Source organism: Macaca fascicularis, chromosome 19, assembly GCF_037993035.2.
Source record: "Macaca fascicularis isolate 582-1 chromosome 19, T2T-MFA8v1.1".
Lineage (NCBI taxonomy): Eukaryota > Metazoa > Chordata > Mammalia > Primates > Cercopithecidae > Macaca > Macaca fascicularis.
The window spans coordinates 9,453,296-9,735,861 of record NC_088393.1 but is presented as its reverse complement, the minus strand read 5'-3'; the positions used below and the strand labels follow the sequence as shown (position 1 = coordinate 9,735,861).

The following is a 282,566-nucleotide window of genomic DNA, read 5'->3' as shown; positions in this document are numbered from 1 at the left end:
ACATCATGTAATATTTTTTGTGTGTGTCTGGCTTATTTCACTTAGCATAATGTCCTCCAGGTTCACTCATCTTGTGATAAATGTCAGGATCTACTTTTATTTCAAGGCTGAATAATATTCTGTTATATATATGTTTTACATAATGGAATATATATAATATTATATTTATTATATTATAATTATGTATTATGTGTACTGTTAATGCATATTATATAATATATGCTAAAATAATATATGCATGCATGTTATGTATATTATGGAATATATATTGTATATAACATATATTATTTTAGCAGGAGGAGTCTGCATATACAAAGTTCCAGAATCAGGCTGGGTACAGTGGCTCACACCTGTAATCTCAACACTTTAGGAAACCAAGGCTTCCCATGTAACGAGTTGGGGCAGAATTACGTAGGCAGGAGAGACAGATGGTTAGTATTATTCAGGGCAGATATTATAATAGACAGAGAGAAGGAAATTTGATGTTTTGGAAAATATATTATTGAGGGATGGACCATGGCGCACATACATATATGTATGTATAAAGTATGTATGGAATATATGGACATAAAATATTCATATATAATCTATAATCTATATTCCATATTACATAATGTAATATATATTTCATAACATATAATACATACACCATAATATATAGCATACATACATATAATAATATATAATATAATATGTATATCATATATTATGGTATATGTGCCACCTGTGGAGACACTTTCGGTTTTACCACTACCTGGGTTACTACTGACATCTAGTGGTTAGAGTATATAATGCCCTACTCCCTCTAACAGGAATATATTATATGATATACATTATATGATATACATTATATGATATACATTATATATTATATGATATACATATATGATATATTACATATTTTACATATAATGGGAATATCTATTCCGTAATAGGTATATATTTATATACAACATATATAAATATAAATATATTAATATTTAATATAATGTAAAATATATAATAGTAATATTATATGACATTAATGTTGACATCATCTATAAATATAAAATAGATATAATAGAATATTCAGACTACATAGCTGCTATTTTGTATTTTGTATTCATGTGAGCATCAATGGACATTCAAGTTGTTTCTGTATCTTGGATATTGTAAATAACGCTGCAGTGAAAATGGGAGTGCAGATATCGTTATGAGGTGATTATTTCATCTCTTTTAGGCATATATTCAAAAGAGGAATTGCTGGGTCATATGGTAGTTCTGTTGTAGATTTCTTTAAGAGCCTGAATACTGTTTTCCACAAAGGTTGTATCAATCAACATTCCCACCAACAGTGTGCTAGGGTTCACTTTCCTTCATGCCTTCGCCAACATTCATCTCACATCTTTTTTTTCTCATTTAAGATGGAGTTTCCCACTTGTTGCCCAGGCTGGAGTGCAACAGCGGGATCTCAGTTCACCGCAACCTCTGCCTCCCAGGTTCAAGCGATTCTCCTGCCTCAGCCTCCAGTGTAGCTGGGTTTACACGCGCGTGCACCGTGCCCGGCTATTTTTTGTATTTTTAATAGAGACGGGGTTTCTCCATGTTGGTCAGGCTGGTTTCGAACTCCTGACCTCGTGATCTACCCGCCTCAGCTTCCCAAAGTGCTGAGATTACAGGCGTGAGCCACCGCGCCCAGCCTCTCCTACCTTTTTGATAATAGCTCTCCTTAAGGATGTGAGGTGATCTCTCACAGTGGTTTTAATTTGCATTTGCCTGATGATTAGTGATGTAGAGCACCTTTTCATATACCTGTTGGCCTTTTTTATGTCTTCTTTGGAAAAAACGTCTGTTCAGACCCTTTGCCCACTTTAAAATCAGGTTATTTGTTTTTCTGCCATTGATTTATAACAGTCCTTTATAAATTTTGGATATTAACCCCTTATCAGACATGTGGTTTGCAAATATTTTTTCCCAGTCCATGGATTGCCGATTCATTCTGTTGATTGTTTCCTTTGCTATGCAGAAGCTTTTTAGTTTGATGCAGTCCCTTTTATTTACTAATTTTTGCTTTTGTAATCTGATCGTTTGATGTAAAAAAAAAAAAAAAAAATTATTTGCCAAGACCAGTATTGAGGAGCTTTCCCCCAATGTTATCTTCTAGGAGTTTTATGGGTTCAGGTCTTACATTTAGGTCTTTTATCCATTTTGAGTTGATTTTTGTGTATGGTGTAAGATAAGAGTCAAATTTCATTCTTTTGCGTGTGGAAATCCAGTTTCCCCAGCATTTACAGAAGAGGCTATCCTCTTCCTATTTTGTCCTCTTAGTGTCCTTAGTGAAAATTAGTTCATCGTATATGTTTGGATTGATTCCCAGGCTCTCTGTTCTGTTCCTTTAGTCTATGTTTCTGTTTTTACGCCAGTATCTTGCTGGTTTTTTTCTTTCTTTCTTTCTTTTTTTGTCTTGGGACAAGGTCTTGCTCTGTCACCCAAGCTGGAGTGCACGACTCACTGCAGCCTCGATCTCCCGGGCTCAAGTGATCTTCCCGCCTCAGTCCCCCAAGTAGCTGGTACTACAGGTGCATGTCACCGCGCCCAGCTAATTTTTGTATTTTTAGTAAAGACGGGGTTTCACCATCTTGGCCAGGCTGGTCTCGGACTCCTGACCTCGTGATCCACCCGCCTCAGACTCCCAAAGTGCTGGGATTACAGGCGTGAGTCTCCGCTCCCGGCCCCGTTTTGATTCTTAACAGGGACAATTGTGCCACCTGTGGAGACACTGTCGGTTTTACCACTACATGGGTTACTACTGACATCTAGTGGTTGGAGTATAGAATGCCCTACTCCCTCTAACAGGAATAACAGGCCCTGAATGTCAGTCGTGCCAATGATGAGAAATGCTTGCACAGAAAAGTAGGAGATGGCCCCCAGCGCGGTGGCTCACGCCTGTAATCCCAGCACTTTGGCCGAGGTGGGTGGATCACGAGGTCAGGAGTTCGAGACCAGCCTGGCCAACATAATGAAACCCCGTCTCAACTAAAAGTACAAAAATTAGCCAGGCGTGGTGGTGCGTTCCTGTAGTCCCAGCTACTCAGGAGGCTGAGGCAGGAGAATCTCTTGAACCCAAGAGTTAGAGGTTGCAGTGACTGGAAATCGTGCCACTGCACTCCAGCCTTGGTGACAGAGAATCCGTCTCAAAGAAAAAAAAAAAAGAGATACTGGCTTTAGAGAAGAAGGCAGACATCTCATTGCTTGCAGAGTGAAAGAAGAAAGAACTGGTGATGTTGTTATTGGACTACTTTTGCACTAGTGTCAAGAAGGTGAGAAATCTCTCAAATCTAGGACAAGAGAAAAAATAAAGAAGGTGAGAAATCTTTCTCATCGTCGTTACTATTTCTGTCTGCAGTAAGTTGTAAAATCATTTGTTATTAAAGAGGGAAGTTGTGGCCGGGCGCGGTGGCTCACGCCTGTAATCCCAGCACTTTAGGAAGCCAAGGCGGGTGGATCACGAGGTCAGGAGATGAAGACCATCCTGGTCAACATAGTGAAATCTCGTCTGTACTTAAAAAGTACAAAAATTAGCTGGGTGTAGTGGCTCGTGCCTGTAATCCCAGCTACATGGGAAGCTGAGGCAGGAGAATAACTTGAACCAGGGAGTTGGAGGTTTCAGTGAGCTGAGATGGTGCCACTGCACTCCAGCCTGGGGACAGAACGAGACTGTCTCAAAAATAAAAAGACGGAAGATGAGACGGTGTGAATTCAAAATCCTGGAGAAATCGTGAAAAGATCTTTGCCCACTGGAAATTTCCTGAAGTGTTGAAGTCCCCTTTAGAGTAGGTGACCTCAAATTTTTAGCACTACTTGGGAGGCTAAAGCAGGAGAGTAACTTGAACCTGGGAGGCGGAGGTTGCAGTGAGCCGAGATCATGCCATTGCACTCCAGCCTGGGCTACAGAGCAAGATTTCGTCTCAAAAGTAAAGATAAATAAATAAATAAATAAATAAATAAATAAATAAATAAATAGCAACATAGTTGAAGAATAGATGGCTTGGGGGTCTCTATGCATTAGGAGAGGAGATGCAGTAAGGCCGAAAGGGTGAAGAAGTTGGTGCTGGGCGCGGTGGCTCATGCCTATAATCCCAGCACTTTGGGAGGCAGGCAGATCACTTGAGGTCAGGAGTTCAAGACCAGTCTGGCTAACATGATGAAACACTGCCCCTACGAAAAATACAAAAATTAGCTGGGTGTGGTGGCACGCACCTGTAATCCCAGCTACTCAGGGAGGCGGAGGCAGGAGAATCGCTTAAACCCAGGAGGTAGAGATTGCAGTGAGCTGAGATTGCACCACTGCACTCCAGCCTGGGTGATGGAGCAAAGCTCTGTCTCAAAAATAAAATGAAAGAAAAGAAATTATCCTGAATCACGGCATAGCTGGGTGTTTAGAGAACAGGAGTCAGGTGCCAGTGACTTGAATGCGTTAGGTCTCTGTGTTGGTGCCAATTCAGATGAGAAACCAGAGATGTGTCAGGGCACGATGGATTTTTGATAAGTGGTGAGCAATGCAGTTCGATAATGTGGGCATACATTAGGGATAGAGCAGGTAAAAAACATTCACCATATTACTTTGAGGTTGTACATGCCATGCAAAATCAAACCGAAGATCAAAAACACCTTGAATCCAGAAGGAGAAGATACTGGATGGGCCATGATGGAACTGCCCTCAGCGCAACAGAAAAACAGAAAACTTGTGAATTCTCTTGTTCATATGTCTTGATTTTAGGCTGGACACGGTGGCTAAACAGTGGCTATCCCAGCTATTTAGGAATCTGAGGTGGAAGGATCAAGTGTTTGAGACCAGCCTGGGCAATATAGTGAGACCCCATTTTTGCACACACACAAAAATAGCTGGATGTGGTGGTGCCTATCTGTAGTCCCAGTTACTTGGGCGGCTGAGGCAGGAGGATTCTTTGAGTCCATGAATTTAAGGCTGCAGTGAGCTATGATGGCACCACTGTACTCTTGCCTGGAAGACAGAGCAAGTCCCTGTCTCTTAAAAAAGAAAAAGAAAAGAAAAAAGAAAAACTTAAGGGGAAAGCAGAGAACATTTGCTACAAGTTTCCTCATATAACTTCAGCTTTCCCTATCTTTCACTTTTTACCTATCATTTCCTACTTACCTAGGATCTTAAAGACCTGTCATTTTTTTTTTTTTTTGAGATGGAGTCTTGTGGGGAAAAGAAAGAGAGATCAGACTGTTACTGTGTCTATGTAGAAAGAAGTAGACATAGGAGATTCCATTTTGTTCTGTACTAAGAAAAATTCTTCTGCCTTGAGATGCTGTTAATCTATAACCCTAGCCCCAACCCTGTGCTCGCAGAAACATGTGCTGTGTTGACTCAAGGGTTAATGGATTTAGGGCTACGCAGAATGTGCTTTGTTAAAAAAGTGCTGGAAGGCAGTATGCTTGTTAAAAGTCAACACCATTCTCTCATGTCAAGTACCCAGGGACACAATACACTGTGGAAGGCCACAGGGACCTCTGCCTAGGAAAATCAGGTATTGTCCAAGGTTTCTCCCCGTGTGATAGCCTCAGATATGGCCTCATGGGAAGGGAAAGACCTGACCATCCCCCAGCTCGACAGCTCGACACCAGTAAAGGGTCTGTGCTGAGGAGGATTAGTAAAAGAGGAAGGCCTCTTTGCAGTTGTGATAAGAGGAAGGCATCTGTCTCCAGCTCATCCCTGGGCAATGGAATGTCTCTCTGGATTTTATGTTCTATTTACTGTGAGACATGCTAGCGGCGATACTGCTCTTTACTGCGCCGAGATGTTTGTATATGTGCACATCAAGGCACAGCACCTTTCCTTAAACTTGTTTATGACACAGAGACCTCTGTTTACAAGTTTTCCTACTGACTGTCTCCCCACTATTACCCTATTGTCCTGCCACATCCCCTGCTCCAAGATGGTAGAGATAATGATCAATAAATACTGAGGGAACTCAGAGACCAGTGCCGGTGCTGAGCGCCGGTCCCCTGGGCCCACTGTTCTTTCTCTATACTTTGTCTCTGTGTCTTATTTCTTTTCTCAGTCTCTCGCCCTACCTGACGAGAAATGCCCACAGGTGTGGAGGGGCAGGCCGCCCCTTCAGAGTCTCACTCTGACACCCAGGCTTGAGTGCAGTGGCACGATCTCTGCTCACTGTAACCTCCGCCTCCTGGGTTCAAGCAATTCTCCTGCCTCAGCCTCCCAAGTAGCTGGGATTACAGGCGTCCACCACCACACCCTGCTAATTTTTGTATTTTTAGTAGAGACGGAGTTTCACCATGTTGACCATGCTGGTCTGGAACTCCTGACCTCAGGTGATCCACCCACCTCAGCCTCCCAAAGTGCTGGGATTATGCAGTGTGAGCCACTGTGCCCAGGTTCCCTATACTTTAAATCATCTCTAGATTACTTATATTACTAGTATAACGTTAATCCTATGTAAATAAGTGTATTTTTAAACTGTTGTGTTACTTAATATTGTATTTTTGGAATATCCTTATTTAATATTTTTAAATTTTTTCAAATATTTTAAATATTTTTGATCTACGGTTGGCTGAATCCATGAATGTAGTACTGGCAGATATGGAAGGCTGACTGTACTTGTGTATATATATTGTCAAAGTTGTCAGAATCAAAATGGAGTGGCACTTATTAAAATGGAGTCACTTATTTAAAAAAAAAAGGCTGAGTGCAGTGGCTATCAGAAAAGACTGCACTTTGATAGACTGAGGTGGGCAGATCACAAGGTCAGGAGTTCGAGACCTGCCTGGCCAACATGGTGAAACCCCATCTCTACGAAAAATACAAAAATTAGCCAGGCGTTGTGGCATGTATCTGTAGTCCCAGCTACTCAAGAGGCTGAGGCATGAGAATCACTTGAACCTGGAAGGCAGAGGTTGCAGTGAGCCAAGATCACACCACTGCATTCCAGCTTGGGCGACAGAGCAAGACCCCGTCTTGTGAAAAACAAACAAACAAACAAAACACACACACACAAAAAAAACCCTGACAAGTAAACCTAGGGAAGGCCATGAAGAGATTTATCTCACTTGCATGCCTAATAACAAAAACTATCACCAGACTACAGAAACCACAACTTGGCACAAAAGGCTGTTGCAACCTTACACAAAAAATATTTCTGCAAGTACATCGGCCCAGCAACTGCCTGTCCAACTTCAGACTGGCATCACACTTGTTATTAGTTATTATTGTGAAGGATAATTATTTCAAAACGATTATGTAACCTTCCTCATTTTTCCATCAAAAAACTTTGTCTTCCTTTACCTCCCTGAATGCATGCATAGTTTATGACGGCACGCATATTGCTATTGCAATGCTTTCTTTGCCAATAAACATCATTTTCTTTTAGAGAGCCTCTCTCTGTTATTTAGGTTGACTATCTGTAGTTGTATTGATTTATGTTTGTGCTGTTGAATTTCAAAGGAATTGAAATCAATATGCTGAAGGGATATCTGCACTCTCATGTTCATTGCAATATTAGTCACAATAGCCAGAATATGTAATCAACCTGAATGTCCATCAACATATAAATGGATAAAGAATATGTGGTATGGCCAGGTGCGGTGGCTCATGCCTGTAATCCCAGCACTTTGGGAGGCTGAGGTCGGTGGATCACTTGAGGTCAGGAGTTCGAGACCAGCCTGGCCAACAGGATGAAACCCCGTCCCTACTAAAAACACAAAAATTAGCCAGGCATGGTGCTGTGCATCTGTAATCCCAGCTACCTTGGAGGCTGAGGCAGGATCTCCCACTTGAATCTGGGAGGTGGAGGTTGCAGTGAGCTGAGATCACATCACTGTACTCCAGCCTGGGCAACAGAGTGAGACTTCATTTTGAAAAGAAAAAGAAAATGTGGTATACGATGGAGTACTATACACCCTTTAAAAAGGAAATTCTGTCATTTGCCACAACATGGAGGAACCTGGAGAACATTATGCCAAGTGAAATAAGCCAGGTACAGAAAGACAAATACCGTATGATCTCAGCCTTGTGTAGAATTCAAAAGAGCTGATCTCATAAAATCAGAATAAAATAGTGGCTACTGTGGTCCGGCGCGGTGGCTCACGCCTGTAATCCCAGCACTTTGGGAGGCCGAGGTGGGTGGATCACAAGGTCAGGAGATCGAGACCAGCCTGACCAACATGGTGAAACCCCATCTCTACTAAAAATACAAAAATTAGCTGGGTGTGGTGGCGCTCGCCTGTAGTCCCCACTACTTGGGAGGCTGAGGCAGGAGAATCACTTGAACCCGGAAGGCGGAAGTTGCAGTGAGCCGAGATCGTGCCACTGCACTCCAGCCTGGACGACAGAGGGAGACACCATCTCAAAAAATAAATAAAATAAATAAATAAATAAATAAATAAATAAATAAATAAAAATAACTTTCTGGTCTATTTTGCAACTGGCATATTTGGTGATATTCTTCTCTCTGGGGTCATGTTTTCTTATTCTCAAATAGCCTCGTCTGTTTTGAGAATGCTGTCAGCAAGTGGAAAATATAAAGCTCTTTTCACCTGTGAGTCTCACCTCCCATTTGTTTCCTTATTCTACAGGGCAGGTCAGGGGGTGTACATTAGCTCTGCCGTTTCTGACCCTTCAAGGACTGCGGTGGCTTCAGTGATGTACACAGTGGTCACACCTATTATGAACCCCTTTATCTACAGCCCGAGGAACAGAGATATGAAGAGAGCCTCGGGGAAACTCATCGGTAGGATAACTTCTCTTCCTGATTGTGCTGTCCACTTTGGACTTGGGATTCAAAATCAAAGACACGGAAATACTGGTGAGCCGGAATGCCTGACTGATCTATCACTGAGTTTTCTAAAACGATTAGATAGCATAGTGGGTAAGTACATTTTAACTTGGGGTTGAAACATCACTTGTTCTTTGTGTAGCTCTATGATTTTACAAAAATGAGTTCCATTCTCCAAGCTCAGATTTTCTCTTTCTTTTTTTTTTTTTTTGAGATGGAGTCTCGTTCTGCCACCGAGACTGGAGTGCAGTGGCGCAGACTCGGCTCACTGCAGCCTCCACCTCCTAGGTTCAAGCAGTTCTCATGCTTCAGTCTCCCGAGTAGCAAGGATTACAGGCAAGCACCACCACGCCCAGCTAATTGTTTTGTATTTTTAGTAGAGACAGAGTTTCAGCATATTGGCCAGGGTGATCTCAAACTCCTGGGCTCTAGGGATCCACCTGCCTCGGCCTCCCAACGTGCTGGGATTACAGGCATGAGCCACTGCGCTTGGCCTAAGATCAGTGTCTTTGATTAGAGTCCATTGATGTTGAGCCTGAGGCAAGGGTTATGGTAATTTTGTTGGAAGGTTTTCAGAAGAAAAATAGTGCAAGAAGTTGGATAGGGCAGGGAAATGACCTGAACAAGTCTGTGGTTATAGCAGATTCCTTTCTGCCTCATAACATGGTTATGGCCGTGTAAATTGTACCCCATCGTTAAGCTGTTGTGAGACGTGGGATGGTCTTTCATACTTCCGGTCAGTAGTTCTCAGGATCTGTCACTGGAAAACCGTATCTGTGCAAGGTAACCTCAGTATCCACTACACTTTGTTTCATCATTTAAAACATTGCTATAATTAGGCCGGGTGCGGTGGCTCACGCCTGTAATCCCAGCACTTTGGGCGGCCAAGGTGGGTGGATCATTTGAGGACAGGCATTCGAGACTCCTGAGGGTCCGGCCCTCAAAATCTGATTATGTGACCCTTTATTAATCTAATTCCTAGTGTGGGGAAAATGATTAAGAGCCTTCAACTGACCATATGAGGTGTGACTCTTGTTGCAAAGTTCACCCCCATAAGTACTAAAACCACTTAGTACAATACCTGTAACCTAGTAAGTACTCAATAAAATGTAACTAGCATCATTGAGTTCACTATGTTGCCTGTATTCATAATCTTGAAAACCTATAGCTTTAGGTATTTTTCCTATTTTGTTCAGAAATTAGATTTGTTTCCTTGTATTGTTATATTCATCAATCACCTTTTCTGGTCTAAGCAATATATTTTTTTGAGACAGGGCTTCACTCTGTTGCTCAGGCTGATGGTGGTTCACTGTAGCTTCGACCTCCAAGGCTCAAGAAATTCTTTCCACTTCAGTCTCCAGAGTAACTGGGACTACAGGCATATGCCACCATGCCTGGCTAATTTTTTTTTTTTTTTTTTGAGATGGAGTTTCGCTCTTGTTGCTCAGACTGGAGTACAATGACGCGATCTCGGCTCACCGCAACCTCCAACTCCCGGGTTCAAGTGATTCTCCTGCTTTAGTCTCCCGAGTAGTTGGGATTACAGGCATGCGCCACCACGCATGGCTAATTTTGTGTTTGTGGTAGAGACGGGGTTTCTTGATGTTGGTCAGGCTGGTCTCGAACTCTCAACCTCAGGTGATCCACCTTCCTCTGCCTTCCAAAGTGCTGGGATTACAGGTGTGAGCCACCCCGCCCGGCCTGTGGCTAATTAAAAAAAAACTTTTTTTGCATTTATGTTGCCAGGCTGGTCTTGAACTTCTGGGCTCAAGCAATTCTCCTGCCTTGGCTTCCCAAAGTGTTAGGGTTACAGGCATGAGCCACCATGCCCAGCCTGAGGAATATTTCAAAAAATAAAGTATTATCAGTTGGACAGAGCAAAAGTTGGTAATCTTACGGCATCTCATTTACTCTGAAATGTGCTTATGGATTTATTTGGAAAAATGTGTCTGAGTTTTCACTTTTTTTGGTCATTTTGCTGTGTTTTTTGCTCTTCTGTAGTGAAGTCCACATAGAGAATCTTAATTGAATAAAATAGATTGTATCATTGATAGCTTCAAGCATTAGCTGCAGTCTAGGGCTCCTATGCAAAAGTTTTACATTTAACTTTGTAGGAAATTTAGTCTATGCAGAACTTCTTTCCTTTGAGAAGGAGATGCTGAGTGCAGGATAAGACAAGTGAAAGTCAGGTTGGCAAGATTACAGCTATCACTCTCTACAGAAGCTAAAAAGAGGGGGGCTAGAGATCGCGCCACTGCACTCCAGCCTGGGCGACAGAGCGAGACTCCGTGTCAAAAAACAAAAAAAAAGTTGGTTCATTTGGTATCTCACAGTTCTCTTATATTCTGCTGATTTTTCTGTCTTTCTTTCTTTCTTCCTTTCTTTCTTTTCTTTTTTTTTTTTTTTGACGGAGTCTCACTCTGTTGCTGTAGTGCACTGGTGCAATCTCAGCTGTAGTACACTGATGTGATCTCGGCTCACTGCAACCTCCACTGCCGGGGTTCAAGTGATTCTCCTGCCTCAGCCTCCCAAGTATCTGGGATTACAGGCACCCACCACCACGCCCAACTAATTTTTGTATTTTAGGTAGAGACGGGGTTTCACTATGTTGGCCAGGCTGGTCTCAAACTCCTGACCTCAGGTGATCCGCCCACCTCGGCCTCCCAAAATTCTGGGATTACAGGCCTGAGTCACCAGGCCGACCACTACCACATTTCTTATCAACCCTGAGACAACACATTCTACCCTTAACATGACTTCATTTCCTGCTCACTTTCCACAGAGTCAGCAAACTTTCCCCAAGGTGGTATCTGAACACTTGTCTCATGACTTTTCCCTTTCTGAGTCTCTGAACGTTTCTATTTTTTTCTTTATTTTGGTTTTAGAGACAGAATCTTGCTCTGCCGCCCAGGCTGGTGAGCAAGAAATAGAAATAAAACCAATTTTTGTGACTTTCAATGTGATAAAGCAATAAGATGAGAAAACTTTCATTAATTTCTGGTTCAAAGACATATTTTAGTGTGACATAATCATAAATATTCATGTAATAGTAGTGCCAGTAACAACCAAGAAAAAAAGAGAGAAAATTTATCAAAAAATAGCTACAACCAAAGGTTCATGTCCAAGAAGAAATGGAAGTAGCTTACAAACCTCCAGAAAAAGATTTTACTCTCTTTTAAAATGATTTCTAGAAATAACTGTTTTCTTAAAAATCCTGAATAGCCAAGATAACCATACACAAAAGGAACAAAGCTGGAGGCATCCCACTATCTGACTCCAAACTATACTGCAGGGCTACAGTAATCAAAACAGCATGGCACTTGTACAAACAAAGACAAATAGACCAATGGAACAGAACAGAGAACCCAGAAATAAGACTGCACACCTTCAACTATCTGATCTTTGACAAACCTGACAAAAACAAGCAATGGGGAAAGCATTCCCTATTCAATCAATGGTGCTGGGATAACTGGCTAGCCATATGCAGAAAATTGAAACTGTACCCCTTCCTTAAATTATGTACAAAAATTAACTTAAGATAGATTAAAGACTTAAATGTAAAACCCAAAACTATAAATACCCCTGAAGACAACCTAGGTAATACCATTGAGAACATAGGCACGAGCAAAAATTTCATGATGAAGACACCAAAAGGAATTGCGACAAAAGCAAAAATTGACAAATGGGATCTAATTAAACTAGAGAGCTTCTACACAGTGAAAGAAACTATCATCACAGTGAACAAACAACCTACAGAATGGGAGAAAATTTTTGCAATCTATCCATCTGACAAAGGTCTAATATCCAGCATCTATAAGGAACTTAAACAAATTTACAAGAAAAAAAAACCCATTTACAAAGTGGGCAAAGAACATGAACAGACATTTTTGAAAAGAAGACGTATAGGCGGCCAACAACCATATATATCAAAAAAAGCTCAATATCACTGATCATTAGGGAAATGCAAATCAAAACCACAATGAGATATCATCTCACATCAATCAGAATGGCTATTATTAAAAGCTAAAAAGTAACAGATGCTGGCAAGGCTGTGGAGAAAAAGGAACACTTATACACTGTCAATGGGCGTGTAAATTAGTTCAACCGTTGTAGAAGGCAGTGTGGGAATTCCTCAGAGACCTAAAGGCAGAATACCATTAGACCCAGCAATCCCATTACTGGGTATACACCCAAAGGAATATGAATCATTCTACTATAAAGACACAAGCACACATTATGTTCACTGCAGCACTATTCACAATAGCAGAGACATGGAATCAATCTAAATGCCCATCATTGATAGAATGGATAAAGAAAATGTGGTACATATGCACCATAGAATACTATGCAGCCATAAAAAAGAATGAGATCATGTTCTTTGCAGGAAAATGGATGGGGCTGGATGCCATTATCCTTAGCAAACTAGTGTAGGAACAGAAAACCAAAGACCACATGTTCTCACAAGTGGGAGGCTGAGGCAGGAGAATTGTTGAGCCCGGGAGGCGGAGGTTGTGGTGAGCTGATATTGCACCACTGCACTTCAGCCTGGGAGACAGAGTGAGACTCAAAAAATAAATAAATAATAAATAATAGGAACCCTAACTCTAATATGCTCAAACAATAAAGACAGTTCTCTTTCATTATAAGGACCTCAGAATTAGGGAATGTGCAGGAATAGGAGAGGGCTTCGTTCAGTACTTCACGAGGTGCCCTCCCACTAGCACTGGTTTTCCTCTGACTGCAACAGGTAGTTGCAGTCAATGCAGAAACCATATCTAGACCTGATTCCCAGAGACAGAAAACGGAGAACCCTTCCGTGGGTCCATTGATCATAGATATTTTCATTCAGTCAACCAGGAGACATTTCTGTCGTGAGTTGGCTCATGGCCCTCAGAAGACTATATCCACATACTAAACCTCTCGCTTGTGAATCTGAGCATTCATTTATTTATTTATTTGAGATGGAGTCTTGCCTTGTTGCCCAGGCTGAAGTGCAGTGATGCGATCTCAGCTCACTGCAACCTCCGCTTCTCAGGTTCAAGGGATCCTCCTTCCTCGGCCTCCTGAGTAACTAGGATTACAGATGCCTGCCACCACAGCCTGCTGATTTTTGTATTTTTAGTAGAGACGGGGTTTTGCCATGTTGGCCAGGCTGGTCTTGAACTCCTGAACTCAAGTGATACACCTGCCTCAACCTCCCAAAGTGCTGGGATTACAGGCATGAGCCACCGCGCCTGGCCTTGAATCTGAGTTTATATGACAAAAGGGTGAATGTGACTTATTTGGGAAAAGGGTCTTTGCAGAGAAGTAGCTTACCCTGGATTACCTGGGCAGGTTCTAAATGTAATCACATGTTTTCTTATAAGATAGGCAGAGGTGGAGGCCAGGCACAGTGGTTCATCCCTGTAATTCCAACACGTTAGAAGGCTGAGGCAAGAGAATTGCCTGAGGCCAGGAGTTTGAAACCAGCTGGGTAACAAAGTCAGACCCTGTTACAAAACATTTAAAAAATTAGGTTGGCAGGTGGTGTGTACCTGTAGTTCCAATTACTCGGGAGGCTGAAATGGGAGGATCACTTGAGCCCAGGAGTTGCAGACTGCAGTGAGCTATGACTGCACCATTGCACTCCAGCCTGGGCAACAGAGTGAGACTCGGTCTCAAAGAAAAAAAGAAAAAACAAAGACAGAAGTGGAGAAAACACAAAGCAAAGGAAGAAGTAATATAACCATGGAGACAGGAATTTTATTGATGCTATTAGTTATTTGATTGACAGTCTTGTACATTTTTGTCCTACAAATCTGTCCTTTTAATATGCATGTTGTTTATAGCCCTATACAATTTATTAAACAAATTTTATTGTTGTTGACATTGTTAAAGTTGAAACTTCATGAATGAATTTTGTGTCCTGATTGTTGTTTCCTTTTTTATTTTTTATTTTTGAGAAGGGTCTTACTCTCACCCAGGCTGGAGGGCAGGGGTATGATCATAGCTCACTTCAACCTCAACCTCCTGGGCTCAAGTGCTCCTCCTGCCTCAGCCTCCCAAGTAGATGGGACCGTAGGTACACAATACTATTAGAAATTTTAAAAATTAGCTAGAGGCCAGGCACGGTGGCTCATGTATGTAATCCCAGCACTTTGAGAGGCTGAGGCAGGTGGATCACAAGGTCAGGAGATCTATACCATCCTGGCTAACACAGTGAAACCCCATCTCTACTAAAAATATTTTTAAAAAATTAGTCAGGTGTGGTGGTGGGCACCTGTAGTCCCAGCTACTCAGAAGGCTGAGGCAGGAGAATGGCATGAACCTGGGAGGTGGAGCTTGCAATGAACCGAGATAGCACCACTGCACTCCAGCCTTGGCAACAGAGCGAAACTCCATCTAAATAATAAATAAATAAATAAATAAATAAATAAATAAATAGCTGGACTTGGTCCCAGCTACTTGGGAGGCTGAGGCAGGAGAATCGCTTGAGCCCAGGAGGCGGAAGTTGCAATGAGCTAAGATCACACCATTGCACTCCAGTCTGGGTGACACAGTGAGACTCCATCTAAAAAATAAAAAAGACATCATACTTTTCATCGTCTCGTGGCATTCTCAGAATGAAGGAGACCATTTGAATGTAAGAGAAAGTAATACCACATATTCTTATGCAGGAATATACATTTTTTTTACAACACACGCACACATCCTTATGAATTAATTTTATTTTTAAGTTGAAATGTAGTATTAGTCTGTCTGATATTGTTTGTTAAAGTGAGGCTGCCTTTAACAGTATCTAGAGAAAGAGGTGTTGAATCCAGTACAGAAGGAAGATGAGGCCGGGCACTGTGGCTCATGCCTGAAATCCCAGCGCTTTGGGAGGCCGAGGCAGGTGGATCACCTGAGATCAGGAGTTCAAGACCAGCCTGGCTAACGTGGTGAAACCCTGTCTCTATTAAAAATACAAAAATTAGCTGGGTGTGGTGGTGCGTGCCTGTAGTCCCAGCTACTCCAGAGGCTGAGGCAGGAGAATCGCTTGAACCCGGGAGGTGGAGGTTGCAGTGAGCTGAGATCTTGCCACTGTACTCCAGCCTGGTGACAGGCAAAACTTTGTCTCAAAATAAATAAATAAATAAGGAGATAAATAAATAAAGGTGAGATAAAAATAAATAAATAAATAAAATAAACAAATTTCCTACTAGGCAATTTGTTTTTGTTTTTTTGTTTTTAGCAGGATCTCACTCTGTTGCCCAGGCTGGAGTGCAGTGGTGTGATCATGGCTCACTGCAGCCGCAATCACCCCACGCTCAGGTGATGCATCCTCTCATCTCAGCCTCTGGAGTAGCTGGGACTACAGGTTCACACCACCACATCTGGCTAATTTTTTTATTTTTTTGTAGAAAAGAGGTTTCACTATGTTGCCCAGGGAAGTCTCAAACTCCTGGGCTCATTCAATCCACCCACCTCAGCTTCCAAAGTGCTTGGATTACAAGCACGAGCCACTGCACCCGGCCTTTTCTTCCTGTGGGTCTCACCGCTCAGAAACTCATTTCTAGAGTGTCTTCATTCCACTAACATACCAGCAACTTTGGACTTTAAGCTGTGAAACGAATGATCCAGAGAACCTGATTAAGGTCTTCGAATACAAGAGAAGATCATCATCGTTAAGGGTTAGAATTTGGAATCAGACCAAGTGGCTTTGAATCCCACCTGTGCTTTGTAAATAACTGTATGATTGTTGACAGTTTATTTCACTGCTCCAAGCTCTATTTACTCCTCTATAAAGTTAGCATCATTGGCCAGGCGCAGTGGCTCACACCTGTAATCCCAGCACTTTGGGAGGCCGAGGCGGGTGGATCACCTGAGGTCAGAGTTCGAGACCAGCCTGGGCAACATGGTGAAATGCCATCTCTACTAAAAATATAAAAAATTAGCCAGGCGTGGTGGTGGGCACCTGTAATCCCAGCTACTTGGGAGGCTGAGGCAGGAGAATCACTTGAACTGGAGAGGTGGAGGTTGCAATGAGCCAAAATGGTGCCACTGCACTCCAGCCTGGGTGACACAGTGAAACTCCTTCTCAAAAAAAAATTTTTTTTAAGTTAGCATTATCATGTTTGTTTACATATTTAGGAAGACTTCTATATCAGTCTGTTTGTGTTGTTATAAGGAACACCTGAGTCTGGGTTATTTATTTATTCATTTTTGAGACAGTTTTGCTATTGTCGCCCAGGCTGGAGTGCAGTGGTGCCGTCTCAGCTCACTGCAACCTCTGGCTCCTGGGTTCAAGCGATTCTCCTGCCTCAGCCTCTCCAGAAGCTGGGATTAGCTGGGAGTGCGCCACCATGCCTGGCTAATTTTTGTATTTTTGGTAGAGACAGGGTTTCACCATGTTGGCCAGGCTTCTCTCGAACTCCTGACCTCAAGTGATCTGCCTGCCACAGCCTCCCAAAGTGCTGGGATGACAGGAGTGAGCCACGAGGCCCAGCCTAGAGTGTGGGTAGTTTATAAAGAAAAGAGATTTGTTTCCCTCACAGTTCTGCGGACTGTGCAAGAAGGGTGATGCCATCATGTACTTCTGGTGCAGACCTCAGGAAGCTTCCAATCACGGTGGAAGGGGAAAGGGAGCTGGCTTGTCAAATCATGAGAGAGGAAGAGAGAGAGGGGAGGATTGCCAGGGTCTTTGTGAAGTAATAGAACAAGAACTTCCTCATTGCTATGGGGAGGGCACTAACGTCTTCATGGTGAATAAATAAATAAATAAATAATAATAATAATAAAATTCAAAGTGCCTAGTTTTCCAATACATGCAATTCCAGATGTTAGCCCAAGACCCCCAGATGTATACATTCTACCCCCTGGAAGTTCCTGAGTCCCGGCGCTCAGGAAGATGAGGTGATCTTTCTATTGACCAGCTTCCTGAGAGCCCCTTTCAGGTCTCTGTTCCTCAAGCTGTAGATGAAGGGGTTCAGCATGGGGGTGACTGCTGTGTACATCACGGCAGAAGCTTTCTCCTTCACAGCCGTGCGGACCGAGGAGGGACACAGATAGACGCCAATGGTGGTCCCATAGAAGAGAGCAACCACAGACAGGTGGGAGCTGCAGGTGGAGAAGGCTTTCTTCCTGCCGCCTGCGGAGGGGACCTTCATGACGGCTGCAAGGATGCGAGCATAGGAGGCCAGGATGCAGACGAAAGGCGTGGCTATCACCATCCCTGCCACAATGAGGATGAAGATCCTGCTCACTGATGTGTCTGTGCACGAAAGTCGGAGGATGGGAGTGAGGTCGCAGAAGTAGTGAGGCACCTCGTGGCTGCCGCAGAAAACGAGGCGGGCCATCAGGAGGATGTGGGTGAGAGAGATGAAGCAGGAAAACGCCCAGGGGACGCCGACCAGCAGACCACAGAGGCGTGGGCTCATGATCGTGGCGTAGTGCAACGGGTGGCAGATGGCCACGAACCGGTCATAAGCCATCACGGCGATTATGATGCTGTCCACGATGCCGAAGAAATGGAAGAAGTACATCTGGGTCAGGCAGCAGGGATAAGAGATGGCCTTGCTCCCGGTTTGAAGGCTCACCAGCATCTTGGGGATGGTGTTGGTGGCCAGACAGAAATCAACCAGGGACAGGTTGGCCAGGAAGAAGTACATGGGGGTGTGGAGGTAAGAGTCTCCGCTGATGGCCAGGATGATGAGCAGGTTCCCCACGACAGCGGCCAGGTACATGCAGAGGAACAGAGAAAAGAGAAGCGTCTCCTGCTCCAGCTTTTCTGAGAGTCCCAGGAGGATGAATGGAGAGGCACTGGTTTGATTTCTTGGCTCCATGGGTGTGAGTCCTCTGGAAGTGTGGAAAGGGGAGGTTATAGGAATGCCAGGGAGATGGTTTTGGAAGGTTAGATGAGATCGCATCCCAGTTCTCATCTGGGCTAATTATGACACCGTGTGTGTGTGTGTGTGTGTATATATATATATATATATGGAATATATGTAAATATATTCCACAGATGCAGATGTAGGGTATTGTAACTTTACAGACCCTGTCTCTAAAATAGAAATATTATATATATTATTACATATAAATATATATATATGTATGTATATATGAGACAGAGTCTTGCTCTGTCACCCAGATTGGAGTGCAGTGGTGCAATCTCTGCTCACTGCAATCTCTGCCTCTCAGGTTCAAGTGATTCTCCTGCCTCAGCCTCCTGAGTAGCTGAGACTACAGGTTCCCACCACCACACCCAGCTAATTTTTTATACTTTTAGTAGAAATGGGGTTTCATCATATTGGCCAGGCTGGTCTCGAACTCCTGACCTCGTGATCCACCCACCTCAGCCTCCCAAAGTGCTGGGGTTACAGGCGTGAGCCACCACTCCAGGCTAAATATATTAGTTAAAATTTAGAGACAGGGTCTTGCTCTGTCACCCAGGATGGAGTGCAGTGGTGCAAACATAGCTCATTGCAAACTTGAACTCCCGGGCTCAAGCCATTTTCCTGCCACAGCCTCTCTAGTAGCAAGGTCTGCAGGCACACACCACCAAGCCTGGCTTATTTATCTTTTTGTGTGTGTGGTGGAGACAGGGTCTTGCTATGTTGTCCAGGCTGGCCTTGAATTCCTGAGCTCAACTGATCCTCCCATCTAGGCCTTCCAAAGCACTGCGATTGCAGGTGTGAGCCACCGCACTTGGCCTGAAAACAGCTTATATACAGGTTGCACCTTAAACCATGGATGAAGTGTTTATAGCAATTCTTTTTTTTTATTAATTAAAAAATGTTAGGGCCAGGCAGGATGGGTCCCATCTGTAATCCCAGCACTTTGGGAGGCAGAGGAGGGCAAATTGCTTGAATGCAGGAGTTCAAGAGCAGCCTGAGTAACATGGCAAAACCCCATCTCTACCAAAAAAAAAAAAAAAGAAAAAAAAAAAAAAAAAAGCCAGGCATGATGGTGCACACCTATAGTCCCAAGTACTCGGGAGGCTGAGGTGGGAAGATTGCTTGACCTTTGGAGCAGAGGTTGTAGTGAGCCGAGATCACGCCACGGTACTCCAGCCTGGCGACAGAGCAAGACTCTGTCTCAATAATAATAATAATAATAATAATAATAATAATAATGCTATATGAAGCATTCTTTCCCTCTTTTCTTTCTTCCTGACATGGCAAACTCAACATATAAAAAAATAAAGTCTATTTTCTCCCGGAACCACTACGTCCATGAATGGAATCACCATCCTTCCAGATGCCTGTGTTTGAAATTTTCAGTCTTCCTCCCCATCTAGCTCCACCACCAAAGCCAATTCATCAATGAATGTCACATCCTCTACAAGTCGAACTTACTTCCTTTGTTTTTTTTTTTTTCCTTTGAGATGGGGTCTTGCTCTGTTGCCTAGGCTGGAGAGCAGTGGCACGATCTCGGCTCACTGTAACCTCTGCTTCCCAGGCTCAAACAATTCTCCTGCCTCACCCCCCCCGAGTAGCTGGGATTACAGGAGTGTGCCACCATGCCCAGCTCACTTTTGTATTTTTAGTAGAAATGGGATTTAACCTTGTTGGCCAGGCTGGTCACTAACGCTTGACATCAGGTGGTCCACCCCCACTTGGCCTCCCAAAGTGCTGGGATTGCGGGTGTAAGCCACTGCTCCTGGCCTGAACTTTCTATTTTTTATTTAATTAATTGATTAATTTATTTTTGAGATGGAGTCTCGCTCTGTCACCCAGGCTGGAGTGCAGTGGTGTGATCTCAGCTGACTGCAAGCTCTGCCTCCCGGGTTCATGCCCTTCTCCTGCCTCAGCCTTCCTAGTAGCTGGGACTACAGGTGCCTGCCGCCACGCCCGGCTAATTTTTTGTATTTTTAAGTAGAGACAGAGTTTCACTGTGTTAGCCAGGATGGTCTTGATCTCCTGACCTCATGATCCACCCACCTCGGCCTCCCAAAGTGCTGGGATTACAGGCGTGAGCCATTGCACCTGGCCTGAACTTTCTATTTTTATACTCATTTTCAGTCATCTCCTCTTCCAGACACCCTAAATGAAAGGCTCTTACTACTTCTGAGTTGCCAAGTTCACTAATCTTTAGCTAGCCTCATGCATCCAATTATCTTCCTTCAAAACTATCCTGAAGTTGGCTGAGTGCGATGGCTCACGCCTGTAATCACAGCACTTTGGGAGGCTGAGGAGGGCAGATCACGAGGTCAGGAGATCGAGAACATCCTGGCTAACATGGTGAAACCCTGTCTCTACTAAAAATACAAAAAAATTAGCTGGGCATGGTGGCGGGCACCTGTAGTCCCAGCTACTCGGAAGGCTGAGGCAGGAGAATGGCGTGAACCCAGGAGGCAGAGCTTGCAGTGAGCTGAGATTGCACCACTGCACTCCAGCCTGGGCAACAGAGCGAGACCCCGTCTCAAAAAAAGAAAAAAATATTATTGGTAATTGCAATATACAGTGGCAGGATCTGGGCTGAGTTGTGGGGACAAATATACAAAAATACACAGACCCTGTCCTCAAGACATTTGAAATCAGGAATTGTTTGTCTTTGTTCGTTTTTGTGACAGGCCTCTTGTCTGGGATACAGAAGGCATAAACATAATTGTTCCATATATGCATGAATCAGTGATGATTATCCTGTATTGCCAGGCACTGATCGAAGGTCTCTGCTAATTTGCTATTCATGACAACTGAATGATGTTAGTGCTGTTTCATGCAGGAAGAAATGGAATCACAGTAAGATTAATAAAATCAAACAGGGTTTCATAGACAGCGTATGGCAGAATTGGCCCATGCATTCTAAATCTAGAGCATGGACTCTTAATCTCTGTAATTCATGAAGCACACACGGATTCATGAATTCACAGTTTAGTGAGAGAGACGAACTCCAGGTAGCATTGATCAGATTATGAGGAGCTTGCATTAACAGAGAAACACAGCTCCCCACACACACCATTCCTGAGGATTGTAAGAGCACTCTGAAAACTGTTGAGTCAGGCAGTGATTTTTGGAAAATATGTCAGTTGATAAAATAGCCTTAGGCCAGGCACAGTGGCTTACACCTGTAATCCCAGCACTTTGGGAGGCTGAGGCAGGCGGATCGCCTGAGGTCAGGAGTTCGAGACCAGCCTGGCTGACATGGCAAAACCCCATCTCTACTAAAAATACAAAAAATTAGCCGGGCGTAGTGGTGGGCACCTGTAATCCTGGCTACTTGGGAGGCTGAGGCAGGAGAATCGCTTGAACCCAGGAGGCAGAGGTTGCAGTGAGCCGAGATTGTGCCATTGTACTCCAGCCGGGGTGATAAGAGCGAAACTCCATCTCAAAAAAAAAAAAAAAAAAAAAAAAAAAATGTGGTATAAATACACAATGGAAAACTATTCAGCCATAAAAATGAAGGAGATCTTGTCATTACAGCAGTATGGAAAGAACTGGAGCATATTATAAATGAAATAAGCCAGGAACAGAAAGTTAAACACTGCATGTTCTCACTCATATGTGAAAGCAAAAAGGAAAAACATGATCTCATAGAAGTAAAAAAGAACAGAGGATACTAGAGTCTGGGAAGGGTAGAGGGAGGGAGCAGAGAGGAAGAGATTTGTTACAGCATACAGAATTACAGGCAAATAGGAAGAGTAAGTTCTAGTGTTCTACATCCCTGTAGCATGAATACAGTTAACAATAATATGCTATATAGCTAAACAGCTAGAAGGAGAATATTGAATGTTCCCAACACAGAGAAATGATAAATGTTTGCGATAATAGATGTGCTAATTACCCAGATCTGATCACTGTACATTACATATATGGAAACTTTAGTATGTACCTCATAAATATATACAATTAAAACATTTTAAAAAGAGTCAGGGTATTTTTTTTTTCCCGAGACGGAGTTTCCCTCTTGTTGCCCAGGCGGGAGTGCAATGGTGTGATCTCAGCTCACTGCAACCTCCACCTCCCGGGTAAGTGATTCTCCGGCCTCAACTTCCCGAGTAGCTGGGATTACAGGCATGTGCCACCACACCTGGCTAATTTTTTGTATTTTTAGTGGAGAAGAGGTTTCATCATGTGGACCAGGCTGGTCTCGAACTCCTGACCACAGGTGATCCACCCGCCTCGGCCTTCCAAAGGGCTGGGATTACAGTGTGAGCCATTGCGCCCGCCCGAGTCAGAGTATTTTTCTATCTCAAGACAAGCCAGTGAACGCTCTGTGATTAAATTACTAATGGAATCAACGAACTGATCTCAGACATCCTCCTGCCCTGACACCTATGCTTTCACTGAATTACTCTGTTGCTCCTCATTCTTCCACAGCTCTTGGGAAAAATTTAAGTATCAGGAACCGGAAGATTCATCTCTTAAGCTTCTTGATGAGCCTCTCTCCAAGGAAGCACCAGTCCTATCCTATCTGGACCTCCGCATTCTGTGTCTAAGGTCTCTCAGCCTGGAATACTTGGGAATCTCCAAGGGCTTCCAAGACCCAACATGGGGAATAACACGAACTTCTGCCTACGGAAGTATTGCGGGGGAAGCCATCTGTTTCTTCAGGCACTCAAGTGGGCTTGGAAAAGAAAGTCCAGGCTGGGCGCAGCGGCTCACGCTTGTAATACTAGAACTTTGGGAGGCCAAGGCGGGTAGATCACCTGAGGTCAGGAGTTGGACACCAGCGTGGCCATTACGGTGAAACCCCAGCTCTACTAAAACTACAAAAATTAGCTGGGTGTGGTGGTGGGCATCTGTAATTCCAGCTACCTGGGAGGCTGAGGCAGGAGAATCGGTTGAACCCGGGAGGTGGTGGTTGCAGTGAGCTGAGATCGTGCCACTCTACTCCAGCCTGGGTGACAGAGTGAGACTCCATCTCAAAAACAAACAAAAAAAAAGAAAGTCTAGTTACGGAGAAAAGCAGTGCTACAAATAATCATGGTTTTTAGGTAAAGGACTGGTAGCATCACAACTAAAGCAGGCTGAGCTAGTTTGGTAAGAAGAGCCATTGGATTCTGGGCTGAGAAGTGGGTGCTGATCGACCAGACAGAATCTTCCAGTGTCGGCTGAGCACAGTGAATCCCAGTACTTTGGGAGGCCAAGGCGGGTGGATCACCTGAGATCAGGAGTTCGAGACCAGCCTGACCAATATGGTGAAACCCCGTCTCTACTAAAAATACAAAATTTGCAAGGCATGCTGGTGCATGCCTGTAATCCCAGCTACTCGGGAGGCTGACGTAGGAGAATTGCTTGAACCTGGGAGTCAGAGGTTACAGTGACCTGAGATCGCACCATTGCACTCCGGCCTGGGCAACAAGAGCAAAACTCTGTCTCAGGGGAAAAAAAAGTTCAAAACATCAGCCAGGTGTGGTGGCACATGCCTGTAGTCCCAGCTACTCCAGAGGCTGAGGCAGGAGGATTGCTTAAGCCCAGGAGGTAGAAGCTGCAGTGAGCTGTGATTGTGCCACTGCACTCCAGCCTGGATGACAGAGCAAGGTTCTGTCTCTAAAATAAATAAATCAGTAAATCAATAAATAATAAAAAAGAATCTTCCAGTGTATCTGAGATCATTGAGCTTGGCCTTCATTAATTTTATCAACATTCATTCAGTCTCTCTCTCTCTCTCAACTCACTTACTGGGCTATCTTTCCTCTTCTTGACACCATCACCCAGGCATGAGTTAAACTGGCTCAGTGTTCTCCCAGCAGGTACTAGATGATGAAGTTAGATGCTCAGGCCAGCAGATGCTACATAGAAGCAGTGGGAAGTTGTTCTCCCAGTCCAAAGAAGAAAAGCTAGGGTGGGAGATAACTTGTAGGAACCGAGGGAATATTTATAATTTCTGGGCCAATAAGAAGTCAATTCCCCAAGCTCCTTGTTACACAAATTGTCCAATTTCATCTCTGGTCCCTGAATAGTTCTGTTTCCTATGGGGGCTGGGACATGACAGTAAGAACCATTTTATATCTTCATGAGGCAACTTAGGGGTAAGTTGCATGATTCCTAACTTTCTCTGTACCCTCTCCTCCAGGAACAAACTCTCCTTGTCTTCTAAACTCAGTCTTTCCAATGCCTAGGGCTTCTTACATCAGAAGTTTCCATTCTTATTGAAAGCCAATGTTCCTCATTGCTTAAAGAACTAAGAAATGGCTGAGTGCGGTGGCTCACGCCTGTAATCCCAGCACTTTGGGAGGCTGAGACGGGTGGATCACAAAGTCGAGATCGAGATCATCCTGGCCAACATTGTGAGACCCCGTCTCTACTAAAAATACAAAAATTAGCTTGGCATGGTGGTGTGCACCTGTAGTCCCAGCTACTCGGGAGGCTGAGGCAAGAGAATCGCTTGAACCCGGGAGGTGGAGATTGCGGTGAGCCGAGATTGCACCATTGTACTCCAGCCTGGGCAACAAGAGCGAACCTCCCTCTAAAAAAAAAAAAGAACTAAGAAACCATCCAAACATTTTCCCATGTCCACCCAGTGATCTGTCACCAAGACCCAGGGCTACCTGCTTTCATCCCTTAACCTCAACAGGGCAGCTCTCTGTAAAGGCATCATGGCTTTCGTTCAGTTCTGCAAAAGGAGAAACTAGAATCTACCCTAATGGGTGTACAGGTGTACACGGAGAGAGTGGTTGGCTGACTAAGTCTGCAGCCAGATTCTCACCGAGTATTGAGATCATGGTGGCATGACCAGGAATTTTCAGGAATTTGGTTTTATAAGGTCATGCCTGGATTATTGGGTTGTGTGTCTACTCAATAAATACTCATGAAACTGATGGGTACATGAAGGTTCGGTTTTTCTTTTTCTTTTTCTTTTTTTTTTGAGACAGAGTCTCGCTCTGTTGCCCAGGCTGGAGCGCAGTGGCGTGATCTCTGCTCACTGCAAGCTCTGCCTCCCAGGTTCACGCCATTCTCCTGCCTCAGTCTCCTGAGTAGCTGGGACTACAGGTGCCTGCCATCACGCCCGGCTAACTTTTTGTGTTTTTAGTAGAGATGGAGTTTCACCTTGTTGGTCAGGATGGTCTCGATCTCCTGACCTCGTAATCCGCCCGCCTTGGCCTCCCAAAGTGCTGGGATTACAGGCATGAGCCACCGCACCCGGCCAAAGGCTCGGTTTTTCAAAGCCATTAGCTATGTAAATACCCCAATACAGACAAGGTAAAGAGCATAGTACTAGGTTGAGCCATATGCAATTGCCAATATTCTACTATCTTTGATCAACAAAACTGGCTTTTTTTTTTTGGTGTGCCTCAGCTTCGTATAATGAAATCCACTCAGCTTCCACAAGGATCAAGTCAAGCCTCTGTTGAATTTGTGTCCTACCTACTTTGACCTCTCTCTTTCCAGAGATAATTTCAGAGCGAATTCCATATATATAATGATTTTGGTATGTCTTCAAAACACAAAAATCTCGTTTTGAAAGCATAACCACAATACCATTATTATTATTATTTTGAGATGGAGTCTTGCTCTGTCACCCAGGCTGGAGTGGAGTGGTGCAATCTTGGCTCACCGCAACCTCCGCTTCCCAGGTTCAAGCGATTCTCCTGCCTCAGCCTCCTGAGTAGGGAGGCTCCCAAGTTGTATTTTTAGTAGAGACAGGATTTCACCATGTTGGCCAGGTTAGTCTTGGACTCCTGACCTCAAGCAATCCACCCACCTCAGCCTCCCAAAGTGCTAGGATTACAGGCGTGAGCCACTAAGCCTGGCAATTATTTTGATTCAAAATATTAATAATAATTATATAACATTTTCAAATATATAATCATTATTCAAATTACCCAAAGTGCCTCATACATTTTTAGTTTTTCACATTAGAATTCATATGATGTCCATAGATTGCAATTGGTTGATTACTATCTTAAGTCCTTTTTAATCTATAGGTTTTTCTGTTTTCCTTTCTTTTCCTTTGAACAAGGTCTCATTCTGTCACTTAGGTTGGAATGCAGTGGTCTGATCATAGCTCCTGGCAGCCTCCAATTCCTGGGCTTAAGTAACCCTCCTGCTTCAGCCTCCTGAGTAGCTGGGACTACAGGTGTGTGCCATCAATCCTGGCTAATTTTTAAAAATTTGTGATGTTTTATAGAGATGAGGTCTCGCTATGTTTCCTGGGCTGGTCTCCAACTCTTGGCCTCAAGGGATTGAATTACAGGTGTCAATCACCACACCCAGCCAAAAGCTCTTGTTTCTCTTTTACCTATTACTTCTTTAATGCTCTTCCTTTATTTGTGTAGATCTGAGTTTCTGACCTATATTTCTTCTCTATAAATTACTTCTTTTAAGATTTTTTTGTTTTGTTTTGAGATAGAGGTTTGCTCTTGTCACCCAGGCTGGAGTGCAGTGGCACAATCTTGGCTCACTGCAACCTCTGCCTCCCGGGTTCAAGCAATTCATGTGCCTCAGCCTCCTAGGTAGCTAGAATTACCTGTGTATGCCACCACACCCAGCTAATTTTTTGTATTTTTAGTAGAGATAGGATTTCACTATGTTGGAGAGTCTGGTCTTGAACTCCTGGCCTCTAGTGATTCGCCCATCTACCGTAGTGCTGGGGTCACAGGCATGAGCCACCACACCCAGCCCTGAAGTAGTTTTTCAGGTTAACTTTAGAATGCCTTTGGCCAAGAGGAGGGGTCCATTCAGACGGATGGGGGTGGTTAGCGTTTTATTTTTGGCTTACAAGCACTTGCTGGGTTTGTTTGGAGAGTCGACAGTTGACAGTAGCATCAATATTAATGGTTATATTACACTTTTTTTTTTTTGAAACATAATTTCACTCTTGTTGCACAGGATGGAGTGCAATGGCATGATCTCAGCTCAGGGCAACCTCTGCCTCCTGGGTTCAAGCAATTCTCCTGCTTCAGCAACCTCTGCCTCCTGGGTTCAAGCGATTCTCCTGTTTCAGCAACCTCTGCCTCCTGGGTTCAGCCTCCAGAGTAGCTGGGATTACAGGCGCCTGCCACCATGCCCAGCTAATTTTTTGTGTTTTCAGTAGAGACGGGGTTTCATCATGTTGGCCAGGCTGGTCTCAAACTCCTGACCTCAGTTGATCCACTCACCTTGGCCTCCCAAAGTGCTGGGATTACAGGTGCGAGCCACTGCGCCCAGCCAGTAGCATTAATATTAATGATTATATTACACTTTTTTTTTTTTCTTTTTTGAGACGGAGTTTCACTCTTGCTGCCCAGGCTTGAGTGCAAGGGTGCAGTTTTGGCTCACTGCAACCTCTGCCTCCTGGGTTCAAGCGATTCTCCTTCCTCAGCCTCCTGAGTAGCTGGGATTACAGGCATGCACCACCATGCCTGGCTAATTTTGTATTTTTAGTAGAGACAGGGTTTCTCCATGTTGGTCAGACTGATCTCGAACTCCTGACCTCAGGTGATCTGCCCGCCTCGCCTTCTCAAAGTGCTGGGATTACAGGCACGAACCACCTCACCTGGTCTGGTTGTATTACACTTGCAAAGTCCATTTGGTTCAATAAGACTTTTTTCTTTCTTTCCTTCCTTCCTTCCTTCCTTCCTTCCTTCCTTCCTTCCTTCCTTCCTTCCTTCCTTCCTTCCTTCCTCCCTCCCTCCCTCCCTCCCTCCCTCCCTTCCTTCCTTCTTTCTTTTCTTTCTTTCTTTTTTTCTTTTTTTTTTTGAGACAGAGTCTTGCTCTGTCGCCCAGGCTGGAGCGCAGTGGCCGGATCTCGGCTCACTGCAAGCTCCACCTCCCGGGTTTACGCCATTCTCCTGCCTCAGCCTCCCGAGTAGCTGGGACTACAGGCGCCCGCCACCTCGCCTGGCTAGTTTTTTGTATTTTTTAGTAGAGACGGGGTTTCACTGTGTTAGCCAGGATGGTCTCGATCTCCTGACCTCGTGATCCGCCCGTCTCGGCCTCCCAAAGTGCTGGGATTACAGGCTTGAGCCACCGCGCCCGGCCTCTTTCTTTTTTTTTTTGACAGGGTTTCGCTCTTGTTGCCCAGGCTGGAGTGCAAAGGTGCAACCTCGGCTAATTGCAACCTCCGCCTCTCAAGTTCAAGTGACTCTTCTGCCTAAGCCTCCAGAGTAGCTGGGATTACATGCGCCCGCCATCACACCAGCTAATTTTTTGTATTTTCAGTAGAGACAGGGTTTCACCATGTTGGCCAGGCTGGTCTTGAACTCCTGACCTCAGGTGATCCACCCACTTCAGTCTCCCAAAGTGCTAGGATCACAGGCATGAGCCACCATGCCTGGCCTCAATGAGATTTCTTATAAATTGTAAAGTTAAAAAATCTCAGGACCTCAGACTCACTATGGAAAAGGGAAGGTTCAGCCTGGAAGTTGTCATGCAACACCCTCTTCCAAAATGAATAGCTGTTACTAGCATTATGCACTAGCCAAATCCCCATATAAAAGTAATAAGCCTCAGGCAGTTAGGAAGGACAGCCCCCATACCTCATTTAAAAGTAAATTCTGCCAGGCATGGTGGCTCACACCTGTAATCATAGCACTTTGGGAGGCCGAGGCTGATACTCTGTTCTGTTTTTCCTAGTCTCTCAGGCTGGGATTACAGGCACCCACCACCATGCTCAGCCAATTTTTTGTATTTTTAGTAGAGATGGGGTTTCACCATATTGGCCAGGCTGGTCTTGAACTCCTGACCTCAGGTGATCCACCCAACTTGATCTCCCAAAGCACTGGGATTATAGGTGTGAGCCACCATGCCTGGCCCAAGTCTAGATTCTAAAACTAAAGTCTGCTTGATTCCAACAGTGATAATGCTGATTACAAGCTTATCTTTCAAGATGGAGAATAAAGACAAGATGGAGAGTAGTCACTCCTCCACCTTCCCACAGGCATCTGCATAACTGATTCTTCCTTTTTTCTCTTCAAACATTCACCTTATCTTACATAAAATGTAGATTTACTGGGCACTAAAGTCTCCCTCCTCACACCACTTAAGGAAATATATAAATACTGAACATCCTGAAAAACCTCTTGAGAAAAGCAGATGTGTCTGTGGCTTGTGTTTTTTTCAGATGCACTCTAAAGCTCTGGCTCAATAAATCTAAATTGGGCCAGGAACAGTGGTTCACAGCTGTAATCCCAGCCCTTTGGGAGGCCAAGGCAGGAGAATCACTTGAGCCCAGGAGTTTGAGATCGGCCTGGATAACATAGTGTGAAAAGTAAAAAGTTCCTCTACAAAGTTCCCCTTCTTGTTAAAGAATAAATCATAAGTGTTAGAAATAATAGTTTCTTTTAAAGACTTTCTTCAAGCCTGCTTGCTTTGTGCTAATAACTCTTTGTTAAGCCCTATCCTATATAATTGTTGGATATGCTTACAGACATGTTCCAGCTCACAGCCCATGTCCCTTCCTTATTTGGAAATGTTATTGCTTCCTTAAACCTTTTGTAAGCAACTTCTTTGTTCTTCCTTGCACTTACCTATTTAGGAAAGTTTTAGGCTATTAGCAAATCAGGTATCGGTTTAAGATTGTGAGGTCTCGCTCTAGGCAATGGATGCAGGACACAGCAGTCAGGATGACCCAAATGCGTAAGGGATAAATATGTCTGCTTTTCCTTTGTTCAAGTATGTTCTCACCATTGTTCCATCTGCAGTTGAGCACCTTTTCTGCAGAAAGTGAAGATGGCCTTGCTGAGAGATCTTTTGTCTCTGTGCTGACTTTTCTTCATGGAACCAATTATCTATTTCTAACAATTTTGATATTTCTTTTTTTTTTTTTTTTTTTTTGAGACGGAGTCTCGCTCTGTCGCCCAGGCTGGAGTGCAGTGGCCGGATCTCAGCTCACTGCAAGCTCCGCCTCCCGGGTTCCCGCCGTTCTCCTGCCTCAGCCTCCCGAGTAGCTGGGACCACAGGCGCCGCCACCTCGCCCGGCTAGTTTTTTTTTTGTATTTTTTAGTAGAGACGGGGTTTCACCGTGTTCGCCAGGATGGTCTCGATCTCCTGACCTCGTGATCCGCCCGTCTCGGCCTCCCAAAGTGCTGGGATTACAGGCTTGAGCCACCGCGCCCGGCCACAATTTTGATATTTCTAACAATAAGTGTCAGAAATAATAGTTTCTTTTAAAAAATAACTTCCTTCTGTTGGGAGAAAAGCTGAGTGTTGGGAGAAGCTGAGGCAGGGCTTGCATTTCTGACACAATGTAAAAGAGTCTTGGAACATGTCCGGGGTCCAGGGTCTAAAACCCCTTGTGGCCTTTGGAACACCAAGCTCTGTGCTAATGGGTGGAAGTCTACCCTGATCCACCGTAATCTAAGCCCAGGGCACAAAACCCCTTGTGGCTTGGATAGAATCCAGGGCTTATGGCCTCTGGAATGTGTCTAGACTTGCTGGCTCCTTGCTCTCCCAGGATCAATTGTAACTTGAGTTAAAAGAATCTGCTCTCCATGACCTCAAGTAGCAGAGGATATGTTAAACTGTCACAGTTGTAAATCATGTGCTTAATGCAACACTCCCTTTCAACCACACATTCTCACCACCTATTTCTTTGTTTGATCTCCCATAAATAGTCTGGGCTTCTGGAACTCAGGGCCTTCACAGCCTCCACACTCGCATTGGCCCCCTGGACCCACTTTCTCTCTCAAACTCTTTTCTCATTCCTCTGACTCCACTGGACTTCGTCGCCCCCACGACCTGGTGTCGGGTCTGATCACCCCAACACCTTCAAGTTTCCTTGCTTTTTGCTAATAACACTTTGTTAAGCCCTTTGTAGCTGTTAAATACTGTAAAAGAATAAATACATTCTATGTCCTTGTACTTTAACCAAGTTATTTGTTCTGGCCTATAGCCTGCTCAGACATGTCCGAACATACACAGGCATTTCCTGGCTTACAGTCTATGCCCCTTCTTTATTTGGAAATGTTATTATTCTCCTAGTTTCCTGTAAACAACCCCCTTCTTTTCTTTGTTCACCATTGCGCATTTACTTATTTAGGAAAGTTTTAAGTTTTTAGCCAATCAGGACCAGTCTAGATTGTGCGGTCCAGCTCCAGCCAATGAAGATAGGACACAGCAGTAAGGACCCAATGCGTTAGGGACAAAAACCTCTGCTTTTCTTTGTTCAGAATTCTCTTGTGGCAATCAGACTTCTGAGAAGCACCCTTTCTGCAGAAAGTAAAATTGCCTTGCTGAGAAAATTCTTTGAGTGCTAGTTCTTCTTTTTGGCACCAAGGAACAAGCATTTGTTTCTAACACTAGGTGTGGACAAATTTGAGAGTTAAAAATTCCAGGGAGGGCTGGGCATGGTGGTTCACGTCTGTAATCCCAGCACTTTGGGAGGCTGAAGCAGGCAGATCACTTGAGGTCAGGAGTTTGAGCCCAGCCTGGCCAACATGGTGAAACCCTGTCTCTACAAACAATACAAAAAATTAGCCAGGCATGGTGGCAAACACCTATAATCCCAGCTATTCAGGAGGTTGAGGCATGAGACTTGTTACAACCCAGGAGGCAGAGGTCACAGTGAGCCAAGATTGCACTACTGCACTCCAGCCTGTGCAACAGAGCAAGATTGTCAAAAAAAAAAAAAAAAAAACACAAAAAAACAAAAACCAAAAATTCCAGGGATCCAGGAAGGAGATCAATTATAGTATGGCTTCCATGCTTTTATGAGCTTTACCTCCTCTAGGAACTCAGCCATGTTCTCAAGTAAATACTGGAGAAACATCCCTTCATCCTTCCAGCAAGGGGAGAAAAAAATAACCATTTTGAAATATGCCAGAGCATTTTGTTCTTAACAAGGTCTGCCCTCTGGAGAAATTAGTTAATCAGAGCCTAACCTGCCGGAGTTTTACCAGTGTCTAAATGACCAGGAGGAAGGGAAATACCCAACTTCAGCACACTCCAGCTGTACTGTCCCAACTAAGGAGAGGGGAAAGTAATTAATAAATACTTGTAGGCTGGGTGTGGTGGCTCACACCTGTAATCCCAGCACTTTGGGAGGCCAAGGCGGGTGGATCACCTGAGGTTGGGAGTTCATGACCAGTCTGACCAACATGGAGAAACCCCATCTGTACTAAAAATACAAAATTAGCTGGGCATGGTGGTGCATACCTGTAATCCCAGCTACTTGAGAGGCTGAGGCAGGAGAATTGCTTGAACCCAGAAGGCAGAGGTTGCAGTGAGCCAAGATCATGCCATTGCACTCCAGCCCGGGCAACAAGAGTGAAACTCCGTCTCAAAAAAAAAATAAATAAATAAACAAATACTTGTGAAATTCACAGTCCAGAGGCATAGACTCATTAAAAGATTGAGATCTAATCATAGGACTATATAATGCTTTTCACCCTCTCACACACACACACACACACACACACACACCCACACACACCCTGTAATACATTACTAAAGGCTTATTTACAACAGTTTCTTTCACCAAGTAAATCAGGTTTGGCTATCAAGAAAAAGTTACAGGGCATATTACAAAGCAAAAACACAGTCTGGAGAGAAAGAGCAAGCATCAGAACCAGACATAGTGGAAATGCTGGAATTATCAGGCAGAGAATTTAAAATTAATATACTAAGGGCTCTAATGGATAAAGCAGACAGCATGCAAGAACAGATGGGCAATGTAAGCAGAGAAGGAAATTCTAAGAAAGAACCAAAATGAAATGCTGAAGATACAAATACTGTAACAGAAATGAAGACTGCCTTTGATTGGCTTATTAGAAGATTTAATGTGCTAGTCTCTTTTGCGATACTGGGTAATCTATAAAGAAAAGAGGTTTTATTGGCTCACGGTTCTGCAGACTGTACCAGTATGGCTCCAGCATTTGCTTCCGGTGCAGGCCTCAGGAACCTTGCAATCATGGCAGAAGGTGAAGGGAAGCCAGCATGCCACATGGCGTGAGGGCCAACATGGTAAAACCACATCTCTACTAAAATACAAAAATTAACTGGGTGTGGTGGCAGACATCTGTAATCCCAGCTACTTGGGAGGTTGAGGCAAGAGAATCACTTGAACCCGGGAGTCGAAGGCTGCAGTGAGCTGAGATGGTGCCACTGCACTCAATCTTGGGTGACAGAGCAGGACTCTGGAAAAAAAAAAAAAAAAAAGAATGGCCAGGTGGCACGGTGGCTAACACCTGTAATCCCAGCACTTTGGGAGGCCCAGGCAGTCGGATCACCTGAGATCAGGAGTTTCAGACCGGCCTGGCCAACATGGCGAAACCCGGTCTCTACTAAAAATACAAAAATTAGCCAGGCAGGGTGGCATCCACCTATGATCGCAGTTACTTGGGAAGCCAAGGCAGGAGAATCACTTGAACCCAGGAGGCAGAGGTTGCAGGGAGCCAAGATCCCACCACTGCACTCCAGCCTGGGCTACAGAGAGAGACTCCAACTCAAAAACAAAAACAAAAACAAAAACAGAATTTAAGATAACTGGAAGGTGGGAGGATTGCTTGAGCCCAAGTTTAGGGCTGTAGTGTACAATGATCATGCTTGTGAATAATCACTGTGCTCCAGGCTGGGCAACATAGCAAGACCCTTGTCTCAAAAAAAAAAATTAAACTAAAAAAAAAATAAGGCCAGGCACGGTAGCTCACTCCCGTAATCCCAGCACTTTGGGAGGCCAGGGCAGCTGGATCACAAGGTCAAGAGTTCAAGACCAGCCTGTCCAAGATGGTGAAATCCCATCTCTACTAAAAATACAAAAAAATTAGCCAGACATGGTGGCACGCACCTGTAGTCCCAGCTACTTGGGAGGCTGAGGCAGGAGAATCGCTTGAACCTAGGAGTTAGAGGTTGTAGTGAGCCGAGATCACGTCACTGCACTCCAGCCTGGGCAATAGAGCGAGACTCCATATCAAAAAAAAAAAAAAAAAAAACATAAAAAAATAAAATAGGCTGGGCGCAGTGGCTCATGCCTGTAATCTCAGCACTTTGGGAGGCCGAGGCAGGTGGATCACCTGAGGTTGGGAGTTCGAGAGCAGGAATGACCAACATGGGGAAACTCCATCTCTACTAAAAATACAAAATTAGCGGGGCGTGATGGTGGGCACCTGTAATCCCAGCTACTCGGGAGGCTGAGGCAGGAGAATCGCTTGAACCCAGGAGGTGGAGGTTGCAGTGAGCCGAGATCGCACCACCGCACTCCAGCCTGGGTGACAGAGCAGAGACTCCATCTCAAAAAACAACAACAAAACCTGGACTGGGGTTGCTGCAGTTCCCAATGGAGACACATGGGGGCAGAAGAAGCACGCAGTGAGGATGTCTCAGGCGCTCCAGTCCCTCGGGCACTTTTCACACACAGCATCTCCCTCCTGGCACAGACATTTGCTTAATCCTTGTGCCTTTCCCTACCTGACCTCGGTGCCACTGGGGAGCCAGAAGCCTACAGCCCAGGGGCTTCCCAAGTGAAGGCACACTGGGAAAGGGTTGAAAGTGGCCTTACTTTTGCCAAATTTCCCACCCCAGCCCCTGGGCTCCGTGAATCTCTGCCCACCTAACCCAGGACTGGGGTGGGGCCATCTGGTTTCTGTTGTCCCCAGAGAGATACTGAAGTTATGCAAGAAAAAGAGAGAGAGAGCCAGGCACGGTGGCTCACGCCTGTAATCCCAGCACTTTGGGAGGCCGAGGCAGGTGGATCACAAGGTCAGGAGATCGAGATCATCCTGGCTAACACGGTGAAATCCCATCTCAACTAAAAATACAAAAAAGTTAGCCAGGCGTGGTGGCGGGCACCTGTAGTCCCAGCTACTCAGGAGGCTGAGGCAGGAGAATGGTGTGAACCCAGGAGACAGAGTTTGCAGTGAACTGAGATTGTGCCACTGCACTCCAGCCTGGGTGACAGAGCGAGACTCTGTCTCGAAAAAGAAAAAAAAAAGAAGAAGAAAAAAGAAAAAGAGAGAAGACCAGACCCAGTGGCTCATGCCTGCAATCCCAACACTTTGAGATTTCGAGGCCGGTGGATCACCTGAAGTCAGGCATTCAAGACCAGCCTGGCTAACATGACGAAACCCCGTCTTTACTAAAAATATAAAAATTAGTCTGGGCGCGGTGGCACACACCTGTAATCCCAGCACCTTGGGAGCCCAAGGTGGGCAGATCACGAGGTCAGGAGTTCGAGACCAGCCTGACCAACATGGTGAAACCCTGTCCCTACTAAAAATACAAAAATTAGCCGGGCATGGTGGTGCACGCCTGTAATCCCAGCTACTCAGCAGGCTGAGGCAGGAGAATCGCTTGAACCTGGAAGGCAGAGGTTTCAGTGAGCCGAGATCACGCCACTGCACTCGAGTCTGGACGACAGAGCAAGACTCTGTCTCAAAAAAAAACAAAACAAGGCCGGGCTTGGTGGCACACACCTGTAATCCCAGCACTTTGGGAGGCTGAGGCGGGGGGATCACGAGGTCAGGAGATCGAGACCAGCCTCAACATGGAGAGAGATAGGAGTTGCAGTGAGCCGAGGTCGTGCCACTGTACTCCAGACTGGGTGATAGAGCAAGACTCCATCTCAAACAAAAACGAAAACAAAAAAATTAAAAATTAAACTACAGGCTGGGTGCAGTGGCTCGCACCTGTAATCCCAGCCCTTTGGTAGGCCGAGGCAGGGGATCACCTGAGGTCAGGAGTTTGATACCAGCCTGGCCAACATGGTGAAACCCCGTCTCTATTAAAAATACAATAGCCGGGTGTGGTGGTGCACGCCTACATAATCCCAGTTACTCGGGAGGTTGAGGCAGGAGAATTGCTTGAACCCGGGAGGCAGAGGTTGCAGTGAGCCAAGATGGTGCCACTGCACTCCAGCCTGGGTGACAGAGTGAGACTCTGCCTCAAAAATAAATAAAACTACAGTAGCCACAAGCACTGATGGAGTCAAGTCTCAGGCACCCACAGGACAAGGTGGGACACAGTGTCTACTGATCTCCTGAATGGCGACCAGGACAGGATTGGGAGAAGAGAGCCAGGGTAAGGGGGAAGAAACAATATTGACAGAATAATTCTGAAAGATTCTCCCTAAGGCCTGAAAACTCGGGGGGATAAACCTGGGGGGATGAATAACTCCTCCCTTCTCAGGCCCAGTCCCAAGGTGCAAGGTTACTTGCCCTAGCAGCGTGCACCAGCAAGACAGCAGGAGCAGGAAGAGAGATGGCCGGAAGACAGGTACCCTGGCTGGAAGACACCTACCCTGGCCGGAAGACATCTACCCCTGAAGATCGAAAGAGAAGCCATCTGGGTATCACATAGCAATTACGTCAGACTGGGACACTTGCTGTTTATAAAACCCCTGCCCCTTCCTCACTTGGGACTGATGCCATTTTAGGCCTCAGTTGTCTGCACCCAGGTGCACATTAAACCAGCATGTTGCTCCATGGCTCATGTTGTTTGTTGGCTTGTTCTCGGGGTTCGAACTGACGCAAGAGCCTTACAAATTCCATGCTTGGCTCACTCAGCAGTCCCTTAACAGATGTTCATTCGGTACCTGTGTGCTTGACAAGCCGCAGGCCTGAGAATACACTGGATTAATGAATGAACCAACAGGCAAAAATCCCCGACATTCTAGTGTTAAGAGTCTACAGGTATAATAAATAAGTAAATTTAAAAAGATGTTAGATCCCTTTTCTTTTTGAGACAGGGTCTTGCTATGTTGACCAGGCTGGAGTGCAGGGGCACAATCATAGTAAGGGAGGAGACCACCTTTCATATTGTCTTATGCCCAATTTCTGCCTCCAAAGAAAGAAGAAATAAAAACTAAAAGGCAGAAATGAAATCCACAGGCAGACAGCCCGGCGCCGCACCCTGGGCCTGGTAGTTAACCCGTCGACCCCTGAGCTAACTGGTTATGTTATCTACAGATTCCAGGCATTGTATGGAAAAGCATTGTGAAAATCCCTGGCCTGTTCTGTTCCCTTCTGATTACTGGTGCATGCAGCCCCCAGTATGTACCCCCTGCTTGCTCAATCGATCATGAGCCTCTCATGGGGACCCCCCTAGAGTTGTGAGCCCTTAAAAGGGACAGGAATTGCTCACTCAGGGAGCTCGGGTGTTGGAGACGTTGAGTCTTGCCGAAGCTCCCAGCTGAATAAAGCCCTTTCTTCTTTAACTCGGTGTCTGAGGCGTTTGTCTGCAGCTTGTCCTGCTACAATAGCTCACTACAACTTTGAACTTCAGGGTTCAAGCTACCCTCTTGCCTCAGCCTCCCCAGTAGCTGGGACCACAAGCACACGCCATTAAGCCCTGTTAGTTTTTTTTTTTTATTTTTTATTTTTTATTTCTCATAGAGATGAGGTCTTACTATGTTGCCCAGGCTGGTCTCAAATTCCTGGGCTCAAGTGATCCTCCCCGCTCAGCCTCCCAAAGTTCTGGTATTACAGGCATGAGTCATGGCACTTGGCCTGTTTTCTTTCTTTTTTATTTATTTATTTTTTAAGACAGAGTCTTGCTCTGTTGCCCAGGCTGGAGTACAATGGCGCAATCTTGGCTCACTGCAGCCTCCACCTCCCAGGTTCAAGTGATTCTTCTGCCTTAGCTTCCCGAGTAGCTGGGACTACAGGTGTGAGCCACCATGCCCTGCTAATTTTTGTACTTTTAGTAGAGAAGGGGTTTCATCATGTTGGCCAGGCTGGTCTTGAACTCCTGATCTCATGCTCCACCCACCTTGGCCTCCCAAAATGCTGGGATTACAGGCGTGAGCCACCGTGCCAGGCCTCTACTTTTTGGCTGTTATAAATAATGCCCCTATGAACATTTGTGTGCGTTTTTATGCAGACAAGATTACACTTTTAAATAGGGAGGTTAAGGGACGCCTCAAGGAAAAGGTAATATTTGATTCAAGACCTTCAAAATGAGGCCAGGTGTGGTGGCTCATGACTGTAATCTCAGCACTTTGGGAGGCCAATGCAGGAAGTTCACTTGAGGCCAGGAGTTTGAGACCAGCCTGGGCAACAAAGCAAGAGCCTGTCTCTTTTGAGTTCTTTTTGTTTGTTTGCTTGTTTTGTTTTTGAGATGGAGTTTTGTTCTTGTCGCCCAGGCTTGAGTGCAATGGAATAATTTCGGTTCATCGCAACCTCCGCCTCCTGGGTTCAAGCAATTCTCCTGCGTCAGTCTCCTGAGTAGCTGGGACTACAAGCATGCACCACTATGCCCGGCTAATTTTTTTGTATTTTTAATAGAGACGGGGGTTCACCATTTTGGCCAGACTGGTCTGGAGCTCCTGACCTCAGGTGATCTACCCACCTCGGCCTCCTAAACTACTGGGATTACAAGCGTGAGCCACCATGCCCAGCCAAGACCCTGTCTCTGAAAATAATTTTTAAAAATTAGCCAGGCACCTAGAGTCCCAGCTACTCAGGAGGCCAAGGTTGGAGGATCGACTGAGCCCAGGAGTTGGAGGCTACAGTGAACTATGATCGCATCACTGCACTTCACCTGGGGGACAGAGCGAGACCCTGTCTCAAAGAAGAAAGACCTTCGAATATGAAACAGGGAACCAAAGGAGGGCAAGGTGGCAGCCAGGGCAAAGTCCCTGCGATGAGGGCATGAGGCTATGTGCAAGGAATTGCTCTGAGAATAAAGATGGGGACATTCTCGCCCAGCTAAAGAATGATCCATTTGCTTATCATTGTAAGAAAATTGGAGCAGTTCCCAGAGATGACTAAGACCTAGGCCTGCAAAGCGTGAAGCCTGCAGGGAGGCGGGGGAAGGGAGGGGAAGAACAAAGAACGCACGGGGGCCGAGTGAGTCATGGGCAGTGGGAACGGCGGTGCGGTGCGGTGCATGGCTGGTTGCAGGTGTCACCCTCGGGTAGCAGCCAGGCCCAGGTGGGGAGGGTGTCAGCAGGAGATAGAGACCTCCCCGCGCTTCAAAAGGTGAAACTCATGCTGCCCCGGCCTGGAACTTCCCCCGGGGAGTTGGAATCCTGCCCATCCCCTCCCCTCTTCCTCCAGTCTTTTCTTCCAGCTCAGGCCTGAGCTTTAAAAATCTTGTTTCCCAGACACGGCCAAGACACGTCCCCGCCTCCCCCAGCAGAATGCAGGTTTCAGGTGTCATTCATGAACTATTTAAGGATTTCTGGAGTGTCAGATTTGCCCGCTAATCTGGGAGTCTCGGAGGGGGAGACCAGCTGCCCCACGTCCTGCCCATGGCTGTGATTGGAGCACCCGGCAAGCTTAGGAGACAGTGTTCATGTGGACAGACTTTCTCTCCGAATGCCTTTGTCAGAGGCGTTTGAACCAGAGCGACTCCATCTTGAGTAGGGGCTGGGTAAAATAAGGCCAAGACCTGCTGGGCTGCGTTCCCAAACGATTAAGGCATTCTAAGTCACAGGATGAGAGGGGAGGTCAGCACAAGATACAGGTCATAAAGACCTCGCTGATAAAACAGGTTGCAAAAGAAGCTGGTCAAAACCCACCAAAACCAAGATGGCCCCGATAGTGACCTCTGGTGGTCCTCACTGCTACACTCCCATCAGTGTCATCGAGGCAGGAAAATAGGGTCTGGAGGCCAAGAACATAAGGCCGATTCACACTTCAGCTATGACAGGAAATACACTCTCCATAAGGCGGAAGCCAAGTCAATGACATTGTAACCTTACTTCATCCTCTCCATTTACATAGGGCATGCCCCAAGCAGAGGGTATTCAAACTCCGAAAAATTCTGTAACGGGGGCTTTGAGCCCCTAAGCTCCAGCCCACTCCCACACTGTGGAGTGTACTTTCATTCTCAACAAATCCCTGCTTCTGGCCAGGGCGCGCTGGCTCACACCTGTAATCCCAGCACTTTGGGAGGCCAAGGCGGGCGGATCACCTAAGGTTGGGAGTTCAAGTCCAGCCTAACCAACACGGAGAAACCCCGACTCTGCTAAAAAAAAAAAAATACAAAATTAGCCAGGTGTGGTGGTACATGCCTGTAATCCCAGCTGCTCGGGAGGCTGAGGCAGGAGAATCGCTTGAACCCGGGAGGCGGAGGTTGCGGTGAGCCATAATTGCTCAATTGTACTCCAGCCTGGGCAGCAAGAGTGAAACTCCATGTCAAAAAAAAAAAAAAAAAAGGCCGGGTGTGATGGCTCACGCCTGTGAATCTCAGCACTTTGGGAGGCCGAGGCAGGCGGATCGCGAGGTCAGGAGTTTGAGACGAGCCTGACAAACATGGTGAAACCCCGTCTCTACTAAAAATACAAAAATTAGCCGGCCATGGCGGCAGGCGCCTGTAATCCCAGCTACTCAGGAGGCTGAGGCAGGAGAATGCTTGAACCTGGGAGGCGGAGGTTGCAGTCAGCCGAGATGGTGCCACTGCCCTCCAGCCTGGGTGACAGAGCGAGACTCCGTGTCAAAAACAACAACAACAACAACAACAACAACAAACCTGCTTCTGCCTTCCTTGCTTTGTTGGTGTGTTTTGTCCGATTCATCGTTTGAGATACCAAGAACCTGGACACCTTCTACCAGTAACACCATGACAGTTTACAGATGCCATGGCAACATCAGGAAGTTACCCTAGACGCTCTACAAAAGGGAGGCATGAATATTCCACCCCTTGTTTAGCATATCTTCAAGAAATAGCCATAAAAATGGGCAACCAGAAGCTCTTGGGGCTGCTCTGTCCAAGGAGTAGCCATTCTTCTATTCCTTTACTTTTTTAATAACTTGCTTTCACTTTACGGACTTGCGTGAGATCCAAGAGCCCTCTCTTGGGGTTTGGATTGGGACCTCTTTCCTGTAACACCTTGGGGTCAGGCACAGGGCTGCAGCTCCCCCACAGAGAACCCAGGAATGTTTGCATTATCAGGAGAGAGTCAGGTTTCAGCGAGAATCTAAGGAAAATCCTCCAGAGAGTATCTAAAACGAGATGAGGAAAGGGGAAAAGGCATTTTCCTTTAGGACAGAACCTGAATTCCTTAGGATACAGCTGGTGAACAGTAACATCTATAACTCCCTCCCAGGTTTTTCAAAGGCAAGGAAGGAAGGTAGAAGGCCTTCTTGAGAAATGACTTTTTTTTTTTTTTTTTTTTTTTTAAGAGACCGGGTCTCACTCAATTGCCCAGGCTGAAGTACAGTGGTGCTATCTTAGCTGACTGCAGCCTCGAACTCCTGGGCTCAAGCAAATCCTCCCACTTCGGTCTCCCAAGTAGCTGGTACTACAGGCAAGTGATTCTCCTGCCTCAACCTCTCAAGGAGCTGAGATTGCAAGCACCCGCCAAAAAGCCCAGCTAATTCTTGTATTTTTAGTAGAGATGATGTTTCACCATATTGGCCAGGCTGGTCTCGAACTCCTGACTTCAGGTGATCCACCCTCCTTGACCTCCCAAAGTGCTGGGATTCTCTCTTAACAAGCATCTATGGGTAAGGCGTGGTGGCTCACACCTGTAATCCCAGCACTTTGGGAGGCTGAAATGGGAGGATCACTTGAGCCCAGGAGTTCAAGTTCATCCTGGGGAACATATGTAGTGAGATTCGGTGTCTACAAAAAACATTTTTTTTAGACAAAGTCTCACTTTGTCACCCAGGCTAGAGTACAGTGGCACAATCTTGGCTCATTGCAATCTCTGTCTCCCAGGTTCAAGAGATTTTCCTGTGTCTGCCTCCCAAGTAGCTGGGATTACAGGCGTGCACCACCACCCCCAGCTAATTTTTGTATTTTTAGTAGAATGTAGTTTCACCATATTGGCCAGGCTGGTCTCAAACTACTGACCTCAAGTGATCTACCTGGCTTGGCCTCCCAAAGTGCTAGGATTACAGGCATTTGCCACCACGCCCGGCCTCTTACAAAAAATTTAAGCCAGGCGCGGTGGCTCACGCCTGTAATCCCAGCACTTTGGGAGGCCGAGACGGGCGGATCATGAGGTCAGGAGATCGAGACCATCCTGGCTAATATGGTGAAACCCGGTCTCTACTAAAAATACAAAAAAATTTAGCCGGGCGTGGTGGCGGGCGCCTGTAGTCCCAGCTACTCGGGAGGCTGAGGCAGGAGAATGGCGTGAACCCGGGAGGCGGAGCTTGCAGTGAGCCGAGATTGCACCACTGCACTCCAGCCTGGGTGACAGAGTGAGAATCCATCTCAAAAGAAAAAAAAAAATTAAAAATTAGTCAAGAGTGATGGCGCATACCTATATAGTCCCAGCTACTTGGGAGGCTGAGGTGGGAGGATTGCTTGAACCCAGGAGGTAGAGGCTGCAGTGAGCCACTGCACCCCAGCCTGGGCGACAGAATGAGATCCCATCTCAAACATATAACCATAAACTTTGGATGTTAAGCATTTGCTCAAAAAAAAAAAAAAAGATAAATTAAACAAACAAAAAAACCTCATAAACTAAATGCCATGAAGTTTAAATACAAATCAAGTAATTCTGATGAAAATTATGGCCAAGATATTTTACATTCTTTTTTTCATACTCAGCCTTCAAAATCTCATGTGTATTTTGCATGCACCACACATCTCTTCTGTTTTTTTTTTTTTTTATTTGAGACAGAGTCTCGCTGTGTTGCCCAGGCTGGAGTGCAGTGGCACAATCTCAGCTCACTGCAACCTCCGCCTCCTGGGTTCAAGTGATTCTCCTGCCTCAGCCTCCCGAGTAGCTCGGATTACACACATATGCCACCACGCCCGGCTAATTTTTGTACTTATAGTAGGGATGGGGTTTTGCCATGTTGGTCAGGCTGGTCTCGAACTCTTGACCTCAGGTGATCCACCCACCTTGTCCTCCCAAAGCGCTGGGATTACAGGTATGACCCATTGCACCCGGCCATAATAATCATTTTTTTTTTTAATTAAAAAAAAAAAAAAAAGAAGGCCGGGCACGGTGGCTCATGCCTGTAATCCCAGCACTTTGGGAAGCCAAAGCGGGCAAATCACGAGGTCAGGAGTTTGAGACCAGCCTGACCAACATGGAGAAACCCCATGTCTATTAAAAATACAAAAATTAGCCGAGTGTGGTGGCACGCGTGTGTAATCCCAGCTACTCTGAGGCTGAGGCAGGAGAATCGCTTGAATCCAGGAGGCAGAGTTTGCAGTGAGCTGAGATCACACCACTGCACTCCAGCCTGGGCAACAGAGCGAGATCCTGTCTCAAAATAAATAAATAAGAAAAAAGAAAGAAAACCAAGGCTCAGGGAGGTTAGGGGACTTCCCCAAGGTCATACAGCAGGATGGAAACCCAGGCCTTCCTGTCCCTTGTCTACTCCCCTAGGCTTTGTGCCTCACTGGCTTCAGGGAGAGCAACCACGTCATAAAACAGGTTCCACCGCGGGCCTGGTTGTCCATGACACCAGCTCTGACCCGAGGCCTGGATCTCTGAGCTCCAGTTTGCCTTCTGTGCGAAATGACTTTGCAATAGGCTGTGCCTTCCCTTGGGTATGGTGAGAAATTAAATTGTTAAATAAATTCCCAGGAATAAGGACAGGAAGTGTAGAGTTTCCTTCCTTCCTTCCTTCCTTCCTTCCTTCCTTCCTTCCTTCCTTCCTTCCTTCCTTCCTTCCTTCCTTCCTTCCTTCCCTCTCTCCCTCCCTTCTTTCTCTCTCTTTCTTTCTTTCCTTCTTTCTCTCTCTCTCTCTCTCTCTCTTTCTTTCTTTCTTTCTTTCTCGGAGTTTCACTCTTGTTGCCTACGCTGGAGTGCAATGGCGTGATCTTTGGTGGCCTGGTCTGATGGTCTGGGTGGTGTCAGCTAATCCATCGAGTGCAGGGTCTGTAAACTATCTCAAGCACTGATTTTAGGTTTTACAATAGTGGTGCTACCTCTGGGAGCAATTTGGGGACATTCAGACTCTTGGAGCCAGAGGCTGCATGACTCCTAAACTGCAATGTCTAATCTTGTAGCTAATTTGTTAGTCCTGCAAAGGCAGACGGGTCCCCAGGCAAGAAGCGGGACTTTTAGGGAAAGGGCTGTTACCAATTTTGCTTCAGAGTCAAACTATGAACTGAATTCCTTCCCAAAGTTAGTCCGGCCTATGCCCAGGAATGAACAAGGACAGCTTAAAGCTTACAAGCATTTTAGAACTTTAAAGAGGGCCAGGCGCGGTGGCTCACGCGTGTAATCCCAGCACTCTGGGAGCCTGAGGCGGGCGGATCACCTGAGGTCGGGAGTTTGAGACCAGCCTGACTAACACAGGGAAACCCCATCTGCACTAAAAGTACAAAATTATCTGGGTGTGGTGGTACATGCCTGTAATCCCAGCTTCTTGGGAGGCTGAGGCAGAAGAATCACTTGAATCTGGGAGGTGGAGTTTGCAGTGAGCCGAGATAGTGCCATTGCACTCCAACCTGGGCAACAAGAGCAAAAATCTGTCTCAAAAAAAAAAAAAAAAAAAAAAAAAAAAAAAATTAGGCCAGGTGTGGTGGCTCAAGCCTGTAATCCCAGCACTTTGGGATGCCGAGGCAGGTGGATCACCTGAGGTCAGGAGTTCAAGAGTAGCCTGGCCAACATGGTGAAACCCCATCCCTACTAAAAATAAAAAATTAGCCAGGCATGATTGGGGGCGCCTGTAATCCCAGCTACTAGGGAGGCTGAGGCAGGAGAATCGCTTGAACCCGGGAGGTGGAGGTTGCAGGGAGCCGAGATCATGCCACTGCACTCCAGCCTGGGTAACAGAGTAAGACCTTGTCTCAAAAAAAAAAAAAAAAAAATTGCAAAGGCAGTTTCAAACTCTGGCACCAGACTCCAGAAACTGTATGCTTAACCACTGGGCTTATTTGGGGACGGTCTATGATGTACGTAGCAAATGCATTAGAATTTGAGACCACTCAAACCCAGGGAATCCATTTCCCTTTGGCCTGACCCTGGGGTCCCAGCTTATGGAACACAGAGCAGGCGTTTACTTCAGGAAGAGCTGAGCAGTTTCAGCACCCCTCCTCCTCCTCCATTCTGAGCACCTCTCTTCCACCCTCCGGGACCTTTTCCACGGTCACTGGGAGAAGACAATGGAATGGCAGCTTAGGGACAAAGGGACAGCTCAGTTGCTAATGCCACTTCTGGGCAGGGTTCCTGCACTCCTCAGGGTGGAAGGGAACAACCGCCGCTGGATTCCCCGTGGGTTCAAGGAGCTGGAGGACCCAGGAGCCTAAATCTCTGCTCAGATCCTCTGAGCTCTGAGTCTGGTTTTCCCAAAAATCTAGATGGTTTTCCTTAAAAAAAAAAACCCACAAATATTACCAGACACAAGTCAGTCATGCCCCCAGGAGCCGCCTTTGAAAAGAGGAACCTGGCCAGGCGCAGTGGCTCACGTCCGTAATCCCAGAACTTTGAGAGGTCAAGGTGGGCGGATCATGAGGTCAGGAGTTCCAGACCAGCCTGCCCAACATGGTGAAACTCCCTCTCTTTTAATACAAAAATTAGCGGCGCATGGTGGTGGGCAGCTATAATCCTAGCTACTCGGGAGGCTGAGGCAGGAGAATTGCTTGAACCCAGGAGACAGAGGTTGCAGTGAGGCGAGATCGCGCCACTGCACTCCAACCTGGGTGACAGAGCGAGACTCAGTCTCAAAAAAAAAAAAAAGAAAAGAAAAGAAGAAAAAAAGAAAAGAGGAGCCTGGTGGCCAAGGTGCTGTCTCAAGCTTTGTAATCCCGGCATTCTGGGAGGCTGAGGCAGAAGGATGGCTTGAGCCCAGGAATTCAAGATCCAGCCTGCGGCTGAACTCATATCTGTAATCCCAGCACTCTGGGAGGCTAAGGCGGGCAGATCATCTGAGCTCAGGAGTTCGAGACCAGCCTGACCAACATGGTGAAACCTTGTCTCTATCAGAAATACAAAAAAAATTAGCCAGGCGTGGTGGCGAGCACCTGTAGTCCCAGCTACTGAGGCTGAGGCACGAAAATTACTTGAACCTGGTAGGCGAAGGTTGCAGTGAGCCGAGATCACACCACTGCACTCCAACCTGGGTACCAGAGCAAGGCACGGTCCTCACCCCCTGACCTCCCTCCAAAAAAAAAAAAAAAAGAAAAGAAAAACCCTGGGCAACATATCCAGACTCATTCTCTACAAAAAAAAAAAGTAAAACTCAGCTGGGCGCGATGGTACATGCCTGTAGTCCCAGTTACTCAGGGTACTGAAGCAGGTGGATTGCTTGGGCCCAGGAGTTTGAGGCTGCAGAGAGCTATGATTGCATCACTGCACTCCAGCCTGAGGAACAGAGTGAGACACTGTCTCAAAAAAAAAAAAAAAAGAAAGAAAGAAAAAGAAAGAAGAACCCGGTAGGCAATTGCTTACTTTTAAATTTTCTTTTTTTTTTCTTTTTTTTTGAGACGGAGTCTGTCGCCCAGGCTGGAGTGCAGTGGCCGGATCTCAGCTCACTGCAAGCTCCGCCTCCCGGGTTTAGGCCATTCTCCTGCCTCAGCCTCCCAAGTAGCTGGGACTACAGGCGCCCGCCACCGCGCCCGGCTAGTTTTTTGTGTTTTTTACTAGAGACGGGGTTTCACCGCATTAGCCAGGATGGTCTCGATCTCCCGACCTCGTGATCCACCCACCTCGACTTCCCAAAGTGCTGGGATTAGAAGTGTGAGCCACCACAGCTGGCCGGATGTTTGTTTCTTTTGTGTATTGGTTGCTGTGTCCTTTCTACCTAGAGCAATTCTGCCTACCCGCCTGCCAACCAATCAAAACATGGACACACAGGAGGTGCTTAATTACATATATATATATTTTGTTGTTGTTGTTTCTGAGATGGAGTTTCACTCTGTTGCCCAGGCTGGAGTGCAGTGGTGTGATCTTGGCTCACTGCAAACTCCGTCTTCTAGATTCAAGTGATTCTCATGTCTCAGCCTCCCGAGTGCTGGGATTACAGGCGCCTGCTACTACGTCTGGCTAATTTTTGTATTTTTGGTAGAAATAGGGTTTGACCATGCTGGCAAACTCCTGCAGTCTCAAACTCCTGACCTCAGATGATCCACCCACCTCGGCCTCTCAAAGTGCTGGGATTACAGGTGTGAGCCACCGTGCCCAGTTTATATATATATTTTTGAGACAAAGTCTCGCTCTGTCACCCAGGCTGTAGTACAGTACAGGTGCAATCACAGCTTACTGCAACCTCCACCTCCTGGGCTCAAGTGATCCTCCCACTTCAGCCTTCCAAGTAGCTGGGACTACAGACAGGTGATAACTTTTTCTCTTTTTTTTTTTTTTTTTGAGATGAAGCCTCGTTCTGTCACCCATGCTGGAGTGCTGTGGCATGATCTTGACTCACTGCAACCTCTGCCTCCTGGGTTCAAGTGATTCTCCTTCCTCAGCTTCCCGAGTAGCTGGGATTACAGGCGCCCACCACCACACTCAGCTGATCTTTGTATTTTTAGTAGAGATGGGGTTTCACCATGTTGGCCTGGCTGGTCTCAAACTCATGACCTCAGGTGATCCTTCCACCTCAGCCTCCCAAAGTGCTGGGATTACAGGCGTGAGCCACCGCAACCGGCCATTTTTGTTTGTTTTCAATAGAGATGAACTCTTGCTCTGTTGTCCAGTCTGGTCTCAAACTCCTGAGCTCAAGCGATCCTCCTGCCTTGGCCTCCCAAAGTGCTAGGATTGCAGGTGTGAACCACTACACTGGGCTCCTCCCCTTTTTATAGGGACAACAGTCCTGTCAAAGTTCTACCCTTATGACCTTACTGAACCTTAAAATATCCTCAATATCCTCCCTGAAAACTCTGTTTTTTTTTGTTGTACAATGGCCTGATCTCTGCTCACTGCAACCTCCGCCTCCCGGGTTCAAGCAATTCTCCTGCCTCAGCCTCCCAAGTAGCTGGGACTACAGGCACGCGCCACCACGCCCGGGAAATTTTGTATTTTTAGTAGAGATGGTGTTTCTCCATGTTGGTCAGGTTGGTCTCGAACTCCTGACCTCAGATGGTCTGCCTGCCTCAACCTCCCAAAGTGCTGGGATTACAGGTGAGAGCCACCGCGCCCAGCCTGAAAACTGGTTCTGAATGCAGTCACATCGGAAGTAAAGGCTTCAACTTGTGAATTTGAGGGGGATGCAATTCAGAGCGTCACAGAGAGGGAACATGAGGCTGCTATGGAATAGCAGAGACGACCTCTTGCAGCAGGACCAGAGGTGAGATTTGCAGGGTCCAGTGCAAAGTGAAAACGGGGGCCCCTTCACTCAAAAATTATTACAAAGTATAAGACACTCAATTTTTTATTTGCCAATCACTCCTCAATAAAGCTGGAGGCAAAAATGTAAGTATAGGCCAGGCGTGGTGGCTCACGCCTGTAATCTCGGCACTTTGTGAGGCCGAGGCTGCCAGATCACTTGAGATCCGGAGTTCGAGACCAGCCTGGCCAACATGGTGAAACCCTGTCTCTACCAAAAAAATACAAAAATTAGCTGGGCATGGTGGCGTGTGTTTGTAGTCCTAGCTACTCAGGAGGCTGAGGTACAAGAATCGCTTGAACCGGGAGGAGGGGGTTACTGTGAGCCAAGGTGGCACCACTGCATTCCAGCCTGGGCAACATAATGGGACTTCGCTTTAAAAAAAAAAACAAAAACAATTTAATGGGTTAATTGCACTGGTGATTGTGGCCCACGAAAGTCGCAGTTCGGCTCTGGGTCTGGGGAACATTCTAGAGAGACTTTTCCTGACATCCACAGCTGAGCCTGGCAGCTGAAACTCCCGCTCCCCTCAATGTCCAGGGAGCCCCGTCTTCCTGGGAGCCCAGGCAGGCTGAACCAAGGGCCCAGGGAGCCAATCAGGGCCTGGGAATAGGCGAGGGGATCCTTCCCAGCCCCGCCCGGCCTCCCAGGGATTAGGCCGACTGGGCACATTTGATACCCCCCAGATCTCAGCCACCTGGCCGCCCGGGGCTGCTGGACATGCCTCTGGGCTCGGCCGAGGGGTTGGAACGAGGGCAAAGAGCAGCCCCCAAATCTTCCTGATGCTGTGAATGGCCGGCCCGCAGCAGGGTGCCCCTGGAGGCCGGCGGTGGGTCCTGGTGTTACTAATGCTGAGATACCTGGTGCCCACAGGTAAGGGGATCTCTTGCTCCTTCTGGTCCTCTGGGGAGGAGGGAAATGAGTGTACAAGGTCCCAGCCCATCCTCAAATGGCCTTGCATGTCAACCCCCCTCCCTCCCTCTTTCCTTCCTTTTTTTTTTTTTGAGACAAGATCTTGCTCTGTTGCCCAGACTGGAGTATAGTGGCACGATCACAGCTCACTGCAGCCTAGACCTCCCAAACTCAAGTGATTCTCCCAATTCAACCTCACAAGTAGCTGGGACCACAGACGTGCGCCACCTAACCCAGCGAATTGTTTTTAAATATTTTGTAGAGACAAGGTGTCTCTATGTTGGCCAGGCTGGTCTAGAACTCCTGGGCACAAGTGATCCTCTTGCCTTGGCCTCCCAAAGTGCTGGGATTACAGGCATGAGCCACTGCACCCAGCTTGCACTTTGTACCCCTTTCCACCTTGAGTCCCTACCCAATTGTCACCTCTTCCATGACCCCAACCAACTTTTCCCTTTCTTTCTCCCAATGTACTTTCTTTTTTTTTTTTTTTTTTTTGAGACGGAGTTTCGCTCTTGTCACCCAGGCTGGAGGGCAATGGCGCGATCTCAGCAATTCTCCTGCCTCAGCCTCCCGAGTAGCTGGGATTACAGGCGCTGATGTTTTTGTATTTTCAGTAGAGACGGGGCCTGCAGACTTGGTCTTTCTGAGCCTCACTTTCCCCCATCTGCAAAATGGGCATCATGATGATGATAACAGCACCTTGCCTGAGGGGCCTGTTGGGGGGATGCAAAATGATTATTCAACTCTTGCCTGGCACAGAGGAAGTTTCAATGAGCAAGTGACCTTTGCTTTTATGAAGTGGGAAGGTCACAGATGGCTTGAGGGACACAGAGGGGATCGTCTCTGTGTGGAACCCAAGAGAAACCTTATTTTTCTTATTTTGTTTTTTTTTTTTTTGAGACGGAGTCTCGCTCTGCCGCCCAGGCTGGAGTGCAGTGGCCGGATCTCAGCTCACTGCAAGCTCCGCCTCCCAGGTTCACGCCATTCTCCTGCCTCAGCCTCCCGAGTAGCTGGGACTACAGGCGCCCGCCACCTCGCCCGGCTAGTTTTTTGTATTTTTTTAGTAGAGACGGGGTTTCACCGTGTTAGCCAGGATGGTCTCGATCTCCTGACCTCGTGATCCGCCCATCTCGGCCTCCCAAAGTGCTGGGATTACAGGGTTGAGCCACCGCGCCCGGCCGAGAAACCTTATTTTTCATGCAAGCCTGGGGTAAACCGGGGCATGTAGGATTCACAATCCCACGGGGAACTTAGAGATACTGGCTGATGTTCTGACGGCCCTGTTTTACGGAGGAGCAAACTGAGGTTCAAAGGGTTCAGGATTTTCCCAAGGTCCTGCAGCAGGAGACATGGGACCAGTTCCCAATCTCTTCTTCTCTCTCTCTCTCTTATTTTTTTTATTTTTATTTTTTTTAAGAATTTTATTGCCGGGTGCGGTGGCTCACGCCTGTAATCCCAGCACTTTGGGAGGCCGACGCGGGCGGATCACCTGAGGTCAGGAGTTCAAGACCAGCCTGGCCAACATGGTGAAACCCCGTCTCTACTAAAAACACAAAAAATAGCCGGGTGTAGTGGCAGGCACCTGTAATCCCAGCTACTCGGGAGGCTGAGGCAGGAGAATCGCTTGAACCTGGGAGGAGGAGGTTGCAGTGAGCCGAGATCACGCCATCGCACTCCAGCCTGGGGGACAAGAGCAAGACTTCGTCTCCAAAAAAAAATAAAAAATAAAAGTAATAAAAATAGAGAAAAAGCGTCTCCCTATGTTGCCCAGGCTGGTCTTGAACTCCTGGACTCAAGCAATCCTCCCACCTCATCTTCCCAAAGTGCTGGGATTACAGACATGAGCCATGGCGCCCAAGCCCAGTCTCTGTTCTTCTTTAACTTGGTCGTGTTTCTCCTGCCTCCCCTGGGAGGATCATGTAGTCAGTCAATGGGCATTTGTACATTGAGCCCCTGCTATGTGCCCCTGCAGGCTTTGAGGACTTAACAGGAAACACTGAAGAAAAAGTAGACAGACACCCAGAGGAAGCGATGAGGGATTTGGAGGTTGCATTAGTTTTCTGAGGTTGCCATAACCAAGTACTACAGACTGGAGGTTTCAACAACAGAAATGTATCATCTCTCTGTTCTGGAGGCTGGAAGTTGGAGATCAAGGTGTCTGCAGGTTACCATGGTGGTTACCAGAGGCTGAGAAGGTTGTTGGGGAAGAGGGATGAAGAGAGGTGGTGAAAGGATACATAATTACAGTTATATGGGAGGAAAAATTTCAAGACATCTATTGTATAGCAGGGTGATGATAGTTAATGACAGTTTTTTGTACTCTTGAAAAATGCAGGCCGGGCTAGGTGGTTCATGCCTGTAATCCCAGTACTTTGGGAGGTCGAGGTGGGCAGATCACTTGAGGTCAGGAGTTCGAGACCAGCCTGGCCAACATGGTGAAACCCCATCTGTATTAAAAATACAAAAAAAAATTTGCCAGGTGTGGTGGCTTGCGCCTGTAGTCCCAGCTACCTGGGAGGCGGAGGTTGCAGTGAGCCAAGATCACGCCACTGCACTCCATCCTGGGCAACAGAGTGAGACTTGATCTCAGAAAAGAGAAGAGACAGAGAGAGAGAGAGAGAGAGAGAGAGAGAGAGAGAGAAGAAAGAAAGAAAGAAAAGAAAAATGCAAAGAGAGGCCGGGCGCAGTGGTTCTTGCCTGTAATCCCAGGACTTTGGGATGCTGAGGTGGGAGAATCGCTTGAGCCCAGGAGTTCAGGATGAGCCTGGACAACATTATGAGATCCCCATCTCTGCAAAAAAAAATTTTCTTTAATTAGCCAGGCCTGCAGTCCCAACATTTTGGGAGGCCAAGATGGGAGGATCACTTGAGCTCAGTAGTTTGAGAACAGCCTGGGCAATACAGCGAAACCTTCTCTACTAAAAATAAAATAAAAATTAGCCAGGCATGATGTTGCATGCCTGTAGTCCCAGCTACTCAGGAGGCTGAGGTCGGAGGATCACTTGAGTCCAGGAGATCGAGGCTACAGTGAGCTATGACTGTTCTGCTGCATTCTAGCTTGGTTGACAGATTGAGACTCTGTCTCAAAGCAAAAAAAAAAAAAAGGACAGAAAGAAAGAAAGTAAAGGCAGACAGCCAGGCGCAGTGACTCACGCCTGTAATTCCACACTTTGGGAGGCCAGGGCAGGCAGATCACTTTAGCTCAAGAGTTCAAGACTAGCCTGGCCAACGTGGCAAAACCCTGTCTCTACAAAAAATACAAAAATTAGCCAGGTGTGGTGGCGCACCCCTGTAGTCCCAGCTACTCGGGAGGCTGAGGCAGGAGAATGGCGTGAACCCGGGAGGCGGAGCTTGCAGTGAGCTGAGATCCGGCCATTGCACTCCAGCCCGGGTGACAGAGCGAGACTCCGTCTCAAAAAAAAAAAAAAAAAAAAAAGCAAGGTGGTTATTACTATTAACTAAAATTGTTTGATCTGGGCTAGGATCTGTGTTAAGCTCTTTGTCACCATTAGTCCTGGCAATGACTCTCCAAAACAGATGCTGTCAGAGGTAACCCTAATTTACTAGAGAGGAAACTTAGGCAGAGTTTGAGTGGCCTACCCTGGGCCACACAGGATTTGAACCCAGGACTGATGATAGAGTCCACTGTGTTTCTCTAAAATTATAGCAACAGGCCGGGCGCAGTGGCTCACGCCTATAATCCCAGCACTTTGGCAGGCCGAGGCGGGCAGATCAACTCAGGTTGAGAGTTCGAGACCAGCCTGGCCAACATGGTGAAACCCTGTCTCTACTAAAAATACAAAAAATTAGCTGGGTGTGGTGGTCAGTGCCTGTAATCCGAGCTCTTCAGGAGGCTGAGGCATGAGAATTGCTTGAATCCAGGAGGCGGAGGTTGCAGTGAGTGGAGATCACCGTCACTGCACTCCAGCCTGGGCAACAGAGTGAGACTCTGTCTCTAAGTAAATACAGAATAGCAACAAACTAGGGCCTCTCTGGCTTCCTGAAACTCAGGCTGACTGGGCGGATGAAAAGAAATGTAGGACGTGCTGATGTTGTGGAAATACAACTAAATGCAAGAATCTTCTTCCAACTCAGAACACCTCTCCACAAAAGTAGAAGGGAAAGGAAAAAAATACCCCTCAATTTTATCATTGAATAAGCATTCATCCAGAATGTGGTGCACATCGTAGATAAGGCCTAGGACATTGCAAAGGCAGAAAGAAATCTCGCCCTTTTTCATTTATTTTATTTATTTTTTTGAGACAGTGTCTTGCTCTGTCGCCCAAGCTGGAGTGCAGGCCAGTGATCTCAGCTCACTGTAAGGTCTGCCTCCTGGGCTCAAGCGATTCTCACGCCTCAGCCTCCTGAGTAGCTAGGATTACAGGCAGGAGACACCATACCCAGCTAATTTTTTGTTTTGTTTTTGAGACGGAGTCTCGCTTTGTCGCCCAGGATGGAGTGCAGTGGTGTGACCTTGGCTCACTGCAACCTCCCCCTCCCCGGTTCAAATGATCCTTCCACCTCAGCCTCCCGAGTAGCTGGGATTACAGGTGCCTGCCACCACATCCGGCTAATTTTTAAATTTTTGGTAGAGACAGGGTTTTGCCATGTTGGCCAGGCTGGTCTCAAACTCCTGACCTCAAGTGATCTGCCCACCTCTGCCTCCCAATGCGCTGGGATTACAGGTGTTTGAGCCACCACGCCCAGCCCGCATTTTTGTATTTTTAGTAGAGACGAGGTCTCACCATGGCTGGTCTCAAACCCCTGGCCTCAAGTGATCCACTTGCCTCAGCCTCCCAAAGGGCTGGGATTACAGACGTGAGCCACCGTGTCCAGCCTACATCTCACCCTTTTTCTATAGCCAAGCCGATACAACCCGTCACCTTCACGCCTCATGATAAACAATCATTAGTTCTCCAGTAATAGAACTTGACAGCACCATTTATCAAACGCATAGCCACCTAGTCATTGTGACGACTGTGTGAGCTAACTGGCTTTATCCCAGGGGAGAAACACATCTTTCATCATGACAGGAGGGAGTTTTGCAATTTGGAGCAAGGCATCCACTGAAGTTATACTTTGACCCTCCCCCGAAACCAGAATACAGGAAGGATTAAGCCTCTTGTTTCTCGTTTTTCTTTGTCTTTACACAGACAAGTTCAGGATGTAAAGTCAAAGGGGAGGTGCTTAAATATGCAGCAGAGGGGAAAGAGTTGGGGTAATCTGCCTCGTTGTTGTCATTCAGGGACAGCAAAGACGTCACAGAATTAGATCTTGCAGGACGGGGTGATAAACATCCTAGAGGTAGAGCAGCTGGGACGTGAAGCTTTTACCAGCCCCACCCCGGAGTGCTCAAAAAACGGCCTCCCTGGTCCCAGCTGTGCTCCTAGAATCCTGTCCTACTGGGGATAAAACCCAAACCAGCCTGGGCAACATAGCAAGACCCTGCCCCTACAAACAATACAAATATTAGCGGCCACGCGTGGTGGTTCATGCCTGTAATCTCAGCACTTTGGCAGGCCGAGGTGGGCGGATCACCTGAGGTCAGGAGTTCGAGACCAGCCTGGCCAACATGGCGAAACCTCGTCTCTACTAAAAATACAAAAAAATTAGCCAGGCGTGGTGGCAGGCGCCTGTAATCCCAGCTAGTCGGGAAGTGGAGGCAAAATAATTCCTTGAACTCGGGAGGCGGAGGTTGCAGTGAGCCGAGATCAGGCCATTGAACTCCAGCATGGACAACAAGAGCAAAACTCCATCTCAAAAAAGAAAAAGAAAAAGAAATTAAAGCTGGGCGCAGTGGCTTAAGCCTGTAATCCCAGCACTTTGGGAGGCCGAGGCGGGTGGATCACCTGAGGTTGAGAGTTCAAGATCAGCCTGACCTACATGGAGAAACCCCGTCTCTACTAAAAATACAAAATTAGCCAGGCGTGGTGGCACATGCCTGTAATCCCAGCTACTCAGGAGGCTGAGGCAGGAGAATTGCTTGAACCCGGGTGGCAGAGGTTGCAGTGAGCCGAGATCACATCATTGCACTCTAGCCTGGGCAACAAAAGCAAAACTCTGTCTCAAAAAAAAAAAAATTTAGCCAGGAGTGATGGCATATGCCTGTAATCCCAGCCACTTGGGAGGCTGAGGTGGGAGGATGGTTTGACCCAGGAGGTGAAGATAGGCAGTGAGCTGAAATTGTACCCTGCACTCCAGCCCGGGAAACAGAGCCAGACCCTGTCTCAAAAAAGAAACAGTGAAACCCGAACTTCCTCTGTGGCCTGAAATCATCATATCCTGCCCTGTTGCCTCTTGTTTCTTCCTTCCTGCTACTCTGACCTCTGCTGCCTCTAAACCTTTTTAAGTGGTTTGGACCACAGGGCCTTTGCACTTGCTTTTTACTCTGGGCGTTCTCTCTGCAGCTCTTCGGAAGGTTGGCTCCTCCTTATCCTTCTGGGCTGAGCAGGAAAATAATACTGGAAATAATCTGATATAGAATCTTTAGAGCATTTAAATATCCGAATTACCTTGTTTGTATAATTATTATGTGTACCGCACTAGACTGTATGTTTTTCATGAGTGGCAAGCTGCAAGGTGGTGAAGAGCACCCATCATTGTGGGTTCAAATCCCAGCTCAGCCATATGCCTTGGGGGCCTCTCTGAGCCTCTGTATCCTCCTCTATAAAATGGGAGATGTAGACAGGTATTTATTTATTTATTTATTTATTTATTTATTTCTGAGGCAGGGTCTTGCTGTGTCACCCAGGCTGGAATGCAATGGCAAGGTGATCTCAGCTCACTGCAGCCTCAACCTCCTGGGTTCAAGCACTGCTCTCACCTCAGCCTCCCAAGTAGCTGGAACCATGGAGGTGCATCACTGTGCTCGACTAATTTTTTGATTTTTTTTTTTCTTGTAGAGATAGGGTCTTGCTACATTGCCCAGCCTGGCCTCAAACTCCTGGGTCCAGGCGATTCTCCTGCCTCAGCCTCTCAAAGTGTTGGGATTACAGGTGTGAGCCACCATATCTGGTTTGAAAAGTTTCTAGAAGGACTAATAAACAACTCCTAGAATACCTAGTGGGTGGGTACAGAATAGGGGCTATGTGTCTCCCAAAGTACTGGGATTACAGGCATGAGCTACCATGTCTGGCCAGCAAACACTTAAATAGTCCCTATTCTGTGCCCACTACGTATTCTAGGAGTAGCAGCAGATAGGAGAGAGAGATGGAGCTGGGCACAGTGGCTCGTGCCTGTAATCCCAGCACTTTGGGAGGCCGAAGCAGGAGGATCACTTGAGGCCAGGAGTTCGAGACCAGCCTGGAAAACACAGTGAAACCATGTCTCTACCAAAAAATACAAAAATTAGCCAGGCATGATGGTGCACACCTGTAATCCCAGCCAAAGTCCCAGCACTTTGAGAGGCTGAGATGAGAGAATCACTTGAGCCCAGGAGTTCGAGGCCAGGCTGGGCAATGTAGCAAGACCCTATCTCTACAAGGAAAAAGAAAAAAATCAAAACTAGCCCTGGCAACATAGCCAGACCCCATCTCTACAAAAATTAAAGAACTAGCTAGACATAGGGGCACACATGTGTGGTCCCAGCTACTCAGGAGGCTGAGGCAGAAAGATAGCCTGAGCCTGGGAGGTTGAGGCTGCAGTGAGCCGTGATCTGCCACTGCACTCCAGTCTGGGCAACAGTGCAAGACTATGCCTCACAATAAATAAATAAATATTAATAAATTGCTGCTTTTGTTGTTATAGTAGTAATAGTAACAACAGGGCTGGGTGTGGTGGCTCATGCCTGTAATCACAGCACTTTGGGAGGCCGAAGCAGGTGGATCACGAGGTCAGGAGTTCAAGATCAGCCTGGCCAACATGGTGAAACCCTATCTCTACTAAAAGTATAAAAATTTGTTGGGCATGGTGGGATGCGCCTGTAATCCCAGCTACTCAGGAGGCTGAGGCAGAAGAATTGCTTGAACCCAGGAGGTGGAGGTTGCAGTGAGTCGACACTATGCCATTGAACTCCAGTCTGGGTTACAGAGCGAGACTCCGTCTCAAAATAAATAAATAAATAAATAAATAAATAAATAAATAAAACTATAATCCTTAGCTTTTAGCACAGAATTCAGTTTCTGTTAGATATTCAGTAGGTATTTATTGCATGGACAGACGGATGGCAAATTTTTGACCAGAGAAAGGTTGTGTAAAGATGCTTCCAAGCTTTGGGCATGACTTGGGTCAAAATCAGAGAGGCTGGGCCAGGTGCAGGAGCTCACGCCTGTAATCCCAGCACTTTGGGTGACCAAGGGGGGTGGACCACCTGAGGTCAGTAGTTCCAGACCAGCCTGGCCATCTTGGTGAAACACCGTCTCTACTTAAAAAAAAAAGAAAAAAAAAATGCAAAAAAATAGCCTGGCATCGTGGCGCGTGCCTGTAATCCCAGCTACTTGAGGGGCTGAGGCAGAAGAATCACTTGAACCTGGGAGGCAGAGGTCGCAGTGAGCCGAGATTGAGCCACTGCCCTCCAGCCTGGGTGACAGAGCAAGCCTCTATCTCAAAAAAAAAGAAAAAGAAAATCAGAGAGGCTGGCTGGGGACGGGGGAGCCAGGAGGCAGCTGTTCTGCCCACTTCTTTTCAGTTTATACTTCCAGCCTCCACATCTCCTGACTTCAGAACTCAAAAGTCAGATAAAACCGAGAAATGATGTTAGTAAACACAGTTGTGTTTGTCTGTGAGGAGTTACAATGTTGAAAATTGAGTTTAATCTTAGACCATCCTGGCTGACTCAGCTCTCAGCGCTGCTCGCTGGGGAGGGTGCAGTCCTTGGCTCAAAGCCAGAAAATTACCATAGTAAAGCCTCTATTTGTCCCAACCGACATTTTTGTCTCCTTCCTTTTTTTTTTTTTTTTTGAAACTCACTCTGTCGGCCGGAGGGCAACGGGAGCGATCTCTGCTCACTCACTGCAACCTCTGACTCCCGGGTTCAAGCAATTCTCCTGTTTCAGCCTCCTGAGTAGCTAGGACTACAGCTTCCCACCACCACGCCTGGCTAATTTTTGTATTTTTACTATAGATGGGGTTTCACCATATTGGTCTGGTTGGTCTCCAACTCCTGGCTTCGGATGATCCGCCGGCCTCGGCCTCCCACAGTGTTGAGATTACAAGAGTGAGCCACCGTGCCCGGCCTCCCCTCCAATTTTTGAAGGTGGGAAAAAAAGAAAGGTTCCCTGCCAGGCAAGCTCCCGCCCTCAGCCCCCAGCCCTCCACACTGTTTTATTGTTTGCCCCAGGGCTGCTTCTATGGTTTCATAGGAGGAAAAGGACCCGAGGCGTCCTCTGCACGCTGAGCCTAGTGACAGATACTGTTTGGTTAGGATTAAGGAGGGTGAGGACTGCTGAGCTCAAGTCATAGCAACGCCTGCCAGGAAGGCATTTACACACTGCAGGCCTGGGGCGCTTCAGGGCTCCAGCGTTAGTGGAGGTGGAGACAGAGAAGCTTGAGAGTAAATAGAGGGAGTTTGTCATCCCTCCCGCTCCCTCCCCGCCCTGGTTGGGTGGAAGGGGTGAGAAGCCGCAGATAGAAGAGATGGAGCCAGGTGCGATGGCTCACCTCTGTAATCCCAGCACTTTGGGAGGCCGAGGCGGGAGGATCACTTGCTGCCAGGAGTTCGAGACCAGCTTGGAAAACAGTGAAACCCCGTCTCTACCAGAAAAAAAAAAAAAAAAAAAAAATTATCCAGGCTTGATGGTGCGTGCTTGTAATCCCAGCTACTTGGGAGCCTGAGGCAGGAGAACTGCCTGAACTCAGGAGGCGGCGGTTGCAGTGAGCCAAGATCACAGCCAATGGCCTCCACACTGGGTAACAGAGTGAGACTCCATCTCAACAACAACTACAACAACAAAAAAGGAAAAAGATGGAGAGAGAATCGGATGACAGAAGAGTAAAGGGAAAGCGGCTCTCAGAGAGACAAAGGAAGTGAAGAGGAGAAAGAGGAAAGAGGGAGGGAACTGTGAAGGAAAAGTAAATTTCGGGACCCCCCAAATCATGTCTGGAATTGGTTCCTTCTGGTGGGTTCTTGGTCTTGCTAACTTAAAGAATGAAGCCATGGACCCTCACGGTGAGCGTTACAGTTCTTTTTTTTTTTTTTTTTTAGACGAGTCTCGCTCTATCGCCCAGGTTGGAGTGCAGTGGCATGATGTCGGCTCGCTGCAAACTCCGCCTCCCGGGTTCACGCCATTCTCCTGGCTCGTTTTTGTATTTTTAGTAGAGACGGGGTTTCACCGTGTTAGCCAGGATGGTCTCGATCTCCTGACCTTGTGATCCGCCCGCCTCGGCCTCCCAAAGTGCTGGGATTACAGGCGTGAGCCACCGCACCCGGCCAAGTGTTACAGTTCTTAAAGGTGGTGTGCCCCGAGTGTGTTCCTTCAGATGCTCATATGTGTCCAGAGTTTCTTCCTTTTGATGGGTTCCTGGTCTCACGGACTTCAGGAGTGAAGCCGCAGACCTTGGCAGTGTTATAGCCCATAAAGGTAGTGCATGCTCAAAGCGTGAGCAGCAGGAAGATTTATTATGGACACCAAAAGAACAAAGAGTCCACTTCGTGGGAAATGACCAGAGCAGGTAGCCACTGCTATCTTGGGTAGGCAGCTTTTATTCCCTTATTTGGCCCCGCCCACATCCTGCTCATTGGTCCATTTTACAGAGTGCTAATTGGTCCATTTTACAAAGTGCTGATTGGTCCATTTTTACAGAGGGCTGATTGGTGCGTTTACAAACCCTTAGCTAGACACAGTGCTGATTGGTGCGTTTTTACAGAGTGTTGATTGGTGCGTTTACAAACGTTTAGCTAGACACAGAGCACTGATTGGTGTGCTTTTTACAGAGTCCTGATTGGTGTGTTTACAAATCTTTAGTTAGACAGAAAAGTTCTCCAAGTCCCCACCCGACCCAGAAGCACAGCCAGCTTCACCTCTCAAAATCATTAAGCTAGAGTGAAAAGTCAAGCTGGGAACTGCTCAGGGCCAACCTGCCTCTCATTCTATTCAGAGTCCCTCCTCTTCTCACTTAGATACATTCACAATCTAATGTATTAGATTGGCTCCTTTGGAGAGGCTCATCAGAAACTCAAAGGAATACAACCATCTACCTATGACCTGATTTTTGTTTTGAGATGGGATCTCATTTTGTCACCCAGGCTGGAGTGCAATGGCACCAATGCAGCTCACTGCAGCCTCCACCTCCTAGGCTCAAGCCATCTTCCCATCTCAGCCTCCCAAGTAGCTGGAACTACAGGTGCACATCACCATGCTTGGCTAATACAAATTAAAAAAATATTAAGTTCCTCACCCATAGTACATAGCATTATGGCTACAACGATGGTAGCCTCAGTAACTGCATTGCAAGAGCTCACTAGCTGTGCACGGCTAGGGGATGATGTAAAACACACCCAAGGCTTTGGAAATGTCCAACGGTCCATTAAACAGTGACACTCTCCAACGGGACTTCCAGGTGCTGCTTAGTCAATCACTAGCTCCACGACGACCTTAGGCAGATTATTCTACCTCTCCTTACCTCTCAGGTTCCTCATCTGTGAAACGAGCTTAAAAATAGTACTATCAAAAGATTGTTGTGAGGGCCGGGTGCAGTAGATAATGCCTGTAATCCCAGCACTTTGGGGGGCCAAGACAGTGAGATCGCTTGAGGTCAGGAGTTCCAGATCAGCATGGTCAATATGGTGAAACCCCATCTCTACTGAAAATGCAAAAATGAGCTGGGCGTGGTGTCGGTAATCCAAGAATGTTGGGGGGTCAAGGCAGACAGATCTCTTGAGGTCAGGAGTTTGAGACCAGCATGGCCAACATAGTGAAACCCTGTCTCTACTTAAAATACAAAAACTAGCTGGGCATGGTAGTGCACTCTTGTAGTCCCAGCTACTCAGGAGGTTGAGGTGGGAGAATCGCTTGAACCCAGCAGTTGGTGGTTGCAATGAACCAAGATCGTGCCACTACACTCCAGCCTGGGTGACAGAGTGAGACCCCATTTAAAAAAAAAAAAGTTGTGAGAATTCTGTGATTTAATATATTTAGAGTTTTTGGAAGGATGCCTGACATGGTCCTTACTAACATTATATTAAGTCCTTAATATTTATATCATGGTATTAATACTATTATCTATTATTATAAAATATATATATAAATATATATTATAAAATATATATTATGTAAATATATATTTATATATATATATAGAGAGAGACACAGTCTCGCTTTGTTGCCAAGGCTGAAGTGCAGTGGTGCAATCTTGGCTCACTGCAACCTCCATCTCCCAGGTTCAAGTAATTCTCTGCCTCAGCCTCCCGAGTAATTGGGATTACAGGCACCCGCCACCATGTTGGGCTAATTTTTCTATTTTTAGTAGAGATGGGATTTCACCCTCTTGGCCAGACTGGTCTTGAACTCCTAACCTCATGATCCACCCACCTTGGTCTCTCAAAGTGCTGAGATTACAGGCGTGAGCCACCATGCCTGGCCATTGTAATTATATTATCAGTATTATAGCATTTATCCATTTCTATTATCTATAATAATAGATTAATATCTACTATTATAACATTACTATTTTTAGTATAATAATGATTATTATTATTTTTGTACCTCCCTGGCTCAGATGAATGTCCCATTAGCTTTATTTATTTATTTATTTATTTATTTATTTATTTATTTTTGAGACAGTCTTGCTCTGTCCCTTAGGCTGGAGTGCAATGGTGCGATCTTAGCTCACTGCAACCTCTGCCTCCTGGGTTCAAGCGATTCTCCTGCCTCAGCCTCCTGAGTAGCTGGGATTACAGGCACCTGCCACCACACTCAGCTAATGTTTTGTATTTTTAGTAGAGACAGGGTTTCACCATGTAGGCCAGGCTGGTCTTGAACTTTGGACCCCAAGTGATCCATCCACCTTGGTCTCCCAAAGTGCTGGGATTACAGGAGTGAGCCACTGTGCCTGGCTTATTTATTTATTTGTTTGTTTGTTTTTAAGACAACATCTCACTCTGTTACCCAGACTGGAGTACAGTGGTGCTGTCTCAGCTAACTTCAACCTCTGCCTCCCAGGTTCAAGTGATTTTTCTGCCTCAGCCTCCCGAGTAGCTGGCACCCGCCACAATGCCTGGCTAATTTTTGTATTTTTAGTAAAGATGGGGGTTTCGCCATGTTGTCCAGGCTGGTCTCAAATTCCTGATCTCAGGTGATCTGCTCACCTCGGCCTTCCAAGTGCTGGGATTACAGGCATGAGCCACTGCACCTGGCTAAATGTCCCATTAGCTTTAATCCTCATTCAGTACCATTATATGCTGTATAACATTTCAGTCAATGATAGACTGCATATATGACAGTGGTCCCAACAGATTGTAATACTATATTTTTACTGTCCCTTCTCTATGTTTAAATACGTCTTGATACACAAACGCTTATCACTGGCCTGGGCAGTGTCTCATATCCATGATCCCAGGACTTTGGGAGGCCAAGGTGAGAGGATCACTTGAGCCCAGGACTTCAAGACCAGCCTGGGCAACATAGTGAGACCCATCTCTAGTTGTAAATATATTTTAAGTTAAAATATAAATTTTAAGGCTGGGCGAGTGCAGTGGCACAATCTCGGCTCCCTGCAACCTCCACCTCCCCGGTTCAAGGAATTCTCCTGCCTCAGCTTCCCAAGTAGCTGGGATTACAGGCACATGCCACCATGCCCGGCTATTTTTTGCATTTTTTTTTAGTAGAGATGGGGTTTTGCCGTGTTGGCCAAGCTGGTCTCTAACTCCTGACCTCAGATGATCCGATCTGCCTGCTTTGGTCTCCCAAAGTGTTGGGATTTCAGGCGTGAGACACCATGCCAGGCCAAGAACCATTTTTGTTTTTGTTTTTGAGGCAGAGTCTCTCTCTTAGCCAGGCTGGAGTGTAGTGGCACGATCTCGGCTTACTGCAACCTCCTCCTCCTGGGTTCCAGCGATTCTCGTGCCTTAACCTCCCAAGTAACTGAGACTACGGGCACGCGCCACCATGGCCAGTTAATTTTTTCTTTTTTTTCTTTTTTTTTTTTTGAGATGGAGACTCACTCTGTCGCCCAGGCTGGAGGGCAGTGGAATGATCTCAGCTCACTGCAACCTCCGCCTCCCGGGTTCAAGCAATTCTCCTGCCTCAGCCTCCCGAGTAACTGGGATTACAGTGCCTGCCACCACGCCCAGCTAATTTTTGTATTTTTAGTAGAGACAGGGTTTTACCATGTTGACCAGGCTGGTCCTGAACTTCTGACTTTGTGATCCGCTTGCCTCAGCCTCCCAAAGTGCTGGGATTACAGGTGTGAGCCACTGTGCCTGGCCACCCAGCTAATTTTTTTTTTTTTTTGAGATGGAGTTTCACTTTTGTTGCCCAGACTGGAGGGCAATGGCGCGATCTTGGCTCACCACAACCTTCACCTCCTGAGTTCAAGTGATTCTCCTGCCTCAGCCTCCCAAGTTGCTGGGATTACAGGCATATGCCACCACACCTGGCTAATTTTTGTAGTTTTAGTAGAGACGAGGTTTCATCATTTTGGTCAGGCTGGCTGGTCACAAACTCCTGACCTCAGGAGATCTGCCTGCCTCGGCCTCCCAAAGTGCTGGGACTACAAGCGTGAGTCACTGCACCGGGCACTAATTTTTACACTTTTGTAGAAATTGGGGTCTTGCCATGTTGCCCAGGTGGGGCTCAAACTCCTGGCCTCAAGCAATCCTCCCATCTTGGCCTCCCAAAGTGCTGGGATTATAGGTGTGAGCCACCTCGCCTGACCCAGTTTTGTGTTTGTTTTTTTCCTTTTTGAGACAGAGCCTCACTCTGTCGCCCAGGCTGGAGTGCAGTGGTGTGATCTCAGCTCACTACAATCTCTGCATCCTGGGTTCAGACGACTCTCCTGCCTCAGACTCCTGAGTAGCTGGGATTACAAGCACATACCACCACGCCTGGCTAATTTTTGTTTTTTTGGAGACGGAGTCTCGCTCTGTCACCAGGCTGGAGTGCAGTGGCGCGATCTCGGATCACTGTAACCTCCACCTCCTGGGTTCAAGCACTTCTCCTGCCTCAGCCTCCCGAGTAGCTGGGACTACAGGCGCCCCACCATGCCCCAGCTAATTTTTGTATTTTTAGGAGAGACAGGGTTTCACTATGTTGGCCAGGATTGTCTCCATCTTTGGAGCTCGTGACCTTGTGATCCGCCTGCCTCGGCCTCCCAAAGTGCTGGGATTACAGGCGTGAGCCATCGCGCCTGGCCTAATTTTTTGTATATTTAGTAGAGATAGGGTTTCACTGTGTTGTCCAGGCTGGTCTCAAACTCCTCACCTGAAGTTATCTGCCCGCCTTGGCCCCGAAAGTGTTGGGATTACAGGTGTGAGCCACCATGCCTGGCCACAGACCTGGCTTTTATACTTTTCTTTTTTTTTCTTTGAGATAGAGTCTCACTCTGTTGCCCAGGCTGGAGTGCAGTGGCACAATCTCGGCTCACTGCAACCTCCGCCTCCTGGGTTCAAGTGATTCTCTTGCCCCAGCCTCCTGAGTAGTTGGGATTATAGGGGCATACCACCGTATCTGGCTAATTTTTTATACTTTTTGGTAGAGATGGGGTTTCACCATGTGGGCCATGGCTGGTCTTGAACTCCTGACCTTAAGTGATCTGCCTGCCTCGGCCTCCCAAAGTGCTGGGGTTACAGGCATGAGCCATGGCACCCGGCCTGACTTTTATACTTTTTACAAGAGGTCCATGATCTTTCCCTCCTTACAAAAATTCAGTAACCATTCATTCATTCAATTGTTTGTTCAATAAATATTTATTGACGATCTATAATATAGTAAGGAGAGACTGAGAGGTTAATATAAGAGGTAATACAACTACGGTTAGTAGTAATCACATTAAGCATTGTCATTATTGGCCATATTTAGGTAAGAATTGATTGCAACAGCTCATTCCACCGTTAATTTGATATTTACACTATGACATCACATGTGGAGAGCTTTACATGAACAATCCCATTTAATCCTCTTAACAGATCTGTGAGATCAGATCGTCTTTTTTTCTCTTTAATAATTTTTGTTGTTTGCTACGTGACGTTGTGGGACGCGCGCAGATGGTGCAACGGTTACTGCAGTGAAGCAGTCACGTATCACTTTCTATTTGTATATGTTTTGTAGTTGAGGAAACAGAGGCCTGGAGAGATTAAGCAGCTTGTTCAAGGAAATATAGCCGTGGGTGATAGAGGTGGGGCTTGGGGGTTTGATCCAGGGGTGGGGTGGTCCGCACCCTTCATCCACCAGTAGCTTGAAGGTGGTTTTTCAACGGAAGGAGACTGGAGTGAGGAGAACGTTTGGGAGTGGCTAAGGTGGAGAGAAAAATCTGAGATGGGAGAGAGAGAGGGCCAGGCGCAGTGGCTCTCACCTGTAACCCTAGTACTTTTGGAGGCAGAGGTGGGAAGAGTGCTTGAGTCCAGGAGCTCAAGACCAGCCTGGGCAACATGGGAAAACCCCATTTCTACTAAAAATACAAAACATTAGCTAGGCATGGTTGTACGTGCCTATAGTCTCAGCTACTCGGGAGGCTGAGGTGGGAGGATCCCTTGAACGAAGGAAGGAAGAGAAGGAAGGAAGGAAGGGAGGGAGGGAAGGAGGGAAGGATGAAAGGGAGGGAGGGAGGGAAGAAGGGGAAAGAAGGAAGGAAGGAGAGAGACAAGGAAGGAAGGAGAGAGAGAAGGAAGGAGGGAGGGAAGGAAGGAAAGAAGGAGAGAAAAAGAAAGAGAAGAAAGGAAGAAAGGAAGAAAAGAAAGAAGGAAGAGCCAGACATGGTGGCTCACGCCTGTAATCCCAACACTTTGGGAGGCCGAGGAGGGTGAATCACCTGAGTTCAGGAGTTCAAGACCAGCCTGAGCAACATGGTGAAACCCCGTCTCTACTAAAAATACAAAAAATAAGCTGGGTGCGGGGGTGGGCACCTGTAATCCCAGCTACTCAGGAGGCTGAGGCAGGAGAATCGCTTGAATCCGGAAGGCAGAGGTTGCAGTGAGCCGAGATTGTGCACTGCACTCCAGCCTGGGCAACAAGAGTGAAATTCCATCTTAAAAAAAAAAAAGAAAAAAGAAAAAAGAAAAAAAAAAGATGGGGAAGGAAGGAAGGAGAGAAAGAGAAAAGGAGAAAAAACTTTGAGCAGAAGCTCTTTTCCATCATGTTTTAGTCCCACAAACATTTACTGAGCACTCACTGTGCCAAGAGAGATAGTGGGTGTCAGGGTTCAGAGGTGAGGTAGGGCAGTTTTTGAAAAGGTGGCATCTCAGCAGAGGACTTAATAAGGTGAGGATGGAACTATTTAGATATTTCGGTGGGTGGAATGATGTTCCAGGCAATGGGAACAGTAAATGCAAGGGCCTTGAGGCAGGAATGAATTTGAAAAACAGCAAAGAAACCAGAGCAGCTGAAACAGAGTGAACGAGGGGGGAAGAGAAGGAATCTGGGGAGGGTCATGAGGGCGGGGACAAAGCAATGGGCCCTTCGAGGGAATTTAGTTTTGATTCTGACATACATGCAGAGCCATGGAAAGACATTAAGGTCTGGTCTATCATTTTCTTTTTCTTTTTTTTTGGACAGAGTCTTGCCCTGTACCCCAGGCTGCAGTGCAGTGGCCTGATCATGGCTCACTGCAGCCTCAACCTCCTGGGCTCAAGTGATCCTCCCGCCTCAGTTTCCCAAATACCTGGGACTACAGGTGTGCACTACCATACCTGGCTCATTTTTTATTTTATTTTATTTTTTTTTGAGATAGAGTCTTGCTCTGTTGCCCAGGCTGGAGTGCAATGGCACGATCTCGGCTCACTGCAACCTCCATCTCCACCTCTTGGGTTCAAGGTGGTTATTTATTTATTTTTTTTTTGTAGTGACAGGGTCTCACTATGTTGCCTAGGTTGATCTCGAATTCCTGGGCCTAAGCTATCCTATTGCCTTGGCCTCCCAAAGTGCTGGGATTACAGGCATGAGCCACCACACCCAGCCCATCCTTTGACTCTTATTTTTCACATCCTCCTTCTGGCTGCTGTACAAAGAGCAGACTATTAGGGCATAAGGTGGAAAGAAATCGGAGAGGTTATCAGGAGGCAATAATCCAGGAGGAAGATGTGGATAGATTTTAAAGACCTTGAAGGATTAGCTGATTCGTGAAACACTGGGAGAGGAGGTGGGTCCAGGGGATTCCGGAGATTCAGGTGATTGAGAATGGAAGTCTTTGGTCTTCCGGTGGATCTCTGGAAGCCACAGCATTCAAGGGGCGGGTGTGAATATAACTGAGGGATCTGCCAGGGAGACTCGCAGAGAGAGAAAAACAGTTTTTGAATTTGCCAGGAGCTCAGTTAGAAAGGCAAAAAGGCGTGGTGGCTCACGCGTGTAATCCCAGCACTTTGGGAGGCCAAGGTAGGTGGATCACCTGAGTTCAGGAGTTTGAGAACAGCCTGGCCAACATGGTGAAACCCTGTCTCTATCAAAAATACAAAATTAGCTGGGCATGGTGGTGCACACCTATAATTCCAGTTACTTAAGAGGCTGAAGCAGGAGAATCACTTGCATCTGGGAGGTGGAGGTTGTGGTGAGCTGAGATCGAGACACTGCACTCTAGCCTGGGCAACAAGAGCGAAACTCTGTCTCAAAAACAAACAAACAAAAAGACAATATACTGGGCCTGTTTTAATGTGAATGCTGGTCAGTTGTGCTTAAACTCCAAAGGGAGGGGGTACACTGAGGGATGTCCAAATCCTCTTCTTATCATGGGCTGAACTAGTTTTGCAGGTTCCTTTGGGACCTTCTTGGGCAAGAGAGGGGTCCATTGAGTCGGTTAGGGGGCTTAGAATTTTATTTTGGTTTATAGGATGAGTTTTCTGGAATTAGAATTTTCAGAAGGGTCTGGAAGAAAGGAAACAGCTAGTGTTACTTTCTCTTTGTCACTTCCGCAGAGGCAGGAAGAAGGGGATTTTGCCTTGGAGTTGTAGAAAATGTCCAGTATCTGGGTCAGGCGGTCCAAGAGCCCTGTAAGGAAAAGCTCTGGGCTGGGCGTGGTGGCTCACACCTGTAATCCCAACACTTTGCGAGGCTGAGGTGGGCAGATCACTTGAGGTCAGGAGTTCAAGACCAGCCTGGCCAACATGGTGAAACCCTGTCTCTACTAATATACAAAAATCAGCCAGGTGTGGTGGCGGTCGCCTGTAATCCCAGCTACCTGGGAGGCTGAGGCAGGAGAATCGCTTAAACCCGGGAGGTGGAGGTTGCAGTGAGCCAAGATCATGCCACTGCACTCCAGCCTGGGTGACAGAGTGAGACTCTGTCTCAAAAAAGAAAAAAAAAAAAAAAGGCAAAAAGAAAAAGCTTGGTTTGGGAGGCCAAGCTGGGCCAATCACTTGAGGTCAAGAGTTTGAGACTAGCCTGGCCAACATGGTAAAACCCCGTCTCTACCAATAATACAAAAATTAGCCAAGCATGGTGGTATGCACCTGTAACCCCAGCTGCTTTGGAGGCTGAGGCAGGAGAATTGCTTGAACCTGGGAGCCTGAGGTTGCAGTGAGCGGAGATCACACCACTGTACTCCAGCTTGGGTGACAGAGCAAGACTCCATCTCAAGAAAAAAAGAAAAAGTCCTGGGGTGGGGTGAGTCATAGGTAAAGAACTTGGGTCACCAGAATGAGTGGGAGAGGGGAGGAGGGAAAAAGAAGAATGACCACAGCTGCCTTTTATGGAGTCCGATTAAGGTTGGGCCATTCACAGAGAGATTTCAGGGAGAGATTAACTCAACTCATGTAATACCCTCTACAGCAGCTCGGCAGTGTGGGAGCACATTCACCCCCATTTTCCAGATGAGTACACTAAGTCAGAGAGCAGAAGAAATGTACTCAAGTTAACAGCCTGAGGTCAGGAGTTTGAGACCAGCCTGGCCAACATGGTGAAACCCCATCTCTACTAAAAATACAAAAATCAGCCGGGAGTGGTGGTGCGCACCTGTAATCCCAGCTACTCAGGAGGCTGAGGCAGGAGAATCACTTGAAACCAGGAGGTGGAGGTTGCAGTGAGACGAGATCACACCATCGCACTCTAACTTAGGCATTGCAGCAAGACTCCATCTAATATATATATATATATATATATATATATATGTATATATATATATATATGTATATATATATATATAAAAGAAAAATTAGGCTGTCATGGTGGTGGGTGCCTGTAATTCCAGCTGCTCAGGAGGCTGAGGCACAAAAATCGCTTGGACCTAGGAGGTGGAGGGTGCAGTGAGCCAAGATCACGTCACTGCACTCCAGCCTGGGCAACAGAGCAAGATCCTGTCTCAAAAAGAAAAAAGAGACAGAGAGGGAAAAAAAAAAGAAGATGCAGTTCCTTTAGGGAGGACACGTCCACACTCAGCTTCAGGCAGACTCCATGCAGTATCTTTTGTCCTAAAGACACAAGGCCCAAAATAATCTGGCAGAGAACTGAGCCAGGGACAAGGACTTCAGAGGTAAGAGGACACTCTGTACTTGTCTGCCTGCACCCTTGATCTTAAGCATATTTGTTTCCTCGATAAGGTCTAGACATATCTATGGGTAGTTAAGGGTGTGTGTGGGTATGTCCGTGAACTTGTGTGCGTCAATACACACACGCCTGTGTTTCTGTCGTTAAACATACACTCCTGTGCATTTCTGTGGTTAAATCTGTGGGCAGGTCCATTGGTGAGTATGGATTGTTTGCCTTTGGAATTTCCAGTATTTTGGGGGGTCAATTCCTGGGGTTGCACATTTGTAGGTGTATATTCAGGGAACTATGGGTGCCTCTGTAGAAGATCTATTGGGAACGTGTGTGTTTAGTTTGGGGAGGATGAATGTCTGTGTGTACATCTGAGAGTAAGAGCTTGTTTATATCATTGCTGTTCCATTATCCTTTTTTTTTTTTTTTTTTGAGACGGAGTCTCGCTCTGTTGCCCAGGCTGGAGTGCAGTGGCCAGATCTCAGCTCACTGCAAGCTCCGCCTCCCGGGTTTACGCCATTCTCCTGCCTCAGCCTCCCGAGTAGCTTGGGACTACAGGCGCCTGCCATGTCCGCCTGGCTAGTTTTTTGTATTTTTTAGTACAGATGGGGTTTCACCATGTTAGCCAGGATGGTCTCGATCTCCTGACCTCGTGATCCACCTGTCTCGACCTCCCAAAGTGCTGGGATTACAGGCTTGAGCCACCGTACCTGGCCTTTTTTTTTTTTTTTTTTTGAGACAGAGTTTTGCTCTTATTGCCCAGGCTGGAGTGCAATGGTGCCATCTCGGCTCACCTCAACCAACCTACACCTCCCAGGTTCAAGTGATTCTCCTGCCTCAGACTCACGAGTAGCTGGGATTACAGGCATGCGCCACCATGCCCAGCTAATTTTGTATTTTTAGTAGAGACGGGGTTTCTCCATGTTGGTCAGGCTCTTCTTGAACTCGCGACCTCAGGTGATCGCCCACCTAAGCCTCCCAAAGTATTGGGATTACAGGTGTGAGCCACAGCACCTGGCCCAGTTATCTATTGTTATAGAAGAAACGACCCCGAAATGCAGAGGCTTAAATTAATAACCCAGCACACGTCTGTAGTTTCAGCTATTTGGGTAGCTGAGATAGGAGGATCGCTTGAGCCCAAGAGTCTGAGTCCAGCCTGGGTAACATAATGAGACCCCATCTCTAAAAAAAAAAAAAAAACAGAAAAACACCAGCCACCCTCTAGCAAACAATGATTTGAATGACTGGATTTCTCATCGGAAACCATGGACTCTAGAACACAATGGAACCATGTTTCTAAAATGCTGAGAGAAGATGATGATTCACTAAGAATTCTATGCCAGTGAAAATATCTTAGGAGGAATGATGGTAAAATAAATAAATTATCAGGTAAAAGAAAATGAAAAGAAGTTATCATCAACAGAATTGCTCTAAAAGAAACAGTAAAGGGAGTTATTGAGGCTAAAGGGAAATGATATCAAAGAGAAGCCCGGAACTTTGAAAAGAAAGAAGAGTGAGTGAAGGCAAATTTATTGGTCTTTAGATCAAGAGAAGTTGTACTCAAGGTGTTTTTTTTTTTTTTGAGATGGAGTTTTGCTCTTGTTGCACAGGCTGGAGTGCAATGGCACAACCTCCGCTCACCGCAACCTCCACCTCCCAGGTTCAAGCAATTCTCCTGCCTCACCTCTGGAGTAGCTGGGATTACAGGCATGTGCCACCATGCCCGGCTAATTTTGTATTTTTAGTAGAGGCGGGGTGTCTCCATGTTGAGGCTGGTCTTGAACTCCTGACGTCAGGTGATCCATCCGCCTCAGCCTTCCAAAGTGTAGGGATTACAGGCGTGAGCCACCACGCCCAGCCAAATGTTTCTTGGTTTAAGCAAAACAACAATGACCATCTAGTATTGGTCATGGTTCCATAGATTGGCTGGGCTCAGTTGGGAAGTTCTTCTGCTCCGTGATATGTTGCCTGGGGCTGCAGTCATTTGAAGACCCCACTGGGCTGGACCTTCTAAGTGGTTTGTTTTCATGGCTGAGAGCTGATGCTGTCTGTTGACTGGGAGCTTTGCTGGTGCTGTTGACTGGAGCTCTTGACCCTCCTCCACATAGCTTGGGCTTCTCACAGCATGGCAGATGGATTCCTAAAAGGAGCATTCCAAACCCCCAAAAGGGGAAGCTCCAGATGTTCTCAGGCTCAACTTCAGGAATCCCACAAGACCATTTCTGCCATGTCCTAAAATGCTTAAAGCAAGTCACATGGCCAAGCCCAGATTCAAGGTGAGGGGAAGCAGATTCCACTTTTCAATGGAAGGGAAGATCTGTGGCTGTTACAACTCCACTGCAGCAACCTTGTCATTGCCACATACAACAAAACTGATGATGCCTCCTTAATGTCTCCTAACACCCAGTTCACCTTGAAACCCCCCATTATCTCTAATATATATTTTAATAACTGGTTTATTTGAACATAAGAACATAAGGTTTACCCATCTGGTGGTTTTTTCCTTAAAGCTTTTGTTTTATTATTATTATTATTATTATTTTGAAATGGAGTCTCTCTTTGTTGCCCAGGCTGGAGGTCATGGTGCTTCACCGTGTTGGCCAGGCTGGTCTTGAACTCCTGACCTTGTGATCCACCTGCCTCGGCCTCCCAAAGTGCTGGGATTACAGGCGTGAGCCACCGCGCCCGGCCTTTATGGCATGATTTTCAAGGGAATATGTGACTAGAAACTGAACCACAAACCCCCCCTGCAATTATTAAATTAAAAGAAAAGGAAAGAAAAGAACATGATGCTGTTGCAGGGCCAAATAACTGGTGGTATGTTTGTAAGCACGTGGGTCTCAGAGGGTCTGGGGGTTTGTGTGAAGATGCTGTTGAAGTATATCTCTGAGGCTGCACGTCCCTGAGGGAGCATACCACAGTGGGTAAGGGCTTGGGAATGGCTGCATCTGGGCGTGTAGGATAGGTTTGGGGTGGGTGAGTCTGACCATGAGTAACTCTGACCGTGGGTCAGCGTGGCGTTAGTGACAAGGGCATGTCGCTCCAGATAGAAGTGTTCTAAAAAAGACAAATAAAAAAGCTCACCTTCCACTTCTATCTTCTCCCTGGGAAGCCAGCTCCTGAAGTCCCAGGAAGGGGCCAGGTCTTAAGTCACAGTGACCCTGATCCGTTGAGGGCCCTTCTGCTGGAAATAGGAGTTTCTGGAAGCCGGGCGGTGACCCTGGTTCTGTCCCTCAGGCCACACTCACAGAGAGTGAGTTTCGTTTATTTGAAATGCAATCATCCAGAAATACAATTGTTTTTTGTTCCACACCTTACTTTTTCTTCCACCTGATGCTCACAAATAGTTTCCTTTTGCTTGTGTGACGGGAATGAAGCAGATTGACATCGGCCCTGGTTGAGAATCTGCAGGGGAGAGGCAGACAAGTCCGAACATGTTGCTCACCTCCTGTCCAGGGTGGACAATTGAGGTGAAAGGGCTTCCTTGGGAAGCAGGTATCTGATCCTCAGTTAACCCTTCCCACAATGATTTATGAAGGATATGGAGGCCTTAACACTCAGCACTATATCCCAGCTGTACTACTTATCAGCTGCGTTACACTGGGAATGTACTTAGACTCTCTGTGTCTCAATTTTCTTCACTGTAAAATGTGGATACTTACAAGATAGCAGTACCCAGTGTGGAAATATAATGTGAGTCATGTGTGTAATTTTAATTTTTTTTTTTTGAGATGGAGTCTTGCTCTGTTGCCCAGGTTGGAGTGCAGTGAGTTAGGGTTTTGCTGGTTTTTTTTTTTTTTTCATTGTTGTTTTTGTTGTTGTTGTTGTTTTTGTTTTGAGATGAAGTCTCATTCTGTCGCCTAGGCTGGAGTGCAGTGGCATGATCTGGGCTCACTGCAGCTTCCACCTTCTGGGTTCAAGCAATTCTCCTGCCTCAGCCTCCCGAGCAGCTGGGATTACAGGTGCCCACCATCATGCCTGGCTAATTTTTGTATTTTTAGTAGAGACAGGGTTTCATCATGTTGGCCAGGCTGGTCTCAAACTCCTGACCTCAAATAATCTGCCCGCCTTGGCCTCCCAAAGTGCTGGGATTATAGGCGTGAGCCACTGCGCCTGGCACTTTTTTATTTTTCACATTGACAAAACATTGTATATGTTTATGATGTACAAGATGATGTTTCGAAATTTATAAACATTGTGAAATGAGTAAATTGAGCTAATTAACATACATATTACTGGCCGGGCGCGGTGGCTCACGCCTGTAATCCCAGCACTTTGGGAGACCGAGACAGGCAAATCACAAGGTCAGAAGTTTGAGACCAGCCTGGCCAACATGATGAAACCCTGTCTCTACTAAAAATACAAAAATTAGTTGAGCATGGTGTTGAGGGCCTGTAATCCCAGCTACTTGAGAGGCTGAGGCAGGAGAATCATTTGAACCCAGGAGGTGGAGGTTGCAGTGAGCCGAGATTGTGCCATTGCACTCCAGCCTGGGCAACGGGATGAGACTCTGTCTCAAAAACAAAACAAAACATATATATTACTTCAAATACTTTTGTTTTTGAGAACCCCCAAAATCTACTCTCTTATCAATTTCCAAGTACAGTCAGCTCTCTGTCCTGTGTCTCTATTTGTTTTTGGGCAAATAGGGCAGGGAGCCTTCCTGCACCCACTTGTTTTTTTTTTTTTTTTTTTCCTTGAGAAGGAGTCTCACTCTATCCTGGAGTGCTGTGGTGCAGGCTTGGCTCACTACAACCTCCACCTCCTGGGTTTAAGCAATTCTTGTGCTTCAGCCTCCCGAGGAGCTGGGATGACAGGCACCCACCACCATGCCTGGCTAATTTTTATATTATTAGTAGAGATGGGGTTTCACCATATTGGCCAGGCTGGTCTTGAACTCCTGATCTCAAGTGATCCACCCACCTTGGCCTCCCAAAGTGCTGGGATTACAGGCGTGAGCCACCGCGTCCAGCCCATGCCCACTTCTTAACTGCCTTCAGTTCAACAGTCCTTATGCTAAAGGAGCATATTTTGGCGTGGCATGGCCTGGTTCCCCACATCTGTTTGTTTGCAGAGCTCTAAGGGTATTGGGGGGTAGGGGCTCCAGTAAATGATTACTATAAATGACAGTAGGTGTTATATGAAGGAAATATAGTATTTGGGGCTGAGGGTGAGGGAAGAAGATGGGGTAATCTCTAGGTGTTTGGGGCAAATAAGTGGATGTTGGAATCATTCAGCAAGAGAGAGGAAAAGCGGCGCCTAGAGCAGTGATCAGCTCCGTTGCACCCATGTTAGGCTTGGAGTGGGTCAGCTATCTCCAAAGGGCTAGCTGAGTATTTGATTCTGGAGGGGTCTGGAGTTATAGGTTTGGATGTTCCAAGTGTGAGGGAGGTCATTGAAACCATCCAGTGGCCAGGGAGGATGCTTGGTGAGCATGATCTAAAAGGGCTGAGATGCCTGTAATCCCTGGCTAATTTGTGTATTTTTAGTAGAGATGGGGTTTCACCATGTTGGCCAGGCTGGTCTTAAACTCCTGACCTCAAATGATCCGCCCACCTTGGCCTCCCAAAATGCTGGAATTACAGGTGAGTCACTGTGGCCGGCCAACCTGTGTAATTTTTTTATGCTAGGTCTGATAAAGAGGTGGATAGTCATAGAAAAGTAGAATTGGGGCTGGGTGCGGTGGCTCAAGCCTGTAATCCCAGCACTTTGGAAGGCTGAGGCGGGTGGATCACGAGGTCAGGAGATCGAGACCATCCTGACTAACCCGGTGAAACCCTGTCTCTACTAAAAAATACAAAAAAAAAAAACTAGCCGGGCGAGGTGGCGGGCGCCTGTAGTCCCAGCTGCTCGGGAGGCTGAGGCAGGAGAATGGCGTGAACCTGGGAGGCGGAGCTTGCAGTGAGCTGAGATCTGGCCACTGCACTCCAGCCTGGGCGACAGAGCAAGACTCCGTCTGAAAAAAAAAAAAAAAAAAGAAAAGTAGAATTGGGTTAAACAAAACAAAACAAAACAATAATCATAATAATTAAAAAAGGATCTTCTGCCAGGAAAATGGGAGAACTTAACCAGGCCTGTTTGTTCCGATTCTTCTCTCTGTGCTGTGTCTTCAGAGATAAGATGTTCCTCTCCTCCAGAGATAGGGAGGGCTGCTCTCACATGAGAGACTTACAGCCTCCTTTAGGAGAGAAAAGAAAAACGTGAGAATAACCTTCATGCCTTGGATATTTTTTTCAAGTGCCAAGGTGCTTGTTTATTACTAAGAACCTATGATATGCCTGGCCCTGAGCTGGCCTTCCAGGACATAATTATTTTCTAATAACCACATTTCAGAGGCTTGTTGGGAAAATTGCCTCTTTAATTCATCTGATATTTAATAAAGATGACTGTCTTTCATTCATCCATCCATCTTCTATTCATCCATCTATTCACCCACTCATTCCTCTATCCATCCACCCACCCATTCATCCATTCACCGATCCATTCATTCATCCACTCACCCGTTCATTCATTCACTCATCCATCTATCCATTCATGCACTCACCCACCCACCTCTTCTTCCATCCAAGCAGCCATCTTTCATTCATCCATCCATCTTCTATTCATCCATCTATTCATCCATTCATTCTTCCATCCATCCACCCACCCATCCATCCACTCATCAATCCATCTATCTGCTCATGCATCCATCTATCTGCCTGTCCACTCATCCACCCATCCGTTCATTCGTCCAGCAAGTAGTCATTAAATGCTCAGTTTGCCCAAATATATCTACTCGAACTCTTTGCAAGGTCTGTGAAGCAGAATGATCACCTAGGGTCTTGTTAGACATGAAGAATCTCAGCAGGATCTTCTGTATCAGAATCTGCATTTTAACAAATGATTCCCATGTGAATCAAATCTTGAGGGATACTGCTGTAAACATTACCAATATTGACAAGAGTTGTAAAGACTGGGAGGAAGCATGGTCAATGCTGGCATACACTGGTGACTCCATAAATGGTAGGGCTACTATTTTCAATTTTAATTATTGTAACTTCCAGAATTGGGCAGATCGGCACTAGACTCTTTTTTTTGGTTTGGGACAGAGTTTTGCTCTTGTCCCCTAGGCTGGAATGCAACGGCGTGATCTCAGCTCACTGCAACTTCTTTCTCCCAAGTTCAAGTGATTCTCCTGCCTCAACCTCCCGAGTAGCTGAGATTATAGGTGCCCGCCACCATGCCCAGCTAATTTTTGTATTTTTAGTAGAGACGGGGTTTCACCATGTTGGCCAGGCTGGTCTTGAGCTCCTGACCTCAGGTGATCCACCCGCCTCGGCCTCCCAAAGTGCTTGGATTTACAGGGGTGAGCCACAGTGCCCGGCCTAGACTAGCTCTTTGTTTGCAAGGTTTGTTTGCAATTTGGGGTCTTATTCAGGGATGACTTACAGAGGATTGCCTCTTCTGAAGTATACTTATGGCTCTGAGTTTTCTAAATCACTGAAGAGGTAACACCGATCCTCTCTTCTCTCTCTCCTCTCCCCAGGAGGAATTACTCATCTGGACACCAGACTCCTGCTAAGCCTGGTTGCAGCCACAGAAATCCTGGGTGGTCACCATGTACCCACATCTCAGCCTTCTGCAGAAGACCTGTGCCCTAATATACCCATCTCCTGTGGGAGAACCCTGGGGATATGCTCACTGTCCAGAGTCAGGAACATGAGTGATGCTTCTTTGGACACCAAGAGGCAGCCAAACAAGAGAAAACTGGTCAGAAGGGCACCATTCAGCCCAGTTCCTTCAAGGTCACCTTCGAGGCCAGAGGGTCCTATGACTTCCTGGAGGCTGGACGCCAGAGGCCAGGGATGGGACCCCGGAGGCCCCAGGACCCCAGTGTATCCCGTGCCCCCTGAGCAGTCACACCCTGCACACTCAGGGCTACAGCACCGGCCACATTCCCCCACTAGGACCGGAGACAGTAAGTCCTTGCCTTTTTAATCTTCTAACTAGACATTGGCCCTGCCAGTGATTAATTGTCTTTGATTCTTTATTCATTGGTCTAGTAGACGTTGAAACTGTGCCTGATGCCAGAGGATGGGCAAATTGGTTGCAGCTTCACACAGTTCAGAGTCAACCAGTGAAGAGAAGTTTGAAACAAATTGTCACAATAAAACAGGATGATTCGGAGGATGAGGGAAGTATGTAGCATTCAGGCAAGTAGGCTGAACCTAGGGGAAGGGAATCAGGAGTTTCTCTGCTAGTAACTGAAATTTAAGCTGCAGGGAGGAGTTATCCAGCAAAGATGGCATCCACATGATGTAAGGGTTTAGTGGATGTTTCTTCTTCTTCCACCTCCTTTTTTTTTTTATTTTTAGACGGATTCTTGCTGTCGCCAGGCTGGAGTGCAGTGGCGGGATCTCAGTTCACTGCAACCTCGGCCTGGTTAACCCCTCCCTGCAGTGAGCCCAGATGGCGTCACTGCGCTCCAGCCTGGGTGACAGAGCAAGACCCTGTTTAAAAAAAAAAAAAAAGGCCAGGCATGGTGGCTTACACCTGTAATCCCAGCACTTTGGGAGGCCGAGGCGGGTGGATCACCTGAGGTCGGTAGTTCGAGACCATCCTGGCCAACATGGAGAAACCCGGTCTCTACTAAAAATACAAAAAATTAGCCAGATGTGGTGGCGAATGGCTGTAATCCCAGCTACTCAGGAGGCTGAGGAAGGAGAATCGCTTGAATCCGGGAGGCGGAGGTTGCAGTGAGCGGAGATCGCGCCATTGCACTCCAGCCTGGGCAACAAGAGCGAAACGCCATGTGAAAAAAAAAAAAAGAGAGAGAGAGATAGCACAAAGCAAACACTTAACACAATGCCTGGCTCACTGAAAGCATCAGGTGGAGGATGCCTCTTTTAAGTCATTTGCTGGAGACCCTCCAAGTCACTACCTCCTGGACCCAAATGTGCTCTTTGCATATTTCAGGAGAGCTCAGGAGAGCACTTTACTTAGCCTTCTGGGCTTTCCCGGTCTGGCCCCGCGGGAACGCTTCCTTGCTGCCCTTCCCAACTGCTTCTGTGAACACTTGAGATTAGCAGCCGGTCATGATGTTACCTGAGTTGGCTAACACCACAGGTGTGCCCAGGAGACCATGAAGAGCATTAGGGCGAGGCTGCCATGAGGCCAACTGTGCAATGAGAGGGGGTCCTCCCAGCAACTGGGAAGTGCCATACAGATTCTGCTGGGGAACTGGAGAAAGTACGAGTCAGCTCCCACCTGGCCAGCCAATAAGAGCAGGGTGAGGTGTTAGCACTGGACATTTGGGAGTGTACGTGCCACCAGCTCTTGTCATCTGCTTTGTTTCCAAACTCAAAGGGTGAAGCGGGCATGTCTTGTGGCCACTAACTTCCTTCATTCTTTCCCTCGCTTGTTTGGCAAATATTTATTGAGCATCTGCTGGGTGGTAATGCCTGTGTCAAACACCCATGGGATGTACAGTAAACAATGTGGTCAGGGCTTCTGCCCTTGCCCAGGCAGAAAATTAAGAAGATAAAGATTGTAAAAAAAATTTATGCAGCTGCAGGTGGTGGCATGTGCCTCTAGTCCTAGCTACTTTGGAGGCTGAGGTGGGAGGATCACTTGAGCTCAGAAGTTAGAGACTGTAGTTTGTGATCATTGCTTGTGGATAGCCACTGCACTGCAGCCTGGGCAACATAGCAAGACCCCATCTTTTTTTTTTTTTTTTTTTTGAGACGGAGTTTCACTCTTGTGGCCCAGGCTGGAATGCAATGGCGCAATCTCGGCTCATCACAACCTCCGCCTCTCGGGTTCAAGCGATTCTCCTGCCTCAGCCTCCCGTGTAGCTGGGATGACAGGCATGCGTGACCATGCCTGGCTGATTTTGTATTTTTAGTAGAAATGGGGTATTTCCATGTTGGTCAGGCTGATCTTGAACGCCTGACCTCAGGTGATCTGCTCCCCTCGGCCTTCCCAAAGTGCTGGGATTACAGGCGGAGGCTGCAGTGGGCCGAGATCACGCCATTGCACTCCAGCCTGGGCAATGAGAGTGAAACTCTGTCTCAGTAAATAAATAAATAAATAAATAAATAAATAAATAAATAAATAACTCTATAGAGGATATGTAATTTTGTTACATGCATAAATTGTATAGTGGTGAAGTCAGGGCTTTTGGGGCATCCATCACCCCAATAATGTACATCATAGCCATTAAGTAGTTTCTCATCACCCTACCATGTCTGCTCTCTCATTCCACTCTCTACATCCACATGAACACATTTTTTAGCATCCACATGTGAGTAAGAACATGCAATATTTGTCTGTGTGTCTGACCTGTTTCATTTAAGATAATGACCTCCAGTTCCATCCCTGTTGCAGCAAAAGGCATGGTTTCATGGCTCAAAGACTTTTTTTTATGGCCGTGTAGTATTCCACCATGTATATGTACCACATTTTCTGTAGCCAGTCCTCTGTGGATGGACATTGAGGCTGATTTCTTATGTTTGCTATTGTGCGTAGTGCTGTGATAAACCTACAAGTGAAGGTATCCATTTGTTTGTTTGTTTTGAGACAGAGTCTTGCTCTATCACCCAGGCTGGAGTGCAGTGGCGTGATCTCAGTTCACTGTAACCTCCATCTCCCGGGTTCAAGCAATTCAAGTGCCACTGCACTCCCGCCTAGGCGACAGAGCAAGACTCCATCTAAAACAAAAACAAAAACAAAAATTTAGCTTGATTTAATCTGTCAACAATATGTTCATGGATCAAAATAACACATTGTACTCTGTAAATACATACAATATGTGTCAGTTAAACTTCTTTTTATTTTATTTTATTTATTTATTTATTTTAAACGGAGTTTTTTTGCTCTTGTCGACCAGACTGCAGTGCAGTGGCGCAATCTCAGCTCACCACAACTTCCGCCTCCTGGGTTCAAGCGATTCTCCTTCCTCAGCCTCCTGAATAGCTGGGATTACAGGCACGCGCCACCACGCCTGGCTAATTTTTGTATTTTTGGTAGAGACAGGGTTTCACTTTGTTGGTCAGGCTGGTCTCAAACTCCCGACCTCAGGTGATCCACCTGTCTTGGCCTCCCAACGTGCTGGGAGTAGATTAGAAATTTTTTAGTTAAAATGTCAACATCTTAGGGAATTGTTAACTCTGAAGATTTCACATGATTAGTTAGATATTTGGTTATTCCAGTGTCTGCAGCACTGGGGAGAGTGTGCCCACTGGGGTCATTTTTTGGGGTTCAGAGTTTCCTGAAATGCTCTCATCCGGGGTCCAGCTCAGCTCCCTGGTCCAGCTCAGCTCCCTCCTCAACTTCTTCTTCTACTCACTCAGAACATCTTGGTTTCCCCTCTCCTTGAAATAGCTTGTGGATTTTTGCCAGGCGCACAGACTCACACCTGTAATCCCAGCACTTTGGGAGGCGTAGGCAGGCAGATCACCTGAGGTCAGGAGTTTGAGACCAGCCTGACCAACATGGTGAAACTCCGTCTCTACGAAAAATACAAAAATTAGTTGGGCGTGGTGGTGCGTGCCTGTAATCCCAGCTACTTAGGAGACTGTGGAGGCGAATCGCTTGAATCTGGGAGGCGGAGGTTGCAGTGAGCCAAGATTGCACCACTGCACTTCAGCCTAAGTGACAGAGCGAGACTCTGTCTCAACAACAACAACAACAACAAAAATAGCTTGAGGGTTTTTTCCGAAGTAACAGCTCTCTCTTCTAGATATTAGTTAAGAAGTCCAGGTGCAGTGTGCTGGCTCACACCCATAATCCCAGCACTTTAGGAGCCCGAGGCAGGAGGATTTGCTTCAGCCCAGGAGTTGGAGAACAGCCTAGGCAACATGGCAAAACTCCATCTCTTCAAAAAAAAAACCACAAAAGTTAGCCAGGGATGGTGGCATGCACCTGTAGTCCCAGCTACTCATGAGGCTGAGGTGGGAGGATGGCTTAAGCCTGGGAGGTCGAGGTTGCATTGAGCTGTGGTCACACGGCTGCATTCCAGCCTGGGTGACAGAGGGAGACCCTGTCTCAAAACACTAAAACAAAAGCAATGCCCAGTGGCAGGTTCACTTACTATTATGAAATCCAAACAGAAAAGTCCAACTTATCTGACTCTGCAGAGATCAGTAAGAGCCTCTTTGAAGTGACTTCACATAAACAACAAAAATTCATTTGGAGGTCGGGCACAGTGGCGCATGCGTGTAATCCTAGCACTTTGGGAGGACGAGGTGGGAGGATTGCTTGAGGCCAAGAGTTCAAGACCAACCTGGCCAACATAGCAAGACTTCACCTCTATAAAAGAAAAAACAATTGAAAAAAAAAGAAGGCTGGGCACAGTGACTCACGCCTGTAATCCCAGCACTTTGGGAGGCTGAGGCAGGTGGATCACGAGGTCAGGAGTTTGAGACCAGCCTGGCCAACATGGTGAAACCCCGTCTCTACTAAAAATACAAAAATTACCCGGGCGTGGTGGCGTACGCCTGTAATCCCAGCTACTCAGGAGGCTGAGGCAGGAGAATCACTTGAACCTGGGAAGTGGAGGTTGCAGTGAGCCGAGATCGCGCCCGTGCACTCCAACCTGGGCAACAAGAGCGAAACTCCGTCTCAAAAACAAACAAACAAACAAACAAAAAGAAAAAATTAGCCGGGTGTGGTGGCATGCGCCTGTGGTCCCAGCTACTCAACAGGCTGAGGCAGAAGAATCGCTTGAACCTGGGAGGCGGAGCTTGCAGTGAGCAGAGATCGCACCACTGCAGCCTGGGCGACAGAGCGAGACTGTCTCAAACGAAACAAAACAAAACAAAAAAACCCTCAGTGTCACTGACACACGGCTTTCTCCCAGGTGGCCGCTTGTTTTTTCAAAGCATGCAAGCCAAGAAGGAGTTAGATGGAGTGCAGTGAGATGGAAATCGCAGTCTTTTGTAAACTAATCACAAAAGTGACACACTATTGCTTTTCCAGTTTCTGTTCCTTAGAACTGAGTCATTAGGTTCAGCCCACACCGGAGGCAAGGCATATTGGGCCATTCTTGCAGTGCTATAAAGAAATACCTGAGACTGGGTAATTTATTTCTTTATTTCTTATTTTTATTTATTTATTTATTTTTGAGACAGAGTTTCACTCTTGTTGCCCAGGCTGGAGTGCAATGGCATGATCTTGGCTCACTACAACCTCCACCTCCCGAGGCTCACGCAATTTTCCTGCCTTAGACTCCCAAGTAGCTGGGATTACAGGCATGCACCACCATACCTGGCTAATTTTGTATTTTTAGTAGAGACGGGCTTTCTCCATATTGGTCAGGCTGGTCTCAAACTCCTGACCTCAAGTGATCTGCCCGCCTCGGCCTCCCAAAGTGTTGGGATTACAGGCGTGAGCCACCAGGCCCAGCATATTTTTTTTTAATTTTGTGAGACAGAGTCTCGCTCTGTTGCCCAGACTGGAGTGCAGTGGCATGATCTTGGCTCACTGCAAGCTTCACCTCCTGGGCTCAAGTGATTTTCCTGCCTCAGCCTTCTGAGTAGCTGGGATTACAGGCACGCACCACCACACCTGGCTAATTTTTGTATTTTTAGTAGAGACAGTGTTTCGCCATGTTGGCCAGGCTGGTCTCAAACTCCTGAGCGCAAGTGATGTTCCCTCCTTGGCCTCCCAAAGTGCTGAGATGACAGGCGTGAGCCACTGCACCTGGCCAACATCACCCACCTTTTAGGCATCCAACCTCAGCTGGCATGCAACCCAGATCAGAGTGCACCCCCTCCTTGCGGTCCCACCCACTGCTGTCACCTAAGGGGCATGCACCTATTTCTTATTCATCACCTGCCTTGGCAGTGTCACTCTGAGGCCCCTGGGGGCAGGGGCTATAACTCTCAGTCACTCTCACATCCTCATACCTGACACTCTCCCTGGTACCTGTCAGCCCCCGGCAAAAATCTGACAGTGTGAACTGAGTCATTGCCCCCTCTTCTCCCGCCCCACCACCAGCTTCCTTATTGCTATGTACAGCGTGTTTTAATTTCCGAGGGCTGCAGTGACAAAGTATCACAGACTAGGTGACTTCAACAACAGAAATTTAGTGTCTCACCGTTCTGAAAGCCAGAAGTCCGGGATCAGGGTGTGGACAGAGTTGGTTCCTCTGGGGCTGTGGAGGGAAGGATATGTTCTATGTCTCTCTCTCCCAGTGCCTGGTCGTTTGCTAACTTTTTTTTTTTTTTTTTTTTTTGACCCAAAGTCAAAAAAGTCTCGATCTGTCGCCAGGCTGGAGTGCAGTGGCGCTATCTCGGCTCACTGCAACCTCCACCTTCCGAGTTCAAGCTATTCTCCTGCCTCAGCCTCCCGAGTAGCTGGGACTACAGGCGTGTGCCACCACCCCCAACTAATTTTTGTATTTTTAGTAGAGACGGGGTTTCAATAGGTTGGCCAGGATGGTCTCGATCTCTTGACCTCGTGATTCGCCTGCCTTGGCTTCCCACAGTGCTGGAATTACAGGCGTGAGCCACCACGCCCAGCTGCTGGGCTAATTTTTTAACTTTCTATAGAGATGGGGGCCTTGCTATGTTGCCCAGGCTGATCTCAAACTTCTCAGTTCTACTGATCCTCCCTCCTCGGCTTTCCAAAGTGCCGGGATTACAGGCATGAGCCACCGTGCCAGCCCAGATGTGCCTTTGAAAACTCTGTTTTTCAGGTTGCTTCGCCTGGGGAGGAGAAAAGCAAACAGATTTAGTAATTGCAAATAATTGCAAGAAAATATTTCCTTGACCCCGCCCCCTCCTGCTTTCCTGAAGTCTCTCAAAGTCTCCCCCAGGGCGACTGCAGGTGTCTCGCACCCTCTCACAGATAAACATGCTTGACGCCACTTAACCAGCTTTGCTGCAAGGGCACTGGGAGTCCTCATTTCAGCCTCACAGCGATGCTTCAAAGTAGGTGCTGTCATTACCCATTTCAAATGCACAAAAAACTGAAGTCATTGTCTAAGACGGCACACCTGGGAACTGGTGGTGGAGTTGTCATTTTTTTTTTTCTTTTCTTTCCTTTTTTTTTTTTTTGAGATGGAGTCTCGCTCTGTCGCCCAAACTGGAGTGCAGTGGTGCGATCTCGGCTCACTGCAACCTCCGCCTCCCGAGTTCAAGCAATTCTCCTGCCTCAGCCTCCTGAGTAGCTGGATGTGGTGGCGGGTGCCTGTAATACCTGGAGACATTTTGGTTTTCACCCCTGGGAGGTGGAGTGAGGCTACCAGCATCTCATGGGTAGAGACGAGATAAACTGCTAACACTCTACAATGCACGGGACAGCCCCTGCACCCCCATAGCAAAGAATTATCTACCCTAAAATGTCAATAGTGCCAAGATGGAGAAAGTTGATATTGATAGACCTCAAATCCTCCAATCCATCCATCCTCCAGAACTGCACACATGTGGCTGGAGATGGAAACTGAGCCAGCTTGGGTTGTATCAAGGGGTCCTGCACACCATATACAAGGAAACATACACCACGGTCAGAAGGGGGATGACTCATCAAAGGAGTACAGAAAAGCCAGGCACAGTGGCTCACGCCTGTAATCCCAGCACTTTGAGAGGCTGAGGCCGACGGATCACTTCAGGTCAGGAGTTCGAGACCAGCCTGGTCAATATGGTGAAACCCTGTCTCCACTAAAAATACAAAAATTTGCCAGGTGTGATGGCAGGTGCCTGTAGTCCCAGCCACTCAGGAGGCTGAGGTAGGAGAATCGCAGGAACTCCTGAAGCAGAGGTTGTGCTGAGCCAAGATTGCACCACTGTACTCCAGCCTGGGCAACAGAGCAAGACTCCATCTCAAAACAAAAATGAAAACAAAACAAAGGGTTACAGAAAATATACCTCATCAGCTTTGTTCATCTCTCTGTTTTTGTTTGTTTTGTTTTAAGAGACGGAGTCTCGCCCTGTCACCCAGGCTGGAGTGCAGTGGCGCAATCATAGGTCACTGCAGCTTCCAGCTCCTAGGCACAAGCGATCCTCCTTTCTCAGCCTCTCAAGTAGCTGGGACTACAGATAACACCGTGCCTGGCTGATTTTTTTATTTTTTTTATTCTGTAGAGATAGGATCTCACTATGTTGCCCAGGCTGGTCTTGAACTCCTGGGCTCAAATATTTCTCCTGTCTCAGCCTCCCAAATAGCTAGGACTTCAGGCTGGTGCCACCACATCTGGCTAAGTTTTTTATTTGTGTAGAGACGGGGTCTTACTATGCTGCCCAGTCTGGTCTTGAACTCCTGGCCTCAAAGAGATCCTCTAGCATCAGCCTCCTGAATCTTGTTCTCCTCTCTCTCTCCCCCTTTTTTTTTTTTTCCTTTGAGACAAGGTCTTGCTCTGTTGCCCAGGCTGGAGTGCAGTGGTGCGATCTCAGATCACTGCAGCCTTCGTCTCCTGGGCTCAAGCAATCCTCCCACCTCAGCCTTCTGAGTAGCTGGGACTACAGACACACACCACCAAGCCTGACTAATTTTTTTTTTCATTGTTTCCTTTAATTAACGTCTAAATAGATTACACATCTTCTATAATTATAATGTGGAAGTGTGTATGAGCAAAATATACAACTTTTTTGGCAAATGCCTAGGGAAGAATGGTGTCAGTCAAGTTCATCCAAGGTCTTAAGCAGCAGCATCTATGCAGCCAGGGCATGGTCGGCGTTTGGGGACAGAGGTAAATATCCATAATGCAGGCATCTGTTTGATTTCTTCTTGTAGTACCTGATTAACTGTCTGGTGCTGCTGGATAATTCTCTTCTCCTTAACTTCTTCTGATTCAATTTTAATTTCATACATCACCCCACAACCTCCTGACATGTCAGTGACTTTGATAGCTGTAACTCGAGGAAACTTCTTTTTTCTTTCTTTCTTTTTTCTTTTTTCTGACAGAGTCTCACTTCGTTGCCCAGGCTGGAGTGCAGTGGTGCCATCTCGCCTCACTGCAACCTCTGCCTCCCGGGCTCAAGCAATTCTCTGTGTCAGCCTCCCGAGTAACTGGGATTACAGGTGCCCACCACCACGCCCGGCTAATTTTTGTATTTTTAGTAGAGACGGGGTTTCCCCATGTTGGCCAGGCTGGTCTCAAACTCCTGACCTCAGGTGATCTGCCTGCCTCGGCCTCACAAAGTGTTGGGATTACAGGCGTGAGCCACCGCGCCCGGCCTTGTTCCTTCTCTTTATCCCCAGCGCTTGGTACCTGGTGAGTGGTCAACACATGAATAAATCATTCAGCAAGCTTTTTTTGTCTGTGTGACACACCTATTATGTGTCAGGTACCCTCTTCATATTCACACACTGGAGAGAATTACAAGAGATGAAAACACAGATAGGTGATCCTGGGGTCAAACGATTTTACAAGGAAGTTACCAGGTGCTTTGGGAACAGGGCGGGGAGCTCTGCTTTCTGGGGAGGGAGGCAAGGGAGGCCTGGAGAGAATTAGGGGACACAGAGTCAGGTAAAGGGAGGGAGGGCAATTCCAGCAAAGGGAACGGCCGAGGCAAAGGCTTGGGGGTGAGAAGCGAAGTCATACGTTAGTCCCATGCAGGCCAGGTCCCGGCTCAAGGTGGGCCTTCGACACCAGGCTGCAGTATTTGGACTTGGTCCCGAGGGCGGTGAGAAGGCACTGAAGAATTTGGACCGGGGCAGGGCATGGCCGGTGTTGCATTTTTGTAAGGTCACTCTGTGGACTGGGCAGGTGGAGGGGAACTGGAGGAGGGTGGAGCTGGCAGTAGAAGATGAATATGAGTAAAGAAGCTATTTCAGGAAGTCAGGCAGAGAGAGAGGATGAGGGCATGAACGGAGGTGAGGCGGTGGGCTGAGTCAAGAAGTACTTAGAAGGGATCGACCAGGGTGGCTCACGCCTGTAATCCCAGCACTTTGAGAGGCCGAGGCGGGTGGATCACTTAAGGTCAGGAGTTCAAGACCAGCCTGGCCAACATGGTGAAACCCTGTCTCTACTAAATACACACACACACACACACAAGCCGGGTGTAGTGGCGCACGCCTGTAATCCCAGCTACTCAGGAGGTTGAGACAGGAGAATCACTTAAACCTGGGAGGCAGAGGTTGCAGTGAGCCAAGACAGTGCCACTGTACTCCAGCCTGGGTGACAGAGCAAGACTTCATCTCAAAAACAAACAAACAAACAAAAAAACAAAAAGAAACTTTTTGTTGCAATATAACAGACACACAGTAAAGTGTGCACAAAATGCCTGAATCTTAAGTGCGTATCAATGAATTTTTACATATGTCTAACCATTGCACACCACGATGTCAAACGTTCCCTTCCTCTATTTTTTTTTAATTTTAATTTTGTTTTTTGAAACAGAGTCTCACACTATCACCCAGGCTGGAGTACAGTGAGGCTTACTGCAGCCTCAGCCTCCTGGGCTCAAGCAATCCTCATGTCTCAGCCTCCAGAGTAGCTGGCACAACAGATGTGCACCACCACGCCTGGCTAATTTCTTTTTTTTTTTTTATTTTTAGTGGAGACATCTCACTGCGTTGTCCAGGCTGGTCTCGAACTCCTGAGCTCAAGCGATCCTCTTGCCTCAGCCTCCCAAAGCCCTGGGATTACAGACATGAGCCACCTGCGGCCCCCTTTCTCTGGAAGAGAATTTCTCAGCCTTCGTGCTTTTGACATTAGAAGCTGGATAATACTTTGTTGTAAGGGGCTGTCCTGTGTGTTGTAGGATGTTTAGCAGCATCTCTGGCCTCCACCTATTAGATGCCAGTAGTACCCCTTCTCTCTCAGTTAAAACAATGTCTTTAGACATTGCCAAATGCCCACTGGGAGGCATAATTGCCCTCACTTGAAAACCACTGCTGGCCGAGCGCGGTGGCTCACACCTGTAATCCCAGCACTTTGGGAGGCCGAGGCGGGCGGATCACAAGGTCAGGAAATCGAGACCATCCTGACTAACACGGTGAAATCCCATCTCTACTAAAAATACAAAAAATTAGCCCAGCGTGGTGGCGGGCGCCCGTAGTCACAGCTACTGGGGAGGCTGAGACAGGAGAATGACATGAACTCAGGAGGCAGAGCTTGCAGTGAGCCACGATCACGCCACTGCACTCCAGCCTGGGCGTCAGAGCAAGACTCCGTCTCAAGAAAATAAAAAAAGGAAAGAAAAGAGAAGAAAAGAAAACCACTGCTGTAGAAAGCTCCTTCAAACGCCTTTTTCAGATAGTGCCCTCATCCCCAGAACACTCGTTTTTTTTTTTTGTTTTGTTTTGTTTGTTTTTTTTTGAAATGGAATCTTGCACCATTTCCTGGGCTGGAGTACAATGGCACGATTCGGTTCACTACAACCTCCGCCTCCCAGGTTCAAGCAATTCTCCTGCCTCAGACTCTCGAGTAGCTGGGATTACAGGTGCCTGCCACCATGCCCGGCTACTTTTTTTTTGTATTTTTAGTAGGGGTTTCACTATGTTGGCCAGGCTGGTGTCAAACTCCTAACCTCAGGATCTGCCCGCCTCAGCCTTCCAAAGTGCTGGGATTACAGGCATGAGACACCACACCCCACCTCAGAACACTCTTTTGGCTTGTTTCCCCTCAATTCCTCTTGCCTGTCCTTGAACACGTTACAAATGGAAACATACAGGGCCCAGCTGTGCAATCTCATGCGAGTTATGTAATTTCATTGTGCCTCAGTTTCCCCCACTGTAAAATGGGTCAGTGAAACGCACCACTTCACAGAGAAACCTTGAGAACGAAGAGCCATTCACTTCTGGGAAGGGTGTGGCTCAGAGAAAATATTGAACTCACGTCATTTGTCGATGCTATGATTTAATGTCAGTGTCCTTTCTTCTGGTTTCGTGGATGGATGCCTGGCAAACACTAAGTGCTCGGTGAACACTTTTAGGATCATGTTCATTTCTTCTGCTGTGGGGATTTGAACCTAGACTACCTCCAACTCTCCTGTCATTCCCTTGTGATTTCTTTTTTTCTTTTTTTAGAGAGATGGGGTCTCACTATATTGCCCAGACTGGTCTTGAACTCCTGGCCTCAAGCAATCCTCCCATCTCAGCCTCCCAAAGTGCTAGGATTACAGGCATGAGCCAACATGCCTGGCTCTTTTTTTTTTTGAGACAGGGTCTTACTCTGTCACCCAGGCTGGATGGAGTGCAGTGGTGTGATCTTGGCTAACTGCAGTCTCGACCTCCTGGGCTCAGAGCTCAGGCCATCCTCCTACCTCAGCCTCCCGAGTAGCTGAGACTACAGGTGAGCACCACCACGCCTGGCTAATTTTTGTATTTTATTTTTTGTAGATATGGAGTCTCACTTGCCCAGGCTGGTCCCAAACTCTTGGGCTCAAACAATCCTCTGGGCTCGGCTTCCAAAAGTGCTGGGATTACAGGCATAAGCCACCAGGCCCAGTGTCCCCTGTGATGTCTAAACCTGACAATCCAGCCTCTTCTGTTCTCCTACGTGGAAACCCCATCTTATTAAGAAATGCCAACAGCTTTTCTGAGTTTCCTCTAGTTCCTCCTTTTCTATGATGTTTGCCCTGGGAGACTCTCCCGTGCCGTTGAAACCCACTCCTTGGCTGGGTGCGGTGGCACACGCCTGTAATCCCAACACTTTGGGAGGCCGAGGCAGGCGGATCACTTGAGGACGGGAGTTCGAGACCAGCCTGGCCAACATGGGGAAACTCCGTCTCTACTAAAATACAAAAATGAGCCGGACGTGGTGGCAGGCGCCTGTAGCCCCAGCTACTCGGGAGGCTGAGGCAGGAGAATCGCTTGAACCCGGAAGGCAGAGGTTGCAGTGAGCCGAGATCGCGCCACTGCACTCCAGCCTGGGTGACACAGCAAAATTCTGTCTCAAAAAAGAAAACCTCAAACAAACCCCACTCCACCTTGCTGTTTAATGATGACTGTGGGTTTCTCCTCCTGCCTCTCTGCCCCTGCCTCCTCTGTCTCTGCCTCTTCTCTACTCAGGCAGCGTCCCTCAGCCCTCTGTCTTGCTCGGCCAGCCCCACCCAGCCCTGACGTCTCTTCTTTGCCCCCAGCGATGTTATCAGATAAGCAAAGCTGGCTCAGGCTGGGTCAGTCTGGGGACAGCAGGAGCCAGAGGTTGCCTTGCTCCTTCTTTGATTCTGCTCTGGTCCTCTCCATTTTCCCACAGAGGGGCAGGCAGACCTTTGAGAAGAGAGTACCCAGAAATCTGTACCCTTCTCCCCCAGTTCCTTTTTAAAAAAGCTTTTATTTTAAGTTCAGGGGTACATGGGAAGGTTTGCTACAAAGGTGAACTCATGTCATGGGGGTTTGTTGTACAAATTGTTTCAGCATCCAAGTTTTTTTTTTTTTTATTTAAAAACTTTTTTTTTTTTTTTTTTTTGAGACGGAGTCTTGCTCTGTAGCCCGGGCTGGAGTGCAGTGGCCGGATCTCAGCTCACTGCAAGCTCCGCCTCCCGGGTTTACGCCATTCTCCTGCCTCAGCCTCCGGAGTAGCTGGGACTACAGGCGCCCGCCACCTCGCCCGGCTAGTTTTTTGTATTTTTAGTAGAGACGGGGTTTCACGGTGTTAGCCAGGATGGTCTCCATCTCCTGACCTCGTGATCCGCCCGTCTCCGCCTCCTAAAGTGCTGGGATTACAGGCTTGAGCCACCGCGCCCGGCCTAAAAACATTTTTTTTGAGACAGAGTTTTGCTCTTGTTGCCCAGGCTGGAGTGCAATGGCGCGATCTCGGCTCACCGCAACCTCCGCCTCCCGGGTTCAAGCGATTCTCCTGTGTCAGCCTCCCGAGTTCTGGGACTACAGGCACACGCCACCATGCCTGGCTAATTTTTGTAGTTTTAGTAGAAATGGAGTTTCACCATATTGGCCAGGCTGGTCTCGAACTCCTGACTTCAGGTAATCCACCTGCCTTGGCTTCCCAAAGTACTGGGATTACAGGCATGAGCCACTGCACCTGGCCGATAGGTAATTTTTCAACCCTCCCTCTTCCTCCTACCCTCCCCTTTTTTGGAGTTACCAGTGTCTGTTATTTCCATCTTTGTGGTCATGTATACTCATTGTTTAGCTCTCACTTTTAAGTGAGAACATGTGGCATTTTACTTCGTGTTTCTGAGTTATTTCACTTAGGATAATGACCTCCAGCTCCATCCATGTTGCTGCAAAGGACACGATTTTGTTCTTTTTTATGGCTGTATGGTATTCCATGGCATATATATGCCACATTTACTTTATTCATTCATCCATTGATGGACACTTAGGTTGATTCCACAACTTTGCTTTTGTATACAGTACTGCAATAAACATACAGGTGCAAGTGTATTTTAGATAAACCAATTTCTTTTCCTTTGGGCAGATTTCTTTCCCTTTGGGTAGCAGTGGGATTGCTGGGTTGAATGGTAGTTCTATGTTTAGTTCTTTGAGAAATCTTCATACTGTTTTCCATAGGGGCTGAACTAATTTACATTCCCACCAACAGTCAGAGGCTTTTCTTTCTTCCTTTTTTTTTTTTTGAGGCAGAGTCTCACTCTGTCGCCCAGGCTGGAGTGCAGTGGCACGATCTCAGCTCACTGCAAGCTCCCCCTCCTGGGTTCAAGCGATTCTCCTGCCTCAGTGAGTAGCTGGGATTTACAGGCGCGCACCACCATGCCCAGCTAACTTTTTTGCATTTTTAGTAGAGACGGGGTTTCACCCTGATGGCCAGGCTGGTCTCAAACTCCTGGCCTCAAGTGATCCACCTGCCTCAGCCTCCCAAAAGTGCTGGGATTATAGGCGTGAGCCATCATGCCTGGCCTAATTTTTTTAAACATACTTTAAAAACATTTATTTATTTATTTATTTATTTATTTATAATTTCCACTTTTATTTTAGATTCAGGAGGTACAAATTATGTTCAGGTTTGTTACGTGGGTATATTATATGATGCTGAGGTTTGGGGTACGAATGTACCTGTCTCCCAGATACCATGCATAGTACTCAATAGGTGGGTTTTCAACCCTAGCCCCGCCTCCTGCCTCCCACCTCTAGTACCCTCCAGTGTCTCTGGTTCCCATCTTTACGTCCATACATACCCATTGTTTACCTCCCACTTATAAGTGAGATCATGCAGTATTTGGTTTTCTGTCCCTGGGTTATTCATTTAGGATACTAGGGCCAGGTACACGGTTCATGCCTGTAATCTCAGCACTTTGAGAGGCCGAGGTGGGTGGATCACTTGAGGTCAGGAGTTTGAGACCAGCCTGGCCAACATGGTGAAAGCCTGTCTCTACTAAAAAAAATACAAAATTAGGCAGGCATGGTGGTTCTTGCCTGTAATCCTAGCTACTTGGGAGGCTGAGGCAGGAGAACTGCTTGAACCCGGGAGGTAGAGGTTTCAGTGAGCTGAGATCACACCATTGCACTTTAGCCTGGGCGACTCCATCTCAAAAAAAAAAAAAAAAAAACACAACACAACAACAAAGAAAAACAAAACAAAAACAACCACCAAAAAAAAAAAAAAAAAAAAAAAAAAAAAAAAACCAAAAAAAAAAAAAAAAAACCAGGAGCTACGATGACCTATCTGGAATCTAAACCCATTTTCCCAGATGCACTCCTTGTAAGAACGGGCAACCCCTGGACCTAAGGCATGATGTACTGTGATGCTTGGGGATGCTTGCTGCTATGTGCTAGAGAAAGATTTGCACTGCTTACTCGAGAAGAGCACTGGTTGTGGAGTCTAGAGTTCTGGGGCCTGTTTCCAGTTCTATCGCTGATCTTGCAGATTCTGGTGCTCCTTTTTTTTTTTTTTTTTTTGAGATGGAGTTTTGCTATTGTCTCCCAGACTGGAGTGCAATGGCACGATCTCCGCTCACTGCAACCTCCACCTCCTGGGTTCAAGCGATTCTCCTGCCTCAGCCTCCCAAGTAGCTGGGATCATGGGTGTGCACCACCATGCCTGGCTAATTTTGTATTTTTAGTAGAAATGGAGTTTCACCATATTGGCCAGGCTGGTCTCGAACTCCTGACTTCAGGTGATCCACCTGCCTCAGCCTCACAAAGTGCTGAGATTACAGGCGGTACTCTTTTTAGGGGCCCAGTTTTCCCATCTCTGAGGTAGGGAAAATTGAATACAGTGATTGCCCAGAAAACTCACTGGCTTGCCTTCTGTTTCTCTGCGATGATTTTTTTTAAGTGAGGGATGGGTGCCTTGGGAGAGAACTAGAGTGGGAGTTTGGACAAAACATAGGCTCAACTTTCACCTTCCTGCCTTCCTTTCTGTTGCTTCCAGCCATTATCTCCTCCTTGGGAAACTCCCTTCCCTTCCCTTCGCTCCACCTCCCCTGGTCTGGAGGACTCCAGCCTATCTTTCCATCTTGATGCATGTGCCACCTCCTCCAGGAAGGCTTCCCTGATTCCCTGCCCCCTCCCAGTCTGGGTTTGGCATCTCCCACCTACGTCTCGATTCCAGCTTGATCATCTGTACGTGTTCATTTCTCTGTTTTGGCCAGACTGCACACCCAGAGTGTTTTCTGGCACTCAAAGTGTATCTAGGCTGACAGGAAGGGCTACAGAGCAAGGAGAGAAGAGAATTGGTTAATGGGAAATTGCACAGAGCATAAGCCCCAGGGGTTGCCGACAAACTTCCCTGGGCCATGAGCCCAGCCACAGGGCCATGGAGTCTGGCTCCAGGTACAAGACCCAGGAGAAGTGGGTGGCCCCGTGGGGATGTGTGGTACACTGAGGGTGTCCAGATCCACTGCCTGCCTCCTTCACACTGGGCACCTGCAGGTGTCTCCTTATCTTGAAGACGGGTGATGACAGGCCGGGCACGGTGGCTCATGCCTGTAATCCCAGAGCTTCGGGAGGCCGAGGCGGGTGGATCACTTGAGGTTAGGAGTTCGAAATCAGCCTGGCCAACATGGCAAAAACCCATCTCTACTAAAAACACAAAAATTAGCCGGGCATGGTGGCACACACCTGTAATCTCAGCTACCTGGGAGGCTGAGGCAGGAGAATCTCTTGAACCCGGGAGGCGGAAGTTTCGGTGAGCTGAGATCGCACCATTGCACTCCAGCCTGGGTGACAGAGTGAGACTCCATCTCAAAAAAAGAAGATGGGTGATGATAAACCCACTTCCTCTGACTGTTAGAGGCTGGAGGGGTGGGGGGTCTCTTGAGTGCCTGGACAAAGGGGGACAGCAAGGGGATGACTTGAGGGGCATGGCACTTCAGAAAGATCACCCTGCAATCCGTGCTGGGCCGATCTGCCGGGGGAGAGCCTACTTCTGGAATGACTGTTGTCATCACCAAGGCCTGGGGTGAGAAGAAGCCGGTGGAGGTTGCAGGGCTGGTGAGGAGGAGGAAGAACCCCCAAGCCCCTCCCTGTACCCCACACCAGCCCCTTCCTTGCCTCTCTGCTGCTGTCAAGGGCAGCCGAAGAGCCTGACTGGGGAATGAGGGACTGTAGCCCCAAGGTGGTTTTGTAGGGCTCAGAGCGCGGTAGGAGTATAGCGGGTGTGGCTCTGTGGGGCTTTGGAAGGGTAGAAGAAGGCCGGCCCTCAGCTCCCCTGGCAGCCAGGGAGTTCCTGTGTGGGAATGCAGCCTCCCCTACACTCCTCAACATTCCAAAACCCTCCAGAGGCAGCCGTGCCTCCCCCAAGGAGGGTCCACCCAACTCCAGTCTGGCGGTGCCAGTCCCTGCATAGGAGGGGGTGAGGTAGAGCCTGGGGGTTTTGGAGAACGGGACAGGTCTATGCCTGGGTCCCTGTTTTCCTTCAGACCCAGAGGGACCCCCAGTTTGGCAGCAGACTCTGGAGTGAGGCTGTGTCTGTCCGCGGTGGGGGCTCCCTCGGGCCGCTGCTCTCGGATGGTATCAGTCTGCAGGTGTCAGTCACTGAGTGTACTGAATCATGCCAGCTGACCTTTGCCAGGAAGACACCCACTGCTTCCCTCTAGGGCAAGCCCTGCCCCTCTTGAGAAGCTCAGCAAGGTGTGTCCTCGCCACCCTCCCTGTAGCCGGGGCCAGACTGGGCTGGGTTCAGTCTCAGGGACTCTCTCCAGGGGTGAGGAGCGCAGCCTGGGCGGGCAGGAGGATGGGCCGGGAGCGCCCTGCACACCCAGGGCACCGACGCAGGCCGCTGCTGGCGCTGGTTGTGAGCCTCCTCCTCACCTGCTGGCCGGGTAAGCGGGACTGGGCTGGGGCTCACTGAGGAGTTGGACAGATTCCTACAGGAGAGAGGCTGGTATGACAGGTGCCTTGCGCTTCCTAAGCCCCAGCAGGGACGGCCCGGAGGTCTGCTTTTGCTTTTCTGTAAATGCCTCCTACCCCCCACCCCGACCATTTACCTGACTGACGTGGGCGAGTTCACAAAACCGCTGTATTGTGAATTGAGTATCTGCCGAGATGGGTGTGGAAACGCCCAGGGATTCCTTCCATCACGGGCTCACTCACACACTCACTCCCTGAGGGGGTTTTAGCGACACCTCCAGTCCTGGTACCTGTGCCCAGCTCTCAGGGACAGAAATGAGCAAGTCGCCGCTGCAGGGTTCCAGGAGCTCCTGTCTGGTGGGTGAGAGAGACTGGGGCGTCCAGTCACTCAGGGTACAGGGCTGAGCAGGAACTTTGCTAAAATGCCTTGATGGGGTGAGGGTGGCGGCGGGCGGGGGTGGGTCTTAAACTGCAGGGTGGCATCTAAATTGTATACGGTTGGAGTTTTACAGGCACAGTTAGGAGCAAAAGAGAAGGGCGTTCCTGGCAGCGGGGACAGAGTAGGCATAGCAGGGAGCCAACGGGTGTATCTGCGTCGTTTTGTGTGAGCTGCGTGTATCTGGGCTGTGTGATGGGGAGATACTGAGGGAAGGACTGGAAGCAGAAACGCAGTATGGAGGGTTGTGGGCGGCGTGTTCCTGGGTCCAAAGGGGTCTTTCAAGGACTGTTGGTCATTTTAGGAAATTAGCCTGGACATTACTGCCCAGAGAAAAGACCCCGGGCTCAGGGAAGGGCTGGCATCCAGCTTGGTGTTTCTGTGTGTTGTTGCAGGGTTAAGGGAGCCAGCCTCTCTTCCCTATAGGGAAGTTTCAAGATTGTTCATACCTGGACCCGGGGCTGCCCATACCCACCCAGGACTCATTTTACTCTGGTTGCCTCCGGGGGCAAGAAGTTGGGGCTTTTTCACCAAAAAGCCCTGGTGTGCAAGATGAACTGAGGCTTGCAGAAGAGGAGATCTATATTGTGCTGGGTGCTTAGATGTCTGGTCATTTACTCAGAGGAGGAGGATGGGCTGTTTATCATGGCTTGGCCTGGAAACGGAGGCCGTGAGGGGCCTCAAGGGGTTGGGGTTGGGGGAAGCCCATCCACCTCCCCCATCAGGGGAAGGGGGGTCCCCGGAATGCAGGCAGCCTGTGATTCACCTGCCCCCATGCCCTTCCCCACCCAGGCCCCAGATCTAGCCTGAGGAGCAGGTGGGAAAGGCGCCCTAGTCCCCCAGCCCTGAGTCACCAAGGCCGGGCAGCTGGGGACGGAGGGAGAGCTTTGTGGTTGGACGCCATTGTGAGGCCTCCGCACAATGGCCTGAATGATGGGCGGGTTTATATAGGACAACCCCACCACCTCCAGTGGGGCGTGTCCCCCCTACCTGTCCTCAAAGCAGGTCACCACTAACAGAGGCTGTTAACTGCGTTTGTCCCCAAGGTTCACTCAGGGTCTGCTGCTGGGGGCTGTTTGCATTGGGCAGACCTCTGCTCCTGTTTCAGGGAGGACCGGGCTTTGGGCTGACACCCCTCCCTATCCCCATCACTCCTCCGGCCACATCAGTCCCTCCCCAAGGGATTCCCTTGGAGTCATTCCAGACACCATGTGGGACTTTTCACATAAAACGCTGGAGGAGACTCTCTTAATCCCTGGCTATAAATCTGAGCCCACTGCTGGCAAGCTGGGCGTCCTTGGGCCAGACACCTAACCTCTCTGAATTTCCATCTCCCCAAAGAGCAAGTTTTAAAAGAATTCCAGAACTGGAGAAATCCACCTCCCATTCGCTTCTCCCTCCACCCTCTGGCTGAGAAACTCCAAACGCCCAAAGGACCTCTGTGACCATCATTTTATTTTATTTTATTTTATTTATTTATTTATGTATTTGAGATGGAGTCCCGCTCCGTTGCCCAGTCTGGAGTGCGGTGGCACAACCTTGGCTCACTGCAACCTCTGCCTCCCCAGTTCAAGCAATTCTCCTGTCTCAGCCTCCTGAGTTGCTGGGATTACAGGTGCCTGCCACCATGCCCGGCTAATTTTTTTTTTTTTTTCTGTTTTTAGTAGAGACGGAGGTTTCACCATGTTGGTCAGGCTGGTTTCGAACTCCTGACCTCAGGTGATCTGCCCGCCTCAGCCTCTCAAAGTGCTCGGATTACAGGCATGAGGCACCGCACCCGGCCCACCATCATTTTATATGGTCCACCTTCTGTATAATATGTGCTTGCACTTTACCTGTATTGTCTCAATTGAACCTGCCTGATGGGTGAACATAGAGGCACTACTACCCCTCATTTTGCAGAAAGCAGGCTCAGAGAGGCTAAGCCTTTTGTTTAAAGTCACACAGCCAGGATGCCAACTCCAGTTTCCAGATGATTCCTAAACACTGGTTTTTATCCTTTGCCTGGGAAGAGACTGAAGGTTGAGGATTTCTCCTCTCCTGGCAGTTTCTGGGTACATGAGTCCCCCCACCGCCGAGGAAATGAGTTCTGTGCCACCCGTCCCAGGAGAAGGGCTGTGAAGACACAGAACCTAGCAAGATCTCATCGTGCCCTGCTGGGCCCCTTCCTGGGTCCCTGAACAGTGGTCATTGTCCCAGCCCAGGCCTGGCCAGGGAGATGTGAAGTTAAGGGAGTTGGATTATCAAGGAAAGGAGGCATTGGTGGGAGCGGATGTGTGTACTGGGGGTGGGTAGAACTGTGAGGTGGGTTCCTGAGTCTAACCTGCCCTTAGAATGACAGTTTATCTTTCACCACTTTTGGTTCACCAAAAAGCAGAAAGGTTTGCTTACTGTTTCCTCCAATCCTGGAGAGAGAAAGTTACTTTTCTTCCCAGTTGCTGCAGTTTCTGGGTAGCAAAGGAAGACAGTGGGTTCAAGAGGGGCAGGCCTGGGCGTTCTCTCTCTCTCTCTCTCTCTCTCTCTCTCTCTCTCTCTCTGTGTGTGTGTGTGTATTGTGAGATGGAGTCTTTGTCGCCCAGGCTGAAGTGTAGTGGCGTGATCTCGGCTCACTGCAGCCTCCCACCTCCCAGGTTCAAGCGATTCTCCTGCCTCAGCATCCTGAGTAACTGGGATTACAGGCATGCACCACCACACCTGGCTAATTTTTGTGTTTTTAGTAAAGATGGGGTTTCAACATGTTGGCCAGGCTGGTCTCAAACTCCTGGCCTCAAGTGATCTGTCTGCCTCAGCCTCCCAAAGTGCTGAGATTACAGGCCTGAGCCACGGTGCCCGGCCAGCCTGGGCATTCTTTATGCTTAATGGATTCTTCTGGTCAGTTGGTTCTCCCAGGGTGGGATGAGCAAGTGAAGGAGACTCTTCTGCCTTCCTGGGGACCCAAGGGCCAGAAGGCCAGACATAGCGGCTTATCCAGGAATATACTCATGCTGACCGTAGATTCAGTGGTCCAAATGACTATCCCCATTTTACAGATGAGAGGACATAAGCTCAAAGAGGAAGGGCCAGGAGCAGTGGCCCACACCTGTAATCCCAGCACTTTGGGAGGCAGAGACAGGCGGAATCCTTGAGGTCAGGAGTTCGGGACCAGCCTGGCCTAGAGGGTGAAACCCTGTCTCTACCAAAAAATACAAAAATCAGTGAGGTGTGGTGACATACGCCTGTAGCCCCAGCTACTCAGGAGGCTGAGGCACGAGAATCACTTGAATTCTGGAGGCAGAGCCTGCAGTGAGCCAAGATCGCACCACTGCACTCCAACCTGGGCAACACAGTGAGACCTTGTCTCAAAAAAAAAAAAAAAAAAAAAAAAAAAAAAAAAAAAAAAAAAAGAAAATGCTGAAAGAGGAAGACCGCCAGGTAACCAGGGTAGAACTGAACCCATTCTCTTTATCTTCCTGCCATTATCCAGGCCCGACTTCTAATCCGGGTACCAGCCTCTTCCTCTCCTCCCTGGAGGTGCTCCCAAAAACTCCTCACTCCTGAAGCTCAGAGCTGTGCTCAGGGACCTTATCACAGTTCCAGAGCCACAGGGACAAATGCCAGGTCAGGAGGACACAGATCTCAGGAGGATGACCAGTAGAATATCCCGGTTTGCTTGAGCCTGAGGCAGTTCCTTGGTTGAGGGACTTCAGTAAAACTAAGAGAGCCCTGAGTAGACCAGGACATGAGGGTCACTCGTCCATCCCGGACGCTCTCCTATACGGATTTCCTTCCTGACACTTCCTCTTTTCAGCCTGTCCCACTATGTACCTGGCACATAGTGAGTGTGCACGACATATTTGTTACATGAATGAATGAACAAGGTAATAGACTACTTTTCCCCCCAGTTCTATTGAGGTACACTTGACCAATAAAAATTGCCTGTATTTATAAACAACATGTATAATACCCTGTTTTGATATATGTACACCTTGTGAAATGATTACCACGATCAAGCTAATTAACATGCCCATCATCACCTCACATGATTACCTTTTTTAATGTTGTGAGAACATTTAAGATCAACTCTTTTTAGGGTATTTCTTTTTTTCTTTTTTTTTTTTGAGACAGAGCAACTCCTGTTGCCCAGGCTGGAGTGCAATGGCGTGATCTCGGTCACTGCAACCTCTGCCTCCCGGGTTCAAGCAATTTTCCTGCCTTAGCCTCTGGAGTAGCTGGGGATTACAGGCTAATTTTGTATTTTTAGTAGAGATGGGGTTTCACCACGTTGGTCAGGCTGGTCTCGAACTCCTGACCTCAGGTGATCTGCTCACCTTGGCCTCCCAGAGTGCTGGGATTACAGGCATGAGCCACTGCCCCCGGCCTTCTTTTAGCATATTTCAAGTATATAATACAGTGTTACTACCTATAGTCACCATGCTGTACATTAGGTCTCCAGAACTTGTTCATCCTGCATAACTAAAACTTTATACTTGGTGCTGCTGGGAGTTGCTCGGAGGTTGCCGGCTAGGGGCTGAAGTCTTGCAGACGGAGGGGTCATGCCGCACAAACAAATTTACTATTCCGACAAATAACGATGACGAGGAGTTTGAGTCTTGGTTAGTGCCGGCACGGGGAAAATTACGAGGTTGTGAGAACATTTAAGATAAACTCTTTTAGCATTTTTTTGTTTTTGAGATGGAGTTTCACTCTTTTTGCCCAGGCTGGAGTGCAATGGCGCGATCTCGGCTCACTGCAACCTCCGCCTCCCGGATTCAAGCAATTCGCCTGCCTCAGCCTCCCAAGTAGCTGGAGTTATAGGTGTACATCACCATGCCTGGCTAATTTTGTGTTTCTAATAGAGACAGGGTTTCACTGTGTTGGCCAGGCTGGTCTCGAACTCCTGACCTCAGGTGATCCGCCTGTCTCGGCCTCCCAGGGTGCTGGGATTACAGGCATGAGCCACTGTGCCCGGTCGTGAGGTTGACTGTTTTAGATGCCACATGTGAGTGAAATCATGCAGTAATTATCTTTCCGTGACTGGCTTATTTCACTTCGCATAAAATGTTCTCCATTTAATCCATGATGTCATATATGGCAGAATTTCTTTCTTTTCAAAGACCGAATAATATTCCACTGTAGATAAACCACGATTTCTTTGTTTCTTCATCCATTGATGGACACTTAAATTGTTTCCATATCCTGGCTACTCTGAACAATGCTACAATGAACGTGGGGAGGTGCATATGTCTCTTGGAGATACTGTCTCAATCCACACCAGATGGAGTTTTCGTTCTCTTCTTTCATGCCTGCCTTCTAGAGATGTTGTCACTTTTCCCAGGAGAGGAGACATCCCCCCCCTTTCTCAACCTGGAAAATAAGGACTCTTCATTATTCTTTTTTTTGTGTGTGTGTGTGTGGTGAGGAGGTCCCTTGATGTGAGTTTTTGCACACTGATATCAAGGAAGGGTCCTCTTTGCAGTTTTACTCTATCAAGAAGGGCCCTTTACCTTTTTAGTCAATAGTTTCGAAGAGATTCATTCATTCAATTTGTTCAATGAGTATTTATTGAGCACCTACTGTCTGCAGGCACTGTTCTGGGCAATGAGGGGATGGCTGTGAGCAAATCAAAAGATCCCTGCTGAGCTGATGCTCTTAGCAAAGGGGGATGACCTTAAACCGTAGCCAGAGTAAGTACATGATGCAGTATTAGAAAGGGAATAAGGGGGCCGGGCATAGTGGCTCATGCCTGTAATCCCAGCACTTTGGGAGGCTGAGGTGGGCGAATCACCTGAGGTCGGGAGTTCGAGACCAGCCTGACCAACATGGAGAAACCCCGTCTCTACTATAAATACAAAATTAGCTGGGTGTGGTGGTGCGTGCCTGTCATCCCAGCTACTCGGGAGGCTGAGGCAGGAGAATCACTTGAACACGGGAGGTGGAGGTTGCAGTGAGCTGAGATTGAGCCATTGCACTCCAGCCTGGGCAGCAAGAGCAAAACTCCGTCTCAAAAAAAAAAAAAAAAAAAAGAAGGGAATAAGGAGAAAAGAAACAGGATGGAGACCCAGGGGTGCTGGAGTATGTTGTGAGGCACGTTGCTGTTTCCAGTAAAGTGGGTTCAAGGAAAGGCCTCACTGAGAAGCTAAGACTTGAGGGGTGGGGTTCTTGTTACAGATTCACGACTAGCTCATCTCAGGTTGACCTTGTTGCAGTGCCTGGAGAGGTGTACGCTGCTATTTCTGCTTTAACCGTGGGGAAAGTGAGGCTCAGTGAAGCGAGTTGGGGCAGAACTAGGATGAAACCCAGAGCTCTAGGACTTGAGTTCCTGCCCAGTGAGGGTGTGCGTGAATGAGTGTGTGATTGTGTGTCTGTGTGTGCTTTGTGTGTGTCTGCATGAGCATGTGTGTGTTAGAGAGAATGTGCATAAGTGTGTGCAAGTATGTGTGTGCACGTGTTCATGTGTGAGTGTGCAACTTAGTGCTTGTGTGCATACTAGTGAGTGTGCACATACTAGTGTGTGCATACACCTGTGTGTCTACAAGTGTGTGCAATGAGTGTTTGAGTTTGCACAGGTGTGACTGAGTGTATGCATAAGCGTGTGTGAATGTGTGTGTGAGTGTGAATGTGTGTGTGTATGCCTGTGTGCATAGGTGTGTGGGTGTGCATGAATGTGTGCTTGTTTTTCAGCATGTGCATCCATGTGTGGGTGTGTTTGAATGCTTACATGTGAGTGTGTAGCTGTGTGTGTTCATATGTACAAGAGAGTGCATACACATGTATGTGCGTTTGTGTGTGTATTAGTGTGTGCATGAGTGTGCTTGAGTCTGCACATGTGTGAGACTGTGAGTGTATGTACATAAGTTTGAGTGTGTGCATGTGTGTGTTTGTATTCGTGCATGCGTGTCCATGTGTAAGGGCATGTGTGTGCGTGCATGCAAATGAGTTTTTGTGTGTGCATAAGTGCGACAGAGTGTGCATGAATGTGTGTGTGCATGTGTGGGTACATATATGTTCCTTCCTCTTCCTCTTCCTCTGGGGCAGCAGGGGTCCTCCTTTGCCACTCTTGGCAAAATATCTTCCTTTCCTCAGTTGGGAAGAGGAGACCTTTGCTTGCTCTTTCTAGGGCAGGTAGCAAAACAAAGGAGCAGTTGGTGCCAACATCCCCCAAGGACCTCCAGCAGTCCCTGTGGGGACAGGACGGGCCAGTGGGGCTGAGTGGGGTCAGGGGACTCAGCCCATTGTCCAAAGTGGCTCAGACCCTCCTGGGTGGGAGAGAGGAGGTGGGCCGAGGCCATCTTGGGCTTGGGGGCCCCACCCTGTCCCTCTCCTCATCTCTGCCTGAGATGAGAGGTCCAGGGGGCTGCCCTGGCTGGTCTGGCCACATACCTGAGTGGAACTGGGCCTCCCACCTGTCAAGGAAACAAACAGTGCGGTGCAGGGAGGCAGGCTGCCTACTGTCCCCACCCTCCCTGGACTTTTCATCTCACCCTGAACAATTCCATCTGCTTCATTTAACCCTTTGTCAGACCTGTTCTGGGACACTTGTCCTAGCGCTTGCAGCTCTGCCCACCCTGCCCACAACACACAGTGAATCTGAGCTGGGCTCCCTGTGCTTATTCTGGCTCTGATCCACCCCCTCTCAGTCACTCTGAACCCATATTGCCCCCTTCCCCTAATCATAAAAAGAATTACACTCTGGCGTAAGGGCTATTGTAGAGCAAGTCATGATAATGATAATAGCTAACAGGGAGCACTAACATGGACCAGGCACTCTTTTAACCTCTTTGCACGTATGAATTCATTAAATCCTCATAACATAACGTAATGTAACGTAACGTAACGTAACGTAACGTAGCGTAGCGTAACGTAAAGTAACGTAACATAACACAGCATAACATAACTTGGAGAATAATAGGACGTACGTCCTATTATCATTTCCATTTTGCAGAAAAGGAAACCGAGGCATAGTTACGCAGCCTGTCCAAGGGCACATAGCTGCTGTGTGGTAGGGCTGGGCTTTGACCCTGGGCAGACTGGGTCTGTAAGACCCTAGTGATTCTGACCCAGCTCCCCTGTGGTCTGAGACACCCTCTTTCTTAGCGACCCCCAGTACTGAGAGAAGGAGGCAAAGAGATGAGGGAGGGGAGGAAGGCAGGTGCTGTCTATCAGAGGATGAGCTGATGCAGGAGCTAATATAGTCTTTTTAGACTGGGATCCATGGTAAGAAATATATTACATATTGTGTACCAGTGTGCAATGTATTGTGTACCAGTGTAGCAGTTCCATTGTACCGTTGTGTACCAGTGTGCAATTGTGACTAGTTTTGCTTATAGATGCATGATGAAAATACTTTTTTCTTTTCTTTTTTTGAGAAGGTGTTTCATTCTTGTCACCCAGGCTGGAGTGCAGTGGTGCGATCTCGGCTCACTGCAACCTCTGCCTCCTGGATTCAAGCAGTTCTCCTGCCTCAGCCTCCCAAGTAGCTGGGATTACAGGCATGTGCCACCACACCCGGCTAATTTTTGTATTTTTAGTAGAGACAGGGTTTCACTATTTTGGTCAGGCTGGTCTCAAACTCCTGACTTCAGGTGATCTGCCTGCCTCGGCCTCCCAAAGTGCTGGAATACAGGAGTGAGCCACCACACTTGGCCGGAAAATACTTTTTTCTTTTTCTTTTTTTTTTGAGACAGTCTCGCTCTGTTGCCCAGGCTGGAGTACAGTGGCTCCATCTCTGCTCACTGCAAGCTCCGCCTGCAGGTTTTACACCATTCTCCTGCCTCAGCCTCCCGAGTAGCTGGGACTACAGGCTCCCGCCACCACACCTGACTAATTTTTGTATTTTTAGTAGAGATGGCGTTTCACCATATTGGCCAGGTTGGTCTCGAACTCCTGTCCTTGTGATCTGCCCGCCTCGGCCTCCCAGAGTGCTGGGATTACAGGCATGAGCCACCGTGCCCAGCCTTCCAAGACGCTGTCTCTACAGAAAAGGTGTTACCCTTGTTATTGATCTTTGTAGCCAAGGACAAATATTTAAAAACTATTATGCAATTCTCAATTTTTCCTTTAAAAAGCTTTGTCTTCCTTTGCCTTCCTGAATATGCACGTAGTTTACAGTAGCATGCATATTCCCACTGCAATGTTCTATTCCCAAATGCACATACTTTCCTTTAGAGAGTCTCTCTCTGTTTGCTATTTAGGTTGACAGGGGTTTGGCTAGTTAGTCTAAGAAACTGGGATTGCTCTATCTTATGATAAATTCCTCTCCTCTCTGGAGTCCTAGGAAGCTGGCTTTTTCCATCTCAGAAGTTTGTAGGGAGTGAAATAATCTATCAGTAGTATGTGAAAAATTTAGTGCCATTCAGTAGGACTGTACGTGTGTGTGTGTGTGTGTGTGTGTATTTTCTTGGTGAGGGCTGTAGCTATGAAAATACACATCCGAGAAAAGTTTCCCCCAAATTTCAGTCATTCACATCTTCACATCCCATGGTCTTTTTTCCTTTTTTTTTTTTTTTTGAGACGGAGTCTCGCTCTGTCGCCCAGGCTGGAGTGCAGTGGCCGGATCTCAGCTCACTGCAACCTCCACCTCCCAGGTTGAAGTGATTCTCTTGCCTCAGCCTCCCAAGTAGCTGGGATTACAGGCACACACCACCATGCCCAGCTAATTTTTTTGTACTTTTAGTAGAGATAGGGTTTCACCATGTTGGCCAGACTGGTCTTGAACTCCTGACCTCAGGTCATCCCACCCACCTCGGTCTCCCAAAGTGCTAGGATTACAGGTGTGAGCCACAGTGCCCGGCCCCAGGGTCATTTTTAAATAGTCTTGTAGCACATGTTATATTATGAATCTAAAGGTTTTCTTTAAAGTAGCTCATTTCTTAAAGTACCTATTATATTCAATAGCTATTTAAGTACCTATGATTGCCTTATCCTAAATAGTATTACCTTTAAAATAAGAGGTTTTATAGATGAATTAGTCCATTCTCATTTTGCTACAAAGAAATACCTGAGACTGGGTAATTTATAAAGATAAGAGGTTTAATTGGCTCACGGTTCCACAGGCTGTACAGGAAGCATGGCAGCATCTGCTTGGCTTTTGGGGAGGCCTCAGGAAATATACAATCCTGGCGGAAGGCACGTGGGGAGCCAGCACATCACATGTCGAGAGTAGGAGCAAGAGAAAGAGGGTGGAGGTGCATTTCGAGACAAGGTCTGGCTCTGTCACCCAGGCCGGAGTGCAGTGGGGAATCACAGCTCACTGCAACTTCCCTCCTGGGCTTAAGCCCTCGTCATGTGTCTAATGAACAGGAAATGTCTGTTCATGTCCTTTGCCCACATTTTAGTGGGGTTGTTTATTTTTTTGCTTGTTAATTTGCTTAAATTCCTTATAGATTCTGGATGTTAGACCTTTGTCAGATGCATAGTTTGCAATTATTTTTCTCATTCTGTAGGTTGTCTGTTTACTCTGTTGGTAGTTTCTTTTGCTTTGCTGAGCTTTGAAGTTTAATTAAGTCCCATTTGTCAATTTTCGTTTTTGCTGTGATGGCTTTTGGTATCTTTGTCATGAAATCTTTGCCAGGTCCTATGTCTAGAATGGCATTTCCTAGATTCTCTTCCAGAGTTTTTATAGTCTCAGGTTTTATATTTAAGTCTTTATCTTGAGTTGATTTTCGTATATGGTATAATGAAGGGGCCCAGTTTGGATCTTCTACCTATGGCTAGCCAGTTATACCAGCACCAGTTATTGAATAGGGAATCCTTTCCCCTTTGCTTGTTTTTGTTAGCTTGTTGAAGATCAGATGGTTGTAGGTGTGTGGCATTATTTCTGGGCTCTCAATTGTGTTCCATTGGTCTGTGTGTCTATTTTTATACCAGTACCATGCTGTTTTGGTTACTGTAGCCTTGTAGTATAGTTTGAAGTGATAGCCTCTTATCTTGAGGAATCTATCTATCTATCTGTTTATTTTTGAGATGGAGTCTGGCTCTGTCACCCAGGCTGGAGTGCAGTGGTGTGATCTCGGCTTACTGCAACCTCCACCTCCCAGTTTCAAGTGATTCTCCAGCCTCAGCCTCCCAAGGAGCTGGGACTACCCAGCTAATTTTTGTATTTTTAGTAGAGATGGGATTTCACCATGTTGGCCAGGCTTGTCTTGAACGCCTGACCTCAGGTGATCCACCCACCTCAGCCTCCCAAAATGCTAGGATTACAGGTGTCAGTCACTGCACCCGGCCGATTTTGAGGACTTTATAGCCTCTTCTTTGTCTTTGTAATATCATCTCCTTAGTCTTTGAGCACTTCCTTGCTTTCTGGCAGAATTATCTCTTAATAATGCTAACCTGGTCACAGACCTCACCCTTTACTTCAAATCCTCCAGTGACTTTCCATTGCACTTCCAAGAAAATCTAAGCTTCATATATTATTGGTTTGCAATCCTTTCTCCTCTTTCTCCTCATTAGGTCTGACCTCTGCTAACTGGCTGGTCTCGCCTTATACTCCAGCCATGCTTTCTCTCTCTTTTTTTTTTTTTTTTTTTTTTGAGACAGAGTCTCACTCTGTAACCCAGGCTGGAGTGCAGTGGTGTGATCTCGGCTCACTGCAAGCTCCGCCTTCCAGGTTCACACCATTCTCCTGCCTCAGCCTCCTGAGTAGCTGGGACTACAGGCGCCCACCACCACGCCTGGCTAATTTTTTAATATTTTTAGTAGAGACGAGGTTTCACCGAGTTAGCCAGGATGGTCTTGATCTCCTGACCTTGTGATCCACCCGCCTCGGCCTCCCAAAGTGCTGGGATTATAGGCGTGAGCCACTGTGGTCGGCCCAGCCATGCTTTCTCAATGCACTGTGGCCACTCAGGCCTTCTTGAAATTCCTCGAGTGTGTCAGGTTTATTCCAGCCTCTGGGCTTTTGCATATATTGGTCACTCCATCATGAACACGCTTACCCTGTGATAAGTACCTTCTTGTCTCTCAGGACCCTCCTTAAATATCACCTCCTAAGAGAAGTCTTCCCTGATGACTCTATGGAAAATTATGCTTCTCTCCCATTGGTAGAGTGACTTCAAAATTCCCTTTACTCTCTGCAAGGACATTACTTATTTATCTGTTGAATGAACTGCTATCTGCTTTCTCCACTAGGATGTAAACTTTTTTTTTTTTTTAATGCTTTAAGTTCTGGGGTACATGTACAGAACATGCAAGTTTGTTACATAGGTATACATGTGCCATGGTGGTTTGCTGCACCCATCAACTCGTCCTCTACATTAGGTATTTCTCCTAATGTTATACTTCCCCTATAGCCCCACAACTCCCGACAGGCTCTGGTGTATGATGTACCCCACCTGTGTCCATGTGTTCTCATTGTTCAGCTCCCACTTATGAGTGAGAACATGCGGTGTTTGGTTTTCTGCTCTGGACATAAACTTTTTGAGGCAGTAAAGACTTGTCTTGTTTCTCACTCTGTGCCCCAAACTTGGAATTGTTGCCAAAACACCACGGGTCCAGGCTAGGTCCTGCTGCTCACCACATGGAAAGCCAATCACTGAGACAACCATTATTGCCCACAAAGAAGGCTTTAATCTCCTTGGCTGCGACGAGGAGATTATAGTCTTAGGTTTTACATTTATATCTTTATCTTGAGTTGATTTTCATGTATGGTGTAATCCGTCTCCCTGACCAATTAAAATTAGAGGTTTATATAGCAGGGAAGAAATGTGACTATGTGTAATAAAACAGGAAATCAGGAGGGGTCAGGAAGCAATCATGAGGAATGAGGGGTCTGACATCTCATCATCTGGATGTGATGATCTGCTGAGTTTCTGTTCTTTGATACTTTCTGAGAAGCCTGGGGGTCCTTTAATGAGGAAGGAACTCAGATAAAACAAATGTAAGTTTCCCACAGAATGGGAGAAAATATTTGTAAACTATACACCTGACAAAGATCTAATATCTAGCATCTACAGAGAACTTAAGTAAATTTACAAGAGAAAAACAAACAATACCATTAAAAAGTGGGCAAAGACCAGGCACGGTGGCTCCCAACTGTAATCCCAGCACTTTGGGAGGCCGATGGGGGTGGATCATTTGAAGTCAGGAGTTCAAGACCAGCCTGACCAACATGGTGAAACCCTGTCTCTACTAAAAACACAAAACTTAGTTGGGCATTACACACCTGTAATTCCAGCACTTTGGGAGGCCGAGGCGGGCAGATCATGAGGTCAAGAGATTGAGACCATTCTGGCCAACATGGTGTATGCCTGTAATCCCAGCTACTCAGGAGACTGAGGCAGGAGAATCACTTGAACCCAGGAGGCGGAGGTTGCAGTAAGCTAAGATTGCCATTGCACTCCAGCCTGGGCAACAAAGTAAGACATTGTATTAAAAAAAAAAAAAAAAAAAAAAGAAGTGGGCAAAGGACATGAACAGATACCTTTTAAAAGAAGAGATACATGTAGCCAACAAGCATATGAAAAAAATGCTCACTATCACTGATCATTAGATAAATGCAAATCAAAACCACAATGAGATATCATCTCACAACAATCAGAATGGCTATGATTAAAAAGTCAAAAAATAACAGATGCTGGCAAGGTTGCGGAGAAAATCGAACATTTATACACTGTTGGTGGGAGTGTAAATTAGTTCAACTATTGTGGAAAGCAGTGTGGCAATTCCTCAAAGAGCTAAAAGTAGAACTACCATTTGACCCAGCAATCTCACTGTTGGGTGTATACCCAGAGGAATATAAATCATTCTGCCATAAAGACATATGCACGTGAATGTTCATTGCACCACTATTCACAATAGCAAAGACATGGAATCAACCTAAACGCCCATCAAAGACAGACTGGATAAAGCAAATGTGATACATATACACCATGGAATACTATGCAGCCACAAAAAAGAACGAGATCATTTCTTTTGCAGGAACATGGTTGGGGTTGGAGGCCATTATCCTTAGTAAACTAACTCAGGAACAGAAAACCAAATATTGCATGTTCTCACTTAGAAGTGTGAGCTAAATGAGGAGAACTCATGAACACAAAGAAGGGAATAACAAATACTGGGGTCTACTTCACGGTAAATGTTGGGAGGAGGGAGAGGAGCAGAAAAAATAATTATTGGGTGCTAGGCTTCATACCTGGGAGATGAAATCATTTGTACAACAAACCCCCATGATGTGAGCTTACTTATATAACAAACCTTCACATGTAGCCCTGAACCTAAAATAAGAAGTAAACAATAACCAATGTCAGTTTCAAGTATTTATATATATATATATAAATACTGTCTATGACTATTGGGATTGGTTTCAGAATCAGCTGTCATATAAAAGGTGCTCAAGACATATTTGCTGACTGGATGAATGAGTGAGTGAGGGTCTGAAATAAATATTACATAAATGAAATGGTAAATGAATGAGTCATTATGCAGAGATTCCTACGGAAAGAAGAGCAAGTCCAGAAGAAAAGATTTTTTTAAATTTTTTTCGTTCTACTTCCTTCTGGGATAACTAACCTGGTTCTTTCTCCACAGGGCTGCCTTTCGATGCAGTGGTCTCTGCCCAAACCACAGACCAAGGAACACCTGGGACCACCAGACAGTTGACACGTGACCATTCCTCCCCGGCATCACTCATCAGCTCCGTGGGTAGGTAATAATAAAATAATAATAATAGGCCGGGCGAGGTGGCTCAAGCCTGTAATCCCAGCACTTTGGGAGGCCGAGATGGGTGGATCACGAGGTCAGGAGATCGAGACCATCCTGGTGAACACAGTGAAACCCTGTCTCTACTAAAACTACAAAAAACTAGCCGGGCGAGGTGGCGGGCGCCTGTAGTCCCAGCTACTCAGGAGGCTGAGGCAGGAGAATGGCGTGAACCCGGGAGGCGGAGCTTGCAGTGAGCTGAGATCAGGCCACTGCACTCCAGCCTGGGCGACAGAGCGAGACTCCGTCTCAAAAAAAAAAAAAAAAAAAAAAATAATAATAATAAATAATAAAAACCAGTAACAGGCCGGATGGTGGCTCACACCTGTAATTCCAGCACTTTGGGAGGCCGAGGCGGGCAGATCATGAGGTCAAGAGATTGAGACCATTCTGGCCAACACGGTGAAACCCCATCTCTACTAAAAATACAAAAATTAGCCAGGCGTGGTGGCGGGCGCCTGTAGTCCCAGCTACTTGGGAGGCTGAGGCAGGAGAACTGCTTCAACCTGGGAGGCAGAGGTTTCAGTGAGCCGAGATCATGCCACTGCTCTCCAGCCTGGGTGACAGAGCAAGACTCTGTCTCAAAACAAGCATACAAACAAAAAACAAACAAAAAAAAAAAAAAAAAAGAAAAGAAAACAACAACAATAACAGTAAAACAGTAACAGGAGTTTATTAAGTCCTTATTCCCTCACACTACATGGTGGATCACATCATTGCATCATCACAACAGCCCTGTGCTGTTATCCCCATTGGGCATGTGAGGAGACAAGGCTCCGAGAGGTTAAGTGACTTGACCCAGATCACACAGCGAGTAATTAGGACTTGAGTCCCACTGAGTCCACTTCTTCCATTTTCCTTCCACTGTGCATTTTGTTTCCTGCTCTGGGAAGATTGCAACTGGTTTGATTTTAGGAAGGAAAGAAAATTAGTCTTCAAGAGATGCTTTGGGCTAGGCACAGTGGCTCACACCTGTAATCCCAGCACTTTGGTAGGCCAAGGCGGGCGGATCACTTGAGGTCAGGAGTTCAGGAACAGCCTGGCCAACATGGGGGAAACCCTGTCTCTACTAAAAATACAAAAACTAGCCAGGTGTAGTGCTGCGAGCCTGTAATCCCAGCTACTTGGGAGGCTTAGGCAAGAGAATCATTTGAACCCGGGAGGTGGGAGGTTGCAGTGAGCCAAGATTGCACCACTGCACTATAGCTTGGGTGACAGAGTGAGACTCCATCCCCTGCCCCCCACAAAAAAAGAGAGAGGTGATTTGACACTGAGGACTGTGTAGGTAGCCTCTGTGTCTTCTGCCTCACTCACAAATATTGGCAGGCTGGCATGGTGGTGCATGCCTGTAGTCCCAGCTACTCAGGAGGCTGAAGCAGGAGGATTGGTTGAGCCCAGAAGTTGGAGGGTGCAGTGAACTATGATTGCACCATTGCACTACAGCCTGGTTGACAGAGAAAGACCCTGTCCCAGAAACAAAAAACAAAAAACAGGCCAAGCACAGTGGCTCATGGCTATACTCCCAGCACTTTGGGAAGCTGAGGCAGAAGGATCACTTGAGCCCAGGAATTTGAGATTAGTCTGGGTACCATGGTGAAACCCCGTCTCCATAAAAAATATATATGTATTGGTTGGGCGTGGTGGCATGCACCTATAGTTCCAGTTACTGGGGAGGCTGAGGCGGGCAGATTGCTTGAGCCTAGAAGTTGGAGGCTGCAGTGAGCCACGACTGTACCACCGCACTACAGCCTGGGCAACAGAGCAAGACTCTGCCCCAAAAGGAAAAAAAAAAAAAATGAACAAACACTGGCTTCCTCAGGAGCGGGCGGGAGAGACAGTCCGGTCCTCATCCTCCCTCCGACCCTCTCATCTACCCACTCACCTTCTCTCTCCATATCCACAGTGTCCTAGAGGCAGATGGCATTGATGGGGCCACTGTGAGTGTGGCCACCAACCCTGTCATGTAAACAGGGAGGTTTCCCATTGCTGGGAGATGATTCCCCAGGTGTCTCCTTGGAGGAAACCAGCCCAGGCAGGGAGAGGGGGTTCAAGGCAGGAGCCCTGTGGAGGTTCTTCCTGCTGCCTCCTGCTCCTTGCCTCTGGGTGAAAGGTCCTCCCTTTCCTAGGAGTCTAGTTCTGTTCCCTGTATTTTTTGAGACAGAATCTTGCTCTGTCGCCCAGGCTGGAGTGCAGTGGTGTGATCTCGACTCACTTGCAACTTCCGCCTCCCGGGCTCAAGGGATTCTCCTGCCTCAGCCTCTCGAGTAGCTGGGATTACAGGCACGCACGGCCACACCAGGTTAAGTTTTGTATTTTTAGTAGCAACAGGGTTTCACCATGTTGGCCAGGGTGGTCTCGAACTCCTGACCTCAAGTGATCCGCCTGCCTCGGCCTCCCAAAGTGCTGGGATTACAGGCGTGAGCCACCGCGCCCGACCTTGTATTGGCATGATGACTTTATAAGCAGCAAAACAGAGCAGTTAACAGAGGAGACACTGGTATTGGACGGCTTGGGTTCAAGTCCCACCTCTGCTACTTTCTGGATAAATAAGGAAACCTCTCTGAGCCTCCAGTGTCTTGGGAATAAATGTCCTATGTGACCGAGTAACTGTAAAATCTGAATTAAGTTAGATGATGCCTCCAAATGGTGGTTATCAGCTGAATGTGATTTTTGTCTCCCAGGAGACATTTGTCATATCTGGAGACATTTTTGGTTGTCAGAAATAGGAGGGTGGGTGCCAGTGACACACAGCAAAGCCCCTTCTCCTACCCCTGGTGAAAGCTGGAATTGTTTCAATGTGAATGTAACTTACATTGACTAGTTAAGTGTGACTTCTGAAGGAGGGAGAGATTATTCACCAGATGAGCACTGTAAGATGTGAAATCCATTTAGGTGGCTGCTACAAAAACAAGCAAAGCAACACAGAAAAACAGAAAAATATTATAACAAATGCAGCTGAGGATGTGCAGAAATTAGAACACTTGTGCACCGTGTGGGGGGAATGCAAATGGTGCCACAACTGTGGAAAAGAGGATGATGCTTCTTTAAAAAAAACAAAAAAAACAAAATAGAAATAGAATTACCAGATGATCCAGCCATCCTGCTTCTGGGTGTATATTCAAAAGAATTGAAAGCAGACACTCAAGCAGGTATTTACACACCAGTGCTGACAGCAGCATTATTTACAATGCCCCAAATGTGGAAGACATTCAAATGTCCATCGGCAGACAAATGGATTTAAAAAAACGTGTTCCATCCCCACAATGGATTTTTTTTTTTTTTTTTTCTGAGACGGAGTCTCACTCTGTCACCCAGGCTGGAGTGCAATGGCATGATCTCAGCTCACTGCAACCTCCGCCTCCCGGCTTCAAGCGATCCTCCCATCTTAGCCTCCTGAGTAGCTGGGATTATAGGGCACCACCACGCCCAGTTAATTTTTGTGTGTGTGTATATATGTATGTATGTGTGTGTGTGTGTGTGTATATATATATATATATTTTTTTTTTTTTTTTTTGAGACAGAGTCTCCCTCTGTTGCCCAGGCTGGAGTGCAATGATGAGATCTCGGCTCACTGCAATCTCTGCCTCCTGGGTTTAAGCAATTCTCCTGTCTCAGCCTTCCAAGTAGATGGGGTTACAGGTGCCTGCCACCATGCTCAGCTAATTTTTGTATTTTTGTAGATACAAAATTTCACTATGTTGACCAGGCTGGTCTTGAACTCCTGACCTCAGGTGATCCGCCCACCTTGGCCTCCCAAAATGCTGGGATTACAGGCATGAGCCACCGTGCCCAGCCTAATTTGGGCTTTCACCATGTTGGCCAGGCTGGTCTCGAACTCCTGACCTCAAGTGATCCGCCTGCCTTGGCCTCCCAAAGTGCTGGGATTGCAGGCGTGAGCCACCGCACCTGGCCCCCACAATGGAATATTATTCAGCCTTAAAAAGGAAGGATGTTGTGACACATGCTACAGTGTGAGTGAACCTTGAGGACAGTGTGCTAAGTGAAATAAGGCAGTCACCAAAAGACACATACTGTATGATCCCACTATGTAAGGTTCCTAGAGTCATCATATTCGTAAAGACAGAAAGCAGAATAATGAGTGCCAAGGGCTGGGGAGGGGCAATGGGGAGCATAGTCCTTCCTCTCTCCGTTCAGTTCCTCAAACTAGAGAAACACCAACCCTGACTCCACACATACAGGGCCCACCTACCCACAGGAACTGGGGCAGACACATCTCCCAGTGTGGTGCTGATTGACAGAAGTACCCCATTCTCTGCCTCCCCAGAGGTTCAGCTGCCCTTTCAGGCTCCACTTGAAACTATCTTCATGAGTATTGCCTTTCAGTCTCCCTGGAAAATCATCTAGGGCTACCTGCCCTTGGGAATGGCTTTCCAAATTTCTTTCTTTCTTTCTTTTTTTTTTTTTTTTGAGACGGAGTTTCACTCTTGTTGCCCAGGCTACAGTGCAATGGCTCGATCTTGGCTCACCACAAACTCTGCCTCCCAGGTTCAAGCAATTCTCCTGCCTCAGCCTCCCAAGTAGCTGGGGTTACAGGCATGCGCCGCCACATCCAGCTAATTTTGTATTTTTAGTAGAGATGGGGTTTCTCCATGTTGGTCAGGCCGGTCTTGAACTCCCGACCTCAGGTGATCCACCCACCTCGGCCTCCCAAAGTGCTGGGATTACAGGTGTGGGGTACCGCGCCCGGCCATAAATTTCAAGACTCCTCTAAGTATTACTACTAGTCTTGTTCAGCAATGTGTCATGCCTTCACCCTTTTCCCCTCCTGCACGAGATCTCCCTATGATACAGCTTGCCACCTAAATTCTAGGAAACATCGGGTACTGTAGAATTTTCAAAGATAGAAAAGATTTAGCTGAGGTCAGGCGTGCTGGCTGATGCCTGTAATCCCAACACTTTGGGAAGCCGAGGAGGGAGGATTGCTTGAGCACAGGAGTTCGCGACCACTTTAGGCAACATAGCAAGACTGCATCTCTACAGTGAAAAAAGAAAAATTAGCCAGGCATGGTGGTGCATGCCTGTAGTTCCAGCTACTCAGGAGGCCGAGATGGGAGGATTGCTTGAGCCCAAGAGATCGGGGCTGCAGTGAGCTATGATCACACCACTGCCCTCAAGCCTGAGTGACAGAGCAAGACCCTGTTTCAAAAATAGAAGATTCAGCTAAGCACTAAGAATGTGTGAGGATCCAAGGTAAGAAATCACCTGAACTACTTGATATGGACAAGGCTACGACTAGGTCGTGAAATATCACTGTCTGTAGAACCTTTGGAATGCCTCTAAAGAAACAGGAAACGTCCTTTTCTATTTCCAAATAGTTCAAGTATTAGGTGACCAAAGTAACCAAATAGACCGAGATTCTTTTAGCTACGTAAATAATAACTACATCTGATATATACAAGAAGATAAACTAAAAGGATTGGTCAGCAGGGGGCACTTGTGTCTCCCTCGTGTGGTGCAGCATCTATAAAGACTACTAATGTTAAATCCTAACTCTGGGCCTAGCGCAGTGGCTCAGGCCTGTCACCCCAGCACTTTGGGAGGCTGAGGCAGGCGATCACCTGAGGTCAGGAGTTCGAGACCAGCCTGGCCAATGTGGTGAAGCCCCGTCTATATTAAAAATACAAAAATTAGGCCGGCGCGGTGGCTCACACCTGTAATTCCAGCACTTTGGGAGGCCGAGGTGGGCGGATCACGAGGTCAGGAGATAGAGGCCATCCTGGCTAACACGTTGAAACCCCGTCTCTACTAAAAATACAAAAAAAAAAAAAAAAAAAAAATCAGCTGAGTGTGGTGGCAGGCACCTGTAGTCCCAGCTACTCAGGAGTCTGAGGCAGGAGAATGACGTGAACCCAGGAGGTGGAGCTTGCAGTGAGCCCAGATCGCGCCACCGCACTCCAGCCTGGGCGACAGAGTGAGACTCCATTTCAAAAAAAAAAATTAGCCGGGTGTGGTGGTGCATGCCTGTAATCCCAGCTACTTGGGAGGCTAAGGCAGGATAATTACTTGAACCCAGGAGGCGGAGGTTGCAGTGAGCCGAGATCATGCCACTTCACTCCTGCCTGGGCGACAGAAAAAGACTCTATGTCAAATAAATAAAATGAAATGAAATGAAATGAAATAAAATAAAATAAAATAATAAATCCTAACTCTGGCTGTGTGTGGTGTGTGGTGGCTAGTGCCTGTAATCCCAGTACTTTGGGAGGCTGAGGCAGAAGGATCACTTGAGGCCAGGAGTTCGAGACCAGTCTGGACAACATAGTGAGACCTCATCTCTACTCAAAATTAAAAAAAATTCACTGGGCATAGTGGCACCCACCTGTAGTCCCAGCTACTTGAGAGGCTGAGGCAGAAGGATCACTTGAGCCCAGGAGTTCAAGGCTACAGTGAGCTAGGATCGCACCACTGCACTCCAGCCTGGGCAACAGAGCAAGACCCCATCCCTAAAAACAATGTATTAACTTCATATCATACTGTTCAAATATTGTTAACTTTACTTTAAAAATATTGTTAACTCTCTAAAGATAAGTCTGTTAACTCAGCCAGGTGCAGTGGCTCATACCTGTAATGCCAGCACTTTGGGAGGCTGAGGCAGGTGGATCACCTGAGGTCGGGTGTTTGAGACCAGCCTGGCTAACCCAAAGTGAAAAATTTTCCCTGCACTTTTCCCTCAATAAAAACAGCCAGAAATAGTGAGCTTCCAGGACATTCTTTTTTTTTTTTTTTTTTTTTTTGCCTCTTCTGTCCTAAATTACCATCGATAGAACTTTACATGATTCAACCTCATCCTCTTCACCCTCTGGGTCATGAGATTTTCTTTCTTTCTTTCTTTCTTTCTTTCTTTCTTTCTTTCTTGCTTTCTTGCTTTCTTGCTTTCTTGCTTTCTTGCTTTCTTGCTTTCTTGCTTTCTTGCTTTCTTCTTTCTTTCTTTCTTTCTTTATTATTATTTATTTTTTCTTTTTTATTTTGAGACAGAGTCTCGCTCTGTCGCCCAGGCTGAAGTGCAGTGGTGTGATGATCTTGGCTCACTGAAACCTCCACCTCCCACGTTCAAGCAATTATCCTGCCTCAGCCTCCCGAGTAGCTGGGATTACAGGCGCCCTCCACCATGCCTGGCTAATGTTTTTTTTTGTATTTGTAGTAGAGATGAGGTTTCACCATGTTAGCCAGGATGGTCTCCATCTCTTGATCTCGTGATCCGCCCACCTCGGCCTCCCAAAGTGCTGGGATTACAGGCGTGAGCCACCTTGCTCGACCAGCCAGGGTCGTGAGATTTGAATCAAGAGCAACTTCCACTGATTTCTGAGCGTGCATCTGTGGGCCCCTGCTCTGATCTGAACAGAAGTGCCATGTGTTCTCTGACCTCTACTTCTCAATTCAAGAGCCTTAGTATCTGCCAGTTCCACACACCGAGGGTTAACTCCATCTCATGGGGGTATAGGTAGGGGTTCTATCTGCATCTTTCTTGCTTTTTTTCTTTCTTTTTCTTTCCCTCCCTCCCTCTTTCTTTCTTTTCTTTCTTTCTTTCTTTTCTTTCTTTCTTTCTTTCTTTCTTTTTCCTTCCTTCCTCCCTTCCTCCCTCCCTTCCTTCCTCTCTCTCTCTCTCTCCCTTTCTTCCTTCCTTCCCTCCCTCCTCCCCTCTTTCTTTCTTCCTTCCTTCCTTCTTCCCTTCCTTTCTTTCTCTTACTCTCTCTTCCTTCCTTCCCTCTCTCCCTCTCTCTTTCTTTCTCTTTCTTTCTTCTTTCCTTCCCTCCTTCCTTCCTTTTTTCTCTCTGCCTTCCCTCCCTCCCTCTTTCTTCCTTTCTCCCTTCCTTCCTTCCTTCCTTCCTTCCTTCCTTCCTTCCTTCCTTCCTTCCTTCCTTCCTTCCTTCCTTCCTTCTTTCCTTCCTTCCTTCCTAGACAGAGCTCTTATTGCCCAGGCTGGAGTGCAGTGGTGTCATCTCAACTTGCCGCAACCTCTGCCTCCCAGGGTCAAGCGTTTCTCCTGCCTCAGCCTCCCAAGTAGCTGGGATTACAGACACACACCACCACACTCAATATTTATTTTTATTAAAAAAAATTTTTACTTAGTTTTAAAAAGTTAAAAATAATTTTGCATTTTTAGTAGAGACGGAGTTTCTCCATGTTAGTCAGGAGGCTGGTCTCAAACTCCCAACCTCAGGTGATCCTCTTGCCTTGGCCTCCCAAAGTGCTGGTATTACAGGCGTGAGCCACCGTGCCCGGCCTAGTTCCTGGTTTCTAAGACCATACACACACACACACACACACACACACACACACTCAGAGAGAGAGAGGATCATTAAGACATGGTACACTGAGACATTCTATCCTGCAGACAGTAAGAATCTGTTAAAAAGTTTGTAGGGAAGAATTGAGATCGTCAGTGTTTATTTGAGGAAATTGTCTGTGGTTGCGCCATCCTTTCCTTTCTCTCCCTGAGATTTAGTCTTCTCAATCAGAAGGGTTGCACAATTCCCCCAACCCCCATACATACGGCAGCTCTTCTAGACACAGATTTTCTCAGGGGAAATGCAGGGACCCCAGCCATATCTCCCACCCTGAGAAATTTTGGAGGTTCCGGGAGCTCAGAAGCTCTGCAGAGGCCACCCTCTCTGAGGGGATTGTTCTTAGACTTCCATCCAGAGGCAAGTGTTGACCTGTCCATGCTGAAACCCACAGGCCTTCCTGGGTCATCTTCTCTCACCCACTCCTTGATGACAGGGAGCAGGAGCAGTAAAGCCACACCGGAAATGGATTCAGGACTGACAGGAGCCACCTTGTCACATAAGACATCTACAGGTGCAATCATAATGACGGAACATACTCTGCCCTTTACTTCCCCAGCTAAGACCTTGGCCAGTCCTGCGTCTTCGGTTGTGGGAAGAACCACCCGGTCTCTGGGGGCGATGTCCTCTGCTCTCCCTGAGTCAACCTCTAGAGGAATTACACACTCCGAGCAAAGAACCAGCTCATCGCTGAGTCCCCAGGTCAATGGAACTCCCTCTAGGAACTCTCCTGCTACAAGCGTGGTTTCAGGATTGAGTTCCCCAAGGACCAGGACCAGTTCCACAGAAGGAAATTTTACCAAAGAATCATCTACCTACACACTCGCTGTAGAGACCACAAGTGGCCCAGTCACTGAGAAGTACACAGTCCCCACTGAGACCTCAACAACCGAAGGTGACAGCACAGGGACCCCCTGGGGCACAAGATATATCCCTGCAAAAATCACATCTCCAATGAAAACATTTGCAGATTCAACTGCATCCAAGGATAATGTCCCGGTGTCTATGACTCCAGCTGAGTCCACAGTTACTGACTCACATACTCCAGGAAGGACAACCCCATCCTTTGGGACAGTTTATTCTTCCTTCCTTGACTTATCGCCTAGAGGGACCCCAAATTCCAGAGGTGGAACAAGCCTGGAACTGACTCCATCAACCACTGGATATCCCTTCTCTTCTCCTGAACCTGGCTCCACAGGACACAGCAGAATAAGTACCAGTGCGTCTTTGTCATCATCTGCTTCAGTTCTCGATAATAAAATATCAGAGACCGGCATATTCTCAGGCCAGAGTATCACTTCCCCTCTATCTCCTGGGGTGCCCGAGGCCAGAGTCAGCACAATGTCCAACTCAGCTATCCCTTTTTCCATGACACTAAGCAATGTAGAAACAAGTGCTGAAAAGGTCAGAAGTACAATTTCCTCTCTGGGGACTCCATCTACATCCACAGAGCAGACAGCAGAGACTATCCTTACCTTCCGTGCCTTCGCTGAGACCACGGATACACCTGGCACCCACATAGCCAAGACTTTGGCTTCAGAATGGTCAGGGAGTCCAGGTACCCTCAGTGGCACCAGCACTTCAGCGTTGACAACCACATCTCCATCTACCACTTTAGTCTCAGAGGAGACCAACACCCATCACTCCATGAGTAGAATGGAAACAGAAGGAACTTTGAATACGTCCATGACTCCACTTGAGACCTCTGCTCCTGGAGAAGAGACCGAAATGACTGCCACCTTGGTCCCCACCCCAGGTTTTACTACTCTTTACAGCAAGATTAGTAGTCCATCTCAGGTCTCTTCATCACACCCAACAAGAGAGCTCAGAACCGCAGGCAGCACCTCTGGGAGGCAGAGTTCCAGTAGAGCTGCCCACAGGAGCTCTGACATCCTGAAGGCAACCACTTCCAGCACCTCAACAGCATCATCATGGACCAGTGAAAGCACAGCTCAGCAATTTAGTGAACCCCAGCACACACAGTGGGTGGAGACAAGTCCTAGCATGAAAACAGAGAGACCCCCAGCATCAACCAGTGTGGCAGCCCGTGCCACCACTTCTCCTGTTCCCTCAGTGGTGTCTGGCTTCACCACCCTGAAGACCAGCTCCACTAAAGGGATTTGGCTTAAAGAAACATCTGCAGACACACTCATCAGAGAATCCACAACTGGCCCAACCACCTATCAGTTTGCTGTTCCCACTGGGATTTCAATGACAGGAGGCAGCATCACAAGGGGAAGGCAGGGCACAACCCACCCACTCAAAAGAGCCACAGCATTATCTGAGACATCCACAGATTTGACTCTTGCCACGAACGGTGTCCCAATCTCCATGACTCCAGCAGTTAGCAAGATGGCTGCTGGCTCAAGTCCTCCAGGAGGGACAAATCCATCATATACAATGGTTTCTTCTGTCATCCCTGAGATGTCATCTTTAGAGTCCCCAGCTTCTAGGGAAGGAACCAGCCTGGGACTGACTCCATTAAACACTAGACATCCCTCCTCTTCCCCTGAACCAGACTCTGCAGGACCTACCAAGATAAGCACCAGTGTTCCTCTGTTGTCATCTGCTTCAGTTCTTGAGGATACAGTGTCAGCGACCAGCACATTCTCACACCACAGAGTCACCTCATCTATGACCACAGGGACTCCTGAAATCTCAACAAAGACAAAGCCCAGCTCAGCCATTCTTTTCTCCATGACCCTAAGTAATGCAGCAACAAGTCCTGAAAGAGTCAGAAATGCAACTTCCCCTCTGACTTATCCATCTGCATCAGGGAAAGGGACAGCAGGGAGTGTCCTCACCCTCAGCACCTCTGCTGAGACTACAGACTCACCTAGCATCCACCCAATTGGGACACTGGCTTCAGAATGGTCAGAGAGTCCTAGCACTCTCAGCCTCCCAAGTGTCTCTGGAGTGAAAACTACATTTTCTTCATCTACTCCTTCCACTCATCTATTTACCGGTGCAGAAGAAACAGAGGAAACTTTGAATCCATCTGTGTCTCAACCTGAGACTTCTGTTTCCAGAGTAAGGACCACCTTGGCCAGCACCTCTGTCCCCACCCCAGTATTCCCCACCATGGACACCTGGACTACACGTTCAGCTCAGTTCTCTTCATCCCACCTAGTGAGTGAGCTCAGAGCCACGAGCAGTACCTCAGCTACAAACTCAACCAGTTCAGCTCTTCCTAAAATATCTCACCTCTCTGGGACAGCAGCAATGTCACAGACCAATACAGGCACGTTTAATGACTCTGTTGCACCCCAAAGCACAACTTGGCCAGAGACTAGTCCCAGATTCAAGACAGCGTTACCTTCAGCAACAACCACTGTTTCAACTTCTGCCACTTCTCTCTCTGCTACTGTAGTGGTCTCTAAATTCACTTCTCCAACAACTGGTTCCACAGAAGCAACTTCTATCAGGGAACCATCAACAACCATCCTCACAACAGAGACCACGAATGGCCCAGGCACTGTGGCTATGGCTTCTACCAACATCCCAATTGGAAAGGGCTACATTACTGAAGGAACATTGGACACAACTCATCTGTCCATTGGAACCTCAACTTCCTCTGAGACATCTACAGATTTTACCATGGCCAAAGAAAGTGTCTCAATGTCAGTATCTCCATCTCAGTCCATGGATGCTGTTGGCTCAAGCACTCCGGGAAGGACAAGCCAATTGGTTGGCACATTTTCTGATGATGTCTATCATTTAACATCTGGAGAAATTCCAGTGCCTAGAGGTGGAGCCAGTTCAGCTCTGACTCCACAAATGACTGCAACTCACCCTCCATCTCCTGAGCCTGGCTCTGCTAGAAGCACCTGGCTTGGCATCTTGTCCTCATCTTCTTCTCCTACTCCCAAAGTCACAATGAGCTCCACATTTTCAACCCAGAGAGTCACCCCAAGCATGACAATGGACACAGTTGAAACTAGTGAACGGAACACACCCAACTTACCTTCCATGACTTCCTCGACACCAAGTAATATTCCAACAAGTGGTGCTGTAGGAAAAAGCACCCTGGTTCCCTTGGACACTCCATCTCCAGCCACATCAGTGGAGGCATCAGAAGGGGGACTTCCGACCCTGAGCACCTACCCTGAATCAGCAAACACACCCAGCATCCGCCTCGGAACACACGCTAGTTCAGAAAGTCCAAGCACCATCAACCTTACCATGACTTCAGTAGTAAAAACTGGCTCTTACACACCTCTCGCCTTCCCCTCAATAGAAACCCACATTCATGCATCAACAGCCAGAATGGAGACAAATGAAATTGCTTACTCTTCTGGGTCTTCGCCTGAGATGACAGCTCCTGGAGAGACTAACACTGATAGTACCTGGGCCCCCACCACCTACATCACCACTACGGATCCTAAGGATACAAGTTCAGCTCAGGTCTCTACACCCCACTCAGTGAGGACACTCAGAACCACAGAAAACCATCCAAAGACAGAGTCCACCACCCCAGCTGCTTACTCTGGAAGTCCTAAAATCTCAAGTTCACCCGATCCCACCAGTCTGATCACAAAAGCATGGACCATCACAGACACAACTGAACACTCCACTCAATTACATTACACAAATTTGGCAGAAAAACCATCTGGATTTGAGACACAGTCAACTCCAGGACCTGTCTCTGTAGTAATCCCTACCTCCCCTACCACTGGAAGCAGCACATTGGAACTGACTTCTGATGTCCCAGGGGAACCCGTGGTCCTCACTACCAGTGAGCAGACCACAATCACTCTCCCCATGGCAACATGGCTGAGTACCAGTTTGACAGAGGAAATGCCTTCAACAGACCTTGATATTTCAAGTCCAAGTTCACTCATGAGTACATTTGCTATTTTTCCACCTATGTCCACACCTTCTCATGAACTTTCAAAGTCAGAGGCAGATACCAGTGCCATTGGAAATACAGATTCAACCACATGGGATCAGCACCTAGGAATCAGGAGTTTGGGCGCAACTGGAGACTTAACAACTGTTCCTATCACCCCACTGTCAACCACGTGGACCAGTGTGATTGAACACTCAACACAAGCACAGGACACCCGTTCTGCAACGATGAGTCCTACTCATGTGGCACAATCACTCAAAGATCAAACATCTTTACCAGCCTCAGCATCCCCTCCCCATCTTACTGAAGTCTACCCTGAGCTCGGGACACAAGGGAGAAGCTCCTCTGAGACAACCACTTTTTGGAAACCATCTATAGACACACTCTCCAGAGAGATTGAGACTGGCCCAACAAACGTTCAATCCACTCCACCCATGGACAACACAACAACAGGGAGCAGTAGTAGTGGAGTCACCCTGGGCACAGCCCACCTTCCCATAGGAACATCATCCCCAGCTGAGACATCCACAAACATAGCACTGGAAAGAGGAAGTTCTACAGCCACTGTCTCCATGGCTGGGACTGTGGGACTCCTAGTTACTAGTGCTCCAGGAAGAAGCATCAACCAGTCATTAGGAAGAGTTTCCTCTGTCCTTTCTGAGTCAACTACTGAAGGAGTCACAGTTTCTAGTAAGGGAAGCAGTCCAAGGCTGAACACACAGGGAAATACAGCTCCCTCCTCCTCTCTTGAACCCAGCTCTGCTGAAGGAAGCCAGATGAGCACAAGCATCCCTCTACCCTCATCTCCTCCAACTCCTGATGTGGAATTCATAGGGGGCAGTACATTTTGGACCAAGGAGGTCACCACAGTTATGACCTCAGACATCTCCAAGTCTTCATCAAGGACAGAGTCCAGCTCAGCTACCCTTATGTCCACAGCTTTGGGAAGCACTGAAAATACAAAAAAACTCAGAACTGCCTCTATGGATCTTCCATCTCCAACTCCTTCAATGGAGGTGACACCATGGAGTTCTCTCACTCTCAGTAACACCCCCAAGACCACAGATTCACCTGACCTCAGCCATGGGGTGCACACCAGCTCTACAGGGACTTTGGTCACTGACAGGCCATTGAATACTGGTGTCACTAGAGCCTTCAGATTGGAAAACAGCTCCAGCACCTCTTCTGAGTCCCTGTCTGTGGGAACCAGCACTCACACATCCATGATTTACATAGAGAAGAGTGAAGTGCCTTCTTCAATACATCCCCAACCTGAGACCTCAGCTCCTGAAGCAGAGACCACTTTGACTTCCACTCCTGGAAACAAGGCCACAAGCTTAACATTGCCTTTTTCATCCATTCCAGTGGAGGAAGTCATTTCTACAGGCATAACCTCAGGACTAGACATCAGCTCAGCACCCATGACACATTCTCCCATCACCCCACCAACAATTGCATGGACCAGTACAGGCACAATTGAACAGTTCACTCAACCACTACATGCAGTTTCTTCAGAAAACGTTTCTGGGCAGACACAGTCAACTCCATATGTCAATGCTGTGGCAGTGTCTGCTTCCCCTACCCATGAGAACTCAGTCTCTTCTGGAAGCAGCACGTCCGTTCCATATTCCTTAGCCTCACTTGAATCCTTGGATTCCACAATCAGTACTAGTTTATCTGAGGCATTGTCCTCAGCTCATTCTGGGGTTTCAAACCCAAGTTCAACTATGACTGAATTTCCACTCTTTTCAGCTGCATCCACATCTGCTGCTAAGCAAACAAATCCAGAAACAGAGACCTATGGCCCCGAGAATACAGCCCTGAGTACTTTGAACACTGATGCATCCTCAGGCACAGGTCTTTCTGAGACTTCTGTGGGGGCATCTATCAGCTCTGAAGTCCTTCTTCCAATGACCGTAACTTCCAGATCAGATGTTTCTGGCCTTATGTCTGAGAGTACTGCTAACCTGAGTTTAGGCACAGCCTCTTCAGGAGGGACCAAATTAACTAGGACAATATCCCTGCCCACTTCAGAGTCTTTGGTTTCCTTTAGAATGAACAAGGATCCACGGACAGTGTCAATCCCTTTGGGGTCCCATCCAACTATTAATACAGAAACAAGCTTCCCAGTAAACAGTGCAGGTTCACCTGGCTTGTCCACAGTAGCATCAGATGTAATTGACACACCTTCAGATGGGGCTGAAAGTATTCCCACTGTCTCCTTTTCCCCCTCCCCTGATAATGAAGTGACAACTATCTCACATTTCCCAGAAAAGACAACTCATTCATTTAGAACCATTTCATCTCTCACTCCTGAGTTGACTTCAAGAGTGACACCTACTCCTGGGGATTGGATCGGTTCAGCTGTGTCCACAAAGCCCACAGAAGCCAGTTCTTCCATTACACTGGGAGAGAGAATGACAATCACCTCTGCTGCTCCAACCACTTCCCCCATAGTTCTCACTGTTAGTTTCACAGAGACCAGCACAGTTTCACTGGATAATGAAACTACAGTAAAAATCTCAGATATCCTTGAGGCACAGACAACAAATGAGCTCCCCTCAGATAGCAGTTCTTCCTCTGATCTGATCAACACCTCCATAGCTTCTTCAACTATGGATGTCACTAAAACAGCCTCTATCAGTCCCACTAGCATCTCAGGAAGGACAGCAAGTTCCTCTCCATCTCTCTTCTCTTCAGATAGATCCGAGGTTCCCACATCTACAATAGAGACAAATACAGCCACCTCTCCATCTGTTTCCAGTAACACCTATTCTCTTGATAGAGGCTCCAATGTGGGTGGCACGCCATCCACTTTACCACCCTTTACAATCACCCACCCTGTCAAGACAAGCTCGGCCCTGTTAACCTGGTCTAGACCAGTAGGAACTTTCAGCACCACGGTCAGCACTGACACTGCCACCAGAGAAAATCCTACCTCTAGCAATTCTGTGGTGACTTCTGTTCCAGTACCAGGTATATGGACCAGTGTAGACAGCACTACTGACTTACCCGCCATGGGCTCTCTCAAGACAAGTCCTGCAGGAGAGACACACTCACTTCCAGCATCAATTATTGAACCAGCCACTGCCTTCACTCCCCATCTCTCAGCGACAGTGGTCACTGGATCCAGTGCTACATCAGAAGCCAGTCTTCTCACTATGACTGAAAGCAAAACCATTCATTCTTCATCACAGACCCCAACTACAACCACCTCTGGAGCAAGCTGGGAAACTTCAGCTACTCCTGAGAGCCTTTTGGCCGTCACTGAGACTTCAGACACATCACTCACCTCAAAGATTTCAGTGACAGATACCATCTTGTTTTCAACTGTGTCCACACCACCTTCTAAACTTCCAAGTACAGGGACTCTCTCTGGAGCCTCCTCCCCTACTTTACTCCCGGACACTCCAGCCATCCCACTCACCACCACTGAGCCAACAAGTTCATTAGCTACATCCTTTGATTCTACCCCACTGGTGACTATAGATTTGGATAGACTTGGCACAGTCCCAGAGACTACCCTGACCATGTCAGAGACCTCAAATGGGGATGCACTGGTTCTTAAGACAGTAAGTAACCCAGATAGGAGCATCCCTGGAATCACTATCCAAGGGGTAGCAGAAAGTCCACTCCATCCTTCTTCCACTTCTTCCTCTAAGATTGTTGCTCCACAGAACACAACCTATGAAGGTTCGACCATCATGGCACTTTCTACTTTGCCTGCAGGAACTACCGGTTCCCTTGCATTCGGTCAGAGTTCTGACACCTCAGAGACAACAGCTTTGGTGAACTCATCAGCTGGGCTTGAGAGGGCATCTGTGATGTCACTAACCACAGGAAGCCAGGGTTTGGCCAGCTCTGGAGGAGTCAGAAGTGGGTCCACTCACTCAACTGGAGCCAACACATTTTCTTCTCTCCCTCTGACCATGAACCCAGGTGAGGTTACAGCCATGTCTGAAATCACCATGAACAGACTGACAGCTACTCAATCAACAGTGCCCAAAGGGATACCTGTGAAGCCCACCAGTGCTGCGTCAGGGCTCCTAACACCTGTCTCTGCCTCCTCAAGCCCATCAAAGGCCTTTTCATCACTGACTACAGCTCCCACAACTTGGAGGATCCCACAGTCCACCTTGACCTTTAAGTTTTTTGAGGTCCCAAGTTTGGATACTAAGTCTGCTTCTTTACCAACTTCTGGACAGTCCCTGAACACCATTCCAGACTCAGATGCAAGCACAGCATCTTCCTCACTGTCCAAGTCTCCAGAAAAAAACACAAGGGCAGGGATGATGACTTCCACAAAGGCCATAAGTGCAAGCTCAGTTCAATCAACAGGTTTTACTGAAATCCCTGAGAAATCTGCCTCCCCTTCTATGGCAGGACATGAACCCAGAGTTCCCACTCCAGGAACAGGGGACCTTATATATGCCTCAGAGAGCATGTCTTATCCAGACCTGAGCACGGCATCATCATCTATGACATCGACCCCTCTTGCATCAAAACTCACAACTCTCTTCAGCACAGGTCAAGCAGCAGGGTCTGGTTCTAGTTCCTCTCGCATAAGCCTATCCACTGAGAAAGAAACCAGCTTTCTTTCCCCCACTGCATCCACCTCCAGAAACACTTCACTCTTTCTTGGGCCCTCCGTGGCAAAACAGCCCAACACATTGGTGGATCTTCAGACTTCAGCTCTGACACTTTCTCCAACATCCACTCTAAATATGTCCCAGGAGGAGCCTCCTGAGATAACCTCAAGCCAGACCACTACAGAAGAAGAGAGAACAACAGCTGAAACACAGACATTAACCTTCATACCATATGAGACCCCAACATCCTTGTTACCTGTCTCTTCTCCCACAGAACCCACAGCCGGAAGAAAGGGTTCTCCAGAAACATGGGCAAGCTCTATTTCAGTTCCCGCCAAGACCTCCTTGGTTGAAAGTAAGAATGCCCTGCTCCTTCCCCAAGTGTGCTGGGGATGAATCTGGAAATAAACTACATCGTTTTAAATTTTTCAAACTTTTATATTTGAAAATATAAATATTTTAGGTTCAGGGAACATGTGCAGGTTTGTTATATAGGTAAATTGCATGTCATGGGGACTTGGGGTACACATTACATCATCAGTCAGGTAATAAGCCTAGTACCTGGTTGGTAGATTTTTTTTTTATCCTCTCCTTCCTCCCAGTCTCCACCCTCAAGTATACATGTCTCCATGTGTACTTAAGGTTTAGTTCCCACTTATAAGTGAGAACATGCGGTATTTGTAAACTACATCTTTATTTTTGCTAACCTTGAACTGAAATTTAGCATTTGTTTTATTGATGAGTAGAGGTAACAAAACAAACCACATTAATCCTAGCAGTGCCTGTGCCTTTGCCCACAGCAGAAATTCCAGACACTTTCGTATCTTATGACAGTTGTTGCAAGTACTTTTAAATATCATGTATGACTTTATTCATAATTATGGTGATTATTAGGCTTTTCAATATATCTTACTTAACGAGTTAGTAAAAGAAGTGCCTGTATTATTATATTACATTTGTTTATTAAGATTTTGATAACATTTCAATATAATCATTTCTTTCATTTTCTAAATTTTAGATTCAGGGGTATATATGCAGGTTTGCTATGTGGATAGACTGCATAATGGTGAGGTTTGGCTTCCAGTGAATTCATCATCCAAATAGTGAATGTTGTCCCAAGAAGTAGTTTTTCAATCCTCACTTCACTCTCAGCCTCCTCTATTTTGGAGTCCCAGTGTCTATTATTTCTATCTTTATATCCACATGTACCCATTATTTAGCTCCCACTTATAAATGAGAACGTGCAGCATTTAATTTTCTGTTTTTGAGTTATTTTGCTTAGGTTGATGGCCTTCAGCTCCATCCATGTTGCTTTAAAGAACCTGATTTCATTCTTTTTCATGGCTGTGTAGTACTCCAAGGTCTATGTGTACCAGATTTTCTTTATCCACAATGATTTTGTTTGTAATCGAATATTTTATATTGTTATTTTATGTTTTATTCTACATTTTTATTTTAATTTATAAAGGAATTCATATAGTTCACAAGCCTGTCAAAGGGACCTATAATAAAAAGAGGTTAAGAATCTATACTCTAAACAGAATGTTACTCCATTTTATTTCATTTATTTTTAAAGAGACAGTCTCACTCTCTCATCCAGGCTGGAGTGCAGTGGAGTGATCATAGCTCACTGGAACCCTGAACTCTTGGGCACAAGCAGTTCTCCTACTTCATCCTCCAGAGGAGCTGGGACTACAGGTGCACGTCACCATGCCCAGCTAATTTTAAAAATTATTTTGTAGAGATGGTGTCTCGCTATCCTACCCAGGCTGGTCTCAAACTCCTGGGCTCAGGCAATCCTTCCACTTTGACCTCCCAAAGTGTTGAGATTACAGGGGCGAGCCACTGTGCCTGGCCACTTGTCACATTTTAATTTGTGATTACTTATAAAATGAACCCCTTCCCATCTGAGATCTGTCAGTCTTTCTCATGATGGTGCCTAGTGTCTGCTTTCTACCATGTCCAGTTAGACTGGGGTTTGATGGGAGGTCACCTGGGCAGCTGTCCAGCTCACTCACTGGGCTCTGGAGCCTCTGAGTTAAAGCAAAATAGAAAGATCAGTCAATGTAAAGAAAGTGCAAAAACTGACCTACTGAAGTAATGGATAGCTCAACCTTCCTATTGCCCTTTTCTTTCAGCAACTGATGGAATGCTAGTGCCCACTACAAAGATGTCAAGTCAGGCAGCACAAGGAAATTCCACATGGCCAGCCCCAGCAGAGAAGACAGGGACCAGTCCAGCAGGTACATATAGATCTTGTTTCCGTTTCTGCTCTGCTAATGTCACCCAAGCCTTTTTTTCTTTTCTTTTCTTCTCTCTTTCTCTCTTTCTCTCTTTTTCTCTCTTTCTTTCTTTCTCTTTCTTTCTTTCTTTCTTTCTTTCTTTCTTTCCTTTCTGTTTCCCTTTGTTTCTCTTTCTTTCTTTCTTTCTTTCTTTCTTTCTTTCTTTCCTTCTTTCTTCTTTCTTTCTTTCTTTTTCTTTTGAAATTTTTATTTTTTTATTTTTTATTTTTCACCCAAGCCTTAAGGCCAGTTTGGGCCACATAGTGACATCCCATCTCTACAAAAAAAAAAAAAAATTAATAAAAAGACAATAAGTTGGGCATCATGTAGGCCTGTAGTCCCAGCTACTCAAGAGGCTGAGGTGGGAGGATAGCTTGCTGCTAACTGAAAGTGCTACTTATTGATTCTGGGAAGAAAAAATATACAAGGCTTCAGTTTCATTAGTTTATAAGTGAATGCTAGCAACTTTTCTTTTCCTTTCTTTCTTCTCGTTCTCTCCTCTCCTCTTCTCTTCTTTTCTTTCTCTCTCCTCTCCTTCTCTTCTGTCTCTTTTCTTTTCTTTTCTTTCCTTTTCTTTCTTCTTTTGTCTTTTATTTTTGAGACAGGGTTTCATTCTGTCACCCAGGCTGGAGTACAGTGGTGTGTACTCACTGCGGTACTCACTGTACTCACTGCAGCCTCAAATTCCTGGACTCAAGTTATCTTCTCACTTCAGCCTCCTGAGGAGCTGGGCAGCTGTCCAGCTCACTCACTGGGCTCTAGAGCCTCTGCCCTATGCCCAGTTTCCTGGGGTTTTTTTGAAAAAAATTTTTTTTTTTTTGTAGAGATGGGGGTCTCACTATGTGACCCAAGCTGGTCTTAAACTCCTGGCTCCAAGAGATCCTCCCACCTCAGCCTCCCAAAGTGCAGGGATTATAGGTGTGAGCCACTGTGCTCAGCCTAGACAGCATCTTTTTTTTTTTTAAACAGGGTCTCCCTCTATTGCCCAGGCTGGAGTGCAATGATGTGATCATGGCTCACTGCAGCCTCAGCCTCCCCAGTCTCAAGCAATCCTCCAACTTCAGCCTCCCCTAGCAGCTAGAACTGCAGGTGATCATCACCAATAAGACTGGTTAATTGTGTGTGTGTTTCTTAATTTTTTTGTAGAGATAGTTCTCACTATATTGCTTGGGCTGGTCTCAAACTCCTGGGCTCAAGCGATTCGCCCACCTCAGCCTCCCTAAACACTGGGATTACAGGCTTGAGCCACCACACCCAGCAAGGACTAGGTTTTAAAATAGGTTCCTAGGCTGGGTGCGGTGGCTTATGCCTGTAATCCCAGCACTTAGGGAGGCCGAGGTGGGCAGATCACGAGGTCAGGAGTTCGAGACCAGCCTGGACAACATAGTGAAACCCCATCTCTACTAAAAATACAAAAAATTAGCTGGGTATAGTGGCATACACCTGTAATCCCAACTATTCGGGAGGCTGAGACAGGAGAATCGCTTGAACCCAGGAGGCAGAGGTTGCACTGAGCCGAGATCATGCCATTGCACTCCAGCCTGGATGACAGTGCAAGACTCCATCTGAAAAAAAAAAAAAAGGTTCCTTTGACTTCTTGACACTCTTCTCTGAGGCTATTGGTCATTTTTCCCCGTAGATGTTACTAACTGAACACTTCTGTTGCTTCAGCTTACTAATTTACATGATCAATAGCCAATTAATTCAGCAGGAGAGAATGCTACAGAGTCGATTCTCTCTGTACTTTCTTCTGCTCCAGAGTGAAGGATCTTTCTAAATCAGAGACCATCACTGTGTTCACAGGAAGGGCACAGGTGAACTTGAGATGGCAAACGCTGCCTTTGTTACTACAGAAGAAGGGATTATGGATTGAAGTCCTTCGCAGTGCCAAGTTGCTTAGAAAAATGTGCAAAAGGGTCCCTAGGAGTGCTCTTGGGACATCACATTTTTCTCACTCCTGTAGCAGGTAGATGTTACTTTCCTGAAGGACAGGGAAAGGATTCAGAGGAAGGAATGAATTTGAAAGAAAATGAAGGTGAAGAGAAAGAATGAGCTCATCTCCCTTATCCTCTTTCTTCTAAAATCCTTAAGTAGCTTTGCACTGAACTAAGATTTGGGGGAACCTAGAGGAGGCTGAAAGTTGTAAGCTAAAACTGGTTTAGCAAGGGCGAGCTCCAAAGACAAAAGTGGAAATAGTTTAGGGGTAGCCTCTTGCATGGGTGAAGCCCTAGTTCATCACATCCTCCCTTACACGGAAAGCCCTTTTATATGGGGCATGGGGAAAAACTGAGCTAAAGATGACAATTGCTCCTGAGCAAACCAGATGGTCAAACCTCTAACCTCACCATCTCCCTTGAAATGTTTAATGTGTTCCCTGGTGTCCAGAGGCTTAAAGTGTGAGAATTAAAAGCTCAACATTTTCTTTCCCAGGGAAGGAGGAAATAGTTTTAATCGAAATCCCAGGAGGAAATGAATGATAGTGTCAAACAAAAAAACCTCATCTTCTGTACCACTTGCATATACTCTACTGACATACTTTCTAATCACAGGCACATCCCCAGGAAGCCCAGAAATGTCTACAGCTCTCAAAATCATGAGCTCCAAGAAACCCAGCATCAGCCCAGAGATCAGGTCCACTGTGAGAATTTCTCCTTGGAAGACTGCAGAAACAACTGTTCCCATGGAGACCACTGTGGAACCAGTCACCCTTCAGTCCACAGCCCTAGGAAGTAGCAGCACCAGCCTCTCTCACCTGCCCACAGGAGCCACATCACCAACCAAGTCACCAACAGAAAATATGATGGCTACAGAAAGGGTCTCCCTCTCCCCATCCCCACCTGAGGCTTGGACCAATCTTTATTCTGGAACTCCAAGAGGGACCAGGCAGTCACTGGCCACAACGCTCTCTGTCTCCTTAGAATCACCAACTGCTAGAAGCACGACAGGGACTGGTCAGCAAAGTAGTCCAGAATTGATTTCGAAGACAACTGGAATGGAATCCTCTATGTGGCATGGCTCTACTGGAGGGGCCACAGTAGACACACATGTCTCTCTGAGCACATCTCCCAATATCCTTGAAGACCGTGTAACCAGCCCAAACTCTGTGAGCTCAGTCACAAATAAATCCAAACATAAAACCGAGTCATGGGTCAGCACCACAGCCATTCCCTCCACAATCCTGAATCACAAGACAATGGCAGCTGAAGAACAGACAAGTCGATCTGTGGATGAGGCTTATTCATCAACTAGCTCATGGTCAGATCAGACATCTGGGAGTGACATCACCCTTGGTGCATCTCCTGATGTCACAAAGACATTATACATCACCTCCACAGCACAAACCACCTCACTAGCATCTCTGCCCTCTGGAGACCAAAGCATTACCAGCCTCACCAGTCCCTCAGGAGAAAAAAGAAGCTCTGCGTCATCTGTCACATCCCCTGTGGAAGTGAGCATCATGAATGTAACCACAGCTCCTACTCCAGGTATCTCCACCACCATCACCACCATGGGAACCAACTCAATTGTGACTACCACACCCAGCCCCGAAGTGGGTGTGAGTACCATGGACAGCACCCCGGACACAGAGAGGCACACATCTTCTACAGAGCACCCTCCCACCTGGTCCTCCACAGCTGCATCAGATTCCTGGACTGTCACAGACATGGCTTCAAACTTGAAAGTCGCAAGTTCTCCTGGAACAATTTCTACAATGCATACAACTTCATTCTTAGCCTCAAGCACTGAATTGGACTCCATGTCTACTCCCTATGGCCTTATAACTGTCACTGGAACCAGCCTGGTCACTCCATCCTCTGATGCTTCAGCTGTAAAGACAGAGACCAGTACCAGTGAAAGAACATTGAGTCCTTCAGACACAACTGCATCTACTCCCATCTCAACTTTCTCTCCTGTCCAGAGGCTGAGCATCTCAGTTCCTGACATTTTAAGTACAAGTTGGACTTCCAGTAATACAGAAACAGAAGATGTGCCTGTTTCAATGGTTTCTACAGATCATGCTAGTACAACGACTGACTCAAATATGCCACCGTCTACTTTTCTGTTTGATTCTCGGTCCACTCTTGACTGGGACCCTGGGAGATCTGTGTCATCAGCCACAGCCACTACCTCAGCTCCTCACGGGGCCACAACTCCTCAAGAACTCATTTTGGAGACTATCATCAGCTCAGCTACCTCACAGCTGCCCTTCTCTATAGGGGACGTTACAAGTGTAGTCACACCAGCTGCAATGGTAAGGAGCTCTGGAGTTACTTTTTCAAGACCAGATCTGACAAGCAAAAAGGCAGAGCAGACTTCTACTCAGCTTCCCACCACAATTTCTGCACATCCAGGGCCGGTGCCCAGATCAGCAGCAACAACTCTGGATGTGATCCCACACACAGCACAAACTCCAGATCCAACTCTTCAGAGACAAGGGCAGAGGGCTCTTACAACAGAGGCAAGAGCTACATCTGACTCCTGGAATGAGAAAGAAAAATCAACTTCAAGTGCACCTTGGATCACTGAGATGATGAATTCTGTCTCACAAGAGACCATCAAGGAGGTTACCAGCTCCTCCAGTGTATTAAGGAGCCTGAATACACTGGACGTAAGCTTGGAATCTGCGATGACTTCATCCCCAAGTTGGAAAAGCAGCCCGTATGAGAGAATTGCCCCTTCTGAGTCCACCACAGACAAAGAGGCAATTCACCCTTCTACAAACACAGTAGAGACAAGAGCATGGGTCACAAGTTCTGAACATGCTTCTCATTCTACTGTCCCAGCTCACTCAGAGTCATCCAAACTCACATTTCCAGTGGTTACTGCCTCCACCAGGGACCAAGCAATAGTTTCTGCATCAGCAACCACAAGGCCAGAGTCTACAAGGACTGGAACAGAGCCTAATTCCTCCTTGACTACTGAACTGAAGGATTTCAGCCCTTACATGGAGTCCAGCTCAACCACACAAACAAGTATTATCTCTTCCCCAGGTTCCACTGCGATCACCAAGGGGCCTAGAACAGAAATTACCTCCTCTAAGAGAATATCCAGCTCATTCCTTGCCCAGTCTGTGAGGTCATCAGACAGCCCCTCAGAAACCATCACCAGGCTGTCTAACTTCCCTGCCATGACAGAATCTGGAGGAATGACCCTCACTATGCAAACAAGTCCACCTGGCGCTACATCACTAAGTGCACCTACTTTGGAGACATCAGCCACAGCCTCCTGGACAGGGACTCCACTGGCTATGACTCAGAGATTTACATACTCAGAGAAGACCACTCTCTTTAGCAAAGGTCCTGAGGATACATCACAACCAAGCCCTCCCTCTGTAGAAGAAACCAGCTCTTCCTCTTCCCTGGTACCTATCCATGCCACAACCTCACCTTCCAATATTTTGTTGACATCACAAGGACACAGTCCCTCCTCTACTCCACCTGTGACCTCAGTTTTCTGGTCTGAGACCTCTGGCCTGGGGAAGACCACAGACATGTCAAGGATAAGCTTGGAACCTGGCACCAGTCTACTTCCCAATTTGAGCAGTACAGCAGGTGAGGTGTTATCCACTTATGAAGCTTCCAGAGATACAAAGGCAATTCATCATTCTGCAAACACAGCAGTGACGACTATGGAGGCAACTAGTTCTGAACATTCTCCTGTCCCAGTCCATACAAAGCCATCCAAAGCCACATCTCCATTGGTTACCTCCCACATCATGGGGGACATCACTGCTTCCACATCAGTGTTTGGCTCCTCCGAGCCCACAAAGATTGAGACAGTGTCCTCTGTGAACCCAGGACTTCAGGAGAGAAGCACATCCCAGGTGGCCAGCTCTGCTACAGAGACAAGCACTGTCATTACCCATGCATCTAGTGGTGATGCCACTACTCATGTCACCAAGACACAAGCCACTTTCTCTAGCAGAACATCCATTCCAAGCCCTCATCACTTCAAAACTTCTACCAATGCATTTACAAATGTGAGCACCAACCCTTCTACCTCTCTGATAATGGCAGAATCTTCAGGAGTAACCATCACCACCCAGACAGGTCCTACTGGAGCTACAACACAGGGTCCATATCTCTTGGACACATCAAGCATGCCTTACTTGACAGAGACTCCATTGACTTTGACTCCAGATTTTATGCAATCAGAGAAGACCACTCTCATGAGCAAAGGTCCCAAGGATGTGTCATGGACAAGCCCTCCCTCTGTGGCAGAAACCAGCTCTCCCTCTTCCCTGACACCTATCTTGGTCACAGCCTCACCTCCTGCCACTTACACATTACGAGGGCGAAGTACATCCTCTCCTGTTTCTGTGACTTCAGTTCTCACCTCTGGACTGGTGAAGACCACAGATACATTGAACACAAGCATGAAACCTGTGACCAATTCACCTCAAAGTTTGAACAACACATCAAATGAGATGCTGGCCACTTTGGAAGCCACCACAGACATAGAGACAATTCATCCTTCCATAAACAAAGCAGTGACCAATATGGGGACCACCAGTTCAGCACATGAACTGCATTCCACTCTCCCAGTCAGCTCAGAATCATCCACAGCCACATCTCCAATGGTTCCTGCCTCTGCTATGGGGGATGCTCTTGCTTCTACATCAACACCTCGTTCTGAGACCACAGACACTGGGGGAGAGCCAACATCCTCCCTGACTGCTGAACAAAAAGAGAACAGCACCCTCCAGGAGATGAACTCAACTACAGAGCCAAACATCATCCTCTCCAATGTGTCTGTGGGGACTGCTACTGAAGCCTCCAAAGTGGAAGTCCCCTCTTTTGATGCAACATTCATACCAACTCCTGCTCGGTCAACAAAGTTCCAAGATATTTTCTCAGTATCCGGCAGTAGACTTTCAAACTCTCCTCCCATGACAATATCTACCCACATGACCACCACCCAGACAGGGTCTTCTGGAGCTACATCAAAGATTCCACTTGCCTTAGACACATCAACGTTGGAAACCTCAGCAGGGACTCCATCAGTGGTGACTGAGGGGTTTTCCCCCTCAAAAATAACCACTGCCATGAACAATGATGCCAAGGATGTATCACAGACAAGCCCTCTCTTTGAGGAGGAAGCCAGCTCTCCCTCTTCTCAGGCACCTGTCCTTGTCACAACCTTACCTTCTCCTGTTTCTTTCACATTGCAATGGCATGGTACCTCCTCTCCTGTTTCTATGTCCTCAGTTCCTACTTCTTCACTGGTAAAGATCACAGGCAAGGTGGACACAAGCTTAGAAACGGTGACCAGTTCACCTCAAAGTATGAGCAACACTTTGGATGACATATTGGCCACTTCACCAGCCACCACAGATATAGAGACAACACACTCTTCCATGAACACAGCAGTGACCAATGTGGGAACCACTAGTTCAGCATTTGAATCACATTCTACTGTCTCAGCTGACCCAGAGCCATCTAAAGTCACATCTCCAAATGTCACCACCTCCACCATGGAAGACACCACAATTTCCAGATCAATTCCTAGATCCTCTAAGACTACAAGAATTGAGACTGAGACAACTTCCTCCCTGACCCCTAAACTGAGGGAGACCAGCATCTCCCAGGAGATCACCTCATCCACGGAGACAAGCACCGTTCCTTACAAAGAGCTTACAAGCATTAAGAGAGAGCCAACATACTTCTTGACTCCTAGACTGAGGGAGACCAGTACCTCTCAGGAGTCCAGCTTTTCCGCAGACATGAGTTTTCTACTTTCCAAAGTTCCCACTGCTATTATTACTGAGGTCTCCAGTACAGAGGTCATCTCTTCTAGCAAAATTTCCACCCCAGACCATGATAAGTCTACAATGCCACCTGACACCTTCACAGGAGAGATCTCCAGGGTCTTCACCTCCTCTATTAAGACAAAATCTGCAGAGATGACGATCACCACCCCAGCAAGTCCTCCTGGGTCTGCATCACATGGTACCCTTCCCTTGGACACATTAACCACACTTTCCCAGGGAGGGACTCATTCAACTGTGACTCAGGGATTCCCACACTCAGAGGTGACCACTCTCATGAGCATGGGTCCTGAGAGTGTGTCATGGATGACAACTCCCCCTATTGAAAAAACCAGCTTTGTGTCTTCCCCGATGTCTTCACCTGCCATGATATCCCCTTCTCCTGTTTCCTCCATATTTTCAGAGAGCATCCCCTCATCTCCTCTTCCTGTGACTGCACTTCCTACTTCTGTTCTGGTGACAACCACAAATGGATTGGGCACTACAAGCCCAGAATCTGTAACCAGTTCACCTCCAAATTTGAGCAGCAGCACTCATGAGAGACTGACCACTTACAAAGACACTGCACACACAGAAGCTGCCACACATCCTTCCACAAACACTGCAGTGACCAATGTAGGGACTTCCGGGTCTGGACATGAATCACAATCCTCTGCCTTAGTTGACTCAGAGACATCGAAAGACACACCTCTGATGAGTACCACTTCCACCATGGGAGACACAAGTGTTTCCATATCGACTCCTGATATTTCTCAAACTAGCCAAATTCAAACAGAGTTAATGGCATCCCTGACCCCTAGACCGAGGGAGAGCAGCACGTCTGAGAAGATCAGCTCAGTGACAGAGACAAATAGTACCATTTCTTATGTGCCTACGGGTGCTACTGCTCAGGTCTCCAGGACAGAAGTCATCTCCTCTAGCAGAACATCCATCTCAGACCTTGTTCAGTCCACAGTGACACCCAGCATCTCCACAGGAATGATCCCCAGGCTGTTCACCTCCCCTATCATGACAAAATTTGCAGAAATGACCATCACCACTCAAACAACTACTCCTAGGGCTCCATCACATGGTACCGTTCCCTTGGACACATCAACCACACTCTTCCAGGGAGGGACTCATTCAACTATGTCTCAGGGATTCCCACACTTAGAGATAGCCACTCTTAGGAGCAGAACTCCTGAAGATGTGTCATGGATGACAACTCCCTCTGTAGAAGAAACCAGCTCTGAGTCCTCCTTGATGTCTTCACCTGCCATGACATCCCCTTCTCCTGTTTCCTCCACATTATCAGAGAGCATCTCCTCCTCTCCTCTTCCTGTGACAGCACTTCTTACTTCTGTTCTGGTGACAACCACAGATGTGTTGGACACGACAAGCTCAGAGCCTGTAACCAGTTCACCTCCAAGTTTGAGCAGCCCCACACATGAGAGACCAGCCGCTTACAAAGACACTGCACATATGGAAACCATGCATCCTTCCACAAACACAGCAGTGACCAACGTAGGGACCTCTGGGTCTGGACATGAATCACAATCCTCTGTCCTAGCTGACTCAGAGACATCAAAAACCACATCTCCAATGAGTACCACCTCCACCCTGGGGAACACAAGTGTTTCCACATCAACTCCTAATATCGCTCAGACTAGCCAAATTCAAACAGAGCCAACAGCATCCCTGAGCCCTAGACTGAGGGAGAGCAGCACGTCTGAGGAGACCAGCTCAACGACAGAGACAAATACCGCCTTTTCTTATGTGCTCACGGGTGCTATCACTCAGAGCTCCAGAACAGAAATCTCCTCTAGAAGAACATCCATCTCAGACCTTGATCGGTCCACAGTAGTACCCGACATCTCCACAGGAGTGATAACCAGGCTTTTCACCTCCCCCATCATGACAAAATCTGTAGAAATGAGCATCACCACTAAAACAACTACTCCTGGGGCTACATCACAGGATACCCTTCCCTTGGACACATCAACCACACTCTTCCAGCGAGGGACTTATTCAACTGTGTCTCAGGGATTCACACACTCAGAGATAGCCACTCTTAGGAGCAGAACTCCTGGAGATGTTTCATGGATGACAACTCCCTCTGTAGAAGAAACCAGCTCTGAGTCCTCCTTGATGTCTTCACCTGCCATGACATCCCCTTCTCCTGTTTCCTCCATATTTTCAGAGAGCATCCCCTCATCTCCTCTTCCTGTGACTGCACTTCTTACTTCTGTTCTGGTGACAACCACAGATGTGTTGGGCACGACAAGCCCAGAGCCTGTAACCAGTTCACCTCCAAATTTAAGCAGCACCACACATGAGAGACTGATCACTTACAAAGACACTGCACACACAGAAGTCATGCATCCTTCCACAAACACCACAGTGGCCAACGTGGGGACCTCCATTTCTGGACATGAATCACAACCTTCTGTCCTAGCTGACTCAAACACATCCAAAGCCACATCTCCAATGGGTACCACCTTCACCATGGGGGATACAAGTGTTTCTGCATCAACTCCTACCTTCTTTGAGACTAGAATTCAGACTGAATCAGCATCCTCTTTGACTCCTGGATTAAAGGACACCAGCACATCTGAGGAGATCAACACTGTGACAGAGACAAGCACTGTCCTTTCAGAAATGCCCCCTGCTACTACTACTGAGGTCTCCAGGACAGAAGTTATCACCTCTAGCAGAACATCCATCTCAGGGCTTGATCATTCCAAAATGTCACCCTACATCTCCACAGAAACCATCACCAGGCTCTCCACTTCTCCTGTTGTAACAGGATCCACAGAAATGACCATCACCAACCAAACAGGTCCTATAGGGACTACCTCACTGGCTACCCTTACCCTGGACACATCAAGCACAGCTTCCTGGGAAGGGACGCACTCACCTGTGACTCAGAGATTTCCACACTCAGAGGATACCACTACTAGGAGCAGAGGTACTAAAGGCGTGTCATGGCGAAGCTCTCCCTCTGTGGAAGAAACCAGTTCTCCTTCTTCCCTGGTGCCTTTAACTGCAATAACCTCACATTCACCTCTTTTTTCCACATTATCAGGAAGTAGCCCCACTTCTCCTCTCCCTGTGACTTCCCTTCTCACCTCTGGCAGGAGGAAGACCACGGACATGTTGGACGCACTCTCAGAGCCTGTGACCAGCTCCTTACCAAGTGCAAGTAGCTTCTCAGGTGAGATGCCTACTTCTGAAGCCTCCACAAATACAAAGACAATTCATTTTTCAGAGAACACAGCAGAAACCAATATGAGGACCACCAATTCTATGCATGAACTACATTCCTCTGTCTCAATCCACTCCCAGCCATCCAGACACACACCTCCAAATGTTACTGGGTCTATGATGAAGGACGCTATTGTTTCCACATCAACACCTGGTTCTCCTGAGACTATAAATATTGACAGAGAGTCAACATCTCCCCTGATTCCTGAACTGACAGAGAACAGCACCGCCCTGGTGATGAACTTAACTACAGAGTCAAACATTGTTTTCTCCAGTGTGTCCATGGGTGCGGCTACTGAGGTCTCCAGGGCAGAAATCCCCTACTATGATCCTACATTCATGCCAGCTTCTGCTCAGTCAACAAAGTCCCCAGACATTTCACCTGAAGCCAGCAGCAGACATTCTAACTCACCTCCCTTGACAATATCTACACACAAGACCATCACCACACAAACAGATCCTCCTGGGGTGACATCTCTTGGCCAACTGACCTTGGACACATCAACCATAGCCAATCCAGCAGGAACCCCATCAGCCAGAACTCAGGATTTTGTAGACTCAGAAACAACCACAGTCATGAACAATGATCTCAGTGATGTGTCGAAGACAAGCCCTTTCTCTGTAGAAGAAGCGAACTCTCTCTCTTCTCAGGCACCTCTCCTTGTGACAACCTCACCTTCTCCTGTAACTTCCACATTGCAAGTGCACAGTACCTCCTCTCTTGCTTCTGTGACCCCAGTACTCACCCCTGCACCAGTGAAGATAACAGACATGGACACAAGCTTAGAACCTGTGACTCGTTCATCTCAAAGTTTAAGCAACACCTCGGCCACTTCAGAAGCCACCACAGATACACACACAATACATCCTTCTATAAACACAGCAGTGACCAATGTGGGGACCATCAGTTCACCACACGAATTCTATTTTACTGTCTCACCTGACTCAGAGCCATATAAAACCACATCTCCAGTAGTTATCACTTCCACCATGGGGGACTCAATAGTTTCCATGTCAATGCCCAGATCCTCAGAGATGACAAAGATTGAGTCTGAGACAACTTCCTCCCTGACCTTTGGACTGAGGGAGATCAGCACCTCCCAGAAAATCGGCTCATTCTCAGACACAAGCGCTGTCTTTGACAAAGCACTCACTACTGCTACTACTGAGGTCTCCAGAGCAGAACTCATTTCCTCTAGCAGGACATCCATCCAAGGCACTGAAAAGCCCACAGTGTCACCAGACACCTCCACAGGATCTGTCACCATGTTCTCTACCTTTGCTGGCATGACAAAATCTGAAGAAATGACCATCGCCACTCAGACAGGTCCTCATAGGGCTACCTCACAGGGTACCCTTACCTGGGACACGTCAATCACAACCTCACAGGCAGAGACCCACTCAGCTATGACTCATGGATTTTCACAATTAGATGTGTCCACTCTTATAAGTAGAGTTCCTGAGGACGTGTCAGGGACAAGCTCACCCTCTGTGGAAAAAACCAGTTCTCCCTCTTCCCTTCTATCTTTACCAGCAATAACCTCACTGCCCCCTGTACCTACTACATTACTAGAAGGTAGGCCCTATTCTTCTGTTCATCTGACTTCACTCCCCACTTCTGGCCCGGTGAAGACCGCAGATATGCTGGCATCTGTGACCAGTTTACCTCCAAATTTGGGCAGCCCCTCACAAAAGATACCGTCTACTTCTGAAGACATTAAAGATACAGAGAAAATGCATCTTTCCACAAACATAGCAGTAACCGATATGGGGACCACCACTTCTGAAAAGGAATCTTATTCATCTGTCCCAGCCTACTCAGAACCACCCAAAGTCACCTCTCCAATGGTTACCTCTTTCACCATAAGGGACACCATTGTTTCCACATCCATGCCTGGCTCCTCTGAGATTACAAGGATTGAGATGGAGTCAACATCATCCCTGGCTCATGAGCTGAAGGAAAGCAGCACCTCCCAGGAGCCCATCGTATCCACAGAGAAAAATGCTGTCCTTCACAAGGTGACCACTGGTGCTACTCCTGAGACCTCTAGGACAGAAGTTGCCTCTTCTAGAAAAACATCCATTCCGGGCCCTGATCATTCCACAAAGTCACCAGACATCTCCACTGAAGTGATCCCCAGGCTGCCTATTTCCCCTGGCATTACAGAATCTGCAAATGTGACCATCATCACTCAAACAGGCCCTCCTCTTGGATCTACATCACAGGGTACATTTACCTTGGACACACCAACTACATCCTCCAGGGCAGGAACACACTCGGTGGTGACTCAGGAATTTCCACACTCAGAAATGACCACTCTCATGAACAAGGACCCTGAGATTCTATCACAGACAATCCCTCATTCCATAGACAAAACCAGCTTCTCCTCTTCCCTGATGCCTTCGCCAGCCATGACCTCACCTTCTCCCGGTTCCTCAACATTACCAAAGACCATTCACGCCACTCCTTCTCCTATGATCTCACTGCTCACCTCTAGTCTAGTGATGACCACAGACATGTTAGGCACAAGTCCAGAAGCTACAACCAGTTCACCTCCAAATTTGAGCAGTACCTCACATGAGATACTGACGACAGATGAAGACACCACAGCTATAGAAGCCATGCATCCTTTCACAAGCACAGCAGTGACTAATGTGGAAACCACCAGCTCTGGACATGGGTCACAATCCTCTGTCCTAGCTGACTCAGGAAGAACCAAGGCTACAGCCCCAATGGATACCACCTCCACCATGGGGCATACAACTGTTTCCACATCAATGTCGGTTTCCTCTGAGACTACAAAAATTAAGAGCCAGTCAACATATTCCTTGACTCCTGGACTGAGGGAGACCAGCATCTCCCAAAATGCCAGCTTTTCCACTGACACAAGTATTGTTCTTTCAGAATTCCCCACTGGTACTGCTGCTGAGGTCTCCAGGACAGAAGTCACCTCCTCTGGTAGAACATCCATCCCTGGCCCTTCTCAGTCCACAGTGTTGCCAGAAATATCCACCAGACCAATGACAAGGCTCTTTGCCTCGCCTACCATGACAGAATCAGCAGAAATGACCATCCCCACCCAAACAGGTTCTTCTGGGTCTACATCACAGGATACCCTTACCTTGGACACATCCACCACAAAGTCCCAGGCAAAGACTCATTCAACTTTGACTCAGAGATTTCCACACCCAGAGCAGACCACTCTCATGAGCAGAGGTCCTGGAGATATGTCATGGCAAAGCTCTACCTCTGTGGAAAAACCCAGCTCTCTCCCTTCCCTGCTGTCTTTACCTGCCACAATCTCACCTCGTCCCGTTTCCTCCACATTACCAGTGAGTATCTCCTCCTCTCCTTTTCCTGTGACTTCACTTCTCACCTCTGGCCCGGTGACGACCACAGACATGTTACGCATAAGCTCAGAACTTGTAACCAGTTCACCTCCAAAGCTGAGCCACACTTCAGGTGAGAGACTGACCACTGGCAAGGACACCACAGTTACAGAAGCTGTGCCTCCTTCCACAAACACAGCAGTTTCCAATGTGGAGACTTCCAGCTCTGGACATGAATCCCCTTCCTCTACCTTAGCTGACTCAGAGACATCCAAAACCACATCACCAATGTTTATTATCTCCACACAGGAGGACACAACTCTTGCCATATCAACCCCTCACTTCTTGGAGACTAGCAGAATTCAGAAAGAGTCCATTTCCTCCCTGACCCCTAAATTGAGGGAGACCAGCAGTTCTGTGGAGACAAGCTCAGCCACGGAGACAAGTGCTGTCCTTTCTGAAGTGCCTGCTGGTGCTACTACTGAGATCTCCAGGACAGAAGTCACCTCCTCTAGCAGAACATCCATCTCTGGTCCTGCTGAGTCCACAATGTTGCCAGAAATATCCACCACAAGAACAGTCATTAAGTTCCCTACTTCCCCCATCATGGCAGAATCATCAGAAATGACCATCAAGACCCAAACAAGTCCTCCTGGATCGACATCAGGGAGTACCCTTACATTAGACACATCAACCACACCCTCCTTGGTAATAACCCACTCGACTATGACTCAGAGATTGCCACACTCAGAGATAACCACTCTTGTGAGTAGAGGTTCTGTGGAAGAAACCAACCCTCCATCTTCCCAACTATCTTTACCTGCCATGATCTCACCTTCTTCTGTTTCTTCCACATTACTAGCAAGTAGCCACTCCTCTTCTGCTTCTGTGACTTTGCTTCTCGTGCCAGGCCAAGTGAAGACTACAGAGGTGTTGGACACAAGCACAGAACCTGAAACCAGTTCACCTCCAAGTTTGAGGAGCACCTCAGTTGAAATACTGGCCACCTCTGAAGTCACCACAGATACAGAGAAAATTCATCCTTTCTCAAACACAGCAGTAACCAAAGTGGGAACTTCCAGTTCTGGACGTGAATCCCCTTCCTCTGTCCTACCTGACTCAGAGACAACCAAAGCCACATCGCCAATGGGTACCATCTCCATCATGGAGGATACAAGTGCTTCCACGTTAACTCCTGCCTTATCTGACACTGGGAAAATTCAGACAGAGCCAGCTTCCTCACTGACCACCAGATTGAGGGAGACCAGCACCTCTGAAGAGACCAGCTCAGCCACAGAGACAAACACTGTTCCTTCTGAAGTGTCCACTGGTGCTACTACTGAGGTCTCCAGGACAGAAGCCATCTCCTTTAGCAGAACATCCATCTCAGACCCTGAGCAGTCCACAGTGTCACAAAACATCTCCACAGAAACCATCACCAGGATTTCTGCCTCCTCTGTCATGACAGAATCTGCCAAAATGACCATCACAACCCAAACAGGTCCTCTGGGGTCTACACCAGAAAGTATCCTTAATTCGGACACAGCAACCACATCCTCTTGGGAAGAAACCCACTCTACAGTAACTCAGGGATTTCCACACCCAGAGATGACCACTTCCATGGGCAGAGGTCCTGGAGGTGTGTCATGGCCTAGCCCTCCCGTTGTGAAAGAAACCAGCCCTCCATCTTCCCCGCTGTCTTTACCTGCTGTGACCTCACCTCATCCTGTTTCCACCACATTCCCAGCACAGATCCCCCACTCTCCCCTTCCTGTGACTTCACTTCTCACCTCTGGCCCGGTGATGACCACAGATAACTTGGGTATAAGCACAGAACCTGGAACCAGTTCATCTTCAACTTTGAGCAGCACCTCCCATGAGAGACTGACCACTTACAAAGACACTGCACATACAGAAGCTGTGCATCCTTCCACAAACACAGGAGGGACCAATGTGGTGACCACCAGCTCTGGATATAAATCACAATCCTCTGTCCTAGCTGACTCAGAGACATCCAAAGCCTCATCTCCAATGGGTACCACCTCCACCATGGGGGATACAAGTGTTCTCACATCAACTCCTGCCATCGTTGAGACTAGAAGGATTCAGACAGAGCCAACTTCCTCCCCGACCCCTGGATTGAGGGAGTCCAGTGGCTCTGAAGGGACCAGCTCAGGCACCAAGATGGGCATCATCCTTTCTAAAGTGTCCACTGGTGCTACTACTGAGATCTCCAAGGAAGACATCACCTCCATCCCAGGTCCCGCTCCATCCACAATATCACCAGACATCTCCACAGGAACCATCAGTTGGTTCTCTACATCCCCTGTCATGACAGAATCAACAGAAATAACCATGAACACCCACACAAGTCCTTTAGGGGCCACAACACAAGGCACCAGTACTTTGGACACTTCAAGCATAACCTCTTTGACAATGACACACTCAACTCTATCTCAAGGATTTTCACACTCACAGATGAGCACTCTTATGAAGAGGGGTCCTGAGGATGTATCATGGATGAGCCCTCCCCTTCTGGAAAAAACTAGCTCTTCTTCTCTGATGTCTTCACCAGCCACAACTTCACCTTCTCCTGTTTCCTCCACATTAACAGACAGCATCTCTTCCTCTCCTTTTCCTGTGACATCACTCCTTACATCTGGCCTGGCAAAAACTACAGATACGTTGCACAAAAGCTCGGAACCTGTAACCAACTCACCTGCAAATTTGAGCAGCATCTCAGTTGAAATACTGGCCACCTCTGAAGTCACCACAGATATGGAGAAAATTCATCCTTCTTCAAACAGAGCAGTGACCGATGTGGGTACCTCCAGTTCTGGACATGAATCCCCTTCCTCTGTCCTAGCTGACTCAAAGACATTCAACGTCACGTCTCCAATGGTTATTACCTCCACCATGGAGGATACAAGTGTCTCCACATCAACTCTTGGCTTTTTTCAGACTAGCAAAATTCGGACAGAATCAACATCCTCCCTGACCCTTGGAGTGAGAAAGACCAGCAGCCCTGGGGCGACCAGCTCAGCCACAGAGATGAGCACTGTCCTTTCTGGAGTGCCTGCTGATGCCACTGCTGAAGTCTCCAGGACAGAAGTCACCTCCTCTAGCAGAACATCCATCTCAGGCCTTGCTCAGCTCACAGTGTCACCAGAGACCTCCACAGAAACCATCACCAGACTCCCTACTTCTCTTCCTGTGACTTCTTTTCTCACCCCTGGCCTGGTGATAACCACAGACAGGCTGGGCATAAGCAGAGAACCTGAAACCAGCTCCACTTCAAATTTGAGCAGCACCTCCTATGAGAGACTGTCCACTTTGGAAGACACTGTAGATACAGAAGCTATGCATCCTTCCACACACACAGCAGTGACCAACATAGGGACCTCCAGTTCTGGACATGAATCACAATCTTCTGTCCTAGCTGACTCAGAGATACCCAAAGCCACATCTTCAATGGGTACCACCTACACCATGGGGAAAACGAGTGTTTCCATATCCACTTCTGACTTCTTTGAGACCAGCAGAATTCAGATAGAACCAACATCCTCCCTGACTTCTGGATTGAGGGAGACCAGCAGCTCTGAGAGGATCATCTCAACCACGGAGAGAAGCACTGTCCTTTCTGAAGTGCCCAGTGGTGCTACCACTGAGGTCTCCAGGACAGAAGTGATCTCCTCTAGGGGGACATCCATGTCAGGGCCTGATCAGTCCACCATGTCTCCAGACATCTCCACTGAAGCGATCACCAGGCTTTCTACCTCCCCCATTATGACAGAATCAGCAGAAAGTGCCATCACTATTCAGACAGGTTCTCCTGGGGCTACATCACAGGGTACCCTCACCTTGGACACCTCAACAACAACCTTTTGGTCAGGGACCCACTCAACTGCATCTCCAGGATTTTCACACTCAGAGATGACCACTCTTATGAGTAAAACTCCTGGAGATGTGTCATGGCCAAGCCATCCCTCTATGGAAGAAGCCAGCTCTGTGTCTTCCCCACTGTCTTCACCTGCCATGACCTCGCCTTCTTTTTCCTCTACATTACCAGAGAGCATCCCCTCCTCTCCTCATCCTATGACTGTACTTCTCACCCCTGGCCCAGTGAAGACCACAGACATGTTGGGCACAAGCTCGGAACCTGAAACCAGTCCACCTCCAAATTTGAGCAGCACCTCAGATGAAATAGACACCTCTGAAGTCACCAAAGATACAGAGAAAATTCATCCCTCCTCAAACACACCAGTGATCAATGTAGGGACTTTGGTTTATAAACATCTATCCCCTTCCTCTGTTTTGGCTGACTTAGTGACAACAAAAGCCACATCTCCAATGGCTACCACCTCCACTCTGGGGAATACAAGTGTTTCCACATCAACTCTTGCCTTCCCAGAAACTATGATGACAAAGCCAACTTCCTCCCTGACCTCTAAATTAAGGGAGATCAGTACCTCTCAAGAGATCAGCTCAACAACAGAAAGAAGTGCTTCTCTTTCTAGAATGCCCACTGGTGCTACTACTGAGGTCTCCAGAACAGAAGCCATCTCCTCAGGCAGAATATCCACCCCAGGTCCTGCTCAATCCACAATGTCACCAGACATCTCCGCGGAAACCATCACTAGAATTTCTACTCCCCTCACCACGACAGAATCAGCAGAAATGACCATCACCCCCAAAACAGGTCATTCTGGGGCATCCTCACAAGGTACCTTTACCTTGAACACATCAAGCAGAGCCTCCTGGCCAGGAACTCACTCAGCTGCAACTCACAGATCTCCACACTCAGTGATGACCACTCCTATGAGCAGAGGTCCTGAGGATGTGTCAGGGCCAAGCCCCCCATCAGTGGAAAAAACTAGCCCCCCATCTTCCCTGGTGTCTTTATCTGCAGTAACCTCACCTTCGCTGCTTTATTCCACAACATCTGGGAGTAGCCACTCCTCTCCTCTCCAGGTGACTTCTCTTTTCACCCCTGTCGTGATGAAGACCGCCGACATGTTGGACACAAGCTTGGAACCTGTGACCACTTCACCTCCCACTATGAATATCACCTCAGATGAGAGTCTGGCCACTTCTAAAGCCACTATGGACACAGAGGCAATTCACGTTTCTGAAAACACAGCTGTGACCCAGGTGGGCACCACCAGAGCTACACAAGAATTCTATTCCTCTTACCCAGGCTTCCCAGAGCCATCCAAAGTGACATCTCCAATGGTCACCTCTTCCACGATAAAAGACATTGTTTCTACAACCATACCTGCTTCCTCTGAGATAACAAGAACTGAGATGGAGTCAACATCCACCCTGACCCCCACACCAAGGGAGATCAGGACCTCCCAGGAGATCCACTCAGCCACAGAGCCAAGCACTGTTCCTTACAAGGCACTCACTAGTGCCACGATTGAGTACTCCCGGACACAAGTCACGTCCTCTAGCAGAAGACCTAGCCCTGATCAGTCCACAATGTCACCAGACATCTCCATGGAAGTGATCACCAGGCTCTCTACCTCCCCCATCAAGACAGAATCTACAGAAATGACCATTACTGCCCAAACGGGTTCTCCTGGGGCTACATCACAGGGTACGCTTACCTTGGACACCTCAACAACAACTTTTATGTCAGGGACCCACTCAACTGCATCTCAAGGATTTTCACACTCAGAGATGACCACTCTTAGGAGTAGAACTCCTGGAGATGTGCCATGGCCAAGCCATCCCTCTGTGGAAGAAATCAGCTCTGCCTCTTCTTTGCTGTCTTCACCTGCTATGACCTCACTTTCTCCTGTTTCTTCCACATTACCGGACAGCATCCATTCCTCTTCTCTTCCTGTGACATCACTTCTCACCTCGGGCCTGGTGAAGACCACAGAGCTGTTGGGCACAAGCTCAGAACCTGAAATCAGTTCACCCCCAAATCTGAGCAGCACCTCAGCTGAAATACTGGCCACCACTGAAGTCACCACAGATACAGAGAAACTGGAGGTGACCAATGTGGTAACCTCAGGTTATACACATGAATCTCCTTCCTCTGCCTTAGCTGACTCAGTGACAACAAAAGCCACATCTTCAGTAGGTATCACCTACCCTACAGGAGATACAAATGTTCTCACATCAACTCCTGCCTTCTCTGACACCAGTAGCATTCAGACAAAGCCAACGCTTTCACTGACTCCTGGGTTGATGGAGACCAGCACCTCTGAAGAGACCACCTCTGCCACAGAAACAAACACTGTCCTTTCTAGTGTGCCCACTGGTGCTACTCCTGAGGTCTCCAGGACAGAAGCCATCTCCTCTAGCAGAACATCCATCCCAGGCCCTGCTCAATCCACAATGTCACCAGACACCTCCACGGAAACCATCACTAGAATTTCTACTCCCCTCACCAGGAAAGAATCAACAGAAATGGCCATCACCCCCAAAACAGGTCCTTCTGGGGCTACCTCACAGGGTACCTTTACCTTGGGCACATCAAGCACAGCCTCCTGGCCAGGAACGCACTCAGCTGCAACTCAGAGATTTCCACAGTCAGTGGTGACAACTCCTATGAGCAGAGGTCCTGAGGACATGTCATGGCCAAACCTCCCATCTGTGGAAAAAAACAGCTCTCCATCTTCCCTGGTGTCTTTATCTACAGTAGCCTCACCTTCGCCGCTTTATTCCACGCCGTCTGGGAGTAGCCACTCCTCTCCTGTCCCTGTCACTTCTCTTTTCACCTCTGTCATGATGAAGACCACAGACATGTTGGATGCAAGCTTAGAACCTGAGACCACTTCACCTCCCAGTTTGAATATCACCTCAGATGGGAGTCTGGCCACTTCTAAAGCCACTGTGGAGACAGAGGCAATTCAGGTTTTTGAAAACACAGCAGTGTCCCATGTGGAAACCACCAGTGCTAGAGAGGAACTCTATTCCTCCTCCCCAGGCTTCTCAGAGCCAACCAAAGTGACATCTCCAATGGTCACCTCTTCCTCTATGAGAGACAACATTGTTTCCACAACAATGCCTGTCTCCTCTGGCCTTACAAGGATTGAGATAGAGTCAATGTCATCTCTGACCCCTGGACTGAGGGAGACCAGAACCTCCCAGGACATCATCTCATCCACAGAGACAAGCACTGTCCTTTACAAGATGCCCTCTGATGCCACTCCTGAGGTCTCCAGGACAGAAGTTATGTCCTCTAGCAGAACATCCATTCCTGGCCCTGCTCAGTCCACAATGTCACCAGACATCTCTGATGAAGTTGTCACCAGGCTCTCTACCTCCCCCATCATGACAGAATCTGCAGAAATAACCATCACCACCCAAACAGGTTCTTCTCTGGCTACATCCCAGGTTACCCTTCCCTTGGGCACCTCAACGACCTTTTTGTCAGGGACCCACTCAACTGTGTCTCAAGGACTTTCACACTCAGAGATGACCAATCTTATGAGCAGGGGTCCTGAAAATCTGTCATGGACGAGCCCTCGCTTTGTGGAAACAACTAGATCTTCCTCTTCTCTGACATCATTACCTCTCGCGACCTCACTTTCTCCTGTGTCCTCCACATTACTAGAGAGTAGCCCCTCCTCTCCTCTTCCTGTGACTTCACTTATCCTCCCAGGCCTGGTGAAGACTACGGAAGTGTTGGACACAAGCTCAGAGCCTAAAACCAGTTCATCTCCAAATCTGAGCAGCACCTCAGTTGAAATACCAGCCACCTCTGAAATCATCACAGATACAGAGAAAATTCATCCTACCTCAAACACAGCGGTGACCAAAGTGGGGACCTCCAGTTCTGTTCATGAATCTCATTCCTCTGTCCTAGCTGACTCAGAAACAACCATGACCACACCTTCAATGGGTATCACCTCCCCTGTGGAGGACACCACTGTTTTCACATCAATTCCTGCCTTCTCTGAGACTAGGAGGATTCCGACAGAGCCCACATTCTCACTGACTCCTGGATTCAGGGAGACTAGCACCTCTGAAGAGACCAGCTCAATCACAGAAACAAGTGCAGTCCTTTTTGGAGTGCCCACTAGTGCTACTACTGAGGTCTCTGTGACAGAAATCATGTCCTCTAACAGAACACACATCCCTGACCCTGATCAGTCCACAATGTCTCCAGACATCATCACTGAAGTGATCACCAGGCTCTCTTCCTCATCCATGATGTCAGAATCAACAGAAATGACCATCACCACCCAAACAAGTTCTCCTGGGGCTACAACACAGAGTACCCTTACCTTGGCCACAACAACAGCACCCTTGGCAAAGACCCATTCAACTGTTCCTCCAAGATTTTTACACTCAGAGATGACAACTCTTATGAGCAGGAGTCCTGAAAATCCATCATGGAAGAGCTCTCCCTTTGTGGAAAAAACTAGCTCTTCCTCTTCTCTGTTGTCCTTACCTGTCAAGACGTCACCTTCTGTTTCTTCCACATTACTACAGAGTATCTCTTCCTCTTCTTTTCCTGTGACTTCGCTCCTCACCCCAGGCATGGTGAAGACTACAGACATAAGCACAGAACCTGGAACCAGTTTATCTCCAAATCTGAGCAGCACCTCAGTTGAAATACTGGCTGCCTCTGAAGTCACCACAGATACAGAGAAAATTCACCCTTCTTCAAGCATGGCAGTGACCAATGTGGGAACCACTAATTCTGGACATGAACTATATTCCTCTGTTTCAATCCACTTGGAGCCATCCAAGGCTACATACCCAGTGGGTACTTCCTCTTCCATGGCCGAAACCACTATTTCCACATCAACGCCTGCCAATATTGAGACCACAAGATCTGAGGCAGAGCCATTTTCTCATTTGACTTCTGCATTTAGGAAGACTAACACGTCCCTGGACACCAGCTCAGTCACACCAACAAATACACCTTCTTCTCCTGGGTCTACTCATCTTTTACAGAGTTCCAAGACTGATTTCACCTCTTCTGTGAAAACATCATCCCCAGACCAGCCTCCAGTCTCACAGTATACTGAAATTCCAGTGGACATAATCACCCCCTTTAATGCTTCTCCATCTATTATGGAGTCCACTGGAGTAACCTCCTTCCCAGAATCCAAGTTTACTATGTCTGTAACAGAAAGTACTCATCATCTGAGTACAGATTTGCTGCCTTCAGCTGAGACTATTTCCACTGGCACAGTGATGCCTTCTCTATCAGAGGCTGTGACTTCATTTGCCACCACTGGAGTTCCACGAGTCATCTCCGGTTCAGGTAGTCCATTCTCTAGGACAGAGTCAGGCCCTGGGGATGCTACTCTGTCCACCATTGCAGAGAGCCTGCCTTCATCCACTCCTGTGCCATTCTCCTCTTCAACCTTCACTACCACTGATTCTTCAACCATCCCAGCCCTCCATGGGATAACTTCCTCTTCAGCTACTCCACATAGAGTGGACACCAGTCTTGGGACAGAGAGCAGCACTACTGAAGGACACTTCGTTATGGTCAGTACTTTGGACACTTCGAGCCAACCAGCCAGGACATCTTCGTCACCCATTTTGGATACCAGAATGACAGAGAGCGCTGAGCTGGGAACAGTGACAAGTGCTTATCAAGTTCCTTCATTCTCAACACGGTTGACAAGTAAGCACCCACAGCCCCTAAAATCCCATTATTGGGAGCTCATAGGAAATGACCCCTTCCTAAGAAGCAAAAAAAAAAAGTTAACTAGTTTATTCCTGTACCAGAAATTCTTTTAGCAAACATGTGTTTATCTAATTTCACTTCTAGGCACTGGATTAGGAATTGGAGGAACAAAAATAAGCAAATAATTGAATCATTACAGTATCATGATAGGTGCTCTAATATTACTACTGGTAATGATGATGACAATAAGCATAATGACAACAGAAAATATTTATAACAGTACTTATTCTGTTTCAAGTGCAGTTTTATTAAGCTATTGGATCCTCAATTGTAACACTTACTGAAGTAGAGAGTATTATAAGCGTATTTTGAAGATGAAGACATTTAGGCACAGGGAGATTAAATAACTTTCTTAAGGTCATATAGCTAGAAAGTAACAGAACTAGGATAAGAACTCGGATTGTGTGTCACTAGGAACTCATGCCCCTAACTGTTGGGCTAAACAGGAGTGGTCAGAGAGGTAACAGAAAAAGCAAGAAGTTCTGGCATCACCAAAGCCATAGGAGGGGAGAGTTTTAGGAAGTAGAAATGTTAAGTTCTGTTAAATACCACAGAATTGCCAAGTTGAAATGAGGTGAGAAGAGCTTTGGCAACATGGGGGTTCTCAGGGATTCTAATGAAGGGAGCATCAGTGAGGTATAGGGCACTAGAAGAACAGCTAAAACACTACATAGATATAAGGGAGGGTTTCTCCCTTTGAGTTGAGCAAGAGACAAAAGGGATACGTGAAAGGAAAAGGCAAGTTAATGAAAATTGAGGGAACAAAGTACCTAAGAAGGTAGGAGGAACCCAGAGCCTAGAAGGAGGAAACACTACTTCCAAGAGGTCAGTAGATAAAGGAAGGAACCTCTTGGGGATTCCATTCCTCTGAAAGGGTTGAGCTTGGCACTAACTTTTGTTCTGGACACAAATCCAAAGAGGCCCTCCAACGACTCGAGTTTCTGCCTCACTGAGCAATATCTCCAGGAGAATGATTTGTTCCTTCTCCTTCTTCATATTAGTTTTGTAATTCACACTAAATTTAGACACATTGGTGGCTGTTGACCCACATGTTACTATGCGACTCAGTAGTTGAGTCATGGGTGTTCAGTAAGGAAGGGATGAATGGCATGGTGAGAAGGTAGAAGTGTAGTTGGATGGATAAAAGGAAGAATGGAGAGATGGATGAATGAAAGGAAGGAAAGATGAAGAGAAGGAAGGATAGATGCACAGAAGGAAGGATGAAAAGAAAGAAAGGTGATGGAAGACAGGATTGAAGGGGATACAGGTTGAAGGCAAGAAGGGTGGAAGGATGAAATGAAGTAAAGATTGAAGAAAAGATGGGTGGAAAGAAGAAAGGAGGGTGCACTAAAATCTCACACTTCACCACTATATGATTCATCCATAGAAGCAAAAACCACTTGTACCCTCAAAGCTATTGAAGTACAAACTTTTTAATTAAAAATTTAAAAAGCAAGAGAAAGGAAAAAAGGGAGGAAAGACGAAAGGAAGAATGGGTGGTAGGAGGAAGGAATAAAAGGATGAAAAAATGGAAGAATAGATGATCAGATCTAGGGATGAATGAAGGGAAGGATGGACAAATCTATAGGTAGGTGAATGGATCTATGGACTGGTGTGGCCACTTATGGCACACAGTCCCAGCTCCAGTTCATGTTAATGGACTTGAGGAGTTTTTGTGGCCAATGAAGTGGATTCATTTAGACAGTGCTCTTCTTCTGAATGAGATGAGTTACCCCAGTTTTCCTCCCTACCTTCATCTTCAGGAACTGATGGCATTATGGAGCACATCACAAAAATACCCATTGAAGCAGCACACAGAGGTACCATAAGACCAGTCAAAGGTCCTCAGACATCCACATTGCCTGCCAGTCCTAAAGGTAAGTTTAACTTTGCTTGCCTCCCAATAAAGCCACTTGTGACCATATTTCCTCCTCTAGAGAGACAAAATGCTTGTATTCTTTAGAGAATTGTGTGTGGTTGTCATAGGTTTCCCTGTCTGAACTGGGTCTTTGTCTAATGGTTACCAGGTAGATGTTACCACTTCTCTTTCTTCTCATGGCATGTTGAGTAGCTTTGTCCAACATCAAATATTCACAAATTTGTCCTTATTAACTAATTTTTTTCAATGCTCATTAAAAACTTACTATGAGCCAGGCACAGTGGCTCACACCTTAATCCCAACACTTTGGGAGGCTGAGGCAGGTGGATCAACTGAGGTCAAAAATTCGAGACCAGTCTGACCAACATGGTGAAACTCCATCTCTACTGAAAATATAAAAATTAGCCGGGCATGGTGGCACACACCTGTAATCACAGCTACTCGGGAGGCTGAGGCAAGATAATCACTTGAACCCAGGAGGTAGAGGCTGCAGTGAGCTGAGATCGTGCCACTGCACTCCAGCCTGGGTGACAGAGCATGACTCTGTCTCAAAAATAAATAAATAAATAAAAAATACATATATATGTATAATTATATATATATCTATTACATATATATATGTAAAATATCTGAAAATACATCCCAATAGTTCTAGCAAATGCAGGAAAAAGAACTATAAATTAACAGCCTTTATGTATGCCCTGGTTGAAAAACAGACACAACTCTCTTGTAAGAGAAACTTAAAAAAAAAATACCTAGGATTATATCTCTCCCATGATGAAAAATTTAGAACTGTACTTTTTTTTAACTTTCACTTAAATAAAGAAGATGGGTGAGCTCCTGGGTTGTTTATGTTTGTCATCACTGGAGAGCTAAATTACAATATGTAACTACAATGGGGGGAATAAAAACATGATATAAATGTAAGATGGTTTATGACATCACTGTTACATGTTTTCTTTGTCACAATATTTAGTAATTCCTCCTTCTTCTGTTTTGAATAAAGTCTGAAATAAAATTTTCATTTTAAAAGGCAGTAACATGAAATACATAAATAAATTAAAATCTGGGTTTCTCAACCTTGACACTATTGTCATTTGGGGCAGATACTTCTTTGCGGTGGGGAGCTGTGCTGTGCATTGTAGGATGTTTGCCAGCGTCTCTGGCCTCTGTTCTCGATGCCATACCATTCGTCCACACACAGTTGTGACAACCAAAAATATCTCCAGACATTGTTAAGTGTCCCCTGGAAGCAAAACTGCCCCTGGTTGAGAACCACTGAACTGGAGAATGTGTCCTAAGATCCATCTTACTATATGGGCGTTTTCACCTCACTTCATTCTCTTTCCATTCTGGTCCCCACAAGATCCAGAAGTTGCTTTAGGGAATTAATATAAAGCAGTGGTTAATAATATGGGTTTAGCATTTAGATACAATGATGTTCAAGTTGTCACCCTGTCAATAGCTGTGTGTGACCTTGGTAAATTGTGGTCTCTGGATTTCTCTTTCTCTCCTGTAAAATGACAAGAATTATAGAATGTGCATTTTATTTTATTTTATTTTATTTTATTTTATTTTATTTTATTTTATTTTTTGAGGAGAGTCTTGCTCTGTCACCCAAGCTAGAGTGCAGAGGCGCAGTCTCGGCTCCCTGCAACCTCCATCTCCTGAGTTCGAGCCATTCTTCTGCCTCAGCCTCCCGAGTAGCTGGGATTACAGATGCATGCCACTGCACCCAGCTAATTTTTGTATTTTTAGTAGAGATGGGGTTTCACCATGTTGACCAGGCTGGTCTAGAACTCCTGACCTCAGGTGATCTGCCCACCTCATCCTCCCAAAGTTCTGGGATTGCAGGCGTGAGCCACTGTGCCCAGCCAAAATGTGCCATTTAATGTTCTTGTGAGGATCAAAGAGACAGTGCATGTCAAGTGCTTTGCAATTGCTCCTCCTCCTCCTTCCCATCAACATAATCACCATCATTATCACCATCATTGTTAAATACACATGAAGCACTTTAGAGTGTGCATTCTCAGACGTATTGTTTTTAGAGTATATCCAGCAACACAGGGACATTGCTCCACAATCAAAGTCAAAATCCCCTTCATTTTAGCCCCTTTCTCTACCAAACTCCAGTAGGCTTTGTGGGCTTTATAGAGAAGTCTCCAGGGAGTTCTTCCTCTTCCATAGGAACCATTTTCTAAAGCCTGGTCAGCAGCTGCTGTCTCATCAATGCTACTGGAATCTTCTTCAGAGGTATCCCAGTCACCTTGGCCAGCTCTGGTAGTGTCTAGTGTGGTTGGTGGAGAATTCTATTTAGCAAATGTTTATTTTGTAGTAGAATTATTAGTAGTGACAGTAGTAATGGTAAGTAGTAGTGATAGTAACAATAGCAGCAATAACACTAGTAAGTAGTAGTAACTGTAGTAATAACCATAGCAATAAGCAGTAATACTAGTACTAATAGTAGTGATAATAGCAGTAATGGTAGGTAGAGTTGAGTAGTAACAGTAGTAGTAGTAGGTAGTAGCAGTGGTAATCATGACAGTAGAAATCATAAGTAATAGTGGTAGCAACAATAGTAGTAACAGTAGTAACCATAGTAATTACCATAGTAATAACCATAGCAATATGTAGTAGTAGTAGTAGTAACAATAGTAATAACAGCAGTAATGGCAGGTAGAGCACTACCATTACTGCTGTTACTCTACTGTAGGTAGAGTAGTAATATTAAGTGATAGCAGTAGTAACAATAGTAATAGCAGCAGCAGTAGTAATAGTAAGTAGCAGTAACCATAGTAATAACCATAGTGATAGGTAGTAATAGTTGTGGTAACAGTAGTAATAGCAGTAATGGTAGGTAGAGTGGTGGTAGTAGTAACAGTAGTAGTAGTAGCAGTGGTAATAGTAACAGTAGCAATAGTAAATAATACTAGTAGTAACAATAGTAGTAGCAGCAGTAGTAGTAAGTAGTAGTAATCATAGTAATAACCATAGCAATAGGTAGTAGTAGCAGTAGCAATAACAGCAGTAATGGTAGGTGGAGAAGTGATAGTAATAACAGTAGCAATAGCAGGTCATAGTCATGGTAATAGTAGTAATGTCTTATTGTGACCCAGGAGGCACTGTGCTTGGTGCCTTTGTACCAACATTTTGAGATTGCCATTGTACTTATCCCCACTTTATAGATGGAAAAGTGGAGGTCGAGCAATATTTTTTAACTTAAAGAGCCATCCTTCTCTTTAGAGAAAGAGCCAGAATCCCAGGCAGGGCTATCTTATTCCAGAACCCAAGCTCTCAAACACACAATGCACAATACTTAATCTCTCTCAAGTCAGAGGAGATCCACTTAAGTATACATCCATCCACATATTCATTCATTCAACCATTCAACAAATATTAGTTGAGCCCTTACCATATGCCAAACAGTCAGACGTGAATAGCTGTTACAAATGAGACTGGGAAGGATGGCACAATGCAGATTCAGACAGTGTGATAAGGAAATATTGAGAAACAAAGATGAGTTCTGGCATGAATTTGTAAAGGTGGATGTGGGCTTGGCACACAAGAATGGCAGAACTTAAGGAATCTGATGAGAAGTGGGCACTTCAGGCAGAGAGAAGAGCTTGAGCAAGGCTCAGAGGCTGACGGTGCAGAAAACACATGGGAAGAGGGAATAGATTACTGCGGTCAAGAATTCACAGAGGAGTTATAGAAGATACAACCAAGTTACCGACGAAGGTAAGATAGGGGAATACCAATCACAGTCTCTTTTCCCATTCCAGGAGCATCCCAGGCACATCCTAGTAACTGAGAAACATTTCTCTCCCTTTCCTCATATGGAGAATAAATAAGCTATTGCTAGTCCAGTAAGTGAAATCATTTTGTTCAAATTGTGTGCCCATTCCCCAATTCACAGGACTACACACGGGAGGGACAAAAAGAATGGAGACCACCACCACAGCTCCGAAGACCACTTCCAGAGCCATCTTGACCACCAGTGTCTATACTTCTACTTTGGGAACACTGACTCCCCTCAATGCATCAGTGCAAATGGCCAGCACAAGTACCACAGAAATGACGATCACAACCCCATATGTTTCCCCTGATGTTCCAGAAATGACATCCTCATTGGCTACCAGCCTGGGAGCAGAAACCAGCGCAGCTCTTCCCAGGACCACCCCATCTGTTTTCAATAGAGAATCAGAGACCACAGCCTCACTGGTCCCTAGTTCTGAGGCAGAGACAAGTCCAGCTATTCAAACTCTAGATGTTTCTTCTAGTGAGCCAGATACAACAGCTTCATGGGTTATCCATCCTGCAGAGACCATCCCAACTGTTTCCAAGACAACCACCAGTTTTTTCCACAGTGAATCACACACTGTATCTTCCACAGCCACAAGTCATGGGGTAGAAGTCAGCTCAGCCATTCCAACAAATATCTTACCTAGTGAACCAGATGCACTGACCCCACTGGTCACTATTTCTGGGACAGATGCTAGTACAACATTCCCAACACTGACTAAGTCCCCACATGAAACACAGACAAGAACCACATGGCTCACTCATCCTGCAGAGACCGGCTCAACCATTTCCAGAACAATCCCCAATTTTTCCCATCGTGAATCAGATGCCACACTTTCAGTGGCCACCAGTCCTGGGGCAGAAACCAGTTCAGCGATTCCAGCTATGACTGTCTCACCTGGTGCAGCAGATCTGGTGACCTCACAGGTCACTAGTTCTGGAACAGACCGAAATATGACTATTCCAACTTTGAGTCTTTCTTCTGGTGAACCAAAGACCACAGCCTCATTAGTCACCCATCCTGAAGCACAGACAAGTTCGGCCATTCCAACTTCAACTATCTTGCCTGGTGTATCACGGATGGTGACCTCAATGGTCACCAGTTTGGCGGCAGAGACAAGTACAACTAATCCAGCTCTGACAAGCTCCCCTGGTGAACCAGCTACCACAGATTCATTGGTCACGCATCCTGCACAGACCAGCCCAACAGTTCCCTGGACAACTTCCATTTTTTTTCATAGTAAATCAGACACCATACCTTCAATGGCCACCAGTCATGGGGCACAATCCAGTTCAGCTGTCCCAATTCCAACTGTTTCACCTGGAGTACCAGCAGTGGTAACCCCTGTGGTCACTAGTTCTATGACAGTGACAGGTACAACTACTCCAATTCTGACTCTTTCTGCTGGTGAACCAGAGACCACACCTTCAATGGCCACCAGTCATGAGGCAGAAGCCAGCTCAGCTGTTCCAGCTGTTTCACCTGGGGTACCAGGAGTGGTGACCTCTCTGGTCACTAGTTCTAGGGCAGTGACCAGTACAACTATTCCAATTCTGACTCTTTCTCCTGGTGAACCAGAGACCACACCTTCAATGGCCACCAGTCATGAGGCAGAAGTCAGCTCAGCTGTTCCAACTGTTTCACCTAGGGTACCAGAAGTGGTGACCTCTCTGGTCACTAGTTCTAGGGCAGTGACCAGTACAACTATTCCAACTCCGACTCTTCCTTCTGGTGAACCAGAGACCACACCTTCAATGGCCACCAGTCAAAGGACAGAAGGGGCAGAAGCCAGCTCTGCTGTTCCAACTCCAACTGTTTCACCTGAGGTACCAGAAGTGGTGACCTCTCTGGTCACTAGTTCTATGGCAGTGACCAGTACAACTATTCCAACTCTGACTCTTTCTCCTGGTGAACCAGAGACCACACCTTCAACAGCCACCAGTCATGAGGCAGAAGCCAGCTCAGCTGTTCCAACTGTTTCACCTGGGGTACCAGGAGTGGTGACCTCTCTGGTCACTAGTTCTAGAGCAGTGACCAGTTCAACTATTCCAACTCTGACTCTTTCTCCTGGTGAACCAGAGACCACACCTTCAATGGCCACCAGTCATGAGGCAGAAGCCAGCTCAGCTGTTCCAGCTGTTTCACCTGGGGTACCAGGAGTGGTGACTCCTTTGGTCACTAGTTCTAGGGCAGTGACCAGTACAACTATTCCAACTCTGACTCTTTCTCCTGGTGAACCAGAGACCACACCTTTAATGGCCACCAGTCAAAAGGCAGAAGCCAGCTCTGCTGTTCCAATTCCAACTGTTTCACCTGGGGTACCAGAAGTGGTGACCCCTTTGGTCACTAGTTCTAGGGCAGTGACAGGTACAACTATTCCAATTCTGACTCTTTCTCCTGGTGAACCAGAGACCACACCTTCAACGGCCACCAGTCATAGGGTAGAAGGGGCAGAAGCCAGCTTTGCTGTTCCAACTCCAACTGTTTCACCTGGGGTACCAGGAGTGGTGACCCCTTTGGTCACTAGTTCTGGGGCAGTGACCAGTACAACTATTCCAACTCTGACTCTTTTTCCTGGTGAACCAGAGACCACACCTTCAATGGCCACCAGTCATAGGACAGAAAGGGCAGAAGCCAGCTCAACTGTTCCAACTGTTTTACCTGAGGTACCAGGAGTGGTGACCTCTCTGGTCACTAGTTCTAGTGCAGTAGCCAGTACAACTATTCCAACTCTGGCTATTTCTTCTGGTGAACCAGAGACCACAACTTCATTAGTCACCCATTCTGAGGCAAAGACAATTTCAGCCATTCCAACTTTAGCTGTCTCCCCTACTGTACAAGGGCTGGTGACTTCACTGGTCCCTAGTTCTGGGTCAGAGACCAGTGCATTTCCAAATCTAACTGTTGTCTCAGGTCAACCAGAGACCACAGCCTCATGGATCACTCATTTCGGGACAGAAACAAACTCTGTTGTTCCAACTTTGACTGTCTCCACTGGGGAGCCATTTACAAAAATCTCATTTGTCACCCATCCTGCAGAGAGTAGCTCAACTGTTCCCAGGACAACCTCAAGCTTTTCCCATAGTGAATCAGACACTATGCCTTCCACAGTCACCAGTCCTGAGGCAGAATCCAGCTCAGCCATTTCAACAACTATTTCACCTGGTATACCAGGTGTGCTGACTTCCCTGGTCACTAGCCCTGGGACAGACATCAGTGCAACTTTTCCAACAGTGCCTGAGTCCCCACATGAATCAGAGGCAACAGCCTCATGGGTTACCCATCCTGCAGTCACCAGCACAACAGTTCCCAGGACAACCCCTAATTTTTCTCATAGTGAACCAGACACCACACCCTCAATAGCCACCAGTCCCGGGGCAGAAGCCAGTTCAGCTTTTCCAACAATAACTGCCTCATCTGATGTACCAGATATGGTGACCTCACAGGTCACTAGTTCTGGGACAGACACCGGTATAACTATTCCAGCTCTGACTCTTTCTCCTGATGAACAAGAGACCACAACCTCATTTATCACCTATTCTGAGACACACACAAGTTCAGCCATTCCAACTCTGACTGTCTCCCCTGGTGCATCAAAGATGCTGACCTCACTGGTCACTAGTTCTGGGACAGACAGCACTACAACTTTCCGAACACTGACGGAGACCCCATATGAACCAGAGACAACAGCCACACAGCACATTCATCCTGCAGAGACCAACACAATGGTTTCCAGGACAACCCCCAAGTTTTCCCATAGTGAGTCAGACACCACACTCCCAGTAGCCATCACCAGTCCTGGGCCAGAAGCCAGTTCAGCTGTTTCAACGACAACTGTCTCACCTGATATGTCAGATCTGGTGACCTCACTGGTCCCTAGTTCTGGGACAGACACCAGTACAACCTTCCCAACATTGAGTGAGACCCCATATGAACCAGTGACTACAGCCACATGGCTCACTCATCCTGCAGAGACCAGCACAAAGGTTTCTAGGACAATTCCCAACTTTTCCCATAGGGGATCAGACAGTATACCCTCAATGGTCACCAGTCCTGGAGTAGACGCCAGGTCAGCTGTTCCAATTACAACCATCCCATCCAGTATACCAGAGGTAGTGACGTCACAGGTCACTAGTTCTGCAACAGACACTAGTACAGCTATTCCAACTTTGACTCCTTCTCTTGGTGAACCAGAGACCACAGCCTCATTGGCTGCCCATCCTGGGACACAGACTGGCTTCACTGTTCCAATTCGGACTGTTCCCTCCAGTGAGCCAGGTACAACAGCTTCCTGGGTCACTCATCCTGCACAGATCAGCACACCTGTTTTGAGAACAACCCCCAGTTTTTCCCATAGTAGACCAGATGCCACACCTTTAATGGCCACCAGTCCTGGGACAGAAGTCAGTTCAGCTGGGCTGACAACAATCTCCCCTGGTGCACCAGAGATGGTGACTTCACAGATCACTAGTTCTGGGGCAGCAACTAGTACAACTATTCCAACTTTGACTCATTCTCCTGTTATGCCAGAGACCACAGCCTTATTGATCACCCATCCCAGCACAGAGACAAGTACATTTCCTGCTTCAACTGTGTTTCCTCAAGTATCAGGGACCACAGCCTCACTCTCCATTAGACCTGGCACAGAGACTAGCACAGCTCTCTCAACTCAGACAACATCCTCTCTCTTCACCCTACTTGTAACTGGAACTGGCAGAGTTGATCTAAATCCAACTGCTTCACCTGGTGTTTCTGCAAAAACAGCCTCACTTTCCACCCATCCAGGGACAGAAACCAGCACAATGATTCCAACTTCAACTCTTTCCCTTGGTTTATTAGAGACTACAGGCTCACTAGCCACCAGCTCTTCAGTAGAGACCAGCACCGGTACTCTAACTCTGACTGTTTCCCCTGCTGTCTCTGGGCTTCCCAGTGCCTCCATAACAACTGGTAAGCCCCAAAGTGTGACCTCCTGGAACACAAAAACCTCATCATCTGTAACTTCAGCTGGACCCCCAGAATTTTCCGGGACTGTCACAGGCACCCCTATGACCTTGATACCATCAGAGACGCCAACACCACCTAAACCCAGTCATAGAGAAGGAGTGAGTCCAACCACTATCTTGAGAACTACGGTGGTTGAAACCACTAATTTAGCTGCCACAGGTTCCAGTCCCACTGTGGCCAAGACCACAACCACCTTCAATACACTGGCTGGAAGCTCCTTTGCTCCTCTGACCACACCTGGGATGTCCACCTTGGTCTCTGAGAGTGTGACCTCAAGAGCAAGTAAGAATAACTTTTTTATTGTGGTAAAATATAAATACTATAAAATTTTCCATTCTAAACATTTTAAATGTACAATTCAGCAGTACTAATACATTCACATTGTTGTGCAACCCTCACCAATATCTATTTTCAAAACTTTTTTTTTTGTCACCCCAAACAGGACTGAAGGAATAATTTCCCATTCCCCATTTTCCCTAGTGCAGTGGTGCAATCTTGGCTCACTGCAACCTCTGAACCTCTGTCTCCTGGGTTCAAGCAATTCTCCTGCATCAGACTCCTGAGTAGCTGGGACTACAGGTGCACACCACCATGCCTGGCTAATTTTTTGTATTTTTAGTAGAGACAGGGTTTCACTATGTTGGGTAGGCTGCTCTCGAACTCCTGACCTCAGGTGATCCACCGTCCTCGGCCACTCAAAGTGCTGGGATCACAGGCATAAGTCACTGCACCCAGCCCTGTCTCACTTTTCTTTTCTTTTCTTTTTTTATTTTTTTGAGACGGAATCCCACTCTGTCACCAAGCTGGAGTGCAGTGGCGAAATCTTGGCTCACTGCAACCCCCGCCTCCCTGTTCAAGGGATTCTCCTGCCTCAGCCTCCTGAGTAGCTGGGACTACAAGGTGTGCGCCACCACACCCAGCTAATTTTTGTATTTTCAGCAGAGACAGGGTTTCACCATGTTGGCCAGGATGGTCTCCATCTCTTGACCTCATGATCCACCCTTGGCCTCCCAAAGTGCTGGGATTGCAGGCGTGAGCCACTGCGCCTGGCCGTCTCAGCCCGTACAGCCCGAGCAAACTGGAATCACTGGTCACCCCACATAGGAAGGTCTCAGACAGTGACTGCTACATAAGGTATTTCAAGTAGGATGGCCCAGGCTGGACCCCAGCTGGATGCTGGAGTTAAAATGTGTCCTCGGAGGCTTTCCTCCCATGCCCCACTGCCCAGGGTCTGACTTAGGACTGGTCTCTTCTTACCCTCCCTTTCTGCAGCTGGCATGCCTTTGTTGATGCCTTTGACTGTCAACTTCACCATCACCAACCTGCAGTACACGAAGGACATGGGGCGCCTGGGCTCTGAAATATTCAATGCCACCGAGAGGGCCCTGCAGCAGCTGGTGAGAGCCCCCCAGCCAATGCCCACTCCTCCAATGTTTCGGTCCCTCCTCCTCCTCATCTCTCTCTCATTCCTTCCCAGCTCGAGCCCTTGTTCCAGAACAGCAGTATTGGTTCCCTCTATGCTGGCTGCAGGCTGACCTCGCTCAGGTGAGACCCCCCTTCATGGCACCTACAGCAACCCCGATTCAGTCCTTTCTTTGCCTCCCACACCCCCAGCAGCCACAGCGACTTGGGCTTTTGCTGAGAGGCAGTATAGCATAATAGACCCAAAGTGCCTCGGTTTGAACACCGGCTCTACAATTTGCTAGCTGTGTGACCCTGGGCAAGACGCACAGCCTCTCTGTTCCTCAATCATATTATTTATAAAATGGTGATGATAACATTCTCTTACTCTTGATGATAATAACAGTTTCTTATTCTATTGGTGATAGTAACAGTCCCTTGCTCTTTTCTCTCTGTTTTTTTTTTAAATGGAGTCTCACTCTGTCACCCAGGCTGGAGTACAGTGGCATGATCTTAGCTCACAGCAACCTCCGCCTCCCAGGTTCAAGCGATTCTCCTGCCCCAGCCTCCCAACAGTCTCTTACTCTTAATCACTTAGCAGAGTGCCTGGACCATTGTGAATGCTCATTTAATTAGGACTCATAGCAGCAATTGGTGTAGCATCTTTGCCAAAGGTATCCCCAGAATCCCTGACAGCTTCCTGGTCCCAGCCCATCTCTACCACATTAGGGTCAAGCTCCGGACACCACAGCTCTGCAGTTTGCTCCATGGAAAGAGATAGGCACTTTGCCAAAGTCAGTCTTACTGAATCAAAGGGAAAAATCCATTATCTTTTTTTTTTTTTTTTTTTTTTTGAGACGGGGTCTCGCTCTGTAGCCCAGGCTGGAGTGCAGTGGCCGGATCTCAGCTCACTGCAAGCTCCGCCTCCCGGGTTCACGCCATTCTCCGGCCTCAGCCTCCCGAGTAGCTGGGACTACAGGCGCTGCCACCTCGCCCGGCTATTTTTTGTATTTCTTAGTAGAGACGGGGTTTCACCGTGTTAGCCAGGATGGTCTCGATCTCCTGACCTCGTGATCCGCCCATCTCGGCCTCCCAAAGTGCTGGGATTACAGGCTTGAGCCACCGCGCCCGGCCTTTTTTTTTTTTTAATTTTACTTTAAGTTCTACGATACATGTGCAGAACGTGCTGGTTTGTTACATAGGTATGCATGTGCCATGGTGGTTTGCTGCACCTATCAACACATCATCTAGGTTTTAATGACCTGTCTTTTCCTCTCTGCTTGTGTCCCCTCAGTGTTCTCTGGGCTCAGTGGATTCAGGACCCTTTCCTTACACCTTCCAACCCTGCAGCCTCTCTGTGAGGTTCTCCATTCAGTCAACTCAGATCCCCCTGCCAGAGGGGTGGGTCTTCTACTCACATAGCCCCATGAAAAGAAATCAAAACTGTCCTCAGCTGAGCTCCCCTGACCCCACCCGCCCCCATCTCTCCATAGGATCGGGGAATGTCATAACATTGTTCTTACGACATGCCACCAGCAATCTAAGTGGTTTACGTGTTTTCATTTATTTTATCCTCACAACCACATTATTTTTATCCCATCTTGTGGATGAGACAACTGAAGCTCAGAATAATCAAGTTCCTTGCTTAAGAGAAGCCTGGCTTTAAGCCCAAGGGTTCTGGTTCTAGAATCTTTACTTGTAACCTTGACACCAGCAGTTCTCAAGCTCACTGGGTTCAACAACCTTTTACATTCCACTTCGTTGACATATCATTGACATGTAAACATTGTGTATATGTAAGGTGTACAACTAGATGTCTGGACATGTGTGAACCTGGTGAACTGGTCACCAGAATGCAGTTAATTTGCACATCCAGCACCTCTCCAGAGTTACCATTTGTGCGCGCATGTGTGTGTGTTGAGAAGATTTAATTTAAGATCAATCCTCTCTGCTAATTTCAAGTATACAATACAGCATTGTTAACCTTCGTAATCATGCTATACATTAGATCTTCAGAACTTATTCACCTTATAGTTTAAACTTTGTACCCTTTGGCCAGCATTATCCCATTCTCTCCTCCTTTTGCATTCTTAAAAAGTGTTCATAGCCGAGCGTGGTGGCTCACGCCTGTAATCCCAGCATTTTGGGAGGCTGAGGCAGGTGGGTAACCTGAAGTCAAGAGTTCGAGACCATCCTGGTCAACACAGCGAAACCCCGTCTCTACTAAAAATACAAAAATTAGCTGGGCGTGGTGGCGCATGCCTGTAATCCCAGCTACTCGGGAGGCTGAGGCACAAGAATTGCATGAACCTGGGGGGGGCGGAGGTTACAGTGAGCTGAGATCACGCCACCGCACTCCAGCCTGGGGGACAGAGTGATACTCTGTCTGAAAAAAAAAAAAAAAAAGTATTCAGAACTCCAAAGAGCCTTTGGGCTTGTATAACAATATTTACTGTATTCAAAATTAAAACTAGCCCAGGCACAGTGGCTCACACCTGTAATCCCAGCACTTTGGGAGGCTGAGGCAGGCAGAAGGCTTGAGCTCAGGAGTTTGCGACCAGCCCAGACGAGCAAGTGAGACTCAGTCTCTACAAAAAATACAAAACTTAGCTGGGTGTGGTGGCGTCTGCCTGTGATCCCAGCTACTTGGGAGGCTGAGGTGGGAGGATGGCTTGAGCCTGGAGGCAGAGGTTAAAGTGAGCCAAGATTGCACCACTGCACTCCAGCCCGGGCAGCAGAGCCTGACCTTGCTCAAAAAAAAAAAAAATAAAAATAAAAATAAAAATAAAACTAAGAAATAGTACAAATATGTATTCATTCATTCACTAAAAATAATAAATCTACTACATGTTAACATAGAGAACATATTTTTAGGTATAATAGCCATATTCCACCCCCCCTCCACCAAAAAAAACCCATTTAAAAAAAGGGGCGTTGTTTGCAAATCTTTTTCTTTTAATGTTGCGTAGATTTACCTTTTATTTTACTTTTTAATTGGTATATATTGATTGTACATATTTATAGTCTTAATACCTGTGGTATATAGTGATCAGATCAAGGTAATTAACACATCTATTATCTCAAACATTGATCACTTCGTTGTGTTGGGACCATTCAGTATCCTCCTTCTAGCTATTTGACACTAATAATATATTTTTTTAAATTTTTAATTTTTGTGGGTACACAGTAGGTGGGTATTTATGGGGTACATGAGATGTTTTGACGCAGGCATGCAACGTGTGACCATCACTTCAGGGAGAGTGGGGCATTCATCCCATCAAGCATCTATTCTTTGTGTTACAAACAATCCAGTTATACTTTTTTAGTTATTTTTAAAAACACAATTAAATTATTATTGCCTATAGTCACCCTGCTGTGCTATTAAGTACTGGAGTTTTTTTTCAGTAATTTTTTAAATTTAAATTTTAATTTTTGAGATGGAATCTCGCTCTGTCACTCAGGCTGGGGTGTAGTGGCGTGACCTCAGCTCACCGCAACCTCTGCCTCCTGGGTTCAAGTGATTCTCCCACCTCACCTCAGCCTCCTGAGTAGCTGGGACTATAGGCATCCACCACCACACCCGGCTAATTTTTGTATTTTTAGTAGAGACAGGGTTTCACCATTTTGGCCAGGCTGGTCTCGAACTCCTCAGCATAAGTGATCCACCTGCCTTGGCCTCCCAAAGTGCTGGGATTACAGGTGTGAGCCACTGCACCTGGCACTTTTTTAGTTATTTTAAAATGTATAATTAAGGCGAGGCATGGTGGCTTTTGCCTGGAATTCTAGCACTTTGGGAGGCTAAGGTGGGCCAATCACCTGAAGTCAGGGGTTCAAGACCAGCCTGGCCAACATGGCAAAACCCCATCTCTACTAAAAATACAAAAATTAGCCAGGCACAGTGGTAGGCACCTGTAATCCCAGTCACTCTGGAGGCTGAGGCAGGAGAATCGCTTGAACCCACGAGGTGGAGGTTGCAGTGAGCCAAGATTGCATCATTGCACTCCAGCCTGGGCGACAAGAGTGAAACTCTGTCTCAAAAAAAAAAAAAAAGAAAGAAAAGTCAAGACGAGCAAAAAGATCACCATTTCGGACTGTGATGACTAATCAATTTGACTTGTGTATTATCTTCACCGCCAGACCATTCGTTCTGTAGCTTAGCTTAGGAGCACCCTCCACCCCATTTGCTCACACTATCCTGTAATCTCTGTGCTCTCACTGCTGTTCTTTGGGTTTCATATTTTCCTTATATTCTTCCACGTCTAGCTGGATTGCAGAGTTAAGTTTATGATTATGAAAGGAAAACTAAATAACAACAACAACAACAAAAACCACCAAGGGGCACCACTGGAGAAAGGAGCTGTTCAGAGTACCAGCTGTCAAGTATCTCTGTATGTCTGTATTCCCATGTCCCTCCCTAGGGCTGAAAAGGATGGGACAAGCACCAGAGTGGATGCCATCTGCACCTACCGCTCAGATCTCACCAGCTATGAGCTGGACAGAGAGCAGCTGTACTGGGAGCTGAGCCAGTTGACTCACGGTGTCACCCTGCTGGGACCCTACACTCTTAACAGGAACAGCCTCTATGTCAACGGTGAGTAGCTATTGACAATGGTGAGTAACTTGGGCTACAGTTGGGGAGGCTCCTCCTGCTCCCCAAATGGGTCTCCCTGTAGTACAAGTCCTCTACCTATGTTCAAAGTTCTGGGCCAACCTAGAATTTCCAGGGTGTGTGGGGTCTGTTTTCTCTCCACTCAACACACTTAAAAAGAAGCTTTCAGTCGGGCACGGTGGCTCACGCTGGCTCACGTCAGCACTTTGAGATGCCGAGGCGGGCAGATCACAAGGTCGAGAGATCAAGACCAGCCTGGCCAACATGGTGAAACTCCGTGTCTACTCAAAATACAAAATTTAGCTGGGTGTGGTGGCGTGTGCCTGTAATCCCAGCTATTCAGTAGGCTGAGGCAGGAAAACTGCTTGAACCTGGGAGGCGGAGGTTGCAGTGAACCAAGATCACGCCACTGCACTCCAGCCTAGCAACAGAGCAGGACTCCGTCTCAAAAAAGAGGAAGCTTCTTTCAAGTGGAAATAAAGATTCCCTCCACAGCCTTCTCATCCCCGTGACCATTCAGAGGCCCACGGGGAGCATGCAGAATCAAGGAAGGAAGGGAAAAGCCAGGCTCATTGTGGTGACTGGACATAATTCTTCCCCAACAGGCAACAGGTTCCCAATACAGTCACTCATCTTCGTCTTTCTCTTCTTTATAGCAGCTGGTGGCCCTTTACTTTCTCCAAAGGTCAGCTGGAACTATACACTCCACTCGCAAAACAAACCAAAAAACTCTGACTAATGTGTTTAGCAATAAAGCCCTTTGCAACAATGCTGTTGGCAACAATACCAACAGGAACACCTGTGATAAAGGTTAATATTTATTGAGGGATTCCTGTGATACTGAACTTCGTATGTATATTATGTTTTACTAACCTTACCAAAGTCTTAGCAGGCTGTAAAATATACATACCAGAGAAACAAACAAGGCTCAGGGCAGGGAATCTGTTTGCCCAAGTTTTGATAGCTAAGTAGTAGAATTGGGACTCAAACCCCAAATTGACTCTTAAAATCTAGCCACCCTAACTTCTTCTCCTTTTTTATTTATTTATTTATTTATCTATTTATTTATTTATTTTTTAAGACAGAGTCTTGTGGTGTGATCTTGGCTCACTGCAACCTCTGCCTCCTGGGTCCAAGCAATCCTCCTGCCTCAGCCTCTCCAGTAGCTGGGATTGCAGGCACACGCCACCAATCCAGGCTAATTTTTGTATTTTTAGTAGAGACAGGGTTTCACCATGTTGGTCAGGCTGGTCTCGAACTCCTGACCTCAGGTGATCCACCCGCCTCAGCTTCCCATAATGCTGGGATTACAGGCACGAGCCACCGCACCTGGCCACCACCCTAACTTCTAAGCATCGCTGCAGACCCAGCATGAATAAGCCCACACATCTCAGGATGGAAAAGCCTATCAAGGAGCTTCTAATACAACAATTTGAGCTAAAGTTTGATTAACTCTGTCCTCACTATACCACCTTAGACATTTTCTTTATACCTGGATGACAACCTGCCTTGTATTTCATTACAAGTCATTGAGAGTGACTTAAAAGTAGCTGTTAACAGTGTGTGTTTTGGTGAATCCCAAGTCCTGGTGCTGCTGACCGTGTGGCCCTGGGAGAGTCCTGCAGCCTCTCTAGGCTTCTGGAACAATGCTCTTAGCAACATCACCAACAAGAACACCTACAATAAAAGCTAATATTGACTGTAAAAGCTAATATTTACAGAACTTCTTATATGTGTTATGTCTCACTAATCCTGCCCAAAGGATTCAATGTCCTTTTTTTTTTTTTTTTTTTTTTTTTTTTGACAGTCTCCCTCTGGTACCCAGGCTGGAGTGCAGCGGTACAATCTTAGCTCACTGCAGCCTCCGCCTCCCGGGTTCATGCGATTCTCCTGCCTCAGCCTCTTGAGTAGCTGGGACTACAGGCGCCCGCCACCACGCCCGGCTAATTTTTTGTATTTTTAGTAGAGACGAGGTTTCCCCATGTTGGCCAGGCTGATCTCAAACTCCTGGCCTCAGGTGATCCACCTGCCTCAGCCTCCCAAAGTGCTGGGATTACAGGCGTGCACCTCCGTGCCTGCCCATATGTGTTATGTCTTACTAATCCTCTAATCCTGCCAAAAGGATTCAGTGTCCTTATTTATTTATTTATTTTTGATAGAGTTTCCCTCTAGTGCCCAAGCTGGAGTGCAGTGGTGGTCTTGGCTCACTGCAGCCTCCACACCCCGGGTTCAAGTGATTCTCCTACCTCAGCCTCTCGAGAAGCTGGGACTACAGGCGCCCGCCACCACACCTGGCTAATTTTTGTAATTTTGTAGAGATGGGGTTTCACCATGTTGGCCAGGCTGGTCTCGAACTCCTGACCTCCTGTGATCCACCCACCTCAGTCTCCCAAAGTGCTGGGATTATAGGCGTGAGCCACCGTGCCCAGCCATATGTGCTATGTCTCACTAATCTTGCCCAAAGGGTTCAGTTTTTTTTTTTCTTTCTTTTTAATGGAGTCTCCCTCTGGCGCCCAGTCTGGAGTGCAGTGGTACAATCTTGTCTCACTGCAGCCTCCGCCTCCCAGGTTGAAGTGATTCTCCTGCCTCAGCCTCTCAAGTAGCTGGGACTACAGGCGACCACCACCACGCCTGGCTAATTTTTGTATTTTTGTAGAGATGGGGTTTCACCATGTTGGCCAGGCTAGTCTCAAACTCCTGATGTCAAGTGACCCACCCAAAAGCCTCCCAAAGTGCTGGGATTACAGGTGGGAGCCACCTCACCTGCCCCTATTTTCGGAATGGATTTTTTTTTTTTAATTTTTAAAATGTCAGCTAAGATTATTGTGAAGATCAAATAAGATAAAAACCTCATAACCTAAATGATAGGGTTCCGCTTGGCCCAGTCTCAGAAGTTTCAAGAAAACCAGTCAAACCAGCAAATGTAAAATAAGTCTAAATTTTCTTTGCACTATTCACAGAGCGCCAAAGAGGATCTAATTCATGTTTCAGAACATACCACACTTGCTAAAATCCCGCAATACTCATGAAAGACTCATGAAAACTCCAGGCCCCTAACTACAAGACGTCACTGTGGATCGTCCAAATACAGCAAGCCCCAATCTTAGGACAGGAATGAGGCATGAATGGCCTCTGTGCTAATGATCTAACCTAATGCTGAATTTGTTATTTCCCCTCTGAATCCACTTGGAGATTTCCTTTATATCTGATTTGAAATAGAGGATATATACTCCTCTATCCTTGACATAGGAGATAATACACACAAAGTATTTCATTGTAGTATCAAGTACACATCCTGTTCTGTGTCCATAGGATTATGACTAATTTAGGGCACAGCTTAACAGTGTGGTACTATTGAATGACAGACAGATGTCTGTTTTGTTGGATGCAGGACAAGCCATGTAACCTCCCTAGACTTTAATGTCCTCTCTGTAGAATGGAATAAAAATACCATGTGGGATTGTTCCGATAATCAAATGAGATAATTCAGGAACAACCCATGTGAATTACAGGGCTGTCCTGGGTTCCGTCTTTCCTTGTATCTCTCACAGAGCCTCAAAGGAGATGCAATCCATGACCTAGAGAAACACTCATGGCAACTTCTCTTATCCCCAATTCCTTTCTTGCTCCAATGGTACTGCCACTCCTGTCATCCTGAAGTCTCTTGTTTTTACCACCACATCTGTTTTGCCAAATTTTCTCCAGTATTCCAAACCATACTAATCCTTCCTTCCTTCCTTCCTTCTTCCTTCCTTCCTTCCTTCCTTCCTTCCTTCCTTCCTTCCTTCCTTCCTTCCTTCCTCCCTCCCTCCCTCCCTCTCTCTTTCTTTTTCTTTCTCTTTCCTTCTCTTTCTTTCCTTCTTTCTTTCTTTTTCTCTTCTCTTCTCTTCTTTTCTTTTTGAGACACAGTCTCTCTCTGTCGCACAGGCTGGAGTGCAATGGCACGATCTCAGCTCACTGCAACCTCCGCCTCCTGGGTTCAAGCGATTCTCCTGCCTCAGCCTCCTGAGTAGCTGGGATTACAGGCGCCCACCGCCATGCCACGCTAATTTTTGTGTTCTTAGTGGAGAGGGGGTTTCACCATGTTGGCCAGGATGGTCTTGAACTCCTGACCTCAAGTGATCCACCTATCTAGGTCTTCCAAAGTGCTGGGATTACAGGCGTGAGCCACCGCACCCGGCTCCATATGAACCATTTCTATCCCTCATCTCTCTATACTTTTACCTAAAAATACCACTCTATTCACCCATCACATTTTTGTCAGTTCTACATCACACACACACACACACACACACACACACACACACACACAGAGAGAGAGAGAGAGAGAGAGAGAGAAACAAAGCTGGAAAAAAATTGTACTATCATGAAATTTTGTGAAAGGAGGTAAGCTGAGAGAGTAAGAATCAAACTAAATTATCTTTATGGGTAGAGACAATACAAATAAGATCAGAAAGCTCACTCATCCATACATGTGTCTTTCCACCCTTGTAATGTATTTATTATTATTGCTGGTGCATACTAGATTCCCCATAAATAGGGACAGCTATTATGATATTTTTATTTCAGGAATAATAATAGTGATGATCTCCACCATTATTGTCCAAGGACAAAGCACAAAATAAGTACCAAATAAAATGTAGCCATTATCCTTTATTCACAAAAGATCCTGGCCCCACCTCTTCTCAATGAAATGTCCATGACTTGTTCAACTTTGGCAACTCTGGGCTGAGACGATAGAGGTTCTCTTGTGAGCTGAAGTCACGCATCTAAGGTGGAAACCCTTTCCCTCCCTCTGGCTGGCTGAGGGATAGCCCAGATGGGGTCATCATGAAAGTTTCCCATGATTTCCATTTCTAGATCTACCATCTTCCCCTCCCCTACCTCTCACCCATCATAATAGTCCTTCTTTACTCTTTCCTCCCTATCTGCAGGTTATAACCATCGGTACCAGACCCCTGCCACCAGCAGTGAGTATTCAAAGCTGTGATATTCCAATGGCCTTGGGATCCTTCCTCCCCAAGGTGCATTCCTCAGAAAAGAAACTGATCATTCCCCTCCCTGCGGGCCCAGCCACAGCCTCAGAGCAGCCCCTAACCCATCAAGGTCTTGGTGTGAACCAAGATAGAAGCCCAAATACCAATTAGCAGTTCCTGTGCCACATGCCTTTAGAAAGACACCCAATCATTTTTCCACGTTCTTTTTTCCTCAGCTCCAGTGACTTCTACATTCTCCCCAGGGATTTCCACATCCTCCATCCCCAGCTCCACAGGTAGGAAGCTCCTCTCTGGCTTCTATGAAATTTAACACTGCACGGTCTGTTCCCTGCTGACCACCCAGCCTCGGCCTGTTCCACTCTCCCTCTCACTCTCTAATTTTTTTTCTTTTTTCCTTTTCTTTATTCTTTTTTTTTTTTTTTTTTTAACACGGAGTCTTGTTCTGTCACCCAGGCTGGAGTGCAATGGCATGATCTCAGCTCACTGCAACCTTCGCCTCCCAGGTTCAAGTGATTCTCCTACCTCAGCCTCCCAAGTAGCTGGGATTACAGGCATGCGCCACCACGCCTGGCTAATTTTTTGCATTTTTAGTAGAGACAGGGTTTCACCATGTTGGCCAGGCTGGTCTCAAACTCCTGACCTCAGGTGATCCACCTGCCTCGGCCTCCCAAAGTGCTGGGATTATAGGCATGAGCCACCACTCCTGGCCCACTCTCTAAATTTTGACCATCCCAGGTACTTGAGTGGTATTCTAGCACCCTAACCTCTGTCCAGCCTCAGGAGTTTTGCACTAGCGATTCCTGGAGGCCAGCTATGGTTGGTATCTTCTCAACTTTCTATTTTTTTTTTATTTAATTTTTTTTTTTTTTTCGAGATGGAGTCTCACTCTGTCACCCATGCTGGAGTGCAGTGACACGCTCTTGGCTCACTGGAACCTCTACCTCCTGGGTTCATGCAATTTTCCTGCCTCATCTGGAAATTTTCTCAGTGGCCAAGATCATGCCACTGCACTCCATCCTGGGCAATGGAGCTAGGCTCCATCTCAGAAAAAAAAAAAAAAAAAAAGATAGAAGTTGGGCATTCCTAACCCTTAACCCTGCCTTGTGATTCTGGAGTTATTGGATAGAACCTGGTGTCCTGTAATTTAAATTCTTCCTTCCGGCCTCCTGTTTTGTGAGTCACAATACTGCAAACTTTTTACATGCTGTAGACAGGATGTTCACTCTCCACTTCCTCACTGCTCTGCCCTAATCAATTCAACCATTTATGTGACATGCCTAACTCCTCTGGGCTTGTACGTATGTAATGTGTATTATAAAGCAAGTCATTCCATGATCAATGATGTCACTTTTTCTAGGTGCTTTTGAAATTTGTTCTTCATCATTAATTTTCAGTAGTTTGATTACGATGTGTCTGGGCATGGTTTTCTTTGAGTTTATCCTGCTTAAAGTTTTCTCAGCTTCTTGAGTCTCAAAGTGTTTGTTTTTCAAGAAATTTGGGAAATGATCTGAGACTATATCTTCAACTTTGTTTTCTGCTCTGATTCTTTCTCCCCTTCGGACCTCCAATGAAATGATGTTGCCTCAAGAGACCCTGAGGTTCTGTTCATTTTGTTATTTGTCAACCTTTTTTTCCTCTCCAACTTTCAGGTTTAATAATTTTTATAGAATATTTTCACAATCACCAAGCCTTTTCTCTGTCAGCTCCATTCTGCCCATCCATTGAATTCTTTTTATCTCAGTTACTTTATCTTCCAGTTCAAAAGTTTCTATTTGGTGATAGATAGATAGATAGATAGATAGATAGATAGATAGATAGATAGATTAGATGATATATGTTATAACATATATATTATATATTATGTTATATAAAAATATATTTATGATTATAATGTAACATATATGTTATATATAGCTATTTATATAGCCATAACTATATATAAACTATATATAGTTATATATAACCATATATATAGTTACCATATAGTAACCATATATAAAACACATAGTTACATATATAGTGTCTCTCTATATAGTTATAGTTATACATATGTTATAGATAGAGTTTCTATATCTGTAACTGTATATAGTTATATATGTATGTTTCTCTGTATATAACTATAGATATTTCTATACCTATAGTTATAGAAACTATATATATAACTGAGAAATGCTGGGGAAAGATGGCATGAGGAAGCCTGGAGCAGTCATGGTCATCCCCGCTCCGCGCCGAACTCATCAAGAACAGAAGGGTCCTCCTCATTCTCCAGCCATGTTGACCTTGAGCAATTTACTTCCCCTCTCAGTACCTCAGTTTTCTCACCTGCCAAGTGGGGACAATAATATTTCATAAATTGGTTGCAAATGTTAAATGCAACTCTATGTAAGAACACCTAGCACGGGGGCTACCAGGGAATTTGGTTTAACAAATATTTATCAGGCCCCTATTCTGGGCTAGGCAGAGGGGATAAGATGTTGATTAAGTCAAATGCAGTCCCTCCCCTCACCAAGTTTACAGTGTATTGAGGAAGACTGAAATGGAACAAGCAATTACAATTAGCAATAAAAGACAACCAAGTTATTGAGCACTTACTATATGGCATACCATGTGCTATTTTTTTATTTTTAACTTTTCATTTTGAAATAAATAATAAATATAATAAAATAAATAATAAATAATATAAATAATAAATAACTTCATTTTGAAATAAATAATAAATATAATAAAATAATATAAATAAATAATAAATAACTTTTCATTTTGAAATAAATAATAAATAAATTCAGGGGATGTTGCGAAAATAGTGTAGCGTTCCCCTGTACCCTTCACCCAGTTTCTCCCCAGTGGCTACATCTTACATAACTCTAATACAATATCAAAAGCAGGAAATTGACGTTGTTAAAATCCATTTTACTGGTTTTACCTGTGTGTGCGTATATCAGCTTGTGTGTGTGCATGCACGTGTGTGCACACGTGTGTGCATGTGTGCATGCCTGCGTGTGTGTGCGTGTGTGCATGCATGTGTGTGCACATGTGCATGTGTGCATGCATGTGTATGCATGTGTGCACGTATGTGTGAGTCTTTGCACGTGTGTGTGCATGTGCACGTGTGTGTCCATGCATGTGTGTGTGCGTGTGTGTGGGTAGCCCTATGCAATTTTTATCACATGGGCGTAGCCCTATAATCACCACCACCATCAAGATTCAGAACTGTTCCATTCCCCCAAAGATTCCCCTCATGCTACCCTTCATAATCATGCCCACCGAGCCCAATACTATTGAATAGAGTAACCATTGCTATTCTGCTCTCCATCTCCATCTCCCTCTCTACAATTTTATTTTGAGTATGTTATTTAAACGGAAATGTCCAACATGTCACCTTTGGATCTGGCTTCTTTTCCACTCAGTGTAATGCCCTGGAGATGTGCTCTTTTTAACAGTCATGTAACCTTCCTAATTTCCCTCCAAAATATCATTATGCCCCTCGTCGCCTTTTTTTTTTTTTTTTTTTTTTTTTGGTTTGAGACAGTCTCTCTCTGTAGCCCAGGCTGGAGTGCAGTGATATAATCTCAGCTCAATGTAGCCTCCATCTCCCGGGTTCAAGTGATTCCCCTGCCTCAGCCTCCTGAGTAGCCGGGATTACAAGTGCATGCCACCAAGCCTGGCTAATTTTTGTATTTTTAGTAGAGACGGAATTTCACCGTCTTGGCCAGGCTGGTCTCGAATTCCTGACCTCAAGTGATCTGCCCGCCTTGGCCTCCCAAAGTGCTGGGATTACAGGCATGAGCCACCGCGCCTGGCCCATTATGCCCATTGTATTACAGTGGAAGAAACTGAGGTATGGACAGGTAACATGTCCACGGTCACTTGGCTGGTGAGGGGCAGAGAGGGGATTTGAAAACAAATCTGACTCACTAGTGTGGCCGTAACCATGGTAACTATGTCTGTCTAGCGTGTGGTCTCCTCTTTATTAAAGGAAGAGCAAGTTCTGGGAGTTTGGGGATTGGGTGGGGAAGGGTAGCCAAGTAAAGCAGGTGAGAGAAGGTCTGCTTTAAGGACTGCTGTTTGATGTTTTGTTGTTGTTGTTCAATGTTCAATGGGATTGAGTTGACTCTTTTTTTCCTTCTTGTTCCCCAAAGCATGAGACTGTCCCGGTCCTTTTTTCTTTTAACTTCTCAGCTAGAGTTTGTTAGGGTGGGTATGGGCACCTGGCAGAGTCTGAGACCTCAGCTTCCAGTAGTCACACATTCTGACCCAATACACACACCCTGGTCCCCTAACCTGCTTCTGGGCCCAGGTAATGCATTTTAGCAACATCCCACTTTTCTCCTTACCTGGCTTTCCGTTATCCGTCCAAACTAAAGCACCCACCTGTCTGCTTCAAACTCTTGCTTCAAGCACTCTGTCTGGGTCCTCAGAAATTGACTTAGAGTCAGTTCAGATCTGACTCAGGCGTGGTCTTCTTTTCTCCTTCCTTGCAGCAGCCACAGTCCCATTCATGGTGCCATTCACCCTCAACTTCACCATCACCAACCTGCAGTACGTGGAGGACATGCGGCACCCTGGTTCCAGGAAGTTCAACGCCACAGAGAGAGTCCTGCAGGGTCTGGTGAGAGCCCCGCCCACCTTACTCCTCCCCCGCCCACTTAGACAAACCACGCCCACCTCACACTACCTCTCCCACTGATGCCAGCCATGGCCACCTCATCCAACCCCAGCCACCTTTCCCTGCCCCACCCACTGATTTTAGCCAAGCCCACCTCACCCTTCCCCACCTACTGATGCCAGCCACGCTCACCTTTCCATGCTATGCCCACTTATTTCAGTCACGCCCACCTCATCCTGTCCCACCCACATCACTCCAGCCTGGTCCACTCCTCCAGTGCCCCACTCTTCCTGGCTTCCCACAGCTGTTGTTTCTGTTTCTCACCTCCCCTCTCCTTCCTTGCAGCTCAAACCCTTGTTCAGGAATAGCAGTCTGGAATTCCTCTATTCAGGCTGCAGACTAGCCTCACTCAGGTGAGACCCTCCCCAAGAAAACACAACCCAACAGGTGAATATGACCCTAGTCTCTGGGCTTCTTGATTCTGTTCATACTTGGAACAACTATTGCCCATGGATACTAAGCATCACCACCACCAGCAGCAGCTAACTATTCCTAAGACCCAAGGGGCATTATGTACTTTATATTTAATGCCTCATCAATGTTTGCAACAGTCTCATGAAACAGGAGCAGAAGGGGAAACTGAGGCCCAGGTTAAGTGGCTTGTGCCAGGGCACACGAAGCAACTCCAGCACTTCAGGTTCTAGATCCAAACTCCTATCCCTTAGGTGGCACTGCCTCTTCTGCTCCCTTGCAACATGTGGAAAACCCCAATCTGACTTCCCTCTAAAGGAACTTTCCCAGAGAATCTAAGAGGGGAAGAAAGGAAGGCGTTCAGCCCTTACACACAGGAGGTCAGCTCTTGAGTGACTCAGAATGCAGCCACAGAGGGCCTGGCCGCTCTGAGGGAGACTGAGAGGCGCCGAGGGCACTGTACCTGAGTGCTGGAAAGGGCAGGTCTTTTAGGGTAGACGTTGGTTGATATCATTTCCTGCCTGGCATTCTCACCTTTCACACCTCTCTCACAGAATCTCCAAGTGTGTCTCTCCCAAGAGTCCCATTTTATCAGTCATCTACCTCCAGCTTCCTTTCCTTCCCAGGGGGAAGCGGGGACAGGGTGCCCTAGTGGCTAAGAGCATTGGTGAACTCAGGCAGACCTCAGTTCTAAACCAACCCAGCTCTGCCATTTACTGAGTTCTGTGACCCTGAGCAAGTGCCTGACATCTTCTGTGCCCTGTTTCCCGACATATTATATACACAAAATACATATATAGACATATAGTGCATATACATATTGAGGCATATTTTATAAACGCATATTTATAGACATTTTATATGCATATGCTATATACATATACATCATATGTTATGTATAATGTATATATTATACATATTGTTATATTGTATACATGTTATATGTTATAACATATATAGTACATGTATCTATAACATACATATGTTACATATAACATATATGTACATAACATAACATGTTACATATGTTATGTTACATATAATGTATATGTTATATATGATATATAATTCTATATTATATAATTGTTATGTGTAATGTATATATTATAGTTGTTATAAATTATATATAGCATATAATGTATACATTATGTATTGTTATATATAATATAACCTATACATATATAACATATGTATAACTTTTATGTTATATAATGTATATAACATATATGTGTGTGATGTATATAGCATATCTGACATTAACATATGATATATGCTATAATATATGTTATAACATATATTACATGTTACATAACAAACATTTTGTTATAAATCAGTTTAATATACATTATGTTACATATAATGTATATGTTATATATGACATATTGTATATAATTATATATTATATAATTGTTATGTATAATGTATATATTATATTTGTTATGTATTATGTACCACATATAACATACACATTATATATAGTTATAATATATACCTATATAACATATATGTATAACTTATATGTTATATATGATGTATATAACATATATGTGATGTATATAACATATCTGACATTAACATATAACATATATTATAATCTAACATATATTTGTTACATATAATATATATCATGTATAATAATATAATATGTATAAATATATAATATATAAAAGTATGTAAGTATAAATACATATCATATATACATATATTATATATAGTATACATGTGGATACATATAACTACTACATATATCTAGTATATATTCTATATATAACCAGTCCATGAATTACAATGATCCAACTTACGATTTTTCAAACTTGGTGATAATGCCATAGCAATATGCATTCAGTAGAAAGCATACCTTCAACACCCATGCAACCATTCTGTCATTCACTTTCAGTACAATATTCAATAAATTATATGATATATTCAACAGTTTATAATAAAATAGGCTCTGTGTTAGGTGATTTTGCCCAACTGTAGGCTAATGTAAGGGTTCAGAGCATGTTTAAGGTAGGATAGGCTAAGCTATCATGTTCTGTAGGTTAGGTATAGTCAATTTTTATTTTTATTTTTATTTTTATTTTTAAGACAAAGTCTTGCTCTGTCACCCAGACTGGAATGCAGTGGTGCGATCATAGCTCACTGCAGCCTCGAATTCCTGGGCTCAAGTGATCCTCCCACCTCAGCCTCCTGAGTAGCTGGGACTACAGGTGTGTGTCACCACACCTGGCTATTTTTTTTCAATTTTTTTGTGGAGAGGAGGGTCTTGCCATGTTGCCCAGGTGGCCTTGAACTCCTGGGCTCAAGGAATCCTCCCACTTTGGCCTCCCAAAATCCTGGGATTATAGGCATGAGCCACCACGCCTGGCTACAGGGCATTTTTGACCTATGATATTTTCAATTCACAATGGTTTATCAGGGCCGGGCATGGTGGCTCACACTTGTAATCCCAGCACTTTGGGAGGCTGAGGCAGGTGGGTCGCTTGAGGCCAGGAGTTTGAGACCAGGCTGGCCAAATGGCAAAATCTTGTCTCTACTAAAACTACAAAAATTAGCCAGATGTGGTGTGACAGCTGTAGTTCCAGCTACTCGGGAGACTGAAGCATGAGAATCACTTGAACTTAGGAGATGAAGGTTGCAGTGAGTCAAGGTCACACCACTGCACTCCAGCCTGGATGACAGAGGAGACTCTTGTCTCCAAAAAACAAAACAACAGGCTGGGTGCGTGGCTCATGCCTGTAATCCCAGCACTTTGGGAGGCTGAGGCTGGTGGATCACCTGAGGTCAGTAGTTCAAGATCAGCTTGGCAAACATGGAGAAAACCCATCTCTACTAAAAATACAAAAATTAGCTGGGTGTGGTGGCGGGTACCTGCAGTCCCAGCTACTCAAGAGGCTGAAGCAGGAGAATGGATTGAACCTGGGAAGCAGAGGTTGCAGTGAGCCAAGATCACACCACTGCACTCCAGCCTGGGCAACAGAGTGAGACTCCATCTCCAAAAACAAAAGAAAACAAAAACAAAAAAAGAAAATAAAAAACATGGGTTTATCAGGACATAATACCATCATGAGTCAAGAAGCGTCTAAAAGTATGTGATAGTTATATAAAAATAGTTATGTAGTTATATACAATAGTTATATATAAATCAGTTTAATATATGTTAGGTAGAGGTATTTGGTAGTTATATAAAAATAGTTACATAATAGTTATATAGTTGTATAATTATATAAAATAGTTACATATAAACCAATTTAATATATGTTAGGAAGAGGTATAATAATATATATTACATATGCTATATAATATAATAATGTATAAAATGCAAAACAACATCATATATATTTTATATTAAGCTTATATTTACAGATCTACATATTTATATATTTTATGTTATATATAATTGTGTTATACATAATATAATTAGTATAGTACTGACCGGGGCAATTGAGCAGTACCAACCCATAGGGATGCTTCGAGGATGAAAATATGTGATTATGAATACAAAATGCTGGGCCTGCTGCATAGGAAGTATTTAATAAATGGTAGTTGTTACTATAAAGTCGTTCGTACTATAGAGCTACTCACAACCCTGGGACATAGGAGCCCCTTTTCCTGTAATCACTCAATAGTGGGTGGGCAGGTAGATGAGTCCATGTCCTGTGGCCAGGAACAGGTGCTGAGACACGAAGACCTTCTGACTGCTTGTTGGACCAGCCACAGTTTCAGACAGACCAGCCAAAAAGGGCATTTTTCCCAAGCCATTCAGGTCCTTTAAGTTTCGTAACAAATCTCCTAGCCCTGCTGGTCCATAGGATCTAGAGACGATTACTTGAACCTTCTGATCCCGCCATTTGAAAACACCATGCCGTGGGCACCAGTAGGAGGGCCACTGCTACGCGCACCAGTACAAGGGCCACTGCCACAGATTACAGATTGACCCTAAGTACAGCTGTCGCACATCTGGTACTTTAGGAGGCTTATTCGGGGCCATGCAGATCCCTGGCATTATTATCCTAGGATCCTACACCAAGCAAAGCAGGAGCTGCCCCTCCTCATAAACCCATAAGCCCTCCTCTTGAGCAAAGCAGCTGGGAAGGCAGAAGCTATTCAAGCTCCCCTCTGCCCCAGTTCCAAAGACAGACTCAGCTCAAGCTACATGCAGTAAACCCTATAAAAGTCTCACCTCTTGGCATTTCTGCCATGATAATGCTTTCTGCTTCCACTAATAATCCTAGTAATTTGTTTATGGTAGGCATCTCTCTGATGAGAGCCGCATTCTTTTTGTTTGTTTGCTTGTTTGTTTGTTTGAGACAGAGTCTCGCTCTGTTGCCCAAGCTGGAGTGCAGTGGCGTGATCTTGGCTCACTGCAACCTCTGGCTCCTGGGTTCAAGCAATTCTCCTGGCTTAGCCTCCCGAGTAGCTGGGACTGCAGGCACGTACCACCACACCCAGCTAATTTTTGCATTTTTAGTGGAGATAGGGTTTCACCATGTTGGCCAGGATGGTCTCAATCTCTTGACCTCGTGATCCACCTGCCTCAGCCTCCCAAAGTGTTGGGATTACAGGCGTGAGCCACGGCACCCGGACTGAGAGCTACATTCTTGTTAACCACAGTTTCCCCAGATTTCGCATTAGGGGCTGACAAAGAGTGGAAAGGAAGGACAAAAGGATGGAGAGGTGGATTGACTAAGCATATGTAGGTTCTTAACCAGGCCAGAGAAGGACGGATCAGCCACAGCAGTGGATGCCATCTGCACACATCGCCCTGACCCTGAAGGCCTCGGACTGGACAGAGAGCGACTGTACTGGGAGCTGAGCAACCTGACCAATGGCATCCAGGAGCTGGGCCCCTACACCCTGGACCGGAACAGTCTGTATGTCAACGGTGAGCAGCTGTGATGTGGTTGGAGGCTCTTCCTCTTCCTCCTTGCTGGGCAGCCTGTAATCTCTGGCTTGAGGTCACACTCACTACCAGGCAATTGAAAATTTGTCCCTGTGCTCTACATGGGATGACTAAGTTCTGGACTTCAGATTATCTCTTTTTTTTGAGACGGAGTCTCGCTCTGTTGCCAGGCTGAGGTGCAGTGGCATGATTTCAGCTCACTGCAACCTCCGCCTCCCAGGTTCAAGCAATTCTCCTGCCTCAGCCTCCCGAGTAGATGGGACTACAGATGCATGCCACCACACCCAACTAATTTTTGTATTTTTAGTAGAGACAGGGTTTCTCCATGTTGGCCAGGATGGTCTCGATCTCTTGACCTCATAATCCACCTTGCCTTGGCCTCCCAAAGTGTTGGGATTACGGGCTTGAGCCACCGCACCTGGCCAGGATTTCACGGTTTCTTCATCATCATGGAATGAATTCCATCAGGGCATTCTTCCCCGATATGAGGGCGCTGATAGGAAATCTTTAACGGTCCCTGTTGCATGAAACTCATTCCATTGCACCAGGGTAGCCCTGACCCCTAATTGGTCCCCCACATCTCCTCGTCACTTACCCACACTCCTCCCTCCTTCTCTATGCAGGTTTCACCCATCGAAGCTCTATGTCCGCCACCAGCAGTGAGTATTCAACTCATTTCCACATGCCCATGATCCTACACAAAGCAAAGCAGGAGCTGCCCCTCTTCATAAACCCATAAATCCTCTTGAGCAAAGCAGCTGGGAAGGCAGAAGTTATTCAGGCTCCTCTCTGCCCCAGTTTCAAAGACAGACTCAGCTCAAGCCCACATGCAGCAAACCCTATAAAAGTCACCTTTTGGCATTTCTGCCACGGTAGTGCTTTCTGCTCTCACTAATGAGGACTTCTCCTCAGCTCCTGGGACCTCCACAGTGGATGTGGGAACCTCAGGGACTCTATCCTCCAGCCCCAGCCCCACGAGTAAGTACCAGTTAATGACATCTCTATTACAGCATGCTATCTCTGTCATTTTTACTCAGATGAAGATGGAAAGTCATAGCAAATCTACTGACAGTGAGTGGACCAATGAAATTTGTTGGCCACCTAGTGTGTACCAGATCCTAGAGATACAGCAGGGAAAACAAAACTGATACAAAATCTCTGCTCTCAGTGAGCTTGTTTTCTTGTCATGATGATGATGTTGGTGGTGGTGCTATTGATGATGATGATGGTGATGGTGATGATGTTGAAGAAAATGATGCTGGTGATGGTGGTGGGGGTTACTATGGTAATAATGATAAGTTGAGTGTGATGATGATGGTGGTGGTGTTGATGATGGTGATTATTATTATGCTAGTGATGTTGATGATGGTAATGGTGATGTCAATGACAATTGCAATGATGGGGATGAGGATGATGTTGGTGATGGTGGTGGGGTTATGATGGTAATGATATGTTGAGTGTGATGATGATGATGGTGATGGTGGTAGTGTTGATGATGATGATGATGATGATTGTTATGCTACTGACGTTGTTGATGATGGTGACAGTGATGTCCATGCCAATGACGATGATGGTAATGAGAATGATGTCGGTGATGGTGGTGGGGTTATGATGGTAATGATATGTTGAATGTGATGATGGTGATGATGATGTTTGTGGATCATGACCATGATGGGGATCATCATGGTGGTGCTGGTGGTACTTGTGATGAGAATAATGATGATAATAATAATAATGATGACTATGATAGTGATGATGATAATGGTGATAATAAAGATAACAGATATCACCTCACAATATTGAGCACTACATATGTGCCAAGAGCTATGCTCAGCATCTAACTACTATTATATAATCTACTTTAGAAAATAAATTGTATCATAGATAAGAAAGGCATGGAAAATATTTATTATGTCACTTAATTTAATTACTGCATATGGTTATTACAAAGTGCTATTCTCTCTACTTTGAACATAATGTTTATTTCCCACTCCCACTACAGCTGCTGGCCCTCTCCTGGTGCCGTTCACGCTCAACTTCACCATCACCAACCTGCAGTATGAGGAGGACATGCGTCGCCCTGGCTCCAGGAAGTTCAACACCACAGAGAGGGTCCTGCAGGGTCTGGTTAGTGTCTTGCCCTCCACACTCTGCCTTGCTCATGATACCCAGTTCCCCTTACATCATCCATGCCAGGGCAATGGAAGAATATCACACCCAACTCACTCTTGCCCCATGAGATGCAAGCCTCAGCTGGGAGCAGTGGCTCATGCCTGTAATACCAGCACTTTGGGAGGCCAAGGCGGGTGGATCACTGAGGTCAGGAGTTTGTGACCAGCCTGGCCAACATGATGAAACCTCATCTCTACTAAAAATACAAAATTAGCTGAGCATGGTGGTGCATGCCTGTAATCCCAGCTACTTGGGAGGGTGAGGCAAAAGAATCACTCGAATCTGGGAGGCAGAGGTTGCAGTGAGCCAAGATCATGCCTAGGCTAAAAAGCGAAACTCCATCTCAAAAAAAAAAAAAAAAAGAAGAGATGCAAGCCTCACCCACCGAAGCCAGCCCTGCCCAATTCACTTCTGCCTGGCTCCTACATACAACTTAGCCCTCCTACTCACCTCCCTCTCCCTCCTCCACAGCTCAGGCCCTTGTTCAAGAACACCAGTGTCAGCCCTCTGTACTCTGACTGCAGACTGACCTTGCTCAGGTGAGACCTTAGAATTTCCAGCCTGGCTGCCCCACTTGTTCTCACTCCAAAAGACTTTGCACTGCTTCCTTGCTTCACTTCCTAGGGATATCCTCACCAAAGGTGGAATTCAGGAGTCACTGACTTCAGGATCAGTGTGTTTCCTGATAGTAACACCCCTACACCCCACCTCAACAGAGAGAATCTGCATGGCCCATCATCAGGATTGAGCCCCTACCCTTATCATCCCTCTGAATTCCCTCCATTCCCTGTGCCTCCCTTTCCTTTAGGTGTTAAATTCTATCTCCAGGATTTCTCTCAGGACAATCATGCCTCATCCACGTGCTTTCATCCTCATTTCCAGCTCTTCACTGGGCTCAAGTCTGGCCCCCCGTCCTGTCCATGAAAATTTCAGTTTCATCTTGCACTTTTATAAAAGTAATTGTATCTGTGACTCTGCTCACAGACCTAAGCCAGACAATAGTGCATGCACTAAGAGTCGATGTGGCTTCTCACTTCTTTCCCAGGTTTTTAATTTCTCTGGTCCTTGCTGTCCTTCCCTCAGCAATCACAAGACCTTTCCTAGATAATCTTTTCATTGTCATTTTTCCCACTGACCCTCCCCAGACCCGAGAAGGATGGGGCAGCCACTGGAGTGGATGCCATCTGCACCCACCGCCTTGACCCCAAAAGCCCTGGACTCAACAGGGAGCAGCTGTACTGGGAGTTAAGCAAGCTGACCAATGGCATTGATGAGCTGGGCCCCTACACCCTGGACAGGAACAGTCTCTATGTCAATGGTGAGTGACTGTGATGTGGTTAAAATCTCTTCCCCCCGCCAGGCAGCCTCTAATCTCTCATTAGAGGTCACACTCCCTGCCTGGCTTTTGAAAATTCTGTCATATGCTCCACATGGGATGACTGAGGTCTGAACTTCATGGTTTCGTTATCATTGTGGACTGTGTTCCTTCAGGGCATTCTTTCCTGATGTGAAGATGCTGATAGGAAATCTTCAATGGTCCCTGTACCATGAAACTCAGTTCATTGCACCAGGGTAGCATTGACCTCCGTTTGGTCCCCCACCCCTCCTGTCTCTTACCCACTCTCCTCCCTCCTTCTCTTTGCAGGTTTCACCCATCGGAGCTCTGTGTCCACCACCAGCAGTGAGTATTCAACTCATGTCCAAATGCTCCGGTTCCTACACCAAGAGGAGCAGGAGCTGGCCCCTCCTCATAAACCCATAAGTCCTCTTCATGAGCAAACAAGTTAGGAGGGCAGAAGTTATTCAAGCGCCCCTCTGCCCAGCTCAAGAGACCAACCCAGCTCAAGCCACACATGCAACAAACCCTATAAATAGTCTCCCCTTTTGCCATTTCTGCCAAGAGAGTGCTTTCTGCTTTCACTGACAAGGAATTTTCCTCAGCTCCTGGGACCTCCATAGTGGATTTTGGAACCTCAGGGACTCCATCCACCCTCTCCAGCCCCACGAGTAAGTATCAGTCAATGACATATCTATGAGAGTGTGCCTGATTAGTGTAAACATCTCTGTCATTTTCACTCAAATAAAGATGGAAAATCAAAGTAAATCTAGTGATAGTGAGTGGACAAATTTGTTTTGGCCACCTACTGTGTACCAGACCCCAGGAATACAGTAAGAAAAAGAAAATCAATTTTAAAACAACCTATGCCCTCAGTGAGCTTGTATTCTTGTGATGATGATGATGGTGGTGATAGTTATGATGGTAATAATGAAGTGTTGAGTGGGATGGTGGTGGTGGTGGTGACATTGTTTATGATGATGATGATGATGATGGTCATACTGTTGATGATGGCGGTAGTGATGTTGATGATGATGGTGATGGTGATGAGGATGATGCTGGTGATGGTGATAGAGGTTATGATAGTAATTATGTATTGAGTGAGATGATGATAGTGGTAGTGTTGCTGTTTATAATGATGATAGTGGTGATCTTGATGATGGTGGTAGTGATGTTGATGACAATGATGATGGTGATGAGGATGATTCTGGTGATGGTGGTGGGGTTATGATGGCAATGATGATGTGTTGAGAGTGATGATGTTTGTGGTGGTCATGATGGGGATTATCATGGGGGTGATAACAGTGGCGATGATGATAATAATGATGGTGATGGTGACAATCTTGGTGATGGTGATGATGGTGACAATAAAGTTAACAGAAAATGTCAGACAGTATTGAGCAATACATATTCACCAAAAGCTATGCTCAGCATCTACTATTATATACTTTTATAAAAGTAAATTGTATTATTATAGGCAAGGGAGGCATGGTAAATATTTTGTCCCTCAATTTAAATTCTACATATATTGAAAGATAAGTCTCTTGCAAACTCCTATTTTCTCTGCTTTGAACATAGTGTTTATTTCCCATTCCAACTGCAGTCGTTGGCCCTCTCCTGGTGCCATTCACCCTCAACTTCACCATCACCAACCTGCAGTACGAGGAGGACATGCATCACCCTGGCTCCAGGAAGTTCAACACCACAGAGAGCGTCCTGCAGGGTCTGGTGAGAGCCCTACCCACTTTATTCCTGCCCCTCCCCAGATACCCAGTCCCTCCTACATCATCCAAGCCAGAACTGTGGAAGAAGATTGCACCCATCTCACCCTTGCCCGCAAAGGATGCAAGCCTTGCTTACTGAGGCCAGCCCCGCCCACTGGTGCCTGCTCCACACACCTGACTTCTGCCCCCCACACATGCACCTTAGCCCTCCTACTCTCTTTCCTCTCCTTCCTTCACAGCTTGGCCCTGTATTCAAGAACACTAGTGTTGGCCCTCTGTACTCTGGCTGCAGACTGACCTCTCTCAGGTAAGACCTTAGAAGATCCAGCCTGGCTGCCCCAATTGTTTCCACTCCAATAGACTTTGCACTGCCTCCTTGCTGCACCTCCTAGGGATATCCTCACCAAAAAGGGAATGCAGGAGTCACTGACTTCAGGACCAATGTGTTTCCTGATAGTAACACCCCCACACCCCACCTCAACAGGGAGAATCTTCATGGTCCATCATCAGGATTGAGCCTCTACCCTGATGATCCTTCTGAATTCCCTCCTTCCCCTGCCACTCCCTTTCATTTAGGTGTTAAATTCTGTCCCTAGAATTTCTCCCAAGACAATCATGCCTCATCCATGTGCTTTCATCCCCATTTCCAGCTCTTCACTGGACTCAAGTCTGGGCTCTCCTGTCCCCATGCCATGAGAATGTAGGTTTCACCTTGCACTTTGATAAGCATGGTTGTATCCGTGATTCTGCTCACAGTTCCAAGCAAGACAATAGTCAGTGCACTCAGAAAATCTAGGTGTGGCTTCTCACCTCTTTCCCAGGTTTCTCATTTCCTCTGGTTCCTTGACATGTTTCCCTCAGCAATCTCAAGACAAGTCCTGGTACTCTTTTCATTGTCATTCCTCCTCCTACCTTCCCCAGATCCGAGAAGGATGGGGCAGCCACTGGAGTGGATGCCATCTGCACCCACCGTCTTGACCCCAAAAGCCCTGGAGTGGACAGGGAGCAGCTGTACTGGGAACTGAGCCAGCTGACCCATGGCATCAAAGAGCTGGGGCCCTACACCCTGGACAGGAACAGTCTGTATGTCAATGGTGAGCAGCTGTGGTATGCTAGCAGTCTCTTCCTCCTTGATGTGCAACCTCTAATCTCTGGCTTGGGAACACACTCCCTGCCTGGCCATTGAAAATTCTGTCATATGCTCTATATAGGATGACTAAGTTCTGGACTTCATGGATTCTTCGTTATCATGAGAGGCATTCCCTCTGGGCACTCTTCCCTGTTGTGATGATGCTGATAGGAAATCTTTAATGACCCCTCTCCCATGAAACTCCTTTAATTGCACCAGGATAGTCCTGAACTCTATTGCGTCCCCCACATCTCCTTAACCCTTAGCCATCTCCTCCCTACTTCTCTATGCAGGTTTCACCTATCGGACCTCTGTGCCCACCACCAGCAGTGAGTATTCAACTCATGTCCAGATGCCCCTGATCCTATATCAAGTGGAGCAGGAGCTGGCCCCTCCTCTTAAACCCATAAGTCCTCCTCTTGAGCAAATGAGCTGGGAAGGCAGAAGTTACTCAAGCTCCCTTTTGCCCCAGCTCCAAAGACAGACCCAGGTCAAGACCAAATGCAGCAGACCTCACAATAGTCTACCTTCTTGTCATTTCTGCCATGAGAGTGTTCTCTGCTTTCACTGATGAGGACTTTTTCTCAGCTCCTGGGACCTCCATAGTGGACCTTGGGACCTCAGGGACTCCATCCTCCGTCCTCAGCCCCACAAGTAAGTAACAGCCAATGGTATCTGTATTAGATCATGCCTGATGAATGTAAACATCTCTGCCATTTTCAATCAAATGAAGATGGAAAATCATAATAAATCTAGTGATACTGAGTGAACCAAAAATATTTATTGGCCACCTACAGTGTTCCAGACCCTAGGGATATAGCAAGGAAAACAAAAGCAATAAAAACATCTCTGCCCTCAGTGAGCTTGTGTTCATGTGACGATGATGGTGGTAGTGGTGGTAACAGTAATAACGACATATTGAGTGTGATGATGATTTATGATTATGGCATTGCTGTTGATGATGGTGGTGGTGAAGTTATTGGCATTGATGATGATGGACATAAGGATGTTGTCAGTGATGGTTGTGAAGGTTATGATGGTAATGATGTGCTGAGTGTGATGATGATGATGATGATGATGATGATGGTGGTGGTGCTGTTTATGATGGTGACCATGGGACTGATGATGTTGATGATGGTAGTGCTGACGCTGATGACAATAACAATGATGGTGATGAGGATGATGCCAGTGATGGTTATGTGGTTATGATGATAATGATGATGTGTTGAGTGTGCTGATGATTATGTTTGTGGTGGTCATGATGGGGATGATCATGGTAATGATGATAATAATGATGGTGATGGTGACAATGATAGCAAAATTGGTGACGGCCGTAATAAAGATAACAGATAACATCAGACAATATTGAGCACTGAATATGCACAACTAGCTAGGCTCAACATCTAACTACTACTATATAATATACTTTTATAAAAATAAATTGTATTATTATAGGCAAGGGAGACGTGGTAAATATTTTTCTCTCAATTTAAATTTTGCGTATGTTTAAAGATAAGTCTATTCCAAACCCCTATTTTCTCTACTTTGAACACAGCATTTATTTTCAATTCCCACTACAGCTGCTGGCCCTCTCCTGGTGCCGTTCACCCTCAACTTCACCATCACCAACCTGAAGTACGAGGAGGACATGCATCACCCTGGCTCCAGGAAGTTCAACACCACAGAAAGGGTCCTGCAGAGTCTGGTTAGTGCCCTGCCCTCCTCACTCTGACTAGCCCCAGATATCCAGTCCCTTCTACATCATAGATGACAAGGTGATGAAAGAAGATAGTACGAACCTCACCCCTGCCTCTGAGAGATGCAAGCCCTGCCCACGGAGACCAGCCCTGCTCATTGGTGCCTGCTGTGCCCACCTCACATCTGCCCCTAACACATACACACCTTAGCCCTCCTATTCACCTCCCTCTCCCTCCTCCACAGCTTGGTCCCATGTTCAAGAACACCAGTGTTGGCCCTCTGTACTCTGGCTGCAGACTGACCTTGCTCAGGTGAGACTTTAGAAGAGCCAGCCTGGCTGCCCCACTTGTTCCCACTCCAAAAGACTTTGCACTGCTTCCTTGCTACACTTCCTAGGTATATCCTCACCAAGAGGGGAATTCAGGAGTCGCTGGCTTGAGAACCAGTTGTTTCCTGATAGTAACACCCCCATGCCCCACCTCAACATGCAGAATCTTCATGGTCCATCATCAGGATTGAGGCACTACCCTGATCACCCTTCTGAATTCCCTTCTTTCCCTGCCCCCCCCCCCTTCATTTAGGCGTTAAATTCTGTCCCCAGGATTTCTCAAAATAGTCATGCCTCATCCACATACATTCATCAGCCTTTCAAGCTCACCACTAGTCTGAAGTCTGGGTTCTCCTGTTCCCATGCCATGAGAATGCAGGTTTCACCTTGCACTTTTATAAAAATTATTATATCCATGACTCTGCTTGCAGACAGTGGTCTGTGTACTCAGATAATCTAAGTGTGGCTTCTCACCTCTCTCCCAGGTTTCTCATTTCCTCTGGTTCCTTGATATGTTTCCCTCAACAATCTCAAGACAAGTCCTAGGCAATCTTTCCATTGTCATTTCCCCTCCTGCCTTCCCCAGGTCCGAGAAGGATGGAGCAGCCACTGGAGTGGATGCCATCTGCACCCATCGTCTTGACCCCAAAAGCCCTGGAGTGGACAGGGAGCAGCTGTACTTGGAACTGAGCCACTTGACCCATGGAATCAAGGAGCTGGGCCCCTACACCCTGGACAGGAACAGTCTGTATGTCAATGGTGAGCAGCTGTGATATGCTAGGAGTCTCTTCCTCCTTGATGTGCAACCTCTAATCTCTGCTTGGGGCACACTCCCTACCTGACCATTGAAAATTCTGTCATATGCTCTACATAGGATGACTAAGTTCTGGACTTCATGGATTCTTCCTTATCATGAGAGGCATTCCCTCTGGGCACTCTTCCCTGTTGTGATGATGCTGATAGGAAATCTTTAATGACTCCTGTCCCGTGAAACTCATTTAATTGCACCAGGATAGTCCTGAACTCTATTGCGTCCCCCACATCTCCTTAACCCTTACCCAGTCTCCTCCCTCCTTCTCTATACAGGTTTCACCTATCGGACCTCTGTGCCCACCACCAGCAGTGAGTATTCAACTCATGTCCAGATGCCCCTGATCCTATATCAAGTGGAGCAGGAGCTGGCCCCTCCTCTTAAACCCATACGTCCTCCTCTTGTGCAAATGAGCTGGAAAGACAGAAGTTACTCAAGTTCCCCTCTGCCCAGCTCCAAAGACAGACCCAGCTCAAGCCCACATGCAGCAGACCTCATACTAGTCTACCTTCTTGCCATTTCTGCCATGAGAGTGTTTTCTGCTTTCACTGATGTGGACTTTTTCTCAGCTCCTGGGACCTCCACAGTGGACCTTGGGACTTCAGAGACTCCATCCTCCCTCGCCAGCCCCACAAGTAAGTACCAGCCAATGGTATCTGTATTCGATCATGCCTGATGAATGTAAACATCTGTGCCATTTTCAGTCAAATGAAAATGGAAAATCATAATAAATCTAGTGATACTGAGTGAACTAAAAATATTTATTGGCCACCTACAGTGTTCCAGACCCTAGGGATATAGCAAGGAAAACAAAAGCAATAAAAACATCTCTGCCCTCAGTGAGCTTGTGTTCATGTGACGATGATGGTGGTAGTGGTGGTAACAGTAATAACGACATATTGAGTGTGATGATGATTTATGATTATGGCATTGCTGTTGATGATGGTGGTGTGGTGATGTTACTGACAATGATATGATGGACATGAGGATGTTGTCAGTGATGGTTGTGAAGGTTATGATGGTAATGATATGCTGAGTGTGATGGTGATGATGATGATGATGGTGGTGCTGTTTATGATGGTGACCATGGGACTGATGATGTTGATGATGGTAGTGCTGACGCTGATGACAATAACAATGATGGTGATGAGGATGATGCCAGTGATGGTTATGTGGTTATGATGATAATGATGATGTGTTGAGTGTGCTGATGATTATGTTTGTGGTGGTCATGATGGGGATGATCATGGTGATGATGATAATAATGATGGTGATGATGACAATGATAGCAACAATGATGATGGCCGTAACAAAGATAACAGATAACATCAGACAATATTGGGCACTGAATATGCACAACTAGTTATGCTCAACATCTAACTACTATTATATAATATACTTTTATAAAAATAAATTGCATTATTATAGGCAAGGGAGACATGGTAAATATTTTTCTCTCAATTTAAATTTTGCATATGTTTAAAGATAAGTCTATTCCAAACCCCTATTTTCTCTACTTTGAACACAGTATTTATTTTCAATTCCCACTACAGCTGCTGGCCCTCTCCTGGTGCCATTCACCCTCAACTTCACTATCACCAACCTGAAGTACGAGGAGGACATGCGTCGCCCTGGCTCCAGGAAGTTCAACACCACGGAGAGGGTCCTGCAGAGTCTGGTTAGTGCCCTGCCCTCCTCCCTCTGACTAGCCCCAGATATCCAGTCCCTTCTACATCATAGATGCCAAGTTGATGAAAGAAGGTAGCCCCAACCTCACCTCTGCCCCCGAGAGATGCAAACCCCACCCATGGAGACCAGCCCTCCTCATTGGTGCCTGCTGTGCCCACCTCACATCTGCCCCTAACACACACACCTTAGCCCTCCTATTCACCTCCCTCTCCCTCCTCCACAGCTTGGTCCCATGTTCAAGAACACCAGTGTTGGCCTTCTGTACTCTGGCTGCAGACTGACCTTGCTCAGGTGAGACTTTAGAAGAGCCAGCCTGGCTGCCCCTATTGTCCTCACTCCAAAAGACTTCGCACTGTCTCCTTGCTGCACTTCCTAGGGATATCATCACCAAAAAGGGAATTTAGGAGTCACTGGCTTGAGAACATGTTGTTTCCTGATAGTAACACCCCCATGCCCCACCTCAACATGCAGAATCTTCATGGTCCACCATCAGGATTGAGGCACTATCCTGATCACTCCTCTGAATTCCCTCCTTTGTCTGTCCCTCCCTTTCATTTAGTGTTAAATTCTGTCACCAGGACTGCTCTTAAGACAATCACATCATGCACCGGGGCCTATCATGGGGAGGGGGGAGGGATTGCATTGGGAGTTATACCTGATGTAAATGACGAGTTGATGGGTGCAGCACGCCAACATGGCACAGGTATACATATGTAACAAACCTGCACGTTATGCACATGTACCCTAGAACTTAAAGTATAATAATAAAAAATTAAAAATTAAAAAAAATTTAAAAAAATAAAGTATGCTTTATTTACAAGAACAACAACAACAAAAAAAGACAATCATACCTCATTCACATACATGCATCCCCCTTTCAAGCTCTTCACTACTCTCAAGTCTGGGTTCTCCTGTCCCCATGCCATGAGAATGCAAGTTTCATCTTGCACTTTTATAAAAATTATTATATCCAGGACTCTACTCTCAGTCCCCACCAAGACAGTGGCCAATGTACTCAGATAACGTAAGTGCAGATTTTCACCTCTTCCCCAGATTTCTCATTTCCTCTGGTTCCTTGATATGTTTGCCTCAACAATCTCAAGACAAGTCCTAGGTAATCTTTTCATTGTCATTCCCCCTCCTACCTTCCCCAGGTCCGAGAAGGATGGAGCAGCCACTGGAGTGGATGCCATCTGCACCCACCGTCTTGACCCCAAAAGCCCTGGAGTGGACAGGGAGCAGCTGTACTGGGAACTGAGCCACTTGACCCATGGCATCAAAGAGCTGGGACCCTACACCCTGGACAGGAACAGTCTGTATGTCAATGGTGAGCAGCTGTGATATGCTAGGAGTCTCTTCCTTCTTGATGTGCAACCTCTAATCTCTGGCTTGGGGGCACACTCCCTACCTGGCCATTGAAAATTCTGTCATATGCTCTACATGGGATGACTAAGTTCTGGTCTTCATGGATTCTTCATTATCATGAGAGGCATTCCCTCTGGGCACTCTTCCCTGTTGTGATGATGCTGATAGGAAATCTTTAATGACTCCTGTCCCGTGAAACTCATTTAATTGCACCAGGATAGTCCTGAACTCTATTGCGTCCCCCACATCTCCTTAACCCTTACCCAGTCTCCTCCCTCCTTCTCTATATAGGTTTCACCTATCGGACCTCTGTGCCCACCACCAGCAGTGAGTATTCAACTCATGTCCAGATGCCCCTGATCCTATATCAAGTGGAGCAGGAGCTGGCCCCTCCGCTTAAACCCATATATTCTCCTCGTGAGCAAATGAGCTGGAAAGGCAGAAGAAGTTACTCACGTTCCCCTCTGCCCAGCTCCAAAGACAGACCCAGCTCAAGCCCACATGCAGCAGACCTCATACTAGTCTACCTTCTTGCCATTTCTGCCATGAGAGTGTTTTCTGCTTTCACTGATGTGGACTTTTTCTCAGCTCCTGGGACCTCCACAGTGGACCTTGGGACTTCAGAGACTCCATCCTCCCTCGCCAGCCCCACAAGTAAGTACCAGCCAATGGTATCTGTATTAGATCATGCCTGATGAATGTAAACATCTGTGCCATTTTCAGTCAAATGAAAATGGAAAATCATAATAAATCTAGTGATACTGAGTGAACCAAAAATATTTATTGGCCACCTACAGTGTTCCAGACCCTAGGGATATAGCAAGGAAAACAAAAGCAATAGAAACATTTCTGCCCTCAGTGAGCTTGTGTTCATGTGACGATGATGGTGGTGGTAGTGGTAACAGTAATAATGACATATTGAGGGTGATGATGATTTATGATTGTGGTACTGCTGTTGATGATGGTGGTGGTGATGTTACTGACAATGATGATGATGGACATGAGGATGTTATCAGTGACGGTTGTGAATGTTATGATGGTAATGAGGTGCTGAGTGTGATGATGATGATGATGATGTTGGTGGTGCTGTTTATGATGGTGGTGTTGTTAATGATGGTGACCATGGTACTCATGATGTTGATGTTGGTAGTGGTGTCGCTGATGACAATAACAATGATGGTGATGAGGATGATGCCAGTGATGGTCATGTGATTATTATGATAATGATGATGTGTTGAGTGTGCTGATGATTATGTTTGTGGTGGTCATGATGGGGATGATCATGGTGATGATGATAATGATGGTGATGATGACAATGATAGCAACAATGATGATGGCCATAACAAAGATAACAGATAACATCAGACAATATTGAGCACTAAATATGCTCAACTAGCTATGCTCAACATTAACTACTATTATATAATATACTTGTATAAAAATAAATTGTATTATTATAGGCAAGGAAGACATGGTAAATATTTTTCTCTCAATTTAAATTTTGCATATGTTTAAAGATAAGTCTATTCCAAACCCTATTTTCTCTACTTTGAACACAGCATTTCTTTTCAATTCCCACTGCAGCTGCTGGCCCTCTCCTGGTGCCATTCACCCTCAACTTCACCATCACCAACCTGAAGTACGAGGAGGACATGCGTCGCCCTGGCTCCAGGAAGTTCAACACCACGGAAAGGGTCCTGCAGAGTCTGGTTAGTGCCCTGCCCTCCACACTCTGACTAGCCCCAGATATCCAGTCCCTTCTACATCATAGATGCCAAGTTGATGAAAGAAGGTAGCCCCAACCTCACCTCTGCCCCCAGAGATGCAAGCCCCACCCATGGAGACCAGCCCTCCTCGTTGGTGCCTGCTCTGCCCACCTCACATCTGCCCCTAACACACACACCTTAGCCCTCCTACTCACCTCCCTCTCCCTCCTCCACAGCTTGGTCCCATGTTCAAGAACACCAGTGTTGGCCCTCTGTACTCTGGCTGCAGACTGACCTTGCTCAGGTGAGACTTTAGAAGAGGCAGCCTCTCTGCCCCAATTGTTCTCACTCCAAAAGACTTTGCACGGTCTCCTTGCTGCACTTCCTAGGGATATCATCACCAAAAAGAGAATTTAGGAGTCACTGACTTGAGAACCAGTTGTTTCCTGATGGTGACTCCCCCATGCCCCACCTCAACATGCAGAATCTTCTTGATCCACCATCAGGAATGAGGCACCACCCTGATCACTCCTCTGAATTCCCTCCTTTGCCTGTCCCTCCCTTTCATTTAGGAGTTAAATTCTGTCCCCAGGATTTCTCTCAACATAATCATGCCTCATCCACATACATTCATCAGCCTTCAAGCTCACCACTAGTCTGAAGTCTGGGTTCTCCTGTTCCCATGCCATGAGAATGCAGGTTTCATCTTGCACTTTTATAAAAATTATTATATCCATGACTCTGCTTGCAGTCCCAACCAAGACAGTGGTCTGTGTACTCAGATAATCTAAGTGTGGCTTCTCACCTCTTTCCCAGGTTGCTCATTTCTTCTGGTTCCTTGATATGTTTCCCTCAACAATCTCAAGACAAGTCCTAGGCAATCTTTCCATTGTCATTTCCCCTCCTACCTTCCTCAGGTCCGAGAAGGATGGAGCAGCCACTGGAGTGGATGCCCTCTGCACCCACCATCTTGACCCCAAAAGTCCTGGAGTGGACAGGGAGCAGCTGTATTGGGAGCTGAGCCAGCTGACCCATGGCATCAAAGGGCTGGGCCCCTACACCCTGGACAGGAACAGTCTGTATGTCAATGGTGAGCAGCTGTGATATGGTAGGAGTCTCTTCCTCCTTGCTGTGCAACCTCTAATCTCTGGCTTCAGGTCACGCTCCCTCCCTGACTACTGAAAATTCTGTCATATGCTCTACATGGTCTGACTGAGTTCTAGATTTCGTGGTTTCTTCTTCATTGTGAACTGCATTCCCTCAGGCCACTGTTCCCTTTTGGGAGGATGCTGATAGGAAATCTTAATGGCCTCTGTCCCATGAAACTCATTTAATTGCACCAGGATGGCCCTGAACCCTATTGCATCTCCCACATCTCCTTAACCCATAACAAGTCTCTTCCCTACTTCTCAATGCAGGTTTCACCCATCGGACCTCTGTGCCCACCACCAACAGTGAGTATTCAACTCATGTCCAGATGCTCCTGATCCTACATCAAGTGAAGCAGGAATTGGCCCCTCCTCTTAAACCCATAAGTCCTCCTCTTGAGCAAATGAGCTGGGAAGGCAGAAGTCACTCAAGCTCTCTTCTGCCCCAGCTCCAAAGACAGACCCAGCTTAAGCCCACATGCAGCAGACCTCATAATAGTCTACCTTCTTGTCATTTCTGCCATGAGAGTGTTTTCTGCTTTCACTGATGAGAACTTTTTCTCAGCTCCTGGGACCTCCACAGTGGACCTTGGGACCTTAGGGACTCCATCCTCCCTCCCCAGCCCTACATGTAAGTACCAGTCAGTGACATGTCTATTAGATCATGCCTGATGAATGTGAACATCTGTGCCATTTTCACTCAAATGAAGATGGAAAGTCATAGTAAATATAGTGATACTCAGTGAACCAAAAAAATTTATTGGCCACCAGCAGTGTGCCAGACCCTAGGGATACAGCAAGGAAAATAAAACCGATAAAAGCATCTCTGCCCTCAGTGAGCTTGTGTTCATGTGATGATGATGGTGGTGGTGGTGGTTATGATAGTAATAATGACATGTTGAGTGGGATGATGTTGATGATGGTGGTGGGGATATTACCAATGATTATGGTGATGGACTTGTGGATGTTGTCAGTGATGGTTGTGAAGGTTATGATGGTAATGATGATGTGTTAAGTGTGATGATGATGATAATTGTAGTGATGCTGTTTATGATGGTGACCATGGTACTGATGATATTGATGTTGGTAGTGGTTATGTTGATGACAATGACAATGATGGTGATGATGACGATGCCAGTGATTGTTGCGGGGTTATGATGATAATGATGATGCATTGAGTGTGGTGATGATAATGTTTGTGGTGGTTATGATGGGGATTATTATGGCAGTGATGATCATAATAATGATGGTGACAGTGACAATGATAGCAAGGATGAAGATGGCAATAAAGATAATAGATAACATCAGACAATATTGAGCACTGAATATGCACCAGGAGCAGTGCTCAGCAACTAAATACTATTATATAATATATGTTTGTAAAAGTAAATTGCATGGTTATAGGCAAGGGAAGCATGGTAAATATTTTGTCACTTAATTTAAATTCTGCATATGTTTAAAGATAAGTCTATTGCAAACTCCTATTTTCTCTACTTTGAACATAGTGTTTGCTTCCCACCTCCACTACAGCTGCTGGCCCTCTCCTGGTGCCATTCACCCTCAACTTCACCATCACCAACTTGCAGTACGAGGAGGACATGCATCACCCAGGGTCCAGGAAGTTCAACACCACAGAGAGGGTCCTGCAGGGTCTGGTTAGTGCCTCACCCTCCTCACTCTGCCCCACCCCAGACAGTCAGTACCTCCTACATCATCCATGCCAGGCAATGGAAGAAGATCACACCCACCTCACCCTTGCCCCAGGAGATGCAAGCTATGCCCATTGAAGCCAGCATGCAACTTAGCCCTCCTACTCACCTCCCTCTCCCTCCTCCACAGCTTGGTCCCGTGTTCAACAACACCAGTGTCGGCCCTCTGTACTCTGGCTGCAGACTGACCTTGCTTAGGTGAGACGTTAGAAGATCAAGCCTGGGTGCCCCACTTGTTCTCACTCCAGTAGACTTGGCACTGCTTCCTTGCTGCACTTCCTAGGGATATCCTCACCAGAGGTGGAATTCAGGAGTCACTGGCTTCATGACCAATGTGTTTTCTGATAGTAACACCTCCACACCCCACCTCAACAGGGAGAATCCGCATAGTCCATCATCAGGATTGAGCCTCTACCTTGATCATCCCTCTGAATTCCCTCCTGTCCCTGCACCTCCCTTTCCTTTAGGTCTTAAATTCTGTCCCCAGGATTTCTCTCAAGACGATCGTGCCTCATCCACAGGCTTTCATCTCCATTTCCAGCTCTTCATTGGTCTCAAGTCTGGCGTCTCTGTCCCCATGCCATGAGAATGCAGGTTTCAACTTGCACTATTTTATTTTATTTTATTTTATTTTATTATTTCATTGTTGAAACGTAGTCTCACTACACACCAGACTGGTCTCAGCTCACTGCAACCTCTGCTTTCCATGTTCAAGTGATTCTCCTGCCTTAGCCTCCCGAGTAGCTGGGATTACAGGCACCCGCTACTATACCCAGCTAATTTTTGTATTTTTCATAGAGACTGGGTTTCACCATGTTGACCAGGCTAGTCTGGAACTCCTGACCTCAAGTGATCTGCCCGCCTTGGCCTCCCAAAGTGCTGGGATTGCAGGTGTGAGCCACTGTGCCAGGCCACTTTGCACTTTTATAAAAATTCTTGTATCCATTACCCTGCTTGCAGTTCAAAGCAAACCAGTGGTTGGTGCACTCAGAGAAACTGTGATTTCTCACCTCTTTCCCAGGCTTCTCATTTCCTCTGGTTCCTTGCTGTCCTTCCCTCAGCAATCTCAAAACCCTTCGTAGTTAATCTTTTGATTGCATTCCTCCCACCTACCTTCCCCAGGCCTGAGAAGAATGGGGCAGCCACTGGAGTGGATGCCATCTGCACCCACCGTCTTGACCCCAAAAGCCCTGGACTCAACAGAGAGCAGCTGTACTGGGAGCTGAGCCAGCTGACCCATGGCATCAAAGAGCTGGGCCCCTACACACTGGACAGGAACAGTCTCTATGTCAATGGTGAGCAGATGTGGTGTGGTTGGAGTCTCTTCCTCCCTGCTGGGAGGACTCTAATCTCTGGCTTCCGGGCACACTCTCCGCCTGGCTGTTGAAAATTCTGTTATGTGCTCTATATGGGGTGACTAAGTTCTGGACTTCATGGTTTCTTCGTCATCGTGAACTGCATTCCCTCAGGGCATTCTTCTCTGTTATGAGGATGCTTATAGGAAATCTTTAATGGTCCCTGTCCCATGGCACCAGGATAGCCATGAACCCTATTGCGTCCCCCACATCTCCTGAATCCTTACACAATTTCTTCGCTCCTTCTCTATGCAGGTTTCACCCATTGGAGCTCTGTGGCCCCCACCAGCAGTGAGTATTCAACTCATGTCCACATGCCCCGATACTACACCAAGCAAAGCAGGAGCTGCCCCTCCTCATAAACCCATAAGTCCTCCTCATGAGCAAAGGAGCTGGGAAGGCTGAAGTTATTGAAGCTTCCCTCTGCCTCAGCTCCAAAGACAGACCCAGCTGAAGCGCACAGGCAGCAGACCTCATAATAGTCCCCTGTCTTGCCATTTCTGCCATGAGAGTGTTTTCTGCTTTCACTGATGAGGACTTTTCCTCAGCTCCTGGGACTTCCACAGTGGAGCTTGGAACCTCAGGGACTCCATCCTTCCTCCTCAGCCCCACAGGTAAGTACCAGTCAATGACATCTCTATTATAGCATGCCTGATGAGTGTGAACATCTCTGCCATTTTCACTCAAATAAAGATGGAAAAGTACAGTACATCTGGTAATAGTGAGTGGACCAAAAACACTTGTTGGCCACCTACTGTGTACCACACCCAAGGGATACGGCAAGGAAAACAAAACCAATAAAAGTGTCTCTGCCCTCAGTGAGCTTTTTTATTCATGTGTTGATGATAGCGGTGGTGGTGCTAGTTGTTGATGACGATGATGATGATCATGATGATGATCATGATGGTAATGCTGCTGATGATGGTGGTAGTGATGCTGTTGATGATGATGATGATGATGATGATGATGATGATAGTGATGCTGATGATAATGGTGTTGATGTTGCCGACCACGATGATGATGGATATGAGGATGATGTCAGTGACGGTTATGATGTTAGTGAGGATGATGGTGGTGGTGGTGCTGTTGATGATGGCGATGAAGAAACTGGTGATGTTGATGACAATAACAATGATGGTGATGAGGATGATGCCAGAGATGGTCATGGGGTTATGATGATAATAGTGACATATTGAGTGTGGTGATGATGATGTTTGTCGTGGTCATGGTGGGGACTATTATGGTGGTGGCGATAATAATAATGATTGTGATTGTGACAATGATAGCAAGGATAATAATGGCAATAATAAAGATAACAGGTAACATCAGACAATATTGAGCACTGAATATGAACCAAGAGCTATGCTCAGCATCTAACTACTATTTTATATAATATCCTTTAAAAAATAAATTCTGTCATTGAAGACAAGGGAGGCATGGTAAATATTTACTTTGTCAGTCAATTGAAATGCTGCCTATATTTAAAGATAAGTATATTGCAAACTCCTATTTTGTCTAATTTGAACACAGTATTTATTTTCAATTCCCACTACAGCAGCTGTTCCTCTCCTGGTGCCATTCACCCTCAACTTCATCATCACTAATCTGCAGTATGGGGAGGACATGCATCACCCTGGCTCCAGGAAGTTCAACACCACAGAGAGGGTCCTGCAGGGTCTGGTTAGTGCCCTGTCCTCTTCACTCTGCCCTGACCCAGATACTCGGTGCCTCCTACAACATCCAAGCCAGGGTAATGGGAGAAGAATGTACCCACTTCGTCCTTGCCCCAAGAGATGCAAGACTCGCCCACTGAGGCCAGCCATGCCCACTGAAGCCAGCCTCACCCACTGGGCCATGCCTCGCTCACCTTATTTCTGCACCCACACACGGGGACCTTAGCCCTCCTACTCACCTCTCTCTCCCTCTTCCATAGCTTGGTCCGTTGTTCAAGAACTCCAGTGTCGGCCCTCTGTACTCTGGCTGCAGACTGATCTCCCTCAGGTGAGGCTAGAATAGCCAGCCTGGCTGTCCCAATTATTCTCACTCCAAAGGACTTTGCACTGCTTCCTTGCTGCACTTCCTAGGGATATCCTCACCAAGGATGGGATTCAGGAGTCACTGGCTTCAGGACCACTGTATCTCCTGATAGTAACACCCCCACACCCCACCTCAACAGAGAGAATCTGCATGATCCATCATCAGGATTGAGCCCCTACCCCAGTCATCCCTCTGAATTTCCTCCTTTCCCTGCCCCTCCCTTTCATTTAGTTCTTAAATTCTGTCTCCAGGATTTCTCTCAAGACAATCATGCCTCAGCCACGTGCTTTCATCCTCATTTCCAGCTCTTCACTGGCCTCAAATCTGGGCTGTCCTGTCCCCATGCCGTGAGAATGCAGGATTCACTTTGCATTTTTTTTTTTTTTTTTTTTTTTTGAGACAGAGTTTCACTCTTGTTGCCCAGGCTGGAGTGCAATTGCACGATCTCGGCTCACCGCAACCTGTGTCTCCCAGGTTCAAGCGATTCTCCTGCCTCAGCCTCCCGAGTAGCTGGGATTACAGGCACGGGCCACCACACCCGGCTAATTTTGTATTTTTAGCAGAGACAGGGTTTCTCCATGTTGGTCAGGCTGGTCTCGAACTCCTGACCTCAGGTGATCCACCCACCTCGGCCTCCCAAAGTGCTGGGATTACAGGCATGAGCCACCGTGCCCAGCCTCACCTTGCACTTTTATCAAAACTGTTGTGCTCATGACTCTGCTCAGAGTCCCAACAAGCCAGTAGTCTGCACACTCAGAGAATCTAAGTGTGGCTTCTCACCTCTTTCCCACGTTTCTCATTTCCTCTGGTTACTTGCCATCCTTCTCTCAGCAATCTCAAGACCCATCCTAGGTAATCCTTTCATTGTCATTCTCCCCACCTACCTTCCCCAGGTCTGAGAAGGATGGGGCAGCCACTGGAGTGGATGCCATCTGTACCCACCGCCTTACCCCTCAAAGCCCTGGACTGGACAGGGAGCAGCTGTACTGGGAGCTGAGCCAGATGACCAATGGCATCAAAGAGCTGGGCCCCTACACCCTGGACAGGAACAGTCTCTATGTCAATGGTGAGTGGCTGTGATGTGGTTGAAGTCTCTTCCTTCTTGCTGGGCAGCCTCTAATCTCTAACTAGAGGTCATGCTTCCTGCCTGGCAATTGAAAATTCTGTCATGTGTTTTACATGGGATGACTAAGGTCTGGACTTCATAGTTTCTTTATCACTGTGGACGTATTCCCTCAGGGCATTCTTTCCTGATGTGAGGATGCTGATAGGAAATCTTCAAATGCCCCTGTACCATGAAATTCATTCCTTTGCACCAGGGTAGCCTTGACCCCTATTTGGTCGCCAACGTCTCCTTAACCCTTACGCACTCTCCTGCCTCCTTCTCTATGCAGGTTTCACCTATCGGAGCTCTGTGCCCACCACCAGCAGTGAGTATTCAAGTCATGTCCACATGCCCCTGATTCTATACCAAGCAGAACAGGAGCTACCCCTCCTCGTAAACCCATAGGTCCTCTTCTTCAGCAAAGGAGATAGGAGGACAGCAGTTACTCAAGCTCTGCTCTGCCCCAGCTCCAAAGAAAGACCCATCTCTAGTCACACAGGCAGCAGACCCCATAGTCTCCCCTCTTGCCATTTCTGTCATGAGAGTACTTCCTGCTTTCACTGATGAGGACTTTTTCTCAGCTCCTTGGACTTCCACAGTGGACCTTGGAATCTCAGGGACACCATCCCCCGTCCCCAGCCCCACAAGTAAGTACCAGTCAATGGCATCTCTGTTAGAGCATGCCTGATGAATGTAAACATCTGTGCCATTTTCATTCAAATAAAGATAGAAAATCATAGTAAGTCTAGTGATAGTGAGTGAACCAAAAAAATTAATTGGCCACCTATAGTGTACTAGACCCTAGGGATACAACAAGGAAAATAAAACCAATAAAAACATGTCTGCCCTCAGTGAGCTTCTGTTTATGTGATGATAATGATGATCGTGGTGGTGGTTATGATATTAATTATGATATGTTGAGTGTGATGATGATGGTGGTGGTGGTGCTATTTATGATGATTATGATGACAATGATGATAGTGATGCTGTTGGTGATAATGGTGGTGGTGGTGCTGACCATGATGATGATGGACATGAGGATGTCAGTAACAGTTATGATATTCGTGATGATGTGTTGAGTGTGATGATGATGATGGTGATGGTAGTGCTGTTTATTTATTTTTATTTTTTCTTTTTTGGGGTGCTGTTTGAGATGGTGATGATGAGACTGGTGATGTTGATGAAAATGACAATGATGGTGATGAGGATGATGCCAGTGATGGTCGTGGGGTTTTGATAATGGTGATGTGTTGTCTGTGGCGATGATGATGTTTGTGGTGGTCATGCTTGGGATTATCATGGTGGTGATGATGATAATAATGATGGTGATGGTGACAATGATAGCAACAATAATGATGGCAATAAAAAAGATAACAGATAACATCAGACAATATTAAGCTCTGAATATGCACCAAGAGCTATGCTCGGCATCTAACTATTATTATAAAGCATCCTTTAAAAAATAAATTATGTCAGGCCAGGTGCGGTGGCTCACATCCATAATCTCAGCATTTTGGAAGGCCGAGGTGGGTGGATCACGAGGTCAAGAGATCGAGACTATCCTGGCCAACATGGCGAAACCCCATCTCTACTAAAAATACAAAAATTAGCCGGGCATGGTGGTGCATGCCTGTAGTCCCAGCTACTTGGGAGGCTGAGGCAGGAGAATTGCTTAAATCCGTGAGGCAGAGGTTGCAGTGAGCCAAGATGGTGCCACTGCCCTCCAGCCTAGTGACAGAGTGAGACTCCATCTCAAAAAAATAAGTAAATAAATTCTGTCATTATAGGAAAGGGATGCATGGTAAATATTTATTTAGTCATTCAATTTAAATGTTGCACATGTTTAAAGATAAGTCTGTTGCAAATTCCTATTTTCTCCACTTTAAACGTAATGTTTGTTTCCCCCTCCCACTACAGCTGCTGGCCCTCTCCTGGTGCCGTTCACCCTCAACTTCACCATCACCAACCTGCAGTATGAGGAGGACATGCATCACCCTGGCTCAAGGAAGTTCAACACCACAGAGAGGGTCCTGCAGGGTCTGGTTAGTACCCTGACCTCTTCACTCTCCCCGACTCCAGATACCCAGCCCCTCATACAACATCTGTGCCAGGGCCATGGAAGAAGATCGCACCCACCTTGCCCTCATCCCCAGAGATGCAAGCCTCACCCACTGAGGCCAGCCATGCCCACTGCGCCCTGCCCCACCCACCTCACTTTTGCCCCCACACAGGGACCTTAACCCTCCTACTCACCTCTCTCTCCCTCCTCCACAGCTTAGTCCCATATTCAAGAACTCCAGTGTTGGCCCTCTGTACTCTGGCTGCAGACTGACTTCTCTCAGGTGAGGCTAGAATAGCCAGCCTGGCTGTCCCAACTATTCTCACTCCAATAGACTTTGCACATCTTCCTTTATACACTTCCTAGGGATATCCTCACCAAAGGTGGAATTCAGGAGTCACTGGCTTCAGGACCGGTGTGTTTCCTGATAGTAACACCCCCACACCTCACCTCAACAGAGAGAATCTGCATGGTCCATCATCAGGATTGAGCCCCTACCTTTCCCTCTCTCTCCCTTTCCTTTAGGTGTTAAATTCTGTCCCCAGAATTTCTCTCAAGACAATCATGCCTCACCCATGTGCTTTCATCCCCATTTCAAGGTCTTCAGTGGTCTCAAGTCTGGGCTCTTTTTTCCCATGCCATGAGAATGCAAATTTCACCCTTGCACTTTTATAAGAATTGTTGTATCCTTGACTCTGTTTATGGTCCCAAGCAAGCTGGTAGTCCGTGCACTCAGAGAATCTAAGTGTGGCTTCTCACCTCTTTCCCAGGTTTCTCATTTTCCCTTCTCCTTTGCTGTCCTTCCATCAGCAATCTCAAGACCTGTCCTAGGTAATCTTTTCATTGTCATTCTCCCCACCTCCTTTCCCCAGGACCGAGAAGGATGGAGCAGCCACTGGAGTGGACGCTGTCTGCCTCTACCACCCTGATCCCAAAAGACCTGGGCTGGACAGAGAGCAGCTCTACTGGGAGCTGAGCCAACTGACCCACAGCATCACTGAACTGGGCCCCTACACCCTGGACAGAGACAGTCTGTATGTCAATGGTGAGCAGCTGTGATGTGGTTGGAGGCTCTTCCTCTCTGATGGGCAACCTCTACTCCCTGGCTTGAAGTCACACTCACTGCCTGGCCATTGAAAGCTTGACAATGTTGTCTATATTTGATAGTTGATGTCAGAACATCATGGTTTCTTCTTTATGTTGAAGACTGGGTTTACCCTCAGGGTTTTCTTCCCTGATGTGAGGATACTGATAGAAAACCTCCAGCAGCCCCGGTTCCATTTCACCAGGGTAGCCCTGACCCCTATTTGGTTATCCACCTCTACCTTAACCTTACTCAGGTTAATCCCTCTCTCTCTGCAGGTTTCACCCATCGGAAATCTGTGCCCACTACCAGTAGTGAGTATTCAACTGATAATCTCATGCCCCTGGTTCTACACAAAGCAAAGCAGGAGCTGACCCTTCTCCATATAAAACCATAGCTCCTCTTCTTAAGAGAAGGAGCTGGGAAGGCAGAAGGGATTCATCCTCCCTTCTGCCCCAGCTACAGACTGATCTAGGTCAAACCCCATATGCATCAAGTTTCATAATAGTCTTACCTGCTGGCCTTTCTGCCATGGGGGTACTTGCTAATTTCACTGATGAGAGCTTCTTCTCAGCTCCTGGGACCCCCACAGTGTACCTGGCAACCTCTGGGACTCCATCCTCCCTCTCCAGCCACACAGGTGAGCACCAGTCAATGATACCAGTCAATGGTAAGTGTCTTCATCTCTGTCATTTTCATGCAAATTAAGATGAAACATCATAGCAAATCAAATCTAGTGCAGCTGATGCAACCAACACACTTTATTGAGCACTTACTCTGTGCCAGACCTGTGGAATGTGGCAGGGGATACAAAAGAGATAAAAATATCTTCCTTCAGAGAGCTTATATTCTTGTGATGATGAGGATGATAAGGGTGGCAGTGATGATGATAGTGGGGGGGATGGAGATGATGATAATATCATGGAGATGACTATAAAGATGGCAATGCTGCTGATGATGTTGGTGATGGTGATGATTATGGAGATGGTGATGAAGATGATGGTGATAATAGTGGTGCTTATTATAACAGGAATGATGATGTGATGGTGGTGATGTTTGGGATGATTGTGGTGATACTGGTGATATTTGAGGTGATTGTGGTGGTGATGATGATGGTGGTGATGACGAGTGCCAATGATGATTGTGATGTTGACAATGAGGATAATGAAGATGATGATGATGATGATGATGATGATGATGATTGTGTTGGTGATTATCCTGGTAATAATAATATTATGATGGTGCTGGTGGTGATGATGCTGATTATGATCTCTGTGGTGGTGATGGTGATGAGGATGGTGGTAGTGGTGGTGCTGACGTTGATAGTGATGAAAGCGATGATAGCCATGGCAACAACTATGGTTATGTTGATGACGAAGATGGCAATAACAGAGGTAAAAAAATAGCATCTGACATTACTGAGCACTAAATATGCACCAAGCACTATGTTCACCATCTCATTACAATTATATAATATGCTTATTTATGAAAAACTTCTATTATTGTAGTCAAGAGAGGCATGAAAATCTTTTATTTTTTATCCACATGAAATGCTGCTGCATATGTTTAAAAATAAGTCTATTGCAAACTGTTATATATTTCTCTACTTTTGAACATCGTGTTTATTTCCCAACCCCTTTACAGCCGCTGGCCCTCTCCTGATACCATTCACCCTCAACTTTACCATCACTAACCTGCATTATGAGGAAAACATGCAACACCCTGGCTCCAGAAAGTTCAACACCACGGAGAGGGTTCTGCAGGGTCTGGTAAGAGCTCCACCACCTTACCAGTCCTGCTTATATCACCCATGCCAGGGCCACGGAAGATCTCACCCACCACTCCTTGGCCCCAGAGACGCAAGCCCCAACTGGTGATGCCAGCCCCTCCTACCTCATGTCTGCCCCATCCCTACACCTCAGCCCACCCACTCACTTCCTTCCCCTTCCTCCACAGCTCAAGCCCTTGTTCAAGAGCACCAGTGTCGGCCCTCTGTATTCTGGCTGCAGACTGACCTTGCTCAGGTGAGACCTTAGAATTTCCAGCCTGGTTTCCCCAATTGTTCCCAGGCCCAAAAAGTTTGGTCACCTTCCTTCCTGCCCTACCGTGGGATGGCCTCAGCACAGATGGAATTCAGGAGGCAATGGCTCCAGAACCAGTTTGTCTCCTGATTCTACCACCTCCCACCTCAACTGACACATTTTCGGAGTCCATCAGCAGGATTGAGCCCTTACCCTCATCACCCCTCTAAATTCCCTCCACCTCCCTTTCCTTCAGTTGTTAAAGTCTGTCCCCAGAATTTCTGCCAAACATGCCTCATCCACTTGATTTCACCCCTAATTCCTGTTCTTCTCCTGTCTCAGGATTCAGCTCTTCTTTCCCCATTGCTGTGAGAATGCAGGTTGCACCTTGTGATTTCATAAAAATCCTCTCATCCATGACTTTGTTCACAATCCCAGGCTGGCAGGGAGTCAAAGCACTTAGAGAATCAAAGTGTGACTTCTCTCACGTCTGTACCAGGCTTCTCAATTCCTCTGACCCCTTCCTGTCCTTCACCCAGCAAGCTCAAGACCCCTCCCTAGGCAATCCATTAATTGCCATTCCCCACTCTTGCCCTCCCCAGACCTGAGAAGGATGGGACAGCCACTGGAGTGGACGCCATCTGCACCCACCGCTTTGATCCCACCAGCCCTGGACTGGACAGAGAGCGGCTATACTGGGAGCTGAGCCAGCTGACCAACAGCATCACAGAGCTGGGCCCCTACACCCTGGACAGAGACAGTCTCTATGTCAATGGTGAGCAGCCATGATGTGACTGGAGGCTCTTCCTCCTAGCTGGGTAGACCCTACTGTCTGTCCTGGGGTCACATGCCCTGTCTGACCATTGAGGGTTTGATGATGTGCTCTATATGTGATGATTGAGGTTTGAACTTCACGGTTTCATCTTCATCTTGCACGGATTTTACCCTCAAGGCCTTCTTCCCCCATATGAGGGTGCTGGTGAAGATTCTCAATGACCATGCTTCATGAAACTTTCCTCATTGCACTAGGGTAACCCTGACCCCTATTTGGTCTGACCTCTCCTTAACCCTTACCCACTCTCCTCCCTGCCTCTCTCTGCAGGCTTCACCCATCAGAGCTCTGTGCCAACCACCAGAAGTGAGTATTTTACTGATGTTCCAGTCCCCCCAGTCCTACACCAAGCAGGGCAGGAGCTAGCATTACCTCTTATCCCTTTATGTCCTCTTCATGAGGGAAAAGGCTTCAAGGGCACAGTCTATTCCCTTTCCCCTGGGCCCTAGCTCCATAGAGACGCTCAGCTCAAACCTCAAATGCAGCAGGGCCCATAATAGTTTTACCTGCTGGCATTTCCACCATGAGAGGGTTTGCTGCTTTCAGTAATGAGGGCTTCTTCTCAGTTCCTGGGACCTCTGCAGTGCACTTGGAAACCTCTGGGACTCCAGCCTCCCTCCCTGGCCACACAGGTGAGCACCAGTCAATGGCACCTCTATTAGAGCATGACTGATGAGCAGAAACATGTCTGCCATTATTTACTCAAATAAAGGTAAAAATCATAGTAAATCTAGTGATGATAAGTCAACCTACAAATGTGATTGATCACCTCCTCTGTGCCAGACCCTGGGGATACAGCAGGTATACAAAACATATAAAAATCTCTGCCATCAGAGAGCTTATATTCTTGTGATGATGACTGTGGCGGGTGGTGATGATGATAGTGGTGGCAGTTTTGATGATGATGGTGATGCTTATGGTAGCAATGATGATGATAATGATGAAGGTGGTGAGGATGATGACAATGGTGGGGGTTATGATGATGATGATGTGTTGAGTGTGATAAATGATAGTGCTGGTGGTCGTGATGGAGATGATCATGGTGGTGGTCATGGCAGTGGTGGTGACAAGGATGGTGTGGGTGACAGTGATGGTGATGATGATGATGGTGGTTCTGGTGCTGGTGGCGATGATGGAGATTATTATGGTGGTGGTGTTGGTGGCAGTGATGACAATTATTATGGTGTGGGTGACAATGATGATGATGACAATGGGGATTATGGTGATGGTGGTGGCAGTGATGATGGCAGTAATGACGGTGATGATGATGATGGTGGTGGTGATGGTTGTGCTGGTGGTGATTATGGGGATTATTACGGTGGTGGTGGTGGCAATGATGATGACAATAATGATGCTGTAGGTGACAATGATGGTGATTATGATGGTGGTAACAAAGGTAAGGGATGAGGTATGACATTATTGAGCAATGAACATACAATGGAAGCTAGGCTCAGCATCCAACTGATATGATATGCTATGTGTCTTTTTAAATTCTATCGTTATAGTTAAGGGAGGGATCAAAAATCTTCATTTTGTCCATCCCGTTTAATGCTGTGTATATTTAAAAATAATTTTATTGCAAATCCATAATTTCTGTACTTCTGAACATAGTGTTTGTTTCTTACCCACACTACAGTGCCTGGTCCTCTCCTCCTGCCATTCACCCTCAACTTCACCATCACCAACTTGCAGTATGAGGAGGCCATGCGACACCCTGGCTCCAGGAAGTTCAACACCACGGAGAGGGTCCTACAGGGTCTGGTGAGAGTCCAACCCATCTAACTGCCTGGCCCACCTTACCAGATTCTACCTGCATCACCCATGCCAGGGATGTACAAGAAGATCCCATGTGAATCACCTTTGACCCCAAATCACAAGCCGTACCCACTGGTGTCAGCCCCACCTGTCTCATTTCTGCCCTGCCCCTCCTCATCACCCCTCCCAATCACCTCTCTCTCCCTCCTCCACAGCTGGGGCCCTTGTTCAAGAATACCAGTATCAGCCCTTTGTACTCCAGCTGCAGACTGACCTTGCTCAGGTGAGACCTTAGAATAGCCAATCAGGGCTTACCCAAGTGTTCCCAGGCCCCAGCAGCATCCTTCTTGCTCTCCCTGTGAGCGTCCTCAGCAGAAGTGGGATTCAGTTGGCAGTGGCTTCAAGAAAGAATGTGTCTCCTGATCCTAGCACTTCCCCACTCAAGTGACAGATTCTGCAGAGCCCATCATCAAGATTGGGTTCTTACTCCACTCATCCTTCTTAATACTTTCCATTCCTCCTTATCCCTTCCCTTAAGTTTTAAAATTCTGTTCCCAAGGTCTCCCTTAAGAGAAAGGTGGGTTTTCCACTTGCTTTTATCTCTGATTCTAGCTCTTCACTTGTCTCAAGTCTGAGCTCTCCTGTCTTCGTGCTATCAAACTGGAAGTTTCACCTTGCAATTTCATAAATATTCTTGTGTCCATGACTCTGCTCCCAATCCAGGGCTGGCTAGGAGTTGGTGCATTTAGAGAAATTAATTGTGGCTTCTCACCTCTCTCCCCGGCTTCTCATTTCCTCTGTCCCCTCCCTGTCCTTCCCTCAGGAATCTCAGAACCCCTGCCTGGGCAATCCTTTCATTGTCACCCCCTCCACCCACTTAACCTCCTCAGGCCAGAGAAGGACAAGGCAGCCACCAGAGTGGATGCCATCTGTACCTACCGCCCTGACCCTCAAAGCCCTGGACTGGACAGAGAGCAGCTGTACTGGGAGCTGAGCCAGTTGACCCATGGCATCACTGAGCTGGGCCCCTACGCCCTGGACAGGGACAGTCTCTATGTCAATGGTGAGCAGCTTTGATGTGGTTGGATTCTCGTCCTTCTTGCTGGGCAGCCCCTCCTTTCTGGCTTGAGGTCACACTTCCTGTCTGGACATTGAAATCTCTGCCATGTTGTCTGCATGTGATGATTGATGTTAGAACTTCATTATTTTTTTTCTGCATCTTGTACTGTGTTCATCCTCCAGACCTTGGACCCTGAAGTGAATGTGCTGATAGAGAACCTTTAATGGCTCCTGTTCCATGAAACCCCTTCTAATCCACCAGGGTAGCCCTGATTCCTATTTCATCCCCCCACCTCTCCTTAACCCTTACCCACTATCCTCCTTCCCTCTCTCTGCAGGTTTCACTCATTGGAGCTCCATACCAACCACCAACAGTGAGTATTCAACTGATGTTCCAGTACCCCCAATTCTACTCCAAGCAGGGCAGGTGCTGAGCCCTCCTCATACACACTTATGTCCTCTTCATGAGAGAAGGTGCTGGGAGAGCACAAGTTATTCCTTCTCCCTTGTGCCCAAAGAGAAACACAGTTCAAGACCCACATGCAGCAAGCCTCATACTAGTCCTACCTGCTGGCATTTCTGCCATGAGAATGCTTGCTGCTTTCACTGATAAGGGCTTCTCCTTAGCTCCTGGGACCTCCACAGTGAACCTGGGAACCTCTGGGATCCTGTCTTCCCTCCCTGAATCTACAGGTAAGTATCAGCCAGTGGCATCTCCGTTAGAGCATTCCTGATGAATATAAACATTTCTGCCATTATGCACTTAAATAAAGATAAAAGTCATAGTAAATCTAGTGATGAGGAGTTAACCTGTAAACTTTATTGAGCACCTACTATGTGCCAGGCCCTGAAGATACAGCAGGGAACATAGAAATAGATAGCAATCTCTGCTTAAGATAGCTTATATTCCTGTGATGATGATGATGATGTAAGTGGTGGTGATGATGATGGTGGTGATGGTGATGATGATGATGATAATGATCATGATATAGATGATGGTGGTGATGATGCTAATTATTATGACAATGATGAGGATGATGACAATGGTGGGGGTAGTGGTTATGATGATAATAATTATGTGAAGACAATAATAATTATGGTGGTGGTGATTGACAAAAATGATGGTGATGTTGACACTGATGGTAATGAAGATGGCGATGATGATAGCACTGCTGGTGATGGGGATGATGAGGATAATGATGATGGTGGTGGTGATGATGACAATAATACTACTGATGGTGATAAGCATGGTGATATTGACAATGATGATGGTGATGATGAAAATGGTGATGGAGGTGATGATTAGGATGATGATGGTTGTGGTGGTAATGATGATGATGATGATGGTGGTGCTGGTAGTGGCGGGGTTGGTGCTAATGGTGATGATGATGACAGTAATACTCATGGAGATAATCATGGTGATATTGAAAATGAAGTTGGTGTTAACAATGGCACTAGATAGTATCTGGCACTATGGAACACTGAATATGCACCAAGACCTATGCTCAGCATCTCACTACAGTTATTTAATGTGCTCTATCAAAAACATCTATCATAATAGTCAAAGGAGGCATGAAAACATTATGTTTTATTACTCATTTTAAATCCTGTTGCATATATTTAGAAATAAGTCTATTGCAAACTCTTAAATGTTCTCTACTTTCAAACATAGTGTTTATTTCTCACCTTCACTATAGCCACCAGCCCTCTCCTGGTGCCATTCACACTCAACTTCACCATCACTAACCTACAGTATGAGGAGAACATGGGTCACCCTGGCTCCAGGAAGTTCAACACCACGGAGAGGGTTCTGCAGGGTCTGGTGAGAGCCCCACCTATCTCACTCTGCCCTACCCATCTTACCTAGTCCCACCTATGTATCTATATGGCCACAGAAGATCTCACCCACCTCCCCTCACCCCAAGAGATAAAAGCCCCATCCAACCTACTGATGTCAGCTCTACCAACTAGAGCCAGCCCCACCCACCTCACTTCTGCCCTGCCCCTGCCTCCTCAGCCCTGCCACTGACCTCTCTCTCCCTCCTCCACAGCTCAAGCACTTGTTCAAGAGCACGGGTGTTGGCCCTCTGTATTCTGGCTGCAGACTGACCTTGCTCAGGTGAGACCTTAGAATTTCCTGCCTGGCTGCCCCAATTGTTCCTAGTCTCAATGAGTTTGGACTTCTTTTTTCCTGTCCTCTTTGTGATTATTCTTATCAAAGATGGAATTCAGGAAACAGTAGCTCCAGGACTAACCTGTCTCCTGCTATTAGCAGTGCCCCCGCCCCCACTTCCAAACAGACTGAGAAATTCCAGAGTCCATCAACAGGTCTGGACTTCTACCCTGGCCATCCCTCTGAATTCCCTGTTTTCCCCCCACCTGCATTGACTTTAGGTGTTAAATTCTGTAACCAGGATTTCTCTCAAGACAAACATGCCTCAACCACTTGCTTTCATCCCCAATTCCAGCTCTTCACCTATCTCAAATCTGAGCTCTCCTGTTTCCAGGCTTTAAGAATGCAGGATCCGCCCTGCCATTTTGGGAAAACTATTATATCCACAACTATGCTCACAGTCCCAGGCCGGCCAGTGCACTCAGAGAATCTAAGTAATGCTTCCCACCTCTGTAATAGACTTTTTACTTCCTCTGTCCTTTTTGTCCTTCACTCTGCCATCTCAGGATCTCTCCTTAGGCAATTCATTTATTGCCATTCCCCTCACCACCTCCCCCTAGGCCTGAGAAGGATGGAGCAGCCACCAGAGTGGACGCCATCTGTACCCACCGCCCTGACCCCAAAATCCCTGGGCTAGACAGAGAGCGGCTATACTGGGAGCTGAGCCAGCTGACCCACAGCATCACTGAGCTGGGCCCCTACACCCTGGACAGGGATAGTCTCTATGTCAATGGTAAGCAGCTGTTATGTGGTTAGAGTCTCTTTCTCCTAGCTGGGCAGCCTCTACTCTCTGACTTGAGGTCACATGCCCTGCCTGGACACTGAAGGCTAGGACATGTCTGTATGTGGTGATTGATGTCACAATTTCATGATTTCTTCTTTATCTTGAACTGATTTCATCCTTAGTACCTTCTTCCCTGATACTCAGATTCTGACAGAGAATCTCCAAATGTCCCTGTTCCATGAAACTCCTTTAATTCCATCAGGGTAGTCCTGACTTTTGTTTGATTCCCTACCTCCCACTTGACTCTTATTCACATTCCTCCCTCCCTCTCTATGCAGGTTTCACCCAGCAGAGCTCTGTGCCTGCCACCAGCAGTGAGTATTCTACTGATGTTCCAGTGGCCCCAATCCTACACCAAACTTAGCAGGAGCTGACCCCTATTCATAAGCCCTTACGTTCTTTCCATATGGGAAGGAACATAGAGGGCAAAAATTATTCCCCATCCCCACTGCCCCAGCTAACCAGAATCCCAGCTGAAGCCCTACAGGCAAAAGTCCCCATGAATAGTCCCTCCTGCTGGCATTACTTCCATGAGAGCACTTGCTCCTTTCACTGATGAGGGCTTCTCCTCAGCTCCTGGGACTTTCACAGTACAGCTGGAAACCTCTGAGACTCCATCATCCCTCCCTGGCCCCACAGGTAAATACCAGTCAATGATATTTAGAGCATGGTTGATGAGTGTAAACATCTCTGTCGTTATTCACTCAACTAAAGATGGGAATTCATAGTAAATCTAGTAACCATAGGTCAACCAACTAAGTTCATTGAGCACTGCCTGTGTATCAGGACCTGGATATACATCAGGGAACAAAAAAAGAAAAAACACTGCCCTCAATGAGCTTATATTTTTGTGATGATGTTGATGGGGGTGGCGGTGATGATGACTGCAGTGGTGGTGGTGGTGGTGGTGGTGGTGATGATGGTAAGGATAATGATGATTATGGTGGGGGTAATCATGGGAAGAATGATGGTGGTGGTGGTGGTGGGGATTACAATTGACAATAATTATGGGGATGTTGGCAATAATTATAATAACAATGATGATGATGACAGTTGTATTGACTGTGGGGATGATGTTGGAGTGGTGATGATGATAACAATGGTGATGATGATGGTAAAGATGATGATGGCTGTTTGGATGATGACAGTAATGTTGCTGGTTATGATGGTAATGATGATGTGATTATGGTGATGATGATGATGATGTTTGTGGTGGTGTTGATGTAGATTATGACATTGGTGATGGTGGTGTTACTGAGGATGACAATAATGATGACGATGGTGATTATGATGACAATGATCGTGATGATGATGATTATTCAGATGATGACAGTGATGGTGATTATGATGGTAATGATGAGATGACAATGGTGATAATGATGTTTGTGATAGCATTGATGGGGATTGTCATGGTGGTGATAGTGGTGGTGCTGATGCTGACAATAATGATGATGATGATCATGATTATGATGATGATAATGGTGATGACAAAGGTAACAGGTAATATCTGATATTTTTCAGCACTGAATATGCACCAAAAGCTGAGCTCAGAATCTAACAAGTATTATTTAATATGTTTTTTTAAAAAATAATTTATATCAAGAAGGGCACAGCAACCTTTTATTTTTCATTCATTTTAAATTCTGTTGCATATGATTAAAAATAAATTTATTGCACTCTTCAAGTCTATTGCAAAAGTCGAGAACCTTGAGGAGTTTTCAATAGACTTATTTTAACTATATGCAACTGATTAAAAATACAAACGCAATAGTGTTTGTTTCCCAACTATTACTACAGGCACTGGCCCTCTCCTGCTGCCATTCACCCTCAATTTTACCATCAATAACCTGCGGTACGAGGAGGACATGGGTCGCCCTGGCTCCAGGAAGTTCAGCACCACGGAGAGGGTCCTTCAGGGTCTGGTGAGACATCTGCCCACCTTACTCTGCCCCACTCACCTTACCTGGTCCCAACAACATTACCCATGCCAGGGCCATGGAAGAAAATCTCATCCACCTACCCCATAGACACAAGCCCTGCCCACTGGTGCCAGCTGCGTCCGCCACACTTGTGCCCCACCACTATGTCCCCAGCCCTTCTAGTCACCTCCCTCTCCCTCTTCCACAGCTTAGGCCCTTGTTCAAGAACACCAGTGTTGGCGCTCTGTACCCTGGTTGCAGACTGACCTTGCTCAGGTGAGACTTTAGAAGAGCTAGCCTAGCTGCCCCAATTGTTCCTAGACTCAAAGAGTTTGGATTGGTTTTTTTTTTTCCTGCCATCCCTGTGAATGTCCTCACAAAAGATGGAATTCAGGAAGCAGTGGCTTCAAAACTAATCTGTCTCTCGATACCATCGGCACCGCCCCAATCAACAGAGAGATTCTGCAGAGTCCATCAGGAGAATTGGGCTTCTACCTTGGTCATCCCTCTGAATTCCCTCCTTTCCACCCACCTCCCTTTCCTCCAGTTGTTAAATTCTGTCCCCAGGATTTCTCGTAAGACAAACATGTCTCATCCACTTGCTTTCATCCCCAATTCCAGCTCTTCATCTGTCTCATGTCTGAGTACTCTTGTCTCCACGCCATGAGAATGCAGGCTTCACCTTGCAATTTTATAAAAAGTTCTTGCATCTATGACTCTGTTCACAGTCCTGGGCTGGCTGGCAGCTGGGACACTCAGAGAATCTAAATGTGACTTATGACCTCTTTCCCAGGCTTCTCATTTCCTCTGGTCCCTTCCTGTCTGGCCTCAGGAAATCTCAGAACTCCCCCTGAGGCAAGTTTTAAATTGTTATTTGCTTCATCTGCCCTCCCCAGGCCTGAGAAGGATGGGGCAGCCACCAGAGTGGATGCTGTCTGCACCCACCGTCCTGACCCCCAAAGCCCTGGACTGGACAGAGAGCGGCTGTACTGGAAGCTGAGCCAGCTGACCCATGGCATCACTGAGCTGGGCCCCTACACCCTGGACAGACACAGTCTCTATGTCAATGGTGGGCAACTTTGATGTGGCTGGAGTCTCTTCTGCCTTGCTGGGCAGCCTCTATTCTCTGGCCTGAGGTCACACTCCCTGTCTGGCTATTGAAGGCTCAGCCATGTTGTCTGTATGTGGTGGCCAAGGTCAAAACCTCGTGGTTTCTTCTTCATCTGGGACTGAGTTTACCCTCAGGATCTGCTTTCTAAATCTGAGGGTGCTGATAGAGAATCTTCAATGTCCCATGTTCTGGGAAATTCCTTCTGTTGCACCAGGGTACCCCACCACTCCGTTAACACTTACCCACTCTCCTCCCTCCATCTCAATGCAGGTTTCACCCATCAGAGCTCCATGATGACCACCAGAAGTGAGTATTAACTGATATTCCAGTGCTCCTGATCCTACACCATAAAGGGCAGGAGCTTTCCTCTCCTTCTATGCCCCTATATCCTCTTCATGAGGGAAGGAACTGAGAGAGCACAAGTTATTCCCCTTTCCCTCTGGCCCATCTCCAGATGGAGATCCTGCTCAAGCCCCACATGCAGCAGGGGCCATAAATACTCCTACCTGCTGGTGTTTCTGCCGTGAGAGGGTTTGCTGCTTTCACTAATACAGCAAACCTTCTCCTCAGCTCCTGATACCTCCACAATGTACCTGGGAACCTCGAGAACTCCAGCCTCCCTGTCTGGACCCGCGAGTGAGTACCATTCAGTGCCATCTCTATTACAGCATGCCTGAGGAGTGTCAACATCTCTGCTATTTTCTTTTCTTTTTCTTTCCTTTTTTGAGATGGAGTCTTACTCTGTCGCCCAGGCTGGAATGCAATGGCGTGATCTTGGCCCACTGCAACCTCGGCCTCCTGGGTTCAAGCAATTCTCCTGCCTCTGCCTCCTGGATAGCTGGGATTACAGGTGCATGCCACCACGCCCAGCTAATTTTTATATTTTTAGTAGAGATGGGGCTTCACCATGTTGGTCAAGCTTATCTCGAACTCCTGACCTCGTGATCTGTCTGCCTTGGTCCCCCAAAGTGCTGGGATGACAGGCGTAAGCCACCGCACCTGGCCTACAACTCCGCCATTTTCACTCAAATAAAGATGAAAAGTCCTAGTGAATGTAGTGATGAGAAGTCAACCAACAAATTTTATTGAGAGTCTGGCTGCTTCAGGGCCCTAGGGATAAGGCAGGGAACACCAAAGAAATACAAATCTCTGTCCTCAGGAAGGTTATATTATTGTGATGACGATGATGATAATGATAGGGGTGGTGGTGATGATGGTGGTGGACATGATGACAACAATGATGGCATTGCTGATGATGATGGTGATGATGATGGTGGTGGTAGTGGTTTTGACGGTGATGATGACGATAGTGGTGGTGATGATTATGGGAAGGATGACAGTGGTGGTGGTGATGTGATGGTTTTGAAGGTAATTGACAATGTGATCATGATGTTGACAAAAAGGATAATGATAGTGGTGATGATGGTGATAATGATGATGATGGTGGTGGTGGTGGTGATGGTGGTTATGACGGTAAGAATGATATGATAATGGTGTTAGTGACCATGTGCTAGTAGTGATTATATGGATGATGATGGTTGGGGTGCTGGTGGTGTGATGATGGCAATGGGTGGGGATGATAGGAATTATGATGGTCATAGTTTTGTGCTGATGCTGGTGGTGATGACAATAATGATAGTGATGGTCACAGTGTTGCTGATGTTGATGATGATCGTGATGTTGACAAAGTAGTAGATAATGTCTAGTAGTATGGAATACTGAATATGCACCAAGAGCTATGCTCAGCATCTAACTACTATTATTTAGTATGCTCTATGAAAACTATCTATCATTATAGTCAAGAGAGGCCTGAAAACCTTTTATTTTGTCACTTTAAATCATGTTGCATATGTTTAGAAACAATTCTATCACAAATTCTTTTTTTTTTTTTTTTTTTTGAAACGGAGTCTCCATCACCCAGGCTAGATCTGGTCCAGTGGCACGATCTCGGCTCACTGCAAGCTCCGCCTCCTGGGTTCATGCCATTCTCCTGCCTCAGTTTCCCGAATAGCTGGGACTACAGGCACCCGCCACCATGCCCGGCAATTTTTTTGTATTTTTAGTAGAGACAGGATTTCACTCTGTTAACTGGGATGGTCTCAATCTCCTGACCTCATGATCCACCCACCTCGGCCTCCCAAAGTGCTGGGATTACAGGCGTGAGCCACCGCGCCCAGCCTCTATCACAAATTCTTACATGTTAGTCTACTTTTAAACACTTTATTTCCCATCTTCACTATAGCCGCCAGCCCTCTCCTGGTGCTATTCACACTTAACTTCACCATCACTAACCTGTGGTATGAGGAGAGCATGCATCACCCTGGCTCTGGAAAGTTTAACACCACAGAGAGAGTCCTTCAGGGTCTGGTAAGAGCCCCACACACCTCATTCTACCCCACTCACCATGTTCAGTCCTGCCCACCTCACCTGTTGCAGAGCATGGAAGATCTCACCTACCTCATCTTGCCCCCAGATATGCATGCCCCAACCACTAATGCCAGCCCCACCAACTGTTGCCCGCCCTGCCCACCTCCCTTCTACCACATCCCTATGACTTCAGTCCTCCCATTCACCTCTTTCTCCCTCCTCCACAGCTCAGGCCTTTGTTCAAGAACACCAGTGTTGGCCCTCTGTACTCTGGCTGCAGACTGACCTTACTCAGGTGAGAACTGAGAACAACCAGTCTGACTGATCTGAGAAGTCTGACCTGCTTCCTTTCTGCACTCCCTGGAGATGTCCACAGCACAGGTGGAATCCAGCAGGCAGTGGCTCCAAGACCAATGTGCTTCCTGATCCTACCACCTCCCACCTCAACTGAGAGATGCAGAGCCCATCAGCACGACTGGGCTTCTACCTTGGTCATCCCTCTGAATTCCCTCCTTTGCCCTACCTGCCTTTCCACAAGTGGTTAAATTCTGTTAAATGCTGTTCCCAGGATTTCTCCCAAGAAAAACATGCCTTGTCCACTTGCTTTCATCCCAACTCTTTACCTGTCTCAAGTATGAGTTCTCCTCTTGCAATTTTATTAAAAAGTTTCCACTTTGCAATTTTATAAAAATCCTTGCATCCATGATTCTGCTTATAGTCGCTGAGAGTCAGTGTACTCAGAGAATGGAAGTGTGGCTTCTCACTTCTCTACCAGTCTTCTCATTTCCTCTGGCCCCATCCTGTCCTGCCCCGTGGGATCTCAGGACCCCTCCCTAGGCAATCCATGTATTGTCTTCCCCCAATCTTGCCCTCCCCAGGCCCAAGAAGGATGGGGCAGCCACCAAAGTGGATGCCATCTGCACCTACCGCCCTGACCCCAAAAGCCCTGGACTGGACAGAGAGCAGCTATACTGGGAACTGAGCCAGCTGACCCATGGCATCACTGAGCTGGGCCCCTACACCCTGGACAGGGACAGTCTCTATGTCAATGGTGAGTAGCTGTGATGTGGTTGGAGTCTCTTCCTTCTTGCTGGGAAGCCTCTACTCTCTGCCTTGAGGTCACACTCCCTGCCTGGCTATTGAATGCTCGGCCATGTTGTCTGTATGTGACAGCTAAGGTTGGAACTTCATGGTTTCTATTTCACCTTGGACTGAGTTCTTCCTGGGGATCTGCTTTCTGGATCTGAGGGTGCTGATAGAGAATCTTCAATGGCTCGTGTTCTGGGAAATTCCTTCCATTGCAACAGGGTACCCTCACCCCTATATAGTGCCCCACCACTCCTTTAACCCTTACCTACCTTCCTCCCTCCGTCTCTATGCAGGTTTCACACAATGGAGCTCTGTACCCACCACCAGCAGTGAGTATTCCACTGATGTTCCAGTGCGCCTGATCCTACACCACGCAGAGCAAGAACTGAACCCTCCTCACATGCCCCTATGTCCTCTATGAGCAAAGGAGCTGGGACAGCACAAGTTATTCCCTCTCCCTTCTGGCCCAAGTCTCTTCAGAGAGAGACCCAGCTCAAGCCCCACATGCAGCAAGGTCCATGAATACTCCTACCTGCTGGCATTTCTGCCATGAGAGGGTTTGACACTTTCACTAAAGAGGCCTTCTCCTCAGCTCCTGGGACCTCCACAGTGGACCTGGGAACATCTGGGACTCCAGCTTCTAAACCTGGTCCCTCGGATAAATACAAATCAATTGCATCTCTGTTAGAGTATGCCTGATGACTGTCAACATCTCTGCCATTTTCGCTTAAATAAAATATCCTAGCGAATCTATGGATGAGGAGTCATCTAACAAACTTAATTGAGTGCCTAGTTTCTGCAGGGTTCTAGGGATAAGGAAGGGGACACAAAAGAGTTAAAAATCTCTGCTGCAAGGAAGCTTATTTTATTGTGAGGGTGATGGAGATTGTTGGTGCTGAGGTTACTGGAGATGACGACAATAAAAATGGTGATGCTAGTGATAATGATGGCGATAAGGATGATAATTATGAAGATGGTGGTGATGATGATGATGTTGGTGGCAGGGGTTATAATGGTGATGCTGTGATGATGACAATGGTGGTGGTGATTACGGGAAGGATGATAGTGGTGTTGGTGATGGTGGTGGTTTTGGTAGTGATTGACAATATTAATGATGATGTTGACAATGATAATAATGATGATGATGGTGGTGGTGGTTATGATGGTAATCATGTGATGATGAGGAGGATAGTTGTAGGGGTGATTACGGGAAGAATGATGGTGGTAAGGATGATGGTGGTTGTGGTAGTGATTGACAATAGTGATTGTGATGGTTACAATGAAGATAATGATGATTATAATGATGGTTGTGATGGTGGTGGTGGTGGTGATGAGAGTAATGATGATATGATAATGGCATTGGTAATCATGGTGCTGGTGATGATGATGCAAATGATGATGATTGTGGTGGTCGTGGTGATGATGATGATGATGGTAGTGGGGATGATTCTAGCATCCCCATGACCATCACCACAGTTTTGGTCATGATTTTGGTGCTGATGTGAGTGGTGCTGATGCTGGTGGTGATGACAATAATAATAGTGAGGGTCACAGTGTTGGTGACATTGATGATGACAATGCTGATAATAAAAGTAACAGATAATATTTAGTATTATAGAACTCTGAATATGCACCAAGAGGTATGCTAGCTACTACTATTATTTAGTAGGCTTGGTTAGAAACTTCTATCGTTATAGTCAAGGGACGCATGGAAACTTTTTATTTTATTCTCTCTTTAAATTCCGTTGCATATGTTTAGAAGCAGGCCTTTTGGAAATGTATAAAATTCTCTACTCTTGAACATGTCATTTCTTTCCCACCTCCATGGCAGCTGCCAGCCCTCTCCTGGTGCCGTTCACTCTCAACTTCACCATCACCAACCTGCGGTATGAGGAGAACATGCAGCACCCTGGCTCCAGGAAGTTCAACACCACGGAGAGGGTCCTTCAGGGCCTGGTAAGAGCCCCAAGCATCTCACTCTGCCCAGTTCACCTTGTCTAGCCCCACCTCTCTCACTCATGGCAGGGCACAGAAGAAGATCTCACCCACCTCCCCTCACACCCAGAGACATGAGCCCCCATCCACTGATGCCAGGCCCACCTACTGGTGCCAGCCCCAATTACTAGTCCCCTGCCCCTACCCCCTCAGCCATCCTACTCACCTCCCTCTCCCTCCCCCACAGCTCAGGCCCCTGTTCAAGAGCACCAGTGTTGGCCCTCTGTACTCTGGCTGCAGACTGACCTTGCTCAGGTGAGACCTTAGAATTGCCAACCTTTGTTGCCCCAATTGTTTCCAGTCTCCATGAGTTTGCACTTCTTTTTTCCTGCCCTCTCTGTGGTTATTCTCATCAAAGATGGAACTCAAGGAACAGTGGCTCCAAGACTAATGTGTCTCCCAATATTACCACTGCCCCCTGCCATCCCACCCAAATCAACTGAAAATTTCCACAGGGTCCATCAGAAAGATTGGACTTTCACCCTGGCCATCCCTCTGAATTCCCTCTTTTTTCCCCACCTCCTCTGCCTTTAGGTGTTAAATTCTCTAACTAAGATTTCTCTCAAGACAAACATGCCTCATTCACTTGTTTAATTCTCAATTCCAGCTCTTCACCTGTCTCAAGTCTAAGCTGTCCTGTCCCCATGCCATGAGAATGCAAGAGCCACACGGCAATGTTAGAAAAATTCTTGTATCCACAAGTATGCTCACTGTCCCAAGCTGGACAGTAGTCAGTGCACTCAGAGAATCTAAGTGTGGCTTCTCATCTGTGTACCAGGCTTCTCATTTCCTGTGGCCCCTTCCTGTCCTTCACTCAGCAATCTTGGGACTCCTCCCTAGACAAAACTTTATTATTATTCCCCTCACCCGCCCTCTCCAGGCCTGAGAAGGATGGGGCAGCCACTGGAGTAGACGCCATCTGCACCCACCACCCTGACCCCAAAAGCCCTAGGCTGGACAGAGAGCAGTTGTATTGGGAGCTAAGCCAGCTGACCCACAGCATCACTGAGCTGGGCCCCTATACCCTGGACAACGACAGCCTCTTTGTCAATGGTGAGCAACTGTGATGTGGTTGGAGTTTCTTCTTCCTTGTTGAGCAGGCCTCTACTCTCTGTCTTGAGGTCACACTCCCTACCTGGCCATTAAAGTCTTGGCCATGTTGTCTGTGTTTGATGACTAATCCGAACTTCATGGTTTCTTCTTCATCTTGTACTGGAGACCTTCATCCTCAGGACCTTCTTCCCTGATCTGAGGGTGCTTATAGAGAATCCTCAAAGCCCATGTTCCCTGAAACTCCTTCAATTGCACCATGGTAGCACTGACCCCTTTTAGTCCCCTACATTTCCCTTAACCCTTACCCACTCTCCTTCCTCCCTGTTTATGCAGGTCTCACCCATCGGAGCTCTGTGCCCACCACCAGCAGTGAGTATTCTACTAACATTCCAGTGGCCCAAATCCTACTCCAAGCAGGACAGGAGCTGACCTGCTTTTCCTATGCCCCTATATCTTCTTCATGAGGGAAGGATCTGAAAGGGTATAAATGATTCCCTTTCCCTCTGGCCCAGCTCCAGAGAGACACTAATCTCAAGCCCTGTATGCAGAAATACTCCTATCTGCTGGCATTTCTGCCATGAAAGAGCTTGCTGCTCTAACTAATGCGGGCTTCTCCTCAGCTCCTGGGATCCCCACAGTGTATCTGGGAGTATCTAGGACTCCAACCTCGATACTTGGCCCTTCAGGTAAGTTCCAGTCAATGACACTTCTATTAGAGTATGCATGATGAGTGTCAACATCTCTGTTCTTTTTACTTAAATAAAGATTAAAAATCATAGCAAATTTACTGATGATGAGTCACCCAACAAACTTCTTTGAGCACCCACTCTCTGCCAGGCCCTAGAGATAAAGCAGGGAACACAAAAGAGATTAAAAATCTCTGCCCTCAGAGAGCTTATTTTATTTTGAGGATGATGTGGGATAGTGGTGATAATGATGTTGCTGGAGATGATGGTGATGCTGATGACCATGATGTGATGATAATGGTGAATATGAAGATGATGATGATGATGATACTGATGATGGTAGTGGTTTTGACAGTAATGATGATGTGATGATGATGATGATAGTGTTGGTGGTGATTATAGGAAGGATGACAGTGGTGGTGATGGTGGTGATTGTGGCGGTGATTGACAATGTGATGGTGATACTGACAATGAGGATGATGATGATAGTGGTGGTGGTGGTGGTGGTGGTTATGATGGTTAAGGATGATGTGATGAGGGTGTTGGTGATCATGGTACCAGTGGTGGTGATGTGGATCATGATGGCTGTGTGGCGGTGGTGGTGGTGATTGTGATGATGATGATGGTGGTGGTGATCGTTATGATGGTAAGGATGAAATAGTGATGGTGCTGGTGACCGCGTTCCTGGTGGTGATAGTGCAGGTGATGATGTGGATGATGATGATGATGGTGATGGGGATGATAGGGATTATGATGATCTTGGTTTTGGTCCTGATGGTGGTGGTGATGACAATAATGAAAGTGATGGCCACAGTGTTGGTGATGATGATGATGGTGGTGATAACAAAGGTAATAGATAGTATCTAGTATTATGGAACACTGAATATGCGTGAAAGGTTGTGCTCAGCATCTAACTATTATTATTTAGCATGCTATATGAAAAACTTTGATCATTATAGTCAAGGGAGGCATGAAAACCTATTTTATCACTCTCTTTAAATCTGGTTGCATATGTTTAGAGATAAGTCTATTACAAACTCTTAAATGTTCTCTGCTTTTGAACATAGTGTTTATTTCCCACCTACACTACAGCTGCCAGCCATCTCCTGATACTATTCACTCTCAACTTCACCATCACTAACCTGCAGTATGAGGAGAACATGTGGCCTGGCTCCAGGAAGTTCAACACTACAGAGAGGGTCCTTCAGGGTCTGGTGAGAGCCCTGCCTACCTCACTCTGCCCTGCCCACCTTGTCTCGTTCCATCTACATCACCCATTCCAAGGCATGGAAGAAGATCTCACCCACCTCCCCTCACCTGAGAGATGCAATTCTCACCCCCTGATTACAGCCCCTCCCACCTTACATCTTCCTTGCTCCTATGTCCTCAGCTGTCCTACTCACCTCCCTCTTCCTCCACCACAGCTAAGGCCCTTGTTCAAGAACACCAGTGTTGGCCCTCTGTACTCTGGCTGCAGGCTGACCTTGCTCAGGTGAGAACTGAGAATAACCAGTCTGGCTGCCCCAAGTGTTCCTAGGCCCAAGGAGTTTGGTCAGCTTTCTTCCTTCCCTCCCTATGGAAGTCCTCAGCACAAGTGGAATTCAGGCATTGGTGGCTCCAGGACCAACATATCTTCTGATCCGACCACCTCCCCCGTCAACCGAGAGAACTTGCAGGGCCCATCAGCCAGATCAGGCTTCTACCTTGGTGATCCCTCTGAATTTCTTACTTCTCCCCACCTCCCTCTCCTTCAGGTGTTAAATTATCTTCCAAGGTTTCTCTCAGGATAAACATCCCCCACCCACTTGCTTTTATCCCCAATTCCAGCTCTTAATGTTTCTCAAGTCTGGGCTGTCCTGTCCCCATGCCATGAGAATGCAGTTTTATAAAATTCTTGTATTCCTGACCCTACTCACATTCCCAGGCTGCCTGGAAGTCAGCACATTCAGAAAATCTTAGTATGGCTTCTCACCTGTCCACCAGGAGTCTCATTTCCTCTGTCCCCTTCCTGTCCTGCCCTCAGGAATCTCATAATGCCTCCCTGTAGGCAGTCTATTTAATGTCATTCCCCTTATCTGCCCTCCCTAGGCCAGAGAAGGATGGGGAAGCCACTGGAGTGGATGTCATCTGCACCCACCACCCTGACCCCACAGGCCCTGGGCTGGACAGAGAGAAGCTGTATTTGGAGCTGAGCCAGCTGACCCACAGCATCACTGAGCTGGGCCCCTATACCCTGGACAACGACAGCCTCTTTGTCAATGGTGAGCAACTGTGATGTGGTTGGAGAGTCTTCCTCTTTGCTGGGCAGCCTCTTACTCTCTGACTTGAGGTCACACTCCCTGCCTGGCCATTGAAGCCTTGGCTATGTTGTCTTTGTGTGATGACTGATGTCTGAACTTCATAGTTTCTTCATCTTGGACTGAGTTCATCCCAAGTACCTTCTTCCCTGATCTGAGAGTACTGATAGAGAATCTTCAAAGGCCTCTGTTCCTTGAAACTTCTTCCATTCCACTAGGGTATCTGTGACCCCTATTTGATTGCCCACCTCTCCCTTAACCCTTACCCACTCTCCTCCCTCCTTCTCTATGCAGGTTTCACCCATCGGAGCTCTGTGCCCACCACCAGCAGTGAGTATTCAACCGATGCTCCAGTGGCCCCAATTATATGCCAAGCAGGGCAGGAGCTGTCCCCTCTTCCTATGCCCCTATGTCTTCTTCATAAGGAAAGGGGCTGGGAGGGCACAAGTTATTCCCTTTCCCTTCTGGCCAACTCCAGAGAGAGACTCAACTCAGGCCTCATATGCAGCAAGGCCTGTAAATAGTTGTATTTGCTGACCTTTCTGCCATGAGAGGGTTGGATGCTTCCGCTGAAGAGGGCTTCTCTGTAGCTCTTGGGACTACCACAGTGGACCTGGGAAATTCTGGGGCTCCATCCCTTCTACTGGTCCCTTGAATAAGTATGTGCCAATGGCACCTCTGTTAGAGCATGGCTGATGAGCGTAAACATCTCTTCCATTATTCAGTCAAATAAAGATGGAAATTCTTTATAAATCTAGTGATGATGAGCCAACCAACAAACTTTATTGAGCACTGTGCCAAGCCCTGGGGCTCTGCCAAATCCTGGGGATATGGCATGGATCATGAAACAATTAATAATCTCTCCTCTCAAAGAGCTGTTTTTATGATGATACTGATGGTGGCAATGATGATGACGATGGTGATGGTGATTATGATGATCATGATGACAATGGTGATGGTGGTGGTGATGATGGTAATGATGATGATGGTGATGGTGGTAATGATGGTGGTGATTATGACAATAATGATGGTGATGGTGACAGGGATGGTGATGATTATGATGGTGGTGGTGATAACAAAGGTAATAGATAATATATGAACTTATTGGGTCCTGAATATGCACCAAAGTGCTATGCTCAGTGTTTAACTGGTACTATTTAATATGATTTCTAAAAAGGAAAAAAAAACTTGAATTATTATAGGCAAAAGAATTATGGGAACCTTTTATTTTGTCACTCATTCTAAGTCCTGTTGCATATTTTTTAAGTCAATTGCAAACACATTTTCTCTGCTTTGAACATTGTGTTTATATCCAGTCACCCCAATAGTGCATAAACCTGCTGATTGGAGCAACTGTGTCTTACTCCCTTGTGCTTCCCTAGTATCTACTTCAGGACCTTGTACATGGTAGATTGACAGATTTAGATCTACAGGAAAACATGGATTTTCCCGGGGAAGGAAAGAATGAAGTATGCTTTCTTATAATGTATGGAAAATTTCCTCTTCTGCCTTGGTTCAACTTTAGTGTCTGCCAGAGTTTACACTGGAAAACTATATGGCATCTGCTGCACTCCCTCATCCATGACAGACATCATTAATTGACTGCAGCATTCATGGCAGACATCACCAATTGATAATAGCGTTCATTTTCTCTCAGTTCAAAACAGCTTCAGAATGGTTATCAAAAAAAAAAAATCAGTTGCTACCAATCCAGTTGGAGCTGACTCAGGATTATGGGGCTGAATTCGAGAGAGTTAGGTTCCTTGATGATGTGTAGTTGACTCTTTGGTTTTCCTAGAAGGCTCAACTCAGGCTCAGCTTGGTCATTGCTGATATCCTTTCTTCCACTTCATCGATTTGGCTGTTGATACTTGTGTATGCTTCACGAAGTTTTTGTGCTGTTTTTCAGCTCCATCGGGTTGTTTATGTTCCTCTCTAAACTGTTTATTCTAGTTAGCAATTCCTTTAACCTTTCATCAAGGTTCTTGGCTTCTTTGCATTGCATTAGGACATGCTCCCTTAGCTCATTGTACTTTTTTATTGTCCATCTTCTGAAGCCTATTTCTGTCAATTCATCCATCTAATCCTTCATCCAGTTCTGCACCCTTAATGGAGAGATGTTGTGGTCATTTGGAGGAGAAGAGGCACTCTGGTCTTTTGGGTTTTCAGCATATTTTTGTTGATTCTTTCTTATCTTTGTGAGTTTTAGTTTCAGGCTTTGAGGATGCTGATCCTTGGAGGGGTTTTTGTGGAGGACTTTTTGTTGTTGTAGTTATTGTTGATGCTGTTGTTGTCACTTTCTGCTTGTTTTTCTGTCAATAGTCAGGTCCCTCTTCTGTAGGGCTGCTGCAGTTTGCTAGAGGTTCACTTCAGGTCCTATTCATCTGATTCACTCCCATGCCTGGAGATGTCACACAGGGAGGCTGGAGAGCAGCAAAGATAGGTGCCTGCTTCTTCTGGGACCTCTGATCTTGAGGGGCACCAACCTGATGCCAGGAGGATCACTCCTGTATAGGGTGTCTGACAACTATTGTTGGAGGGTCTCACCCAGTTGACTGGCATGGGGAACAGGACCCATTTAATGAAGCCCTTTGTCCCTGGTGGAGAGGGGGTGCTTCACTGGGGGGAAACCCACACATCTGGGCTGCCTGAATTCCTCAGAACTACCAGGAGGAGAGGCTAACTCTGCTGGTCTGCAGAGACTGCAGCCACCCCTCCCACTAGGGGCTCAAGCCCAGGGAGTCTGAATTCTGTCCCTGAGCCTCTGGCTGGAATTATTGGAGATCCTACAGGAAAGCCCTGCCCACTGAGGAAGGTTGGGTAAGGGTAAGCCCTGAAGAGTCACTTTGGCTGCAGACTGCCACAGCCGGTGTGTTGGACTGTGGGGACAAACCTTGGGACGAAGCCATTCAGCCTTACTGGCTCCAGCAGGGAAAAAGCACAGCCTGGAGCTACAGAAAGGGGTGCTGCCCTTCCCCCACCCAGGGAGCTTAGCGTGTTAGGCAGTTGTGAGTCCCAGTGCTGGCTGTTGCCCCTCCCCCAAGGAACTCAAAAGACTTAGACAGCAGGCAGCTGCAGCCAGTGCTGGTCGCCCCTCCCCCGGGGAGTTCCGTAGGCTTAGGTAGATTCCAGCTGTAAGAATCTGCGCGTTCTGGGGTTGGGACACTAGGTCCCAGTGGCATGGGTTCGCGAATGGGATCTTCCAATCTGTGGGTTGCACAGTTCCGTGGAAAAAGCACAGTTTCTCCAGATTGGATACCCCGCTCACTCACCACCTCCCTTGGCTAGGGGGAAGGGGTTCCCCTTCCCCTTGTGTCTCTCAGGTGGGCCACCACACCACACTGCTCTTCCTTCTGTCCGTGGGTCACTGCCAGCCTTCTAGTCAATTTTGATGAGGGAACCTGGATATCTTGGTTGCCAGGGAAGGATTCACACGCTTATTGTGGTTTTTTTCAGTGGGAGCTTCCAAGCACTGCTGCTTCTAGCCGACCGTCTTGGCCCCCAGAGCCACATCAATTATTTTTTTATTTTTTGATTATGGCAATTCTTGTAGAAGTAAGGTGGTATCACATTATGGTTTTGATTTTCATTTCCCTGGTCATTAGTGATGTTGAACATTTTTTCATATGTTCATTGGCCATTTGTGTATCTTCTTTTGAGAATTGTCTATTCATGTCCTTAGCCCAATTTTTGATGGGATTGTTTGTTTTTTTCTTGCTATTTTGTTTGAGTTCGTTGTAGATTCTAGATATTAGTCCTTTGTTGGATATATAGATTGTGAAGATTTTCTCCCACTCTCTGGGTTGTCTGTTCAATCTGTGGACTGTGAAGGAAAAGTCAATTTCTTACACTAATTTGTGTCACTCATACTTCCAAATGAGATCCTGGGTTTTTTTGTTTGTTTGTTTGTTTGTTTGTTTTCTGTTAATCCTTCACAATACTTCTCTCACTTTTTTGAACTTATTGGTTTATATTCTGTTGTCTGCTTCTCTTTTATAGGAATGTAACTTCTTATGGGCTTTCTCTATTATACCACTTGTGGGTTTTTGTTTTGTTTTGTTTTGTTTTTGTCCTCGGATCCATTCTCCAACCTTCCTGTGCTCTGTGGGATAGAGTTCTGACTCATGAAAACTTCATTTCCCAGGTTCCCATGCTAACTAGCTGCCTTTTAGGTTCAGCCAATAAGAGGCATTGGTGGGACAATGGTGGGCGGGGCTATTGAAGGGCCAGAATATTTCTTTACCCCACCCCCTGCTCCCCTTCAAATGTTCCTGGAGCAGTGTAGGACAAATTCCATATATATGGAAGGAAGGCAAAGTGGATAGATGGAAGGAAGACGTGATGAATGGAAGGAGGAAGGGATAGAGGATGGATGAGTGGATTGAAGAAATAAAAAAATGGATGAAAGAAGAAAAGGAGGAGGAAAGGTGGATAAGTGGATGGAAGGAAGAAAAGAGAGGTGTAAGGAAGGAAAGATAGATGATGGATGGATGGGTGGATGGGTGGGTGGATGAATGGGTGGATGGATGGATGGATGAACAGATGGGTGGGTGAGTGAGTGAATGGATGAATGGATGGATGGACAGATGGATGAACGGATGGGTGGGTGGGTGGATGGATGGATGGATGGATGGATGGATGGATTAATGGATAGGTGGATGGATGGATGGATGGATGGATGGATGGATGGATGGATGGATGGACAGATGAGTGGGTAGGTGGATAGATGGATAGATAGATGGATGGATAAATGAATGGATGGATGGATGGATGGATGGGTGAAAAGAAGGAAAAAAGTGAGAGAAGGAAGAGGAAGGATAAATAAATGATAGAAGGTACAATGAAAGGAAAAAAGTCAGCAAGAAAGAAAGGATGCATTAATAGAATGAAAGATGGAAGGGAAGAAGAAAGGATGGAAACAGAGAAGGAGAGAAGGAAGAATGAACAGAAGGAAGTTCAGGAGAGAAAGAAGGAGAGAAGGAAGAATGAACAGAAGGAAATTCAAGAGTGATGAAAAGAAGAAAGGCAGGGAGAGAAGGAGAGGTAAACTTTTCTTCTAGCGGTTTATCTTAAATCTTAGCTTGGCTGGGCGCAGTGACTCATGCCTGTAATCCCAGCACTTTGGGAGGCTGACGCGGGTGGATCACAAAGTCAGGAGATCAAGACCATCCTGGCTAACACGGTGAAACCCCATCTCTACTAAAAAAAAAAAAAAAAAAATTAGCCAGGCGTGGTGGTGCACACCTGTGGTCCCAGCTACTCAGGAGGCTGAGGCAGGAGAATGGCGTAAAACCTGGGAGGTGGAGCTTACAGTGAACCGAGATCGCACCACTGCTCTCCAGCCTGGGCGACAGAGTGAGACTCCATCTCAAAACAAAAAAAAAGAAAAAAAGTAAAAAAGAATCCTTAGCTCATACTTCCATAAAGTTCCACACAGAGGAAGTGATTAGAAAGCATTTGTGATATATTTTATATAATAAACATGTACACCATATTGACCTGTGTGCCCAGCAGTGCTTACATGCTTTACAATGATTAACTTGTTTAAGCTTTATAACAACTGTTGAGGCAGGAATCATCATTGTGAACCATTGTCATCTCATTTTACAGATGAGTAAACTGAGGTGCAGAGAGGTTGGTTATGGCTGCAAAGATTGTTGGCCATGTTAACCAATGCATAGAAGATTAGCATACCTGGTTGTTAGTGAAGGAGAGAGAGAAATGGGAGAAAGGCAGAGAAGGATCAAGGGGGAGACAGGAAGAGAGAGAGAGAGAATACATTTTTAAAAAAATGTCTGGAGTCATGCATGACTTCTGCATCAGTGTGGTTATACGGAGCCTTTCCCCTGGGAAAGATCAGAATCACTGGCACTTTTTACAGAATCCTCCCTTCTTGCATTTGGATAGGACCCCATCTGGACATCCCAAATCATTAAGCACACCCTTACTGGCTGCTGGAGATGTCTCCATTAAAAGTCAGCCTTGGGCTTATTGAGAGGTGGACCCAGGGTCTTTGGAACACACTGCCCCCACCTTGTCCCACACCACCCCCTACCCACCCATCATCCTCCCCAAGAGCTTCATCTCTCTCTCTGTCTCTCTCTCTCTCTCTCTTCCCCCTGCCCTAGCCGGGATGGTCAGCGAGGAGCCCTTCACACTGAACTTCACCATCAACAACCTGCGCTACATGGCGGACATGGGTCAACCCGGCTCCCTCAAGTTCAACATCACAGACAATGTCATGCAGCACCTGGTGAGAGGCCTGCCTCCCTCTGCAGCCCTGCCATGCCCATCCTAGGGCTGTTGCCTGCCTGCCTCTGACCAGCCACGGCTCCCTTCTCCCTCTGCAGCTCAGCCCTTTGTTCCAGAGGAGCAGCGTGGGTGCACGGTACACAGGCTGCAGGGTCATTGCACTAAGGTGAGAAACTCCCCCACTCACAGCCCACCACCAAGAAGTTAGGTTCCGACTAGGAGGGCCTTCTTGGGTTGGGGTGGGCTATATTTTTTTTGTCTTTTCATCTTTCTTTTTTTTTTTTTTTTTTTTTATGAGATGAAGTTTTGCTCTCGTTGCCCAGGCTGGAGTGCAATGGCACGATCTTGGCTCTCTGCAACCTCCGCCTCCTGGGTTCAAGTGATTCTCCTGCCTCAGCCTCCCGAGCAGCTGGGATTACAGGCGTGTACCACCATGCCTGGCTATTTTTTGTTGTTGTTGTTTGTTTGTTTGTATTTGTAGTAGAGATGGGGTTTCTCCATGTTGGTCAGGCTGATCTCGAACTCCTGACCCCAGGTGATCCGCTCTCCTCAGCCTCCCAGAGTGCTGGGATTACAGGCGTGAGCCACCACGTCCAGCCCCATTCTTTTTTTAAAATGGATTTAAGGAGTGCAAGTGCAGTTTTTGTTACATGCATATATTGCATAGTGAAGTCTGCAGACAGTAGACTTTCAGACAGTAGCTTTTAGTGTACGCATCACCCAAATAGTGTACATTGTACCCATTAAGTGAGGTTCCCCGCCCTTCTCTCACTCTCCCACCTTTCTGAGTATCCAGTGTGTATTATTCCACACTCCATGTCCATGTTTACATGGACCTGGAGTCCATGCTCCCACGTATAAGTGAAAACGTATGGTATTTGACCATGAGCTAATGGACATGGAGTCCATTGGCTCCCACTTATAAGTGAGAACATGCGGTATTGTACTTTCTATTTCTGAGTTGTTTCACTTAAGATAATGGACTCCCATTCCATCCATGTTTCTGCAAAAGACATGATTTCACTCTTTTTATGGCTGAATAGTATTTCGTGGTATATATATATATCACATTTTCTTTATCCAGTCTTCTGTTGATGGACACTTAGGTTAGGTCCGTATCTTTGCTATTGTGAATAGTGCTACAATAAACAAACATGTGCAGGTGTCTCTTTGATATAATGATTTCTTTTCCATTGGGTAGATCCCCAATAGTGGGACTGCTGGATCAAATGGTAGTTTTATATTTTTGTTCTTTGAGAAATCCTCATACTGTTTTCCATAGAGATTGTACTAATTCGCTCTCCCACCAACAGTGTATAAGAGTTCCCTTTTTTTTTTTATTCTTGCCAGCATCTGGTTGTTTGGTGTTGGTCTGGTTGGTGGGTTGGTTGGTTTTTGTATTTTTAGTGATTGTTATTCTGACTGGTATAAATAACTTTTTTATTTATTCCTGACAATTTGATTTTTTGACATATAAAAATTGCTTGCATTTAAAATGTACAACTTGATATTTTGGTATACATTATAAAACGATGGCCACATTTCAGCTAATTAATATATCTATTACCTCTACATAGTTATCATGTTTGTACCCTTTGACCAATATCACCCCATTTGCTCCTCCTCCCAGCCCCTGGCAACCACCATCCTACTCTCTGCTTCTATGAGTTTGACAATTTTAGATTCCACCTGTAAGTTAGATCGTGCGGTATTTGTCTTTCTGTGCCTGGCTTATTTCACTTAGCCTAATGTCCTCCAGTTCCATCTATGTTATCCCAAGGGGCAGAATTTTCTTCTTTTTAAAGACCAAGTAATATTTCATTGTATATGTGTATGCCACATTTTCTTTATCCATTCATCCACTGAAGGTCATTTAGCTTGTTTCTATATCTTGGCTATTTTGAATAGTGCTACAATGAACATAGGAGTGCAGCTATCTCTTTAAGATACAGGTTTCATTTCTTTTTCTTTTCTTTTCTTTTCTTTTTTTTTTTTTTTTTTTTTTTGAGACACAGTGAGACTCTGTCACCCAAGCTGGAGTGCAGTGGTGCAATCTCGGCTCACTGCAAACTCTGCCTCCTGAGTTCAAGCAATTCTTGTATCTCAACCTCCCAAGGAGTTTTGCTTTTGCTACCCAGGCTGGAGTGCAGCAGTGCGATCTCAACTTACCACAACCTCTGCCTCCCGGGTTCAAGTGATTCTCCTGCCTCAGCCTCCCAGGTAGCAAGTATTACAGGTGCCCAATACCAAACCAGGCTAAATTTTTTTTTTTTTTTTTTTTTTTTTTTTTTTTTTTTGAGACAGAGTCTCGCTCTGTCCCCCAGGCTGGAGTGCAGTGGCCGGATCTCAGCTCACTGCAAGCTCCACCTCCCGGGTTCACGCCATTCTCCTGCCTCAGCCTCCCGAGTAGCTGGGACTACAGGCGCCCGCCACCACTCCCGGCTAATTTTTGTATTTTTTTTAGTAGAGACGGGGTTTCACGTGTTAGCCAGGATGGTCTCGATCTCCTGACCTCGTGATCCACCCACCTCGGCCTCCCAAAGTGCTGGGATTACAGGCTTGAGCCACCGCGCCCGGCCAATTTTTTTGCATTTTTAGTAGAGAAGGGGTTTTGCCATGTTATCCAGGCTAGTCTCTAATTCCTGGCCTTAAGTGATCCACCTGCCTCGGCCTCCCGAAGTGCTGGGATTTTACAGGCATGAACCACCACATCTGGACTCATTTCCTTTAGCTATATATAGGTTGAGCTATTCTCAGAGGGTCCTTTTCTGCATCTATTTTTTTAAATCACATTATTAATTTTTTATATTGTGGCAAAAATACATGTAACATAAAATCTGCCATTTTAACCATTTTTAAATGTACAATTCAGTGACGTCGATTATATTCACAATGTCATGCAGCCATCACCACTGTTTATTTCCAAAACTTTTCCATTGGGTAGATCTCCAACAGTGGGATTGCTGGGTCAAATGGTAGTTCTAATTTTTTTTGTTCTTTGAGAACTCTCCATACTGTTTTTCATTCAAGGTTGTACTAATTTACATTCCCACCAACAGTATATAAGAGTTTCCTTTTCGTGCATCCTTGCCAACTTGACTTTTCTGGGTCACTTTGCACTCTCTTAGTATTCACTAGATACTTCTCCATTCATATTTTTACTCAACCCATGCCCATGGCACCACTCCTCTACCATTCCCACCAACCATGTATAAGAGTTTCCTTTTCTTGCATCCTTGCCAACTTGACTTCTTTGGGTCAGTTTGCACTCTCTTGGTATTTACTATTTACTTCTCCATTTATATTTTTATTCAACTGATGCCCATGGCACTGCTCCTCTGAGGCAGGTGCTGGGTACTAGAGTTATAAGACAGATGCCATCCCTGCCCTCACCCAGTGGAGAACAGATGCTAAACAGGAACATAAATGTCTAAGTAAAGTGGCTTCAAATGGGGTAAAGTGATACGAAGCATAAATAAATAGCGAGTGATGGGAAGAGCAACTTTACCCAGGATGAATCTTGGGCTGTGTCCGAAATGGCCATGAAAACTGTTCCAGGCAGGGAGAACAGCATGAGAAAAGGTCTTGAGGTGCAAATGAACTTGGCACGTTCTACAAGCAGCAAAGAGGCCAGTGTGGCTGGAGCAGAGAGAAAGCAAGAAGGAAAGAGAGAGAGGATGAGACCCAAGACATCAGCAGGGTTGAAGGGCCTTGGAGGACTTAGATTTTTTTTTTTTTAAGATGGAGCTTTGCTCTTGTTGCCCAGGCATGATCTCGGCTCATGCCAACCTCTGCCTCCTGTGTTCAAGCGATTCCCCTGCCTCAGCCTCCTGAGTAGCTGGGATTACAGGCTTGCGCCACCACATCCGGCTAATTTTGTATTTTTAGTAGAAATGGGACTTCTCCATGTTGGTCAGGCTGGTCTCAAACTCCCGACCTCAGATGATCCGCCCGCCTCAGCCTCCCGAAGTGCTGGGATTATAGGTGTGAGCCCCTGTGCCCAGCCTGGATTTTTTTTTTCCTAAATTGTGGTAACATACACATCACATTAAATTTACCATTTTAGCCATATTTCCCGTTCAGTGGCATCAAGCACATTCACATTACTGTGCAGCCATCACCACTATCATCCATCTCCAGAACTTTCTCATCTTCCCAAACTGAAACTCCATCCCCATGAAGTACTCACTCCTCATCCCCCTCCTCAAGCCTCTGGCACCTACCGTTCTACTTTCTGTCTCTGTGAATCTGATGATTCTAAGGACCTTCTATGAATGGAGGAATCATATGGTATATGTCCCGGTTTATACTGTATGACTGGCTTATTTCATCAAGTATAATGTCCTCAAAGTTCATCCATGTCGTAGCATGTGTCAGAATTCCCTTCCTTTTCAGGGCTGAATAATATTCCACTTGTATGTAAATGCTATATTTTGTTTCTCCATTCATTAGGACTTCGATTTTTGCAGGGAGTTGTCAAGGGATGCTAGGTTCTGGGGCTTCAATACAATAAGAGTAAGCTAAACTGGTTCTTTTCCTCCTTCGTGGAGACCATGTTCTGGTAGATACAGGAACAAATAATTTATGATTACATAGAGGGTGATCAGGGCAGTGACAGGGGAAGAGTGGAGGATTGTGGGACCCAGAGGAGGCTCCTGACCTTGCCTAGGAATTGCCTAGGAAGATAGGAGGAGGAGGAAGAGGAGGAGGAGGAGGAGGGGGAGGAGGACGAAGAGGGGGAGGAGGAAGAAGAGGAGAAGGAGAAGGAAGAGGAGGAGGAGGAGGGAGTCCTCTAAGCTGAGACCTGGAGGATGACCGGGAAGTTATCCAGGTAAGGAGAAATGGGGAGAAGCTTCCAGACAAAAGTAACAGCAAGTGCAGAGATCCTGAGATGATAGATAAGGCCAGGTGGAGAAACTGCAAATTGTCAATGAGACCAAAATATGGACTGTGAGTTGTGCAGTGACAGTGACCACAAGTGGAGAGGTGCCAGGTGACCTTCATCCCCAAAAGGTGCACCTCTCCCTCCTCAGGTCTGTGAAGAACGGCGCTAAGACACAGGTGGACATCCTCTGCACCTACCTGCAGCCCCTCAGTGGCCCAGGTCTGCCTATCAAGCAGGTGTTCCATGAGCTGAGCCAGCAGACCCACGGCATCACCCGGCTGGGCCCCTACTTTCTGGACAAAGACAGCCTCTATCTTAACGGTGAGCATCTCACAGCCCCATCTCCCTGCCTCAACCCCCAACCCCCGCTGCAGCCCAGGAGGGTGTCTGTTTGCCGGTTCTCTAGGGAAAGACTTGGGGTTCAAGTCTTGGTGTTACCACTGACCCTCCCATAACCACCATGCAAGGTTGGACTTTGATTAATCCCATTTTACAGATGAAGAAACTGAGGCTTAGACAGGTTAAGCAATTTACCTTGATGGTGATGGAACCAGGATATGAGCTCCACTTGTCAGCATTCAGTGCTATGATCCACTCTACATGTTTAACTCACAGAAGAGTCTTCCTGGTGGGGGCACTTGGGGGACAAAAAACATTTACCGCTGGGCACAGTGGCTCACACCTGTAATCCCAACACTTTGTGAGGCCAAGGCAGGCAGATCACAAGGTCAAGAGATTGAGACCACCCTGGCCAACATGGTGAAACCCTGTCTCTACTAAAAATACAAAAATTAGCTGGGTGTGGTGGTACACGCCTGTAGTCCCAGCTGCTCGGGAGGCTGAGGCAGGAGAATCGCTTGAACCCAGGAGGCGGAGGTTGCAGTGAGCCGAGATTGCACCATTGCACTCCAGCCTGGTGACAGAGCAAGACTGTCTCAAAACAAAACAAAACAAACACATTTTCCCTCCCTGTTTTCTTTTTTTTTTTTTTTTTTTTGAGATGGAGTCTCACTCAGTTGCCCAGGCTGGAGTGCAGTGGCGCGATCTTGGCTCACTGCAAGCTCCGCCTCCCGGGTTCACGCCATTCTCCTGCCTCAGCCTCTTGAGTAGCTGGGACTACAGGCGCCTGCCACCACGCCTGGCTAATTTTTTGTATTTTTAGTAGAGACGGAGTTTCACCGTGGTCTCGATCTCCTGACCTTGTGATCTGCCCGCCTCGGCCTCCCAAAGTGCTGGGATTACAGGCGTGAGCCACCGCGCCCGGCCCCCTCCCTGTTTTCTCCTTACCATTGAGGAAGGATGGGCTTCTCTCCTACGTGAGGCCCCTATACCAGGAAGATCTAGGGGATCTAAGCTTCAGGCACACTGGGCCTCAGCACTGGTCTAGAACTCAGGAAAAGACATTTAAGAAGGCATCCCCTAACTGGGGTTCTGAGAGGCAAAGCATGACCATGGAGAATTGATAAAATAGCTCCCCTTTCATCCCCTCCACCACCAACCCAAGAACAGTGCTCATCATGACCCCATGAGGTGGGCACCCCATATCACTTATATGAGGTACCTTTAGGTAGGAACCAGGATGTGGAGAGACATCCTGGACTTTCATTACTCTTATTTTAGCAAAGAGGGAAACTGAGGCACAGAGAGGGGAAGGGACTTGCTCATGCCCATGCTAAGTTCTTGGCTGGTCTGGTTCTTGATGTTCTTTATTGTTATAATTACTATCATCATCATCATCCTCATTGTCTGTGTACATTTCTGGGGTACAAGTGCAATTTTGTTACATGTATAGATTGCATAGTAGGGAAGTCAGGGCTTTCAGAGTATCCACCACTCCAATAACATACATTGTATCCATTAAGTCGTTTCTCATCACCCACCCCTCTCCTACCCCCTCACCCTTCCAAGCCTCCTTTATCTGTCATTCCCCTCTCTGAGTTCTTGTCCACACATTGTTTAGCTCCCACTTATGAGTGAGAACATGTGATATTTGCCTGTCTGTGTCTGACTTGTTTCACTTAAGGTAACTTCAGTTTCATCCATGTTGCTGCAAAAGACATGGATTCATTCTTTTTTTCTAACTTTTAAGTTCAGGCATACAGGCGCAGGCTTTCTATATAGTTAAACTCGTGTCACAGGGGTTTGTTGTACAGATTATTTCATCACCCAAGTATTAAGCCCAGTACCCATTAGTTATTTTCTCTGATCCTCTCCCTCCTCCCACCCTCCACCCTCAGGTAGGCCCCAGTGTGTGTTGTTCCCCTTTATGTGTCCATGTGTTCTCATCATTTAGCTCCCACTTATAAGTGATTTTCTGTTCCTGCATTAGTTTGCTAAGGATAATGACCTCCAGCTCCATCCATGTTCCTGCAAAGGAAATGATCTCATTCTTTTTTATAGCTGCATAGTATTCCATGGTGTATATGTACCACATTTTCTTTATCCAGTCTATCATTGATGGGCATTTAAGTAGATTCCACGTCTTTGCTATTGTGGATAGTACTGCAATGAACATGTGTCTTTGTGATAGAAAAATGTATATTCCTTTGGGCATATACCCAGTGATGGGATTGCTGGGTCGAATGGTAGTTCCGTTTTTAGCTCTCTGAGGAATCGCCCCGCTGCTTTCCACAGTGGATGAACTAATTTACACCCCCACCAACAGTGTATAAGCACTCCTTTTTTTCTGCAACCTCACCAGCGTGGTTTTATTTCTCTTTACGGCTGAATAGTGTTCCATTGTGCATACATGCCACATTTCCTGTATCGATTCATCTGTTGATGGACACGTAGGTTAATTCCACATCTTTGCTATTGTGAATAGTGCTGTGATAAACACACAGGTGCAGGTTGCGTCTTGATGATCTGAGTTGACACACAGTCCCTTCGACTTGGCTGTTGCTGGGAGCTGTTCCCCCTTGTAAACTGCACAGCTTCTATGCTTCATTTTGTTCCTTCATTTAGATTTACCAAGCAGCTACTATTAACCAGGTCTTGTGCCTGGCCCCAGGGACAGAGATAGGTTACGTGTGCATCCTGTCCTAATGTAATCTCCAGAGGGGCAGAGATTGTTTTATTCTACCCTTTATTCCCCAAATGTAAAGGGAGGCTTGCACATAGAAAACCCTTAATAAACATTCACTGGGTGGAGGAATAGATTGGAGGAGGCCTGGAAGGGGAGGCGGGGGGCGTGGATGGACAGGAGGATAGACTTGTGAACACAAAGATAATGACAGCCTCTCACTGGAGGCATGCTAGAGACGTGAGTAGGGAAGGTCAGTGCTAATTGAAATATCAGGAAATTCTTTCTAGTGGTGAACACATTTAAGTCAAATATTAGATGATACATAAATGTATCCATCATCTCTAGATACACAAAGGGAAAGGCATCCAGGCAGGCGCCCCTTATGGACAAAGGCATGGAGTGTCTGGGTCGGCTCGACCACCTCCTCTTATGTGTGACCTCTTTGTTTCTAGGTTACAATGAACCTGGTCCAGATGAGCCTCCTACAAGTACGTGTCTTTGAATCCAGTGCCCATTTCAATCTCCATGGGTCTTGGTTCAAGCTTTTCTCCTCATTCATAAAGGAAGCTTGCCCCAAATTCGGGCTGGTCCCCTGAGGTGGTGAGGGGCAACGTCTCAGTGGGAGGAAGAATGCTGAGTCCTTGGCCTGTTTTTAGACCTGCAGCCATAGTCTTGGCTTTGTGAATTTTCCACGCCCCTCTGGGTTAGAAGAAGAAGTTTGAACAAGCATTCCCTACAGGGATCGAGGTTAAGGTCAGATGATGACCTTGTTAGTCCATACCTCCTGATAACAAAATCTCCTCCAAGTGCCCCAGCAGGGGCTTCATGGTCAAGCTGCAAACTCTGCTGGCTACTCAAGTGAATTTGGCTAAATTTGCCCATTGCCTCATCCAGTGATCCACTCATCTATCTTTCCAGCCATCCATTTTTCTATCCTTCCAGTCATCTCTCAGACACCATCCTTCCTTCTATCCATCCATCCATTCACCCATCCATCCATCCACCTATCCACCCCATTTTCCTGACCATTTACCTCCTCATCCTTCTTCCATCTGTCCTTTTATCCATCTATTTCATCCATCACCCATCATCCTGCCCATTCACCTGCTTGTTCCTCCTTTCTTCTGTCCTTCTATACATCTATCCATCCATCCATCCATCCATCCATCCACTCATCCACCACCCACCCATCATGCCCATTCACTTGCTAGCCCCTCCTTCCTTCTCTCCTTCTGTCCATCCATCCACCCATCTTCCTGCCCATTCACTGCTTGTCTTTCCTTCTGTCTGCTCTTTTATCCATCTCTGCATCCATCCACCATCCATCCACCCTCTCCCTATTCACCTGTTTGTCCTTCTTTCTGTCCTTCCAACCATCCATCCATCTTTCCATTCATCCTCCTCTTCATTCACCTGTTTCCTTCTGTCTTTCCATCCATCCTTCTACCCAGCCAGCCATCTCTCCAGCCATTCTCCTCTCCATTCACTCAATTGTCCTTCCTTCCATCTGTCCTTTTATCCATCCATCCACCCATCCATCCATCCATCATCCATCCATCTATCCTTCTCCCCATTCACATGTTTGTCCTTCTTTCTGTCCTTCCAACCATCCATCCATCCATCATCCATCCATCTGTCCTTCTCCCCATTCACCTGTTTGTCCTTCTTTCTGTCCTTCCAACCATCCATCTATCTCTCCATCCATCCTCCTGCCTATTCATCTGCTTGTCTCTCCTTCCTTCTGTCCTTCCATCCATTCATCCATCTGCCCATCCACCCACTCAACCTCTTGCCCATTCACCTGCTTGTCCTTCCTTCCACCTGTCCTTTTATCCATCCATCCATCTTCCATCCATTCATCCTTCTCCCCATTCACCTGTTTGTCCTTCTCTCTATCCTTCTAACCATCCATCCATCCTCGTATTCATTCACCTGTTTCCTTCTTTCCGTCCTTTCATCCATCCATCTATCCACCCAGCCATCTCTCCGCTCACCCTTCTTCTCACTCACCCAATTGTCCTTCCTTCCTTCTGTCCTTCAGTTAATTCATCCTTCTACCCATTCACTTATCCATCCATCCATCCATCCATCTATCCATCTATCCATTCATATGTCTACCCATCCTCCTGCCCAATTAACCTGTTTGTTCTTCTTCCTTTCCTTCCTTCTTTCATCTCTCCAACTTCTCTTCCTCGTTCTTATCTATCTTGCCTTCTCTTTTGACCCTCCAGTTGTACATTGCACCTTCTGCCCATTCATTGATCCCTTCCATTTTCCTGCCCACCCATCCACCTATCCTCTTTGTTTAACCTTTCTCTTGTTCACCCCCACCCCCACTCTCTTGGGTTAATTTCACTCACAGTCTTGTTCACTCCTCCACTCACACAGTCACTCCTTCCCTCAGTCTCATTTATGGCCCACCTGTGAATGGTTGTCCTGGCTAGGACTACTGATGAAGCCCAGGGGAGCTTCTTCCACTAGGTGATGGGCTTTGTTCCTCTCTGATGGACTGTTCCTTCCACAGCTCCCAAGCCAGCCACCACATTCCTGCCTCCTCTGTCAGAAGCCACAACAGGTATCTGGGGTCCATTTTTCCTCCTCAAAGATTAGACTAGCAGTTCAATCAGACACCTGCCCTCGTAGAGCCCCCCAATTTTATGAAATAAATAGACCATCATAATATCAGATGTTTTGGGGTGAGACACCTGGCATAATTGGAAAGGAGGAGGGCTTTCTGGAGAAAGTTTCACCTGAACTGAGTCTTTAAGGATGAGTAAGAGTGATTCAGGCAAATAGGGTATGAATAGTATAACTGAAAGAGGGGAGTCCATGAACAAAGCCTCAGTGGCCAGAAACAGCATAGAGTATAGGGAGAAGTGAGAGGAATTTGGTTTGCATGAAACATACAGCTTAACCCAGAGTAGATGGATAAGTGAGACTGAAAGGTCAGCAGGAGCCAGATTGGGAAGGACCTTGAATGCCAAGTCAAGAAATTTGAACTTCATACTGAAGGCCATAAGGAGCTGTGGATGGTACTAGAGCAGGGGCAGCCGTAGTGAGATCGTCATTTCAGAAAGATTCTTCTCATGTTCAGTATAGAGAATGTCCTTTAGATAGGGCATCCAGTGAGTCTGCCAGGGTGCTAATCAGGGTGAGAAAAAATAAGACCTTAACTGGGATAGGGGAGGAGTTAGAGGATATATGTGATGAATATGCAGCCAAGGGAATTGGTGTGACTTGGAGGGGAGAAGATACGTAGCTTCTGACTTGGATGGCCACACTGGTTAATAATGAGTGCAGTCTGATCTAGTCTCAGACCAGCCCTCAGTTGCAGACATCTCTCCTCCCCTCCTCCTGCAGCCATGGGGTACCACCTGAAGACCCTCACACTCAACTTCACCATCTCCAATCTCCAGTATTCACCAGACATGGGCAATGGCTCAGCTGCCTTCAACTCCACCGAGAGGGTCTTGAAGCACCTGGTGAGACCCTGGTCCCAGCAGCTCCCGGTGGGATAAATCCTACCCCCAACCTCTGTTCCTCGGCTTACCCTCTTCCTCCTTCCTCTCAAGCTCAGAGCCTTGTTCCAGAAGAGCAGCATGGGCCCCTTCTACTTGGGTTGCCAACTGATCTCCCTCAGGTGAGACCACTTCCTGGCCATTTGCCAGTAATGACCACCCCTTTCTCAGCCCTCCCCTGCTCCTCCCTCCTCTGCCCTCTACCTGCAGAGGTCCCAGGACCTCTCTAGAGTCCTCAAATGCCTCTCTCCCCAGGCCTGAGAAGAATGGAGCAGCCACTGGCGTGGACACCACCTGCACCTACCACACTGACCCTGTGGGCCCTGGGCTGGACATACAGCAGCTTTACTGGGAGCTGAGTCAGCTGACCCATGGTGTCACCCAACTGGGCTTCTATGTCCTGGACAGGGATAGCCTCTTCATCAACGGTGAGTGTCAGGCTGAACTGGGATTTACAGTGACTTTTTGGGGGTTGGTGGGTTGTTTTGTTTTTGAGATGGAGTCTCACTCGGTCACCCAGGCTGGAGTGCAATAGTGCAATCTCGGCTCTGCAACCTCTGCCTCCCAGGTTCAAGCAATTCTCCTGCCTCAGCCTCCCAAGTAGCTGGGATTACAGGTGCATGCCACCATGCCCAGCTAATTTTTGCATTTTTAGTAGAGACAGGGTTTCACCATGTTGCCCAGGCTGGTCTCGAACCCCTCACTTCAGGTGATCCACCTGCCTTGGCCTCCCAAAGTGCTGGGATTACAGGCATGAGCCACCGTGCCTAGCCTACCATGACTATTATTTGTCCCTGTTGTATTCCCTTTCCTCTCTAAAAAAAACAGCCCAAGGCTTGGCTGGGGGCCACCCTTCCCCAAACCATCAAGGGGAGAATCTTTCCTATTATTTTGAGTAAATAGCATGAAATTCTTTGACCAAATTAATGTCATAAATTGTCTCTTTCTCCTTCACTTTTGTTTCCAGCTTGGTTGCGGTATAACTATCAAATACAATTATATCTATTTAAGATGTATAATGTGGTGATTGAATATATGTGTAGCTTATGAAATGATTAGCATGATCAAATTAGTTAACACTGCTATTATGTCATGTAGTTACTGTGCATTTTTGTGCGTCTGTGTGAAAGAGAGCGAGAGAGAGAACACTTAAGATCTACTCTCACAGAAAATTTCAGGTTTACAATACAGTATTTTTTTTTTTTTTTTTTTTTTTTTTTGAGACGGAGTCTCGCTCTGTCGCCCAGGCTGGAGTGCAGTGGCCGGATCTCAGCTCACTGCAAGCTCTGCCTCCCAGGTTCACGCCATTCTCCTGCCTCAGCCTCCCGCGTAGCTGGGACTACAGGCGCCCCCCACCACGCCCGGCTAGTTTCTTGTATTTTTTAGTAGAGACGGGGTTTCACCGTGTTAGCCAGGATGGTCTCGATCTCCTGACCTCGTGATCCACCCGTCTCGGCCTCCCAAAGTGCTGGGATTACAGGCTTGAGCCACCGCGCCCGGCCAATACAGTATTATTAACTATAATCACCAAGCTTTATACTCAATCCCCAGAACTTATTCATCTTATAACTAAAAGTTTGTATTTTGTGACCAACATCTCCCCATTTTCTCTATCACCACTCCCATGCCCCCAGCCCCTGATAACCACCATGCCACTCTCTGCTTCTGTAAGTTTGACTTCTTCAGATCCCACATATAAGTGAGGTCACGCAGTATTTGTCTTTCTCTGTCTGGTTTATTTCACTTAGCATAATTCCCACCCCCCTCCCCAGTTTCATCCATAATGAATTTCAATTCAAAACTCGAGTGGCTGAGCCGTGGCATCCTTTGGGACAGGATAGCAGGGCCTTCTATATGAGGATCCTCTATGTCAGTGATTATTACCAGGGGACACTTCTGCACTTCCGCCCCGCCCCCCACAACCGGGAGACTCTAGGCAATATACGGAAACATTTTTGGGTATCACAACTCAGACAGAGAAGGAGGGTGCAACTGGCATCTAGTGGTTCAGTAGCCCATTTTCCAGTGCACAGGAGACGCCCACCCCAGGGAATGATCCAGCCCCAGATGCCAATAAATTCAAGGGTGAGAAATCCTGTTGTACATGGTCCCAAAGTTCCGAGGTGGGCACAAGGCTGACATTTATCACACTCTACTGTAATTATTTATTAAATTTTCTGATTCCCCCTTACCTTGTGAGCTCAACAAAATTACAGTCTTTTACGAGTGCCACCGTACCCTCGGTTCTCAGTATATCAGCACGTCGTGGTATGGAAAGAATCATTGCATGAGTGAGCAAATGAAAGATTAGAGTCTCTGCTGTAACTCACATTCATTCATTCATTCATTCATTCATTCATTTATTCATTCAGCAAACATATATGGGTGGCTGTTCTGCCCCAAGCCTTGTGCTGGGTCTGGAGATGGAAGACACATTTTTCTGTCTCTGAAAAACTCATACTCAGGTGAACAACAAATTAAGGGTACAATAAAGACCCCACTGCTGTTACTAACAGGATACTAAGGGAGCTGAGAGGAGTAGTAAATCAAGGAGGGCTTCCTGGAGGAGGGTGTTATGTACCCGGCCCTGTGCCGGGACACAGTAATGAATAAGACAGACATGGGCTCCTGCTGTGCTGGAGCTCCCTCTCACTGGGCTCTTGAAGTGTGAGCTTCAAGAGTTTTGCAGGAAATGAAAAGGATGCATTCCTAGAAGCGGGAACTGCATAGCACATGCAGGAAAGCTCAGCTCAGGAGAATCTGTGTAAAATTCCAGTTTTCCCTCTCTTTGGGACAACTTTCCGTCTAAGAGCTCCTGCAATGCCCAGCATGTGGATCTGAAATTGACTGATTCTGACGGTAGGCAGGGGACCCTTGGACCATTCTGGCTCTGCATTTTGTGATCAGCATTTCCTCACTATAGGTTGTATTTTCTTCTCTGTGGCTCCAGGCTATGCACCCCAGAATTTATCAATCCAGGGCAAGTACCAGATACATTTCCATATTGTCAACTGGAACCTCAGTAATCCAGACCCCACGTCCTCAGAGTACATCGCCCTGCTGAGGGACATCCAGGACAAGGTAGGGCATCTCTCACCCCTCCCGTCTTCCCTGCCCTGTGTGCTTCTCTGCCTCTTCTACCTGATTTGTCTATTAAGTGATCATTTCAAATGCTTCACTTCACTACGTATTCTGAGTTCTCTCTCAGTTTCCAAAAGTGCTCTCTTGACTACCGTTCCCATTTCCCAGATGGGCAAACTGAGGCTCAGAATGGGGCGTGGTGTGCCTAGGGTCACACAGTACTTTAGAAGCAGAGTTAGGATTTGAACTGTGGTCCCCTTTGCTCCAAGTACTGTGTTTTTTTCCACTGGCATCAGCGGCCCCTCCACCCCCAAGAGATCTCCATCTCACCCACTCTCCCTACCTATCCTTCTAGGTCACCACACTCTACAAAGGCAGCCGACTACATGACACGTTTCGCTACTGCCTGGTCACCAACTTGACGTAAGTTCTGAAGGTCACAAGCAGTGGCCAAGCTTGTGGCTGTGTCTCTGAGCATCCTTGAACTAGACATCCCCAATGGGGTACCCATTCTCCCCTATATCCCTGTTAGCTAATCCTACCATCTCCTCCCATAAATCCTCAAGGTAGGGAGTGAGGATTAACCTCATGGAGCCACCAACTCCCCACATCCACCTTCTTCTTTTTTTTCTGGACACTTGGGAAAAGGTAACGTTCTGATGTAGAACTCAAAATATTAGCCCGATAATAATATTTAACATCAACCAGCCTCCTCTCATTTAATTCTGACAACAGTCTCTATGAGTTGAGTGCAAAGATCATCCCTGTGGTGCAGATGGGAAAATTGAAGGTCAGAAAAGTGAACTTCCCAAGAACTGTCAAAGTTGGGATTTGAACCCAGGTCTCTGATGACTGAATGAAGGAATAAAGATATCTATACTTGGGAAGAGGAGGATTACAGGACACAGGGCTGACTTTGCATATTTCTAAACTTCAAGGATTTTGTATTTCAGTTGGGGATATGGAGACGGTTAATGGGAACAAAAAACTAGAAAGAATGAATAAGACCTAGTATTTGCTAGCACAACAGGGTGACTATAGTCAAAAATAATTTGATTGTACATTTTAAACATTTTAAATCTATAACTAAGGTGTATGCTTGGATTGTTTGTAACACAAAGGATATATGCTTGAGGGGATGGATACCCCCTTTACTCTGATGATTATTATGTATTATATGCTTGTATCAAAACATCTCAAGTACCCCATAAATATAAAAACAACTACTATGCACCCACAAAAATTACAAACAAATAAAATCAAAAGTAGGCTGGGCACAGTGGCTCATGCCTGTAATTCCAGCACTTTGGGAGGCCAGGGCAGGCGGATCTCTTGAGCCCAGAAGTTCAGGACTAGCCTAGGCAACATAGGGAGACCTAGTCTCTACAAAAAAATACAAAAATTAGCCAGGCATGGTGGCACACACCTGTAGTCCCAGCCACTTGGGAAGCTGAGGTGGGAGGATCACCTGACCCTAGGAGGCTGCACTCCAGCCTGGGTAACAGAGTGAGACCCTATCTCAAACAAATAAAATAAAATATAATAAAAAGTAGAAATCAAGAGGGAAAAAGTGGGAGAAATTGGGATAATTTTAACAATACCTACCATCAGAGTGATGATGAAGAATGCATAAGTCACTTCTTAGGGGTCTTGATCTATAAAAAAAAGTTGATTATTGTTACTGTTATTGCTTCTAGATGTAATTCCTAGAAGCCTTCCTTTTTTTTTTTTTGAGATGGAGTCTCGCTCTGTTGCTCAGGCTGGAGTGCTGTGGTGTGACCTCGGCTCACTGCAACTGCCTCCTGGGTTCAAGCAATTCTCCTGCCTCAGCTCCCCCATGTAGCAGGGACTACAGGCAGGTGCCACCACTCCCGGTGAAGTTTTGTATTTTTATTAGAGACGGGGTTTTGCCATGTTGGTCAGGCTGGTCTCAAACTCCTGACCTCAGGCAGTTTGCCTGCCTCGGCCTCCCAAAGTGCTGGGATTATAGGCGTAAGCCACTGCATCCAGCCGAAGGCCTCCCATTTTGATCAGGACCCTTCTCTAGACTGGGGGTGGGGGCAGCTAGGCACCCCACCACCACCTTGCCTCTAGATCTTTGGCTCTTTAAAGATGGCAACCCATGACCCTGCTGATGCTGAGTACTGGCTGAATTCCTGTGGTCTCTGTCCCTAGGATGGACTCCATGTTGGTCACTGTCAAGGCATTGTTCTCCTCCGATCTGGACCCCAGCCTGGTGGAGCAAGTCTTTCTGGATAAGACCCTGAATGCCTCATCCCATTGGCTGGGCTCCACCTACCAGCTGGTGGACATCCATGTGACAGGTACAAGCTGGGGTGGCTGGTTTCATAACTGGAAGAGGTGGGGTTATGAGGAAAGATGGGGCTTCTCGGTACCAGTGAAATTGGTGGAGGCTCTAGAGAGAGGAAGGGAGGCTTTCTGGAGACCCTTGTAGATGATCTCTGGCAGGAGATTATCCAACGAGGCAGGAACAGAACACTCAGTCATTGCACCTAAGAGAACAGCTATTTTTACATATTAAAAAAATTGTGTTGAATGAATGAATCAATAAATCATTTTTTGAATCAATTTATTGATTCTTTTAATTAAAGAATAAGTGATTCATTAAAAAGTGATTCTTTAATTAATTGATTAATTGATTTAATTGACTAATAATTGATTAATTGATTTGAGTATTGATTTAATTGAGTAACTGATCAATTAAAATGGTTGATTAATTAAATGAATGAATCAATCAATGAAGAAGTCATTCATTCATTCAATAAACAATGGAAGTAAACACATACTGATGATACAGTGTGATCATTGCTATGATAAGGGAATTTCAGGAGCCTGTGGGAGCCCCAAGGAGGAACACACAACCTTGTCTTGGAAAGTTTTGTGTAGGAAGGGGTGAAGAAGCTGAGATCTGACAGAGAATGGGACCTAGCCAGGGGTAATAGATGGAGAACAGAGCTCCATGCATCTATAACCTAGAAGATAAAAAGAATATGGCATTTGCCTGGGCATGGTGGCTCACACCTGTAATCCTAGCACTTTCAGAGGCCGAGGCGGGTGGATCACCCGAGGTCAGGAGTTCGAGACCAGCCTGACCAATATGATGAAACCCCATCTCTACTAAAAATACAAAAATTAGCCAGACACGGTGGTGCGTGCCTGTAATCCCAGCTACTTGGGAGCCTGAGACAGGAGACTGGCTTGAACCCGGGAGGCAGATGTTGCAGTGAGCCGAGATCGTGCCATTGCACTCCGGCCTGGGCAACAAGAGCGAAACTGCATCTCAAAAAAAAAAAAAAAAAAAAAAAGAATATGGCATTTTGGGGGAAGTTTCAGAAGATTGGTGTAGCTGCAGCATCCACTTTGATATTGGAGAGGTGACAGTTGAAGGCAAAGATGTGGGCAGAGACTTCGTTGGGTACTGGGATGGCTTGGGGAGGAAATTGACACACTCATGAGCTCTGCTTTAGAAAGAAAGTGACATGAATTCTGCTTATCCTCTGGGTGCTGTGTGCAGAATGGAGGGTGCAGGGAGAGAAGAGCAGAGTCAGGAAGACCCTTTACGAACAAAGATCATCAGTTAGAAGACTCTGGGTTGCTCAGCACCTACGCTTGCTGACTACACCCCCAGAGAAACCCAGTCTCTTTCACCCCAGGTTGTAGGCAATTCTTACAATGCTTGGTAGAAAGAGAGTTGGACAGGTAGATGGGTGGATGGATGCAAGTTGGACAGATGGATGGAGGAAGATCCTCCATCCAATATAGAGCTGTTACCTAAAACCCTCTATCCCACCTTTAAAATCCTAGCTCAGCCGGGCACAGTGGCTCACACCTGTAATCCCAGCACTTTGGGAGGCCAATGCGGGTGGATCACCTGAGGTCGGGAGTTTGAGACCAGCCTGACCAACATGGAGAAACCATGTCTCTACTAAAAATACAAAAAAAAAAAAAAAATTAGCCAGGCGTGGTGGTGCATACCTGTAATCCCAGCTACTCAGGAGGCTGAGGCAGGAGAATGGCTTGAACCCAGGAGGTGGAGCTTGCAGTGAGCCAAGATCACGCCATTGCACTCCAGCCTGGGCAAAGAGAGTTAAACTGTCTCAAAAAAACAAAACAAAACAAACAACCTCCCCTCCAGAAAAAAAAAAAAAAAACAAACCTAGCTCAGCTCACAATGCCAGAAATAAGTTAAGCTAGCTGGAATAATCTCTTTCTTAAAACCCTGCCTTAAGAGTGAATTTTTACATCCTTTTTTTAAAATTCTAGAGATGGAGCCATCAGTTTATCAACCAACAAAACCAACAAGCAGTTCCAGTACCCAGCACTTCTACCTGAATTTCACCATCACCAACCTACCATATTCCCAGGACATATCCCAGCCAAGCACCACCAATTACCAGAGGAACAAAAGGAATATTGAGGATGCGGTGAGAGGGGGGTGGTGTGTCCACTCTATTGCATGCAGAAATCGACTTATGCATTCTGGGTAGCCACAGGGTGACTTTTTATAACAATCCACAAAGACAGGTTCTTATTCCCATTTAAGATGCAAGCACAGAGAGGTTCAGTAGCTGACCCAAGGTCACACAGCTAAGTCATACCCTAGAAGAGCATGTCCTTTGATATACATACCTGGGCAAGTGGGTGTCATGACAAGAAACAAAATAGATAGAGAAGTGTGCTCAGTGGCTGAAAATTCTCTGATGCTACCAGGACCAGGATTCTGACCTAAGAAACATCGCCCTGTCTTTCAGCTCAACCAACTCTTCCGAAATAGCAGCATCAAGAGCTATTTTTCTGACTGTCAAGTTTCAACATTCAGGTGAGTTCTAACTCAGGACCTAATGACTCTAGGAACTTCTGCTGTCCTTTAAATAGAAGTGTTCCCAAGCCATAGCTTTGATGGAAGAGAGCCCTAGACATAGAGAGCTGTTAACTAAAAACCAGCTTTTTCCTAAAGCTGGAACCCAGCTGGCTCCAACACTCAAGAGTGCTGGTGTAAATCTCAGCAGACATAAAGCTACCTGGTGCTGAGGCCATGGACTCTAGAGTGTAGAATCGACTACATGAAGACATCGGCCACTGAAATCAGGACCCATGGAAGATGGGGAAAGGAGGGAACTAAAACCAGATTACTTAGATCCCAGCAGCCTAACTGCTTTTCTTTTCTTTTTTTCTTTTTTTTTCTTTTTTTTTTTTTTTTTTTTTTTTGAGACAGAGTCTCGCTCTGTCGCCCAGACTGGAGTGCAGTGGCCGGATCTCAGCTCACTGCAAGCTCTGCCTCCTGGGTTTACACCATTCTCCTGGCTCAGCCTCCCGAGTAGCTGGGACTACAGGCGCCCGCCACCTCGCCCGGATAGTTTTTTGTATTTTTTAGTAGAGACGGGGTTTCACCATGTTAACCAGGATGGTCTCGATCTCCTGACCTCGTGATCCGCCCGTCTCGGCCTCCCAAAGTGCTGGGATTACAGGCGTGAGCCACCGCGCCCGGCCCTAACTGTGCTTTTCAATGAGAGGTATCAATTCCAATGGGGAAATACCAACGATTTTTTTTTTTTTTTTTTTGGACAACTGCCCTGAGAACAGGCTTTCTTCACTAAACAAATTCTGAGTCAGAACAAATAAAGATAAGGCCTGAGAATAGGGCTCCTTTTTCAAGGAGCTGCCAAGCAGATCAGATAGTGACAAGGTTCCGCGGATTGATGTCTGCAGCACTCTCAAGCTATTTTGACTGCTAGGCGGCTGGTTTTCGCAGCTGTCATGATTGTGAGGCTACTGGTTTTCAAAATGACCGAGGATCTTGCTGGATGCAGTGGCTCGCAACTATAATCCCAGCACTTTGGGAGGCCAAGGTGGGTGGACCGCTTGAGCTCAGGAGTTTGAGACCAGCCTGTGCAATATGGTGAAAACCCATCTCTACAAAAAATAACAAAAATCAGCTGAGCATAGTGGTGTGCGCTTTAGCCCCAGTTACTTAGGAGGCTGAGGTGGGAGGATGGCTTGAGCCCAGGAGGCAGAGGTTGCAGTGAGCTGAGATCGGGCCATGCACTCCAGCCTGGGCAACAGAGCCAGGGCCTGTCTCAATAATAACAATAACAATAATAATAATAATAATAAAATACTGAGGATCTTGAAAGAGCACTGTGGAAATAATGCAAGTTAAAATGCCACAAAGCTTGCTCTTTTTATTGAGATTTAACACCTTCCTTAACTAAACACCCCTTGAAGTTTTGCAAGCCTTTGGTTCACTTCTAGACTTCTGGAAAAATTGATTTGGACTATTTTGGCCATTGTTCTCATTGATTTTATGGGTATTCAGAAGTCATTACCCCAACATTCCAATGTTACCCCAACATTAAAAATAATTATTTTCAAAATAATTATTTTAAAAATTAAAAAATTATTTATTTTATTGATTTATTTGAGATAGAGTCTCCCTCTGTTGCCCGGGCTGGAGTGCAGTGGCACAATCTCAGCTCACTGCAAACTCCACTTCCCAGGTTCAAGCAATTCTCCTGCCTCAGCCTCCCAAGTAGCTGGGATTATGGGCGTGTGCCACCACACCCGGCTAATTTTTGTGTTTTTAGTAGAGATAGGGTTTCACTGTGTTGGCCAGGCTGGTCTCAAACTCCTGATCTTGAGTGATCCACCCACCTTGGCCTCCCAAAGTGCTGGGATAACAGGCATGAGCCATCATGCCTGGCCTCCCTGTAGCTATTTTTAAATGAATTAAGTAGAATAAAATTAGAAATTCAGTTCTTCTCCCACACTAGCTGCATTTTAAGTGTTTAATAACAACATGAAGCTACTAATGGCTGCATTGTGTAGTGTAGATGTGGAATTCTTTTGTTTGTTTTTTGTTTTGTTTTTGAGATGGAGTCTTGCTCTGTCACCAGGCTGGAGAGCAGGGGCACGGTCTCGGCTCACTGCAATCTCTACTCCCTGGTTCGAGCGATTCTCCTGCCTCAGCCTCCCGAGTAGCTGGGATTACAGGCACACGCCACCACAGGCAGCTAATATTTGTATGGATGGTCTTGATCTCCTGACCTCGTGATCCGCCTGCCTGAGCCTCCCAAAGTTTTGGGATTACAGGCGTGAGCCACTGTGCCTGGCCGACATGGAATGTTTACATCATTGCAGAAAGTTCTTACAGGAAGACTCTAGAAGGAGAAAGCCTAGAATCATGATAAAATTGCAGATATCTTTCCTTATCCCTTGTCCCCTTCCAGGTCTGTCCCCAACAGCCACCACACGGGGGTGGATTCCCTGTGTAACTTCTCGCCACTGGCTCGGAGAGTAGACAGAGTTGCCATCTATGAGGAATTCCTGCGGATGACCCGGAATGGTAGCCAGTTGCAGAACTTCACCCTGGACAGGAGCAGTGTCCTTGTGGATGGTAAAGCTCCCTGGGTCATTGGGGCTGGGGTGGCAACTCCCACTTCCTCACCTGGGTCCTTCCCTGGGAATCTGAAGGCTTGGGGATGATTCATCATCGAACTTTCTCAGACTGGGAGAAAGTGGCTTAGTTCTCCTAGGCGTTACCCATCATTGAAGGAAAGAAAAGGATGCCTGAGGGATACGGGAGGCATTTGCCCTCTTCTGGCCAGCTCTGTGACCTCAGGCTAGTCACATCTCCTCTCTGGACTTCTTATCTCTGTACTTAGCAAGTCACTCGGTTTTTGGTTCCCTTCTTGCCTGCCCTAGATGGTATTGCTCCTCCACCCCCAGGCAGCTGCAGTGTTAAACAATTACCCTGATTAGTTGTTGTTGTGTTGTTTATTCATTTGTTTGTTTTTGAGAGAGGGTCTCACTCTGTCACCTAGGCTGGAGTGCAGTGACATGATCTCAGCTCACTGCAGCCTCAACCCCTGGGCTCAAGCAATCCACCCATCTCAGCCTCCCAGATAGCTGGGACTATAGCCATGTGCCACCATACCCGGATAATTTTTGTATTTTTTCTAGAGATGGGGTTTGGCGATGTTGCCCAGGCTGGTCTTGAACTCCTGAGCTCAAGCATGTCACCTGCTTCAGCCTCCCAAAGTGCTGGGATTACAGGCAGGCATGCACCACTGCACCTGACTCTGGTTTGTTTGTGTTGGTTTTTTTCTTTTAGAGGCAGGGTCTCGCTCTGTTACCCAGAATGAAGTGCAGTGGTGCAATCATAGCTCACTGCAGTCTTGAACTCCCAGGCTCCAGCGAGCCTCCCACCTCAGCCTCCCAAGTTGCTGGGACTACAGGCACTTGTCATCACACCTTGCTAATTTCTAAATTTTGTGTAGAGAGAGGGTCTCACTATGTTGCCCAGACTGGTCTCTAAATCCTGGCCACAAGTGATCCTCTTGCTTCAGCAGGTCAATTAGGGCTTCCAGTTTCAAGTTGTATGTGATTCATCCTCAACATATGTGGTAGGATGGACCTATTTTCCAACTCCAGGGATGGCTTCAAGGTGACTCAACTTTCCATATCCAAATTTACCCATTCAAAGAATAGTTACACACATTGTACCATGTATCAGGAATATAACAGAGAGTAACTGTCTGCTTTTTCACCACTATATTCCAAGAACCCCATATTCTGCCTGGCACATAATAAACACTCAACTCATATTTACAGAATAAATAACTAGATTTCATACGAGGTTCTTTTCAAGTCAAATGTGAACAACGTATTAGGACCTTCCAATGCCTGTGTGCCCTGTCCTTGGTTCTGATTTATTGTTGTGCAACAGAGCACTGTTGATTCTTCAGAATCAACAGGCCTTTCACATGCCTTTTTCTTGTTTTACCAATTTGCTTTTTAAAAATAAAAATTGTCGTCAGCTCACAGGCTTTCTAAAACCAGGCCATGGACCCAGCAGGGCTGTAGTTCGCCAAACCTTGCCTTGAATCAGCCCATCCAATAGAACTTTCTGCAGTGATAGAAAATGTTTCTAACTGTGCCATTCAGCACAGAGCCATGTGTGATTACTAAGTGCTTGAAGTGTGGTTAATGTAACTGAGATACTGAAGTTTTAATTTTATTTAATTTTAATTTAAAAGCCACTTGTGGCTGCTCCATATTGCACACTACTTTTTAAAATTATTATTTGTATACATTTAAGGGATACAAGTGCAATTTTGTCGCATGGATCTATTGCCCAGTGGGAAAGTCTGGGCTTTTAGGGTATCCATTACCTGAATAATGTACATTGTAGCCATTGAGTAATTTCTCATCATCCACTCTCCTCCACTCCCCAACCCTTCCAAGTCTCCACTCTCTATTATTCCACTCTTTACGTCCATGCCTATGCATTATTTAGCACTGACATGTCTATGCATTATTTAGTCAAATACATGTGCTATTTGACTTCCTGTATATGAGTTGTTTGACCTTCACTTCCTTCCATGTTGCTGCAAAAGACATTATTTCCTTCTTTTTTATGCCTGAGTGGTATTGCATTGTGTGTGTGTGTGTGTGTGTGTGTGTGTGTGTGTGTGTGTGTAGAGAGAGAGAGATATATATATCACATTTTCTTTATACACTCCTCCATTGATGGACACTTAGGTTGGGTCCATATCTTTGCTATGGTGAATAGTTCTGTGATGAACACACAGCTGCAGGTGTCTTCTTGACACAATTACTTATTTTCCTTTGTGTAGACACCCAGTTGTGGGATTCCTGGGTCAAATGGTAGTTCCATTTTTAGTTCTTTGAGAAATCTCCATACGTTTTTCGTAGAGATTGTACTAAATTACATTCCCACCAACACTGTGTAAGAGTTTGCTTTTCTGGCATCCTTTCCAACATCTGTTATTTTTTGTCTTTTTAGTAATAGCCATTCTGACTGGTGTAAGGCAGTATCTCATCATGGTTTTAACCTGCATGTCTCTGATTAGTAGTGATGTTGAGCATTTTTTCATATACTTGTTAGTCATTGGTATGTATTCCACATCTTTAAGAAGTTGACCATAGGCTGGGCGTGGTGGCTCACACCCGTAATCCCAGCACTTTGGGAGGCCAAAGCAGGCAGATCACAAGGTCAGGAGTTCAAAACCAGCCTGGCCAACATGGTGAAACCCTGTCTCTACTAAAAATACAAAAAATTAGCCAGGCATGGTGGTGCACGCCTGTAATCCCAGCTACTTGGGAGGCTGAGGCAGGAGAATCTCTTGAACCCAGGAGGCGGAGGTTGCAGTAAGATGAGATCACATCATTGCACTCCAGCCTGGGTGACAGAGCAAGACTCCATCTTGAGAAAAAAAAAAGAAGTTGGCTATAACAGAGTTGTAGAAGTAGAGGAATCAGTAACCCTTCTCCCCATGCCTGATGGTGGCTTTACATCCCTATCTTCATGGAGTTTGCGCTGTAGTGAGGAATAACAAGAACAGGCAGTTGTCAATTATAAATTATTTGATGTGAACCTATTCATACATGGGTGTGGTCATCAGGGAAGGCTTCCTGGAGGAAATGACATTGAAGGTAAATTCTAAAAGATGACAATAAAACCACCAAGTGAAGGAGAGCTTAAATGTGTTTTTAGGCAGAAGAAAAAGCTTTTGGGTAAGAATTTATAAACCTAGAGAGATCCCATGAGTTTCCAACTGTGATGATCCATTCTCACCGCCACCGCCATTGGGCCCAGCCCAATTTAGGTCCACCATGCCCAGAGGCATGAATTTAACATATGACACTCTTGTAGTGGGATAATGGCTTTGGGCTTATGTAGCCACACGTCCTCATTTTTTTAGAGATACAAATTGAAATATTTGGGGTGAGATGTCATGATGTCCACTCAACTCTAAAACTTCAGCAAAAACATTTACTTTCACTGAAATGTTAATAAATCATAAATTGGATGTATATGTTTTAGTTGGAGGAAATATAAATCACTAAATCTAGGTGATGAATATTTATTGTACTCTTCTCTCTGCTTTTTTGTATGCTTGTAAAATTGTATTTAAAAGAATAAGACACACTCGGCCAGGCATGGTGGCTCACACCTGTAATCCCAGCACTTTGGGAGGCCGAGGTGGGTGGATCACGAGGTCAGGAGTTTGAGACCAGCCTGTCTAACATGGTAAAACCCCATCACTACTAAAAAAAAAAATACAAAAATTAGCCGGGCGTTTTGGCAGGCGCCTGTAATCCCAGCTACTTGGGAGGTTGAGGCAGGAGAATTGCTTGAACCCGGGAAGTGGAGGTTGCAGTGAGCCAAGATCATGCCACTGCAATCTAGCCTGGGCAACAGAGCAAGACTCCATCTCCAAAAAAAAAGAAAAGAATAAGACATACTCACATGCACCCTCCATTTCTTTCATTTCTAGGGTATTCTCCCAACAGAAATGAGCCCTTAACTGGGAATTCTGGTAAGTCTCAAAGAAGCCCCAGCCCAGGGTAGGGAGGGGGTAACCTGATGGTGCTTTGCCTTGTCCAAGAGCACCAGGCACACAGAGTCTTGGATGAGGATCAAAGTTGACCAACTCATGGCAAAGACTATTGAGGCATCGTGAAGGGATAGCAGGGATCCTGGCTTGCTGGGGACCCACTTTTTGGGGGGCATCAGAGGCTTGAGGTGTTGAGCCACTAAGCCCTCCTCCCCAGGGCTGTGCCCATCCTCAGGCCACATAGGGTCCAAGAAGGAGCCCTAGGACATGGCAGGAGGTGGCTCACCCCAGCCCTTGTCTCCCCAGACCTTCCCTTCTGGGCCATCATCCTCATCTGCTTGGCAGTACTCCTGGGACTCATCACATGCCTGATCTGCGGCTTCCTGGTGAGCAAGGAAGGGTTGCTTGTCTTCTTACTATTGGGTTGTAAGAGTGCTTAATATATTACCAAACCATACTATGCTATACACAAGTCCTTTGCTGGATATATGTTTTGCAAATATTTTCTCCCAGTTCATGCAGTGGCTTTCCTATTTTCTTTCTATAATTTTATTTTTAATTAATTGACAAATAATGGATGCATATATTTAGGGGATACAATGTGATGCTTTGGTATATGTACAATTATGGAATGACTCAATCAAGCTAATTAATATGTCCCTCACCTCTCATAGTTATTATTTCTTCGTGGTGTGAACATTGGCAACCTATACTCTTAGCAATTTTGAAATCTACGTTATTATTAACTATAGTTACTATGTTGTGCACATCTCAAAAACTTCACAACCTATATGCTGATTACAAGATATTGAGTGAAAAAGTGATTGCAAAGAGTGTAAACAAAAGAATATAAGAGAAAAATGTAACAACATTAGTCATTAGGGAGATATACATGGAAGGCACAATGAGAGGCCACTTTGCACAAGAATGGATAAAATTGAAAAGATTGACTATAACAAGTGTTGATGAAAATGTGACAGAACTGGAACTCTCATAAAGTGCTAGTGGAAAATAGCTTGGCCGTTTCTTTGAAAAGTACACACACCTACCATAAGACCCTACCATCCCACTCCTAGTAATTTATTTAAAAGAAATAAAAACATATGTCTATATGAAGACTTGTACATAAATAAATGTTCATAACAGCTTTGTTTGTAATAGCCAAACTCTGAAAACAACCCTAACGTTCATTAACAAATATATCCTGACAATGGAATATTATTCAGCAATGAAAAGGAATTAATTATTAATACATTAATAAAGTATACAGCAACATGTATAAATTGCAAAATAATTATGCCTAGTGAAAGAATCCAGACAAAGAAAAGAGTACATGCCATATGATTCCCTTTATAGACAAATTCTAGAAAATACAAACTAATCGCTGGGCTCAGTGGCTCACGCCTGTAATCCCAGCAATTTGGGAGGCCGAAGTGGGCAGATCACCTGAGGTCGAGAGTTCAAGACCAGCCTGACCAACATGGAGAGAGACCCCCCCATCTCTACTAAAAATACAAAATTAGCCGGGCTTGGTGGCACATGCCTGTAACCCCAACTACTCGGAAGGCTGAGGCAGGAGAATCGCTTGAAACCAGGAGGCAGAGGTTGTGGTGAGCTGAGATTGCACCATTGCACTCCAGCCTGGGCAACAAGAGTGAAAGTTTGTCGGAAGGAAGGAAGGAAGGGAGGGAGGGAGGGAGGGACGGAGGGAGGGAGGGAGGGAGGAAGGAAGGAAGGAAGGAAGGGAGGGAGGGAGGGAGGAAGGAAGGAAGGAAGGAAGGAAGGAAGGAAGGAAGGAAGGAAGGAAGGAAGGAAGGAAGGAAGGACAAACTAATCTCTAAGGACAGGAATCAGATTAGCGGTTGCCTGGGAATGAAAATTGTTTGCAGTGGCAGGGAAAAAGGAACTGTAAAAGAGCAGGAGGAAAGTTGTGTGTGTGTGTGTGTGTGTGTGTGTGTTTTCTTTTTTCTTGAGACGGAGTCTCACTCTGTCGCCCAGGCTGGAGCACAATGGCATGATCTTGGTTCATTGCAACCTCTGCCTCTCAGGTTCAAGTGTTTTTCCTGCCTCAGCCTCCCAAGCAGCTGGGATTACAGACACACACCACCACACCCAGCTAATTTTTGTATTTTTAGTAGAGACGGGGTTTTACCATGTAGGCCAGGCTGGTCTCGAACTCCTGACCTCTGGTGATCCACCCGCCTCGGCTTCCCAAAGTGCTGGGATTACAGGTGTGAGCCACCGTGCCTGGCCAGGAAGAAAGTTTTAGGAACGATGGATGGACGTTCCTTATGTTGACTGTGGTGATAGTTCAGTAAGTTATGATCAGAACTTATTCAAAACATTCACTTTAAATCTGTGCAGTTTATTTTATGTCAGTTATGCCTCAGCTAAGCCAGACAGGTGTAGAGGAGGAAGGGAGGGAGAGAGAGGGAGAGGCTGAGATCAGGACCAAAAGCCAGAGAAAGAGACTGAGAATGAGATGAGAGAGAAATGATATTTAGACAGAAGATAGGAGATAGATGATTGATAGTTGATATATGATTGGTGGATAGCTGATAGGTAGATGATAAATAGATGATTTTTGATAGATAATTGATAGATAAATTGATAGGTAACGTATTTGATAGATATTGATAAGTAGATGATAAATAGATGATAAATAGATGATTTTTGATAGATAATTGATAGATAAATTGATAGGTAACAGGTATTTGATAGATATTGATAAGTAGATGATAAATAGATGACTGGTGGATGACAGGTGATTGATAGATGATTGATAGATTATAAATAGATGATTGACAGGTGAGAGAAAATTGATAGTTATTGATTGGTAGATAGATAATTGATTCACAGATAGATAAATATTGATAGCTAGATAATAGATAAATAACTCATCGGTAGATATGTGATATATTGATAAAGAAATTTGGGGCAAGGGGAGAGAGAAATGAAGAGGATATCGGAGGGGGAAAAATTTTTTTAAACCGAGAGTGAAACAAGGAGAGAGAAGAAAAGAAAGTGGTGAAAAGAGGAAAAGAACTGAGGGAGAAATTAAATGAAACAATGAAGGGAGACAGAGGAAGCATCAGGCCTCTGGCTTTGGCCATATTCTCACCCCTATGGCCTCCCCTCCCTGGACGGCTGACCAGTCCATTCTCACACCTTCTCCTCACCCTCATAGGCGACCACTCGCTGGCGGAAGAAGGAAGAATACAGCTTCCGGCAACAGTGCCCAGGCTACTACCGGTCACACCTAGACCTGGAGGATCTGCAATGACTGGAACTTGCCGGTGCCCGGGGTCTCTTTTCCCCAGCCAGGGTCCAAAGTAGCTTGGCTGGGGCAGAAATAAACCATATTGGTCGGACACAGTCTCTGAGCCTTCCTTGACGTGACCCCTGACTGGTTCATGTTGGACTAAGAGAACAATCTTCCCCTTTCGTGAAGTCCTGAAGGCAACTCTCAGTTGTGTTTTGTGGTTTCGCACCATGTCATCCCTTGGGAACACCAGAATTGGTGAAAATGGTTGTATTAGGCTGTTCTTGCACTGTGATAAAGAAATACCTGGCCGGGAACGGTGGCTCATGCCTGTAATCCCAGCACTTTGGGAGGCCTAGGCGGATGGATCACTTGAGGTCAGGAGTTCGAGACCAGCCTGGCCAACTTGGTGAAACCCTGTCTCTACTAAAAATACAATAATTAGCCAGGCGTGGTGGTGCACGCCTGTAATGCCAGCTACTTAGGAGGCTGAAGCACGAGAATCACTTGAACCCAGGAAGCAGAGGTTGCAGTGAGCCAAGATCACGCCACTGCACTCCAGCCTGGGCGACAGAGCAAGACTCTGTCTCAAAAAAAGAAAAAAAAAAAGTACCTGGCCAGGCTCGGTGGCTCACGCCTGTAATCCTAACACTATGGAAGGCCTAGGCAGGCAGGTTGCTTGAGCCCAGGAGTTCGAGACCAGCCTGGGAAACATGGCAAAATGCTGTCTCTACAAAAGATTTTTTAAAATAGGCATGGTGGTGCGTGCCTATAGTCCCATCTACCCAGGAGGCAGAGGTGGGAGGATCAACTGAGCCTGGGAGGTCGAGGCTGCAGTGAACTGTGATGGCACCACTGCACTCCAGCCTGCATGACAGAGAGAGAACCTGTCTCAAAAAAAAAAAAGAAAGAAAAGAAAGAAAGAAAGAAAAAAAAATACCTGAGACTGGGTCATTTTTAAAGAAAAGAGGTTTAATTGGCCCACAGTTCTGCGGGCTGTACAGAAAGCATGATGCCAGCATCTGATCAGCTTCTGGGGAGGTCTCAGGAAGCTTCCAATCATGGTGAAGACCAAGGGAGGGCCAGCATGTCACAAGAGAGGGCCAGCATGTCACATGGCCAGAGCAGGAGCAAGAAAGAGTTGGGGGGAGCAAAGGTGCCACATACTTAACCAGATCTCACAAGTACAGACTCCCTGCTGCAAAGGCAGCATCAAACCACGAAGGATCTGCCTCTGTGACCTAAGCATCTCCTTCCAGGCTCCACCTCCAACACTGGGGATTACAAGTCAACATCAGATTTGGTGGGAACACATATCCAAACTGCATTACTGATGACAGGAGACAGGGAAATACTGGGTAGAAGAGGGTGGTTCCCCAGCAAAGACCCCACCCTCAAGCCGGGAGACCCATGGCCCTAAATGGGAACAGGCAATTCCTGTTTTCATGCCTTTTGTCACCTTTTGGCCCACCATGCTCCCCTATCCTGTACCCATATGAACCCCAAACACCCGGCTCCACAAGCAGAGGAATGGCAGAACGACACAGCAGAGAGAAGAGAAGGAGCATCTGAATGCCAAGAGGAGTTCAGCTGGGGACAGTTGGAGAGCAGACAGCCACCGGACGGCCAAACTCCAGGGGAAGATCATCTTCCCACTCCATCCCCCTTCCAGCTCCCCATCCATCCCACTGAGAGTCACTTCCCCCATTCAATAAAACCCCGCATTCATCCTTCAAGTCTGTGTGTGACCTGATTCTTCCTGGATGCTGGACAAGGACCTGGGTACCAAGAGGGCACTGAGCTGGTTAACACTTAAGCCATCTACAGACAGCAAGGCTAAAGGAGCACACCGTAACACACACACCCCTGGACACTGCCGTGGGGCCAGAACCCAGGGGCACTCGCCCCGGCTCCTGCACCTGCCTGTCTGTGTGTTCGCCATCCCATAAGGAGTTTCAGTGCACCCAGCAGCCAAACAGATGAGCCACACCCCTGTCTCATGTCCTGCAAGGGAGCTCAGGGAATCCTCTTGTTTCACTGATACAGAAATTGCCATCGTGGAGGCTGGGCATGGTGACTCACACCTGTAATCCCAGCACTTTGGGAGACCAAGGCAGGCAGATCACCTGAGGTCAGGAGTTCAAGAACAGCCTGACCAACATGATGAAACTTCATCTCTACTAAAAATACAAAAAATTAGCTGGGTGTGGTGGTGGGTGCCTGTAATCCCAGCTACTCGGGAGGCTGAGGCAGGAGAAACACTTGAACCTGAGAGGTGGAGGTTGCAGTGAGCTAAGATTGCACCACTGCACTCCAGCCTGGGTGACAGCAAGAATGCATTTCAAAAAAAAGAAAAGAAAAAAGAAATTGCCATGGTGGAAAATCAACATTCCACTTCAGTGTGAGGTCTCCATCCTTTGTCACTCAGTACTTGCCCACCCTTGACTCCTATACCAGCCATCACACCCATCCTGTTCCTTTATATTCCCATACCCCCGCCCCCAAGAAACCCTGGCAGTTGCAAGTTTCTCTTCTATTATTTCATTCTCTGAAACTTGAAGGCACCAGAGTTTCCAGATTAGTGTTCCCTGGGTGGCATCTTACCCCTTTCACAGGTCCTCTACGATGGAAAGTAGACCAAGAAGGCATACACGGGTCAGAAATGGTTCTTTGGGCCAGGCACAGTGGCTCACACTTGTAATCCCAGCATGTTGGGAGACCATAGCAGGAGGATTGCTTGAGGCCAGGAATTAGAGACCAGTCTTGGCAACATAATGCGACCCCCATCTCTACTAAAAGGGAAAAATAGCTGGATGTGGTGGCATGTACCTATAGTCCCAGCTACTAGGGAGGCTGAGGCAGGAAGATCCCTCGAGCCCAGGAGGTTGAGGCTGCAGTATGATCGCACCACTGCACTCCAAGCCTGGGCAACAGAGACCCCATCTCTAAAAAAATATAGAATGCAGTATCTATATTATGTATAGCTTCCCTAAAAATTTATTATTTTAAAATTTCATCTTTTCTGCTCTGTGCTTCCACGTGGTAATCATCTGAATCCTAGAATGTGGGGATTTTTTTGTTTTTGTTTTGTTTTTTGAGATGGAGTCTCACTCTGTTGCCCTCAGCTCACTGCAACCACCGCCTCCCAGATTCAAGCGATTCTCCTGCCTCAGCCTCCCGAGTAGCTGGGATTACGCCAGGGGGACAGAGTAAGACCCCTGTCTCAAAAAAAGAACAAAGACAGAGAGACTTTTCAGTGTTATGAAATCTAACAGTGCACCATCGTTCTGCTTATTGGGATTAAGAGTTAAAGTCTATTTGTCTACTTGGCTGATCAAGCTTATTGAATTATTCCAGTGCTTTTTATCATTATTTGCTTTTGTTTGATGGATTTACCAGTTTCTGAGATTGATGTGTTAAAAATGATAGAATACTGGCCAGGCATGGTGGCCCACACCTGTAATCCCAGCATATTGGGAGGCTGAGGTGGGAGTATTGCTTGAGTCTAGGGGTTTGAGACCAGCCTGGGCAACAGAATGAGACCTTGTCTCTGCAAAGAATAGAAAAAAATTAGCCGAGGCCGGGCGTGGTGGCTCAAGCCTGTAATCCCAGCACTCTGGGAGGCCGAGATGGACAGATCACGAGGTCAGGAGATTGAGACCATCCTGGCTAACACGGTGAAACCCCATCTCTACTAAAAAATACAAAAAAATAGCCGGGCGAGGTGGCGGGCGCCTGTAGTCCCAGCTACTCGGGAGGCTGAGGCAGGAGAATGGCGTAAATCCGGGAGGCAGAGCTTGCAGTGAGCTGAGATCCGGCCACTGCACACCAGCCTGGGTGACAGAGCGAGATTCCGTCTCAAAAAAAAAAAAAAAAAATTAGCCAAGTGTAATGGCATGTGCCTGTAGTCCCAGTTACTCAGGAGGCTGAGGCAGGAGGATCACCTGAGCCCAGGAGTTCAAGACTACAGTGAGGTTTTGTTTGTGATTTTTTGTTTGTCTGGTTTGTTTTTTGTTTGTTTTGTTTTATGGGTTTGTTTTTTGTTTTTTGTTTTTGAGACAGAGTCTTGCTCTGTTGCCCAGGCTGGAGTGCAGTGGCATGATCTCGGCTCACTGCAACCTCTGGCCTCCTGGGTTCCAGCGATTCCCCTGCCTCAGCCTCCCAAATAATTGGGACTACAGGTGTATATCACCACACCCAGCTAAGTTTTGTATTTTTTGTAGAGACAGGGTTTCACCATGTTGGCCAGGCTGGTCTTGAACTCCTGATCTCAAGCAATCTGCCCATCCCAGCCTCCCAAAGTGCTGGGATTACAGGCTTGAGGCCCCATACCTGATCTGCAGTGAGTTATGATGGCACCACCACACTCCAACCTGGACTACATACATACATACATAGTAAATAAATATCAGTATAACATGAAAAAGAAAAATCTCCTTTCCCTGCCCACCTGAAACCCGATCTCTCACCTGAAAAAGAAATTACTGTCTTTAGTCCCCTGTGTCACACAAAGGAGTTTAATTTTTTGTTTTGTTTTGTTTTGTTTTTGAAATAGAGTCTCGATCTGTCACCCAGGCTGGAGTGGAGTGCCACGATCTTGGCTCACTGCAGCCTCTGCCTCCCAGGTTCAAGCGATTCTCCTGCCTCAGCCTCCCAAGTAGCTGGCATTACAGGTGCCTGCCACCACATCCAGCTAATTTTTTTATTTTTAGTAGAGACTGCGGTTTCACCATGTTGGCCAGGCTGGTCTTGAACTCCTGGCCACAAGTGATCGCCCGCCTCAGCCTCCCACAGTGCTGGGATTACAGGCATGAGCCACTGCGCCCTGTTCTGAGCTTACTTACTTAGGTGCTCTTAGGTGCTCACCCAGCCTAATTTTTTTTTTCTTTTTTAAGTATTGGCATATTTTAAAGTTTCAAGAGCTTAAAGCAAAAAAAAAAAAAAAAAAAAAAAAACAAAACCTCATTGTGAACACTGTAAAGAGATGTTAATAAAGGATTACGCTTCATTTCATCTGCACTATCTTCTCTTTTTTTCATAGCTTTTTTCAGGACAGCCTTCTTGGCCTCTCACTTTCTCCGCCTCATTAGCGAGTCCATCCGCAATCAATGCTATTGCGAGTCGCTCTCTTACTGTCTTCACTTTCCATTCCTGTTTCCTGATATCTTCCTCGGTGACCAGAAATTGTTGGCAGAGGAGCTGCGAGATACCCACTCCCTCTCTGGGAATTATCTCCACCACATCTGAAGAGCAGGCAAGGTGGGGCATGGGGCAGGAGTGCTCCAGACCACCGGCAAGATCCCCCAGCAGAGATCCACCTGTGTAACTAGGGACTAGTTTTTGCAAAGTATTGGCAAGATCCAAAGCACTTAAAAGTTCCCCTGCGCTGCTGTAAGCCTGCAGTCCTTGCAGTCTCTTCTGCCAGCACACCTGCTGAGGCTTCTCCAAGCTCTCCTCCCATTGATGGTATCTGACCTCATTGCCAGGATGGGGTGTAATTCTCGTAACTGGCCTCTTGAATGTGTAATTGGACATTCTCAGAGGGATTGAGGTGTTCAAGCCAGGCTTTGATTTGCATTGGTTTACACAGTCACGTTGCTTCCTCTGTGAACTCTTGCCCATCACGCTTCTTTTCCTCTTACACTATTAAAATAAACCATGAAACGGGGTGAAATTGATCAGTGAAGCCTGCCTTCTCAGGACAAGGATCTCAGCTGTTTTGGACTTTCATCCTTCCTCTCTCCCTCTGGAGATAGGTCTGACCTGCTTCCGGGGACATCATCAGGCAGATTTGAGTCAAGCACAGAGAGTTCAAGGTCAAAACTCTCCTTCATCATCCTGCAAACGCCCTCCTTGTTGAGTACTATTTTATTCTCTTTCTGCCCTTGTCACTCTTAAATGCTCAAGTCCTGATACTCCCTCTCATGACACACATGGCAGTCTTTTACTAAATCTCAAATCTTGCCTTTTGTTTTGTTTTGTTTTCTTTTCTTTTTGGTCCCACTCCGTCACTCGGGCTGGAGTGCAGCGGTGCAATCACAGCTCACTGCAGCCTTTACCTCCCCAGGCTCAAGTGATCCACCCGCCTGAGCCTCCCGAGTAGCTGGGATTACAGGCGTGCATCACCATGTCTGGCTAATTGTGGTTTTTGTAGAGACAAGGTTTCACCACCTTGTCCAGGCTGGTCTGGAACTCCTGAACTCAATGATCCTCCCACCTCGACCTCCCAAAGTGCTGGGATTACAGGCATGGGCCACCATGCCCAGCCCAAATCCTGCCATTCTTATGCATTACTTGACTATTCATCTGGTTAACAATTGACCTCTTGGTTTGCACAGTTCCTGCAGCTTGTAAATCAATAATGAAATTATCAACTGCTCTGCTCTTCGAGCCTTAATCCTACACCCCAGACATTTTCAGCAACCCAAACGGCCATGCTCAAAAATAAATAATTCAGGCCCGGCACAGCGGCTTATGCCTGTAATCCCAGCACTTTGGAAGGCCGAGGCAGGCGAATCGCTTGAGGTCAGGAGTTCAAGACCAGCCTGGCCAACATGGTGGTGCGCATCTGTACAAAAAATACAAAAATTAGCTGGGTGTGGTGGTGCGCATCTGTAATCCCAGCTACTCGGGAGGCTGAGGCAGGAGAATCGCTTGAACCCAGGAGCTGGAGGTTGCAGTGAGCCGAGATCTCACCACTGCACTCCAGTCTGGGTGACAGAGCGAGACTGTCTCTAAATAAATAAATAAATAAATAAACCAGAAAACTTATTCACTCACTATAAATTTCTGATTTCCAGGTTTTTTAATTCAAATACCCATACCATAGATATCTGTTCTTGAAGAACACACCTTGAGGAACAGGTATCTATGATTTGGATATTTGAATCACTCCAGACCTCCGTATCTTCACCTTCCTCTCCCTCCTCTGATTCCTAGCACTCTTGGATTCTGCAGTCTGTGACCTCAATATTTCCCTTAGAGGCCAGGCACGGTGGCTCACGCCTGTAATCTCAGCACTTTGGGAGGCCGAGGTGGGTGGATCACTTGAGGCCAGGAGTTCAAGACCAGCCTGGCCAACATGGTGAAACCCCATCCCTACCAAAAAAAAAAAAAAATTAGCCAGGCGTGGTGGTGCACACCTGTAGTCCCAGCTACTCAGGGGGCTGAGGTGGGAGAATCTCTTGAACCCAGGAGGTGGAGGCTGTGGTGAGCGGAGATCACATGGCTGCACTCCAGCCTGAGCACAGAATGAGACCCTATCTAAAAAAAATTCATTTAGATTAATCCAAAATTCCTTACCACTTATCATATCCACCTTGTAAAACTTCAAGCTTGGACGGTCCCTATTATCTGTGACGCCATGGCTACCACCGTCATATGACCACTGCTGAAAAAGAATCACATGACATGATGTCTTAGTGCCACTGTAAATACAAAATATTCTCCATCAACTGGGAAGAATCCATCATGCATAGAAACTTTATTTTCTGTGTATGCATTGTTATGTTTACCCCTAGATTTTCCCCAAAACCTGTTGCAAAATTTTCTCCAGATTTCTTTTTTCCTCATAGATATTTAATTTTCCTTAACTTACCTGATGGTTCCCAAAGACGTGAGTTGCCAAATCTGCAAATATCCCTGATAAGCATCGAATGTTTCCAAATTTCCTTTAATTGTATTTAAAGAGATTTCCTGCCAGGCATGGTGGCTCACGCATGTAATCCCAGCACTGTGGTAGGCTGAGGCGTGAGGGCCACTTGAACCCAGGAGTTTGAGACCAGTCAGGGCAACATAGGGAGAACCCCATCTCTACTAAAAATTAAAGAGTTAGCTGGGGGTGATGATACACGTCTGAGGTCCTAGTTGAACGAGAGAGGCTGAGCGAGGAGGATAGCTTGAGCCCAGAAGGTCGAGGTTGCAGTGAGTGGTGATCAGGCCACTGCACTCTAGCCTTGGCCAAAGAGCAAGACCCTGTCTCTTAAATAAATAAATATATTTCCTTTACCACCAAGAGTGATCTGAGCCTCATTCCTGCTTCTTGTTAATTTTATGCTTCCAATATTGCAACGTAACCCTTGTATCATCTTTTTTTTTTTTTTTTTTTTTTTTTTTTTGAGACAGAGTCCCACTCTGTAGCCCAGGCTGGAGTACAGTGGGATGATCTGGGCTCACTGCAACCTCTGCTGCCCGGGTTCAAGCAATTATCTTGCCTCAGCCTCCCAAGTAGCTGGGATTACAGGCACACACCTATATGCCCAGCTAATTTTTTGGTATTTTTAGTAGAGATGGGGTTTCGCCATGTTGGCGAGAGTGGCCTCGAACTCCTGACCTCATGATCTGCCTGCCTTAACCTCCCAAAGTGCTGGGATTACAGGCGACTCCGTATCTTTAACTTCTGTTTTTCTACTGAATCCCTTCTTCGGCATTTAAACATGTTCAAGTTTCTCCTAGCTACACAGACACTCCTCTCCTAAACTTCCTGGGATCCCCTCCTTCACCACTACTCTCTATCCCTTCCCCTTAGCTATGAACCACTGAGAAAAGATCATCTATATCTATGTCTCCTATCTCCTCACCTCCAGCTAACTCCTCAGGCCACTCCAAACTTCTGTTTTCCTTCACCATTCTACAGCTGCTTCTGTTGCTAACGCCACAATGACCCCTTTGTTGTTAGATTCCAAAGAAATTCTCATTATTCATCTGACATGACTCTTGAAGTGGAAAGCTTTGAAGTATGCTTGGAACAACCTGGACATGTGAATCTTACTTTACAGCTGTGAACCCTAGAAAATCTAAACACGGCCAGGCACGGTGGCTCACACCTGTAATCCCAGCACTTTTGGAGGCCGAGGCAGGCAGATCACGAGGTCAGGAGATCAAGACCATCCTGGCTAACACGGTGAAACCCCATCTCTACTAAAAATACAAAATATTAGCCATGATATTAATACAGGTGGGTGTGGTGGTGCACACCTATAGTCCCAGCTACTCGGAAGACTGAGGCAGGAGAATGGCATGAACCCGGGACGCGGATCTTGCAGTGAGCTGAGATCGCGCCACTGCACTCCAGCCTGGGCGACAGTGCGAGACTCTGTCTCAAAAAAAAAAAAAAAAAAAAGAAAAGAAAAGAAAAAAAAAAATCTAAATATGGAGCAGGTACAACTGATAACATTCAACTCGCAAATTGAGATGTGCCATCAGCGGAAAGTACAAACTGGATTTCTGGAACTCATTACAAAAAAACAAAAATCATTTCAAAGATCTCATGTGGAGTCCTAATAAGTAACCAACAACAAGGAAGGGGCCCCTGGCTGGGGGAGAACAATTGTTCTGAGAGATGGCTAACTGCCAACAACACACTGGTATGACATCCTGTTCCAAAAGACCTCGGTCTGCACGTAGTCCCAGCAACATGACCTTATCTGCACACCTTACATGCACGTGGCCACCTCCAGCACGACCCTATAAAATTCCCTCCAACCTCTTCCTGTTTGCAAACAGCCCCTTCTCTTCTGTGCTGCCTGTTGCATCCTCGCAACCTACCTTCATACCTTCTCTAATAAATCTTTCTTTACCTACGACTGTCTTGGGAAATTATTTTACTGCCCACAACGCCAGCCCCAGCCAGTCACAACGACAACGTCTCAATAATTTTTTTACATTGATTGCATGCACAAATGAGAATTATGTTGGCTACCATGGGTTAAAAGAGACTTTTAGAATTCATTGTGTGTGGCATGCCATCTGTGGCTGAGGTGCTATACTGGTGCTTACCTAGGAGTTATCACCAGAAAGCCTGTGTTCTGTGCATGCTTGGTTGTTTGCACAGTTGCATAGCCTTCAAAACATTTAGTATCTCTTGTTATTGGCTGTCTTTTAAATTATCCCAATGGGTGTGAAGTGATATTTTATGGAAGTTTTGATATTAACTTCCCTAATGATTAAAGAGGCTGAGCATCTTTTCATGTACATATTTGCCATTTGTATATCTTTTTTGTAGAAATGACTATTCAAGGGGGCCGGGCGCGGTGGCTCAAGCCTGTAATCCCAGCACTTTGGGGGGCCGAGACAGGCAGATCACGAGGTCAGGAGATCGAGACCATCCTGGCTAATATACGGTGAAACCCCGCCTCTACTAAAAAATACAAAAAACTAGCCGGGCGAGGTGGTGGGCGCCTGTAGTCCCAGCTACTCGCGAGGCTGAGGCAGGAGAATGGCGTGAACCCAGGAGGCAGAGCTTGCAGTGAGCTGAGATCCAGCCACTGCACTCCAGCCTGGGCTACAGAGCGAGACTCCGTCTCAAAAAAAAAAAAAAAAAAGACATGACTATTCAAACTCTTTGTTCATTTTTCAGGCTGGGTGCAGGGGCTCACACCTGTAATCCCAGCACTTTGGGAGACCAAAGAGGGCAGATCAGTTGAGGTCAGGAGTTCAAGACCAGCCTGGCCAACGTGGCAAAACCCTATCTCTGCTAAAAATACAAAAATTTTAGCCAGGCGTGGTGGCGAGTGCCTGTGGTCCCAGCTACTTGGAAGGCTGAGACGGGAGAATCGCTTGAATCCAGGTGGCAGAGGTTGCAGTGAGCCAAAACGGTGCCACCGCACTCCAGCCTGGGTGACAGAGGGAGACTCCATCTCAACAAAAAAAACCTCTTTGTCCACTTTTAATTGGGTATCTTTATACTGCTGAGTTGCAAGGCTTTGTATATTTTGAATACAAGTCACATATCAGATAAATCATTTGTAAATGTTTTCACCCAGTCCATGGTTGTCTTTTTTCTTGATGGTGTCCTTTGAAGCATCAACATTTTTTAATGTTAAGTCCAATTTATCTATTTTTTCTTTTGTCACCTGTTTTTGATGTCATATCTAAGAAACAATTGCCTAAACCAAGATCATAAAGTTTGACTCCTATGTTTTCTTCCAAAAACTTTACAGTTTTAGCAGCTACCTGTAGCTCTATGATCTATTTTGAGCTCACTTTTATACACAGTATAAAATAGAGGTCCAATTTCTTTTTTTTTCTTTTTCTTTTTTTTTTCTTTTAGACAGTCTCGTTCTGTTCCCAGGCTGGAGTGCAGTGGCACAACCTCGGCTCACTGCAAACCCCACCTTCTGGGTTCAAGCGATTCTCCTGCCTCAGCCTCCCGAGCAGCTGGGACCACAGGTGCCCACAACCACACCCAGTTAATTTTTGTATTTTTAGTAGAGACGGGGTTTCACCACGTTGGCCAGGATGGTCTCGATCTCTTGACCTCATGATCTGCCCGCCTTGGACTCCCAAAGTGCTGGGGTTACAGGCGTGAGCCACCACGCCCAGGCCAATTTCACTCTTTTGCATATTGGCACCTAGTTGTCCCAGCACAATTTGTTGAAGAGAACATTCTTTCCACAGTGAACTTTCCTAGTATATTGAATTTTGAACGTGTCCATTTTTGCTTAAACTTCCTTCAGCCATCTGAGAATGATTAGGGATATTTTTGGGAAGTAGGGATCTAACTTTTTTCCTGAAAGGATGGGTGTGTGAAACAATATCATTCACTGAAATTATTTCTTCCTGGCTGATTTTAAATGTTACCACTCTCTTATATAAAATTTCTGTAAATAGTCCATGTCAATTTCTGGATATTCTCCGCTTTTTCAGAATAAACCTTTATTCTAAAAAAAAGGTTTAAATTTTTTTTTTAATTTAAAATTTTAAAAAAAAATTTAAAAAAAAAATTTAAAAAAAACTTTGCTACATTTTAAAATTTTTTTAAAATTTTTTAAAAAAATTTTTTTTAAAAATTTAAAAAAAAAAACTTTGCTACATTTTATTCTGATTTTATATTCTATTTCTTTCTTACTAGACCCCTGGGTTTTAGTTTCTTTCTCACATCCCATGTTAAATTAAAAGCATAAATCATTTGAATACATCACTTTGGGATTACTAGCATATCAAGCTACAGATCTCCTCTCAGAGACATTTATGTGTCATGTACAAATTTTTTCCTTATTCTAACACAAAGACGGAACAAGAGACACTGAAGCCTATCTGAGGGTGGAGGGTGGGAGGAGGGCAAGGATTGAAAAACTACCTATCAGGTACTACGCTTATTACCTGGGTGATTAAATAATCTGTATACCAAACCTCCATGACAGGCAGTATATCTGTGTAACAAACCTGTACATGTACCCCTGACCCTACAATTTTTTTTTTATAAAAAGTCTCCCAAAAGAAATGTGAAAAAAAAAATGCCTTATTCTAAATAGTCTTTAGTGGAAGTTAGTGTTCCTCTTTGATGCAAGAGTAATTTGTAAAAGATCTTACTTTTATGTGTAAATGGTTTGATGTCTTTAAATTATGTCAGGTATTCCTAGGTGTATTTTCAAATAATATTATTTTATTTTTTGTTGTTGTTTCTTTGGTTTAGTTTAAGAAGGACTCCAATGTGGCCCAATATAGGACATCTAATATGGTGTGACTGTGTCCCCACCCAAATCTCATCTTGAACTGTAGCTCCCACAATTCCCATATGTTATGGGAGGGACCCGGCGAGGGGTAACTGAATCATGGGGACAGGTCTTTCCCATGCTATTCCCGTGATAGCGAGTAAGTCTCACGAGATATGATGGTTTTATAAAGGGGATTTTCCCTGCACAGGCTCTCTCTTGTCTGCCGCCATATAAGACCGTGCCTTTCGCCTTCCACCATGATTGTGAGGCCTCCCTAGTCACATGGAACTGTGAGGTCCCCAGACACATGTGTGAGCCACATGGTGAAACACCATCTCTACTAGAAATACCAAAAAAATAAATAAATAAATAAGCCGGCGTGGAGGCACGTGCCTGTAATCCCAGCTACTCTGGAGGCTGAGGCATGAGAATTGTTTGAACCTAGGAGGCATATGCTGCAGTGAGCCAAAATGGTGCCACTGCACTCCAACCTGGGCAACAGAGTGAGACTCTGTCACAAAACTAAAAAATTAAAAGAAAGAAAAAACGCCATGGAAAACATTATTGTGACAATTGACAATTCTGAATATGGATTATGTTATTAGATAACAGCCCCATGCAGTGTTCAATTCCCTGATTTTGCTAATTACTGTAGTTCTGAAAGAAAAGGTCCTTGTTATTAAGAAATACACCCTGATTTGGTGGTAAATGGGCACAACGTCTGTCACTTACTCTCAAATGGTTAAAAAAAAAATTGTAATGTATGTAAAGAGAGACAGAGTTCATGATAAAGCAAACGGGGTAAAATGTTAACTTTTGGTGACACACGCACAAAATACACAGATATAAAGGAGTTCTTTGTACCATTCTTGCAGCTTTTCTGTAAATTTGGAATCTTATCAAAATAATTTTAAAACAAAACAGAAAAACAAAAAAGAGCTATGTACCATGTCTAAAAACAACCCCAATAAGAATGCCTAACATTTCGCTAGAATCAAAATTACCATGGCTTAAGGAAAGAACTACGTCAACAAAAAGCTATGCCACTTTCAAAGATGGAAAGAATTAAATGTTCATTCTCTCCCAATTTAATCTAAATTGAAAAATTCACACAGTTCCAATCAGCAGCTGCTTATCTTCCTGGACATCCATTCATGGCACACCTAACTTTCTGAAAAACAGCCGATCACAGCCAGATCTCTGTGAAAATGAGCAATCACTCACATCTGCAGCTGTTGAAGCTTCCCAGCCAGGACCACCACAGCCCCACAGCCCCACAGCCCCATTTCCATCATCAGGGTAAACCCTGTGCACTGAAAGAGGAAAAGGATGTCGTTGGTGGCCTGTCTGCAAGGGCATGGCAAACTGGGGCAGCAGAAGTCTTCACTGTCTAGTGGAAAGATCACTCAAGACCATTCCCCTCATTTTTTTCCATTTGCACTTACCAGTATCTTTTTTTTGGTTTTGGTTTTTATTTATTTTATTTTATTTTATTTTTGAGGTGGAGTCTTGCTCTTGTCACCCAGGCTGGAGTGCAGTGGCTGCAATCTCGGCTCACTGCAACCTCCACCTCCAGAGTTCAAGCGATTCTCCTGCCTCAGCCACCCGAGTAGCTGGGATTACAAGGAATCCGCCACCATGCCTGGCTAATTTTGTATTTTTAGTAGAGACGGGGTTTCACCATGTTGGCCAAGCTGGTCTCGAACTCCTGACCTCAGGTGATCCGCCCACCTCGGCCTCCCACAGTGTTGAGATTACAAGCGTGAGCTACCACGCCCAACCAGCACTTACCAGTATCTAACACACCAACATACCATGTATTCTATTTATCACATTCACTGTTCACTCCTCCTGCCCACCCCACAACTAAAATGCACGTTCTCCGAGGGCAAGTACGTTTACCTATTTTGTTCAGTCCATATCCATGGTGTATAAAACAGTGACTTGTGTGTGTGTGTAGGAGGGGGAGTAATAGC

General features: G+C 46.5%; 3 protein-coding genes across 4 annotated transcripts; 1 reads left to right on the top strand and 2 right to left on the bottom strand.

The window, feature by feature from the left end:
• Positions 1-17,659: 17,659 nt before the first annotated feature.
• OR1M1 (olfactory receptor family 1 subfamily M member 1) lies at positions 17,660-19,464 on the bottom strand. Its single transcript, XM_005587858.4, has one exon. The coding sequence runs from the start codon at positions 18,695-18,697 to the stop codon at positions 17,660-17,662; it is 1,038 nt and encodes a 345-aa protein (XP_005587915.3). The 5' UTR covers positions 18,698-19,464.
• Positions 19,465-96,167: 76,703 nt separating this feature from the next.
• Positions 96,168-268,263, top strand: MUC16 (mucin 16, cell surface associated). 2 transcript variants are annotated; one of them, XM_065535782.2, is made up of 109 exons: positions 96,168-96,313; positions 111,280-111,397; positions 115,224-115,235; positions 119,368-119,401; positions 120,258-129,546; positions 131,330-131,434; positions 134,023-155,415; positions 157,242-157,355; positions 161,274-166,448; positions 167,439-167,563; positions 167,644-167,711; positions 171,986-172,158; positions 177,111-177,146; positions 177,389-177,448; positions 181,655-181,782; positions 182,125-182,192; positions 186,963-187,135; positions 187,777-187,812; positions 188,066-188,131; positions 189,156-189,280; positions 189,797-189,864; positions 190,471-190,643; positions 190,971-191,006; positions 191,267-191,332; positions 192,265-192,389; positions 192,625-192,692; positions 193,307-193,479; positions 193,808-193,843; positions 194,103-194,168; positions 195,095-195,219; positions 195,456-195,523; positions 196,127-196,299; positions 196,627-196,662; positions 196,921-196,986; positions 197,905-198,029; positions 198,264-198,331; positions 199,195-199,367; positions 199,697-199,732; positions 199,994-200,059; positions 200,990-201,114; positions 201,348-201,415; positions 202,029-202,201; positions 202,530-202,565; positions 202,825-202,890; positions 203,790-203,914; positions 204,099-204,166; positions 205,091-205,263; positions 205,579-205,614; positions 205,872-205,937; positions 206,879-207,003; positions 207,257-207,324; positions 208,254-208,426; positions 208,755-208,790; positions 209,047-209,112; positions 210,383-210,507; positions 210,740-210,807; positions 211,397-211,569; positions 211,887-211,922; positions 212,183-212,248; positions 213,253-213,377; positions 213,565-213,632; positions 214,232-214,404; positions 214,732-214,767; positions 215,028-215,093; positions 216,098-216,222; positions 216,432-216,499; positions 217,107-217,279; positions 217,614-217,649; positions 217,903-217,968; positions 218,973-219,097; positions 219,327-219,394; positions 220,009-220,181; positions 220,511-220,546; positions 220,806-220,871; positions 222,030-222,154; positions 222,360-222,427; positions 223,048-223,220; positions 223,533-223,568; positions 223,833-223,898; positions 225,505-225,629; positions 225,857-225,924; positions 226,508-226,680; positions 227,012-227,047; positions 228,550-228,674; positions 228,901-228,968; positions 229,594-229,766; positions 230,100-230,135; positions 230,387-230,452; positions 231,545-231,666; positions 231,877-231,944; positions 232,541-232,713; positions 233,044-233,079; positions 238,878-239,002; positions 239,100-239,167; positions 244,035-244,207; positions 247,364-247,399; positions 249,436-249,486; positions 250,272-250,393; positions 250,484-250,551; positions 250,685-250,857; positions 253,380-253,510; positions 253,866-253,933; positions 255,686-255,834; positions 257,795-257,955; positions 258,283-258,350; positions 260,758-260,924; positions 264,832-264,873; positions 265,198-265,277; positions 268,079-268,263. In XM_065535782.2, the coding sequence occupies exons 1-109, from the start codon at positions 96,226-96,228 to the stop codon at positions 268,172-268,174; spliced, it is 45,924 nt and encodes a 15,307-aa protein (XP_065391854.1). In that variant the 5' UTR covers positions 96,168-96,225; the 3' UTR covers positions 268,175-268,263. The 2 variants fall into 2 exon arrangements, with proteins under 2 accessions (XP_065391854.1, XP_073881827.1); XM_074025726.1 differs by lacking the exons at positions 96,168-96,313; positions 111,280-111,397; positions 115,224-115,235; ... (27 more) ...; positions 226,508-226,680; positions 227,012-227,047 and having other exon boundaries at positions 194,109-194,168.
• A 3,756-nt stretch (positions 268,264-272,019) lies between these two features.
• On the bottom strand, positions 272,020-276,786 carry MBD3L1 (methyl-CpG binding domain protein 3 like 1). The gene is made up of 2 exons (XM_015440802.3): positions 275,456-276,786; positions 272,020-273,796 (listed from the first exon to the last, which is right to left on the bottom strand). The coding sequence occupies exon 2, from the start codon at positions 273,773-273,775 to the stop codon at positions 273,173-273,175; it is 603 nt and encodes a 200-aa protein (XP_015296288.1). The 5' UTR covers positions 273,776-273,796; positions 275,456-276,786; the 3' UTR covers positions 272,020-273,172.
• Positions 276,787-282,566: the final 5,780 nt, after the last annotated feature.

What these genes read in the sequence shown, in the direction of transcription:
- OR1M1 (XM_005587858.4), bottom strand. Translation starts at nt 18,697, where the DNA reads ATGAGAACTGGGATGCGATCTCATCTAACCTTCCAAAACCATCTCCCT.
- MUC16 (XM_065535782.2), top strand. Translation starts at nt 96,226, where the DNA reads ATGGGCCGGGAGCGCCCTGCACACCCAGGGCACCGACGCAGGCCGCTG. An exon ending in AGAGGGTTCTGCAGGGTCTG is followed by an intron (nt 219,098 to 219,326) that starts GTGAGAGCCCCA and finishes CCTCCTCCACAG; the next exon opens with CTCAAGCACTTGTTCAAGAG. An exon ending in TGAGGGACATCCAGGACAAG is followed by an intron (nt 253,511 to 253,865) that starts GTAGGGCATCTC and finishes CTATCCTTCTAG; the next exon opens with GTCACCACACTCTACAAAGG.
- MBD3L1 (XM_015440802.3), bottom strand. Translation starts at nt 273,775, where the DNA reads ATGGGCAAGAGTTCACAGAGGAAGCAACGTGACTGTGTAAACCAATGC.